This window comes from Balaenoptera borealis (assembly GCF_965194805.1).
Source record: "Balaenoptera borealis genome assembly, chromosome: 19".
Lineage (NCBI taxonomy): Eukaryota > Metazoa > Chordata > Mammalia > Artiodactyla > Balaenopteridae > Balaenoptera > Balaenoptera borealis.
In genome coordinates this window covers 10,056,660-10,300,452 of record NC_138878.1, presented here as the reverse complement: position 1 = coordinate 10,300,452, position 243,793 = coordinate 10,056,660, and the positions used below count along the sequence as shown (strand labels likewise).

General features: G+C 38.6%; 1 long non-coding RNA gene across 14 annotated transcripts; it reads right to left on the bottom strand.

The window, feature by feature from the left end:
- Positions 1-1,285: 1,285 nt before the first annotated feature.
- Positions 1,286-224,218, bottom strand: LOC309616167. Of its 14 annotated transcripts, none has more exons than XR_014237316.1 (7): positions 38,013-49,478; positions 20,375-24,725; positions 18,698-18,773; positions 12,465-15,854; positions 9,677-9,790; positions 8,618-9,138; positions 1,286-8,366 (listed from the first exon to the last, which is right to left on the bottom strand). It is a non-coding gene; the product is annotated as an uncharacterized lncRNA (long non-coding RNA). The 14 variants fall into 14 exon arrangements; XR_014237317.1 differs by adding an exon at positions 9,167-9,261 and having other exon boundaries at positions 1,287-8,706; XR_014237312.1 differs by adding an exon at positions 221,597-224,218 and having other exon boundaries at positions 1,288-9,138; positions 38,013-38,168.
- Positions 224,219-243,793: the final 19,575 nt, after the last annotated feature.

The window sequence follows — 243,793 nt, the reverse complement described above, 5'->3', positions numbered from 1 at the left end:
TTTTGTTTTTATTTCCATTTCTCTAGGAGGTGGGCCAAAAAGGATCTTGCTGTGATTTATGTCATAGAGTGTTCTGCCTATGTTTTCCTCTAAGAGTTTTATAGTGTCTGGACTTACATTTAGGTCTTTAATCCATTTTGAGTTTATTTTTGTGTATGGTGTTAGGGAGTGTTCTAATTTCATTCTTTTACATGTAGCTGTCCAGTTTTTCCAGCCCCACTTATTGAAGAGACTGTCTTTTCTCCATTGTATATTCTTGCCTCCTTTATCAAAAATAAGGTGACCATACTTGTGTGGGTTTATCTCTGGGCTTTCTGTCCTGTTCCATTGATCTATATTTCTGTTTTTGTGCCAGTACCATACTGTCTTGATTACTGTAGCTTTGTAGTATAGTCTGAAGTCAGGGAGCCTGATTCCTCCAGCTCCGTTTTTCTTTCTCAAGATTCCTTTGGCTATTTGGGGTCTTTCGTGCTTCCATACAGATTGTGAAATTTTTGTTCTACTTCTGTGAAAAATGCCATGGTAGTTTGATAGGGATTGCATCGAATCTGTAGATTGCTTTGGGTACTATAGTCATTTTCACAGTGTTGATTCTTCCAATCCAAGAACATGGTATATCTCTCCATCTGTTTGTATCATCTTTAATTTCTTTCATCAGCGCCTTATAGTTTTCTGCATACAGGTCTTTTGTCTCCTTAGGTAGGTTTATTCCTCGGTATTTTATTCTTTTTGTCGCCATGGTAAATGGGAGTGTTTCCTTAATTTCACTTTCAGATTTTTCATCATTAGTGTATAGGAATGCAAGAGACTTCTGTGCATTAATTTTGTATCCTCCTACTTTACCAAATTCATTGATTAGCTCTAGTAGTTTTCTGGTAGCGTCTTAGGTTTCTCTATGTATAGTATCATGTCATCTGCAAACAGTGACAGCTTTACTTCTTCTTTTCTGATTTGGATTCCTTTTATTTCTTTTTCTTCTCTGATTGCTGTGGCTAAAAATTCCAAACTGTGTTGAATAGTAGTGGTGAGAGTGGGCAACCTTGTCTTGTTCCTGATCTTAGTGGAAACGGTTTCAGTTTTTCACCATTGAGAACGATGTTGGCTTTGGGTTTGTCATATATGGTCTTTATTATGTTGAGGTAAGTTCCCTGTATGCCTACTTTCCAGAGGGTTTTTATCATAAATGGGTGTTGAATTTTGTCAAAAGCTTTCTCTGCATCTATTAAGATGATCATATGGTTTTTATTCTTCAATTTGTTAATATGGTGTATCACATTGATTGATTTGCGGATATTGAAGAATCCTTTCATTCCTGGGATATACCCCACTTGATCATGGTGTATGATCCTTTTAATGTGCTGTTGGATTCTGTTTGCTAGTATTTTGCTGAGGATGTTTGCATCTACGTTCATCAGTGATATTGGCCTGTAGTTTTCTTTCTTTGTGACATCTTTGTGTGGTTTTGGTGTCCGGGTGATGTTGGCCACGTAGAATGAGTTGGAGAGTGTTCCTCCCTCTGCTATATTTTGGAAGAGTTTGAGAAGGATGGGTGTTAGCTCTTCTTAAATGTTTGATAGAATTCACCTGTGAAGCCATCTGGTCCTGGTCTTTTGTTTGTTGGAAGATTTTTAATCACAGTCTCAATTTCAGTGCTTGTGATTGGTCTGTTTATATTTTCTGTTTCTTCCTGGTTCAGTCTCAGAAGGCTGTGCTTTTCTAAGAATTTGTCCAACTCTTCCAGGTTGTCCATTTTATTGGCATATAGTTGCTTGTAGTAATTTCTCATGATCCTTTGTATTTCTGCAGGGTCAGTTGTTACTTCTTTTTTATTTCTAATTCTATTGATTTGAGTCTTCTCCCTTTTCTTTATGAGTCTGGCTAATGGTTTATCAATTTTGTTTATCTTCTCAAAGAACCAGCTTTTAGTTTTATTGATCTTTGCTATCGTTTCCTTCATTTCTTTTTCATTTATTTCTAATCTGATCTTTATGATTTCTTTCCTTCTGCTAACTTTGGAGGGTTTTTTGTTCTTCTTTCTCTAATTGCTTTAGGTGTAAGGTTAGGTTGTTTATTTGATATGTTTCTTGTTTCTTGAGGTAGGATTGTATTGCTATAAACTTCCCTTTTAGAACTGCTTTTGCTGCATCCCGTAGGTTTTGGGTCATTGTGTTTTCATTGTCATTTGTTTCTAGGTATTTTTTGATTTCTTCTTTGATTTCTTCAGTGATCTCTTGGTTATTAAGTAGTGTATTGTTTAGCATCCATGTGTTTGTATTTTTTACTGATTTTTTCCTGTAATTGATATCTAGTCTCATAGAGTTGTGGTTGGAAAAGATACTTGATATGATTTCAATTTTCTTAAATTTATCAAGGCTTGATTTGTGACCCAAGATATGATCTGTCCTGGAGAATGTTCCATGAGCACTTGAGAAGAAAGTGTATTCTGTTGTTTTTAGATAGAATGTCCTATAAATATCAATTAAGTCCATCTTGTTTAATGTATCATTTAAAGCTTGTGTTTCCTTATTTATTTTCATTTTGGATGATCTGTCCATTGGTGAAAGTGGGGTGTTAAAGTCCCCTACTATGATTGTGTTACTGTCGATTTCCCCTTTTATGGCTTTTAGCATTATCTTTAATTTTTTTAAAATGTTTTCTGGTTCTCGTAACAGTTATAATGTCTAATAACATATCCATAATGTCTGAAGTCTGGGGTCAGATTTTGAAAAAAAACTATATTTTAGTCTGAAAGGTGTTGGATTTTATCAAATGCTGCCTAAGCATTACCTCTGAGTCAGCATGAGCCACATTTTGCTGAGGTTGTCCTTTTGCTGAGGTTGGCCCTCTTGGCCAGCTAGATTTTATCCTCTACCATGTTATGTGTGTATGCCTTAGAGGCTAATACTATAGTTCAAGTTTAGGTTTTTCCCCTCTACTCAGGCCAGTAGCTTGGAACGCCCTCTCCAGTCACTCCTGGAAGGGCAAGTCTTGGGCATGCATGCAGTATTCCAGACTGCCAGGGATGGTCGTGATTTTCTTTTGAAGCCCAGATTCCTAAGGGTTGCCCCTGGATCAGAGTTGCTAATTGTTCAGCCAGTGTTTGCTCAGACCTTGTGCTTGATCCCTTAGTGACAGTGAGGCTTCCGTCCTGTTGATGGATCTGTGTGTGACGTGGGGAATGTTTTTAGTCTTTGTCATGCTGTGTTCTCATTGGTCCTCAGTGGTGCAGCCTAGCACGTGTAAACAGCCTTCTCAACCCCCAGTACTGACTGTGAAGCCAGGATGACTCTAATTGCCTATATCTTTCCTTGATCCTCTCTGTTAAACTTCTAAGTGTTCTGACGTTTTGCTTTTGGCCATCATTATCAAGGAGCCCCATGTTCCCTCTTAAACACCCTCCACCAAGATCTCCATTGCTTCATCAATCTCTTTAGTTGGAGCCTTCTCCACGTTCTTTTCCAAACACAGTCGGTCCCCTCAGGCAGAACAGCAGAGCACATCATGTATAGAGCCTGCTTTTGTTCCCTGGCAGAACCTCTGGGCCACTGTACAGGAGCTGGGGGTAAGGACAGTGGTCCCCTTCTCCCATGTGACACCTGTAAAAGCAGGTGCTGGGTGGGTAGTATAACCTAATGGGCTTGGCTTCTCCCTCCAGCATGAAAATTCTACCTTAAGAGCAAGATGGGGCAGAGACAGGGCCAAACATTCTCAACCTGCTATGTTTGGAGTAGAGCTTCCATCCCTACATGGGAGAAGGGGAGCCTGGTCCTTTCAGCCACACCTTCCAGGAAAAGAGTTTCTGCAACCAGGAGCCAAAGGAAATTAGGAATGCTGGTGACTTACCCCTTTTGCAATGAACTGTAGTTTTAGCCAGTGAACTGGGGGTGGTGGGGAGAGGGAACCCTATATTTTCAGCTGCACCACAAAGAATAGTGCATCTGTCTACTGGGGGATGTGAGAGGGAATGGGTCGTGGCTCAAATGCCACAGATTTTCACTCTTCTTATCAAGTACCCAGCCTTGATTTCTATATCCCAGGTCTCACTAGGAATCAAGGATTCTCGTAGAAAAGCCTGATGTCAGGGTTGGGATAGGAAAAGTGCAAGATAAGCCTGGAACATCTTATTGTGCCAAAAAATAAATCAGTGTTTGAAATATCATGAGGACATGTCACAAGCCAGTTTGAAGGGGCTCCCTGTGGCAAAATCTGGAACAATCTGAGCACCAGAATAATGATAGTAACAGAATTCAGAAAATAACACATGTAAATATAAATCTATACTGATAAAAAAAAATGGGGGAAAAGAGGAAGCTCTGTAGAAGAATTCTATAAATTTTATTATTCTGTAAGAATAATAAATACAGAAATAATGCTTTATTATAAAATCACCTTTCTGCCACCATCATACTAAGGATTGATTCAGGCAAGATCATTAATAGATGCTAAAAATAGTGGATGAAATTTGAATGAACAGAATATTTACATAATCTCAAAGTTTCTCCTTTGAGTTACTAATTAATCACAAGGGAAAAAAAAGAGTAACTTTATAGGGAAAAAACCTGGTAGACACCACCTACTGAAGTGATCAACTTAGCATCACCCATAAATGGACAAACTGATATCTTGTGTCTTCTAGAATAATTCCCTGGGAGGACACAGCATTGCATCTGTGATGCTCCTGCTAAGAATGCATGGCCTGGATCTAGTCGTGAGGAAACATCAGGCAAATATAACTTGAAGGACTTTCAATAATTGGTCTGTGTTCTTCAAAAATCTTAAAATCATTAAAGAAAAGAAAGGCTGCTAGGAATTCACCGGCGGTCCAGTGGTTAAGACTCCGTGCTTCCACTGCAGGGGGCCTGGGTTTGATCCCCGGTCGGGGAACTAAGATCCCACAAGCACACGGCCAAAAAAAATAAAAAGAAAAAAAGGTTGAAAATTGATTCTGGATTGGACTTGGACCAAGAAAAAAATTGTTATGAGGGATATGATTAGGACAATTGGTACTACACAATTTGAATATGAACTGTGGAATACATAATAGTATTGAGTCAGTATTAAGTACCCTGAGTTTGATAAATATACTGTGACTACATAAGAGAAAATCCATATTTTAGGAAGAAAGTCACAATTTATTTGCGGAAAAAGAGAGGTGATGTCTATAAATTATACCCGAATCATTCAGAAATGTTTATGTAACCAGAATATGTTTATAACAAGAGTCATTAGAAAAGTATATAGTATTTGACCCAGAAATACCACCATATGAAATTTATTTGTCCTAAAATAAATGGAGAAAATCCATTCGTATCACTATTCAACTACAGGTTAATTTCATTTATTTTTAATTGAAGTATAGTTGATTTACAAAGTTGTGCTAATTTCTGCTGTACAGCAAAGTGACTCAGTTATACACATATATACATTCTTTTTTAATATTCTTTTCCATTATGGTTTATCCCAGAAGGTTGGATATAGTTCCCTGTACTATACAGTAGGACCTTGTTGTTTATCCATTCTAAATGTAACAGTTTGCCTCTGCTAACCCCAGACTCCCAGTGCATCCCTCTCCCTCCCACCTTCCCCCTTGGCAACCACAAGTCTGTTCTCTATGTCTGTGAGTCTGTTTCTGTTTTGTAGATAGGTTCATTTATGCCATATTTTAGATTCCACATATAAGTGATATCATATGGTATTTCTCTCTGACTTACTTCACTTAGTATGATAATCTCTAGGTCCATACATGTTGCTGCAAATGGCATTATTTCATTCGTTCTTATGGCTGAGTAGTATTCCATTGTATATATTTACCATATCTTCTTTATCCATTCCTCTGTCCATGGACATTTAGGTTGTTTTCAAGTCTTGGCTATTGTGAATAGTGCTGCTATGAGCACAGGGGTGCATGTATCTTTTTGAATTATAGTTTTGTCTGGATATATGCCCAGGAGTGGGATTGCTGGATCATATGGAAACTCTTTTTTAAAGGAACCTCCATACTGTTCTCCATAGTGGCTATGCCAACTTGCATTCCCACCAACAGTGTAGGAGGGTTCCCTTTCTCCACACCCTCTCCAGCATTTGTTATTTGAACTACAGGTTAATTTTAATAATTTGTTTTAAATAGGAACAGGTTAAATTTCTACTACCCAGAACGAAAGAATGGTTAGGAAACTCTGCTTCATCGACTTGGCATAATATGAATCCACTCAATACCATTACAAAATGTATGGTAATGGCAAAAATGCTTATGTTAACATAATCATATAAAAACATTGATAGCTGTATAAAATTAGTATGTGAGCTTGGAGCTGAAAGAAATTTGCAAATAATTTAATTCGTGATGGAATTCATTTTTCTTTATCTTCTTTATTCCTGCGTTAATGTTCTTTCATAAAATGAGAATAAAAATAGTGAAGAGATCTGTTTGTTTTAAAGTCCAGCACAAATATACTGCAAATGTTCTGAGTCTATAGTCATTGAATTCAAGTGAATTCATTTTTATGGGCATTAAAGGAAATGGAAACAATGATGGTTGTAGTGTTCAACCAATTCAGATTGAGGATGGATTACCAGTTTGTTAAGAAAATATAACCACCTTCTCACACAGCCCCAGAGAGCCCACAGTGAGTCCGTGAAAAAAGACTACTCCACTTTATTTCCTTTTTTAGAGGAGCAGGTGTAGATAAAAAAGCACGTCCCAAGTTCTCTTTGCTTTGTTTGACATAATTGAGCTCAGTTGGATACATTCATGATGTGTACACTAGGCAGTGGTGGAGGAAACAAAGGTTTTGGGAAGGAATTTTTTGAAGAAGCTCAAACTACAACAACAAACAAACAAGCCAACCTCATTTGCAAACCACTAGTGTTATAGTCATGAGAACAGAAAATTAAAAGGAGGCAAAAGAAAGGAAAAAATACTCAGTTTCTGCTTTTGTATTGACATAAAAAGATCAGACGTAAGACAGTTGTTCTAAGCAATTATGAAAAAAGAAAATGTCATCAGAAGAGTTAATATCAGATAAAATATTGACTAAATATAACTTCAGCTTCATTCTCACGAGCATATTTTCAGATCTAAATAAACTATAAGTTAATATCCTGAACCTAGGTTTCAAAAGGACTGCAAAATCCACTGGAGCCAGTACAAAACAAAACAAGACCATTTTAAAAGTTGGGTTTGTTTATTTGTCAGCTTCAAAAACATACCAGTGAAGAATTTTCCCTGAGTAGTTAGTTAGACAAGGGGAAAGTCCTGGGTTTCAAAGGCTTAGAAGAGGATTTCATGGTGGGCTTTCCGATTAAGGATCGAAAGCAGATAGGGTAATGCGTCCATAGGTCTATTCATGATTAGTTAAAACAAATCGCATTGCTCCTTGGTCAGGAAAGAGTCTCCAGTCAGGTCCAATGCCAGGCTAGCATACGTGGGGGTCACTCAAACTTGGTGATTCTTTAAAAATGCCAGCTGGTTAGAATTTTAGTGAAATAGTTTTCATTTTGATATCTCCTAGGCAAGTGCTGCTGTAAGGGAAAACTTTTCCTTTTACACAATTATAATTAAAGAAAGCTTTCTAGTAGATTGATCTTGGAGAAGTAATGGGATATAATATTGTCAAAAGTGTTTATTCCCAGCTAAATTACATTGGAGAAAGTCTATTTCAAAAGCCATTCAATCCGTGAGTTACATAAGCAATGACTAAAAATGACTAAAGGGGATAATCTCGAAGGAGAGTAACAGCCCATGCTCAATCTAAATCAGAAATCAGCCATCACAAATTGATCTTTACCAATTATATAGATAGAGATACCATATGTGTGCACATACATATATATGTATACATTTACAAAATATACGTATTATAGGTATATGTAAATAAAGTTAATGTATTTGAAGTATAAGAGTAATAAAAGAAAAACCTAGGTACCTCTTATTCAGTTCAAGAAATCACACAGTCCACTCTTTCCATTGACCCCCCCCCGTTTAATCATTAACTTACTTTACTTCATAGTTTTACATACATGCATAGATGTATAAATTAAATTACTTTTAGTTTTAAGACCTAAAATCAGGTTTGATTCTGCAATCTATATTTAGTTTATAAATTTTATAACATTTCAGAAAAAAAATAAAGTATCATACTATTGATAAGGTTTTAGAATCTAGGAAATATGGTCAACTAGGCATTTTTATGACCTAAAAGAATCAAATATTTAGCATTCTAAGTGGGTAGGGGGAAAAAGAATGTAATATTTATATAATATTATAGGGGAGGAAGAAGTGTAATATTTATAACAGCAAGACTTATTCTTGTAGGGGAAGGAACAAAACCTTTCTCCCGCACCTCCTAAGTTCTCTGGCTGGGACCCTGCAAAGAGAGATCCACAAGAGAAAAACAGAAGTTTATTAACATGTGTGTCTCCCATATACAAGGGAGCACTCGGTGAGGAGTAACTCGAAGGGGTGGTTAGAACTTGGGCTTACTTGGCATCTTAACAAAGAACAATACATTTTTAGAGAAGTGATAAGACAAAGGAAAGGACTTTGAGTTTCCAGGGCAGCAAACTGTGGGAAGGTAAATACATGGGGGAATAATGGAAGATAAGGGTGATTAGTCACCTCTGTTGTATAGATTCCACGCGTGCCATCTCTGGGCTCATCAGGGTCTAGAGTTTAGAGTTGTCCCGGGTGACTAACTTCTGTCCTTCCTGGTAGAGAGGAGACAGGACACCTTTACAAACTTAGGTCCTGCTTTTCGGCAAATGGGGGAACGCAGAGAGCTTTTCTTGTAGCTGCTTCTTCTCAGTTGCCATCAGCTCAAATTAATCCTTATGCCAGAGTGCCATTTTCAGGTGGCATACTCTGCTACTCTCCAGTATTCGATAAGAATTATAATAAAAACCAGGAGGATGTAGAATACGAAAAATAGGGTATGGACTCTGAAAACTAGAGTAATAATTCATTGTTATTATGCACATTATTGATCTTTGACAAGTGATTAAATAGCCATCAAGTATGTTTCCATGAATCTGTGTCATAGATCGGTTTCATTTCCTTTTTTGTTAGAAGTCGCTGTTCGTTAGTAGACTCTTCAGAGCCGAACAGTAAAGGATAATAAAGGCTCCAGGAGAAGGAGGAACCTGTGGGAGGAAATTAAAATAACTTTACCTTTACATAGGACTTTGGAAGTTGAAAAGCAGGGCCCTGGGTAGAAAACCAAAATTATCTTCAGTCCTCTGAAGAGAGAGAAAAATTGCCGGTATCTAGAAAGGAGCAATTTGCATTTTAAGGTGTATCCAGTGATCTGAGAGACAGCAACAATACGTCAGGTGAATAATAAGCTTGTCGCAGGTGAAGTTTTCTTAACATCTCTATTTAGTGCTTGGATGCATCTTTCTATTTTATTCTCCTGTCTCCAGCTCTCCCCAAGTACTGAGAAATACACAGTATCTAAACTTATCATTTCTAAGGCTAACTACATCTAATTCTTATCATGGGTTGTAGGTGTGTAGACTAACTCTAAGAAAAGCTGTATTTCCACATCGCATTTTTTTTTTTTTGCTGTATCACAATGAAGATGTAAACTGCACATCTCTTCACTTCTCAGATTGTGTGCTGGGTCCCCTGCCGTGACAGAAATAATACACTCTTATCATCAGAAGGTCAGAGTCTTCTTACCTATCCGGCCACGGAAAGCACAGGTCTTGCTTCCCAAATTGGATCTTTTCCTTAAAAAGTGGTATCTTCTTTACCTCAGGGCACTCTTCTGATATTCATATATTCTAAAGCCAGCTTCATGACCCAGAAAAGAAAAATGATGATGGTTTATGCTTCTTTGAAACTATAAAAATTCACAAGAACCTAGTTTATGTCAAGTTATCTGAATTTCCCCCATTAGGTAACTGATTTATTCAATAAAAGTAGTAGAGGAATGTTTCTCAGAAACACTTACTTTTCAGAAAGACACTGTCACAATCCCCATACAGCCCTTTAGAGGGTTTCTCTGGATACCAGGCTCACTGCCTGTGAGGATAATTTCATGTGTCAACTTGGCTAGGTCACGGTACCCAGATATTTGGTTAACTGTCACTCTAGATGCTGCCATGAAGATAGTTTTCGGATGAGATGAACCTTTAAATCAGTGGAATTTGAGTAAAGGAGATCATCCTCCATGATATGAGTGGGCCTCACCCACTCAGCTAAAAGCCTTAAGAGGAAAAGACTGAGGTCCCCCTGAAGAAGCGAGGCTTCTGCCAGCAGACGGCCTTCAGACCCAAGGTCAACATCAACTCTTCCCTGGGTCTCCAGCCTGCCCTGCAAATTTCAGACTTGCCAGCTCGAACAGTCTCATGAACCAATTAGTGTAAATCAATCAATCTCTCTGAACGCACATGTGCACACACACACACCCCCCCATCAAGTCTACTTTTCTGTACAATTCTCACTAATATACAGCCGGTCTGTACGACTGCTTTAGTGCTTTTTAAGAAACTTAGATATATGGACCAAGAGGGCTAATGTTACCCTCAGCTTCTCCAAACTCTGCACAGGATTCTTTTTTTTTTTTTTTTTTTTAATTTATTTATTTGTTTATTTATTTTTGGCTGTGTTGTGTCTTCGTTTCTGTGCGAGGGCTTTCTCTAGTTGTGGCGAGCGGGGGCCACTCTTCATCGCGGTGCGCGGGCCTCTCACTATCGTGGCCTCTCTTGTTGCGGAGCACAGGCTCCAGACGCGCAGGCTCAGTAGTTGTGGCTCACGGGCCCAGTTGCTCCGCGGCCTGTGGGATCTTCCCAGACCAGGGCTCGAACCTGTGTCCCCTGCATTGGCAGGCAGATTCTCAACCACTGCGCCACCAGGGAAGCCCTGCACAGGATTCTCTTGACTCCAGGCACCAGACCTCCCTTTTCTAGAACATGTATGTTAGAAAACTGGTACAATTTTTTTTTTTTCTGCCCCTTTGAGATATAAATCTCTTTAAAAGCCTCTTGGCAGTTTTACAGCCCAGCTCTTAGAATGTAAAGGGAGATAGCATCCCTACACGCCCCGGTTCCTGTGAGATGGTAGGAGCCCAATTTTCATGTGTGCTTTGTTCTTAGTTAGAAAACAACCTCCTGTCCCAAAGATACGAGAGAGGATACTTTTCCTTCGGGGGTAACTCCATCTAACAAACACACATCGCCTGTGTTCTCCCTCTCACCCAGCCCTTATCAACCCTCCTGCCCTTGGCTTCAGTGGACTTGAGCTCAGACTGAGTTCTAGTCACCGCTTGCAGCGACTTGGGATGCACGAGAACTACAAAGGAGACCGTTTAAACGTTCACCCTCTGTAGATCTGAATTGAGGTTCAGAACTTCCTAATTTTCAAGAGCGTATAAAGAATTTTACATGGCTGATGAGTGTGAAAGTTGGCACAATCCCTTGAGAAACAGATATCTGTCAATATCCGCTAAACCTGAACACGGGAATACCCCTGATCCGGCAAATCCGCTTCTAGGTAAATACCTGATAAAAGCGGCCACTGTCGGGCTTCCCGGGTGGCGCAGTGGTTGAGAATCTGCCTGCCAATGCAGGGGACACGGGTTCGAGCCCTGGTCTGGGAAGATCCCACATGCCGCGGAGCAACTAGGCCCGTGAGCCACAATTACTGAGCCTGCGCATCTGGAGCCTGTGCTCCGCAACGGGAGAGGCCGCGATGGTGAGAGGCCCGCGCGCCGCAATGAAGAGTGGCCCCCGCTTGCCACAACTAGCGAAAGCCCTCGCATAGAAACGAAGACCCAACACAGCCATAAATAAATAAATTAATTAATTAAAAAAAAAAAAAAAAGTGGCCACTGTCAGGAAAAACTGAGACATTTTGAAATGCACACCCGCCTGCACAAATGATTACTGGGTTTCTGTCTAGCTTACCCTTCCAGGTTTTCTAATTCAGTATTTTTGAGCTACTTATAACTCTGTAGGTAGCAGGAAATGTATAGTACTATAAATTATTCTTCTAGAGAAATGCTAATGAATTTAATCTCGAGGAATGCAATTGATTATTGTGCCATAAATGTTGATTAGTTTAGCATTTACTTATAAATTCATTTCAGCATTCCTGATTGCCTATATCTCGGTGTTTGAATTCTCCTTTGAACCAATGGAACATTTTGCTGACTTGCTAATTAATTTGTGAGTTATATAAACATCTGTGGCCTGTGTTCTTTTCATATCTGTATAAAAATTATGATTTTGCTTTTTTAAAAAAATGGATTATTTACCGCCACCCAAAACAAGTGCTAGATAATTCATGGAAGAATTATTTGTTAGTATGCCTGGGTAAGAAAGGGTTAACAGTGGGTCTGTAACTGTTTGCTCCTGCTTTGGGGGACAACTCAGGCAGTTTTGTCCTCCTTTAAACATACTGATGGAATTTACTGGCTGGAAGATAAATGAGGGTGTTCTGGGACCGCCGTACACTGATTTCTTACCTAGGAAATCCTTTCAGTGTGCTGCACCTGCTGTGTCTGGATTGTACGTTGTAAATAAACCTCCAGTGAAGATGGGCAGGGGATGAGGGTTACCACTGCATCCCTCTGAACCCAAAAGGCATCTCGGTATAGAAAACACGGTGACCTACGGGGCTGTATCTAGAAAGAGACAAAGTACTGATTACTGTTCTACAATGTCAGAGCACTTTATAAAAATTCTGCTGGACTCTCACCTGAAACTCTTGGAGGTGTAACTTTGTGGTCACAGTATATTTGATTAACAACCCACAACCGATAAATGTGCAAGTAGTTTACAGCTCCATAAAGTTAGAGGTAAACCACAAAATATTGATAATGTAATTTATTGGCCTTTAGACAGCCAGTCTTATACATAATTTAGCAATCTTATTTAGACATATTTAGACATTTCTTTAGTGACTAACAAAACAATCTTCCTGTTTCTCAATTGCTCTTTTTTTTTAAACATAATATTTGGCTGTTTATTCAAGGTTTCTTTTCCCATATTTCATCAAAGTTAAGAAAACAACATTGTACTATTATTTTATTTACCACTAAAAAAGAAAATATTGTCAAACAATAAGATGTATTTTGATTTTAGAGATATTACAGTACATTTATAATAAGTGAAATCCGGTATATCGCTCAATTTTTTCAAAGTTTTATCCAAATCATTACTATGTATATTACATTTTATTCCTATAATGGGATCTTTATATGATGGTAATTTCTTTTTTTTAATTGAACTATAGTTGATGTATATATAATATTAGTTTCAGGTGTACAACAGTGATTCAAAATTTTTATAGATTATACTCCATTTAAAGTTACTATAATAGCTATATTCCCTGTGCTGTGCAATGTATCCTTGTAGGTTATTTATTTTATACATAGTAGTTTGTACCTCTTAAGCCCCTAATCCTATCTTGGCCCTTCTCTACTACTCTCTCCCCACTGGAAACCAATAGTTTGTTCTCTATATCTGTAAGTCTGTTTCTATTTTGTTATTTTCAGATTCCACATATAAGCGATAACATAAGTATTTGTCTTTCTCTGTCTGACTTATTTCACTAAGCATAATACACTCCTGGTCCATCCATGTTATTGCAAATGGTAGAATTTTATTCTCTTTCTAGGCTAAGTGATATGCGCGTGCACACACACACACACAAACACCACCTCTTCTTTATCCATTCATCTGTTAATGGACACTTAGCTTGCTTCCATATCTTGGTAATTGTAAATAAAACTTCTGCACACATTGGGATGCATGTATCTTTTCAAATTACTGTTTTTGTTTTTTCTGGGTATATACCCAGGAGTGGAATTGCTGGATCATATGGTAGTTCTATTTGTAGTTTTTTGAGGAACCCCCATACTGTTTTCCATATTGGCTACACCAACTTACATTCCCACCAACAGTGTACAAGGGTTCCCTTTTCCCACATCCTCTCTTTTATTATTTGTAGACTTTTTGATGATAGCCATCCTGACAGGTGCGAGGTGATACCTCGTGGTTTTGAGTTACATTTCTCTAATAATTAGCAATTTGAGCATCTTTTCATGTGCCTGTTAGCCATCTGTATGTCTTCTTTGGAAAAATGTCTACTCAGGTCTTCTGCCCATTTTTTAACTGAGTCCAAAAAAATAAGGCCACGATTTATGTCAGAGTGTTCTGTCTATATTTATAGTATCTGCTCTTACATTTAGGTCTTTAATCCATTTTGAGTTTATTTTTATATATGGTATTGGAGAACGTTCTAATTTCATTCTTTTACACATAGCTGTCCAGTTTTCCCAGCACCACTTATTAAAGAGATTGTCTTTTCTCCACTGTATATTCTTGCTTCCTTTGTCATAGATTAATTGACCATAGTTGTGTGGGTATTTCTGGGCTTTCTATCCTGTTCCATTGATGTATGAGTCTGTTTTTGTGCCAGTACCATACAGCTGTGATTACTGTAGCTTTGTAGTAGTCTGAAGTCAAGGAAACTGATTCTTCCAGCTCCATTCTTCTTTCTCACAACTGCTTTGGCTATTCAGGGTCTTTTGTGTCTCCATACAAATTTTTCTTGTTCTAGTTCTGTGGAAAATTGCCATTGGTAATTTGATAGAGATTGCATTGAATCTGTAGATTGCTTTGGGTAGTATAGTCATTTTCACAATGTTGATTCTTCCAATCCAAGAACATGGTATATCTCTCCATCTGTTTGTGTCATCTTTGATTTCTTTCATCAGTGTCTTATAGTTTTCTGAGTACAGGTCTTTTGCCTCCTTAGGTAGGTTTATTCCTAGGTATTTTATTCTTTTTGATGCGATGGTTAATGGGATTGTTTCCTTAATTTCTCTTTCTGATCTTTCATGGTTAGTATGTAGAAATGCAACAGATTTCTGTGCATTAATTTTGTATCCTGCTACTTTACCAAATTCATTGATGAGCTCTAGTAGTTTTCTGGTAGCATCTTTAGGATTTTCTATGTATAGTATCATGTCATCTGCAAACAGTGACAGTTTTACTTCTTCTTTTCCAATTTGGATTCCTTTTATTCTTTTTTCTTCTCTGAATGCTGTGGCTAGGACTTCCAAAACTGTGTTGAATAGAAGTGGCAAGAGTGGGCATCCTTGTCTTGTTCCTGATCTTAGAGGAAATGCTTTCAACTTTTCATCGTTGACCATGATGTTAACTGTAGGTTTGTCATATATGGCCTTTATTATGTTGAGGTGTGTTCCCTCTATGTCCACTTTCTAGAGAGTTTTTATCAAAAATGGATGTTGAATTTTGTCAAAAGCTTTTTCTGCACCTACTGAGATGATCGTATGGTTTTTATTCTTCAATTTGTTAATATGGTGTATCACATTGATTGATTTGTGGATACTGAAAAATCCTTGCATCCCTGGGATAAATCCCACTTGATCATGGTGTATGATCCTTTTAATGTACTGTTGGATTCAGTTTGCTAGTATTTTGTTGAGGATTTTTGCCTCTATGTTCATCAGTGATATTGGCCTGTAATTTTCTTGTTTGTGATATCTTTGGTTTTGGTAGCAGAGTCCTGGTGGCCTCATTGAATGAGTTCGAAAGTATTCCTTCCTCTGCAATTTTTTGGAAGAGTTTCAGAAGGATAGGAGTTAACTTTTCTCTAAATGTTTGTTAGAATTCACCTGTGAAGCCACCTGGTCCTGGACTTCTGTTTGTTGGGAGTTTTTAAACTACTGATCCAATTTCAGTACCAGCAATTGGTCTATTCATATTTTCTGTTTCTTCCTGGTTCAGTCTTGGGAGGTTGTACCTTTCTAAGAATTTGTCCATTTCTTCTAGGTTGTCCATTTTATTGGTGTATAGTTGCTCAACAACTTTTATTCTAAACTGATCTAAGAAAATAAAAGATAACAATTTGTTCAGAATAATAGCAACAACATATTTGATTATGTATTCTTATATACGTATATGCTTATGTATATGAATGAAATGAATGCCAGCAATAACACAAAGGAAGGGGAGAAAGAATTAGGATTATTTTGTCATTATAAGGTACTCGCACTACTCATGAAGTGCATAGTGTTATTTGAACGTGGAATTGGATTTTTGTAAATGTATATTGGAAACTCTAGGGCGACCTCTAAAAAAATAAAAAGTAGTATAACTGAGAAAATGGAATTATATAAAATGCTCAGTTGAAACCATACAAAAAGGAAAAAGAATGGAAGCCAAAAATAGGAACACAATACAGGAAAACAAATAGAAAACAATAACAAATACGGTAGATGTTATCCAACTATATCATAATCACTTAAAATGTCAACGGTCTAAATACATTCATCAAGAGACAGATCGTCAAAGTGGATCAAAAAACAAGACTCAACTATATGTTGTCTGTAACCTGTTTTAAATATACATTAGATTAGATATAGATTAAAAGTAAATGAATAGAGAAAGATATACCATAAGAATCAAAAGAAAGCAGAAATAATTATATTAATTTCAGAGTAGACTTCAAAGCAAGGAAAGTGATCAGGGATGAAGAGTGGCATTACATGATAAAGAAGACCATAACAATAGGCTGCCTGAACTGTGTGCTGTGAATAAGATCATTCCGCATATCTGAAAAGAGGGACATTATCAATCTTGCAGTGTCTGCTCTGGACGCTGGGCAGGTAAGCTTTAGCTTTTATATTACTCTGTATTTTCTCCCTCTGCTTTAGTGGTCCAATAAGACCGTGCTATCTGCTCCATGGTGTTCTTCATATTGATATTATTTTTTTGTTTAGATTATATATTCCGTGATTAAACAATGAGATCAATTATGCACTGCCATGAATTTTTAAAATTTTTATTAAAAAATATAGGAATATATACCTAAACTGTTCCAAGTTATCCTCTTTCAATAATGATAAAATTTATAATGTGTGTGTATATGTATGTACGTATATATATATAATCCAATTTGGCACTGGATGGTAAGGTTTTACTTTCTTGGGCTGATGCAGAAAGCATACAATTCAATGCTAGCAACCAACTGCAGTCTCCTCCATGCTAGGCACCATACCAAGTGATTAACATGTAAAAACCTATAACATTTAACTCTCAAAGAAGCATTTTAGAGATTCTGGAAAAAGAGATAGATACACAGAGATTCATTACCTTGCCCAAACCAGAGTTGCAGCAAGGCAAGGAACACATGAATACACACACACACACCCCACCCAGCCAAAAGATCCAGCTACTTGTACTCTTGGTAATTATCCTATGACTTTCCCTTACCATCTCTAGTGTAGCACAACTAAAAGTAATTATAAAATAAATTTAGAAATTTAGCCTTGGGAGTTTTGAACCAGTAGTATGCCATGACTGGGAGAAATCAATCTTGTTTGGGAAAGTAGAGTAGGTTGCAAAATAGGTGTTAGAAAACAGAAACCAGAGTTTCCAAAAGAGGTATGAGGTTTTACAGTGATGAAAATGTGCTGCAGTTATAAAATGATTTCAAATATATTTGCTTTTGACAATACAAATATCAGATTAAAAGCAGTTCAGTCTACCGAAATGCAGAGAATCTATGGATTTTTCCATCTTTTTTTTTTTAACTAAGTAAAGAGTAAATTAGAACTTGGTTTAGGTAATTTTTAGGTAAGTTCTACAGATATTTTATGTCTTGTTCACAAAACAGGAGGTCCTGTAGGATCCTCTCAGAGATGTTGATGTACGGATTATTTAGTGAGTTTCAGTATTTTGTCTAAGGATCAAATCTTCTATTAGGTAAAAGACAAAACAAAATATGACTTTTGTCTGTAAACCATGAGCTAAATAAAGTAGGGCAAGCTTCCTTTATCTCCAGCCTAACGTCCATTCCAGGGCTGCCCCACAGAACCTCAGGGCTCATAACATGCTTTGAAAACCACCACCCCCTCTCCTGGCCCTCTTGACTGATAAGAAAGTGGTCACCCAAAGAGGTTAATGACATATCAGGGTTTGTAAAACTAGGATTTGGCTGCTGAGCCAGGGCTAGAACTTATGCAGTGTCCCCACTGGGGACGGCCCTGGGGTACATGGACGGGAAATTGTAGAAATTCCACAGATTACTAAAGAAAAAATGCAGCAACTGACTTTCCTGAAAACCTGCTCCGTCATAGGAATAACGGTCAGGAGAACTTCACCCACAGTACTGGAAAAGCTATGAAGAAGAAGGTGAACGCTAATGAGGCCAGAATGTTTCCAAAAGGAAGGAATTGGGTAGGTAACTGACCATTAACAGAAACAAAAAGAGGAAGAAGAATTAAAATACAGTAAGAATAAGTCTCAACAAAAGGTCTGGTTCTTGTATAGAAAGCCTTAGAATTCTACTAAGATAACTAAGGTACAGAGATAAAAGAGATTCTGATGATATAGTGGAAAGACATCTCTTTTTCCTGCAAAGGTATATCAAACTATGTTATCTCAAACCAGACTATGCTGCAGAGAAATACATATTTTCATACTGATTGTTTAATAGGTACATGGGTATGCATAAAAACACCTGGAAAGATGCACACCAAATATTAATGGCAATTATATTTAAGAATTAAAACTGGAATCAGGGATATTGTGGAAGATTTGTGAACTAATGCACTCCATGCCCTGCTTGATTTTTTAAAACTATAACGTAGAATTGTAAGGTAAAAACAGTATATAGTTAAAGCAAAACCAGAAGATGGGTAAGCTCAAATATAACCAATAGTACCTTTTTCCTCTTGTTTTCTCTTTTTCTTCCTGTTTAGATTGACTTCATTGATGACCTGGAAGCTGATTTTGTTTTTCTGATAAGAATGATGGACAGTTAGTTAGAAAAAAAAAAAAGGACATGAGACTTGCAAATTAATGCTGATAGAATGTGAACAAAATCTCTGCAGAGCAAAGATGAAATCATTCCTCTATTTCCCCCATTTATTTTGCAATCACATGATCAGGTGCTTTCAACACACTCCGTGTGTTTCTCTCAAAAAGAAACAGGCAGGCATTTTGGCAATACTAACCTATTTGAGAGAATTTAGGCAACTGATCTTGGAAAGCCTTGCCAAGTAGAATTTCATCCGTGTGTGTTCAAGTGTGTGGGAGTGGGGAGGTATTTTTTTCCCTTTGTATCATTGTATGTTAAATAGTTTCAATACTTAGTGTTGCATTTCTTTCTTCCTCCCCCATTTTGTTCCTCAGCCTTCAGTGTGGTAAGCAGAATGAAGACCTCCCAAAGCCGTCTTAAATTCCCTTTTGACTTGAAATGTAACACATTCACAGGATCTGGGAATTAAATTGCACTTGGCATCAAGGTTGTGAACCAGCTGACTTTATAATGTGGAGATTATTCTGGATTATCCTGGTGGACACAATGTAAATAACAAAGGGTGTCCTTAAATTGGAAGCTGGAGCCTGAAAGCAGGTTAAGAGGAAAGCAGTGTGATGTGAGGAGGGCTCTACCTAGCGTTGCTGGCTTTGGAGGTGAGGGGAAGGGGCCATGAACCAAGGAATGTGGGTGCTTTCTAACCTGGAAAAAAGAGGGAAATGGACTCTCCCCTAGAGGCTCCAGAAGGAAGGAACCCAACCCTGCCAACATGGTGATTTTGTCTCCATGGAGACCCATTTCAGGTTTCTGACCTCCACAAACCAGACAATACATTTATACTGTTGTAAGCCACCAATTTGGGGGTAATTTGTTATGACAGTTGGAGAACAGCCTGCCCGTTCTCCTCATTTAATCTTCCCCGAACATCCCAGCCGACCAGGCTGGTTTGGGGGCCTCCTGTGAGGTCTCACAGCCCCGCCACCCTGGGTTGATTTCTCCCAGGGCAGTGGTCACAGAGGAGTCTGAGGATAAATCCTCACTGGTCAGAGCCTCCATCCTTTAAGCTCCTGAATCTCTGAGATGACTGCAACCCCTAGAGTTCAGGGATGCTGTAAAAATGCACTGAATGTGACTACTGGTTACTATGTGCGAACAGTCATTCCTACTAATATAATTTTACTACAAGGCACAGATATAGGGTATCTACTGAGAGAGTACTCTAGGAGCTAATAATATGTGTCTACCATATTCTAGATTTTGCCGTGTTATCTTACATAGATTAACTTCATATATTTGAAACAACCCTGTGAGGTAGGTACTATTATTAGTGCTATCATCATCATCCCTGATCTATTTATTAGGAAATCAAACTAAAGCACAGAGAACTTGCTGACAGACTCCAAGGTAGGATGCTTTACCGTCTTGTTTTCTACCTTGGCACTTTGCCTCTTGAGCCCGAGTACTTAATCAACATAATCCGACAGCTCTTCAATATGTCCATATAAAAAAAAGTCTACCCCCATAAATCACCTGTGATGCCAAAAGAAGAGACTTTAGCTAAAAATGGTAAGGTTATCGTACCTAGACTGACCGGTCCAGGCAGGGGACTGGATGAAAGCTGAAATCATGTCGCTGCAAGGTACGTATACTTCAGCATGGCCTCCAGCCCAGGATTTTATGGGATAGTTTCCTCCTGCAAGAGATACACAGGATTGAAGACGAATCATCCTACCGTATACACCCGTTTTCATTTAGTAGGAATCCAAACTCATGGTGTAGGATCTTAGGAGGAGACGTAGATGCCTTGGAGGGATGTTGACTTGCTCTTGGTTATAATGGCTCCAGAGTCACTCACACCGGGGTCGTGCTGGATACTGGGTACTGGCTTCCACCAGACACTGGCTTTGGGGCTCAGGTGCCCAGACCTCAGCTGTTGGGAATATTGTTTGCGGGCGGCTTACAGCCCATGCTTCCATGGAGACTGTCTCCCCAGGCTTAAGCCCAGATCCCATCTTACTTTTTAATTGTTTTACTGAACTAGAACTATTTTGCTCCAGTAGAAGCATGTTCATTGACTAGTAGATCTTTTTTTGGATCACTTTTCACTTAACAGTTATATACATGATTATCAAGTGACAAGAAAGAGGTAGGAAAACATTTCTCCAAGCATGCATAATAAAAGTTCTTACCTTTCTTGACCCTAGACTTCACAATACTTTCTACCAGTTGCGTACTCTCAGATTTACAATTTCTAGATTCAGATGTTTAATTTAACAAAAATAACATTATTTTTATTCAGTGATTGGAAAGAGAACCTTCTAATATTTTCTAGATGAAATATCTGAACTATCTGGAAGGCAAAGGGTTACATAACCTAAGTGGCAATGATATTCCAAATAGGCTGTTAAATCAGGGAAGATAATTATTATGTATGTCATATGCCAAAATAAAACTTTCCTGGTGACAAAAATAGCACTATCCACTCTGATTGTGAAATCTATTTAACTTTTCTTTGAAAAGTGAACATATGAAAAATTTTGCCTGATACCTACTTGAAAAATAAAACAAAACCCAAAGTAACCATAAAGATTATAAACTTGCCAGATTGGTTTCTTCAGAGGACATTCAAACATTGAATATGCATTCTCATAAGACAAACTCACAGAAGGAGACTCCAAATGCTGGAGTGAAGGTTGTCTCAGTTCACTGCATGTGAACAGAAAAGAACTGTTGTTATAATATTCATAAGCCAACGTTACACAGAAGAGATTTTTTTTCCCAAAAAAGCAGAGCACAGCATCTTAGAATGCATCAAAGTACAGAATGTATTCATATTCAATAAGCCTAGTTGTATTTTATGATTAAGATAATATAAGACTTTGTGTGAATGACATTCTTGATTTATTTGAAGAAAATAAATGTTTAATGGCATGAAGGCATACAATATAAGGACACATTTTTTAAAAACAGCTTTTTCTTGGAGATTTCAATGTTATAAAAACATCTATTTATGCTGGTAAGAAAGAAATTCCAAATTTTACCCTAAATTTGGCGATTTAATGTCAGTTGTCTGTTTGCTTTCATCTCTCCACTTCTTTCAAGAGGGAAAAGGAAACACTGTACCTGTAATTGCATCATAATCATTAAAACATCCTGAAGGGAATGGACCAGGATGTTCTGAGTCCTTCTACAGTCTAGATATTTTCAGCCCCTACAGAGACGAATTATAGGAACAACTATCGCAAAGAAGGCAACTTTCAAAGTTTATGTAACAGCTACAGAAACCAAAACAGTTCAGCTAAAAAAAAAAAATGACCCAAACACTCCACTGAACTATGTCTACCCTCCTGAAGGTGTACATGAATGCCTAGCCGTATCCGCCTCCATGGCTGTGGCTATTTCTGTGTATATTTATCTAAGAAATTTAGTTTTTTGCCCTATAAAGGGAAACTGATTCCTACCTGATTGTTCATATTTAATTTGAAATTTGGGCCTCTTAATGGAAATCAAGTATTTATTAAAATAGTGAAAATATTAAGCAAAAGGTGTAGAAAACTCCTCTAAGTTTACTTACACTGATACTGTCTCTGAACATGCAGAATTTATTAATAATTTATATAAAAAGAAAACACCAGAAAGTCTAAACAGTCGGGACGTGAGTAAATATGTAGGATGTAGTAAGATGCCATGTTAACTCAGATTTAAAAGGTCTTCCACTCCTTCAGAATAGCATAAAATACGGTTTCTTACTATTGCTGATAATTGAAAATACAGACTAACAGACAAGTAATTGCTGATGCTCACTTAGCCAGTGGCTTACTTACCGTCTCAGAAACTTTCAGAGAGGTGAAGCCAAAGCACCAAAGGGTCTTAGGTGACTTCTACCTGCCTTATTCCTCATCATTCTTTGATTTGAAACCCGAAGTTCAGTGTGGTGGTTTATAGGAAAAGGGTGGCTAAGCAAATATTCTGCACAATAGCAATACAGAAACATCAGTCTCTGGAAAACCCAAAGGCGGTGTGATATTTTCCACAATTATTATAGAACACGTTGTCAGGAAGACACGACCCACTGAAAGCTTTTCTCAGTTACAAGCTGATTAATAACATTTAGAGTTTGAGGCAACACGTAAGCAGTGATTTGTAAACTGCCACCCATGGACGGAGACATCGTAAATCATCATTTGGGGTGCTGTTCATGGTGACCCATGAAATTGCACTGGAGACACCTCAGAAAGCCAACACATTTCTTTTCATCCAAAGGTGACAGCAGGTCCTGACGGTATATAGCAGTTTATACTTTGGATCTCAATGAAGGTACTCCCAGGGCACTGTTTCCCAGAGCCAATGTTTTAACAACACCATCAATGTTTTAAGTGTAAGCGTTTAAGCAAGGCACATCATGTAAGCTCAAGCACAGTGGTATTTATGCAATATTACTAAGGTCTTACAGGTCTTAGTAAGTAACGAATACAAAGGTAGCTATGTTCCAAGAAGTTTACAAATAGTTCCTCTCAGAGATAGTACAATTTTGGGCTTGGCAAATGGAAATCAATAATACTGATTCAATTCTTTTTGCTCCTAGTGTTAACACTAGCTAGCAAAGGTTTATTGCCCACCCCTTGGGTGGGTGATATTTCTAGATGAACTGAAATGCCTGATAATTTCTTTTAATATATTTGCAAAGCTGAATTCAGCCCTATGATTCATTGTTAACTGCTTCAGAACACCATGTGAGAATTTAAAAAATGAATAAAAAGTCAGTAGAAAGGAAAATTCAGGGCACACCATTTGTTAGAATTAACTTTTTTTGTGCAAGCACAGCACTTCAATCTCAATAGTGTTCCAAAGCCTCCAAAGCTTATAATGATGGTGATACACATATTTTTCTCTCTAGAAAAACAGGCCAAGGGATAATGAAACCATAATTTCAAAACACTGCAACAGATATAAAATAGCCGCATGCATAGTTCTGAAACCCTTTATAGAGTACTTTCTGTAAAAGAATCATATATTAAACTTGAGGAGTAAGGAAAAAGAATTTTTAAAAAGTGAAGGAGAAGCAAAGAAATGCTACATATTACAGAATAACACTATTGAAATCAGCGTTTCATTAATCCAACTTGAATAAACTTAATTCCTTTCTACAGCTTAATCAGGAAAGCCTTGAAATGACAGAAATGTAGAGACGGAGTTTATCAGTCAGTGGATCTAGCAAAGCCAATCTGTTCCTTTATATAAATAATTACATCAGGATCAAAGGACTTTTCTGACTATCACACAGGTGTGCGATTTAGAACATATTCAATAATTAGATGTTTATGGAAACAATTTACACATGCATACGCATAAGCCCATTTCAAGATATATTTACTTACAGTTGGCTTATATTGGGTGGAAACAGGAAATCTAACACTCTGAAGTTCGTTTTTATTTTTCAGCTCTCAGAGTTAATCTGAGGTTCTAGTGATAGGTAAGGTTGAATACAAAGCTTAATTTTGGCTTCACAGACCCTTTCAGTGTTTTTCTAAGCTCTAGAGAGTCTTCCAAACATCGCTTGGAACCAGTGAGGTAGTCCTACTTTCCTGTTTCATTAGTGGGAAAGCTAAGGACCAGAGAGACTGTGACTTACTATGTAACTAGTAGATGAGCTTCTGAGGTCCAGCATCACGATCCTTCCACTTTGCCACTGAAAAACGTATTTTGACCCTTATTCTTGTTGCATTTCACTATGACTATTTGCCATTTCTTAGGATATTTATCTATGTTGTTAAGATTTGTATTTAATTCCAATAGACTTTAATTGCCGTAGCCTAATGTAAAACAAGAAATAAGAATTTGTAAATTTAAAAAATTAGTACCTTCATGGAGCTGGGGCTTTGTTTTGTCTTCTCTTAGTATCTATAATCATTTCAGAGTGGGACATTTCAATCTGTAAAACAACAACAACAAAACTTTACATTACATATTTAGTTTATAAATTTAGACTTGTTCAAAAGTACACAATCTTAGAGAATGTATTAAAAGCCATACTCAGAAGAAAATCAATAAACTTATACAAAATATTTTAAAAACCCAAATTCATGTATACTTTGTTTTCTAGATACAGATATATTAAATGTCAAATGACAAACTAAATAATAAATGATAAACCAGGGGAAATTTTGCAACACGTAAGACAAAAGATTTATTGCCTTGATTTGCAGAGCTTAAACAAAACAATAAGAAAAATAAAATTATATATATGCAGGAAAATAAATACTAATGGCAGTATTATAATGAAAAGACGCGGTAACAGATTCTGTAATTTGAGTGGGTCTGTATTACAGATGAAACAATAACCTGATACCACCTGGTATCAAAGTGTCCATAATATCTACACTACATAATGAATATAAAAATATACATCAGTTGCCTAGTAAATCAAGGTTGGAAATGATCCAGCAGATTCAACTGAGAGATAGCTACTAGCAGGTTTGAAAATACTAGATGTATGATATACAAAGACTTCACATAAAAATGACTTTTCATAGATATGTAAAGATATGCAATGGGTTTTCCTAGAAACTGCTCTAAAAGGTTTAAGCCGTTAAGAAGGAAAACTGAGATGTCTAAAGATCACATGTATTTAGAGAAACAAGTTTAGTAATTCTAAAAATAGAGCGCTTTTACCTGCTAGTGTGTGGATTGCTGTCTCCCAGAATGTATCACCTTTGCAATAAGTCCTACTATGTCCAAAATATTTAGAATTTTAATACAAGTTCATCCCCTACTCTATATTTCCTAAACACTGATTCTGATTTACTATTCTCATTATTCACACATTTATCAATGTCTAATATCCCATAAATTTATTTGCTACTATTTTATCGTCTGTCTTGCTCTTTAAATATATATATTATCATGGTGTAAGGAATCACTAATATATCCTAAATACCTAAACAGTGACATGTATATGATATGTACTCAATAGATACTTGAATAAATGAATCTAAATGAATCTGAGTGACTTTATCTTACTTAATATTTATACGAAATTCTACTAGTAACAACATGCTAGATTTCATCATGATAAAACTCAGTAAAGCCAAATCACTTTGAGTGTTTAATAGAAAAATCTTAATCTTTCTCAATGGAACTTTGATAGAATAATTATTAAATACCAACTACAATATTAAGGGCATCTTATAGCTGAAGATCACTTACACAATGATCAGTCCTTTTCATACTCTGCAGGGACTTATACTCCAGTAAAAGATGGAAAGGCTCACCAAATAGAAATATTCATAGTATTATGAAGTTCTCACAAAGACATGGACATGGCCACAGGACAATTTTTAGAGCTTTGGATCAAACTTTAAATTAATATTGAAATTTGTTTATTTAACATTTCCAGAATAGCTGTTAGTTTGTAAAATAAGTGTGATTCTTTCAGGCAGGGATTAGACGTTACAGAAAGGTACAAAATGATAATCCTAGGAATCTTCATAAATTGGTGAGGAATAAAATGAGTGTGCTTAGAAAAGAAATGGTTAGTTTTTTATACACTTTTTCTGCCATGACCAGCAGATTTTCCCTGATGTGTTTGAAAACCATAAATACTGCAATGTTAAGACACAGTTACTAAGGAAGGTAACTGAAAAACTAATTCTTAGGTATAATTATACTATAATTTTTTGGTAAATATTTCTGAACCAAATTGATATTAATGAGTATAAATACCATAATTGGATTAATAGACTGAGTATTTTGATACACATGAGTTAAAATACTTTTGATTAATAAGCAAGTATTTGAGATTTATTTAAATCAGTTTATATCAGTTGTATTATATATAATTATATAACTTATATTAGAGACAAGTCTAATCCCTAAATAAAGTAATTGTAGATAAAAGTGAAATCATTCTAATTGCAGTTCTAAATATTAGTTAAACTTAGGGGAAAAACAGATGTCATTTTGAATTGGTTTTAGGTACACTGCCATTTACCTGGGACTAGATATTCATTGCTCATAAGAGAAAAGTTAATCCAAGTAATTACTATTCATATGGCATGTATGGCATGACAATAGACTTTGTGATCAAGTCTTTTTCTTTAGAATGTTAGAAAAGTAAAGCACTACATTTCTTTCTAACACTATAGGAATAGTTCCATTCAGTAGAAGTAATCAGTTCTATTGAGAACAGAATTCCCAAAGATAAAACTCTGTATTAAAACTTTCAACATTAAAAACTGGCCTATTTCTAGAGAAGTTATCAAAAACATTATGGAGAACAGTATGGAGGTTCCTTAAAAAACTAAAACTAGAGTTACCATATGATCCTGCAATCCCACTCCTGGGCGTACATCCAGACAAAAATCTAATTCGAAAAGTGTACACCCCAGTGTTCACAGCGGCACTGTTTACAGCAGCCAAGACATGGAAGCAACGTAAATGTCCACTGGTAGATGAATGAATAAAGAAAATGTGGTAAATACATATACAATGGAATAGTACTCAACCATTAAAAAAGAATGAAATAATGCCATTTGCAGCAACATGGATGGACCTAGAGATTATCACACTAAATGAAGTAAGTCTGACAGAGAAAGACAAATATCATATGATATCACTTATTTGTGGAATCTAAAAAAATGGTACAAATGAACTTACATACAAAACAGACTCACAGACATAGAAAACAAGCTTATGGTTACCAAAGGGGGAAGGGGGGGAGGGACAAATTAGAAGTTTGGGATTAGCAGATACACACTACTATATATAAAACAGGTAAACAACAAGGACCTACTGTATAGCACAGGGAACTATACTCAATATTTTGTAATAACCTATAATGGAAAAGAATCTGAAAAAGTATATATATATATATATATATATATGTATGTATAACTGAATCACTTTGCTGTACACTTGAAACTAACACAACATTGTAAATTAACTATACTTCAACTAAAAAAAAATTAATAAAAAAGATGGGGTAACACAAAGTAGACAAGTTGCCTAATGGAAACCTGACTACAGTCCTAGGTGTTATCTCTTTATTTTGTGGTTCATTTTGGTTAGTTCCTGCTTTTGTGGGAATTTAAAAGGCATTTAAAATTAGCCATCAATAGAATCTAGAAGGACATGGGATAGCACTGCTGTATCTATTGGTAGATAATAAATGAAAGTTTTGATTTTTTTTTTTTTTTTTTTTGCCTCCAAGAATAAACTCAGCATATTTGGAATGGGGTGGGAGGAGCAAAGCTAAACAATATTCCAGGCATTTTTCTCAAATGAATACATGGTCTTGAGTCTTTTTAGGGAAGTTCTGGTAGCAACGCTGTTACAAAGTACTGGCTCAGCGTTGCTTACTGTAAATAAGGTTTGGCTTGGATTTCTGAACTTCACTCAGTAATAATACAATTGCTAAAATAAGTTCAATTTCAGCCTTGGGACATAGTATTTGTGCAAATTCTTTATTTATTCTCCTCCTAAAACTTATTTGGAAAAAAACCACAATTCTGCTATGCCTATTCTCTTCCCAAAAACCTCTGATCCAATGTTGTTCCTATATTCATGACTGAAATCATATGAATATTTACTGTAATGCCTCGTTTATCTGCAGTTACTAAGGAAGAGTTTCAAATGTAGATGATTCCCTCAGAATCAATTCATCTCAAGGAAGGGGCATGAGAAATAAGAGGAAGGTAGATAAATTGATTCCCTTACTCTTGCCATTTGTTTATTGCAGGCTCTGCTGCAGCTGTTCTTTTTCCTCAGATGTAAAGATTAATTTTAATGGACTAGACCATCAACCTATTAATTATATAATTTATTAATGTATGTATCTTTTCTGTCTCTCAGTGGTTTTGTTGTGACTGTGAATTTTTTAAAATTTCAATGTAATATTTCTCCTATATACCACAACTTCACATTTCTGTCCTTTCAAGTTTGGATTTATTTTATAGCCTCCCTAATTATATGTAATGGTAATAGCAAGTATCAACAAGTAATCTTCCCTCACAACATCTATTTTAATCCTCAAATCATCCTTTTTAATTAAGCACTATATTTTGATTTGAATATTGAAGTTCACATAAGTTATTTGCCCCAATTCATGCAGGTGATAGTGACAGGTCTAGAATCGAAACTCAGGTTAGTTGAATACCGGGTTAGTGATATAGTCAGAAGGGAGAATTAATAGTATTGAGTGGGAGATGAGAGAACTTTCATAAGCAACTATGAGCACAGGAAGTGTGACTGCAGCAGAGGAGATTTTGGCATTACAGTCCAATGAAGGATCAGTTGAGCTCATCCGTTTCAGGGTAAACTACCACTCTAAGAGTAAGTCTTTGGACCGGCAAACATGAGTGGTCACAGGGAGTTGAGAGATGGCTTTATTTCTTGTCAAAGGGAACTTTCAGAGCAGATGAGATCATATTAGAAAGTCGTGGTCCTACTGAAATGCTCTCTGGAGAAAAGTTTTCTTTTTAAACATTTCTTTCCCTCTTGCGATAAATGCAGAGAACAGTTGTATAGGGGAATGTTGCTAACAGTCTTCTAGTAGGGACCTGCTATAGGGAATACATGCTGAGTTAGGTCAGGAAAAGGTGCAGGTCGAATTCATAAAATTTGACAGAAAATTAACTGTTTCCCAATAATGGGCCAGTTCTAATTTTGGAGACCGGATCAATTACTCTTCTCCAATGTGAAACTTAATAAAGGGAAACCGCACTAAAATGGGGTCGGGAGGCCAGAAAGGGGAGCTCCCACGTGGTGCCATGTGACATCAATTATAGGAAGAGTCGTCAATTACAGGCCCCAACAAGAAAAGATGTACATTTTGTCTCCTATAAGAAATCCACTACCCCAGCAACTCAGCCAATGAGAAATCATCATCACCCTGACTCTCTTTTCCCCAGTGGACTTTCATTCAAAACAACCCTTCCTAACTTCCTCTTTTTTCTCTATAAAATAACAGTCTTGGGCTTCCCTGGTGGCGCAGTGGTTGAGAATCTGCCTGCCAGTGCAGGGGACACGGGTTCGAGCCCTGGTCTGGGAGGATCCCACATGCCGCAGAGCAACTAGGCCTGTGAGCCACAACTACTGAGCCTGCGTGTCTAAGTGTAACAAATAATGACACATGAAATCCTGCACACGGTAGGGATGGTTAGGTGGTAGAGGATGTATAACGTCGACCATGAGAATTTACCTCTATTTTAGTTTATTTCCCTTTAAATAACGACAATAATAATACTTATTTGATAGGATTAAGGAAAAGATTAAATGACACAATACATGTAAAGCACCTAGAACAGTGCCAAGCAGTGTGTGTGCTCAATAAAGATCATCATCATTATTAAGCTCTTAAGACGTGCTTGCTTTTAGAAACATTTTCCAAGACACATTCTAGCTATTTGTGGAAATTTAGTACCAATATTTATTTGAAAATATTAAAGTATACATAGTATTTTCCTTTTTTCCCCACTTGCTTATGAAACATTTATTAATTTTCTTTACAGGACATGGCTAATTTTTAAAACCCACAGGATCTATTATTAGTTATACCATGAATAGGTACAGAGGTGCCTATAAGTAGTGAAGAAAAACTGACCTATAATACTAATCACTATAGATGCTATAACGGCCCCTCTCATACTTTGAGGTCATAATCTCTCTCACAGTATATCTGGACCTTTTCTTTATAGCTGCTGACCTTCTATCTCATAATAACCTACTCTGTAGATGCTTATGATGAATCTCCTACATCCCTTTGACTATGTGATTAGAAGGAACACGACAGCCTAGAGATGCTGGGACCACAATGATCTAGAATAAAAATCATGTCTGATTTCTAATGTCATTGGAATGTATGAGATGACAATGTGAACTAGTATAGCGTACTAATGAGAAAATATCTATTTGTAAGTATTTTTAAAACACACTATCCTCCTACCTTATTTGCTCTAGTCAGAGAGAGAAACATCACCTTTCAGTCTTCACACATATTTTTGCTCGTGGTTGACACAAAACCTGACCATGGTGAAGATGCTCCATCAGAGGAAGTTCAGCTTCCTGGGAACCAGCAAGATGCAGGGCCTTGAGGGTCTTCTCTCCTTCTGGAAGCCCCCATTACCTGCCCAGACCACAGGGAGAACTCACCAGCTCCATGTGAGCAACTCTCTTCTCAGTAGTCAATGAGCACTAATTCGTATGTGATGCTATACACTGTTTCTTCTCTTACTCAAAAACAAACCAAAAAACCCCAAAACCAACCCCCCCAAAAGAAACCACCCTCTAAGAAACTAAAGAAAAATAAATACATGAAAGCAAGCCTGGAAAATACTCCCTGGGCAGATCCTGTTTACAATAAAACCCTGCCAACTAAGCGATGATAAAGAACTAGACTAGTTAGTAACTGAGAGACCCCAAGATTGCCCAGTGCCTGGAGTTCATCAGCCTGCTCTCGAGGATACTGTCAATTACCTGATCTGGGTGCTATACCTCGACTCCTTTATAAAGTAATTGTTCCCACCCCAAGTCCCTCGGCTCCCATGTCACTGAAGGTGCATAGGAGTTATAATTTTTGTCCCATTTTCCTAGCAAAACTTCTAATTTTTCAACTCTGAATCGGCGCAGCTATCCACCTTTTCTGCTCCATACCCAGACCCCTACGGACTGTGATTAAATCACACATTTGAGCAGATTGGTGTCATCAGGCTTTCCGGGAACCCAGCAGCAGCTGGACGCCAGCTCAGTAATACTGTTATGCTCATTGGTCAGCTACCTGGTACTGCGCATCACAGCAATCATTATAATTCTTCCTCATTCGCCTCACAAAACCGACCCTGCCACCAGCCACTTCTCTCTGCTGATCATCTTCCCTCCTTTTTCAGAGAGAAAATTGAGGCTTTTAACCTATACTCAAGACGTTTGCTTTTCTACCGACTTCATACAGCGCCTAAGTATCCTCTCATATCTCCCATTAAGTATATAGACATAGCCCTTCTCTAACCTAATATCCCTCTTTAGCTACTGCTTCATCTTGCTCCTTCCTTTCATAGCCAAGCTGTTTCGAAATAGGGTTTAACTTCACTAACACACTTAGCTTCCCATTTTTAATTTTAATCTACAGGAAGTTGACTTCTACCCCCATCAACTTCACTGAAAACGTTCTGGCTAAGTTCTTCTTCAATCACCTTCTAAATGCCAAAGCCAAGGAAAGCTCCCCAACTCTCATTTTACTTGAAGTCTCTACAGCACTTGTATTTATTCTTAGAAATATGTGTATTTCTACCATAAACATTATGCTTTTCCATTATAGAAACTTTCAACTATATAAAAAGGAGGGAAAAAAAGAAAAATATATATGCATAGCCTCACCACTCATGTTAAAGCAGTGTTTAACATTGTCATATCTTTTTTTAAATAATTTTTTAAAATAAATTTATTTTATTTATTTATTTATTTTAGGCTGTGTTGGGTCTTTGTTGCTGTGAGTGGGCTTTCTCTAGTTGCAGCGAGTGAGGGCTACTCTTTGTTGGGGTGTGCGGGCTTCTCATTTCGGTGGCTTCTCTTATTGCGGAGCACGGGCTCTAGGTGTGCAGGCTTCAGTAGTTGTGGCATGAGGGCTCAGTAGTTGTGGCTCTTGGGCTCTAGAGCGCAGGCTCAGTAGTTGTGGCGCACGGGCTTAGTTGCTCCGCAGCATGTGGGATCTTCCCAGACTAGGGCTCGAACCCATGTCCCCTGCTTTGGCAGGCGGATTCTTAACCACTGCACCACCAGGGAAGCCCTGTCATATATTTCTTTTCAGGATTAGTCTGATGTGTATATAGGCATGTTGTACAAGTGAACATTATGCTTTTTTTTTTTTTAACACAGTATCATAAACATTCCTCCATGTTAATAACTAATCTTAAGAAACTATTTTAAGTCTGTATAATTTTCCATTATATGGAAAAACATTCACTTAATTCTTTCACAGCATGTAAATAATGAGATATATTCCTATATTATTAAGTATCTTTGAAAAACTTGATTTGAATGGTAGCAGAGGATTTTGTACTATGGTCATATAATAACTTAGTTAATCTCCTTCTGCTAGACCTTGAAGTTGCTATCACCATTTTGTTATTATAAATTGTGCTGCAATGAATACCACAGCATCAGAGATCATCTTGAATCTTTTATTTAGGTATTTGCTACCTCTTAGAATATAGACTTTCCCATTAAAAAAAATTTTTTTTGTAATTACCACACAGAATTTCTCCTTACATCTCAAAAAAACATCTTATTGAATTTGTACCTAGCTGACAAGACAGCAGGGAAAAGCATTAGGGTTAAGGGGAACAGCTAAATATTGGGATCTATTATTAAGGAATAAGAGGACTAATGCTGGAGGAAATAATCAGTTTACATACAACCCAAATGTAAAGTTATGAAATAATTTATTTAAAAAAGAAACAAACTGGTAAGGATGGTTGTTTTGGGGATGAGAAGAGTTAGAGGGATAGAAAATTAGAGAGGTTCCTGGAAGAATCTTATTTATGAGATACCTTTTTCTTTGTCTAGGTATTTTTAGGTTTAGAGGTATTTTATTATATCAAACAGAGCTTACACATTTGAAGTACTGTATTTACCTTATGCAGAAGTGAGGACTATTTGTGACAGTACTTTAAGATAAATTAGCTTAGATTGAGGAAAAAATAGGAAAATGCTAAATAAGCAGCAAAGCCTTCCCGGGCTTAAGTTATCACAGACAAAACAGGCTTCTTTTTTAACTTAATCTTTTAAAGATTCACAAAAGGCTGAAAATGACTATTTTGTTCAGTGTTATTCGTGACTTTTACTAATTAAGTCTGCCTTTGCTACTAAGCAGGAAGGTAGCATGGAGAAGGCTGATTGTCAAGGGTAAACAGAGATTGCAGATCATTTAGTTTCAGTCTTGCTCTGAATCTTACCCAAATAATTAGCAGTCTCCACAGCTGAACCAGAGCACCAGGAGAAAGAACAGTCTCTGTTGGGTGTGTGTGGAGAAATTAGATGGGGGTGGGAGAGACAGCAAGGAGAAAATCCTATTTGGACATAAGTAAAAATTCATACCAGATTTAGCTCCTGAAATCATACTGACTTAAACTGTGAAAAAGCTATGCAAAAGAATACGTTTTCATTTTCTACTTATGTATATAAGGAGCTAGTCTAGGAAGATAGATTCTTTGATTAATTGATTGATTGACTGAATGAACTTAATATAATAACTTTGGTCTCAACTTCTATATTTGATGCAAGCCCAGTTTTGATCTGCTAGAGCCTGTATTTTCTGAGATCTTTTCCAACCCAAAGAATATAATTAAGGAGATTTTCTGAATCTGTTATTTTAAGGTCTCCCAAGAGTAAATGTTGTTATACTGAAAGTTTTGATAGAAACACCCAGATATAAAAGACACTGTATAATAAAGTGTGTTATGAGTCGGATCAAGATGTAGGTATCAAAGCAAATGCTAAGAACTGATACTCTTAGTGTGAGGGTAGAAAATGGTTAGGATTTTAGTTATGTAGAAAGAAGTTTTATGAATATAAATTCCTCAGACAAATCTGTGTCATTTGTCCCGCCCACCAATACACAAGAGGAAGGGGAGTGTGACTTGATAAAAGTTTGTGTAGGGGGGAGATGGGGAGGGACATCCTCTTCCTCCTTTCTCTTGGGGGTATAAGGCAATGCTTCAAGGAAAGCTTGATTCATACTTCCTGGAAGGGGGGAACATGGTGGAATGGGATCTCACTCCTGCCATGAAACCTAGAGGTCTACAAAAAACCCCACAAACAAACCAACAAACGAAAAATCAGATAGAAAGAAAGAAAGAAAAACAGAGATCTACTGTAAAGGCAGAACAAAGAAAAAAAGGTGGCTACGTAAGAATTGCCCTGCACTTTGGTTGCGTAGGAACACAGGACACGTGACTGTTTTTCATGAACTAGATGCTGTCCTTAAAGTAGGGGGAGTCAGCCTGGATCTATTTGGACACCTGGACCGGTAAACCACCTGGGAAGAAGATGGAACTCAAACAGAGAGTCTGTGTGGCTTGAATTTCCTGAAAACTAGGGGTCCAGAGAGTAGTGGCAACGGATGTCACGGAAAACATCACCCGGATGACAGATGCAACCAGCAGCCTGACAGGTGGGGGGAGCCTGAAAAAGTTATGAAAACACCCACGCAAGAGAGAGAACCTGCTTTCATATCTCCCAGGTCTAGAGAGAGTGAAGCCAACGTACAACAGTGCCAGTTAAGCAGGAACTTGCCCATGAGCACTCCCCCGACCCCAGCCCATCAGATACTGTGGCATGAGAAGCAGCGGCTTGGGGGGGTGTGTGGGGAGGCGCAGGTGAGTGACAGAGAGGAGATGCTTCTCTTTCTTCCCCATATCACAGATTTCCATTTCTACCAGCCCACCTGAAGGAAGCAGTCAATGACAGCGGAAATGTTGATTACTACTTTTCAGTGGACACTGAATTCCTAATTGGAGACTGTTGTTTATAACTTAAGGGAATCAAAGGAATTTCTATTACCTCAGAGTGAGAAGAAAAGTCTGAGGTCAAGATTCAAATATACCTAAGCTTCTGGATGCCTCAGCTGCACAAGCAGCTTTTAAGGTCCTGGAAATGATCTGAGATAATCATACGCTTCTGTAAAATTTGTAAAAGTAAGGCATTTTAATTACAACTTAAGACTGGGTTCTCTCTCCAGTTCAATTTCTCTCTCTTCTCCTCCTGTCAGGAGACTTTGAAGAGGCTACAGGCATTTTGAAGTATTCTTAACATTCAGTGACTATTGATATTTTCCCAGCATTATCAATCATACCAAAATGCAAAAAGGACCGTAAGGGTAAACCATAGAGAAAGATAAGATTGATACAACACTTTACATGAAAAACAGTTTTTCCCCCCAAATCATATTCCCAGTAATACGAAATACTATTCTCAGTAACGTTTATAGAATATCAAAGAGAATATACAATGGATAAAACAGATATTCTCAAGTATTTTGTGAAAGATGTTTTTTGAAAAGTCACAGTTATGAGATGCTGAACAGTCTATTTCATGACTAACATTGTCAAATAATATTTTGTTTGTAAACTGTTTTCAAAAGGACAGAAATCATTTATATCAACTGGGTCCTAAGACCAGATGCATATGATGAGAATACTCAAAAGTCATGAATATTCCACAAACTAGAAAGACTAGGTTTACTTGGCTTGCACATAAATAAACAAACATACACAGATTGGACCAATGTTTGGAAGTAAAGAGGAAATATTCAGCATTATTTTGAGATACTAAAGGATTCTTTGCAGTGATTCAACTCTCAGAGAAAGAGGTTTTCCCGTTAGAGGTGACGGTGACAAGAGGCATTCTTGAGATAACAGAAATGTCATGAAAATAATGGCACTAATTGCAGAATTTGATTCATTTTGTACTAGTGCTTGAGGAAAAAATTAAAGTGAGAAAAGATCAATGAGATTTATTTATCAAAAACATTTTATAAATAATTATTGAAAAAAGAGAAAATCTGGACAAATGGAGATAATACATCGATTTTAAAAAATATGGAAGATTAACCCTACTCTATTGTAGACTGTTCATGAAACGTGGCAAATACCGAACAGCTGGTGATTATTGGAAGCTACTGCTAAAAGGGAAACACTATGAATTTATTTTTAAGGTTTTTTCCCACAAACAAAACCATTTGCCACTTCATTCAAAAAAGTGGAAGAGTATGGACAGTTGTAACCTCTGGATGAACAGCAAATAACTGTTAGAATCCTGAAGAAAAAGGGCTGCATTCATGCTTTTAATAATACCAGGGCTTCCCTGGTGGCGCAGTGGTTAAGTATCCGCCTGCCAACGCAGGGGACACGGATTCGAGCCCTGGTCTGGGAAGATCACACATGCCATGGAGCAACCAAGCCCGTGTGCCACAACTTCTGAGCCTGCGCTCTACAGCCCGCGCTCTAGAGCCCGCAAGCCACAACTACTGAAGCCCGTGTGCCAGAACTACTGAAGCCCGCGTGCCTAGAGACTGTGCTCCGCAACAAGAGAAGCCACCACAATGAGAAGCCTGCGCACCACAACTAGAGAAAGCCCGCGCACAGCAACGAAGACCCAACACAGCCAAAAATAAATAAATAAAACAAATAAATTAAAAAAAAAAAATAATATCATTATATGAGCCTAGGTGACATCAGCAGGAATAATGGGATAAATTCATTTAAAAATCTTCTCCATAAAAGAATGGAAACACTGGCAATAATCAACAAAATCAAGTTTTTCAAAACTTGGAAATTAACTAAAGCAGTAAATACAGGAGACATTTATTCAAGAAAAACAGCTGAACCTCAGTAAGTACAGTCAGCTTTGTCCCATTTTAATTTTCCCAATTCCCATCCCTCAGATGGAGGTGGAAAGATCGCTACGCTGTGGGTAGGGAGACCTCCTCCTCCCTGGCACAGGAGACTCATTAGAATTTATATGCTCAACGTCCCCAGCTCCATTAGGGTCTTCCTACATGTCCCCTTCCCAACTTACAGGACCTCATTCTTTCCCAGTCACTATCCTCACTTCATCAGTACACACCCTCTGAGGCTGGGAGCTCAATTTGCATTGTAATTCAGCCAACTGCAGGATGGGGCTCTGTGTTTGACTTTCAGCAATTTCAGCCCCGTGTACAAGGTCTCCTTCAGGAAACACACAGAAGCTTTTAGGTCATTTATGTGGTGTTTGAGCTGGGAATTCGAAGCCCTGAGCTCATCCTTTTCTTTCAACCGCTTTGTCCAGTGACATTAGGAGCAACCAAACAACGTCATTATATTCCTTAGTTTTCTAATAATGTTCGAAAGCATCATATACGGAGTCACTTAACTGCTTGATTAGGAGGGTCCAATGCAGATATTTTGCATGTTGCTATACAGAGTTCATATCATGGACTATCAGGGCTCTCTTTACGGCTGGAAATAAGGTCATTGGCATCTTTAAATCTAATCAGATTAGGGAGCCAATTCCAGAAAACCCAGAACCAACTCAGAAAATTCATCCTTAAGTTTCCATTCCTCTTGAACACTTCTGGTACCAAAATATGTCTTATTCAGGGTTTTCCAGAGAAATCAAACCAATCAGATATCGATCCAATCAGATATCAGTAAACAGATAGATAGATATTTATTGTGAGGTATTTGCTCACGTGATTTTGAAGACTGAGAAGCCCCATGATCTGCTGTCTGCAAGCTGGAGGCCCGGGAAAGTCGGTGGTGTGGTTCCAGTCCAAACCCAAAGGATCTGAGGACCAGGGGATCCAATGGTCTGAGTCTGAAGAACTGAGAACCAGGAGCACTGATGCCTAAGGACAGAGAAGAAGGATATCCCAGCTCAAGAAGAGAAAGCAAATCCACCCTTTCTCCACCTTTTTGTTCCTCTGGGGCCCTCAGTAGATTAGGTGATACCCATCCACATTAGTGAGGGCAGTCTTCTTACTCTATGGATTCAAAAGCTAATCCCTTCCAGAAACATTCTCACAGATGCTTCCAGAAATAATGTTTTACCAGCTCCCTGGGCATCCCTTAGCCCAGTCAAGTTGATGCATAAAATTAACCATCACAATGTCTGTTGTGAAAAATGATTATTCTTTCATACACAGAGGATTGTGTTCTCAAAAAGGAAATAAGCACCTTGTTGTGATATATTGTTGCTGTTAATAATAATCACAGATGAAAGATTTCCTTCCTGAGAGGAGGGTGGATGGGTCTTGAGGAGGCAGACAGGAAGAAGCCCTTGTGGCAAGACCCAGACTCCTCCATCTAAGTTCCCAGGTACTACTGGGATGGTGATTCATGAGGTTGCCATGCAGACAGTGGCTCTGGAAGGCCAGAGTAGTGAGCGAACTGCAGGAGGGGCAGGGTGGGGGGGTTCCTCACCTGCTGGGTCATAGGGGCCTGCATGAGCATTGGAGGGTGACAGCAGGACCTTCCCAAGGCATGTGAGTAGAGCGTTGACCCTGGTTCTCAGACCTTGTTCCCCATGGGCCCAAACGAACCTTTGCTGGAATTAGCGATGCGAAGCCCCCACCACCAACCCCAATAAACGCAGAACCCCAGGCCCTCGTCTCTCCACTTTCCCACTCCCTATGACTTTGTCGTGTGGCCCTAGGTGTGCCATGTAATTTCCAGGACCTGTAACTAATGCACCTTCCCCCCATTCCCAGTTTTTCTGATGCTTATTGCTGAGGGTGTCTTGTGATCATCATAAGAACCTCGAGGGCTGGTCCAGACCCAACACTGGTTATTGACAGGCTGAGACCAGCACAAAATGTCACTTCACAGCATAAAGCACGGCCCATGAACTAGGCACAGTCTGCAAACACGTGGCGTTTGGACTTCCCTTAACTTGATTGTGAAAGTGTATAGAGTACATAAGAGCCAATGATGCCATACAACTAAGGTGATATGATATTTTAGGGGCAACTGGAGCAATTTGAAAGAGGTGTGCTTCTAGATTGAATACACAGCTATTACATACGATTTACCCCTCCATTTATTATTAATTTGTATCTTATACAAATATGAGTATATAGTATATATTTGCTTAGGAATAAAAAAGTGTTTCCTAAAGATTCTTTCCAGGGAAAGTTTGCTGGTTAGGGACCTCCCTGGTGGTCTGGTGGTTAAGACATCACCTTCCAATGCAGGGGGCGGTGGGTTAGATCCCTGGTCAGGGAGCTAAGATCCCACATGCCTTGTGGCCAAAAAACCAAAACATGAAACAGAAGCAATATTGTAACAAATTCAATAAAGACTTCAAAAATTGTCCACATCAAAAAAAAAAAATCTTTAAAAGAATCTTTCTACCCTGCTGCTGATTTCCTATTTGAAAACACAACCCTCTGTATATAAGAAAGTAATCATTTTTCACAGCAATGAATGTTGGAAACATGACCCTCCCACAAATGAGGTCATAAACGATGATAATTGAATACAGTAGTGGTGGTTGCCCGGATCAGGCCCAAAGCATTGCTGTTTGGGTTCACAAGGAGAGCTGCTGTTATTCCTCACACTGTTTTTAGCATTTGTATGCTTGTCAAGGGCATCACCATCACTTGACTTTTCTTGGGCTCACAGAGTAGTATTCCATCATCGCCCACGTCTAACAAATTGAAAAGGCTGGCTTAGTGGAATTTGCTCAGGGTTATACGATATATAAACATATATAAATAGCACGTTTGGGGATAAAATCCCCCTGTCTCATTCTTCCAAGTGTTGTAGGTACAAGATCACTGCTCACAACAGAAAGTGAATGAGGGATGGAATTACCACTCGACAACAAAAAGAAACGAACCACTGATATATATCACAATTTGGATGATTCTCAAAAACACCATGCTGAACAAAAGAAGCCCGACACACAAAGAGTACAATATAGTTTCTTTGACATTCTAGGAAAGGCAAAACTAGAATGACAGGAAGCTTATCAGCTTTTGCCTATTCCTGGGGGCTGGGGGAATTGACGGCAAATGGGCTGAGGGAACCTCGTGGGATGATAAAAATATTCAATGTCTCAGAAGCCACGTGGTGTATGCATTTGTCTAAACCGTGGTCACATGGGTGTATACATCTGTAAAAACTCATTGAACTGGACACTTAAAATGAGTACATTTAATTAGTATGTAAGTATTGGTGTGTAAGTATACCTCAACAAAACTGATTTACAAAATCACACTTTTGAGGTGGGTTCAAAGCACAGCATTGCCTCTCATATATATAATTCGACTACATGAGAATAATAAAAACTTGGGGGAAAAAAAGACAGAAAGCAAATGAGCAAGATACTTGAATGGATGCCCTCATCCACATTCTAAGAGAAAATTAATTAGAATCAATTTAACTTGTAATATAAGTGGCACAAGTACAAACAAAAAAATGTACCATTGAGTCATAGTACTTTTGGGGATCTTCATGATTTGCCAAATAAATGGCCAACTGAAAAATGAACCTAATTTTTGAAGCCTTGTTCCACCTTCATAATATTTTATCCTCCCAGAAGTTTCAACCTAATAGTAATATTTGAAATTATGTTTATGTTTGTTTTTTAAGCTATGAATCAATATTTTTTTCTCTGATAGTTTGCACATGTGCCTAAGTACCATCAGATTATCACATGAATAAAACATTAGAAGAAAAAAAGATGCACTGATCTTAAAGAATTGTTACTTTACAGACCACCCAAAAATATCTGAGCATTTTTTTCAAGAAGCAAGATTAAGAGCAAATCTATCCATCAGGTGCCATCATAACACATGTGTTCAAAGGAAAGCATTCTTGACACATCTTTTAAAAGTCAGTTAGTGAAGAACTGGTCATAATCCTTTTCAATCCACGCTGTGGTCTTAACTCCCCCTTTGGACTATGTGAACAGTCAAGCAGGTCTCATTTCTTTTCCAGCCACTCTTAGATAATAAAAATCCTTCCCAAGTCTAGTCACCATCAGTCTAGTTTTAGTCATGAAAATGTCTAGTCCTGGGTGAGAGTCAACCTTGAAGCTCATCTCAAGGTCACAGCTCCTTCCTCCCCTCAGCTCCAGCCTATTACAGACTGGACACCTATTATGGAGAAGCACAGTCAGCCCCTGGTTTCTTTCCCCACCGTAGGCTTGTCCTCCTCCTCTACTCCCTCGCTAGGCCACCAGTGGCTCTTCTTGCTTTGGGTAGAGGAGGGGACTGAACGCAGGCACAGCAGAGGTCCCAGCTGACTGATACCGTCGGACAGTTTCATTGGTGTCTGACTGATGCTGAGTCTCTTACGGGGGCCAAGGGTCTTTCTGGGAGGATGCTCTAAGTTTAGCACCTCCTCTCTGGCTCTCAGTATAATAGATGCCCCTTGACTTTTGCCTCCTATGGCACCCTCATAACAGACAGGAGGGGGAGTCATCCCTAGATAAGACACTTAAAATATTTCTCCGGAAAACTGAAAGCAGATACAAAGATTTGATAGAAAAAACAGAGTTGAGGATGTCACAACCATGGGGAAGACTAGGGTGGGGTAGAGAATCAACTCGCCCTGCCAGGCAGAGTCTCAGAAGTATCCAGAAATGGAGCTGGCAGGGAAGGTGGAGGACAGGAACAAGAGGAAGAGCTTAAAAACAAAAACAAAAAAAAACCCCGGAGAATAATCGAAAGATGATTAAAAATTTCATCCTTCAGTTCTCACCAACACTTCTCCAACCTCATACACTGAAAGTGAGACAATCGGGCCAACCGCTGAAGAAGTCTTTCCACAAGTGCTAAAATGCATGTTGGAAGAGAGCTGGGGTGCCAGGCTTATCCTGCCGAGTGGGCCTCCACACCCTGGCAATGGGCACCTCAGCAGGAAGAACGGCTCTCCGCAGCTTCAGCCTAAAACGAAGCCCTAGAAAATGCAGCATGCAGAGCTTCCATTAGATTTTCTACTTCGTTAAACATGAAAACGCAACAAGGGCCCACCAAGCTTTTGAAGAAAACCAAGGGTCTAGGTCAATGAGGAAGAATTAAATAAATAATGTTCATGAATATTTTAGCATCTAGTGAGTTATAAGTGACTGAAAAACCATCTCAAATTGGCTGATGCAACAAATAAACAAGCCTACAAACAAACAAGTATCTGTATTACTGTATTAATTTTCTAGGGCTGCCATAACAAAGTACCACAGACTGAGCGACTTAAGAGAAATTTATTTTCGCAGAGTTCTGGAGGTTAGAAGTCTGAGATCAAGGTGTCAACAGGGCTGGTTCCTTCTGGGGCCTCCCTTCTCAGCTTGAAGATGGCTAGATGGCTAACCTCTCCCTGTGTCTTCACTTAGTCTTCTCTCTGTGCGTGTCTGTGTCCTATTCTCTTGTCATATGGACACCAGTCATATTTGGATTAGGGTCCACTCTAATGGCCCCATTTTAACTTAATCACCTCTTTAAAGACTCTATCTCCAAATACAGTCATATTCTGAGGTGCTGGAAGCTAAGACTTCAACATATGAATTTTGCAGGGACACAGTTCAGCCCATGACACACATTTGCTCAGTTAACTGCAGACACTAGGTCAGCATGAGCAGGAAGCACAGCTAGATTCATGACTCCAATGATGGCCTCCGGAGCATGTATGGAGTGTATCATATCTTAAACTTAGAATAGGCATACGGGTTAGTGTAAAAGTAATCCATCTCTTAAAAAAATTAACAACTGATACATACATCAAACCTATTCTAAACTTAAACATTTGTTTTGAAAACTCCATCTCATTTGGCCATCACTTCTTACAGTACAGCTTCACCCAATGAATTTTATCATTCTTCCCATTTGCACTCACTCTTCCTTGGATTGCAGACACAGTGGTTCTCATTCATAAATCTGGCTGCCATGACAGTAGGGCAGATAGAGTCATGATCATGTGATCACCTTGCGGAGCAGGACTTGTTTCTGTTGCCACTAGGGAGGGTGTGGGGAGTAGGCAGTATGGAGGGGTGGACCAGGATGTTGGCACCTATCAGGACCTTTTGAGTCCTAAGTCTCGAGAGTAGAAACAAAGCAAAATAAAAGAAGTGGATCTTCCCAGAGCTCCTGACCTTGGGCGAGGCCAATCTTAACATACCACCTTTGGCTGGAAATCACTTCTGGTTTTCCTGATTTGTTTCATACCACCCTATAAAAGAAACCTACGCTTGCAAATTAAGAAGATGCTATGTTTTAAACCAAATTAAAAAAATCAATTATAATGACTGGGACTGACCCAGGAGATGGATACAATTAAGAAATCACGGTATTCCTTATAAACAGCACCTGAGGACACATTTTAATATATTTCTACAATATCTTGTTCTCTAAATTTGGTGCCTCTCTTTAACAGCTTTCATAATGACTGGCTTAGGTCATCTATACACAAGTGAATTCCAAAGTGTTTCAGGGAACTAGGCAATCAAAACTGACCAATTCAAAAGATGTGAAGGGGCACTACTGATTTTTTAAAATGCTATTTTCAAGGGTTTTCTGACAGTTTTAGTGGTAGATGGAAGAATGTCAAATTTATCCTTTAGTAGAAAAATGGATTATATGCAAGAGGGCAGAGTAAATGTTGTTTTCTTGATTTCCAAACTCATCCTAAGCTGTCTTCTTCTCCATTCTTCTTTTAACTAAAGGAGTTTAATTATTTAAGAAGGAAAAAGTGAATATACATCACCACATTTTCCTCTATATTTTCCTTGCCGTAAGTGGCATACAAGGTAAAATAAAATATAATTCATACTATTCTAAATCAAGGAGTTTCTGTAATAATTAGTAGACTAGGTTAAGTAATTAAGTATGACACTTTGACTTTTGCTGTGGAGGTTTCTCCATTCAACACTTCAGCTGTTCTACTTTCAATTTTAGGTTTCTGTTAATGAGATGCAATTTATGCTGAATACTATAATACTGATAGTAGAAAAAAATCAAACTATAAATTCTTATTTTCTAAATAGAATATTATAATTATTATAATAATTTTATATGGTAATTCTAAGTAGAATATTATAATTTTATCATATTTAAGCAATTCATGTGATCATCTAATTTTATCCCAGATTCTACTAAATAGTATCAGTAAGCTCAAAATTACATATACTGTCTTCTAGTTGTCAAACTACATGTTACTTATCAGATTCTAAAAATACAAAGAAACTGTCTTTTTCCTTGTAATAGAAATCATATTTTTATATTCTTCATTATACTGTCTCGTGGTTTCTATGCATCTACATTGACATAATACATATATCTAAAGCATATCTGGTTGGTATTAATATGTTGTATTATGTGTCTAAGTATAAGGTAGGAGATTGGGCAGTATGTGATTCTTACACTGGCTGCATTCTCTGAGTGATTCTAAAATGGCAACATATTCTGTAGCTTCCTGAACTGTATTTATTTCCTATGGTAATGTGTTCAGAGGAAGCCACCTACCATGGTAAAAACATCTCTTTTCATGTTCCATGCAGCGCAAATGGGGGAAATCACCAACATTTAATGGGCTTAGTACACTTTAAGCCTTTTTTTCCCCCAGTTAAATTGAAGAATGGCCCTGCTTGCAAGATTCAGAATTTCAGGGAAGAAATATGAAGTACCATCTGTTCTAAATAAAAGAAATGCGGATTGATAACCTGGTTCATGTAAAGATAATGGAATCTTGAATCCTTTTATGGTTTCTTTAGATTTGAAGGTCAGAAATATTTCTGCTACCTGTAACTTCTACCGTATATTCACAGAAATATAAGGAGTCATTCCGGTTAGTCCATATTTGTTTCTTGTATGCTGAATACATATCCTGCTTAAGAGATCATTTATTTTATTTTAAATTTAGAAACACCAGTTTCTTTTTTTTTTTCAATAAACTGCTTATATTGAAATACTATTAGATACACAGGGAAGCTGCAAAGAGAGTGCAGACAGTTCTCACATACCCTTCAGCCTCCCCCATTATTATTAATATCGTACATGACCACGATACATTTGTCCAGACTCAGAAACTGACACTGGAACATTAACTGAAGTTCTGACTTCATTCAGATTCTACCAGTTTTTCCTTTAATGCCCATTTTCTGTTCGAGGATCCAATGCAGGAAATCACATTAGATTTGGTTCTCCTGTCTCCCCAGTTTCCTCTGATCCGTGACAGTTTCTCGGTCTTTCTCTGTTATTTATGACCTTCACAGTCTTGAGGAGTGCTTCCAGGTATCCTGTAGAATGTCCCCCAAGATAGTGTGATGTTTGCTCATGATGACAATGGTGTCGAGGGCCTTGGGGAAGACCACCACAGAGGTGAAGTGCCCTTCTTATCACTTCATATCAGGTACATGATGTCAATATGACTTTATTAATGATGCTGGCCTTCATCACTTGGTTAAGGGAGCGTTTGCCAGGTTTCTCCACTCTAAAATCATTGTTTTAACCTGGCACTATTCTATTCTTTGGAAGCAAATCACTAAGTCCAACCCACTTTCAGTGGAGTTGGAAGTGAAGAGGACAGGTCCACCTCCTTGAAGGGGGATTATCTACATATATTACTTGGGTATTTCGTAAGTAGAAACTTCCTTACATTCATTTATTTATTCAATTATTTATGTGTATTAGTATGACAAATATATATTTATTTTATATCTTGGGTTATAATCCAACACAATGTTATTTATTTTGTTGCTGGAATTATTTCAGTTTTGGATGTGGGAAAGTCTTTCTGGTTGACTCTTGCATCGCCTTGACATAACTCCATCCTTTTGTTTTCTGAACATTTCCTTACTTTCTCATAATACAATATCTTCAGGCTCATTTTGTATTTTCTCTGCCCTATGGCTAGACTCTTATTTCTCTAAGAAAGAGAAGGACAGGGGGAAGGACCCCTGCTTCCATGTAAGAGAATTGTCTGAACATAGTGACTTCTTCCCAAAGAAAAGAAGAGTAACTTTGAGTGATGAAGCTTGTCAAACACATTCTTAGCCAGGTGATCAACGTCACTATCACCAAATTAAGTCATACCTGGATATTATGTGATGTATAATATAATGGCATCTCACCTCTCTGATCTTACCCAAAACACACAACCCCTGTCTAATCATAAGAAAAACATCAGATAAATCCTAATTGAGGAACATTCTACAAAATACTTGACCAGTATCCCTAAAAACTAAAAATGTCACCAAAACCAGGAAAAGCCTAAGAAACTGTCACAGCCAAGAGCAGCCTAAGGAGACACAACTATTAAATGAATACAGTATCCTGGGTGGGATCCTAGAACAGAAAAAGTACATTAAGTAAAACCTAAGGGAATCTGAATAAAATATGGACTTTATTTAATAAAAATGTATCAATATCAGTTTTTTAATTGTAACAAACGTACCCTACGACCATAAGATGTTAACAATAGGGGAAACTGAATGAAGGCTATATGGAGACTCTCTGTACTATCGTCACAATTTTCCTGTATATCTAAAATTGTTTTTAAAAAATAAAGTTTCTTTTTAAAAGGTATACAATGAATATGATTGACTTGAGAGCAAAAACTGAAGAACTCTCTGACGTTTTATCCATTGAATGATCAACTCAGCAGGTAAATGGATCTGAGTGTCACAGGATGACTTACCATGAAGAGGCTACTAAAGGTTTCTCTACAAGTTTGAATTTACCTGAAAGTTTATCCAAACAACTTTTACAATTCTCTTATTAAGAGTAGAATCCATTCTATTCACTTATTCATTTATTTGTCAAATTTTAGAAAGCGTGATATTGAAAGACCTCACATAGGCACAGGCATTGCTGGGTAAGAGTGAAACGCAACAGTGTGTGCTCTCTCACCCCCAAGAAAAACTCCCTAAAGAGGAAGGGACAAATGTTCCCAGGAGTCAGGTAAGTAGCAGACACAAGAGACTGTCCCATAGCCTAGGGATGTCTAGGAGCAGCAATGAGATGTTGCAGTTAAGAAAATGCTGCAAAGTAGAACTGTATTTCTAAGTGGAGATCACGATTCCCAGTAGGAATAATTACACTACCATTATTCTTATTAAATGTTTCAACCAACTGTGGCTAGCAGACTTTCTGCTGGATATTAAATAGGAACAAGATGGCTACTTCCATGAAGCCAGGTTGGCTAAAGCCCAGCTATTCTGAACAGGCAGCATTATATTTATGTCAATATGTTTAACTCCTCTGAAAATTCCAAGAAACACAGTGTCTTTCAGAGTGTCCCATATTTTACCTGTCCACACATCTGAAAAGGGGCTCACTGCCATTTTGTCACCGCAGTCTGGAATTGAGATAGCAGGCCCACTGCCCAGGATGGAGGTGCAGGTGGAGAGGGAATGGGCCAGCCCGGGAAGACCCACCTTCCCCAGTCGGCTCCTTCTGCACATTTTACTGTTGCTGCCTGTGGCCTGAAGAACATCTGAGGCTCCAAGGCACTGATAACCCTAATTTCTTGTGCCAGATGACAGGTGATGGACCAGCCTTTCAATGCCTGGAGCAGAGGAGAAAATTCCAGAACTGGCACATCTTACTGTGAGTAGGTCCAACAGTCAGAGCACAGTCCTAGGAGAAGGATGGCAGGACCACAAGTTTCACCAGTCCTCGGGGCCAGGAGCCTCTTAGAATGTTCTCTAACTCCCGCCTACCTGACACGTCCTATGGAAAGGAGACAGAGAAACAGCCCTCATACCCCAAGAGAGCATGGGCTGCCCTGATGCAAGAAAGGGGCACTGGTGACCCCATGCTGAGAGACCCGGTCCCATGGCTCGCTGCACAATCCATACTCCCTTCAAGGATGGTAGAGACAGGGCTGGGAAGGCAGCTGGAAGGGACTGGAGGGCAGCCTGCGGACAGGAGGTGGGGGCAGGTGAGCGGGGTGACCTGTAAAGCACTAGGAATGATAGACTATGAAGGGAGTGGCAGCGCACAGAGCCACCTGAGCAACTCTCCCCTCTCCCATCCCCCACGCTCCTCCCAACCGCCAGTCATCTCAGGTTTCCCTCCCACAACTGACTCAGCTGGTTTACTAGTGTCTTCACCAGATGCCTGAGTCAGCCACCACTTCTTGGTTGCCAGTTCCCTAGAACAAGCTTCTATTCAACTCCTTTCTGTTGATCCGGGCTGCCAGCAACCACAGAGACTCATCTCCATTCTGATGGCTCTGTTTTATCATGTAAACCACTCTTCTGTTAACCATTTCCTCTGGCACCTAAATGCCAGCTGGTGCATTCCGGCCAGAAAAATTGGCTTAGAGCATAAAACCCAATCTTCATGAATATCTAAAATGCTTCCTCAAATGTGTGCTACTTTCTGAGTGGCCATGACTATCTTGGTCACCCTCTGGCTCTCTGATCATGAAAGCATGTTTAAGTCATCTCCCTGTCCTGGGAATACTAGTTTCCATTCCACATGACATCGACGGGGAAAATTTTCTCTATTTCTACACAGTCACTAAAATACAACAGAACATCACACACAACAATTGTGTATATTGCAGTCTTAATCGAAGAATTAGGATTTGGGAGGAACAGAGAATGGGATACATATAGGAATGAAAACACAACTTCAAATTGAATACCAGTCACCCACATTCTTAAAATATTCTTCTGTGATGTAAAAAATTAAGAAACAGAAACCTCAATTAAATAGAGTTGGGAAACCAGAAGGGGAAGTTCTCATGCCCTGCGAAGACAGCAGAGCCCAACAGAAAGAAGAATCTTCTTCTTCATTGGCAAGGACTCAGCCAATGAAAAGCCATAGACTCTTCGTTTACTCTGCCCCGCCCCTAACTTCCTATTCCCCTCTATAAGAGCATTTCCTTCCTTGCCATGGGATAAACCCACCTTTGCTGAAGGTGGGTTTATCTGGCAGTGTGGTTTAGGTCAACAATGACTTTTACTAGGAATTTTCCCTGTTTCACCCCCATCTAGTTCCTTAGACTTTAGCCATCTGGGTGGCTTCTCTCAATTCATTTATTCTTCTGTACTTCTCCTCACGCCCTTATGGCCCCTAATAATTTTAAATTATTTGCAGTAGCTGAAGGCCTGCCATGTTGTGTTCCCCCAGAGACTGCAGCCAAACTGTGACGCAAATGGCTGTAGATATGCCCAGAGCCCCCTGTGCAAGAAAACAGGACCCTCTGCCTTTGAGAAGCTCTCCATCCTTTACACTCTCATTACTGTTTTTAGGAGACACATCTCTCAGGGACTACGATACAAAGAGACATTTGAAAGGTTTGGCAACAATAACTGCCTTCCCCAGTTGTCCAGGGAAAGGCTATTTCCCTTCCTGCCTTTCCTGGAGAACTACTACCCTTTTAACATTAGTACCCACTGAAAGACAACTTTCATCAAGAGACACAAAGAGAATGTCAAGATTTGCCAAATACCCTCTCTCCATCATCTTTCTAAAATGTAATTGGGATAGTGGTATATAATGATGAGAAGTTCTTCAAAAAAAAAAAAAAAACAAAGGGGTTTTGAAACTGTGTTACACGGCTAAATCATAATATTATTTTTCACTCATTAAAAGCGAACTAGGGAAAATGAGTAGATTAAACACACAGACCATATATTCATTCATAATTGATTGTTAGAGCAAAGTGGAAATCAAACCAACAATTAATGCATTTAAACCTAACTGTAAATCTACTCTTTCTGAAAATTATTTTATATTTGGTTATATGGTGACTTTTCCGGTATGTTAGTAATAGAAAATACTTTATGTTTCTACTTAGCTTTTCTAATGAAGTAGACCATTTACAAATACATATTAGAAAATATTTCAACAAAGTATACAAATTCAATGGAAAAATCACCAATTCATCTGTTTAAAAAGGTACCTGGCATATTTTTCTAACACAGAGAAATAAATGTCTGCTAAAATATCAATTTATTTGAGACAGATGATTTATTTTACCTCTTACTGGAATTCTATATAAAGGATTTTAGAACACATGTTGCATCTTCAGAAAACTAAAGAGCTGGACCCTGATTTTTTCTTACTTCCTGTCAGAAGCACCTAGATTTGTAACATCAGTTATGTCATGGTTTTAGGCCAAAATTCCTTGGAATGACTAATCTGAAACTAAATGATTTTATTTTATGGCACAAAAAGGTTGTTTACCTCCCTTTTTCTGACTGTAGTTCAATTTACAGTCTACATAATAGACCAACCATCTTTATTGGAAGGAACTCAGTCAGAAAAATCCCTAATGAAAGTGTTTACCACATAACTGTTGGGCATAAGCGCTGACTTGTAAGGGACAGTCTCTAATGTGTGGGAAGCACTTGCCTCTTTTATTAGTATAACTTTGGCATTTTATAAAAATGCTGTTTTTATTACTGTGAATAAGCCTTTCAGTAACTCATTCAGACAATTTTAAGGGCTGGTGTTGTATGGATTTTCAAGCCATGTATGTGTGTGTATATATATATTTACATTTTAATAAGGATATTTGTATACTTCTGTATTTTGACTAATTCTATATTTTTCTATATATTCTATATTTTTACTCACACCTTAGTTTTCTATCAATACCTGTGTAGAATCAAGTTTAAAATGAAGCTGAAGAGAAGGAGGGCCTAATTTTGAACACATTCATAAAAATGTCAAGGTCAGTGGCTAAATGTTATTTTAAGCTATCACGGAATGCCGAATACTACTCTTTTTTTATCTTTATATCTAAAAATATGTGATCCATGTAGTAGCTGCTGATTGAGAGTTTTGAAAAACAGGTGAAGAGCCCAAGTGGTGAGACTTGTTGATAAATCCCCTGATTTATCAAGGGACTACAGTTCTCCATCAAAAGATAGCAAAGCTAAATATTCACATTTGCAACAAATAGTCCCTAGCTAGTTATGGAATGGTGATAGCTAGAGATAAGTGTTCAAAGAATGAACATCATTCACTTACAAGGATATTTTATTTCTTAAGCAAAATCTTCACATTCTCCTTTTCTTACACTGTCCTTTCCAACTCTGTGGACTGACCTGAATGAAAAGCAGTGGAATTAAGTGGAGTCTTACTGAGAAAAGGCAATTACAAGAGAGGAGAAGTAGTTGCAGCTACAGGCACAGGATAAGTAAAATACCCATTAACAGAGCTTGCAACACATTCAGCCATAAGCTGGTAGTTAGAGTGTGAAATGGGTTAAATAGACAAACACTATTGAAGGGCGTACAATTCTAACAAATCAGTTTGCACAAATAACAATTTAGATGTGAATACCCACGTGCCACAGCTTTTTGCACTATTCTGCTGATCCCCTCCCCAATCTGAGCCCTACATCTATGTTCACAGGACCATGGAGGGGGGAGGGTGGTGGTGGTGGATATCTTTTAAGGAAGGATTTTTCCCAGGGAGTTTTCAAAAAAGACAGCCGCCTAAGCAAGCTAATTAGATATCCACTGCTAACAATTTTGACCTCAATTAGGTGAAGGATTCCTAATTAATTCATTACAGGCTTTTGTGTTAAATGGTAATTGAATGCCTAAAAGTTCTTCACAATTATATCATATTAACAAGAATGTATTTGCATTTTTAATGCTTTATTGATTTCCAATTCAGGACAGGGCTGTTAGTTCTTTCTTACCATGCCACTGAAGGCTTTACAAATTGTTCTTTAGGGTTGACAAGCTTATGGAATGGGTTAAAAAAACAACCAAGTTTGTGACCCACTCAGGGTTTTACCCACTGCCGTATTTTAGCTACTCCTTCCCACAATTACCACCGTCTATTTAAATACAAATTTGTGGGTAGGAAGACAGAGGACAGAGTAAAACTGAAGACACTCCCTTTCTTTTAAAATGTTTATATCATAGAGCATGGTTTCTCTAGATTCAGGCCTAATTTTCAGAGGCCACTGTTAGTTGGCTTGACTAATTGGGCTGTACACATAAAATCTTTAGGTTTCAATTATGTTTCATATTTATGTATGTAACATGAATTTGTGATCAATAATGATCATCTGTGTTTATAGGGGTATAGCACATGACCCTTAATATCATTTTATCCATTGATTTCTCTAAAATATTTACCCAAATCTGTTGACAATACTTGTTTTCATTTATTGGTTCATCTCTTGTACTGGCTTTTCCCAACCCACTGAAAAAAATTTGTACAATGTGGTAAAAACAAGACTAAAAAAAAAAAAAACTCAATGTCTACCTACTTTACAATCAACCATGGGCCTGAATCTATCTTTCTTCATTAATATCTCCCAGGAGTTTGTTAAATGATAAAAGCTACATTAAAACAATCATTAGAGATTTTTTTTTAAAGGAATATCTTTGCAAACGTGCCATGGAGAAAATATTTTTTTTGAAATCAGCAATCATTCTTACCTAATGTTTCATTTAGCTGAACACACATTTTAATAATCAAGCACATACCATATGATCCAGCAACCCCACTCCTGAGCATATATCTGGAGAAAAGCATGATTCAAAAGGATACATGCAAGCCAATGTTCATTGCAGCACTATTTATAATAGCCAGGACATGGAAGCAACCTAAATGTCCATCAATGGAGGAATGGATAAAGAAGATGTAGTATTTATGTACATACAATGGAATATTACTCAGCCATACAAAAGAAAGAAAAAAAAATGCCATTTGCAGAGACATGGATGGACCTAGAGATTGTCATACTGAGTGAAGTAAGTCAAAGACAAATATATGATATCATTTATATGTAGAATCTTAAAAAAAGGTACAAATGAACCTATTTACAAAACAGAAATTGAGTCACAGATGTAGAAAACAAACTTATGGTTACCAAGGGAGAAAGGGGGGGAGGGATAAATTGGAAGATTGGGATTGACATATATACACTACTATATAAAAAATAGATAACTAATAAGAACCTACTGTATAGCACAGGGAACTCTATTCAATACTATGTAATGACCTATATGGGAATAGAATCTACCAAAGCGTGGATATATGTATATGTATAACTGACTCACTTTGCTATACCACGGAAACTAACACAACATTGTAAATCAACTATACTCCAATAAAAAATTAATTAAAAAGTTAAAAAAAATCAAGCATAAAGGTAACGCTAACTTTTCTGCTGTCATACAATATCAAAGATAGAAATAATGTAACAGCTAAATGAAAAGTCTGCCCCAGGTTATGTATTTCAAGTTTCTAGTATTATTTAGGGGAATATAAATTTTTTTCAAAGTATTCAGATATGATTAGAAGTGAACAATTATTCAGATATAACTGTAAGTGAACAATAATAAAAACAAACAAACGAGCAAACATATTTCTCCAGAAGCATGTCATGGCAAAAGGTCCAGAGAATTCAGCTAATGCACAGAATGATCTTACCTCTTTTCTCCCACTGAAGAACAGAACAGACTGGCTAGAAAAATGTTTAAATTTTCACATAGTACTTCATTTCTCTGCTTCATTGTACTAGATGCACTAAGACTCCTCTACAAATTCAAGTCCTTGGAAAGTACTTTAAAATATCTAGTGCTGGTAGTAAAGTATTAATCTACAAACGAATCAACACTCCTATCGCTATGTTCATGTTTCTCTGGTCTGCTCTTTCTGATCACTTATATAGTGAAACCCCCTTATAAAATCTTGTGTTATGCATTCACCTACATGAGGAATGGTTCACTTAAATAATCCTATGTTTCTGGTAATGAAATGGGAGGACTGAAATACTTCAGACATAATACAGCTGAACCCATCATGGAGTCATAATGCAAATGTTAATTATTTTTCCAAGTTTTATGGTAATAACATGGGCTTATATATTTTTTTGCAAATAATTTACACTTCACTACTTTTACCAAATGTTTGATTGAGCAGTTACTATGAGAAGTTCCACAAAGTAATTTTCGATTGAGTGGTTTTATCCCAGGTCTATCCAAATTGAAACATCATCAAAGTGTGCCAGGCTCTGTTATGAGCCTCTTCAGATCTGCTCAGCTCACCTGGCCTTGAGCTGGCCTCACCAGCTCAAAGGGCCCCAGGAGTGACTCGTACCATCCTTGTAGTCTTAACTATCATCACATCCTAAACCACAGGCTGTGTAGTGCTCCCCAGAGATAAAGCCTGGACTGTGCCATAGCCTGCATCCTGTCTGATATCTTTCACGTTTTCCAACTCTCTGAATCTCTATACCACACCTGCATAATTTCTTCAGATTTTTTATACCTAACCGTACTTCTGTTTTCATCTGTCTCATCTTTTTTTTCAACTCACCCATATCATTTTTAATTTCAGTGATATCTTTTTTCAATATGCTTTTTCCATTTCTAAGAAGTTCATTTTTTTCCCAAATGTGCTTTGTCTTTTTAAAAAAATTAGTGGTTTCCCTAGATTTTATAATATACATTTACAACTAATTTAAGCACACTTTCAAATAACGCTATACTGTCTCACGGGTAGTGCAAATACCTTATAAAAGATGATTCCCCATTCCTACCTCCCATCCCCTAAAACATTGCTGTCATTTGTTTCACTTATCCATATCAATTAGATCAATTAAGAATAGACAAGATTTTATTTCACCTTCATTTCTCCTTTCTCCAGTGCTTTGCCTTTCTTTATGCAGGTCCAAGTTTCTTCTTCCTGAAAAATTTCTTTTAACATCTCTTGCAGGGCCGGTTTGCTGGCAATGCGTTCTTTGTCTTAGTTTGTCTGAGAAAATCTTTATTTCTCTTTCCTTCTTGAAGGATAACTTCTCTGGATACAGAATTCTATCTGGTGTGTTTTGTTTTTTTTCTTTCAGCACTTCAAATATTTCACGCACTGTCTTCTTGCTTGCACGGTTTGCTGAGAAGTCCACAGTAATTCTTACCCTTGTTCCTCTAGAGGTAAGGTGATATTTTTCTGCCCCCAGCTTCTTTTAAGATTTTATCTTTGTCTTAGTTTTTCTGCAGTTTAAAGGTGATTTACGTAGGTGTAGATTTTACTATTCTCTGAGCTTCCTGGAACTGTGGTTTGGTGTCTAATTAATTTTGGAAATGTCTTGGCTATTATTACATTAAATATTTCTGTTTCATTCTCTCTTTTTTCTCTTTGTGGTATTCTGATTAATCACATATTATCCTTTTAAAAATTGTCCTACAGGGACTTCCCTGGTGGTCCAGTGTTTAAGACTTCACCTTCCAATGCAGGGGTGTGGGTTCGATCCCTGGTAGGGGAGCTAAGATCCCACATGCCTCTCGGCCAAAAAACCAAGGCATAAAACAGAAGCCATATTGTAACAAATTCACTAAAGAATTTAAAAACGGTCCACATAAAAAAAAATCTTAAAAAAAAATTGTCCTGCAGTTCTTGAATATCCTGTTGTGATTTTTTTTTTTCATTCTTTTTTTTTTTTCCCCTTTTGCTTTTCAGTTTAGGAAGTTTCTATTGACATATCTTCAGTTAACTGATTCTTTCCTTGGCCATATCCAGTCAACTGTTGAGCCCATCAAAGACATTCTTCATCTCTCTTACAGAATTTTCATTTTCTAACATTTCTTTTTGATTCTTTCTAACTTTCGATCTCTCTGTTTCCATTACTCATTGTCTATTCTTGCATGTTGCCTATTTTTTCCACCAAAGCCTAGTTGTTGCAGAGGCTTCTGCTCCAGTAACCTGATCTCACTGTGATTCTCCGTATTTGCCTATATCTCAAGACTCTGGGGCGGACATTTACCCTGTCACCTGAATTCTCTCATGCATCCACTTCATTTTTTTTCCAGATTTTTTTCTTGTTGTAAGCACAGAAGTGACAACTCTTAAGCTCTTTACATTAAGTTAGAGCTATAATCATGAATCCAAATCTACTCTGCTTTATCTCTACGGTAAAGATATTTATCAAATTTTTGTTCCTTCTCTGATGTTTTGATCCACTCTCATTTATAAATATTTTGTTTCCAATAATTCCATCATCTCCAATTCTTGGGTTCTGCTTATGTTTTTTTTTTTTCCTGACAACTCTTGCTAATCTGACTTTTTCCCTCGTATGTCTTGTAATTCTGACTTATGAGCTCATCCTTGGTGGATCTATCTGGGAAAGTCAACCTCTTGGGTTGATGGAGTGTCTTCTTTTCTCAATGTTATTAACTTCTGCAAGGTAGCAGGTGTGATATCAACTGTGGACAACTTTAAATGTATTTCTCAGCCCGAGTTTATCCCAATTACAACAGTACTGTGAATTCAAACCCCAAAGACATATGAGGGCATATCTATATTTACAAATCTTTAGGCAATTTAAAAATATTTACAGCCCAGGCTGAAACAGATAAAGTCCCTTGATTATTCCTATATTAAGAGGGTAATAATCGGAAATATCTGTTAGGACATTTCAAATTCAGCCTCTTTGTGAACTCTTTATCCTGTCCTTCACAGATTATCAGCACTACAAAGGAATTATTGTAATCATTAAGAAGGTACAATGTGGTGATACCCTCAGCAAATATCACCTAGTTATAATAAATCAACATAGTCAAGAGTTAATGAATTAGACATTATGTTTGCTACAGTCACTTAAAACCATAGGCTTTAAACCATCTAGAGGAATTCATATCAGGCCCTGTATTGGCCTTAAAGGGTAACTCTTTAAAGAAAAAAAAGACTTAAAACTTAATTACCACTATATAAATATTTTATAATTCCTTCACAGCACAATGTTAGTATTTCAACGTAGAATCCCCTGAGCATGATTTCTGGTTCATGAGTTTCTTATGCTCTAAGTGATTTGTTATGTTGAGGCACTTTCACCCATGGAGAAAACTGAGTTCTCTTAAAATAATTACTAGCTCTTGATTCTCTCTCCAAACCCACCCCCTCCAAACCTGCACCACACCCCCTCCTTGGCTTTCGTCTCTCAGGGGAGGGCGGTTCTCCTACAGTTGCTGAGACTAAAATCTTGGGGTCATCTGGGTACTCCTCTCTTTCACCCAATCCCATCTTCTCCTCCAGCAAACCCTGAAAGCTCTACCTTCCAAACATCCAGAATCCAAACATCTCTCTTCTGCATGATTGGAGTAATCTGATCACTAATCAACATGTTTTGCCTTTTCCGTGATAAAGTCTGTACTCCACGGAGCAACCAGAGGGAATCTTTATTATATATTCACAACACATCACTTTATTTACCGAGTCAGACCACATCACACCCTGCTCATCACTCTCCGATGACTTCTCATCTCACTCAGAATAAAATTCCAAGTTCAAAAGTAACATGCCTGCGAGACTCTATGTGATGTGACCAGAAAGCAGAATGTCTCAGGTCATTTAACTCCTTCTCTAGTGTCAGCTTCTCAGAGAGACTGGCTTTGACCAGGGGATATCCCCCTGCCACTCTATTCCCTGCTAGGTTTTAATATGTTTTTTCCTTGTCTGTAGAACTAATAACATAGTATTTCTACATGCTTCCTGACATTTGTTTATTATCTCTTAACAATTCGTCCCCAAAGAATTTGCTGTTATTTCTGCAGGAGCCAGATCACTGCCTGGAACAAAGGAGGTGATTTATCAGTATTTTTTCATTCATCAAAAAATATCTGCTTCACTCTATTTAGTGTTCAGAATAAGATGTTGAGCCAAATGTCCACTGGTACATTATTAAACATAGAGCAGTAAAAAATGTGCACTGATATTGTAAAGAAAGGGTGTATGAACAGGGCCTAGGGAACCATGAGTCGTTTCTCTGAAGAACTAACATCTGTACAGATGTGGACATGTGACAGGTGTTTTGAGCGACAAGGACATTTCAGGCCAAGGATCATCTTGTGCAAAGGCCCTGTGGCAGGATTTACAAGCATATAAATGAGAGAAGCCCAATGTGTCTGTTGAACAAAGAAAAGAGACAGAGAGTAAAAATGAAATTATGGGCAAATCATGAAAGTCTGTACAGACCTTGATAAAAAGTGGTCCTTATTCCTTGGGCCATTGAGCAGTTAGTTTAGTTTTAAGCAGGTGATCAGGTTTTCAATGTAAGAAGACAATTAATGCCTCCAGAACAGGAAATTCAGATACTTTTGCAGTCATTTAGGGACGAGAAGGTGAAAATATGAGATAGGAGACTGATTACAGTCTAATTACCTGTGGTTAGTTTTCTATAGATATTTGGATGTTAAAACTGGTATGGCTGGGTGACTAACTGCACTGAGAAAACAGGGAGGTATCAAAGATACATCCTAGATTAATGGTTTGCTCACACGTAGGGAAACTGATGTTATTCCCTGATTTGCGAGGGAAAGGAAGGTGTGAATTAATGAATCTGGACTCACACATTTTTCTCTTGCTTTGGCACTGATGTTTAGAGACTGTGTTATTGTTCTAACGAAACTCTGCCCTCCAAACTATGCAAAATACCTTGGTAAGAATGCAGCTCATTTTAAGACTATCCTCATAATGTGTGAACGCATCTTAACTTCGGCATAGTTCAGAACTGTCCTAGCAAATAACCTTAATGTGTCCCTATGACTTTTATTTTCTCTTTGCTTTGCTGCTGAGGAGTGATTTACTCACGCTGTTGGGCAGGACAAGGTGGAGAATTTGAACTCAAAGAACATTTTTAGAAGTAATCCTTGGCTCCAAACAATTTAGAGTCTGGAAATATACAATAAATAATATCTAAAGTAATACACCTTCTAGAACAATTCTTTATAAGAAGCAGGTCTCATGGATTATCTTCATTGCCAAAAACCAGACTCTTAAATCAGAGGCAAAGTATTAGCCATCAAAATATTAGTGTCAGTAGAAATATATGGAGATGCCTCATCATTTAATTTCAGTATAGGCTACGTGAGTGTTTTTAAATAAATGAGGCAAACTCAACAGAACGTTATTAAATTAAAAAATGGTAGTTAGTGGACCTGAAATGATAATTCTATTTTACTCAAAAATTATGAAAATATATGTCTTTAAGGCAACAATTTGGGTTTAATCATTAAATGTTTAATCATTCCTTAGATGCTCTGATTTAATAAAACCAAACTATTGGAATAATAATATATAAAATTTCACTTTTTATATAAATGGCTGCTACTCTATAAACACAACCACAATTGTAAATATTATATCATTATTAAAAACCTAAATGCAATACATTAATTTTGCATTTTGGTTCAGAGTATAATATTGAGGAAACAAAATACAACACCTGATCTAATTCAGGAGGAAATAAATAAAAATAACACACAACGATGCATCTAACCATTTTTCGTTAGTGCAAAGAATTTTCTGATGTAGAGAGTCAGCCAAATGTCCACACAGAAAAAAAGAAATCACAAGCAGCCTCCTTTGAAGTAAGTCTGAGCTGAACTACCTAGAGCTTAAAAGCACATTGGAAAGGAATCTTACTTTTGGTGATTTGGAGAAAGTCATCTCACTGTTACTGAGCATGGCTGGATAATTAGAATCGGAGTGGAAATCTATGAGGGGAAATTATTTAAAAATAGATTGGTTATCCTTGAACAGATATGAATAAATGATAGTACGGCTAACATAAAACATGGGCTTATCATTTTTGTCTTTATATAACATCTTGATATTTTGGAGACAATACATACAGCAAAATTACTAGAAAAATATGTAATCATCATTTTATTATTGAACACATTTATTTATAAAAAACTTCTTACTAATTTACAGGGTTGGGACCTCATGAATAAGGCTGCTATGAATCCTTGTGTGCAAGTCTTTGTGTAGACATATATCTTTATTTCTTTTGAGTAAATAGCTAGGAGTTTAATTGCTGGGTCATAGGGAAAGTATATGTTTAAATTTTTATGAAACCCTCAAACTGTTTTCCTAAATGGTTTTATAAGTTTGCACCCTGACCAGCAATCTGGAGGAGTTCCAGTTGCAACAAACACTCACCCTGCCTTGGTGTTGTCAGGTGCAGTGGTATTTCACTGTGGTATTAATTTGCACATCCTTGATGACTAATGAGCATCTCTTCGTGTGCTTAATAGCAATTTGTATATTTAATTTTGTATTAACTTGTGTGTTCAGATATCTTGCCAATTTATTTATTTTACATCAACTTTTTATTTTAGAAAAAAATTTGGATTTACAGAAAAATTGTGAACACAGTATAGATTGTTGTTCCCATAAACCTACACCCAGTTCCCCTATGATTAACATTGTACATTTGCTTGGCACCTTTGTTAATTTTATTGAACTAACATTGATACATTACTATTAACTAAAGTCAATACTTTAGTTAGATTTTCTTATTTTTCACGTTATGTGCTTTTTCTGTCCCTGGATTCCATTCATGGTAACACAGTACATTGAGTTGTCACGTCTCCTTAAGCTACTCTTACCTGTGATAGTTTCTCAGACTTTCCTTGTTTTTGATGACCTTGACAGTTTTGAGTAGTGGCCAGGGATTTTGTAAAATGTCCCTCTATAGGGAATTTTCTGAAATTTTTCTCATGACTAGCGTAGGTTACAGGTTTTGGCAGGGATAACACGGGTAAAGTATCATTTTTATCACATCATATCAAGGGCACATAAATGAATGTGACTCATCACTATTGGTGTTAACTTTGATCATGGGGCTGAGGTCTTGTTAGGTTTCTCCACCATAAAGTTACTTATTCTAATTTTTTCCACACTGTGTCCTTTGGAACGAAGTCACTATGTGTAACCCACACTTAGGGAGGGCGGTTTATGCCTCACTTCCTTGGGGGCAGAGTATCTACATAAAATATTTGGAATTCTTCTTCAGGGCAGATTTGTCCCTCCTCCATTCATTTATGTACTCAATTGTTTGCTAATATCAATATGGACTCATGGATATTTATTTTATGCTTTGTGTTATAATCCAATCCAACTTTATTTATCTATTGTTCAAATCATCCCATCTTTAGCCATTGGGAACTCTTTCGCTTGGATCCTGTGTTCCTTTGACATATCCTCTCAACATAGTCTTTTGTTTGTTTGTTTTTAGCACTTACTTTGGGACACTAAAGATAGACCAGGCGCACCTTGAGTTCTCTTTCTGTCTTGATCCTATAATTAGTATTTCTCCAAAGATCCCTGAATCCTTTGGAAATGTGGATGCCTGGGAGAAATCATTTTCCTTATAAAGTTTTAAGTGAACAGAGAAGGTTTCTCATGATAATTTGGGAAAGCAGGATAATCCAGATAATCTCTCTTTATCAAATGACTGCTTTATATTTGGATATAGATTTTGGAGTCTATGCGATGACTCATGTTAAAACTTACAAAAAGCGATCGCACTTTCTAGATGTTTTAAATATCTTTTAAAAAACCTGTCTGTCACAACAGGATTTTATGACAAGTGTGAAATTTACTGAAGTGGCCTTTTCCAGCTATTGTTTCCAACTCTAACATATTCTAGGGCATACGAGAATCAGACTAAAGCACTCATTATATACCTGCTTTATGTGCAGTTTTATTCCAGAGACCTTCCAATCTGGTTGGGAAGACACATGAACACTGCATTTTAAAGATGGCAAATTCCTGGATTAGACATCAATAAGTTTCAAGTCTAGTTTCAATTCTGCTGTACATGAGGTGCATGATACAGATACTGTAAAAAATCGCGATTTGGGGGGCATTTTGTTAGATAAGGAGGTTAGATCAGAGGATTAGCAAGATGCTTTCAAGTGCTAGCATTCTGTTCTGCAAAGGCGACGCAGCCCATAATTAAGAGCTGAAGCACTGAGTGTAATTACTGTGCGAGTTCAGAGAACCCAAAGAATGGTGTGAGCTAAAGCTGCGGGGGGAGGAAATGATGAAAGATGTGTGACCAAGGATTTCAGGTGACTGCAAAATGTATAGTGCTTGGATTTATAACCAAAGTGAAACGTGTATGACCTGGTCATCACCTGTTTTATTTCATGTGACAACAGCGACACTAATCCACTTTCAGTCAAATTGATCAGTTGCTTTATTAAATGACTTACGGCTTACTATCGGACTGAGGTTTAATAGAAATGTAGGATGTGTGTTTCATTGCAGAATAAAACACAGAAGTTATTTTAAGCTTAACTCATGTTGAAGAGTAAAATTCCTAATACTTTAGTCGTCTCTTATAATGAACTGTTCCCAGTGCCAAGAGTATCCCTTCTAGCTGGTGAGATGGCTTTTTAAAAGGTTCCCAGATGTTGAAGAATTCTGGTTAGGTATTTTATTTGCGTTCTTGTTTCTGACCCCAAGATGTGTGCGAATCCCCACCTGCAATCAGAGAGCAGCCTGTATAAGGACCTGCCAAGTGCGGCAAACAAAGTTTGCTACCAAGTGCTGCTCATTACTTTCTTTGACAGTTTCAGCTCAGGATTAGAGACTAATGTAACATTCCCCACGGTGTTGAGATGCAAATTCATGGAAACAGCTGCCGCTGGTAAACATTTTAAGTGTTGAAACAGCCATCTACTTCCAGTCCCAGGGAAACATACGCTAAGTATAATGATATTAATAAAAGGAATACAAATAATTCAATTTCATTTCTTTTTATGGCTGAGTAATATTCCATTGTATATATGTGCCACATCTTGTCTGTCATACAGAGTGAAGTAAGTCAGAAAGAGAAAAACAAATACTGTATGCTAACACATATATATGGAATCTAAAAAAAAAAAAAAGGTTCTGATGAACCTAGGGGCAGGATAGGAATAAAGACGCAGACGTAGAGAATGGACTTGAGGACACGGGGAGCGGGAAGGGGAAGCTGGGATGAAGTGAGAGAGTGGCACGGACATACATACACTACCAAATGTAAAATAGATAGCTAGTGGGAAGCAGCCGCATAGCACAGGGAGATCAGCTCGGTGCTTTGTGACCACCTAGAGGGGTGGGATACAGAGGGTGGGAGGGAGACGCAAGAGGGAGGAGATATGGGAATATGTGTATACGTATAGCTGATTCACTTTGTTATACAGCAGAAACTAACACACCATTGTAAAGCAATTATACTCCAATAAAGATGTAAAAAAAATAAATAAAAGGAATAGATGTGTTTTCTGGGTTTAGAGCTATAGCACAGGGGGATTCATGTGGTTGGAAAGAGAAGATGAAAGAAAATTTTTTTGTCTCTTTGATTCCCTACAAGCAAAATGCCCCAAATTAAAGATTGAGAAGTATGACTTGGCTATGTTAAGAACATTTCAAAACTACATGAATGGTATTTAAAGTTCAGATGCTAAAAACTTTTTTGTTAATGAGAATCTGCTCCTGGTGATGGCTACATTATTTTTTTAAATAAACTTTCACCAATTATAACCATATTGCAGTCTCACATGTGTTTTACTCTTTCTGCTAGGTTGGTGATTGTTATTTGAAGGATACTATGTCTGTTCATGTAGTGAAAAATAAAAGCAAATGATAGAAAGAAGACAACAAGATGCAAATTAAATCCTAAATAACAAACTTGGCTCTGTTGAGCTGGCACAATGGAGGAGTAGAAAGAACTCTCTTTGCAGCAAATCAGAAAACCAAGAATCTTGGCTTTACCAGCAACTCCATGTAGAAACTTAAACAATTCATGTTACCTGTCAGCATCTCAGTTCCTAGGTAAAAATGAGTAAATAGGAAAGGACCATCTGTAAGATTTCTTCCAGACCTAAATAACTGATATTTATGTTAGCAAGAACACTATTGCTGGGCAGAATCTTCAGTTAAAAGAAAGACTCTACAGTAGTAAAGGAAAAAAAGAGAAAAAGGAAATAACACTAAGAAGATTGCCAGTCTTACACATAAAATCCTGACAAGAATCGTATTTGTAAGGAGGTATATTATACCAAAAATGACAGAATATTTGCATGTTAAAGCTGGATCTTTTAAAGTTTGATTTGATAATACAATGAGGAAATCAAGGCTCAGATGAGTGAGTGTAAAGGATGAATGACTGGAATCCAGGATCCCTAATGCCAGGAAGATGTTTCCACTGCATCAGCTGCCTAGACGGCCAAGCATCATGCTTACTTTAGTGTCATCATGATTTTCATGCTATTATACCTTCTGCCTCATTCTTTCATCTGCTACGGGAGCTTAGATGTTCCTCTCTCATCATTCATTTACTGAACGTCATCCTACGTGTCAGGGACTATTCTAAGCAAGGGCTACTATTGTAGATGGTGGGGCATTTTTTTGTCATGAGAAGCACCCAAAACAAACATTGTACAAAAATGTTTACCAACAAGAAGGTCCTACTGTATAGCACAGGGAACTATATTTAATATCTTGAAATAACCTAGAATGGAAAAGAATCTGAAAAAGAGTATGTTATATATGTAATATATATATTCTGTTACATGTTTTATATACGCATATGTATATATAAAACTGTGCTGTACACCAGAAACATTGTAAATCAGCTATACTTCAATGTAAAAATAAAATAATTTAAAACATGTGTACCTACAGATAAAATTTCAGGCTTCTCTAGCACTTCTATGATATGAGTAAAACACCAGCTCAAGGGTGATCTGCTTTATATCAGCAAACAACAACTGTATGTGGACAACATGAATATTGACATGATTTAAATATATCCCTTCAAATAGAAACAAGCTTGAAAAGGAAATCATCGTCAAGGCAAATCTTTTTTGTTCCTTAAAAATATTCAGAAATGTTATTGATCTTAAATAGATGTAGTGAGTGTGTACAGAGTGAAAGTCATCCACCTAAACATGAATCTGTCATTCTCAGAAGCACTAACTTGCTCTCAGGGAAATAAAAAACAAATGTATTTTTTGGTAAGATTTTGAAATATACTTGGCTTATCTATTTACATATTTTATTAAAATTATATTTATTTTTTCAAAGTTTAAAGGCTATTAATTATAGAGATATAATTATAGAGATTAATTATTGAGGTCATGATGCCACAGAGTTCAGTTCTCTAATATACTTGTATAACATACAGAATACCTATGCGTAACAGATAAATAAAAATAATAAAACTCCTAAAAAGGATGATTTTGAAGATTTACATTATTTATTCTTCCCCATTCTTAGCCTACGTTGATATTTTTACCCATCTTTGAGAGAGAACTTGGCTTCTGTAATACTTATGTAAAAGTGCTGACTGAACATGAAATAAAAATTGAGTCTGCGTTTTCTTTAAAATTCCTCTAGCACTAAACAATATTATGGGTAATTCTGGTGGTACTTAGGATAATTTTACACAGAAGCAAATGAAGGATTTCTTGAGAAGATGCATTTAGATGCCCAAACAATTTAAATCAGGTAGTACGGAGGCAAAATACAAATAAGCAAGCAAACCACAAGAAAAACACTACGTGATGAACTTTGTAAAACAAATAAGAAAACCAATCTATTAAATAAATTGATGTAATTGTTAAAATAAGTTTCCAGGCTAAAGCATAAAGAGTGACAAATGTGTATGAAATTTTAAAAAGCAATTCAAGTAAACTTGGCCGCTTTTATGGATAATTATCACAAGATTAGAGTGAAAAATCATTTCTTAAACTCACAGTGGGCAACCACAGTTGATGAGATGCTGTGCGTTTAGGTACATTGTTTCCATTTTCTACTAAACAGAAGGGACAATTTTGTCCATAAACAATGGGTCATCATTTTTTTCAACATCCAATAAAATTTTTCTCACCACTTCCCAAGCCTTTGCCAACCAAGCTCCTCGTCCTTTTTTTGGGTCAGCTTAGCTAAGTAGTTTCCTTCTTCCCAATGCCACATATTTTAGATTTTTGCTATGGCAACATCCCACTTCTAGGTCCTACTTTCTATACCATGTTTCTGCTCCTGCATAGCAAACCACCTCAAAACTTCGTGATTTAAAATAAAAATTGTTTCTTTCCAACCCCAGCCTGGCAGGATGGCTCCCACAAAGAAGGGCGCCGAGAAGGGCCGGTCCGCCATCAAAGAGGTGGTGACCAGAGAATATACTGTCAACATTCACAATATTCACCCCCATGGAGTGGGTTTCAAGAAGCATGCCCCTCAGGCACTCAAAGAAATGCAGAAATTTGCCATGAAGGAGATAGGAACTCCAGATGTATGCACTGACACCAGGCTCAACAGAGATGTCTGGGCCAAAGGAATAAGGAATGTTCCATACCCTAAACGTGTGCGGTTGTCCAGAAAACATAATGAAGACAAAGACACAAACCCGTGTCCCCTGCATTGCCAGGGGGATTCCTAACCACTCCTCCGCAAGGGAAGTCCCAGATCATCTTTCTTGATAATGGGTTATTGTTAGGTTATATGGGCTAAGCAGCCACATGACAAAGATATAAAGGCATTGTATGATAGGATGCGCTTTGCATACAAATTGCTTCAACTAATCATATTTTGAGAACATAATCAGCAGCCTTGGGAAAAATAAACAAAGATAGCTGTAGGTTCTAATGCAGCATCTTCAGGCCTTAATCTCTCTGGTATGGGAAATCTAAATAAACATATGCCCCTTTGGGATTAGCCAAATGGGATAGTGGCATATATTATTATTCAGCACCTTTGATGAGTTATGATATTAATTAAATGTTACAAGTAAAGGACATTCTATGCAAATGAGGATAACTTTAGAATGAGATTTTTAATCTGACCATCTAGGTCATAAACAGGAAGTGACTTTTGTTGGTTTCCATACAGGTGAATAAAACTTCATTTTTCCATAAAGTAGAACAACCTATGCCCACACATCGCTGAAACATGCATGTATACTGATGCATGATATTTAATTCAACAAATTTGTATTGAGCTCCTATACTGTTGGACACTATGAGCTCATATAATGTGTGGACCAAAAAGCTCGTAATACTAATCTCCTATCTTTGATGCTGTTGATTACAAGGTGAACATTTCTTACATGTGGCACTAAGAGAAAAAGTTGCTGATTAAAGCAGTTGCCATTGCTAAAAAATGTCTTAGAATTAGTTAAAAAAAAAAAAAAGCAGTAAAATTTATTGAACACTTACTATGCATGAGGCATTGTACCAAACCCTAAACCTCACAACAACCATATGAGGTACCGTTATAACTTCTAACCTACAGATGGGAGAAAGTAGGTTCACAGAAATAAAATCACTTCCCCAAAGCCACGTAATAAGTTACCAAGATTAAGGGTCCCATCTTTCAACAGCATAGCACTCTACTACTTGAAGTCTATTAGAGAAAGAACACACTTTCTTTTCTAAATAATATACTATGCAAAGTGTTGCATAGGGTTTCTTGGTACCTCATAAGAAAAATATTTCAGGCAATCTCTGAATTCTTAGATAGTATCCAGATGTGATTTTTAAAAACACTTTAAACAATAGGTGTTGCCTGAACATAGTGCTAAATGTGTAAAGACAGTGTTTGCCAATTCGCAAGGGTAACTGAATTGTATAAAGAATCTGAGAATTTTGGAGTGAGAAAAATAGTATAAATCATTTAGCCTAGCTTTTGTAATGAAGAACTTGGAATCCAGGGAGGTCTAAGCACCTGCTGAAGGTCAAAGTAGCAACTCATGGCAGAGACAGTAAGTACAATGCGGATATTTCAGATCCTGCTTTCGACAACGCCATTATTTACAGCGCACGTTATAAATTCTGTAGACATGGTGACCCAGCGAAAGGTATTTAGGCAAGTTAGAGATACAACTGGAATTTGTCTTATTATTATTGATAGTAAGATTTTATTATTTTGTCAATGTGACTGATTTTGGTCAGAGGAAGGCATGTATTGGATTATTAAGTATGTCTCAAGGGAGCAATTTTGATACCCAAGACCATGTTTGGTAACATCTAGAGACATTTTTGATTGTCAGGACTCGGGGAGGTGCTACTGGTATGTAGTGGAGAGAAGCCATGCATGCTGCTGAACGTCTTACCATGAACGGAACAGCACCCTCCCACTAACACGCGTGCACACACACACACACCCGCCCCCCCCCAAATAATTACCTAACCCAAATGTTAATAGTGCTGAGACTGGGACTTCCCTGGTGGCACAGTGCTTAAGAATCCGCCTGCCAGTGCAGGGGACACGGGTTCGAGCCCTTGTCTGGGAAGATCCCACACGCCCCGGAGCAACTGAGCCCGCGAGCCACAACTACTGAGCCCACGTGCCACAACTACTGAAGCCCACGCACCTAGAGCCCATGCTCCACAACAAGAGAAGCCACTGCAATGCGAAGCCCATGCACTGCAATGAAGAGTAGCCCCCGCTTGCAGCAACTAGAGAAAGCCTGTGCACAGCAACGAAGAACCAACACAGCCAAAAATAAATAAATAAATAAATTTATAAAAAAAAAATAGTGCTGAGGCTGGGAAATCTTTCAGTGGTCCAGTACAACCTCAAGGGGAGCTGAACTAGGCAGTTGCAGTGAGTTAAGTTCAAGTTTGTTTCATTCATTCACTAAATACTCATTGTGGATCTACTTTTGTGCCAATGACTGTGATACTCTCCACATAAAAAGATGAAGATACGGTTAGGATAGGGCAACCCTGTCTTCACATGGCTCACGGCACAGTGGGGGATATCGATGAGTACTGAGCTACTAAAACATAACATTAAGAGGACAGTGTGGCGGAAATGCTTGTAGTGATGGGAGCACGTGGAGGAGGAGGAGGACATTACACTTCTCATTAATTACAATTGATCTGCGTGTAATGAAAGATTCTGCATGGTGCTACAAGAGCAGGTAATGGCGTGACACCTAACTTCTTGGTTTATGTAATGCTGCATGGAGAAAGTAACATTTAAGGTACAAAGACAAAGAGGAGGGGGAGAGTCCTCCAAGTTGACAGAACACCATGTGCAAAAATACTGAGTCAGAAGTAGGAGGAGGGGTTCCCTGGTGGTGCAGTGGCTAAGGGTCCGCCTGCCAATGCATGGGACACGGGTTCGAGCCCTGGTCCAGGAAGATCCCACATGCTGCGGAGCAGCTAAGCCCGTGCGCCATAACTACTGAGCCTGCGCTCTAGAGCCCAAGAACCACAACTACTGAGCCCACGTGCCACAACTACTGAAGCCTGCACGCCTAGAGCCTGTGCTCCGCAACAAGAGAAGCCACCGCAATGAGAAGCCCGTGCACCGCAACGAAGAGTAGCCCCCGACTCGCTGCAACTAGAGAAAGCCTGCACGCAGCAACAAAGACCCAACGCAGCAAAAATAAATAAATAAATTAATTAATTTTTTAAAAAAAAAGAAGAAGTAGGAGGAAAGGAAACAGTGGTGACCAGACCACAGAAAATTTTGTGAGTGGGAAAGAGGCTGATGGGGGTCACAGAGGCAGAATCATGCAGGCCAATCGATGTTTTTAATCCAGCAATGGAAATAAATTGCCCTGAAGTGCAGTTCCAAAACCGAATAATATCCACTGATCCTAGTGGAAACTCTTGATTATATAAAAATGAAAATAGCAACACTAAATGTGGCCATGCTTTCTGAATGGTACGGGGTGTGATTAGAGTTTTGTTTCATTTACCTCCTCTCAGGTATTTGGGAAGGTGATTATCTAGAACGGTCTTGTGAACTTCTGAAAGTGATTTCAGTACCCGCCCCCCGCCCAAAACACACACTCAGGTATATTATTTATTTAAGTCTCAACACATTCTTAGAGAAACTGTTGCAGTGGCTGTGAATGTACTTATTAAAAGCCATTGGAATGAAAGAAATAAAGCATCTCTGAATGTGGCATTTCAGTGAATGGTGGCCTTTCAGAAAGACACCGTAAATTGCAAATGAGACTTTGTAGCTTTTTTTTCTAAAAGAGATTACAGCTGAAAGCAGGAGAAGTTTTTTGGGGTCAATCTATATTTTCAACTTAATGAAAATTGGTCTGAGAGAGAAATGGCATTCCTCTGATTTCATAGTATTTATTATATGAAAGATTGTGCCTTTCCCAGGGGTAGAAATTAAATAACTGGAAAAAATTTAAGATGATAGGGAATTAGTGGTGCACAAAGAATATAGCTATTTCTCTTCCTTTAAAATACATTTGTGAGGTTTAGTACAGCCACTACGTGGTAAATGGCGAATCTGTGTAGTGCTTAAAATACTTAATGCACAATTTACCTGGAACATGGTTAAACTAAACAGTGAATTAACAATTTGTATATAGAAGCAAAATGGCAAGGAGGAACAGGAACAGACAAAATCTAACCAACCTGGGGCTTCCCTGGTGGCGCAGTGGTGGAGAATCTGCCTGCCAATGCAGCGGACACGGGTTCGAGCCCTGGTCTGGGAAGATCCCACATGCCGCGGAGAAACTGGGCCCGTGCGCCACAACTACTGAGCCTGCACGTCTGGAGCCTGTGCTCCGCAACAGGAGAGGCCGCGATAGTGAGAGGCCCGTGCACCGCGATGAAGAGTGGCTCCCGCTTGCCACAACTAGAGAAAGCCCTCGCACAGAAACGAAGACCCAACACAGCCATAAATAAATAAATAAATAAATTTTTAAAATTAAAAAAAAAAAGTGTCCATAAAACTTCTAAAAAAAAATCTAACCAACCTGATTCTGAATCTTTGGCTCTGGCCTCTTACTTGCCCTATGGCCATGTAGGTTTGTGGGAAAGTTGGATTTAATTGCTGTAGTGTCTAGGACCTGTTACTCAAAAACTGAATATTGGTGGAAAAATGATATATAAAAAATAGAAAGTAAGGCACTATATGATATTACCATTAGCAGGATAATGTTTTCTCCTATTTGGGGTAACTCTGGTATCAGATTAATAGTAAGGGCCAGGTATTTCACCTGTCTTTAATTATCCTTGAGAATATTTGCCCAAATCCAGTGCAAAAGAAAAGGCAATACTAGAATGTAGAAAAATTGGGCATGACTTCAAACTGATGAACTATTTCTTGCCTTTAACATTCTGATAATTTGAAGTTATTTGGACATTGAGTTGACATACGTATTATTTAAAATAGCTTTGATGTGGTTAAGAGCACACACATTTTCTTCTTTTGTAAAAATGTCACTTGACTCACAAAACTTCTATCATTAATGATAACTAACCATGAGAAAAATAAGCTAATGAAATATTTGCATTTTTAGTTTTAAGAGAGCTATACTTTGTGATATGAGGTTAATGAATACTTCTAAGTATCCCAGAGGGCCGAAAAAGCTTGTTATAACGTCACTTGAAATAATAATGATAGAAAAACAATGACAGCTGATAGCTTTGTTTCCAGAGAATTACACTGGAATAAGGAAAACAAACATGAAAGACGGTTCCTTGTTCACAAGGAAGGTGAGTTGACCTGCTAGTTAAGATGTAAAACAACATGTCAGAGCTGTCAAAAGCATCTTTAACAGACTGGACTCAGGAGAGATGATGGAAATTGGGGAGAGCAAGCAATTAATTCCATGGTTCATCAAATCACTAAATCCCCGTAATTTTTTTTTTTTTTAAGATTTTAAAACAAAACCCATGATCATCAGAAGGCTTTCTCCTTATAAATTAAGCATGTAAAACCACATCTGCTTCTTCAGGATAGTTAATGCACTGACATTTAAATCAACTGATAAGAGCACAAGCTAGTGCCATTAGTTAATTAACAATTGAAGAAACACGCGTGGAGTGCTTGTCATGTCCCAAGTAGTGTACTGCGTGCCGGGGACATAAAAGTGAACAAAATATAGTCACTGCCTCACAGAGCATGTGACATGGCAGTGTGTACGAGCTGACACCCCTGACCCTAATTTCAGGCTTATCAGGAAGTGCCTGGGGGTCAAGGCTGCACACAGAAAAGCTGTCAGGGGCCACTCAGTTCAGGTAAGTAAGTGAAGGTGGAAAGCAAGGGCTTAGACTGTGGGAACACACTGTCATAACACAGCAACCAAACACAGCACGCCCTGGGAACAAAATAAGTGGGAATACTAACTTCAACTTGGCACTCTCTGCTTTGGGGGCCTCAGGGGCCTCCAAATACGGATAGAAGTGGAAAGTCAAGGGGTGGAGGTTACAGCTTGCGGCTCAAGTGCTCACCTGTGGGCCCCCATCCAGTCAAAAACTAAACTGGATGGTCTACAAACTAAACTGGATGGTCTACTGGTCTACCCAGTCCAGTCCTGGCACCTGGATTCTTTTTTTTTTTTTTTAAGTCTTTATCGAATTTTGGTTAAAATGTTGTCTCTGTTTTCTGTTTTGGTTTTTTGGCTGCCAGGCATGTGGGATCTTAGCTCCCCCAGGGATCGAACCCCACTCTCCCTGCCCTGGAAGGCAAAGTCTTAACCACTGGACCGCCAGGGGAGTCCCTGGCACCTGGATTTTGACTTATGCCTCAGGAGGTACTACGATGGTGAGAAGGCCACCTGCAGGGAGAGGGTTTTCAAACTGAAATCTGAGAAGAATTCGGGGTCAGCAGAGCTGTCCTGGAGGAGGTAAACTGGACTGGCCACTATCACCGACCCACAGACAATGCCGCTCTCTTTCCCTGCTTTAACCTGAACGGCTCCTTTTCCGCTTACCATCCAAGAGAGCCATGAAGGTGGTTGTTCTGCCTTAAAAATATGAAAACAAAAAGAAGAGAATAATTGGCTAATTAAGTACTAAACCCTTTAGTATTGAGTACATTTTATGTATATATATATATATGGAAATCAATATATGAATAGGAAGTATATAATAAATAATATATATTTATGATATATAATGCATAGAAATAGATCATAATAGATATTATAAATAATAAATATCAACATATATAATAATTAAACATATATCACAAATAAACAGTATATATAGCTCATAAAAATGAATTCATTATGGCTCTTGGGGTGGCACTTTCCCAAGATAGTAGCTCCATCACTTGCTAGATACATGCTGTTGGCCAAGTTTTCTAATTCACTTAAACCTCAGCTTCCTCTGCAAAATGGGGGTATTAATGGTACCTGTCTCCTAGTATGGTTGAGAGAATGAACTCAATCAATATAACAAGGGCTTAGAACACAACCTAGCACAGAGTAGCCTCCCAATCAGTGTCAGATAGTTTTCTATGTGGCCCAAGGCATGTGTTGCATCAAGGAAGATCAGATTGTTAAAAGATAGAGGAAAACACCCAGCATCAGTTATTCTGCATTTGACTTTTAACTACGACGTTTGAGCCCAAGTGATCTAATAGCTTTTGACGGATGAATAGGCTTTGTTCATGAGAAGAGGGTAAACTAAATTCAAAATCTTTCTCCTGCATTGTAAGAACTAAGCCAGGATGATTCAGAGTATGGAGTTTCACTGTGAGTAATGATGTAGGGTAGCAGGTCGAATGGAAGACTGCTTGAATGTGAAATCCCTATCGTCAGGATGAGAAAGCAAGGAGCTTCTGTTGATGGAAAGAGAGCGGTGCCATTACTAGGTTCAGTGTCCTGACCTGAACCTGGAGAGAGGACCACCATCCTTCGTGCCCCTGGGACTAGGTCAAGGGGGATGTGAGTGACAGAAACTATACCAGAACTCCCCGCTGAGGGTGCCAACTGCACGTCATCACTCAGATGCTGCGAGAGCTACACAGAGCACAGGGTGAAAAGTGGTCCTGGATAAAAGGCTTGTGATAGCGCCCTGAGTCCAAGCCCCACAGATGTCCTTGCCCAGCACAATCCCCAGGGGTTCCCATGTGCTGCGATCAGGAGGACATCAAGGACACCCTCAGCCAGTGACCTGTGGCGGTCTCGGGGTGGGACAAGGAGACGGTAGGGAGTGGGGGCCTTTTAACTGGAGGCAAAGGCTAGAAACCGCAGTGGGTACCAGACATCATCAACAGCCCCCCAATCAGTAGTAGCAGGAAAGATAAGCCACTCAAAGGGAGACCTACCAGGAGCTTCAGCAGGCTTCATATGTAGGGGGACAGCAGAGGGAACAGAGGATGACTTCATACATCATTAGGATTTTTAAGTCTCCCTCTTCACCCAGCAGCCCTCTTGGGAATAAGGAGGTAAAAAGGAAACGTAGATTATGGAGAAACAGCCAGAAAAAGGGATTTAAACTTTGCTGGTTCTTTCTCCTAATGAACTAGAATTAACAGAAAGAGACGGGTTTGAACTGGAAGAAATTATTGCCTTGAATTTGTTTGCTTTTAAATCATCCTGTGGGTTCCTGATCTCCTTGCCATAGATTGCTACTTTTAGGAGTTGGGATCCAAAACAAGTTATAGAACACTTGAGAAAACAAAAAACAAAAAACAACTACTTCTGTTGAACATTTCAATTTGAGCAGGATCAAATCTGACCCCTCTACAAAACATAAATGACACTCAGGTTTTGCATTATTTAGCTATTACGAATGAAGCCACCACCTTCCCCTTCCCCAGAAGGTCCCTTTCAGTTTGGTGGAATCCTCATACACAGGGCTCAGAGGGTCATCTCTAGGTGACGTTTCTAAAGATGGTTTTGTATATATAGGCCTATGTCCTTCCCCAAACCAAATTATCCTTTAATGGGCACTCAGAGTTTTGCTTCATTTTGATTCCTCCAGTGAAAGCTGACCATGAATCAGAAACCATTTTTTATATTTATTTTCCCTCTGAGTCACTAGTCACTAATTATGAACATCCAGCTTGCTTTTAGAAACTTCCCCTTGTGGGTTGGGGGGAAGTGTCATAACACCTTTAGATTTAGAAGGAAACTTAGGGAGAATCTAGTCTAATTTATACATAAACTGAGGCCCAGGTGACCTGCAAGAGGCCACATAATAAGTGGCACAGCTGAGCTCAAAATAAGTCTCACTGGCTCCAGCCCAGAGCCCTAAGACACACACTTTGGGACACATCATCACAGGTGGCCTGAAATTACACCAAGACAAGCTTTCAGATCCACTGATGGGGTCCAGCACTCCATTGATAGACATCCATTATAGAGTCATTCCTCCAAAATATCGAGTACACGTTGTTAGCCCCTGCAAAAACCAGGGTTAGCTGCATGTTCTGAGAGCTTACTTTCCTGAAGAAACAACCTTTAGTTACCAAGAATCGAGTAAAGAAAGAGTTTACCAATTTGGAGGCCTGACGAAAATGAGGGAAAGGAATCTGGTTTAGGTTTTGTTCAGAACAGGGAAAGTGATGTGATCTATGGGTTCGCAAAAAGCAAACTTGATTGCAGAAGGAAAGTACTTCGAGTTGAGAATTCCTAGGTTTTACTGGAGTTTGGTAAAAGTAGAAGCTATTGATGTAGGAGGTTAATGTCTGTCACAGTCTGGGTATTTTGCAATGAGTTCCTTCACAGCATGTTCATTTTAAGAATAAAGAGGTCTCTACGGTTAGTGGAAGTTTAATGAGGATTACAATGGCCCCCCAGATGCTTACAACCCATTTAAATAACCCATAACCTCTAGGTTTATCATGAGAGGGAACATGCCAATTTACGGTATTACAAACATTCTTCAGAAAAACTTTAGTTTCCACAGGCATTTTCAGTAATTTCCTTCTACATTCTGCAATTTATAAATTGCAGAGTATGCGTTACTATGGAAACGACCTCTGGTCTATCTGTTACTCAAATACATGATAGATAAGCCTTGGGGAGATGCCTCCACCAGCCAATAACTTACTGTACGGTTTATCCCTAAATATTTCCTTCTTCTGTTAGCCATTTTGGCTGAGACATCAGAGTAGGTATTATCAAGAAGGCAAATACGGAATTAAACAAAAGCACAAATGTTTTCTGGGTAATAAATCAAGGAAGCCTAAAGAATACAGAAAAGGAAGATGAGTGATATCATGATAGCTAGTATTTGGCAACTGCTTATAGCTGTCTTCTGTAAAATTCAAACTTTAACATTCACATACATCAGCGTGACCTAGAAGGCTTGTTGGAACACAAGGCTGGGCTCCACCCTTGAAGTTTAGGATTTAGTCGATTGGGAGTGGGGCCCGAGAATCTGTTTTCCTAACAGGTCCCAGGGGAGGCCGACACTGTGGCTAGTCCTGACACCTGACTGACAACCACTGCTCTAAGCATTAGCGGAAGCATTTTCAAAAATTATAGTAAAACACACACTACATAAAATTTACCATTTTAACCATCTTCAAGTGCACAGTTCGGTGGTATTAATGACGTGCACGCTGTTGGGCAACCATCACCACTACCCACCTCCAGAACCCTTTCATACTCCCAAACTCAAACCCTGCACCCGCTAAGCAATAACTCCCCATTCCTCCTTCCACCAGCCCCTGGCACCCACCATTGTGCCTTCTGTCTCTGAATTGGACTATTCTGGGTACCTCCTAAAGTGAAATCACACAATATTTGTCCTTTTGTATCAGAATTTCCTTCCTCTATAAGGCTGAATAATATCCCACTGTATGGCTAGATCACATTTTGTTTATCCATTCATCCGTGGATGGACCTTGGGTGGTTTCTGCCTTTCGGCTATTGTGAATAATGCTGCTGTGAACATGGGTGTACACAAATGTAGTTTTCGATTCTTTTGGGTATATAACCTGGAAGTGGAATTGCTTATTCTAAGTGCTTTACATTCATAATTATACTTCAGCTTTAGAAAAAGATACATTATTATCCCCATTTTATAGATGAGGAGATTGAGACACTCAGAATTCACCTAATTTTCCTCAGGTCGCACAGGTGGTAAGTGGAGGCTGGTTTCCAGCACAGGTTGGCTGGTTCCAGGGCTCAGGTACCTAGGACACTCAACTCTCATCTCTACCTGAAGAAGCATTTTATTTTTCATGGAAAACCATTACTGACACAGACATTAATTTTTTAAGCCAACCTTTAGGTAAAAGAGACATAAGAGAGGATGAAAGTATATGAGAAAGACACTTCTCCACTCCTTGGTCTAGGCTCAGGCCGTGAGATACTGTAATTCTCCTAGATATCTAGAAAAGATGAGGATCTCTGTTACATAAACACTTAAAAGATGGGCGCTTTGTCCTGCACATGACAATTTTGCAAGTATTTCCCCATTTCTACTCTTCTATGCTGTAACCTAAATGTTGCCAGCTCTTTTAGGTGCTCCTTAAATTACATAATTTTCCATCTTATTTGTGGAGCTCTGAATGAACAGTCATTTGTGGGAGATTCTACCTAATTCCCATCTTCCAGTAAATAGCCTCCCCCCTGCCCACTCCATCACCAGAAACATGGCTTTATTCATTCTTTTAGTATACTAACTCGGATTATTTTACAAATTTGGAAATTTAAATGATCATTAAATCACAAGAAACTCTTATCCCACTTCTTATGCTTCCACTTTCACTTAAATATGTTTCTCTTTCCTGCCAATAAATCTGACAACCTAGAAGAAATGGACAAGTTTCTAGAAACATACAGCCCACCAAAATTGACTCAAGAAGAAATAGATAATTTGAACAGACCAATCACTAGAAGTGAAATAGAATCTGTAATTTAAAAACTCCCTACAAACAAAAGTCCAGGACGAGATGGCTTTACGGGCGAATTCTACCAAACATACAAAGAAGAACTTACACCCATCCTTCTCAAACTCTTCCAAAAAACTGAAGAGGAGGGAACACTCCCAAAGACATTCTATGAAGCCACCATCTCCCTGATACCAAAAGCAGACAAAGACACCACCAAAAAAGAAAATTAGGGCCAAATATTTTTCTCCTTCCATTTCAAAGGTTAGTGATAATTAATGTAAAGGGAGAACAGCAAATTAAAGATATATAATTTTATGCATTCTCTTTTTTGAACATATTACCCCCACTCCAAGTTAAATTTTTACTCTTTCATGTTAATTGTTTTTGTACAAAAGGACTTTTAAAGTATTTCTCTTGTATTTAGATATAATGCTTAAGCCTGAATATATTCTGAATGGCAGTCCAGATACTGTTCCTACAGCTTGAGGTACCTTCCCTACATCAACATTTGACTATATCTTCCTTTCCACACCTAGAACATTCTCTTTTGCTATCTGAGCTCACATGGCTCTCTGTTCAGAAACTGGTTTCACCAGATAACTCTTTCAGTTCTCCAAGTACTTATAATTCTCCAGATGTTTAATGTGAGATCCAAATGTAACTCATAAAGCTACCTTCTGTTGTAATGTCTCTACTGAGGAATCTTAATTATTTCTCGTTGATATTCCTTTAAATGTTTGGTTCTTTGACGTCAAGGAGATGCCTGAATATTCAGTGTTCTCCTTCCCAGCAGTCAGGAATTTTAGTTGCATATGAGAGACACACACTCTGGACCACAAAGTAGAGTTTTGTGGAAAGAAAACTGAGTAGGTCACAGGCTCTGTAGGACCTGAACAAAGAGACTTGGGGGGTTCTCCAGAAACAACACCCCAACTCCTATAACAGAGTCTCTGCCATTGGAGCCTCTTAGGGTTCCTGCTATGAAGGTAATGCATATTTTTTTTCCGGCTGATTTTTAAGATTTTCTATTTGTCTTTGAACTTTAGCAGTGTTTAGATATGGTTTTCTAGTGATTATCCTGTTTGAGGTTTATATCATTTCTTAAAAGTGGAGCTTAATGTTTTTCCCTAATTTTGGAAAACTGAGTGCCATTATATTTTCAAATATTGCTTCTGCCCCATTATTTTTCTCCTCTTTTCTGGGACTACAATTACACATATGTCAGAATTTTACCCAAGTCCAGTATCTCTTTTAAATTCTTTTTAGGGACTTCCCTGGTGGTCCAGTGGTTGAGACTCCACGCTGCCACTGCAGGGGGTGTGCATTTGATCCCTGGCAGGGGAACTAAGATCCCGCATCCCGTGTGGCATGGCCAAAAACTTAAAAATTAAAAGAAAAATCTTTTTAGGATTTGTCATACTTTTTTCACTCTCTGCTTCATTCTTGGTATTTTATTCTCACCCTTCCACCTAAACTATATCTCAAACTATATCTAGCATTTGTCTCGGTTTTGTATGGTTTCATTTCTAGAACTTTCATTGTGTAGTTTATTAGAGTGTCTAGTTCTCTGCCAATTCTCTTATTTTTTTAATGTTTTGGACATTTTAACTATCATTATTTCAAGGTATATATCTGATATTTTAGTTGCTTTTCTTCTGCATTTGTTTTTATTATATGTTTTTTTCTTTGGTTCTTAGTCTTTTCTTCTTCTATGTCAAATTCTATTTATTGAATCCTGTATATTTACCTAAAAACATGAAATAAGGATTTACTTCTGCTTCAGGAAGACAGCTGAATTAGAGATGATCTCCTTAATCTAATTGGGAACTGAGTAGATTTTAATTAGATGTTTCCATATTAGTGATTGCTGGTTTCTGGTTCACCTATAATCTTGTGTGGAGATACAAGGGACCCAATAGAAACCCTTACTGATTTCAAGGACCTGTCCTCCTGGGTGAATATAAACTCCATTTTTGCTTCCTTCTCCCATTCCCACAGGACTGTGGAAAAAAATTTTTTTTCTTCTCAGTCTCTTAGCAACTGCTTTTAGAATTGTCATTGCCTTGAGTGGAGAATGGAGCCAAACGCTAGACTCACATCTCTTGGCTTTTTTCTTTTCCTTAGATCTTAGTTCCCCAAATACCCACTGCCTTAAAGGTAGATCTCTTTGTATCTTCAGTTTTGTTTGTTTGTTTTTGTCCAGTTTCTTCCAGTAGTTCTCAGGGCAAAAGTTGGTCTGTCACAAACTAGGCTGCTATTATCAAGAGCCGAACTCCCCTATGCAGATTATAAAAGCTAAAGGAGATTTGATAGAGTATTTTATTAAGGGAATAAACGGCGCTTTATTAGGGGAAGAGCTCACTGGCTGGTCTTGCCAGTGTCCCTAAATCTCACTCCCTTATTCCCAGACAGCATGCCAACCTGCAGAGTTAATCTGATCTGAGTGTTTTGGATAAAATGTCTCCTGGATATTGATTCACAGATCAGCAAGGCGATAATAGCTTCCATTTTTGCAAGTATTGTTTGCTGACAATTAAAGCATGATTTGTTTAGAGAAAAATAATTTCTTTTCCAAACGGTAGAAGAAGTGTGGATAGTGAAGACAGTAAAAATTTACAATAAGAATCAGTAAAGCTGCAAAGCAAGAGAATAGATAAAGCATTATTAGATTGTTGGGAGATCTAAAAAAAAAAATGAGCAGATATAATAATAGTAATATTTTCATAGAGTATATTAACTTCTCCTTGGGGAGAGATAGTGTTATTGTATACAACCAAGGGCATGTTAACCCTGACAAATGAACAGATAATATAAAAGCAAAGTACAGCAAAAGCAAAAGCAAAACCACACTGGTGCAATACAAATGTTAAGTTCTGATTTAGGCTGACTTTGCTGAATCTTGGACCTTAAAAAGAATAATAATTGAAATGTAAGGAAATTAATATGTTGTTAAAATTGTGCTTATAGGGGGACATCGTATCCCCACACTCACACACTCCTCCATCTGGACATACCTCTTCCAGACTTTTGCAGGCAGATGAATAAGAGAAGGTGGGGGGAAAGCATCAGAGTAGAATGGCATCATTCGAGCCATCAGAAGAACTCATGGCACAATCAATTTTGTATTACATCCAGAAGCCCAAGTCATGTACTAATTCTTTTATATTATAATAAAAAGATGATTCTAATATATGAGAAATGGTGAAATAGCTATGCCCAATGTGCTCCTGCTCTAAAAGTTAAAATGATAAGCGGTCTTCACTTCGGAGAAGCTGAGAAAGTGGTAAATTCTGGCTAGAAAGAAGGCAAATGCTATTTATATGTATAGACATTTATATTTATATGTAAAGACAAGCTACAAAAGCTTGTGGTCTGGTTTGACTGATTAAAAATTAATAACAACTTCGAAGGCAAACTTGCAGGATTCTCAGGGACTGAGTTCACTTTGTTAGATACTAAGAAAATATACATATTACAAGGGAACCAGCTGATGCATTAAAAATGAATATATTCATGTAAATATTATCTTTGTTAAGAAATCAAACATCACCGCACTGCACAAACCCCTGCTTAGCTACTATGGGTCATAACCTCCAGCCAAATATAACCACTATCTAGACTTCTAATCCCATTGCTTAGTTGTGACTGTTTATGAAATTTATATGAGTGTACTAACACAAGATATTCATGTTTGTGTCTAACTTCCGTTGTTCAACATTATGTTTGTGAAATTTATCCACAGTTGTTTCTTGTAGCATAAGTTAAATTCTATTTTCTTATGTGTTATTCCATTGTATGCACATACCATAAATTATTTATCCATTCTACAGTTAAGTATTCGAGTTTGAGGTATTGTAAATAATGCTGCTATGAACACGATCATACATCTTTAACGTAGATAGTCTATGCATTTCTTTTGATTCAACCTGGTAGTTGAATGACTGTGTCTTGGAATATCCACACATTAATTGATTAATATACAGGGGCAAAGAACTGTCCAAGGTGCTAGTAACCATCTTCCTTTCTACCAGCAGAATACAAGATACGTTCTTCTCCATCCGAATTTCCAACATACTGCCATCCTTTCAATTCTATCCACTCTGGTAGTCATGTGATTTGCATTTTTGGATGCCTAATGATGTAGAGTATCTTCTTATATACTAATCGGCTTATTGGTTGTTTTCATTTGTGAAATGAGATTTGTTAAAGTTGCTGATCTACTCTGTACATGAGTCCTTTGTTATATACTGCAAATAACTTCACCCACTCTCTGGCTTGCCTTTCTAATCGCTTCTTGGTGTCTTTTAATGACCAAAAGTTCTTAGTGCTCAGAGAATTCTATTATCAAAATTTTCCTATACGATTACTCCTTTTTTTTCAAAATGATATTTTATTCATTTTTAAACTGTATATATTTAAGGTAAACAACATGATGCTTTGATACACATATCCATAGTGAAATGCTTACTACATTCAAGCTAATTAGCATATCATCTCATATAGTTACCATTTCTTTTGTGATGAAAGCACCTGAAATCCACTCCCTAAGAAAATTTCCAGTATTCAACACAGTATTATTAACTATAGTCGTCATGCTGTGTACCAGATCTCTATACTTATTCCTCCCACTTAACTGCAGCTTTGTGCCCTTTCACCAACATCTCTCCCCTCTCTTCATTTTCCTCCCCTCCCTACCCCTGGTAACAATCATTCTATTCTCTGCTTCTATGTGTTTAATACTCACAATAGCCAGGATATGGAAACAACCTAAGGGTCTCTCAACAGATTAACGGGCACACACACACACACACACACACATATGCAATGGAGTATTATTCAGCCTTAAAAAACAGTGAGATCCTCTAAGTAGACATTTCTCCAAAGAAGACATACAGATGGCCAAAAAGCACACAAAAAGATGCTCAACATTACTAATTTTTCAGAGAAACGCAAATCAAAACTACAATGAGGGACTTCCCTGGTGGTCCAGTGGGTAAGACTCTGTGCTGTCAGTGCAGGGGGCCCGGGTTCGATCCCTGGTCGGGGAACTAGATCCCACATGCATGCCGCAACTAAGAGTCCACATGCCACAACTAAGAAGTCTGCATGCCGCAACTAAAAGACCCCACATGCTACAACAAAGATCCCACATGCTGCAACTAAGACCTGGTGTAGCCAAAGTAAATAATAAATAAATAAAAATAAATAAGCAAATAAATAAATAAATAAGGAAGTTAAAAAAAAAAACTACAATGAGGTAACACCTCACACTGGTCAGAATGGCCATCATCAAAAAGTCTACAAACAACAAATGCTGGAGAGGGTGTGGAGAAAAGGGAACCCTCTTCACTGTTGGTGGGAATGTAAATTGGTACAACCACTATAGAGAACAGTATGGAGGTTCCGTAAAAAACTAAAAATAGAACTACCATATCATCCAGCAATGCCACTCCTGGGCATATATCTGGAGAAAAACATAATTCGAAAAGATACATGCACCCCAATGTTCATAGCAGCACTATTTACAATAGCCATGACATGGAAGCAACCTGTCCATTGACAGAAGAATGGATAAAGAAGATGTGGTACATATACACAGTGGAATACTACTCAGCCATAAAAAAGAGTGAAATAATGCCATTTGCAGCAACATGGATGGACCTAGAAATTATCATACTAAATGAAGTAAGTCAGACAGAGAAAGACAAATATCATATAATATCATTCATATGTGGAATCTAATTTTTAAAAAAATGGTACAAATGAACTTATTTACAAAAAAGAAACAGACTCACAGATTTCAAAAACAAACTTACAGTTACTAAAGGGGAAATGTGGGAGCGGGGGAGGGATAAATTAGGACCTTGGGATTAACATACACACACTACTATATATAAGATAGATAACCAACAAGGACCTACTGTAGAGCATAGGGAACTCTACTCAATATTCTGTGATAACCTATATGAGAAAAGAATCTGAAAAAGAATGAATATATGTATATGTATAACTGAATCACTATGCTGTACACCTGAAACTAACACAACATTGTAAATCAACTCTACTCCAATAAAATTTTTTTAAAAGGATGAGGAAAATACAACAAAAAAAACCCCCAGGGAGCTCCTGCCATTTGCCAACAACATGGATGAACCTTGAAGACAATATAATTACTGCTTTTTGCATCCAATTTAAGAAAATATTGCCTACTCCCAAATCATGAAGGAATTTTTATGGATTCCAGTTGTCTGTGGAAATTCTCTAACTTATCATCTTTCCTCTTGATATAGGTCACAGTTTTAAACTTTTTTTCTGCTTACTTCAAAATAAGGATGATCACTGGCTCTTCTAATGGTGTTATTTTCCTGGACCTGTTGCTTTGTTCACCTCTTAATTGTTTTGAATTAAGTGCAGTCCATTTTGCATGAAAATTTTTACCCGCTGCAGGTGATGCAATATTCCTCCAGGGAACTAGGTCTTAAATTTGTGCACGTAGTTAATTTCGGCATCACCTCATGATGCCCTTAAGCAGGACTTGCACAGATTCAAGAGTGGGTTTAGGTTCTTGTAAGACCTGGTCTATTTTCTGGTTACTCTTCCAACAGATTGTTTATCAGGATCCCTTCCTTCTCAGGGGCCTACGTCTCAATTTTTTCACCTTCTTGTGCTGTGAATCTGCAAACATCTCTCAGTATCTTAGACATTTAGGGGCCAATCTCTGCCTTTTGCCCTACGACGCTTTTGCACTGACAAACCACGTTGAGATGAAAACTGGAGCAGAGTTGAGTTTGTTTTGCTCCCCTCTCCTTCACTGCAGGATTTGGTCCCTCAGGTCCTGGTTGCTTTGAAAGAGCTGATCCCCAATCTCTGACTCTCACCTGTAAGTCAGTCAGAAACACTCATTAGCAGCTACTTTCTGCTCTGATTTCTGCTCAGCTTTTCCACATCCTGCCCCCTGCTGTTTAACCATCTACAAATGCCTGGACTAAAAAGGCAGAGGATGTTGGGCTGGCCTCCAGTGTCTTTTCCTTCTCTCCATGTTCTTGGCTCCACAAGTTCTAACTGCCTTGATAGCTCTCGGGTACCTTCCAAAATGTGTTTTTTATTGCATTTACCTTCTCTAGTGTTCTTGGCATTCTGTTTGGTCAGCTGCAAACTAATCCATCACAGCCAGAAGCAGAAATCTTCAAATACCACACTCTTGAGTCCAAAATTAAACCGTAAAAGTGAAAGGAAATGATTGATAGGACAAAATTACCATCAATCTAAACTATTTAAGTAAATGTATGACCATACTTCAAATGAGATTATTTGCCGATTTGCTAATTCAAATGTCTCATGGAGTTATATTCATTTGGCCCCTCAAGATTCCAACATGTAAGATGTAATTTGGAAACTATTAGCATATATTGAATCCAATTGAATATATAATATATTTATTTCACTTAAACTAAAATCTGAGAAATAGCATACCCTTACCACAGAAAGCACTTTAATGATTAGCTGTAGCAGTAGCTGGTATTTATTGTACACAAGCACTTTAATCCACATATTCATTAAATACAACTCATTAAATACACAAAAGGATCACTGTTATTTATATTTTTGAAATGAGGCAACAGGCAGAAAGAGAAAAGAAACTTGTTCAAAGCCCACACTGTGTTAAGCGGAGAAGCCAAAACTCCAACACAAGTGTATTTGATTCCAAAGCCCAAAGGTATATCTGAAAGCAGCTCTTTTGCCCCTTTCCTGTTTACCCATTTCTGTCCTCCTCTAACCTTCAAAAAACCTAATTATAGGAATGAGATGACTAAGCAACTGAAACTAACTCCTGCCTTATGCTTTCCTGAATGTACACCATGCCTTGCCTAACCTGTTGATTCTTTCCCTAGACAAAAAGAAGTAAGAATGAAAAATTAAGTAATTAATGACTAACTCTCTACGCCTAACAGCCCCCTTAGCAATCCTGCAGGCAGATCACACAGGCAAGATAACATCTGAACACAGACTCAGCCAGTCTGCATGCAATGGAGAACGATGTAGAATCCAACCTCCTCCCCTGATGACTCACTGAGATTCTTCCCACCCCTCCATTTTTCCCTTTAAAAACTTTTGTGGCTGAGCAGAATCTTTCGAGTTGGTCTCAGGACATGAGTCCACCTTCTCCCCAGATTGCTGGCTTTTCTGATTAAAGCAACTTTCCTTTCTACTGACACTTGCCTCTCGAATTATTGGCTTTTGAGCAGCAAGTAACTGGACCTGAGTTTGATAACACATTCATTGTATATGCTGGTCAATAAATTTAGCCTGAGCTATATTTGGAGGATAAAATACTGACTATGAATATAGATATAAAGATGGAATGTTTATATGAAGTCCCCTGGTAAAAGAAACACTAGCATTCCTAATGTTGTATGTATGAACAAAAAGGACAAATGAAGCAAATGCTTTCACCTCTGCTCATCAGATTCACCTAGTCTTTACAAGCCTCTAGTAGTTTGAGGCCCCCACTGGGAAAGCCAGCTCTGATTACATAAGCTTCACCAGGAGCTACAGCTGTCCTTGTGTCCAGGCTTGTTAGTTCAATAATGTGGAAGTGAATATGAAGGCTGTAGGGGCCACAGTGATGATAATATTCTTGGACTTTAGGATGTTATTAACAAATGAGTTGTCTGCAGGAGAGGAAATCACAGTGTGATCATACCTAATCAATGTAAGAATTAAAAACAGGCTAACATGTGGGGAGGCACAGATGTAGATATTAGGATAGCCTGCCGTTTAGCCTGACAGTCACTGGATTCACGGTCAGGATGAGCGTGCTATGTTTTATTTTCTTCTGCTTTTCCATCATTTTCACTGAACATGGGCAAAGCTAGAAAATCTTCCTGCATGAATGCAGAGAAAGAGTTCTCTTTTGCTTCCATGCTAAACAGACTCGTGGGACCACTTCTTGGACAACAAAGAACTGAGGTATAAATTAAATCAGCACTCGCTTAGTACCTTAATGACCAGAAAACATTTTGTGGTATCTTCATAATACTGTAATCTACTCAGTAATCTCTTTACTTCAGCTTTTTAAATGTGTTAACAGAGCATCTAATGCATCTCTCAACCCCATCCCAGTGTCTAGTAGCCAAGAGAAATATTTCTTCTTTTTTTTTTTTTGGCCACGCTGTGTGGCATGCAGGATCTTAGTTCCCCAATGAGGGAGTGAACTTGTGCCCCATGCAGTGGAAGTGCGGAGTCCTAACCATTGGACCACCAGAGAATTCCCTAGAAATTCTTTACAAAACAGGAGTTAAGCACTTCCAAACAGGTAGGAAGACTGGAGCTATATAAGGAATTAAAAATATATAAAATTCGAGAGACCTTCAGGATGGCGGAAGAGTAAGATGTGGAGATTACCTTCCTCCCCACAAATACATCAGAAATACATCTACATGTGGAACAACTCCTACAGAATGCCTACTGAACGCTGGCAGAAGACCTGAGACCTCCCAAAAGGCAAGAAACTACCCACATACCTGGTATGGCAAAAGAAAAAAGAAAACAGAGACAAAAAAATAAGGACGGGACCTGCACCAGTGGGAGGGAGCTGTGAAGGAGGAAAAGTTTCCACACACTAGGAAGCCCCTTTACTGGTGGAGACTGTGGGTGGTGGAGGGGGGAAGCTTCGAAGCCACGGAGGGGAGTGCAGCAATAGGGGTGCAGAGGGCAAAGCGGAGAGATTCCTGCACAGAGGATCGGTGCCAAACAGCACTCACCAGCCCGAGAGGCTTGTCTGCTCACCTGCCAGGGCAGGTTGGGGCTGGGAACTAAGGCTCCAGCTTCAGAGGTCAGATCCCAGGAAGAGGACTGGGGTTGGCTGCGTGAACACAGCCTGAAGGGGGCTAGTGTGCCACAGCTCACCGGGAGGGAGTCCGGGAAAAAGTCTGGAACTGCCTAGGAGGCAAGAGACCATTGTTTCGGGGTGCACGAGGATAGGGGATTCAGAGCACCGCCTAAACGAGCTCCAAAGAAGGGTGCAAGCCATGGCTATCAGCATGGACACCAGAGACGGGCATGAGATGCTAAGGCTGCTGCTGCCGCCACCAAGAAGCCTGTGTGCGAGCCCAGGTCACTATCCACACCTCCCCTCCCGGCAGGCTGTGCAGCCCACCACTGCCAGGGTACCATGATCCAGGGACAACTTCCCCAGGAGAACACATGGCACGGCTCAGGCTGTTGCAACGTCAGGCCAGCTTCTGCCACCGCAGGCTCACCCTGGATTCCGTACCCCTCCCTCCCCCCAGCCTGAGTGAGCCAGAGCCCCCTAATCAGCTTCTACTTTAACCCCGTCCTGTCTGAGTGAAGAACAGATGCCCTCAGGCGACCTACGTGCAGAGGTGGGGCCAAATCCAAAGCTGAACCCCAGGAGCTGTGCGAACAAAGAAGACAAAGGGAAATCTCTCCCAGCAGACTCAGGAGCAGTGGATTAAATCTCCACAGTCAATACCCTGCATCTGTGGAAAACCTGAACAGACAATGAATCATCCCAAAATTGAGGTGGTGGACGTTGGGAGCAATGATATATATTTTTCTCCTTTTTATCTTTCTGTGAGTGTGTATGTGTATGCTTCTTTGGGTGATTTTTGTCTGTATAGCTTTGTTTTACCATTTGTCCTAGGGTTCTTTCTGTCCGTTTTTGTTTTTTTTTCTTAGAATAGTATTAGCGCTTGTTATCATTGGTGGATTTGTTTTCTGGTTTGGTTACTCTATTCTTTCTTTCTTTTTTAATTACTTTTTAATTTTTTTTATTTTTATAACTATTTTTTATTTTAATAACTTTATTTTATTTTATTATTATTTTTCTTTCTTTCTTTTTTTCTCCCTTTTCTTCTGAGCTGTGTGGCAGAAAAGGTCTTGGGGCTCTGACCGGGTGTCAGGCCTGTGCCTCTGAGGTGGGAGAGCTGAGTTCAGGAAAGTGGTCCACCAGAGGCCTCCCAAATGCATGTAATATCAAATGGGGAAACCTCTCCCAGAGATCTCGATCCCAATGCTAAGACCCAGCTCCACTCAACGACCAGCAAGCTACAGTGCTGGACACCCTATGCCAAACAACTAGCAAGGCAGGAACAAAACCCCACCCATTAGCAGAAAGGCTGCCTAAAATCATAATAGGGTCACAGACACCCCAAAACACACCACCGGATACAGACCTGCCCACCAGAAAGACAAGATCCAGCCTCATCCACCAGAACACAGGCACTAGTCCCCTTCACCAGGAAGCCTACACAACCCACTGAACCAACCTTAGCCACCGGGGGTAGACACCAAAAACAACGGGAACTACGAACCAGCAGCCTGCAAAAAGGAGACCAAAAACACAGTAAGTTAAGCAACATGAGAAGACAGAGAAACACACAGCAGATGAAGGAGCAAGGAAAAAACCCACCACACCAAACAAATGAAGAGGAAATAGGCAGTCTACTTGAAAAACAATTCAGAGTAATGATAGTAAAGATGATCCAAAATCTTGGAAATAGAATGGAGAAAATACAAGAAACATTGAACAAGGACCTAGAAGAATTAAAGAGAAAACAAACAATGATGAACAACACAATAAATGAAATTAAAAATTCTCTAGGAGGAATCAATAGCAGAATAACTGAGGCAGAAGAAAGGATAAGTGACCTGGAAGATAAAATAGTGGAAAAAACTACTGCAGAACAGAATAAAGAAAAAAGAATGAAAAGAATTGACGACAGTCTCAGAGGCCTCTGGGACAACATTAAATGCACCAACATTCGAATTATAGGGGTCCCAGAAAAAGAAGAGAAAAAGAAAGGGACTGAGAAAATATTTGAAGAGATTAAAGTTGAAAACTTCCCTAATATGGGAAAGGAAATAGTTAATCAAGTCCTGGAAGCACAGAGAGTCCCATACAGGATAAATCCAAGGAGAAACATGCCAAGACACATAGTAATCAAACTATCAAAAATTAAATACAAGAAAAAATATTAAAAGCAGCAAGGGAAAAGCAACAAATAACATACAAGGGAATCCCCATAAGGTTAACAGCTGATCTTTCAGCAGAAACTCTGCAAGCCAGAAGGGAATGGCAGGACATATTTAAAGTGATGAAAGGGAAAAACTTACAACCAAGATTACTCTACCCAGCAAGGATCTCATTCAGAGTCGACAGAGAAATTAAAATCTTTACAGACAAGCAAAGGCTAAGAGACTTCAGCACCACCAAGCCAGCTTTACAACAAATGCTAAAGGAACTTCTCTAGGCAGGAAACACAAGAGAAGGAAAAGACCTACAATAACAAACTCAAGACAATTAAGAAAATGGTAATAGGAACATACATATCGATAATTACCTTAAATGTAAATGGATTAAATGCGCCAACCAAAAGCCATAGACTGGCTGAATGGATACAAAAACAAGACCCGTATATATGCTGTCTACAAGAGACCCACTTCAGACCTAGGGACACATACAGACTGAAAGTGAGGGGATGGAAAAACATATTCCATGCAAATGGAAATCAAGAGAAAGCTGCAGTAGCAATTCTCATATCAGACAAAATAGACTTTAAAATAAAGACTATTACAAGAGATAAAGAAGGACACTACAGAATGATCAGGGATCAATCCAAGAAGAAGATATAACAGTTGTAAATATTTATGCACCCAACATAGGAGCACCTCAATACATAAGGCAAATGCTAACAGCCATAAAAGGGGAAATCGACAGTAACACAATCATAGTAGGGGACTTTAACACCCCACTTTCACCAATGGACAGATCATCCAATATGAAAATAAGTAAGGAAACACAAGCTTTAAATGATATGTTAAACAAGATGGACTCAATTGATATCTATAGGACATTCCATCCAAAAACAACAGAATACACATTTTTCTCAAGTGCTCATGGAACATTCTCCAGGATAGATCATATCTTGGGTCACAAATCAAGCCTTGGTAAATTTAAGAAAATTGAAATCATATAAAGTAACTTTTCCGACCACAACGCTATGAGACTAGTTATCAATTACAGGAAAAAATCTGTAAAAAATACAAACACATGGAGGCTACACAATACACTACTTAATAACAAAGAGAACTCTGAAGAAATCAAAGAGGAAATCAAAAAATACCTAGAAACAAATGACAATGAAAACACAACAACCCAAAACCTTTGGGATGCAGCAAAAGCAGTTCTAAGAGGGAAGTATATAGCAATACAATCTTACCTCAAGAAACAAGAAATATCTCAAATAAACAACCTAACCTTACACCTAAAGCAATTAGAGAAAGAAGAACAAAAAAAACCCAAAGTTAGCAGAAGGAAAGAAATCATAAAGATCAGATCAGAAATAAATGAAAAAGAAATGAAGGAAACAATAGCAAAGATCAATAAAACTAAAAGCTGGTTCTTTGAAAAGACAAACAAAATTGATAAACCATTAGCCAGATTCATCAAGAAAAAAAGGGAGAAAACTCAAATCAATAGAATTAGAAATGAAAAAGGAGAAGTAACCACTGACCCTGCAGAAATACAAAGGATCATGAGAGATTACTAGAAGCCACGATATGCCAGTAAAATAGACAACCTGGAAGAAATGGACAAATTCGTAGAGAAGCACAACCTTCCGAGACTGAACCAGGAAGAAATAGAAAATATAAACAGACCAATCACAAGCACTGACAATGAAACTGTGATAAAAATCTTCCAAGAAACAAAAGCCCAGGACCAGATGGCTTCACAGGTGAATTCTATCAAACATTTAGGGAAGAGCTAACACCTATCCTTCTCAAACTCTTCCAAGATACAGCAGAGGGAGGAACACTCCCAAACTCATTCTACAAGGTCACCATCACCCTGATGCCAAAACCAGACAAAGATGTCACAAAGAAAGAAAACTACAGGCCAATATCACTGATGAACATAGATGCAAAAATCTTAGACAAAATACTAGCAAACAGAATCCAACAGCACATTAAAAGGATCAACCACCTGGGGTTTATCCCAGGAATGCAAGGATTCTTCAATATCCGCAAATCAATCCATGTGATAAACCATATAAACAAATTGAAGGAGAAAAACCATATGATCATCTCAATAGATGTAGAAAAAGCTTTCGACAAAATTCAACACCCATTTATGATAAAAACCCTCCAGAAAGTAGGCATAGAGGGAACTTACCTCAACATAATAAAGGCCATATATGACAAATCCACAGCCAACATCCTTCTCAATGGTGAAAAACTGAAATCATTTCCACTAAGATCAGGAACAAGACAAGGTTGCCCACTCTCACCACTATTATTCAATATAGTTTTGGAAGTTTCAGACACAGCAATCAGAGAAGAAAAAGAAATAAAAGGAATCCAACTCAGAAAAGAAGAAGTAAAGCTGTCACTGTTTGCAGATGACATGATACTCTACATAGAGAATCCTAATGATGCTACCAGAAAACTACTACAGCTAATCAATGATTTACTTTGGTAAGGTAGCAGGATAAAAAATTAATGCACAGAAATCTCTTGCATTCCTATACACTAATGATGAAAAATCTGAAAGAGCAATTAAGGAAACACTCCCATTTACCACTGCAACAAAAAGAATAAAATACCTAGGAATAAGCCTACCTAAGGAGACAAAAGACCTGTATGCAGAAAACTATAAGACACTGATGAAAGAAATTAAAGATGACACAAACAGATGGAGAGATATACCATGTTCTTGGATTGGTACAATCAACATTGTGAAAATGAATATACTACCCAAAGCAATCTACAGATTCAATGCAATCCCTATCACACTACCTATCGCATTTTTCACAGAACTAGAACAAATTTCACAATTTGTATGGAAACACAAAACAGCCCAAATAGCCAAAGCAATCTTGAGAAAGAAAAACGGAGCTGGAGGAATAAGGCTCCCTGACTTCAGACTATACTACAAAGTTACAGTAATCACGACAGTGTGGTACTGGCACAAAAACAGAAATATAGATCAATGGAACAGGATAGAAGCCCAGAGATAAACCCACACACATAAGATCACCTTATCTTTGATAAAGGAGACAAGAATATACAATGGAGAAAAGAGAGCCTGTTCAATAAGTGGTGCTGGGAAAACTGGACAGCTACATGTAAAAGAATGAAATTAGAACACTCCCTAACATCATACACAAAAATAAACTCAAAATGGATTAAAGACCTAAATGTAAGGCCAGACACTATAAAACTCTTAGAGGAAAACATAGGAAAAACACTCTTTGACAAATCACAGCAAGATCCATTTTGACCCACCTCCTAGAGTAATGGAAATAAAAACAAAAATAAACAAATGGGACCTAATGAAACTTAAAACCTTTTGCACAGCAAAGGAAACCATAAACAAGACCAAAAGACAACTCTCAGAATGGGAGAAAATATTTACAAACGAAGCAACTGACAAAGGATTAATCTCCAAAATTTATAAGCAGCTTATGTAGGTCAATATCAAAAAAACAAAGAACCCAATACAAAAATGGGCAGAAGACCTAAATAAACATTTCTCCAAAGAAGATATACAGATTGCCAACAAACACATGGAAGAATGCTCAACATCACTAATCATTAGAGAAATGCAAATCAAAACTACAATCAGGTATCACCTTACACCAGTCAGAATGGCCATCATCAAAAAATCTACAAACAATAAATGCTGGAGAGGGTGTGCAGAAAAGGGGACCCTCTTGCACTGTTGGTGGGAATGTAAATTGATACAGCCACTATGGAGAACTGCATGGAGGTTCCTTAAAAAACTAAAAATAGAACTACCATACGACCCAGCAATCCCACTACTGGGCATATACCCTGAGAAAACCATAATTAAAAAAGAGTCATGTACCACAATGTTCACTGCAGCTGTATTTACAATAGCTAGGACATGGAAGCAACCTAAGTGCCCATCGACAGATGAATGGATAAAGAAGATGTGGCACATATATACAATGGAATATTACTCAGTCATACAAAGAAACGAAATAGAGTTATTTGTAGTGAGGTGAATGGACCTAGAGTCTGTCATACAGAGTGAAGTAAGCCAGAATGAGAAAAACAAATACCGTATGCTAACACATATATATGGAATCTAAAAGAAAACAAAAAAGTGGTTATGAGGAACCGAGGGGCAGCACAGGAATAAAGATGCAGACGTAGAGAATGGACTTGAGGACATGGGGAGGGGGAAGGGTAGGCTGGGACGAAGTGAGAGAGTGGCATGGACTTATATATAATACCAAATGTGAAATAGAGAGCTAGTGGGAAGCAGCCGCATAGCACAGGGAGATCAGCTCGGTGCTTTGTGACCACCTAAAGGAGTGGGATAGGGAGGGGGGGAGGGAGGCAAGAGGGAGGAGATATGGGGATGTATGTGTATGTATGGCTGATTCACTTTGTTATAAAGCAGAAACTATCACACCATTGTAAAGCAATTATACTCCAATAAAGATGTTAAAAAATATATAGATAAAATTCCATCTCCAAAAAATATAGTCTCTGGTGTAAAATGAATGCTGTATTTAGTTGAATTTCTCTTTTTGCCTCAAAGTGATGGTTTCTTGTTTTATTGTTCCTGTGAAACACTTTGGTGGGTCTTAAAATTATATTTTTCACTTCACTTCATACATATATTAAGATTTTATTTTCTTTTTTTTGGTAAGAAACATTAAAGGTGCTTGACAAATGATTCATTGAAAGCAATTACAAATAATCTTTGAGAATAACCAACAGGCTGTCAGGCTGGTTGTGTTGTGTGGTTGAACTGAATCTTTCCTCGTGTTTCAATTTACATGCATGTTTTGGCAGAATACTATCACTACATCAGTGATATCTTGTCCTTCTTTGTGGATCATACCATGAGGCACCTGTCACTTCCTCTTATTAATGGTCATGCTAATTTTGATCACTTGGTTAAGGTGGTGTCCACCAGATTTCTCTACCTAAAAGGTGTTCTGTTCCTATTTTTACTAATAAGTGGCCTGTGGTGAGAAATTTTGATACTGCATTAATGTCCTGTTGAAGTTTTCACTTAAGGGTTGTAACAACCATTGATACGTTGTTAGTTCTATGTTATTTTCAAGATGGTGGCTTTTCTGTAGTCTTCCTACATTTATAGTATTGTGATTCTACTGAAAGAAAGCTTTCCCTCTCCTCGTGTTTGTCTTTTTGTTGATGTTGTTCAATAAGGAAAGAACCCTTTTGTAGAGAGGGGCTAATATTATTATTCTGACAAATTTTAAAAGCATGAGCCACAAAAATCCATTACGTTTGATGCCTGTTCCTCAGGAAATTTGGTGCAAGAACCTGTGCCAAGCAAAGTGTACTTGAAGATTACTGGCACAAAATCCTTTCCATTTCTTGGTGCACATTTGGTTGGCACATGGAAGGCTTTTTCAGTGAGTGCCAGCTCTTGAAACATTTGCATGACCTGGAAAGAATATGCCAGAAATGTGGAGAGGCAGAGGATTCCTAGTCTGAAACCCCACATTCAGAATTGTTCTTTTCTGTGTCTGGGTCTGTATGTGGCTACTGATAAGAGGAGATGATGCCCTGCTTTTCTCAGCCAGTGAACCAACATGTTTCTCTTTACAGTTCTGACCAGTTACCTCTATATTTTAAATACGAATTTGCAAATATAAATATATATGTTAATTAAATCTATTTAAAAGCTCTTTATATTTTTAGATGCTTTGACTTAACAGTGCTTTGCAAACTTTCTAGCTTTATAAAAGTCTTTTGATTGTGACAACTAAATAATTATATAAGGTATAAGTAATAGCTTACCCATTGTATATTTTACATGAATTTAGTTGCCCTCAAACTCTAGAAGCATCTAGAGTTACTGGCATCAAATCTCAACTTATTGGATGATGTCTTCAATTTGCTTATAGAAAATATTTTTTATACACCATGAAAGTAGGATGAGTATCAGGAAGAGTGCATTTTGCCAAAAAGTAACCTCCCTTATAAACACAAAAGGTTATTTTTTTTAAGTTTTAAAATAAACATCCAGGCTAAACTATGTATGGTTTTATCAACTAAGGCAGATGAAATATTTTCTGAAATCAGCAAGGAAGATTTTTAGATAGTTATTTGTTTGGTTTTTTTCCTAAGCATGATAGCTCTGCGGTCTAGAAATATGCAACATAAAAGTCATCCTTATTTAGCCTTGAAACTTCAATAGAGACATAATATACGCTAGTAGTTAAAAGATAGCAACTTATAATGGGAGCCAGCTGAATGCAAGAGTGAGAAATGAACCAAATCCAGTTTAGAGATACTAAGTAGATGATGATGACTTCTGTTATGAATACAGATTCCCCCACCAGCCCCTGAATGTCCACCTTGTTGATGAAGTGTTTGAAGTGAGTCATTATCCAAGTCAAAGATGGCCATGAGAAAATAAAGAAGGGAATAAAATTATGTAGCAATTTGTTTTGACAATATTTTTCTTTTCAAGCTACTCACATCTATTAAATCCTTCACAGAATACAGAACAATGCAAAGGAGAGGAACAGGTCACATTTCAGAGGTGTGCAATCAGCGTGTTTTGTCTATTATGGGAACGAAATGATATACAGGATGATTATCTGGCATGGTTAAGTTTCTTAAGTGATATGAACTACCATTTCATCAAGGCAAGTTCATTACAGCAACAACTCCAAAAGTGGACAGATCATTTTCCACGACTACATTAGCCACTCTGCAGAAACTCAGCCATTTATTCTATTGTGTGTAAAGGCAGGTCTGGTCAAGGTGCGTTTATCATCCACTGGCAGAGACATCCTCTACATAACCTCAAGATACAAATTCATCTGTAATTGAAAACTGCTCATTGCCAAATGAAAAGAAAGCAAATTTGTTTTGTGAGTGTTCCAAATATAATAGTCTTCCAAAATATTCATTGCTAGAGAGTACTGGATTCCATGGTAATATTCTGATGCTAGAGAATTATAGTAATAAGAACAGCAAATATTATTGACCATTTTACTATATACCAGGCTCTGTGCTAAGCTTTCTGAAGACCGAAATTTATTAATTTCTCCCAATAACTCTTTTGTGTTAGGATCTAGTTTCCAAAGTAAAAAAATCTGAGGTTCAAGAAGGCTAGGTTATGTACCCAAGGTCATTCAGGAAAACTAAGTTTTCATATATGTAACTGCCAAGGTAACTGATAAAACACGTTAAATTAATAAGCATCTATTTCTTCCTTTTTCCTAAAAATTAACTTATGTATTTAAGATGCCAACATCTAGTTATTTTTTAGTTGCATACAGTCTGGAAAATAAAAACAAACATTTGTTTACAACTTCAGAGTTCACTAATATGTGACAGTGGACAAAAAAAGCACTCCTGTCGACAAAGAAACATCCTAGCGTTTGTGTAAAGATCTATTAAGTTATAGCAGTAGCTGTGCTCATTTTTAGCTTTCATGATTTTTCAGACAAATCATGCTTCACACTACACTGTGGCATCCACTTCAAGGGTTTTTTGTCTTTTTTTTTCTTCAGTATATTATCCTTTAACGTTGATTTGTGTTAAGAACTATGCAGTACACATTAATTTAGTAGCTTTCCTTTCATTTTGTTAAAGTGTTCCTGGTGATTTTGCTAAGATGTATATAAGAATAAATACATGCAAAAAAAGAAATATGTACAGTAAAGTATACAGATGTAAATGGAAAGTAAACAGATGCTTCTCAAGGAATGATACAAAACCTGTTCCTCCTCTGTTGCTCAAATCAAAATGAACTTTTGTAGATACTATGTTTATTTTCTTCACACAAGAATAATGTTTGGGGTGTGAATATATCTGAGAATTCACCTTTGTATGTATGTGTTTGTATGTGTAAGTGTTCTGCACAAGTTCTTGTTTCATTTGTATAAAGCTGCTATACTTGTCTTTTCTTAATCAAGAACTTCCTGTGGGGTATTTTGCTTCTTTTCCTGAGATTTTTTTCACCAATTAAGACTCTTTAAGTTATGGAGGAAAAGAAAAAAAGGGCCAACATAGAGACTAAAGTGTTCCAAGGACAGAAATAGTGGGAGAATGGTAGGTAAGATTACTGGTGAAATTTAATTTCAAGGCCAATACTATTTTTTTTTAAATTTCTAATTCATTTTATTTCACTAACCAGGAAACTGAGACCCTAGGATGTTGAGGTTAGTTTCATAAGATATCAAAGCTCAGTACTGTGGTTAACACTGATGACACTCAGTACTTCAAAATTCAAATTCAGATTTGAATTTCCTCCTTGTAAAATGAAGAAAGGAAAATGTATGTCATCCATTGAGGTCTACTTCAGATCTATCAAAAGGCCGAGAGTCACAGACTTAATTTTATATTACATCAACAACTTTATAAATGACAGAATACTACTGAAGATGTTTCATTGTCAGACCTGTCCTTAGTCCTTTGTAGAGAATATGCTTCTCCACAGTCCCTAGAAGAGGCATTCCTATTTTTCCCATGATTCCACCTTCCTCTCCGTGATCCTGGTCATGGATGATCACAAAGGGATGGACACCTGATCACTGATAGACAGTCCTGTTCCCTGTCTTTGTTCTATAAACTTGCCTGGGGTAACCACAACAAACTCATGTACAGAGAAGCAGAGAGTGAAAAGAGACCAGAAGGCTCTGGATGGACTGATTAGAGAGCAGAGCTGCCCCAACCTTGCTACAGCCCCTGTCTCTAGGGACCAGACCACTCAAGGCCAGGAAATGTTTTTATTCTGTCCTTAGATTCTACAGGTGCTCCTTACCATAAAGACTTTTTTCATTGTATAGAATTTGGTTAGAATTGGAGTCTTCCTTTTACTAGAAGCAAAATGAAAGCCCCCAGCATATTTCATGAGTGAGTTCTGTATTCAGTGAACAAAACTCAATGGTAAAATAAATAAAATCCCAGAATCACTTACTTATCCATTCATTTTACACATTTTGATAAAAATACATGAGCACCTCATATATTCTAGGCATTTTCCAGGGTCTGTGGATACAGTAACCAACAAAATGGACACATATCTTTGTCCTCATGAAGCTTGCACTTCAGTGGGGAAGACAGGTAATAAGTAAGAAGAATATAAAAGAAGTAATAGATGTTAATGATGTCTTCTAAGGAGGAAAATTAATATAAGGGAGAAGACAGCAAAATTCATGTTGGAGGTGGTTATAATAGTCTATGAAGTGTCCAGAGGAGCCTTTATGTGACAAAAGGACACCTGAAGAAGACAAGGGAGTAGGGCCAAGAGGACAGCTGACGGCAGAGAATTCACAGGTGGAAATAAGTAAAAAGGATTTTAGGTGGAAGCATGACGAGCAATGATGTAGAGTAGTGACGGGAGACTTTGGTTTCCAGTTCCACACGTAAGGACCTTGAGGTCACCACTCCGTCCTAACAACAAGTAAAAAGCTGAACAGACTGGAAAAATCAACTGGTCTTGGATTTTCTGGATCCATAAGAGAGGTGAGGACACTCTTATGGACCCAGGAGCCATGCCCCTCCCGCACCAAGACTGGAGAAAGAGACAGGCAAGTGACCGGGAGCTACAGCTGGCTTCCCAGAGCAGAGATGTATAAGCCACTGTGCAAACCAGGGACCGCGTTGGGAAGCCTGAACTGTGACTGTTGAGCTTCTGGAGGCTCAGTGTGGAGCAGTCAGCGTTAGAACTCCTGGGGGACCCGGTTGTTAGGGCACCCCCCCACCGAAAATGGTGAGATTTACCTCCTGGAGCTCAACCAGGCTCCCACAGGAAATATCAGAGAAGTATTTCTGATATGTAGAAAGGAAGGAAGCATCAAATATTCCTTTTCCCTCCCCTCCTCCAGCACGGGGAGGGGAAAGGAATCACTCTGAGATACGCTAAAGCACTCTGTTCTTAACAGGCTTGCTCTGAGAAGAAACTACTTAACCAGAGTCTGACCTGCTGAGGTATTACCAGAGCCCCACTGACCTGGGGAAGGGCAACTCCCAACTCCAGCCCTCTCCAGCCATCCTGTCCCACCTAAGGGGAGAGGGAAAAAAACTAAGCAGGACTCACGAGGTTCACAGTCCAGAGGCACAGGCTTACGAAAAGAATGAGACCCATGGTAGTGCTACAGACACTTCCCCCTACTCCTCTCCACCACAGTACTAAAGGCCTATTTACAGCAGTTCCTTTTAACGCGCTATCACGTCAGGCTATCAAGAAAAACTCCAAAGGCATATCGAAAGACAAAGAACACAATATGAAGAGACAGAGCTAGCATCAGAACCAGATGTGGCAGGGATGTTGGAATTATCTGACTGGGGATACAGAACAACTAAGATTGATATTCTAAGGGCTCTATTAGATCAAGTAGACGACATGCAAGAACAGAAGGGCAATGGAAGTAGAGAGATGGAACTGCTAAAGAATGAACAAAAAACAAGTGCTACATATAAATAAACTGTAACCAAGATGAATAACGCCTTTGATGGGCTTACTAGTAGACTGAACACAGCTGAGAAAAGAACCTCTGAGCTGAAGGACATCGCAACAGAATCTTCCAAACTGAAAAGCAAAGAGAACAAACACTGAAAGAAAAAGGAACAAACAAACAACAACAACAAAAAAGAAGAGAATGTCCAAGGACTGTGAGGCAACTATAAAAGGTACTCACGGGCTTCCCTGGTGGCGCAGTGGTTGAGAATCTGCCTGCCGATGCAGGGGACACGGGTTCGAGCCCTGGTCTGGGAAGATCCCACGTGTTGCGGAGCAACTAGGCCCGTGAGCCACAACTACTGAGCCTGCATGTCTGGAGTCTGTGCTCCGCAACAAGAGAGGCCACGATAGTGAGAGGCCCGCACACCACGATGAAGAGTGGCCCCTGCTCGCCATAACTGGAGAAAGCCCTCGCACAGAAACGAAGACCCAACACAGCCAAAAAATAAATAAATAAATAAATAATAATTAAAAAAAATAAATAAAGGTACTCATATTGCCATGAAGGGGTATAACGTTATCTGAAATTGGATGTCGGTAAGTTGTACATCACAAACTCTAGTGCAACCACTAAAAAAAAGTGGGAAAAGAAGTATAACTGATGTACAAAGAAGGGATAGAAAATGGAATCATAAATTTCTCAAAACTACAAAAGGCAGAAAAAGAGTGGAATACAAAAATTGGAACAAGGCACAAGGGCAACAAATAGAAAACAGTAATGAATATAGTGAATATTAATCCAACTATATCAACATAACACTGTGTCAGTATCAATAACCACTCTGGATGTCAATGGTCTAAATGCACCAATTAAAAGAGACTGCCTAAGTGGATCAAAAAACATGCCCCAACTATATGTTGTCTACAAGAAACCTACTTTAAAGACATATATAAAGATACATATAAATAGGTTTAAAGTAAATAGATGGAGAAAAATATGCTAAAATAGTGAGGTGATCCGGTGGCTAGAGTGAAGTGTACTTGAGAAGGGTGGAGAATAGAGGTCCCAGAGGCAACAGGTAGCCAAATTATGTAGAACTTTGTTTTCAGGTCTCTTAATTAAAAAAAAAAAAAAGTTATTGGTAACAATGTAAACAATGTAATAGGGAAGAACAAATCTGACTCCACATTAGATCTGTTTCTTTTACTTTAACCTTTGTGCTCTGTTGCCTGTGCTTAGTCATGCTGGCTCTGTACCTTTTGTAAAAGAATCTTGCCTATAGCCTGATATATACAGGTTAGCCTATTCTTAAGGCTCTGACCTTTAAGAGTATAATTCTTTTCCATTCATAAAGAGATAAAAAGTTGCTTAAAAGGGATTAACATATACAGACTACTAAATATAAAACAGATAACAAACAAGGACATACTGTATAGCACAGGGAACTATACTCAATATCAATATCTGAATAGCTGTGCTGTACACCTGAAACTAACATGACATTGTAAGTCAACTATACAATAACATTTTTTAAAAAGAATGGTTTTTATCTTTGATCACTGTATTGATAAATAATAAATAGTGACATAAATTTCAAAAAAAAAGTTGCACAACAGTGAATAACATTTGTTTGGTGGAGGTTTACAGAAACATCGTGACCTGACCTATGTGGACACCTGCGAGAACAAAGGATTCCAACACCAAGAAGTTTGCAACAACTAACCATGCCCCTTCCTCACCTTGCCTTTAAAAGTGCTTTACTGAAACCCTTTGGGCGGTTTAGGGTTTTTGGGGGGCATGATCCTTGCATGGCCCTGCAAGAAACCTTTCTCTGCTCCAAACTGCAGTGTTTCAGTTTGTTTGGCCTCACTGTGCATCAGGCACACGAACTTGTGTTTGGTAGCAACAAGGGACAAGAGACACACATAGACTAGTATCATCACCCGCTGCTGAATCATAAGAGACTCAGACATGACATATGTGTTGCTTCTTCCTCACATGTACTGGAGGAGCCACAGAAAAAGCCATCAATTTGATTCCTGGTTATGCTCATTTACATCATGTGATAATGCAATAATTACTTCACTCTATAGGCTTCAGTTCCTTCATTAAAATTAATACTAGAGGATTGCATACATTACCTTAACTTTCAATATAAAAGTTCACGGCCCCATGGCTTATATCAAGGATTATTAACAGGGATCTCTGGGCTATTAGTCATGGCTCATTTGGTTACAAAACAAAACAAAAACTCATTTCAAAACCAACTCATGATAAGACACAACTACACTGAAGAGGGGGCACGGGACCAGTATCTACTGGGTGCGTCGTCTGTGTCAAGTGGAGAAGAACGAGAGCAAAGCTCAATGCTCAGGATCCTGTGACTCCTGTCTCCACACTCTGCAGGCTGCCTTACTTCGTTCTCCTCGGATTTTCACATGAGACAGGAGGTTTTGTCTCCAGCAGCTCCTGGAACACATCTTCCACTCTTTGGAAAGACTCCTCTCTTCAATTCTAACTAGAAAGTCCCTGGGGCTACATCATCTGCTCCCTTCTCTGGCCAATCACCATGGAAACCACATCATTAAAGGTGGGGTGAAAGGGAGAAGATCTTCCCTAGAGTAAAGGGGAGAGTGTTCCCTTCAGAGGGGAGGATTCATGGGAACATGGTACAAGCAGATGGTTTTCCAGGGGACAATTATGAATCCTCCATCATGGACTATAAAATGGTATGTGTATATGTACAATTTTATGGAGAGATTATCCTTTTCCAAAGGAATTAAGATTAAAGATCTTGGGGTTATTTTTTACTACCTAGGATGGAGAAAAACAAAATATATGGGAAAAGTCTCCCTTGACTCCCAGAAAGGGAATCTGAAGTTTAGTCCCAACCATGTACTTTACCAGTTAGTGCCAAGGACAAGTAACTGACTTAATCTAGAAAAGGACCAATAACCTCTGACCTCTTCTCCCCAGGTAACAGAAACTGCATATAAGTGACTGTTTAGGAAACACTGGTGTTATGTACTGCTTAGTCTTCATGACAGTCCTGTGAGGTTACCACGGGGTAATCTGCAGAAGAAACTGAAGCTTAAAATGTTTTATTTTTTGATATGAAAAAAAATAATTTAAGGTAGTAAATACATAGTCATTGCATTTTTTGTCTATTGTGGTATGTATTATATTTACATGAAATAATATCCACACATTTTACATATGCAGTTCTATAAATTTGGACAAACTCATATAGTCATGTAACACCACCACAGTCAAGAAAGATATTTGACATCACCCTTAAAGGTTAATTCATAGTCAATCCCTCTTCCTACTCCTCAGTCCCTGGGTGACACTGATCTGATTTCTGTCCCTATAGTTTTCCCTTTTCCAGAATGTCATGTGAATGGAATCACACAGTATGTAGTCTGTTAAGTCTGGCTTCTCTCACTCAGCATAATGCTTTTGAGATTCATTAAAGGCAGTTATTCTGTATCAAGAGTTCATTCTCATATATCGCTGAGTAGTATTCTATAGTGTAGATGTACTATAATTTTTCCATTCATCCATTGAATGGAAAATGGGGTTTTCCACTTTGGGTTGTTTCCAGCTCTTGGACAATTACATATAAAGCTGCAATAAACATTCATGTAAGGTTTTTGTGTGGACGTATGTCTTTTTTTTTTTCCTTGCTGGGTCATATGCCAATCTCTTGTACAAAGGGCTTGTATCATTTTGCTTCCAACCAACGATATGGGAGCGTTTCAGTTGTTCCCTATCTTTGCCAGTATTCGGCATAGTCAGTTTTTTTTTAAGTGGATTTTTATAATATAGCGGATAAAAGAGAAAATTTGAATTCAAACGTTAAGTCTTTCTGACTCTAGAGGGAATAAATGAAATAAATGTAGAATTGTGTAAAAAATTTTGCCTGTGGTGTTTATTTTCTATATGGGATCCCATGGTAATGGATCATAAGTTATTACCTAATTATTAAAATGCAGAAAATCAGAATGGAAAAGTTATCATATGGACAGTTTGTCCTGATTTCATTTAATTTGCTGACTTAATGGCAGAACAAAACTTGTCTTTAATTGGGATCAATACCAGCAGAACTTGGGAAACTTAAGTTTTAAGAATTTAGAAATTAGAAATTTTACCTTGGGCATAACTAAACTATATTGCCCTTAGAATAAAAAATGAATATGCAGCTTGATGGAGATTCCTCCTACTTTGGAGTTTTTGTAGTTAGAAAAGGGTAAATTAAATTGCACATACAGAGTTGTGGTCTTCAGTGTTTCATATATGACCACTAACTGAAGGCTCTCTCTTTATCAAACACTGTGAACATCTTGGTGGCAGGAAAGATCAACTCTTTCCCACTAGGAGGAAGCCCTGTTTCACCCGCAAAGTATAATTACTTCCGTCCTTCCTACATTTTCAGGAAAGAATAATTGATGACCTTTGCCACTGCAGATCTTCATGTAAGCAGGAACTATTTTGAGTTTCCTTGCTAACAGAAATTCTTCGTTGAGATGTGGAGGACGCATGGTGGAGAATATCAAACCGATTCTCAAGGAGTGAGTTTCTGTCGTGTCTCATTTCATCCTGCTGCTAACGATGTTTGTATTTAGCCTTTTAGGAGTTTCATGCTATTAAATCTTTTTATTCCTCCCTTTTTCCTCCAGATTTTTTCTTATCCCCTTTAAGTGGTAGCCTATTCTATTCTAGTGAGAATAGACTATAACCATTTCCTAAAACATGCTTGTGTTTCCAATGAGAAAATTATTCCAACTAATAATCTATTACCAGTGAGATGAAAGAGGATCCTGAAAAATGTTTTCATTTGTTTCATAGACTTTTCTCTTCATTCAAAATGCCTCAAACTTGGTTTGTTTTTTAAAATACTGCCACACATTTGATTAATTTTAGATTATTTTACAGGTGTTTATGGCATTGAGGAAATAGCTATTTATATACACAAATATGCTATGAGAAAATTCAACATCTTCTTCATCACCTACCTTCTTTCCCCAGTAAATCTAACACCCTTTAAAGGAGTCACTGTGCACACAGTTGATTTTTACTATGGTTTTGAATTTATATCATGTACCAAAGAGACAAAAATACCCCATTTTATATTAGCCATTAATTCTTATTTCACTTTTCACACTATAATCCATTCAACCATCAGGTATTACTTAGTGACTTTTCATCAAACTCAGGACTTCAATATTTCTCCCTGTAGAGATTCCATTTCCATCCTTACTCTTTTTTTTTTGCAGAATATCCCATTCTAGAGGGAAATATTCAAAAAAACAGTTATTAAGACAACTGTCTATGAAGCTGAGGACACCTAGTTCTTAATTCCTAAGCATACAACTTCGAGCTGTATACAGTTGGGAAAGTTATTTAACCTCCATGGCTAGTTTTCCAATTTGGAGAAGTGGGTTAGTAGAAGTACACCTAGTTCGTAGTATTTGAGGATTACACGAGTTAATGTACACAGTTGTTTTCATGGTACACGGTCAGTACCATGCTAGTATCAGCCACTAGTTTATATCACATATCATGTAGAATTCAGTCCTTCTTCTTTGCACTCTTAGAGTTCTGTTGACATCCAGGCCCCTAGGTTCTCTTCTATTCCAGAGGGCACGTTAAATATTTTATAAACAAAAAATAGTTCCTTCCAAAGAGAAGTTCTGACATTAGTTCACCAGTGAATGCATTTATCATGTTAAAAAGAATCTATGACAGCAAAGGAAACTGTAAAGAAAACAAAAAGACAACCCACAGAATGGGAGAAACTATCTTCAAATGAAGCAATAGATAAGTGATTAATCTCCAAAATATACAAACAGCTCATGCAGCTCTATGTCAAAAAAACACAACCCATTTAAAAAACAGGCAGAAGATCTAAATAGACATTTCTCCAAAGAAGACATACAGATGGCCAAAAAGCACATGAAAAGATGCTCAACATCACTAATTATCAGAGAAATGCAAATCAAAACTACAATGAAGTATCACCTCACACCAGTCAGAATGACCATCATCAAAATGTCTACAAACAACAAATTCTGGAGAGGGTGTGGAGAAAAGGGAACCCTCTCACACTGTTGGTGGGAATGTAAATTGATACAGCCACTACGGAGAACAGTATGGAGGTTCCTTAAAAAACTAAAAATAGAACTACCATATGATCCAGCAATCCCACTCCTGGGTATAAATCTGGAGAAAAACAATCTGAAATGATACATGTACCCCAATGTTCATTGCAGCACTACTTACAATAGCCAAGACATGGAAGCAACCTAAATATCCATCAACAGATGAATGGATAAAGAAGATGTGGTACATATATAAAATGGAATACTACTCACCCATAGAAAGAATGAAATAATGCCATTTGTAGCAACATGGATGGACCTAGAGATTATCATACTAAGTGAAGCAAGTCATACAGAGAAAGACAAATATATGATATCACTCATATGTGGAATCTAATTTTTAAAAAAGATACAAACAAACTTATTTACAAAACAGAAACAGACTTACAGATATTGAAAACAAACTTATGGTTACCAGAGGGGAAACGTGGGGTGGGATAAATCAGGAGCTCGGGATGCACACACACACATGACTATATATAAAATAGATAACCAACAAGGACCTACTGTATAGCACAGGGAACTCTACTCAATACTCTGTAATGGCCTATATGGGAAAGGAATCTAAAAAAGAATGAATATATGAATATGTATAACTGAATCACTTCACTGTATACCTGAAACTAACACGACGTTGTAAATCAACTATACTCCAATAAAATTAAAAAAGAAAGAATCTGTGTCTTCCACAGTGACAGCCAAAGTAAATGGCTTGGGAACCCACTGTCTTTATAAATATATTTTATTTTAATTTGTATTAGCAATATTTGTGACAATAGTGAAGAGTGCTAACCCTTAATGGTAGCTAACAATTAGGAACCAGGTATTGGGATAACTTATTTACCTATATCATTTTAGAGAAAAAATGGAGATTAGTATTTCCTGCACTATCTCATTTTGTGATGAGACATGTAGATATTAGATATTTTAGCAAAGTTGAGTCATTACAACAATATCACTGTGGACTCAGACACACTGGAGTAATGGAGAAAGAGTGAGCTTTGGCACCATAAAATCCTGTGTCCGCAGCTCAGTTCCTAGATTGGTGACTTTTAGCAAGTGACATAGCCTCTGAGTTTTGAGCCTTCTCTTAGAGTGATGATACCCTTGTGAACATTCATTATAAAGATTAAAGGAGATGTTGGGCATTAGAACCCGCAGCAAAACGTCCTACACACACATAGTAGGTACTCACTAAATGCTATTCAGTCCCCAAACAGGTCATAGGCAGGAAAATTAATCTTTAGTATCATATTTTTCTGATAACTGGTTTAATTCCTCACTTTGCGACTGATTCCTGTGGAAGCTTACAGGCGTAATTTACATGAGATTCAGGGCCAAGGCTTGTGCAGTCAGGAAAGATGGTGGAGGTCATATGGCCTGAGTTGGCTACACTTCCAGTGGCAGGGCTGCAACCCAAAACAGAGGCAGGACTGAAGGAAATTTAGATCCACAGCAGGAGACGAGGGTGCAGAATAGACTTGGACAAAATCAGCTGGCTTGGTTGGGTTTGCTACATGAAGAATGACCAGCAATGCTCAGAGGCGTACAGAAATGAGCCCTGCTTCAGGCCGCAGCAGCTGGAGTGACTCTGCTTCATGTGTCTTGCATCCTTCTTGGGGGACGATAGCCAGGCCTTGCTCCTCTCATGGCAAAGCTGACACACAAAAGCACAGGTGGAAATGCACAAGGCCTCTCCAGGCCTAGGTTTGAATTGGTATAATCTACCTTCTGCCAACATGTCATAGGCCAAGGCATTTACTGTAGTCCAGCTGTTACACGGAGGGTTGCCATATCCTCTGCAATCACTAACGAAGTCCCAGCCGCTCTGAAGGAGCTCATACACACTATCTAAGGTTCACTAAAATGGCCAGCAAACCACTGCAAAAATCGTCTTTAGCTCTAAAATTACTCAGCACCTAAGTTCTCAGCCTATGGCTGAGCCTTGCACATTTCAATGGTCACTTTACTATTTCATTCTCTTCATCAATGTTATGAATGCTTAGGATCTCCAGAGAACGGAGTCTCTGTGCTCAAGTATGTGAATGTCAGTCATCCTCCCAGCGATGTACCCATTGGACAACTATACAAGTCATAAAGGCAATTCTCTCAGAGCTGTTCTTGATAACAACTTGAAAAAGGGTTTTGATCAGCCACTTTACAATGTGGCTTGACAGTATGTGTTTATCTTCACAGAAGGATTTTCAAAATACAAAACGTTTGCAATCAGAAAATGGAACTATTTTTAAAGCTTTCATTTATATTCTGTTTCTGATTTTTCATTCCAGTTACTGGCTTTAAAATGATGTCATATGCAATCCACGTTCTACAAGTATAAATATAAATGAAACCTCATGAAATTTATCATGGCTCATTGAACCACAAGTAAATGGCTTTTCTCTTTTTGGTATTATAACAAATTAATTGTCAGTCATTTGCCTAAAATATCTTCTCTATTTTAATTCCCGGGCGATTCATGTTTTTTCTCGTGTCTTTTTTCTTAGCTTCTTTTTGTTCATGGCATTCATTACAAGTATAATTGGTGCCCTTCCAGGTCCCAAGTTCATCCATCTCCCAATCACTCTGGGTTTTAGCCACTCATGTATCCTGTATGGCACTCCCTCTCTGGGAATTGCCCTCAGCCAAGAGGGGCTGCTTCTCTTAGGGGGCTAATTCTCCTGCTGTCCATCACAACATAGTCTTAAGGTGTCTTGGCACTTTGCATACTCTACAGAACATCACCTTGGTCCACTATATTTAGGACATCATATTAATCTGTTGAGCTAAAAGAAGCAAATACTCTAGATGTTCCAATAGTAGGAGAGAAATTCTACAAAGATTCAGAAGATTGCCAGAACATCCCCTAAAAATAAAGGAAGAATCCTGCACACTGCATCTTTTACAACAAAGAAAGCGTCATGCAAGGCAAACTTCTTCAGGTTTTGCACACTCTACACTTGAGGATAAATAATGCGCTGACCCATTTATTGGGTTATGTGGAAGGCTTTTAGTTTTGAGCGTGGTCCTGAGAAAAATAGTTTGCTGTAGCTGATCCAGGCTGAGGCGCACGTACCCCTGCCTCTTCAGCCAAATGATTCAACAGACTTCACGATACTAGAGGTATCTTTTGTAGTAGAAAAAGACACTCTAAAATATATCTAGAAAGACACAGAAATGAGTTACTATACTTACAGAGGTAATTGGCCCTAATCATAGGCAGACACTGCTGACATCAACATGCCTTCAGTGGTGATGCTAATCTTGAACACTGCCAGCTTTCTTCACTGGAAAGTTTCTATTTTTCCCTTTCCATATGTTATTCTTTGGAAGCTAGTGATTAAATCCAGCCCACACTCAGCAGGAGGGAAATTGTTATACCACCTGGAGGGGATGTATTTTCCCCGGGAGGAGAAGAATTATTTAGAATTTTTCTCTAAGGCAGACTTATCCCTTCTCCTACATTTATTTATTTATACAATCATTGATTTATATCAATATTGACTCAGATATTCATTCTGGTTTTGGAGTTACAATAAAATACTCTCCTAATTTATTTTGTTGCTCATCATTTTCCAGTTTTGGCCCCGGGAGCTCTTTTAGGTTGACTCCTATTTCCTTTTTGCGTGCCTCATTTTTTTTCTTTAGCAATTCCTTACTTTCTGGCAATCAGGATCCTCCAGGATCGTCTTATATTTCCTACCCCAGAAGAAGAATCAGACGTTTCTCCAGGTAGCCATCAGACTAGTTTTAAATGTGTTCTAGAAAATGGGATATGCCAAACAAGAGTTTATTTTTCATACAGTAAGTTGATTGTGGAGTGGGTTTCTGGGAAAATACTTATGATGCTGGAAAATATCACATTCTGGTATATAATGTGCCTTCTCTGATTTCTTCTGTTTTTCCTCATTTTCAGCGGTGAAACCTTCTGACTCTTCAACATGTATGTTATCCTAAGCACTTACATTGCTCAGTGACAACTGAGAACACATAGTAGAGTTTGTATCAATAGATTTGCATCATAATTAATCCTCCTTCATCAGAGTGAATTAATGGTTATTCCTTGTTCAATTATTGTTTGTAGCTCAAATGGTTAAAAGGGAGAAGAATATAACATCTTTATAATGTAATATATTCATTCATTCAATGGGAAACTGAGTAACTAGGTCTTGAGAGACTGACCAGAGGGGTTAGGGATGGACAGGACATCAGGCAGGTCCTCCTTGGTCCATGGTGACCCTTACTTGATTCTGAGGTGCTGGGGAAAGGTCCACGAATTCTATGCTGTGCACAGAGAACAAGGAAGAGAAAAGCCAAACCTCTTCCTTCTGAGTACATTTGTTTACTGGTTTCTGACCCAGGATATCAGTTTGATTACCTGTTTAGACAGTAGCTAATTGAACACCCATGCATTGGAAACAAAAAAATTCTAGCGGTTCTCATTTTTACACAAAATTTAATGTAAAATCTTAAGTTAATGAACATTTAAACTAAAATCTGTTTCAATAAAAGACTTCACAACTCATTTGAGACTCTCTCCTGTCCTTTGGCCTCTTCACAGAAACTGCTTCATTGTCACACTTGCACATTTTCTTGAATATATTATGTAAATATGGGAACTGATAATTTGTTGAAAAGCTTTAGACTGGTGAGAATTTTTGAACAGAGCCACTTAGAATTTTCAAACACTTGCAGTAACAATTGTTGGGTATGATAATTTATTTCTAAAACAGGGGTTATTTATCTGGAAATGGACTCATCTCCAGCATGTCTCACTATTTAATTAATTTCCTGAAGATGAAACTTTATGTCATCATTAATATGGATGCATGGAGAATGCTTCCGTTAAATAAAAAGAAGTCAAAATGCAAAGTTTAATTAGGAGAATATATTTACCAGTAAGAAATAATTAAATATACATTAATCAATTAAAATAAATGTAGCAGGATTGGGCTCTTTTTATAGTTATATTCATTCTGTTCTATTCCATTAAAATGTCTTCTCTTTATTTTATTCACCATGCTCCTAATTTTGCCTCACTATCCACTCCTTCTCACTCTTATTTTTGGCTTCTTCTCTTCTTAAGATCTCTACATGCTGGTTTATTCCAAGAATCTGGGTTTAGTTTTCCTCTCCACCTTTACACTCTATAAGAATTAATCAAGTCATGACTTTAATTAGCATCTATATATTTACAGCTCTGACCACTCCTCAAAGCTTGAGACACATACCCAACTGCATGGGACTCCTCACCTGGACCTCTCTTGGGCATTTCTAAATTTTTGCCCTCAGGTGTACCTCTATATCCACACCCTTCCCAGTCTTCTCCATGTCATTAAATAGGCTCAAAATCTACCTTTTTCCTTTAGCCAAATTTTATTTTGTTTTTGTATTTTTTATTGAAGTATAGTTGATTTACAATATTGTGTTAGTTTCAGGTATACAGAAAAGTGATTCAGTTATACATATTTTTTCAGATTATTTTCCATTATAGGTTATTATAAGGTACTGAATATTTTCCCTGTATTATACAGTAAATCCTTGTTGCTTATTTATTTTATATATATCAGTTTGTATCTGTTAATCCCATACTCCTAATTTATCATTCCCCCCACCCCCTTTCCGCTTTGGTAACCATAAGTTTGTTTCCTATGTCTGTGAGTTTGTTTCTGTTTTGTATATAGATTCATTTGTATTATTTTTTTAGATTCCACATGTAAGTGACATCATATAACATTTGTCTTTCTCTGTCTGACTTACTTCACTTAATAGCATATTCTCTAGGTCTATCCATGTTGCTGCAAATGGCAATATTTCACTCTTTTTTATGACTGAGTAATATTCCATTGTGTGTGTGTGTATGTCTGTATATATATATAATATATATATATATATTATATATATATATAGACATACACACACAAAGACATATATACACACCACATCTTCTTAAACCAGTTGTCTGCTGATGGGCATAGGTTGTTTCCTTATCTTGGCTATTGTAAATAATGCTGCCATGAACACTGGGGTTCATGTATCTTTTCTAATTAGTTTTCATTTTTTCCAGACATATGCCCAGAGGTTGGATTGCTGGATCACATGGTAACTCTATTTTTAGGTTTTTAAGGAACTTCCATACTCTATTCCATAGTGGCTACACCAATTTACATTCCCACCAACAGTGTAGGAGGGTTCCCTTTTCTCCACACCCTCTCCAGCATTTATTATTTGTAGAATTTTTTTTAAAATTTATTTTATTTATTTATTTTTGGCTGCGTTGGGTCTTCGTTGCTGCGCGCGGGCTTTCTCTAATTGCAGTGAGCAGGGGCTACTCTTCCTTGCGGTGCATGGGTTCCTCATTGCGGTGACTTCTCTTGTTGCAGAGCACAGGCTCTAGGTGCATGGGCTTCAGTAGTTGTGGCTCTTGGGCTCTAGAGCACAGGCTTAGTAGTTGTGGCGCACGGGCTTAGTTGCTCCGCGGCATGTGGGATCTTCCCCGACCAGGGCTTGAACCCGTGTCCCCTGCATTGGCAGGCGGATTCTTAACCACTGCGCCACCAGGGAAGCCCTATTTGTAGAATTTTTGATGATGGCCATTCTGACTGGTGTGAGGTAATACCTCATTGTGGTTCTGATTTGCATTTCTCTAATAATTAGTGATGTTGAGCATCTTTTCATGTGCCTGTTGGCCATCTGTATGTCTTCCTTGAAGAAATGTGTATTTAGATCTTCTGCCCATTTTTGGGGCAGAAAATCTGCAGGATTGGGCAGGCACAAACAATTGGATTGTTTTTCTGATATTGAGTCATATGCTGTTTGTATATTTTGGAAATTAACCCCTTGTTGGTTGCATCATTTGCAAATATTTTCTCCCATTCCACAGGTTGTCTTTTTGTTTTGTTGATGATTTCCTTGGCTGTGCAAAAACTTTTAAGTTTGAATAGGTCCCATTTATTTTTGCTTTTATTTCTTTTTCATTGGGAGACTGATCTAAGAAAATATTGCCACAATTTATGTCAGGGTATATTTTGCTTATTTTCCCTTCTAGGACTTTTATGGTGTTCTGTCTTATCTTTAGGTCTTAAAACCATTTTGAGTTTATTTTTGTGTATGGTGTGAGGGAGCGTTCTGATTTCATTGATTTAAATGAGGCTGTCCAGTGTTTCCAATACCACTTACTGAAGAGACTATCTATTCTCCATTGTATATTCTTGCCTCCTGTGTCATAGATTAATTGACCGTAGGTGTGTGGGTTTATTTCTGGGCTCTCTTCTGTTCCATTGATCCATATATCTTAGTTCTGTGCCAATACCATGCTGTTTGGAACACTGTAGCTTTGTAGTATTGTCTGAAGTCTGGGAGGGTTATGCCTCCAGTTTTGTTCTTTTTCCTCAGGATTGCTTTGACAATTCTGGGTATTTTGTGGTTCCATATAAATTTTAAGACTATTTGTGAAAAATATCATTGGTATTTTGATAGAGATTGCATAAATCTGTAGATTGCTTTGGGTAGTATGGCCATTTTAACAATATTAATTCTTCCAATCCAAGAGCATGGGGTATTTTTCCATTCTGTTGAATCATTTTCAATTTCCTTTATCAACGTTTTATAATTTTCAGCATATAGTTCTTTCACCTCCTTGGTTAGGTTTATTCCTCAGTATTTTATTTTTTGCACACAATTTTAAAGGAGTTTTTTTTTTTTTTACTTTGTGATATTTCATTGCTAGCATAAAGATATGCAACAGATTTCTCTATATTAATCTTGTATCCTGCTACCTTGCTTAATTCATTTATTAGTTCATTAATAGTTTTTGTGTGGAGTCTTTAGGGTTTTCTATGTAGAGTATCATGAGATCTGCAAATAATGATAATTTTAGCTCTTCCTTTCCAATATGGATACCTTTTATTTCTTTTTCTTGTCTAAATGCTGTGGCTAGGACTTCCAATGCTATGTTGAATAGAGTGGTGAAAGTGGGCATCCTTGTCTTGTTCCAGAATTTAACAGGAAAACTTTCAGCTTTTCACCATTGAGTATTATGTTGGCTGTGAGTTTGTCATAAATGGCTTTTATTATGTTGAGATATGTTCCCTCTATACCCACTTTGGTGAGAGTTTTTATCATGAATGGATGTTGAATTTTATCAAATGCTTTTTCTGCATCTACTGAGATGATCATGTGGTTTTTGTCTTTTCTTTTGTTAATGTGGTGTATCACACTGATTGATTTGCATATGTTGAACCTGGCCAAGTTTAAGAAGTTATCTATGATCTTCACTTTCTGTTATACCCTACATCCAATCTATTGGTCGAGCTCCAAATAGTCCTAGAATTATCCACTTGTCTAAATATGTGGTTATTTGTGTCTGATTTGTTTAACGTAACCTGATGTTTTTGAGGTTCATTCATATTGTAACATGTACCAGTTGTTTGTTTCTTTCATGTGAATAGTTTTCATTGCATAAAATTACCATATTGTTGATCCATTAAGTTGACAGACATCTGGACTGTTTCTACTTTTTGATGATTAAAAATAATGCTGCTCTAAACCTTTTCTCAGTTACATGCCTAAGAGTAGAATTCCTGAGTTGTATAGGAAATATATATTCAACTTTCTAAGGAACTACCAAACCGTTCTCCAAAGTAGCTGTACTGTTTCACATCCTTACCATCAATATATGAGGTTTCCCACTTCCCTGTATTATTGCCAACCCTTGTTATTTCTGTCTGATCCCAATCATTTTTGCTTTACAAATTTCTAGTCAGTTAATTCCAATGGAAACCATTAATTCACATACCAAGTAAATGTGAATGCCCTGTGATAATGCATTTCTACCGAGTTAATGAAAAAAACATGATGAGTGAAAGGATGAAAGTAAATTATGAATGGTTAGGCTGAAAGCAAGGGCAATCATTTCCCGGTATAGCAGACCAGCTTAATCTTTCTGATCCAGAGAGCCTTGCTCATCAAATTAAAATGAACCTGCTTCGCTGTTGCAACCAAATGAACAGCTAGGTTCTCTAGTACTCAAATACCTGCTCATTGTGCATACATCACAGGCAGGGGTGAGATTAAGCACAGAGAAAGTGTAAAATTAATATAAGAAGCCAGTAACACAAAGTAATACTAAAAATTAACATCAATGACCATAAAGAAATAGGTACAGTCCCTAAAGAGCTTTCATTTGATTCTGGGGAATTGAATACTTGTTCAAAACAAAAAATAAAATTGGAATGAAATGATTATCTGGCAAATCATCAACTGTAGAACAAGGTAATTGTTCAAAATTGATGTGTTATATCGATTATTAACTTGAATTTGAATTGAGGTCAGTTTATATCCTGTAAGAATTATTAGGAACTTAATTTCTCTGATAATATTTGAATCTAAAATATCTGACTAAAGAGTAAACCCATCAGATGCTAAACTCCGATTATTTGGGAGTCACTGTTTTCTTAGAATAACAATGAAAAACAAGGATATTTTTCAGGATCTTCCAATAGCCATAATATGCACAAACTTTATGTTAACAGAGACGTTAAGTTTTGCATTGTAGGCAAACAGTGTAAAAGAAGCTGAAAGGCCATCTACTTTATATTTTGGAACATTACACTTACACAAAATTCAGTATGATACATGAATACAGGGTAATAAATCATTTTGTTAGAGGGTAAAGAGATTAATAATATCCCCTTTTGCTTTGATATTGAAAACAAAATGAGCTTTGCATCTTCTTTATATCATATTTCTTATGTATTTCTCTCCCAATCACACTGATCACGTTTTATATACAATAAATATATATGCTAGGATACAAATGCAACAATTTTTTCCAGGATTACCGAATTCTAAAAAGCAAATATTTACATTGACATTATATTTGTAAATTTTTACTAAATCAATTGATAAAAATCATTTGTCATGTCTCTAAAGAACTATGGAATCCTATAATTGTAATTACTCAACAAAATGTTACAATATGCAGATAGTTTTTAATTCAACTAAATACCCATGTGACATTTCCAGCAGCCCAAATAGTCTCTTAAATAACTATTTACTGCTACTCTTTAATGAGCACTTAGTATGTTCCCGGGCACTATGTTGAATGCTTTGCACTGCCTAATTTAATCCTTCCTACCACTCTATGAATAAATACATTTACTCACTTTTTACAGATAAGACAACAAAGACTTATTAAGTTTAACTATTTGTCCAAGATCACTTGGCATCCAAGTGCTGGATTTTGGATTTGAATCTTGGCATGTCTGATTAGATAGTTAGGTAGCATAACTACTATGTATTCTACCTTTTTCCTAACTCACTGTTGAAAGAGACTGCACGTATAGACACTAGAGTCACTTCAGTATTCAGTGTTCCCAGGCAAGTCAAGGTCACCTGGACCTGCACTCCTCTAGAGGATCCACTGCTGGGATCCATGCTTGGGACAGCATCCAGAAGTGGAAAGAGGATGATTTGAGGTGGAAAAGAGAATAGAGAGTGGGAACATGCAGGTACAAACCAACTAGCACAACTGGAGATTGGGATAGTATATGCTCTGAAAAGTACATGCATCTTTCTGTGCACATCTGGCTTAAGTTTATTCTCTCCTACTAATCTTGGATGCCCTATGCATATCAGACGGGTGATTCAGACGGAGCTACCAGCATGCTACCACTCAAATCCAGATCTTGTCTGTCTCAGATTTTACTAATGTTTCTGCATTTCCACCAGAAAAAAAAAAGCACCAGGTGTGTGAAATATGAAAGATGACTAAAGCATCATTGTGATCCCCCAGGAATGTATACCTATAGATAAATAAGGAATTCATCTATTCTAATCCCTTGATTGAACCTTTAACATTTTGGCGACTAGAATTCATGTAGAAACATATCATCCAACCTGCCTTCAGAAAGTTCATACCTCGTCTGTGAGAAAGACATGCATAAACATTTTGAATATCGTCCGACGCATGTATAATAGGAAATGAGCATAGGGTGGTTGATAAGAGCACCGGAGTGGCATGCCAGTTCCCAAACTCATTCCCAGCAGAAAGACAATAGATGTCACTGCCAAAGTGGCGAGAGCATGCCTGCTTCTCTCGAAATCATGCTATAGGTGTGTGGGCTGACGCTGGTTGTTCTAACCTTCACCCATGGAAACACACGACCCAGGTATGACAGAAGGGGCCTGCAGACAGGCTCAACTCTCCAATGGTCTTTCCAGTTCACCAGCATTTGTGAACTGGAAAGGGTTCACAGTGTTGGGTCACAATTAACACATACAGTGGCGGCGGTAAAACCAGGCTCTGGGAATATCATGTATTCTTTATTAAAAAATATTTTAGCAACGTATTACCTGGGATAATTCTATGTGGCATTTCCATTTTGGATTAATTTGCTTGATTTTGTGGGGTTTCTACAGTAGATGAAAACTCTAGATTGACTCTGGCATAAAAGTCAATAGTGCAATAGTGACAACCAAAAACTAAAGACAAGCCCAGTACACATTTTCTCTCAGGAAAGACCCCAGAAAATTTGTGGGACCATGGTGTGATGGAATGAACCTCAAAATATGTCTGAGATTTTATTTCTAGAGAGCTCTGTCAGGTAGGATCACAGACCCAGTTTTAAAATGATTAGGGAAGTATTATATTATTTGTTCTCTAGTCTTGCAGAACAAATATCTACAAGTTATCCTGGAAAAACTTTTATAATAGAGACAATTTGTTAAGTCCCAGGATAAACATTAAAATATGTAGCTTTCAAGAAAAGCAGCAAAGCTCAGCAGTGGTAGCAGTTATTCAAAGTTCTTCAGTTATTGTTATTGTGTGCACAAATCAATTAGGTCAAAAAATATTTGAGTTGCTTGCAGAGCATAACACAATTAAAGTCTCTAATTTGCATCTGAATATCATTCACAGAACTCTAATATGATTTCAGGAAAATATTCCCTAAAGGGAAGATGAATAGATGAATAGATAGATGGATGGACTGCGGGGGAGGGAGAGAGGGAGGGATAGAGAAATTGGTATATATGTGCATGGATGTATAGATATAATTCCCATCAGTTTTTAAACACAGTGGAGAATGGGAGTCATAATTCTTCTCTGATTTTAGTTCTGATATGTGACAGGAGGAGGGGTTCACTGTAGGATGTATATTTAATGCAAACCCTTTACATAGTGGTACCAACAGATACAAATGCTTCCATGCACCCTCTTTAGGTTTGTAGAGTTTAAAGACTATGGTCAAATCTCCTAAGTTTTACTGGCAGATCCTTTAAATGGTGGCCCTACTCCCAAGGTGTGATTGGTAGATTTCCTTTTTTGGTATATAATTCCCCTTTCAAACAGAACTACAACCCTCTTGTTCATACAATTAAGCAGCCAATAGCTTATATGACAGTATTTAATTGTATATTATCACCTGTATGAAAATTAACATAAGACGGCAGTTTCCAGAACGCGTTCATCCCTCTGTAGGAATTGTCCCCCACCCCTTGCACCTCTGGGCCTTTACTGGATCTTCAGGCACCTAATACTCTTTTTACAAGAAAAATGTGCTCTCTTACGCATGCAGGTGCATGCGCACACACATACAAGTCTTTATTTAAGGATTAAATGGAGAAAGAGGGAGAGAGAAAGAAGGGATGCCTGCCAAGAAGTCACATAGTATTTAAAGTCAGTAAACAGTCTGCTGTCAGGAAGAACGTACAAATCTTAAAATAAGATTTGCTTTCTCCAATGCAATTCAATAACTTTGTGGATATTGCTTTGGGTCAAATAGGCAATTTAAGCGAGGGCGAGGGTTACTCACAAGAACAACATTGAAAGGATACATCCAAAAAGAGGTACCAGATTCTTGCCCTTGACTTACTTCCTGCCAAACTATGTCCTATTAAATATATACATCTCCTTTCCTAACCCTTTTTTCCATTATACAATTTAAAAGAAAAGTTTTATGTAGGAGTCTATGCCTTTCCCCCATCCAAACCCTATATTTTATTATATAAACTGAGTCTAATTGGTATTTGCATGAAAATCAGACAGCAGGCTTCTGAGAGCTCTGAACATATTTAATTCCCACCACCCCAGCATCACAACACACAAGCACCAACACACGTCCCTGCTTTGATCTATCTCTGCTTTCTCCTAATTATCATTCTTTTCCTCTGCTTCCCATTGGGTCTATATGGGTTGATGGCAGAGCTGGGAGGGAGGTGAGAGATATTTAGTGACTCTCAACATTAGCTCCCTAGATCTGGCTCCAATATGGAAGCTTTCTTTTCAGAATGGCAAAATATGCGCGTGCGCACACACACACACGAGTTTGTGCGTTTATACGTTTTAACAATCCCCTCCTTTCCAAGTTATGTTTGGAATACAGATAGAAGCCATCACAATCTATTTAAAAAGTCTAATACCTATTTAATCTCTCCTTTACACATCACATTACGAATCATAGCAACTGAGATGATTGTTTTTCTGAAAAGTATATGACAAACATTTATTGTTGAAAAAATAATATGATTTCCTCAACCAAAACCTGAATAAATACAAGACGAGTACCTGAGAAAATAGAGGAAGTAAGAACAAAAACTTTGTATTCATTTATAAACTACACAGAAAAAAACAAAGATAACTAAAGGGGTAAAGCCTCTTCCTAACAGACCTCAATCTCATAGGAAACATTTTAAATAGTCCTTATTCTTTCAGATCAAAGTAAGACATTTCATCTTTTTTCTTAATTTAAAAATGCCGATGATTTCATTAGTTCTGTTTTTGGTGTTCTATTTTTGGGGCTGTGATGAGAGCTATTTCACATCTTCAAGAAGTGGTGGTGCAGAAATAACGGGATTGCTACACCCCAGATAATTTAAAATGGAAATCCGAGTGGCAGTTCTGAGAGTGATAAAGAGAAGCCATATGCACAGATATACTCTCTTGAGCCCCAGCAAACTTCTCAGTCTTGCAAAGCAGTTAAAGTAGAATCATCTCTGGTAAAGCTATGATATGATTTCACTCGATCTAATTTTATTCTAGAACAATCTAGAGGAAACCACACACACATAATGGATCTACTAGATTCTGACAGTTCCTTGTAATGCTGATGGGATGACCATAGATAAACTACTTTATCGAAAAATTCATGTTTAACTTACTTTAGGTATATTCCCATCGTGAAAGAACATAAGGGTGGATCTCACTAACAGCTTCTGAGCTTCATTACCCTGATGACTATTCCAGAATCCTTGTCAGCAAAAATCATCAGTCACACCTGGCTCACCTCAGAAGCGGGAGGGAACGACTTGAGAACCTCCATTATGCTGCTATGGTGAGTGGCGAGGAGCTCAAGTCACAGCTCAGCATCACCTTGGGTTGTCTAGCTAACATAACCAGAGATCGCAGCCAGGAGTGAAGGCACAGACAGAGGAACTGGCAACAGTTGAAAGTAATACTTATCCGCATCACAACTGCAGGATCCTTCTCGGGCACCCACTGCCCTGAACTACCCTCCCAATGTCCTGACACTCTCATGCCTTGTCTTCTCCGCCCAGGTATCTGAATCCCCATTCTGCTCCATTCTCTGTTACCAATACTCCACCATGACTCCCCAAATTTAATCCAATTTCTACATCATAAATACCATATTAAAATACAAAATCCACATTTTGTATTTCTTCCCATAAGTGTATTCAAAGCTGTCACTTTGCTAATATTCCCTGAAAAGCAGGTTCTCAACTCATCTATTTATTTTATTCCCACTGTGTAGCACAGGATGCAACAATCACTGCTCAGTAAACATAATACTGAACAAATGAATTACGTAATTTCCAAGTATTCAAAGTTAATGGAAATCTCTGAAGGTCTTGTGCAACTGGGAGGCCAGCATGATGCTCTGACCATCCAATGGTAAGGGACCAACCTGGTGGGATTTGGGATAAAAGGAAAGGTTTGATTTTACTTCATCACTTGGTATATATAGATGGAAAGAAAGGGCTGCAAATAGAGAGGGTATCACTCTGAGCTTTGAATAGTGAGGGAACAAAAAGAGGATAGCCTGAGTGTAGTAACAGACTGAAAACTGACACCATTCAAATCCATACCCCATTATGGTTACCAAAGGGGAAAGGGATGGGGGAGGGATAAATTAGGAATATGGGATTAAAAGACACACACTGCTATATATACAATAGATAAACAGCAAAGATTTACTGTATAGCACGGGGAACTATATTCTATATCTTGTAATAACCTAAAATGGAAAAGAATCTGAAAAAAATATATATATATATATATATCTGAATCACTTTGCTGTACACCTGAAACTAACACAACATTGTAAATCAACTATAACTCAATTAAAAAGAAATGTAGTTATGCCATTTGTGTCCTAAATTACTCGTTGGTCCATGAGGTGTGTACTCTGTTGCACACAGTTTCTCACTGGATTTTGCCCTCTGGGTTCAGGAGCTCAATGAGGCAGAGCTTTGGAGATTCCCAGCTCTCTGCAAAGGGCTAGCAGATGAAGAGCAAAGCTCTGTGCCTCGAGATGAAGAGGGGAAATCTTAAAGAGAAGATCTGGTGATGGCTGGTCTTAGAACCCTGTTCCCATAACTATGGCAGTTTTGGAGAAGGACGTAGGCAAATGTGATAATTCTAATATTTTCTTTTCTCCTCTGACCTAAACAGTGGTCACTGGCAAACACACAAATGAAAGCATAGCTGCTATTTGAGCTGCTCCCCATCCCACGACTGTCAGTGACACCAATGATCCAGATCGCCTGAGGAGAAATGAATCCACCAACAGCACTACCCACCGTCATCCACGTGACACTGTGTGTGTTCATAAATACAGGTCACATCTAACCCTTAATTAAAGATAAAAGCAGAGAGGGAAGAAAAGCTCCAGATATTTCATAGGCTTTGGCTTCAAGTCAGCAAAGATTACTGTGGGGAAGGCATGGGTGTTAAGAGTTCTCCTTTTATCTCCTCCTTAGTTTGGCAAGTTCCATTCCTCAAAGGACATGGTAACATCCATCAACCTACTCTCAGAGAAAAAAAGGGAAAGCTGAGTTTATGCTAAATTGGCTCAACTTCAGGTCCCAAACATCATAGTTGCTCTTCCTAAAAATTTAATTTCCAAAGCAGGAGGTTGCCAGGCAAGACTGCTATTACTCCAAAGTGGATTCCCTTATGCGGTTCTTGGGTTTGCTCTTCAATGACTTGCTCATGAACCTTTGAATTGTGGAGACTCTTAATTGATGTCCTGTATTTCACAGGATCACAAGTTTACTTTAAGAAGTTTACAACTAGGTCTGACCTTCAAGATGGCAGAGAAGTAAGACATGGAGATCACCTTCTTCCCCACAAATACATCAAAAATACATCTACATGTGGAACAACTCCTACAGAACACCTACTGCACACTGGCAGTAGACCTCAGACTTCCCAAAAAGCAAGAAAATTCCCACGTACCTGGGTAGGACAAAGAAAAAAGAAAAAATAGAGACAAAAGAATAGGGAAAGGACTTCCACCTCTGGGAGGGAGATGTAGGAAAAGTTTCCACACACTAGGAAGCCCCTTGACTGGCAGAGACAGGGGGTGGGCAGGGTGGGGGGAAAGCTTCGGAGCCACAGAGGAGAGCACAGCAACAGGGGTGCGGAGGGCAAAGTGGAGAGATTCCCGCACAGAGGATTGGTGCCGACTGGCACTCACCAGCCCGAGAGGCTTGTCTGCTCACCCGCCGGGGTGGGCGAGGGCGGGGAGATGAGGCTTGGGCTTCGGAGGTCAGATCCCAGGGAGAGGAGTGGGGTTGGCTGCGTGAACACAGCCTGAAGGGGGCTAGTGCACCACAGCTAGCTGGGAGAGAGTCCAGGAAAAAGTCTCGACCTGCTGGAGAGGCAAGAGACCATTGTTTCAGGGTGCGTGAGGAGAGGGGCCTTCTGCTCCGTGTGCCCACAGATGGCAGAGCACCACCTAAGTGAGCTCCAGAGATGGGCGTGAGCCATGGCTATCATATCGGACCCCAGAGGTGGGCATGGACTGCTAACGCTGCCACCACTGCCACTGAGAATCCTGTGTACAAGTGCAGGTCACCAACCACACCCCCCTGGGATCCTGTGCAGCCCGCCACTGCCAGGGTCCCACAATACAGGGACAACATCCTCGGGAGAACACACAGCGTGCCTCAGGCTGTTGCAACATCACACTGGCCTCTGCCACTGCAGGCTCACCCGGCATTCCAATTATGACTACCATATCCCTCCCTCTCCCTGGCCTGAGTGAGCAAGAGAGCCCTAATCAGATGCTGCTCTAATCCCCTCCTGTGTGGGTGGGGAACAGATGCCTGAGGATGGCTTACATGCAGAGGCAGGGCCAAAACTAAAGCTGATCCCCAGGAGCTATGCAAACAAAGAAGAGAAAGGGAAATTTCTCTGTGAAGCCTCAGGAGCAGCAGATTAAATCCCCACAATTGACTTGATAAACCCTGCATCTGTGGAATACCTGAATAGACAACGAATGTTCCCAAAATTGAGGCGGTAGAATTTGGGAGCAACTGTAGACTTGGGGTTTGCTTTCTGCATCTGATTTGTTTTTGGTTTCATGTTTATCTTAGTTTAGTTTTTAGTGCTTGTTATCATTGGTAGATTTGTTTATTGGTTTGGTTGCTTGCTTCCTTTTCTTCTTTTCTTCCTTTTTTCTCTTTTTGTGAGTGTGTGTGTGCATGTTCCTTTGTGTGATTTTGTCTGTTTAGATTTGCTTTTACCATTTGTCTTAGGGTTTGTCCAAGAGCAAACAAACAATGATGAACAACATAATAAATGATATTAAAAATTCTCTAGAAGGAATCAATAGCAGAATAACCGAGGCAAAAGAACGGATAAGTGACCTGGAAGATAGAATAGTGGAAATAACTGCTGCAGAGCAGAACAAGGAAAAAGAATGAAAAAGAATTGAGGATAGTCTCAGAGACCTCTGGGACAATATTAAACACACCAACATTCGAATTATAGGGGTCACAGAAGAAGAAGAGAAAAAGAAAGGGACTGAGAAGATATTTGAAGAGATTATAGTCGAAAACTTACCTAACATGGGAAAGGAAATAGTCAGTGAAGTCAAGGAAGCACAGAGAGTCCCATACAGGATAAATCCAAGGAGAAACATGCCAAGACACATAGTAATCAAACTATCAAAAATTAAATACAAGAAAAAATATTAAAAGCAGCAAGGGAAAAACAACAAATAACATACAAGGGAATCCCCATAAGGTTAACAGCTGATCTTTAAGCAGAAACTCTGCAGGCCAGAAGGGAGTAGCAGGACATATTAAAGTGATGAAAGGGAAAAACTTACAACCAAGACTACTCTACCTAGCAAGGATCTCATTCAGAGTCAACAGAAAAATTAAAACCTTTACAGACAAGCAAAAGTTAAGAGAATTCAGCACCACCAAACCACCTTTACAACAAATGCTAAAGCAACTTCTCTAGGCAGGAAACACAAGAGAAGGAAAAGACCTACAAAAACAAACCCAAAACAATTAAGAAAATGGTAATAGGAACATACATATCGATAATTACCTTAAATGTAAATGGATTAAATGCTCCAACCAAAAGACGTAGACTGGCTAAATGGATACAACAACAAGACCCGTATATATGCTGTCTACAAGAGACCCACTTCAGACCTAGGGACACATACAGACTGAAAGTGAGGGGATGGAAAAAGATATTCCATGCAAATGGAAATCAAAAGAAGGCTGGAGTAGCAATACTCATATCAGACAAAATAGACTTTAAATTAAATACTATTACAAGAGACAAAGAAGGAAACTACATAATGAATAAGGGATCAATCCAAGAAGATATAACAATTGTAAATATTTATGCACCCAACATAGGAGCACCTCAATACATAAGGCAAATGCCATAAAAGGGGAAATCAACAGTAACAAAATCATAGTAGGGCACTTTAACACCCCACTTTCACCAATGGAGAGATCATCCAAAATGAAAATAAATAAGGAAACACAAGCTTTAAATGACACATTAGACCAGATGGACTTAATTGATATTTATAGGACATTCCATCCAAAAACAACAGAATACACTTTCTTCTCAAGTGCTCACGGAACATTCTCCAGGATAGATCATATCCTGGGTCACAAATCAAGCCTCAGTAAATTTAAGAAAACTGAAATCATATCAAGTATCTTTTCTGACCACAACGCTAACAATTACAGGAAAAAAAAATGTAAAAAATACAAACACATGGAGGCTAAACAATAGGCTACTAAATAACCAAGAGATCACTGAAGAACTCAAAGAGGAAATAAAAAAATACCTAGAAATAAATGACAATGAAAACACGATGAACCAAAACCTATGGGATGCAGCAAAAGCAGCTCTAAGAGGGAACTTTACAGCAGTACAATCCTACCTCAAGAAACAAGAAACATCTCAAATAAACAACCTAATCTTACACCTAAAGCACTTAGAGAAAGAATAACAACAAAAGAAAAAATCCCAAAGTTAGCAGAAGGAAAGAAATCATAAAGATCAGATCAGAAATAAATGAAAAAGAAATGAAGGAAATGATAGCAAAATCAATAAAACTAAAAGCTGGATCTTTGAGAAGATAAACAAAAGTGATACACCATTAGCCAGACTCATCAAGAAAAAAAGGGAGAAGACTCAAATCAACAGAATTAGTAACAACTGACACTGCAGAAATACAAAGGATCATGAGAGATTACTACAGGCAACTATATGGCAATAAAATGGACAATCTGTAAGAAACGGACAAATTCTTAGAAAAGCACAACATTCCGAGACTGAACCGGGAAGAAATAGAAAATATAAACAGACCAATCACAAGTATTGACATTGAAACTGTGATTAAAAATCTTCCAAAAAAAAAAGCCCAGGACCAGATGGCTTCACAGGCAAATTCTATCAAACATTTAGAGAAGAGTTAACACCTATCCTTCTCAAACTCTTCTAAAGTATAGCAGAAGGAGGAACACTCCCAAACTCATTCTACGAGCCCACCATCACCCTGATACCGAAACCAGACAAAGACGTCAGAAAGAAAGAAAACTACAGGCCAATATCACTGATGAACATAGATGCAAAAATCCTCAACAAAATACTAGCAAACAGAATCCAACAGCACATTAAAAGGATCATACACCATGATCAAGTGGGGTTTATCCCAGGAATGCAAGGATTCTTCTATACGCAAATCAATCAATGTGATACATCATATTTACAAATTGAAGGATAAAAACCATATGATAATCTCAATAGATGCCGAAAAAGCTTTCAACAAAATTCAACACACATTTATGATAAAAAATACTCTCCAGAAAGTGGGCATAGAGGGAACCTACCTCAATATAAGAAAGGCCACGTATGACAAACCCACAGCCAACAGCATTCTCAATGGTGAAAAACTGAAAGCATTTCCTCTAAGATCAGGAACAAGATAAGGGCACCCACTCTCACCACTATTATTCAACATAGTTTTGGAAGTTTTAGCCACAGCAATCAGAGAAGAAAAAGAAATAAAAGGAATCCAAATCATAAAAGGGGTAAAATTGTCACTGTTTGCAGATGACATGATACTATACATAAAGAATCCTAAAGATGCTACCAGAAAACTGCTAGAGGTAATCAGTGAATCTGGTAAAGTAGCAGGATCAAAATTAACGCACAGAAATCACTTGCATTCTTATACACTAACGACAAAAAATCTGAAAGAGAAATTAAGGAAACACTCCCATTTACCACTGCAACAAATAGAAAAAAATACCTAGGAATAAACCTGCCTAAGGAGACAAAAGATCTGTATGCAGAAAACTATAAGACACTGATGAAAGAAATTAAAGTTGATACAAACAGATGGAGAGATATACCATCTTCTTGGATTGGAACAATCAACATTGTGAAAATGAATATACTACCCAAAGCAATCTATGGCTTCAATGCAATCCCTATCAAACTACCAATGGCATTTTTCACAGAACTAGAACAAAAAATTTTACAATTTGTTTGGAAACACAAAAGACCCTGAATAGCCAAAGCAATTTTGAGGGGGAAAAAAAAAAGGAGCTGGACGAATGAGCCTCCCTGACTTCAGACTATACTACAAAGCTATAGTAATCAAGACAGTATGGTACTGGCACAAAAACAGAAATATAGATCAATGGAACAGGATAGAAAGCCCAGAGATAAACCCACGTACATATGGTCACCTTATTTTTGATAAAGGAGGCAAGAATATACAATGGAGAAAAGACAGCCTCTTCAATAAGTGGTGCTGGGGAAACTGGACAGCTACATGTAAAAGAATGACATTAGAACCCTTCCTAACACCATACACAAAAATAAACTCAAAATGGATTAAAGACCTAAATGTAAGGCCAGACACTATAAAATTCTTAAAGGGAAACATAGGAAGAACACTCTATGACATAAATCACAGCAAGATCCTTTTTGATCAACCTCCTAGAGTAATGGAAATAAAAACAAAAATAAACAAATGGGACTAATGAAACTTAAAAGCTTTTGCACAGCAAAGGAAACCATAAACAGGATGAAAAGACAACACTTAGAATGGGAGAAAATATTTGCAAAGAAAGCAACTGACAAAGGATTAATCTCTAAAATAATACAAGCAGCTCATACAACTCAATATCAAAAAAACCCCAAACAACCCAATCCAAAAATGGGCAGAAGACCTAAATAGACTTTTCTCCAAAAAAGATATAAAGATTGCCAACAAACACATGAAAGGATGCTCAACATCACTAATCATTAGAGAAATGCAAATCAAAACTACAATCAGGTATCACCTCACACCAGCCAGAATGGCCATCATCAAAAAATCTACAAACAATAAATGCTGGAGAGGGTGTGGAGAAAAGGGAACTCTCTTACACTGTTGGTGGGAATGTAAATTGATACAATCATTATGGAGAACAGTATGGAGGTTCCTTAAAAAACTAAAAATAGAACTACCATATGACCCAGCAATCCCACTACTGGGCATATACCCTGAGAAAACCATAATTCAAAAAGAGACATGTACCACAATGTTCACTGCAGCTGTATTTACAATAGCTAGGACATGGAAGCAACCTAAGTGCCCATCGACAGATGAATGGATAAAGAAGATGTGGCACATATATACAATGGAATATGACTCAGCCATAAAAAGAAACGAAATTGAGTTACTTGTAGTGAAGTGGATGGACCTAGAGTCTGTCATACAGAGTGAAGTAAGTCAGAAAGAGAAAAACAAATACCGTATGCTAACACATACATATGGAATCTAAAAAAAAAAATGGTTCCAATGTACTAGGGGCAGGACAGGAATAATGACTCAGACATAGAGAATGGACTTGAGGACACAGGGAGGGGGAAGGGTAAGCTGGGACGAAGTGAGAGAGTGGCATGGACATACATACACTACCAAACGTAAAATAGATAGCTGGTGGGAAGCAGCCGCATAGCACAGGGAGATCGGCTCGGCGCTTTGTGACCACCTACAGGGGTGGGGTAGGGAGGGTGGGAGGGAGACGTAAGAGGGAGGGGATATGGGGATATATGTATACATACAGCTGAGTCACTTTGTTATACGGCAGAAACTAACACGCCATTGTAAAGCAGTTATACTCCAATAAAGATGTTAAAAAAAAAAAAGGAGGTTTACAACTAAAGATCTCTATTTTTTCCTATAAGGACACATACATAAAACCCAATCCTACCTACACTGTAAAAGTATAAAAATAGAAGCAGATTAAAATGTCAGTTTAGATGGGATTAAATATAGAAAATCCTAGTCTAATATAATTATTCTGATTGATAATTAAAATACATTGTTTTCAGGTGGCCTTTCTAAAGTATATTATCCAATGAAGGAAAGCATGCCTGCTCTTCAAAAGAGAACGATAACTTTCTGCTGCTGAATTTTAGATTAAATCACTGATAGAAGTCCTACAATTACTGCATTTTATTGTACATGCTGTTAAGGAATGTGGTAGGACAGCCCACACAGGGAGCCTGGGAATGAGGGACAGCTGACTTCTCCGAGTTAGGGTTGATGGAGGATTTGTCATATTATTACTCTAATGTTCCTTATTCACCATTAACATTCCCACGTTCACCCACAAATGTGCAGTGTGGAGTACACAATAGTATGTCAACATGAACGTTTAGTTCTGAGTAACTAAAAAAAAAAATTATAAAAGAACAATTGTAACCAGAGGTTTTTATGATTGTACTTTCACTTCTCAGCAAGGAACCTTGCTTTAGATTGTCCTTTTTCCCCTTAAGGGATCATGAATGATTAAAAACTTGGTAATAAAAAAAAAATGAATTACAAAACATAGAAAGAGGGCTTCTCTGGTGGCGCAGTGGTTGAGAATCTGCCTGCCAATGCAGGGGACACGGGTTCGAGCCCTGGTCTGGGAAGATCCCACATGCCACGGAGCAACTGGGCCCGTGAGCCACAACTACTGAGCCTGCGCACCTGGAGCCTGTGCTCCGCAACAAGAGAGGCCACGACAGTGAGAGGCCCGCGCACCGCAATGAAGAATGGCCCCCGCTTGCCACAACTAGAGAAAGCCCTCGCACAGAAATGAAGACCCAACACAGCCATAAAAATAAATAAATTTAAAAAAAAAGAATTGTCATGACTGAATGTTTGTATCCCCCAAATTTATAAAAAAAAAAAAAAAAAAACATAGAAAGAAATGTTAGCCAATCATTAGTTTGCTATCAGTGACATAAAATACAACTAGTTCCTTAGTTCACTCTTATCAGTGTCACATCTAGGGACATTTCTTAGAGTAGGTCACAAATTGTGTTCAATATATCTGAAAGTATAGGTTCTTTTAGGCTATGTGTTAACTCCTAATAAACAAAATAGGACTGCAGAGGAAGTCTAATGAAAAGAAAAGCACATCCCAACAGGACATATCCATGACACTTTCGTCCAGATCCATTTAAGTTTTGCCACCTGCTAATCAGTTGGCATTTTCTTTCAGTTAAGTTCAATATCTGAAGAGAACCTAGTTAATTACAATGCATATCATGTTTAACTTCTCAAATGGTTTCTTATAATATAAACAAAATATGATTGTAGATAAACATTCTCCCCCGTCTCTCAGGCACATCTAATTATGATACTGCAAAAATGAAAGGTAAAAAATTTAGCATAGGGTTGTTTAATATGCATCTTGAATCAGGGCCTGCATTGTTTGGAAATAAAATTGAAAGCAACAAAGAAATTGAACATATATTATATTAGAGAGTGAATGCTTTTCTGTAGTATTTGCTTCTGACTAATATCCTTCCATATATGTAAAAGCAAACCTAGTGGACAAATAAGCAAATCTTTAAGCAAACTCCAGTTCAGTATTCTAGCGTTGTATTTAATTTTGCTTTAAGGGTTGCTTTTTTGTTTTGTTTTCCCTCCTGGGATAAAATTAGCTGGGAACTTGGCAATGTTTTTGTTGTCTGAATTCTTAGCCTTGTTTATTTATTTTTTTGTACTTATTCCTGCACTGGTGTTTTCCATTCTAGATTTTTTTCCATGAGGAGAAATAAGAAATAAGCAAACAAAACAATCTGGAAAATAAGTATACATCAGAGATTCCAGTAAGAATAAGTGAGCATACCCAGTGAACTCTTTATAGCAGACCTCAGACCAAAACCACTGACACCTTCCTAAGCATATTCCTGGGAGCAAATACAAGGTCAACAGAACTGATGATATGCTAAAAAATCTTCAGATTTAAAGGAAACACGTAGTTTTTTCTTTCTAATAGTTCACACTTGAGTATGAAAATGTCAACCGCCATATACGGAGCAAAAAATGTGCTTTGGAAGCATTGTAAAAGCTTTGCAAGGGCTACGCTTTGGTGCAGTCAGATGAAACAGGGAACAAAGAAAGTCTCCACCATCATGGAAGAGAGCAGGTAATGCTGCTCTCTTAGTCTCCAAAACCTTTCTTATAACATTTGGGTAATCAATCTACAGTGACATGCTATTTATTACACTGTGCCTCTATTTGCTGGAACCCTGAAGTCATGGGGACATTTTTTTAAATGAAGTCTCAGGGGTGTTCTGAATATAGCCCTGTTACCATTGGGAAGAGATAAGAAAGCTTTAACCCACCTCTTTACCTTTGAGTGCAAAACATCAAACAGTATTCACAGATCAAAAGAAAAGTTCTCACCTCACACTGGTCAGAATGCCCATCGTCAAAAAGTCTACAAATAATACATGCTCAAGAGGGTGTGGAGAAAAGGGAACCCTCCTACACTGTTGGTGGGAATGTAAACTGGTGCAGCCACTATGGAAAACAGTATGGAGGTGCCTTAAAAAGCTAAAAATAGAATTACAATATGATCCATCAATCCCACTCCTGGGCATATATCCAGAGAAAACCATACTTCAAAAAGATACATGCACCCCAATGTTCACAGCAGCACTATTTACAATAGCCAAGACATGGAAGCAACCTAAATGTCCATTGACAGATGAATGGATAAAGAAGATGTGGTGTATATATACAATTAAATAGTACTCAGCCATAAAAAGAATGATATAATGCCATTTGCAGCAACATGGATGGACCTAGAGATTATCATACTAAGTGAAGTAAGTCAGACAGAGAAAGATAAATATCATATGGTATCACTTACATGTGGAATCTTAAAAAATGATACAAATGAACTTATTTACAAAACAGAAAGAGATGCACAGATATAGAAAACAAACTTATGGTTACCAAAGGGGAAAGGGGGGGGCATAAATTAGGAGTTTGGGATTAACAGATACACACTACTATATATATATAATAGATAAACAATGAGGACCTGCTGTATAGCACAGGAAACTATATTCAGTGTCTTATAATAACCTATAATGGAAAAGAATCTGAAAAAGAATATATCTACATATCTATATATATTAAGATATCTTAATCACTTTGCTGTACACCTAAAACTACCACAACATTGCAAGTCAACTATAATTCAATTTCAAAAAACCCAGAAAAGTTTTACTCATTGTTTCCCCACAGGAAGGGCACAGAGCTTGGTTGTGCATTGTCTCAGTCACTGAGGGCTTCGCATCAGATTTCTTTAAGAGATCACAAATACAGGACAAACATTCATGGACAGAACATAAACTGGAATGGGTACAAGTGTGTCAGTTATTATCTTCTGCTTGAAAGAGCATTTGGTAGAAATCTGTTTTAGATATATTTGTCAGAAAAAAAGGCACAGAGGTGGTTCTCAATGTATCATATCCCAGATTCCATAATTAAAACATCGTGGAATCAATTCTCTTCAATTCCATGTAAATTTTGACATTGCAACGACTGTTGACTGGCTCCAAACCAAGAATAAAGCACACATTTCCACGAATCCTAGACCCTAGTCTTCCTAGGTTTGCCATGTCAAAAAGCCAGTTGTTACAGATTTCCTTTTTCTGCATATTGATAAATGTTATTTTCTTAATAAGAAAGGTTTGAAAAACTACCGTATCTTGCCACCCTTTGCCCCTACAAAATACTGTTTTAGAGTTTTCCCTATCCCTCAAAACTTAGGCACGTGAATAACTGAACAATGTTTGGGAGTTCTAGTCGTTTATGTTGGTGGCCTATGTGTGTGCCCAGGCCTTACCATTTCTACACATGCCAGAGGCACCCACACCCTGATCCCTGGGACCTGTGCATATTATGTTCTTTGGGAAAAAAAGCATTTTGCAAGTGCAATTACGGTTATGAACCTTGAAACAGGGAGATTATTCTGGATTATCTGTGTGGGCCCAATTTAATCACATAATCCCGTAAAAGCAGAGAACTTTCTCCAGCTGAAGTTCAAGACATGGAGCAGAAAGGAAAGGGAGAGCGATTCTAAGTGGGAGAGGGCCTAACCCACTGTTGCTGGTGGGTATCTTCATGAGAAGGAATGCGGGCAGCCTCTAGGTACAAAGGAAACCCCAGTCCTACAACTACAAGGAACCAAATTTGTCCAACAAACTGAATGAACTTAGAAACGGGCTTATCTCTGGAACCTCCAGGAAGGAATACATCCTGGCTGACACCTTGATTTCAGCTTTCTGAGACTCTAAGCAGAGGATTCAGTGCAATCAAACTGTCCCTGGACTTCTGACTTTCATAACTGTGAGCCAGTAAGTGGGTGCAGTTTTAAGTTGCTAAATTTGCAGTCATTATAGGAAACTAAAACACAGACCAACCTCAAATTGCCAAGGCCACATCTCTTTCTCTGAAGGCTCTCTCTGGCCTTTAGAGCCTACTACTCTGCCCTAGCAGGATGCAGGACACAAGTGCCAGGGAACTGATCACAGATGGAGATACCCCAGCTGCCTCACGTCTTCGGCGGGGTAACTTTGAGGTGTGCGCTTGGCATTGCTGCCAGAGTTTCCTGACAGGGCTAAACTCCAGTGGCCCACAGGGGTGACATACTTGATAATTCCTTATTTTTTTTTTTGGCTTCTTTCCCTGCTGCATATTACCTCCCTGATTTTTTGTGACGTTTCTCAGAATCTATTTCCAAATAAGCAACTTAAGTCCAGGTCTCAAGATCTACTTCTGGGGCAACCCTAACTAAGGCAGCACTATTCTTCCTATCTCATCTCTCCTATAAAATTTTAATCAGCTGATGAGAATATTAATAATGGCTAAATTTTTTCAAGAATTTATTATATATCTTTGTGATAGCAAACACTTTATATCTTATTTAATCTTCTCAACAAAATCAGGAGGTTGGAACTGGATTATCCGCCATTGAGTGGGTAAGAAATCTGAGGTTTAGGGATGGTATGCAACTGCTCAAGATTTCACATGGAATGCAAGAAAGAGATTCACACCATACCTATATGATTCTAAAACCCATGCTCCTTAAAAAATGGTATTTTACCTCCATCAGGAGGTATTTTACCCCCACAGGAATCATGTTATGAAATTCTCTTCAACAGATAGCGGGAAGTAGATACAGAGAGAACAGCATTTCCCAGAGCTTCAGTAAACCCTGCAGGAGAAATGCTGCATTTGATCACAAGCTTTAGGGGCCATGCCTTTTTCACTGCTCCGTCCTCAGGAGCTGACACAGATCCTGACACATTACCAATGCATGTTCATGGAATATATGGATGAATCGAATCTCTAATCTCCTCAATGGATTACAGTTCCTTTACTTAGGGACCCTGTTCAGATTACTTCTATCTCCTCATTTTTATTTTAATGAGTCTTATATCTCTGTAAGCTCTCATTAGGAACTTGTTGAAAGACTGTTTTGCCAGGCCAGTGACTTATATTTTCCAGGTTGACCTACGGTATCTCTGCTAAGCCTCAGTGCAGGCAGGAGACAGGCAGGAAGGGCAGCCAACCACAGGACCCTCTGACCTTCTGTATGGAAACTTTTCCTTCACTAGTGTATTCCCCAGAGGCTATTCTATAATACAACTGACACGAGCCAAACATTCATATGCATTATCTTACTGTTTTACATAATCTCTCCTAAGTAGCAACCATGGATGGATGTCAGAATTGGGGAACATCAAGAAATGAAATGATTTACACAAGACTGTACATTGAAACAATGACAATGCTCTAAAAACAATAACTTGCCCAATTACTCCTAGTTTAGGGCTCACACTAATTACCAAAATGTGCTAAAGAGTAGAGTTTCTTTAAAAAACTTTTTTTGAAGCAATGACACTGCACAAATTTATAACATCCACATGGGGTGTTTTAATAAGAAAATCATAAAGATACATATCTGTAGCCTCTGAATAAACTGGGTTTTCTTCCCCATGGACCCTATTGTAATTTATTTCCAGAATCAGACATGAGAAACTATTGAAGAAGGTAAGAGTAAAGTGTTATCTTTCAGGAGAAGAAAAATAGACCAAAAGTAAGAAAAGCAGAAAATAAGCTTAAATGAGACAATTTTTATAAAATATTAAGCACAGTGGCTGGTAAAGGCTCCATAAATCTGAGCCTTAATTATTTGTGTGTGTGTGTTTTTTTGTTGTTTTTTTTTTTACAATGGCATGGTAATAGTTTAAGTAGTGATGGACAGCCAATGAAAACGTTAAAACAGCCTAATAGAGCTTGATGTCTAAGCCCCAAGGGACAGACTGGCACAGAGATCCATCTGCTTCAGGAGCTCAACTCAGCACTCAGTATCTTGGCAACTTTGGGAAAGTTATTTGACAGATATTTCACTCAGCTCGGGCTGCCATAACAGAATAATCTAGACTGGGTGGCTTAAACAACAGAAATTTATTTCCTCAGAGTTCTGGAGGCTCCAAGTCCAAGATCAGTGTGCCATCATGGTCGTGTTCTACTGAGAGCTCTCTTCCTGGCTTATAGATGGACCCCTTCTCATTGTCCTCAAGTGGCCTTTCCCAGATAAATGCACATGAAGAAAAGGAGCTCTCTCTCTCTTTCTCTTCTTATAAGGCCGCTAATCCCCTCATGGTGGTCTCACCCTCAATGAACCATTCTAACCCTAACTATCCCCCAAAGGTTCCATCTCTGAATACAGTTATTTGGGGGTTAGGGCTTCAACATATGAACTTTGAAGAGGCAGGAGAAATCACACAAAATCAGTCCACAGCAACAGATTTTCAGTCTCAGTTTTCCTATTAAAAGTGGGGACTTCAACACAACATTGTAAATCAACTATATTCCAATTAAAAAAAATTTTTTTAAAAAGCAGAGACTTCAGGGGAGACCTTCAAGATGGTGGAGGAGTAAGACGTGGAGATCACCTTCTTCCCCACAAATACATCAGAAATACATCTACACGTGGAACAACTCCTACAGAACACCTACTGAACACTGGCAGAAGACCTCAGACTTCCCAAAAGGCAAGAAACTCCCCACATACCTGGGTAGGGCAAAAGAAAAAAGAAAAACAGAGACAAAAGAATAAGGAAAGGACCTGCTGCTCTGGGAGGGAGCTGTGAAGGAGAAAAGGTTTCCACGCACTAGGAAGCCCCTTCGCAGGCAGAGACTGCGGGTGGCGGAGGGGGGACCTTTGGAGCCACGGAGGAGAGTGCAGCCACAAGGGTGCGGAGGGCAAAGCGGAGAGATTCCCGCACAGAGGATCGGTGCCGAGCAGCACTCACCAGCCCGAGAGGCTTGTCTGCTCAGCCGCCGGGGCGGGCGGGGCTGGGAGCTGAGGCTCGGGCTTCGGTCGGATCGCAGGGAGAGGACTGGGGTTGGCGGCGTGAACACAGCCTGAAGGGGTTAGCGCACCACAGTTAGCCGGGAGGAAGTCCGGGAAAAAGTCTGGAGCTGCCGAAGAAACAAGAGACTTTTTCTTGCCTCTTTGTTTCCTGGTGCGTGAGGAGAGGGGATTCAGTGCGCCGCCTAAACGAGCTCCAGAGACGGGCGCGAGCTGTGGCTATCAGCGTGGACCCCAGAGACGGGCATGAGATGCTAAGGCTGCTGCTGCCGCCACCAAGAAGCCTGTGTGCGAGCCCAGGTCACTCTCCACACCGCCCCTCCCGGGAGCCTGTGCAGCCCGCCACTGCCAGGGTCCCGTGATCCGAGGACAACTTCCCCGAGAGAAGGCACAGCGCGCCTCGGGCTGCTGCAACGTCACGCCGGCCTCTGATGCCGCAGGCTCACCCCGCATCCGTACCGCTCCCTCCCCCCGCCTGAGTGAGCCAGAGCCCCCGAAGCAGCTGCTCCTTTAACCCCATCCTGTCTGAGCGAAGAACAGACGCCCTCAGGCGACCTACATGCAGCAGCAGGGCGAAATCCGAAGCTGAATCCCGGGAGCTGTGCGAACAAAGAAGAGAAAAGGGAAATCTCTCCCAGCAGCCTCAGAAGCAGCGGATTAAAGCTCCACAGTCACCTTGATGTACCTGCATCTGTTGAATACCTGAATAGACAACGAATCATTCCAAATTGAGGCAGTGGACTTTGGGAGCAACTGTAGACTTGGGGTTTGCTTTCTGCATCCAATTTGTTTTTTGGTTTTATGTTTATCTTAGTTTATTATCATTGGTAGATTTGTTTATTGATTTCATTGCTCTCTTCCTCCTTTTTTTTTTATATAGATATATATATATTTTTCCTATTTATCTTTCTGTGAGGGAGTATGGGTATGCTTCTTTGTGTGATTTTGACTGAATAGCTTTCCTTTTACCATTTATCCTAGGGTTCTGTCTGTCCATTTGTTTTTTAATTACTTAAAAAAACTTTTATTTTTAATAATTTTTTTAATTTTTAATTTTAATAACCTTATTTTACTTATTTATTTTCTTTTTTTCATTCTTTTTTTTTTCCCTTTTCTTTGGAGCCGTGTGACTCACAGGGTCTTGGTGTTCTGGCCGGGTGTCAGGCCTGTGCCTCTGAGGTGGGAGAGCTGAGTTCAGGACACTGGCCCACCAGAGACCTCCCGGCTCCACGTATATACCAAACGGTGAAATATCTCTCAGAGATCTCCATCTCAACGCTAAGACCCAGTGCCAATCAATGACCAGCAAGCTACAGTACTGGACACCCTATGCCAAACTAGCAAGACAGGAACACAACCCCACTCATTAGCAGAAAGGCTGACTAAAATCATAATAAGGTCACAGGCACTCCAAAACACACCACCGGACACAGACTAGCCCACCAGAAAGACAAGATCCAGCCTCATCCACCAGATCACAGGCACCAATCCCCTCCACCAGGAAGCCTAAACAACCCACTGAACCAACCTGAGCCACTTGGGGGAGACAGCAAAAACAACGGTAACTACGAACCTGCAGCCTGCGAAAAGGAGACCACAAACACAGTAAGTTAAGCAAAATGAGAAGACAGAGAAGCACACAGCAGATGAAGGAACAAGGTAAAAACCCAACAGACCAAACAAATGAAGAGGAAATAGGCAGTCTACCTGAAAAAGAATTCAGAGTAATGATAGTAAAGATGATCCAAAATCTTGGAAATAGAATGGAGTAAGTACAAGAAATCTTTAACAAGGACCTAGAAGAACTAAAGAGCAAACAAACAACGATGAACAACACAATAAATGATATTAAAAATTCTCTAGAAGGAATCAATAGCAGAATACTGAGGCAGAAGAACGGATAAGTGACCTGGAAGATAAAATAGTGGAAATAACTACCACAGAGCAGAATAAAGAAAAAAGAATGAAAAGAATTGAGGACAGTCTCAGAGACCACTGGGACAACATTAAACACACCAACATTCGAATTATAGGGGTCCCAGAAGAAGAAGAGAAAAAGAAAGGGACTGAGAAAATATTTGAAGAGATTATAGTTGAAAACTTCCCTAATATGGGAAAGGAAACAGTCAATCAAGTCCAGAAAGCACACAGAGTCCCATGCAGGATAAATCCAAGGAGAAACACACCAAGACACATACTAATCAAACTATCAAAAATTAAATACAAAGAAAAAATATTAAAAGCAGTAAGGGAAAAACAACAAATTACATACAAGGGAATCTCCATAAGGTTAACAGCTGACCTTTCAGTACAAACTCTGCAAGCCAGAACGGAGTGGCAGGACATATTTAACATGATGAAAGGGAAAAACCTACAAACAAGATTACTCTACCCAGCAAGGATCTCATTCAGATTCGATGGAGAAATTAAAACCTTTAGAGACAAGCAAAAGCAAAGAGAATTCAGCACCACCAAACCAGCTTTACAACAAATGCTAAAGGAACTTCTCTGGCAGGAAACACAAGAGAAGGAAAAGATGTACAAAAACAAACCCAAAACAATTAAGAAAATGGTAACAGGAACATATTTATCGATAATTACCTTAAATGTAAATGGATTAAATGCTCCAACCAAAAGACGTAGACTGGCTGAATGGATACAAAGACAAGACCCATATATATACTGTCTACAAGAGACCCACTTCAGACCTAGGGACACATACAGACTTAAAGTGAGGGGATGGAAAAAGATATTCCATGCAAATGGAAATCAAAAGAAAGCTGGAGTAGCAATTCTCATATCAGACAAAATGGATTTCAAAATAAAGACTATTACAAGAGACAAGAAGGACACTACATAAGGATCAAGGGATCAATCCAAGAAGAAGATATAACAATATTTATGCACCCAACATAGGAGCACCTCAATACATAAGGCAAATGCTAACAGCCATAAGACGGGAAATTAACAGTAACACAATCATAGTAGGGGACTTTAACACCCCACTATCACCATGGACAGATCATCCAAAATGAAAATAAACAAGGAAACACAAGCTTTACATGATACATTAAACAAGATGGACTTAATTGTATTTATAGGACATTCCATCCAAAAACAACAGAATACACTTTCTTCTCAAGTGCTCATGGAACATTCTCCAGGATAGATCATATCTTGGGTCACAAATCAAGCCTTGGTAAATTTATGAAAATTGAAGTTGTATCAAGCACCTTTTCCGACCACCATGCTATGAGACTAGGTATTAATTACAGGAAAAAATCTGTAAAAAATACAAACACATGGAGGCTAAACAATATACTACTAAATAACCAAGAGATCACTGAAGAAATCAAAGAGGAAATCAGAAAATACCTAGAAACAAATGACAGTGAAAACACAATGACCCAAAACCTATAGGATGCAGCAAAAGCAGTTCTAAGAGGGAAGTTTATAGCAGTACAATCCTACCTCAAGAAACAAGAAACATCTCAAATAAACAACCCAACCTTCCACCTAAAGCAATTAGAGAAAGAAGAACAAAAACACCTCCAAAGTTAGCAGAAGGAAAGAAATCATAAAGATCAGATCAGAAATAAATGAAAAAGAAATGAAGGAAACAATAGCAAAGATCAATAAAACTAAAACTTGGTTCTCTGAGAAGATAAAGAAAATTGATAAACCATTAGCCAGACTCATCAAGAAAAAAAGGGAGAAGACTCAAATCAATAGAATCAGAAGTGAAAAAGGAGAAGTAACAACTGACACTGCAGAAACACAGAGGATCATGAGAGACAACTATATACCAATAAAATGGACAACCTGGAAGAAATGGAAAAATTCTTAGAATATCACAACATTCTGAGACTGAACCGGGAAGAAATAGAAAATATAAACAGACCAATCCAAAGCACTGAAGTTGAAAGTGTGATTAAAAATCTTCCAACGAACAAAAGCCCAGGACCAGATGGCCTCATATACGAATTCTATCAAACATTTAGAGAAGAGATAACACCTATCGTTCTCAAACTCTTCCAAAATATTGCAGAGGGAGGAACACTCCCAAACTCATTCTACAAGACCACCATCACCGTGATACCAAAACCAGACAAAGATGTCACAAAGAAAGAAAACTACAGGCCAATATCACTGATGAACGTAGATGCAAAAATCCTCAACAAAATACTACCAAACAGAACCCAACAGCACATTAAAAGGATCATACATTATGATCAAGTGGGGTTTATCCCAGGAATGCAAGGATTCTTCAGTATACGCAAATCAACCAATGTGATAAACCACATTAACAAATTGAAGGAGAAAAACCATATGATCATCTCAATAGATGCAGAAAAAGCTTTTGACAAAATTCAACACCCATTTATGATAAAAAAAAAAACCCTCCAGAAAGTAGGCATAGAAGGAACTTACCTCAACATAATAAAGGCCATATATGACAAACCCACAGCCAACACTGATCTCAATGGTAAAAAACTGAAACCATTTCCTCTAAGAACAGGAACAAGACAAGGTTGTCCACTCTCACCACTATTATTCAACATAGTTTTGGAAGTTTTAACCACAGCAATCAGAGAAGAAAAAGAAATAAAAGAAATCCAAATCAGAAAAGAAGTAAAGCTGTCACTGTTTGCAGATGACATGATACTATACATAGAGAATCCTAAAGATGCTACCTGAAAACTACTAGAGCTAATCAATGAATTTGGTAAAGTAGGAGGATACACAGTTAATGCACAGAAATCTCTTTCATTCCTATACACCAATGATGAAAAATCTGACAGAGAAATTAACCACTCCCATTTACCACTGCAACAAAGGGAATAAAATACCTAGGAATAAACCTACCTAAGGAGACAAAAGACCTGTATGCAGAAAACTATAAGACACTGATGAAAGAAATTAAAGATTATACAAACAGATGGAGAGATATACCATGTTCTTGGATTGGTACAATCAACATTGTGAAAATGACTATACTACCCAAAACAATCTACAGATTCAATGCAACCACTATCAAATTACCAATGGCATTTTTCACAGAACTAGAACAAAAAATGTCACCACTTGCATGGAAACAGAAAAGGCCCCAAATAGCCAAAGCAATCCTGAGAAAGAAAAATGGAGCTGGAGGAATCAGGCTCCTGGACTTCAGACTATACTACAAAGCTGCAGTAATCAAGACAGTATGAAAAAAAAAAAAAAAAAAGAAGACAGTATGATACAGGCACAAAAACAGAAATATAGATCAATGGAACAGGATAGAAATCCCAGAGATAAACCCATGCACATATGGTCACATTATTTTTGATAAAGGTGGCAAGAATATACAATGGAGAAAAGACAGCCTGTTCAATAAGTGGTGCTGGGAAAACTGGACAGCTACATGTAAAAGAATGAAATTGGAACACTTCCTAACACCATACACAAAAATAAACTCAAAATGGATTAAAGACCTAAATGTAAGGCCAGATACTATAAAACTCTTAGAGGAAAACATAGGCAGAACACTCTATGACATAAATCACAGCAAGATCCTTTTTGACCCACCTCCTAGAGAAATGGAAATAAAAACAAAAATAAACAAATGGGACCTAATCAAACTTAAAAGCTTTTGTACAGCAAAGGAAAATATAAAGAAGATGAAAAGACAACCCTCAGAATGGGAGAAAATATTTGCCAACAAAGCAACTGACAAAGGATTAATCTCCAAAATTTACAAGCAGCTCATGCAGCTCAGTATCAAAAAAAAAAAAAAAAACCCAATCCAAAAATGGGCAGAAGACCTAAATAGACATTTCTCCAAAGAAGATATACAGATTGCCAACAGACACATGAAAGGATACTCAACATCACTAATCATTAGAGAAATGCAAATCAAAACTACAATGAGGTTATCAATCACCTCACACCAGTCAGAATGGCCATTATCATAAAATCTAGAAACAATAAATGCTGGAGAGGGTGTGGAGAAAAGGGAACCCTCTTGCACTGTTGGTGGGAATGTAAATTGGTACAGCCACTATGGAGAACAGTATGGAGGTTCCTTAAAAAACTTAAAATAGAACTACCATACGACCCAGCAATCCCACTACTGGGCATATACCCTGAGAAAACCATAATTCAAAAAGAGTCATGTACCACAATGTTCACTGCAGCTCTATTTACAATAGCCAGGACATGGAAGCAACCTAAGTGTCCATCAACAGATGAATGGATAAAGAAGATGTGGCACATATATACAATGGAATATTACTCAGCCATAAAAAGAAAAGAAATTGAGTTATTTGTAGTGAGGTGGATGGAACTAGAGTCTGTCATACAGAGTGAAGTAAGTCAGAAAGAGAAAAACAAATACCGTATGCTAACACATTTATATGGAATCTAAAAAAAAACACAAAATGGTCATGAAGAACCTAGGTGCAGGATGGGAATAAAGATTTAGACCTACTAGAGAATGGACTTGAGGACATGGGGAGGGGGAAGGGTAAGCTGGGACACAGAGAGAGAGTGGCATAGACATATATACACTACCAAATGTAAAACCAATAGCTAGTGGGAAGCAGCCGCATAGCACAAGGAGATCAGCTCGGTGCTTTGTGACCACCTCGAGGGGTGGGATAGGGAGGGGAGGAGGGAGGGAGACACAAGAGGGAAGAGATATGGGGATATATGTATATGTACAGATGATTCACTTTGTTATAAAGCAGAAACTAACACAACATTGTAAAGCAATTATACTCCAATAAAGATGTTAAAAAAAAAAAAAGCAGAGACTTCAGAACAGGGACACAAAGTTTTTTTTCTCTGAATTTTTGTGAGAACTGTGTAGAGTAGTACATAAGTATGGACTCCCTGTAGACCACACATAACAGGAGATGGACAGATGTCAGGCTCCCCGCCGTGCCTCTGGGATATCACATCATTGGAGCCATTCATTCCTCTCACATAAAAGGTCAACCCAAAGGAAGAGCCAACTAGGGCCATTCATTTCCAGACTCTGGATCTCAGATTCTCTACCTGTTTAAGCTCAGATGAGAGGTTTCCTAAAATCCCTCCACTTCTAACGTTCTCTTCCAATGCTTGTTTCATGTTATTACTGACACTGGCTTCTTAAAATAATTGATGTTTTACACAGTATGCTGAATTTTAGTAGCAAGAGAATTATAAAACCTAATTAAAGCTCTGAAATATAGACTTAGAACCAGATTTGATTATGTTATTATTTATCACAAATTATAAAAGATATATTCTAATATTTCTCACTCTTCTGATAATTTTCATTAGAAACACTCTAGCACTTATTAGAATGGTTCAGTGCTAATTGCATAACATATAATAACTAGCTAAAATGATATTGAGAGCATTCTTGAAAGGAGGATGGCTTAGGCATATTATTAACCTAAAACACTTTGCTAGTTTTACTTTATTCAGGAAACAAAATTATTTAAGTATTTTGTTAGTTATAAATTACATAAAAACAAAAGAAAGACCAAAACCAAACTAACAAACAAACCCAAAGAGGGATGCACTTAGAACATTAAAACTGAACAAGGTCTGTCACTACTAGACTCACATGGTAAAACTGGCTTCCTTATGGACCACCCACTGTCATGAATATTACCTACAGGTCAATAAATCACAATCTTGGTATCGTACATTGTATTGTACTAAAATTCCAAAGTTCCAATTTCTCCATATCTTGGTCAGTACTTGTTTTCTTTTGGGTTTTTTTGGATAATAGTCATCCTAACAAGTGTGAGTTGACAGCTCATTGTGGTTTTGATTTGCATTTCCCTGAGGGTTAATGATACTGAGCATCTTTTTCATATCAGGTCATTAATCAGCTCATTTTAAAATTAGCTTCTTAGGGGTTTTTTTTTTTTTTTTGCTATTGAGTTGTAGGGGTTCTTTATGTATTTTGGAAATTAACCCCTTATCTGGTATAGAGTTGGCAAATATTTTCTCTCATTCCATAGCTTTTCTTTTCACTCTTGTTTCCTTTGTTGTGCCTTTTTGGTTTGATGACATCTTACTTGTAAATTATTTTTGCTTCTGTCGCCTATGCTTTTGGTGTCATATCCAGGAAATCACTGTCAAAACCAATGCCACTATAGAAAACAGTATAGATGTTTCTTTCTTTTTTTATAAAGTTTTTAGTTTTGTTTATTTATTTATTTATTTTATTTGTTTATTATTTTTGGCTGCGTTATGTCTTCGTTGCTACATGCGGGCTTTCTCTAGTTGCAGCGAGCAGGGACTACTCTTCGTTGCAGTGCATGGGCTTCTCATTGCAGTGGCTTCTCTTGTTACGGAGCATGGGCTCCAGGTGTGAGGGCTTCAGTAGTTGTGGCATGCAGGCTCTGTAGTTGTGGCTCACGGGCTTAGTTGCTCCGCAGCATGTGGGATCTCCCGGACCAGGGCTTGAACCCGTGTCCCCTGCATTGGCAGGTGGATTCTTAACCACTGCACCACCAGGGAAGCCCTAGATATTTCTTTAAAAATTATAAACAGAACTATTTTATGATCCAGCAATCACACTCCTGGGTATTTATCCAAATGAACTGACATCAGCATTTTGAAGAGATATTAGCACCCTAATGTTCAATGGAAGCACTATTCACAGTAGCCAAGATGTGGAAACAATCTAAATATCCTTTGACAAATGAATGGATAAAAAAAATGTGGTGTATACATACAATGGAATATTATTCAGCCTTACAAAAGAGTGAAATCCTGCCATTTGCAACAACATGGATGAACCCTGGGGGCGTTATGCTAAGTGAAACAAGCCAGTGTGAGGACAAACACTGCATGACTCCACTTATATGAGGAAACTAAAATAGTCAAACTCATGGAAGCAGAGAGTAGAATGGTGGTTATTTGGGACTGGGGGAAGGGGGAAATGGGGAGCTGCTAATCAATGGGAATAAAATCTGAAGTATGCAAGATGCATCCTTAGAGAGATCCACTGCATAACATTGTTTCTATAGTCAACAATACTGTATTTTACACCTAAACATTTAAGAGGGAGATTTAATGTTAAGTATTCTTGCTACAATAAAAGACTAAAATTAGCAGCCAGTAAGCTAAGACTTTGAGCATGACCTTCAGTAAAAAAATAAATAAATCAGTGAAGAAACAAGAAAGTTAATCTAATTAACAGCTTCAGAAGCTTTTATTTTCTTTAACAATAATCCTCAGATACCCCAGCATTAAGCTGGCATCATCACAGAGGATGGTGAATGCTTCTTCCCCATTTTGCCCTGTGTACTCTTCAACTGTTAAAATCTTTTAAAAGTATCTATCCAAGCATGGTTTGTGGAAAAGACATAAAAAGCTTAAAAAAGGAAAAAAAAACATATTATGCATCAGGACTCATTTGAATGATTTATTTTAAAATGTTACTGAAGAAAAGAAAGAAAATTCTTTAGTACACAGAATCCATCTCTGAAATCCTTTGGGGAGATACAAATTTATTTTGCACACATAATCTGGCAATAAAATTATGGCATAATCATACAAACATTTTATAAAATAATGCAAATAACTAGGCAATTTCCAGATCTCCATGTTATTTGCATATTTAGCACAGGCTACTTCTAGAAATCGATTCTGCAGAAGGACTAGGATGTGTGCACAAAAAAATAATAATGCTAGGAGTTATTAAATGATGACTATGCCTCTCTTTTTACCTCATTTAATACTGACAAATATCCTTTCCTACAGATTACTCCTCTCCCCACGAATGACCCCACATGATGATTCTCAAGGGAACCATTATCAGGAGAGGAGGCGGCATGTGCTTTGCTGTTTGTCCTGACCATAATGTCTGGGAAGTAGTCACACCATTTACAGAAAGAGGAAGAGCTGGAGAAGTCCTAATTTGAGAAATAATATAACAAATTAAGATTTGGAATGCTGTGTTTAAAGTGACATTAAATCATCCACAGTTAGATTTCTAGAGGTTTAAAAAAAAAATCCTTCTCTTAGAGAAAAATTTTACAAGGAGACAGAGGGTACAAAGAGGTGAAGGTGAAATCTAGGAAAGTTCACTGTCATAATTTTAAGGACAAAGGGATTTTTAAAGCTTAGGGCAATGTATTAGATTCGGATTGCTGCTGCTGTCACAAATTACCCAAATGCAGTCACTTAACTCGAAAGAATTACCTTATAATTCAAAAGAGCAGAAATATAAAATGGGTCTCACTGGGCTAAAATCAAGGTATTCGCAGAGCTGTGTTCCTTCTGGAAGCAGTGAAGAATCTCCCAGGGGAGAACATATTTGCTTGCCTTTTCCTGCATTTAGAGGCAGGCTGCCTGCCTTGCTTGACGCACGGTCCCCTTCATCTTTAAGCCAGAAACTGCATCACTCTGACCTCTGACTCTGTGGTCACGTCGTCTCTCACTCTGACCCTCCTATCTCCCCCTTTCCCTTTTAAAGACCTTTGTGGTAAGATTGGGCCCACCCAGATAACCCAGGACAATCTACCTACCTCAAGATCCTTAACCTAATCAAATATTTGCAAAGTCCCTTTTGCCATGTAAGGTAACACTCACACAGGTTCTGGGATTAAAATGTTGACATATTTGAGGGCCATTATTATGCTGTCAACCACAGAGACAGTTATAAACATATATGGATGTTAGTGAGATATCAAGAGGGGCAAGAGAAGGTGTGGAGGGGAAATGAAAATGAAGATGGAGATTCTCATTCAAATAGCTTATCAGTGTAAGGAAAAAGAAAGTAAGATGACTAAATAGCTATCTCAGTTACCCCTTATAGACCATGAGATAGTTTTTAGACTTAAGTCTAAATATACATTAGTGGGACTTCCCTGGTAGCACAGTGGTTAAGAATCGCCTGCCAATGCAGGGAACACGGGTTTGAGCCCTGGTCCGGGAAGATCCCACATGCCGCGGAGCAACTAAGCCCGTTCGCCACAACTACTGAGCCTGCGCTCTAGAGCCCGCGTGCCTAGAGCCCATGCTCCACAACAAGAGAAGCCACTGCAATGAGAAGCCCGCGCACCACAACGAAGAGTAGCCCCCACTCAACCACAACTAGAGAAAGCCTGTGTGCAGCAACGAAGACCCAACATGGCCAAAAATAAATAAAGTAAATAAAACTAAATTTATAAATATACATTAGTATACATGTTTTACCAATATTTTTTCTTTTTAAAAAATTTTTTTTTCTTTTTCTTTTTATTTATTTTTAAAAATTTTTTAAAATATTTTTTCTAAGGTAAAAGTTCCATTAGCAAAATGCATGGATCTTACAAAATGCATAATTTGATGAATTTTGATAAGTGTATACATGTGATTAACCACCACACCAATCAAGATAAAGAATTTTTCCATTCTAAAATAAAATGTCCTCAGATGTTCCATTTCTAGTAATATCATAAATATATATATGTATATGTATGCATGTATATATACACACACACATACATATATATATATATATATATATATATATACACACATGTGTTGGAGTCTCATAAGGTTTATATATATACACCTTTCTACCAATGTATTTAGAAATTCTCAAAGGATAAGGACACTAACATCCTAACACCAGGCTAGAACACTTGCCTACAACATTCTGATAAACAACCTCAATTAAGTTTTTTTCCTATATTAAGTTGTTGATACCTACTTTTTAGGAAAATATTTTAGTTTATATTTGAGATCTCAGAAACAAAATCACTGCTATAGTATTCCATTGTCTACTTTATATTATTCTGCGTATCTACTTTTATTTACCAAGAATGCTAGTAGTACCAATCACAAGTTTTTACTTTTAGTAAAGTGTTTCCAGGCACTTGTTGGTGTCTAAATGAGACAACAAATTAGCTAGAAAATCATCTAAGACAAATGATTGATAAAATTCTGGAAAATGAGGACTGACCAAGTTAAAATTGTATATTGAGCTTGAGTGGAGTTCATAAATCTAACTAAGTTGGAGAAAAACAAATAAACAAAGCATTTCACCTGGAATTTTAGGAAAGGGCAGTAAGAAAAAATAAATATTTTTTTGCCTACCTTGCAGGGAATCAATTGCAGAAAGGAAGTTCTATGATCCAATGGATATCATGGAACCTCAGCCGAAAACCTGGGAGAGCATAATCCTCATAATGAGTTTTAGAGACAATGAGAGAAAAATGTTCCCAGATAAACAAAGAAATGGACAGCATCACATCACAGTGGTGTTGGCATTACTGAACTGATCAAGACAAAAGCCAGGGCCAAAGTCCTATGCAAACTGGCAGAAGAGGCAGAATCAATGCAAATGACTTGAAGGTCGAAAGTCAGAAGCCCTGGCTGAGAGATAAAGCTAAACACCACGCAGATATGAGGATGGTCTCAGAGGGAATGAGCAGTTTAGGTGAAGCAGCTCACAATTGACAAAAGGGACTGTCTGCCACGTTAAACACTTATTAGCAGTGCTAATGACTCCATGCTTGGAGAAAGCCGAGGCTTAAATTTAACTATTCAAATTTTGGTTACTTTCATGCAACAATCTTTGGGACAAAGAGGTGAGGGCTCTTTTGCTCAAATTTAATGTACATAAAAAAGCAGCTGAGGGACTCCCCTGGCAGTCCAGTGGGTAAGACTCTGAGCTTCCACTGCAGGGGGCACGGGTTCGATCTTTGGTCAGGGAACTAAGATCCCGCATGCCACGCGGTGCAGCCAAAAAAATAGTTGATGTGTCGGTAAAAGAATGCAATTTTCAAAACATGGGCTTTTGTGCCAGATGGTCCAGGGTTTGAGTTTCCTATGCCCCCATGTTAACTATAGAAACAAGACTAAAGCTGTCATACTAAGGAGATTTGGGGAAAAAAAGAATCCCATCTAGATTTAGATGATGCATATCCTTATGCAAGAGTCCGTCTTCTGGTTGTTTGAATTCATCCTAATATTCAGTTGATGTTGCTACTTTACACAGTAATGGTCAAGTGATGCTTTTTCTCTTTTTAATCGACTGAATACACATATACCCATATGTGACACACACCTGTGTTTATATTATGTTTACAAACCTAATTTAAAAACCATAAAACAGTGGTGCCTAACAGTAACTTAGTAATAAGCCTGAAATTGTTATAAGCACAAACACTTTAGCTGACTTTTAAAAGAATATTACCACTTGTAAGCAAATACTTTTTAAAGAATAAAAACTTCTGAATACAAATTTTGTTATTGACGTTTCTTATTTTTAATGGAATAAAGAAAGTTCTATTGTCATAATCTGGTGGGTATAATTACTGCTGACATTTTATCACTTTAGCATTATAATTTAGTAGAAGTTTAATATTTAATTCTAAGATGTGCTCGGAAACACTGCTCAGAACCCTTTGGGCAACAGCAATACCTGCTGCAGATTCAAGAGCGAAAAAGAGAAAATCTATTAGTGTTCAGAGTTGATGGCCATTTAAATCCTTCACACATCAGTGGAAGAATGGATTTCTTAGTACTGGAATGCACAATGCCTACGTGCATATTATAGATTTGTAATTAAATTAAAACTTCAAATTTCACTGAAAACTTGCACAATTAAAGGCTTTTGTAAATGTGTAATCTTCATGCATTAAGTAAAACTTTATATTTTGTTCTGTTGATCTTTGTAATGACCTTATCCTAGAACATTACACGGTATTGAGTTTTTAAATGGCAGCGTAGGAAAAAGTCCCTCAAAAATCAATTCAATTGATTTCCATTCGTGCAGATGCACTAAGTTTTACACTGGTGGATGTTCTTCTTTCCAAGTAGATTAGAGTCAGATGAAGACCAACCTTCTACCTTCTGCCCAATCCTACTTCCCTCCCACATTTCTGAAATTGTCTCAGAATAGTCTTGAATAAACAATATGACAATATGTATTCTGTCAAGTGATTTGTTTTCGTTTTGAAAAATCTGAGCTTGCTGTAATAAAATGGATTACATGAATGATAAACCACAAAAACAAGTAATTATACAAACATATAATAATGAAACATTTATGAAACTAGATAAAATGTGACACATTTATTGCCTATAAAATAGTTTCTTGAGGGCGGAGATCAAGATGGGGGAGTAAGAGGATGTGGAGCTCACCTCCCCCCACAAACACATCAAAACTCCATCTACGTGGGGAACAGTTCTCACTGAAAACTAACCGGAAGCTGGCAGACCTGCACAACCAAGGCTGGAAGGAAGACCCACTCATAACTGGGTAGGAAGGGAAGAAAAGTAATAGGGTCAGGACCGCTGCCCCTGGGAGTGGATGTGGAAGTAAAGGGAGATTGCATCAGCGGAAACCGGCTCTGAGGAGTGAGTGGGTCAAAACACAGACTGGGCACCCTAGCCCCAGGGTCCTACACGGAGAAGACAAGCCTCCTTGACTGACTAGAGGACCACTGGGACAGACAGAAAGGCTGGAGAAGCCGGACTCTGCTCGTGAGGAGGGCACCCATGCTGGTTTGCACCTGAGGCAGGGCAGAGAGAGGTCTGCCCTAGTAGCTGCCAGGTTTCCTGTGACAGCCTTGCCAAGCACTTCAGCTCAAGCCGAGCAAATGCTCTGGTCCCACTCAGAGAATGCCACAGTGTGGCACTGGATCTGGGCTCCCATGACCAGGGAAAAGACTTGAACGTGGGCTGTGTCAGAGCTGAGCAGAGTGCACTGGACCTCTGTATGCACACAGACCCTTCCCCTCCTCTGAAGCAGAGATCCTGGTCTGGGGAGAGGGAAGAACACACACTTAAAGGGAACAGAGACAGCTCAAACCCAACCCTCAGGTCTTCTGCCTCCAGAACCTGGGATCAGACTCCACCCCTAATAGGGCAATGACAGCCACTGAGCAGAGAGGAAGCCCAGCCTCACGCCTGGTGCTGGCTCTAGCCCCTCCATCTCCAGCTCCACCATCTCCAGCTCCACCTCCTACCAAGATGAGAACTAAAGCAAACCCAGAGAAGAGACGTAACTGGCATCCACATCAAATCTAGCCTTCCCCCCAAAAGCAGTGGGCATAGACAGTCTTCACAGGGACACGCCCACATAAGAATACTTCTTCAAGACGGCAGTAAGTAACTGTTTCGCCTGAATTCATAGAGGCAGAGAAAGTTAAGTAAAATTAGAAGGCAGAGGGACTACTATCAAATGAAAGAGCAAGAGAAAACTCCTGAAAAAATCAATAAAACAGAAATAAACAATTTACCAAAGAATTCAAAACACTGGTAATAAAAATGTTAACTGAATTAGGAAAAAGAATTGATCCAAACACCAAACATTTTAACAAGGAACTAGAAAATATTTTAAAAAAAACAAAAATAAATAATTCAATAGCTGAAATAAAAAACACACTAGAGGGAATGAATAGCAGACTAAGTGACACAGAAGAATGCATAAGCAATCTGGAAGAGAGAAAAATGGAAATCAGCCAATGAGAACAGTAGAAAAAAAACAAATTTTAAAAAATTAAAGCAGGAAGAGGGAGAGGATATGGGGATTTATGTATATGTATAGCTGATTCACTTTCTTATACAGCAGAAACTAACACAACATTGTAAAGCAATTATATTCCAATAAAGATGTTAAAAAAAAAAATTAAAGCAGGGCTTTCCCGGTGGCACAGTGGTTAAGAATCACCTGCCAATGCAGGCTACACGGGTTCAAGCCCTGGTCCGGGAAGATTCCATATTCCATGGAGCAACTAAGCCTGTGTGCCACAACGACTGAGCCTGGTCTCTAGAGCCTGTGAGCCACAACTACTGAGCCCACGTGCCACAACTACTGAAGCCCATGTGCCTAGAGCCCGTGCTCTGCAACAGGAGAAGCCACCACAATGAGAAGCCCGTGCACCGCAACAAATAGTAGCCCCCGCTCACCGCAACTAGAGAAAGACTACATGCAGCAACAAAGACCCAATGCAGCCAAAAATAAAAATAAAATTAATTAATTAATTTAAAAAATTAAATCAATCTAAGCTATCTCTGAGATAACATTAAATATTCCAACATTTGCATTACAGAGGTTCCTGAAGGAGAAGAGAGAATCTGGGATAAAAAATATACTTGAAGAAATTATGGCTGAAGACTTCCCTAACCTGAAGAAGGCAATAGATATCCAGGCAGAGGAAGCACAGAGGGTCCCAAACAGACCCACACCAAGACATATCATAATTAAAATGGCAAAAGTTAAATATAAATAGAGAATTCTAAAGGCAGCAAGAGAAAAACAAAGAGTCACAAGGGAATTCTCATAAGGCTGTCAGCTGGTTTCTCTGCAGAAACTCTGCAGACCAGAAGGGAGTGGAATGATATATTCAAAGTGCTGAAAGGGAAAAACTTGCCATCTGGGATACTATACCCAGCAAAATTATCATGTAGAATAGAAGGAGAGATAAAGAACTTCCCAGAAAAGCAAAAACTAAAAGAATTCATCACTACTAAACCTACCCTAAAATAAATGTTTAAGTGTCTTCTCCAAATGGAAAAAATAAGAATCAACAGGAAAGGGAAAATCCCATTAGGAAAGTTAAACATGTACTAAGGACTGAAGATCACTTAAATAAGCCAGTGTGTAGATTAAAAGACAAAAAAGTATAAAAGCAACTATAAATACAATAAACAATAAAGTGATAAACTTGAAGGTATAAAATATGATATCAAAACCACAAAATGGTGGGGAGAGGAGTAAAAAAAAATGTAGATCTTTTAGAATGTGTATGAACTTAAATGACTACCAGTTTAAAACAAGTAGACATAATTATGGGTCAACATACATAAACCCCATGATAACCACAAATCAAAAACCTACAATAGATACACAAAAACCAAAAAGAAAGGAACCCAAGGATACTACTAAAGAAAATCATCAAACCATAAGGGAAGAAAAGAAAAAGAAAAAGAAAATCAACAGAGAAGAACTACAAAAATAACCAGAAAACAAGTTATAAAATGGCAATAAATACATGCTTATCAATAATTACTTTAAATATCAATGTACTAAATGCTCCGATTGAAAGACATAGGGTGGCTGATTGGATAAAAAAGACAAGATCTTTCAATATGCTGCCTGCAAGAGACTTACTTCAGGGCTAAACACACTCAAACTGAAAGCAAGAGTAAGGAAAAAGATCTTTCACGCAAACAGAAGCAACACCAAAGCAGAGGCAGCAATGCTCATCAGACAAAATAGACTTTAAAACAAAGGTTATATAACAAAAGACAGACAAGGCCATTATATAATGATAATGGGATCAATACAAGAAGAGGATATTACACTTATTAACATATATGCACCCAATACCAAAATATATAAAGCAAATACTAAAAGAAATAAAGGGAGAAATTGACAAAAATACAATAATAGTAGAGGACTTTAACATGCCATTGACATCAATGGACAGATCCAGACAGAAAATCAATACGGCAACAGTGGTTTTAAATGACACAATAGATCAGTTGAATTTAATAGATATCTATAGGACATTATATGCAAAAACAAAAGAACACACATTCTTTTCAAGTGTAAATGGAACATTCTCCAGGACAGATCACATACTAGGCCACACAATGAGCCTCAAAAGACTTAAGAGGATAGAAATTATATCAAGCATTTATTCCGACCGCAATGGTATAAAACTAGAAATCAATCTCGGAAAGAAAAACAGGAATAAAAACATGTGGAGACTAAACAACATATTCAATACTGCTAAAAAACCAATGGGTCAATTACAAAATCAAAGAGGAAATCAGAAAATTCCTCAAGACAAATATAAATGGAAACATGAAAATTCAAAATCTATGGGATGTAGCAAAAGTAGGTCTAAGAAGAGGAAAGTTTATAGTGATACAGGCTTTCCTCTAGGAACAAGAAAAATCTCAAATAAACAACCTAACCTACCACCTAAAAGAATTAGAAAAAGAACAACAAACAAAGCCCACAGTCAGCAAAAGAAAGAAAATAATAAAGATTAAAGAGGAAATAAATAAAGTCAAAAAAACAGAAAAGGTCAATGAAACCAAGAACTGGTTTTTTGAAAAGATAAAGAAAATTGATAAACCTTTAGCCAGGCTCACCAAGAAGAAAAGAGAGGGGACCCAAATAAATAAAATAAGAAATTAAAAAGGAGAAACAACAATCAATACCACAGAGTTACAAAAAAAAATCACAAAAATATGACAGTTAAATGCCAGTAAATTGGACATCCTAAATGAAGTGGACAAATTTCTAGAAACATACAACCTGCCAAGACCGAATCAAGAAGAAACAGACAATTTGAACAGACTAATCACTAGTAGCGAAATTGAATTTGTAATAAAAAAAACTTCTAGCACACAGAAGTCCAGGACCAGATAGCTTCACATGGGAATTCTACCAAACATTTTATATATATATATATATATATACACTAATACTTATCCTTCTCAAACTATTCCAAAAAATTGAAGAGGGTGGAATACTCCCAAATTCATTCTACGAGGCCACATTACCCTGATACAAAATCCAGACAAAGACACTACCAAAAAAAAAAAAAAAAGGAAAGAAAATTACAAGCCAATATCTCTGATAAACACAGGTGCAGAAATCCTCAATCCAACAATATATAAAAAGGATCATACACCATGAACAAGTTGGAATTATTCCAGGGACATAAAGACGGTTCAACATTCGCAAATCAATCAATGTGATACACTACATTAATAAAAGGAGGGATAAAAACCACATGATCATCTCAATAGAGGCAGAAAAAGCACCTGACAAAATTTAACATCCATTCATGATAAACTCTCATCAAAGTGGGTATAGAGGGAACATATCTCAACATAATAAAGGCCATTTATGACAAATGCACAGCCAACATCATACTCAACAGTGAAAAGCTGAGAGCCTTTCTTCTAAATTCAGGATCAAGACAAGGATGTCCACTCTCACCACTTCTGTTTCACATAGTATTTGAAGTCCCAGCCAAAGCAATCAGAAAAGAAAAAGAAATAAAAGGAATTCAAAGGGAAGAGGTAAAATTGTCACTATTTGCCTAAAGTCTCCACCCCAAAACTATGAGAACTAATAAATAAATTCTGCAAAGTTGTAGGATACAAGATTAATATATAGGAATATGTTGTGTTTCTATACACTAATAATGGACTATCAGAAAACGTTTTTTAAAATCCCACTTAAAAATCACATCTAAAAGAATCAAATACCTAGGAATAAACTTAACCAAGGAGGTGAAAGACCTATACTCTGAAAACTATAAAACATTAATGAAGGAAACTAAAGATGATACAAAGAAATGGAAAGATATCCCATGCTCTTGGATTGGAAGAATTAATATTGTTAAAATGGCCATACTACCCAAAGCAATCTACAGATTTAATGCAATGTCTATCAAAATGCCCATGACATTTTTCACCGAACTAGAACAAATAATCCTAAAATTCACATGGAACAGCAAAAGATCCCCAACTGCCAAAGCAATTTTGAGGGAAAAAAAAAAGCTGGAGGTATCACTCTCCCAAACTTCAAACTATACTGTAAAGCTACAGTAATCATAACAGCATGGTACTGAGACAAAAATAGACAGATAGATCAATGGAACATAATAGAGAGCTCAGAGATAAACACATGCACCTATGGTCAATTAATCCATGACAAAGGAGATGAGAATATACAATGGAAAAAAGACCGTCTCTTCAACAAGTGGGACTGGGAAAACTGGACAGCTACATGTAAATCAATGAGAATAGAACATTTCCTCACACCATGTACAAAAATAGACTCAAAATGGATTAAAGACCTAAATATAAGATCTGAAACAGGGCTCCCCTGGTGGCGCAGTGGTTGAGCATCTGCCTGCCAATGCAGGGGACACGGGTTCAAGCCCTGGTCTGGGAAGATCCCGCATGCAGCGGAGCAGCTGGGCCCGTGAGCCACAATTACTGAGCCTGCGCATCTGGAGCCTGTGCTCCGCAACAAGAGAGGCCGCGATAGTGAGAGGCCCGCACACCGCGATGAAGAGTGGCCCCCACTTGCCGCAACTAGAGAAAGCCCTTGCACAGAAATGAAGACCCAACACAGCCATAAATAAATAAATAAATAAAAATCGAACTCAAATATTAAAAAAAAAAAAAAAAAGATCTGAAACCATAAAAATCCTAGAAGAGAACATAGGCAGAACACTCTTTCACATAAATTGTAGCAATATTTCTCTGGATCTGTATCCTAAGCAAAAGAAATAAAAACAAAGTTAAACAAATGGGACCTAATTAAACCTAAAAGCTTTTTGCACAGCAAAGGAAAACTTTGACAAAGTAAAAAGACAACCTACAGAATGGGAGAAAATGTTTGCAAATGATATGACCCACAAGGGGTTAATTAATATCCTAAGTATATAAACAGCTCATACAACTCAATATCAAAAAACAACCCAAGCAAAAAATGGGCAACAGACCTGAACAGACATTTTTCCAAAGAGGACATACAGGCACATGAAAAGATGCTCAACATCACTGATTATTAGAGAAATGCAAATCAAAGCCACAATGAGGTATCACCTCACACGTGTCAGAATGGCTATCATCAAAAAGCCTACAAATAACAAATATTAGGGAGGGTGTGGAGAAAAGGGAACCCTTACAAACTGTTGGTGGGGATGTAAATTGGTGCAGCCACCATGGAAAACTGTATGGAGGTTCCTCAAAAAACTGAAAATAGAACTACCATATGATCCAGTAATACCACTCCTGGGTATATATCTGGAAAAAACGAAAACACTATTTCGAAAAGATATATGCACCCTAATGTTCATAGCAGCACTACTCACGATAGCCAAGATATGCAAGCAACCTAAATGTCCATAAACAGATGAATGGATAAAGAAGATGTGGTGTGCATATATATATCAAAATTATCATGAACATAATTCAAGTGTTCAATGTAGAATATACTTTTAAAAGACAGCCATCAAAACTGGATAAATCTATTCAGAACTTATAGGGAGTGTTTACTCCCTATAATTTTGACTCTCAGAATGCTAATGGCCTAGTTTGATGTCAGTGTTACACTCTCATCTAGTTCTACAGTTCTGCCTTCTTCCTTTCGTTAGGTGCAAGCTGATACCTCGAGTTGTAGATTCTTATCTGCTGTGTGCCGTGTAAGCAGAGATCCCATTTGGTTCAAATCACGTGAACACACATGTTTGGGTGGCTGGAGGGCCTGGCTTGACTTGATATGCTCTATGTACTGTCTGAAATGTCAAGAAGACAAATACTTTCAAAAGACAAACATCAAAACACTTTTTATAACACTAATCATTTATAACAGTAATCATTTTGTAACTGTTTATTGCGACAATTGAGTTGTATGATGATGTTAGATGAATAGAAAGGACACTGGGAATGTACTAACGTGGTCAGAGGTCATCTATAAAATCTTCATGAATGATTCCTTCTGGAATCATTCCTGAGACAGGGCAGCCTGCTTCCATGGTGTCCCAGAGCATTACTAGTTCCACAAAATTATCCCAAGTCTCAGTTACCATTTTTGCTCTCTGTCTTCTCTATTATAAGCTGAGTGTCTTAAGAGATGAAGACAGTATATAGTGGTGGGAAGAAAGGGGTGTCCTGGTCCCAGGAAGAGAGAGCATAGGAATTTTATCGATGATGGATTTATATAAATCAGAGTTTCTCAACCTTGGTACTACTGACGTTTTAGGATGGATAATTCTTTGTCATGGGGAACTGTCCTGTGAATTTTAAGATGTTTAGCAGCATCCTTAGCCTCTACCCACTAGATACCAGTTGCATTTTTTCCCTAATTATGCTAACCAAAAACTGTCTCCAGACACTGCCAAACATCCCTTTTGCGGGAAGGAGGATGTGCAGAATTGCCCTGGTTGAGAATCACTGATGCAGGCGGAATACATGATTGTTTTTAGAGAAGTGTCATATTAACGAGCTATTTTCAAGAGTAGAGAAGAAACGCATGCTAATTCTTTTCTCATAGTATGAAGGTCCTCTTTGTGTTTATAATGAAAAATAAAAATCATGAAGAAATAATATATAAACAGTGGTGTTCTCAACTCGGAGAATAAACATTTTCTGTTGTACCCTTAAGTAGGAATATTTCAATAGCAAATTATGTGTTGTTTTTTGGTTTCCTTTTTTTGTTATTATTTAGCCCTTCATGGTAATCAAAGGGAAGTATTATGTAAAGATACTAGCTGAATATCAAGGGCTAATGATAAAAAGTGTAAATAGGAATAGAAAATGAATTATCGGGACTTCCCTGGTGGTCCAGTGGTTAAGACTCTGAGCTCCCAATGCAGTGGGCTCGGGCTCGATCCCTGGTCAGGGAACTAGATCCCACAACTAAAAGATCCTGCATGCCACAACGAGGATCCCGTGTGCCACAACTAAGACCTGGTGCAGCCAAATACATAAATAAATATTTTTTAAAAAGAAGGAAAATGAACTATCCATGAGGCAAAAAGAAAAAAAACAGAGAAAACAGAAGACAAAGTAGGACAGGAAAAAATAGCTTCCTTCTACTTTATTCATTCATTTAATTAAGCATTACTTCTTACTACGGGCCAGGAAATTTCTAAATTATCTGTAAATATTAAATCACGTGACCCTCCTCGTAACTCAATGAGCCTGGTGGTACTAGTATTTCTATTTTGCTGTTGTGGAAACAGAGGCTCATAGAGGTTAAGTAGTCTAGCTAGGGTCTGTGTTCTTAATGACTATGCTTTAAAAATGTACATTAATTCAGATGGCCTGGTGGGACAACTATTTCTCTACTCACAACACTTATAAACGCCAAGTGTGTGGGTTTTCCACACCAATCAATTCTTTAACTCTCTGGACACACCAACTGGGTGCCCTATAGTTTAATTCTTACACTAACTACCTGGACTTAGTGAAGATCCCACAGGTTGAAGGCTCAGTCCCACAAGACTACCCCCCCACCTTCAGATGCCAATCACAAGTAGTAAGTCCCCAAGTTACCCACACTTCTGTCTGCTTTGCCTACAAATCATGGTCTGCCATGACCTCCTCCTCAGGTTGGATACTGTTCTAACTCTTACCAGTTTATTATAAAGGGTATTATAAAGGATATAAAGGAACAGCTAGATCAAGAGGTCCAGAAGGATCCCCAGAGCAAGACTTTTGTCCCCTTGGAGTTGGGTGTGCTACCCTACTGGCCCATGGATGCATTCGGCGACCCAGAAGCTTTCCAGACCCCTTCATTTGGGGTTTTTGTGAAGGTTCCATTATGTAGGCTTGATCGATTAAATCACCGACCATTGGTGATTAATTCAATCCTCTGCCCCTGTCCCCTTCCCAGTGGTTGGAGGGTGCGGCTGAAAGTCCAAACCCTCTAACCACGTGGTTGGTTCCTCTGGGAACCAGCCGTCATCCTGAAGCTCTCAGGAGCATCTTGTCACCAGTCATCTCATTAACAAACTCAGGTCTGGGTGAAAGGGGCTTATTATGAATAACAAAAGATGCTCCTCTCATCCCTATCACTCAGGAAATTACAAAGGTTTTAAGAGCTCTGTGCCGGAGCCTGGGGCAAAGACCAAACATGTATTTCTTATTAGCAACAATATCACACCTGGACACTACCTTCAGCTCCTATATTTAACTCCCCACTCCTAACACTGAGAAGTCCATCTGTGTTTCCTGCCTGTCCCAAATAGGTTACCTGCCTGGGGGAGAGAGAATGAAAGAAACTTCCACAGAGGCAGGTCTGGGAGGCCTGGTGGGCACTAGGGTTCAGACCACCAGGCTTCCCTATACATGTGAAGTATCAAGGCTTGGACCAGCCTGTTGAGGAGGTGTGGAGAGGCGGCTAAATACCTGATGACATTTTATTTGTTCCTTTGTTTGTAAATGACGTATTTGAGAGGAAAACTGCCATTTGAAAGTGTACAACCCATTTTTCAACGTATTCAGTTGGCATCTCAGTGGGTATGTCAAAAATGAGGAAAGGTACCCATTTGGGCAGAGTGAACAGTCACATAACAGATGCTAAATAGCTGCAGTGGCAGCAGGGATGCAGGATGCTACGGGGCTCTGGAGAATCTACTGACCTGCAGGAGAGCTCACCTCAGCCTGGAAGTTGCTGCTTCCCTTCAAAACCGAAGATGCAAGACATGCCATGCTCCTCACAGCAGGTAGAGAGAAGAGAGGGGAAGGCAGCTGAGACCAGAGAGACCGACAAAGACAGTCTCGCTTGGGGCTGCCGGACTCCCGCGTTACTCAGATAATAGAGACCCCAAGGCACCCTGTATATTTGAATGCTAGGAAATCTCACCAACCTTGTGACAGGACCAGGAGCATCAGTGCCAGCCCTCTACCAAGCACTTCTGCTACTATACTTGGGGACCCAAGGACAGCTCATTATTCTTAGTCCACAGTCAAGAAAACCACAAAGGAAGCAATAATTCAGTTTAAAGGTACTTTAATCTATCTGTTGAAAAATCCTTGCCTCAAAAGTAATTTTTCTGGCAATGTCTGCCCAAACCACATAGTCACCTAGACAAGCACATTTTTAATCTCAATTATTAGCAGTTCTTCTCTGCTCATTTTACTGACATACTCCAAATGCGAAAGAGAATTCACTTAATTATAGTTCAATTCCCACCATATTGTAGCAAAGGATGTTACATATTTTCCAGGTTTGTTTTAGGTATGGACGGTTAGGCTCAAGAAAGAGCAGAATGAACGTGTAAAAAATGTTTTATACAGTCCTTCTAGGTAAAATCTATAATACAGTAATTTTTAAAGAAACAGAGTTTCTATATCACTTTTGTGAATGAAAGGATATGAAATTACCTACTGGCACTTGACCTTGCTTGTCTACACTGGCAAATGAGTACTCATCAAATGATAGAGGACAGAACAACAGAATGGGCTCTAATGGTTAGTTTGGACCAAGGACTGTTAAAGGAGCTTAAGTCTATTGTGCTCATTCTCTCATTCATTCATTCATTCATTCAACAGATGGCTGTCCTATTATGTGCAACGCACTGTGTTACATATGGCAGGAGATACAGATATAAAAATAGAAGGTGAAATTCACTTTTCAGAAAGTCTGTACCTGAACGTTAGTCCTAAGCTACTGCCAAGATACTATAGAATATGATCTCATCCTATGAATACTATTTTCCCATATTATTTAAGTGTTTTCTCAGTTATGTACAATGATTACCTACATATAATTCAGTTGAAAAAACTTAAACTTGAGACCTAAAAGTCAACCCTGATGAAACAGATACTTTGAATGTAAAGAAAATTATACATTATTTTGTTTTTCTGACAACCCTGAATTAATGTCCAATCTTAAAAAATAAATACATGACATTTGTCAATCTGTTTTTTTCCCACGTATTTATTATTTAACACGTGATATAAACTCGCTTAGGGTTGTCAGAAAAACAAAATAACGCTCATTACTAGTGAGTAAATATGTTTCTAATCAAATTAATACATTTTTAGAATTGTCAACTATTATTTTTATTCCAAAGAGAATAAAGAATAATGAAAAATGTTTATGAATTTTTTTTCATTACCAGCATTCTAGTCATTGAGAATGTAGTCTTTATTGAAAAAGATGTTTTCATTTTTAAAAAAAGTAAGGCGAAGTCATGCAGCTCTCGGTGGAAAAGTTCATTTTAAAGCAATAGAACAGATTAGCACTCTTAGGCAAAGTGGCTGACAGAAGAGGGTTCTAAGCATTTGTAAGAAAACGACACATTGTTGAAAAGGGAGAAAAATGTTCCAGAATATGGAAACCAGACTGGCTCAACATTTTGCTTGGGAGTGGATGCTTTTGTAAGATGTGCAGAAACCCAGCTTGGTTTGCCTAAGTTATTTCTGGTAGCATTTAATCTTGTCAAGTTTCCTTTGGCAAGTTTAACGTTTGCCATCTACAGCAATCAGAGTGACAGAAATTCAGTTAGCATAATTTGTACTCCTGATGATATTCTTTTCTCTTCATCGTATTTCATTAGTTTGCTAGAGAGAATTCTATTTTATGAAAAAAGAACCATGCTGAGCCTTTTTGGGAACGTATGTAAGAATATTGTTTGTTCCCAGTCACAGTATGCTTTTTATAGGATAATATAAACGGGTCCTTCTGTCCAGGGAGTGGAACAGGAGAAATACCTTTAGCGCATGATTTATTCCTTTGGCACAAGCTCTCAACAGTGACTGCGTCACAGCTGTCCACTAGACACATGATTAGTTTCTTTAGATTTTTTGTTATACTTCGGATCATTCAGCAATTCAGTTGGCATTTTCCCTGCGACTGAACAGCGTATGAGCATCTAGTTTATTTTATGTGAGCACGTGAACATACAAATGACTCACTGAAAGGGCAATTCAAAAGCCCGATTTAAACACTGCTGGATGTTCTATTGGATGAAAACGGGCATTTATTTAATTGGAGCATCAGACATACGTGTCCGTAGCAGTGTGACTTGGTACAGGATTTGTCATAACTACACTAACTGTGTGATTGTTTGGACAACAAACTATTTAACTGCAAATCACCTGAAACTTTGCAGTCTGCATTTCATTCAACCTGCCTCTTTTTTTATTAATTTAAAATACTCTACACTGAACACACACAAACAAAAGCGTTCAATCTGAATCTTTACACTCAGTCCACAATGACAGATTAGAGAACAGCACACACTCACACTAGGAAATGACTCACATGTCAAAGTTTACATAAGGAACACACGCTTTAAAGACTGTTATGCTAACATGTACTGACAGATCTCTCAAATTCTGAGAACTCTAGAAGGATGCTTAGAGGAGGGCTGAAAAGGACAACTAGAATTAATACAACATCTGTTCTCACAGGCACCATGCTAGATGCTCTGTGTACGCTAACACTGCAATTCCTACACTGTTCCTGGAAAGTACGCAGTTTTAGTCCCACATTAAAGATGGAGGGGTCTGAAGCACGGAGCATCAAATCAAAGAAGATTATTCTTGAGAGCCTTACAATCTGATGGTAATCTGCCTTGCTAGGTTTTATTTCTTTTTCCCAATTGCTCCCCTTTGGAAGGACAATATCCCACCATTGAATTCTGGAAACACGTAACTTGTCTGGTTTCACAGGTTCACACCTGGATTGGAATTTTACCTCGGGATGGAATCATACCTTGAGTCTCACCCACACCTGATTTATTTGATATTGAGATGATACTTTGAACTTTACTTTAGAATTGATGCTGAAATGAATGAAAACGTTTGGAGCTGTTGGGATGGAATGAATGTATTCTGCACGTGAGAAGGGCATGAATTTGGGGGGGACCAGGTTGAAATGTTATGGACTGAATATAGGTGTCCTCCCCAATTTGTATATGAAGCCCTAACCCGCAGCGGCTGCATCTGAAGTAAGGAAATAGTTAAGGTTAAATGAGGTCATGTTGGTGGGGCCCTGATACAACGGGATTAGTATCCTTAGAAGAAAAGACACCAGAGCTCACTCGCTCTCTCCATGTGTGCTCAGAGGAAAGGACGTGTGAGGACAAAGCAGAAAAAAAAAGATGGAAAAACTGAGTCTAGATTAGTAACAAAATCCAGATTAAAAAACAAGGACTTCAAAGATTAGAATTCAAACCTGAATATGTTTCAGTCAAAAGCTTTCACCATGCCATCTCTCACGTGGTTAAAATACGTCAGTGTACTGTGTCTTTAAAATTGTCTTTATAATGTCCAAAAACTTTCTAGAGCCTAGATTTAAAAGATTCCTCTTTTCTTACTGAGTACTATAGAGCTCTTGTAATTCAGTTCTCTAATTTAATAGGCAGTTATCAGATTATTATTAACCTTTGAGTTTGTGACTCACATATACCATAGGGAGCCATGAGGTTCTAGATGTAGCTTATTCATTCATTTGTTCAATAATTATTCAGAGCCCACTGTGCACTATATACTGTATCAAGATGGGAGGGGATGGATAGAGTTCCTGGTCTCATAAGGTTAAGCATTTAAAAAAATACATAAACTTGAATTTGTATCTCTCACCTTGTATTACAATCAATCATGGAATGATAAGACAGCAAAAATAATAAAGTGTTTTCGTAAAAATGAAAAAACTGGCCTAGACAGAAATGAGGTGAACATTTTTAGAATCTTGGGTCAGGAGCAGACTTCCTAAATATGACACCAAAGCTTGCAATCATGAAAGAAAAAGACTGAATGCTTTGACTTTGTACAAGCTAAAAATATCTACATGAAAAAGCCACTATAAAAGTACATGGCATGTACAAAAACAGGAAAGATATAACTTCTATTACACCAATGATTTAAAAAATGATAGAAAACAGGGCAAAGGACATAAAGAAATATCTGAAACGGTAATTGAAAATGCCAATAAACTCATGACAATGGGTCTTACTCCAGGAGCAAGCAAGGACATGGGACCAAAACCACAATATATACTCCCAACTTATACTCCTTAGACTGACACACGTAGAGACACAAGAAACACCCAGCGTGAGTGGGCTGTGATGACGCCCTGCACCAGTGCCAATGCCTTAATTTGGTATTACTGTTGCTCTCTCTTTTTTTGGACCCAGCTGGAGAGTCCACCTCACCGACAAGGCGTTTTTTTGTACCCCCTGAAAACCTTGACTCTGATTTGTCCTTGCACAATAAATTCTGAAACGGAGAAACTGAGTGGTGGGTCCATCTCTCTCTTTGCTAATCCTCTCACAATGATTGCTTTCACATGTTCCCTTCTGGGACTTCCACGTTGACAGAGAGATGGAAAAGGGGAGGTACACAATGATACACACCCCTAAATATTTTTAATAATTCCGAAGACCCTTTCCCCTTTTCTCACCCACACCTGAATTAAGCACAAAGACTTAATTGCAAACAACATCAGGCAAATCAACATTGCTTAAGATTACCCTGAACACTGAATTCTAATGACTTTTTAAAGCTACTTTCATATGTTTCCTGTCCAACAGAAACCCTTGTTATTAGCTATCTCCACTGGCATCATGCCACCGTCACAGCCTCAAACACTGTCATTTGAAACACTTCTACTGTTTCACAAAGTTCTATTTATCACAGTCTGGGGTCACCCAATTTGAAGAACTACTCACTATATTATGATCATTTCAGCCAGAGGGGGGCAAAACCTCCTGTCAATTTATCTGCTACCCAAATGTTCAAAGCTGTAATTAATTAGGAGGAAAGAAGGTAGAAAAAAATACATTTCAAAGCTAGATCTAGTTATTGAGTAGTTCAGCATGTCTTATAATTTTTCCATTTCTATAGCAACGGCCAAACTCATGTCTGCCTACAAAATTTGGGAAAAGAAATCATAGAAGGGGATAAAAATATCTGGCAGTAAGTCAAAAAGAATATCTGACATTTGCACATCTGTTGTAGTGTGTCAAAAAACTTCTACTATGCTACTGGACTCAGGGTGTGGAAGAGCTCTGGGCTCCTGAGTATCTGTTGCACTTCACAGTTTCCCGAGTGTCCTGGGGGAAGCAGAGCATGGGTGGTCCTGCCTTCACTTGCCCAGGGCTCACCATAAGTTCAAAGTCATCATAGGACTACAGCACTTTATATCTAGAAGGCCAATATTTAATTATTCATACCCTAGTCATATCATTTAATTTAACTATCACATACTTGGGTAGACTCTGGAAATCAGTCATCTCTCTCCTCACTCCTCATATTCAGTCCGTCTGTAGGTCCTGTCTATGATGTTGCCTAAATAAAACCTATCACTAAATAAAACTCACCACTACCTTCATTTCAAATAGCCTGTTTCAAGCCACCAACACATTTTGCCTCAATTATTACCATAAGCCATTAACTGGACTCATCACTTCCATTTTTTTTCCTGCCGACAAGCCATCTCAAAAGAAATTTTAAAAACAAAAATTGGATTATATCCTCCCCATTCCTAAAACCATCCAGGGGGTCCTTTCATCCCATGGTGGCCCCCGTCACTACTCCTGAACTCAGCTCTCTCTCTTCTCTTTCCTCATTATGGACAAGACAGATGGACCTGCTTAATAGTCTTCAAATAGGCCTAGCTTACTCCCAATTCAGCACTTTTTCCCTTTCTTTTCCTCTGCCTGGAATGCACTCTTCCTAAATATTCATGAGACTAACTTACTCTCATCACTGAGGTATAAGGTTCTATTTATGTCCCTTTAAAGAGACCTTCTTTTGTTACCCTGCATAAGTAGTCCTCACCACGCCCTCACCAATCATGTGCTCTCTCATTGCTCCATTGCATTTTCTTCACAGCACTTAGCTCTGCTTAAATTCCCTTATTTGCTTGCTTACTTGTCTAACTATTCATTGCTAGTCTCCCTCACCCTAGAAAAAAATTTCTATGAAAGCAGAGGCCTCTTCCATTTTGTTTTCTTTTCCTAACTGTACTCCACCTCTACAACATGCATGGGATATATGAGGTGCTGATGAAATAAATTATGCCCTTACTTTGACAAATGAGAAATCACAGACTCACAGATCTTATAAAAAATGACTAAAGTTCTGCTCCTAATAGACAGACATAGGATGGAAATCCAGAATCTCTGACTCACATTCCAGTCTTCTTGTAGCCAACCAGTCTGCCTTTTTTTATTGGTTGACTCATATGAGCATTCATATTTGTTGGAAAATTGAAGAGCTATAGAATCTCTCCAGAAAGACAAGAAGAAAAATGGAAAGATGTAGCCTTAAGCCAATCAAACATCTCTGAACTTTTGACTACCAAGTTTCAATTAAAAACATTTTTTAACTCTTATGAAGGGTCATTTAGAAACCTTTATAGGACGATGAGTATGAGAGATGATGGGTAAAATCTACTCCCCACATTCATATGCCCTAAAAACAGGAATTCTGAAGAAATGGAAGGAAGAGATTTTACAGATGAGTGACACTGCTATGCAGAAGAGAAACCCTGATGTTCTGGGTGCTCTACACAGTTATAAGGAAGAGCCCCACTTGAGCTATTCTGGGGGTTCTTCCATAGTTATAAGGAAGAGTCCCACCCAAGCCTCACTCAAGTTGCTTCAATAATGGGTGACTCATTCTAATGGCACGTTGTTTAGAACGAGAATGTCAGTAGCAGACAAGGTAGCAAATATTACACAGTTTTTATAAAAGTCATGGCAGGATATAATGGACATCTATTTTAATTTTCTATCCAGCACCCCTCTTTCAACTGGACAATGCCCATTCTATATCCCATGTGATTCAGGTGGGATTGTCAATCACAATTTCTTTCTGCTCTCTGGCAAGAGTATCACCTTTGATTTGGACTTAATCCATTACGTATTCTCATCTTCCAGTCTACAGTTGTTAGCCTCATGGGTAGGCATGTGACCAAACAGGGCCAACTAGAACATTCCTGAGATTTTGCCAGATTCTAGAGAAGGATGCTTCTCTATATCTTTCCTGAAATCAGTGAGCATGAGCCTGGAGCCTGCTGGAGCCAGCATGGAGAAAGCCCCAAGAATGAAGATAAGAACATAAGAGCAGAGCTCAGTGATGCACAAAGGGAGAAAAAGACATCAGGGTCCGAACTCCTAGACCCTGTTGTCCTGAAATCCAATCTACCCATCTTACCATCCTGGACTTACCAACTATATAAATAATAAAAATTAAAAAAAAAACTTTTTGGCCTAATCTATGCTTAGTTTGATTTCTGTTGCTTGCAATCCAAGAATTTTGACCATGCTTGTGGTTCTATAAATAGGATGACATTGTATATTAAAAGAAAGGTATATTCTAGAACATTAAGACACTTTTTATCTTAATGAAATTCTATCTAGTATGACTTATACTGATGCTACACATCTTTACTCCTTGACATTTGTTTACAGGTGTTTTTATTCAAGTCAATTTATTGACTGTTTGATTTATGGTACTTATTCATTCATCAGAAATTCCAAGACAGAAATCAATTCAGATAAATTAGTAGTATCTGGGCAATCATTGTATTTACAAAGATTATATATTCTATTTTATGAATATATAAAAAGGTGCAAAAAACTCTAAATATATGAGGTTTCTGATCCTTATATTCTCTTCAAGAATATATTTTCATGGTTACAAGACTCAGGAAAGGTGATCTGCACTTTAATTCTAACAGACAAAGCTCAATTTCATTAGGAAAAATAATTGTAAATCCTGATGATAAAACTCCTAGAGGAATTTGCTTATTCAGTACTTCGAGGCAACTAGTGTTCTGCCCTCAATTTTATGTTTATTGTTTTTGAATGATTAATATACAGGCATCGACTAATGATTTCTTTTGCATAACTGGATTGCAATGTTATTGATGGATTTATAAATGGGAGTCGAAGATATATTATCATAGCTACAGAGCTTAAAACATTAAGCCAGGGGGGTCAAAAAAAAAAAAAAAAGACAAAACAAACACATAAGGAAATCTAAGGCTTGAGTTCAAAATAAAAATTATGTACGACTATTTTGACAACAGATGACAAATCCTTATTGGTAGTGGTGCTCAGGCGTTTATAAAAGTCTCATCCAACTGGAAAAGTAGAAAAGATATATACTACAACTAGGTCCTCTTTTATAGGTTCTCAATTTCCCAAAAAAATCAGGTGTAAGGCAAATGATGGAAGCAATGCTACTTGTAAAGAAGATTGTTTTTAAATGGATTTTCTGGTACAGTCCCAAAGATAAAGTGTGCACCATTGAGACTTACGGAAACTCCAGTGCCTTGGGCTCTAAAAGGATTCCTGAGCTCTATGGCCATAAACCAAATGATATTTCAAAGAATAATCAAGAATACATTGGAGGCTTTCCCAAAGTGAAGATAACATTAGAAGTTGAGATGAACTATGTCTCTTCAGAGAAGTTCATTAGGATTTTCTAGGATGGGTGCAAGGGATACAGCTTTTCATTAAAAGGAATGGGCAGTCGAGAGTCTATTTTCCTTCAGCATCAGACAGTAAACTACAGAAAGTGGGAACAATGTAATTAATAATGATATTAAGAATCCATCACAATGGTCTCACCTGTGCCCCTTTATCCCAGTAGAGAGCCCATTACAGCAAAGAGGAAAGGACACACACAATTTAAAACAGGTACCTGAAAGAATATTCCACTATCATAAATTCAACCTAATGCTTTTTTTCAAATCCCCAGTTGTATCAAGCAGAATGCCTTCAAGAAACAAGGTCATCTCAACACCAGATCAGGAGTCAACAATCAGAATTCTAGTGCCTAGCACTCTACAACTAATTATTACTTCTAGGTCTCGATTTTTTTCATCTGTAAACTAAGAAATTTGATGAAATGACTTTTAACACCCTTTATGTTCTAAGAGTGGCCAGATTCTATAATCTGTACAGGCACTGCAGGACCACTTAATAAATAAAAAACAGACATTGTGTTCTATAACTTTACTTAAACATACATACAAATGAGCAAATAAAAATAATCTAACAAAAGATATAAGTATTTAAAACCAAAGGAATTCAGTTCTTTTTCTCAAATTTGTCAGCTTTAGACTCTGGCAGGTATTGGAGGGTTTCTCCTGCCTCTGTCCATTCTCCCCTGTCTTACTTTTTTTTTTAGTCCATCTGTGGACTAAAAATATACTAATATTCTAAAATCCTGACTTGCTAAAATTCCTAAACAAATTGGACAATGTCTTTCAATTGCATGTAATACCACTGCATATTGGCATAAATGGATTGTACATGTTTATTTGTATGTAGGGACCTTGGATAATGTGTTAGCTTTGGGTAAATTTATTTTCTTCATCAATTCATTACCACATATGATCTATTTCAGATAACTGACTCAGTTTGCCTACATACTATGTTAACTTACCAAAGTCTTTATAAATTAACTGCTAAATGGTCAAATGAAGGAAAAAATACGAGTGTGTGTATGTGCTGTTTTGTCTGTGTGTGTGCGCAGAGAGAGAGAGAGGGAGAGGGAAGGAGAGAGAGGGAGGGAGAGGGAGAATAAGACAAATGGAATAAAATGTTAACAATTAGTGAGTTTGGCTACAGTAGAGCCTTGCATCATTTTTACAACTTATTTTTTGCAAGCCTGAAATCAGATCAAATATTAAAATATACTAAAATATCTACCACTGAAGCTCTTTTCTAGAGAAAGGCAACAGTGTCAGTCACCAGCGTACCCTTTAAAGAACTAAGAAAAAAATAGGGCTTCCCTGGTGGCACAGTGGTTGAGAATCCGCCTGCCAATGCAGGGGACACGGGTTCGATCCCTGGTCCGGGAAGATCCCACATGCTGCGGAGCAACTAAGCCCGTTCACCACAACTACGGAGCCTGCACTCTAGAGCCCGTGAGCCACAACTACTGAGCCCGCATGCCACAACTACTGAAGCCTGCGGGCCTAGAGCCCATGCTCCGCAACAAGAGAAGCCACCACAATGAGAAGCCGACACACTGCAATGAAGAGTAGCCCTCGCTCACCACAACTAGAGAAAGCCCGCGTACAGCAATGAAGACCCAACTCAACCCAAAATAAATAAATTAAATAAATAAATTAAAAAAAAAAAAAGAAAAAAATAACACTAAAATAAAGGAAACAGCACACTTTCACCTAATAATCTGGAAAAGGATAGTACAATATTGAAGAGGAAAAAAATCAGCTCAAGGCTACCTCAGAAAGGCAACTTAAGTGGGGAAAAATAAACATTTGAGGCATTAAATAAATATTTAGGCTATTTTATCAGAAAATAAAAATGTCTCCATAGTGAGTCAAGAAAAAGATTTGAATCCTGGGGGCGGGGGGGCCCTTTGCCCTCCTCATAGTCTTCATGCCCATCTTCTGCCACACCATCCCAATTCTAGCACAATTCAGTGCTGGGGAAAAAATTAGTGTTCACTAAACTGGAGCTTCTTGACCACATTCACTGGCTTCTTAAATGGGAAAGTAAGGGGCTGAACATCAGCTGGTTGGAGAATTAGCAGCAAGAGAAGTAATTAGTCTTAGGTCAGTAAACACCATACACACTCAGCCCCAACATGTATAACCAAATGTAGCCACCTTGAAAAGGTAGTCGTCAGTTTTAGACCTGCCATCATTGCTAAGGTATCTCTGTTAGAATGGACAGAATGTAGAATTTTGGAATTAGATACATTTAGTTAGAACGCTTGCTCTCAAATGAGCCTTTGGCAATACACTTAACTTTGAGGACATTAGCTTGCTCTTCTGTTATGAAATTTGGGTAGTAGTTTCCAACCTGGAGAACTGCAATAATAGATGGTGGTAACAAAAGCTTGCATTTCCTGGACATATGGACCACATGCCAGCAACTGTGCTAACTCACATGCACAGATTATCTCATTTGATGCTGTTGACATCCCTATCAGATGGTTCAGGTACTACCCTCCATTTCACAAGTGAGTTAAATAACTTGTCCAATGTCACAACTCTGGGAAGAAGCAGAGAGCTAGTGTCAAACCTAAAAAATATATGGCTCCAAACAGTCAGTGTGGGCTAGTGGTTAGGGAGCACCATTGACGGAGCTGTGCTCCCTGGGTCCAAATTCTTGCTCTAATACTTTGTAATGTTACAATTCGGCAAGTCATTTAAGTCCCCTGGACCTCAGTTTTTTCAAAATAATAATAATAGCAGATATGTTTCTTATGAAGAGTAAGTGAATATTGGGTTGGCCAAAAAGTTCATTTTGGTTTTTCTGTAACATCGTACCAAAAACCCGAACGAACTTTCTGGCCAACCCAAGATTTGTATATATGGAAAGTACCAAACTTAGAGTACCACACTAATATATTAAACAAATATATAATGTATACCATATAATATATTACAATATATAATGTATACGTTATAATATATAGTGCATATAATATAAAATATATACTATATATTATATAACATAGAAATATAAACACTATGTATATCTATGTGTGTGTATGTATGTGTGTGTGTGCGTGTGTGTATATATATATATATATATAGAGAGAGAGAGAGAGAGAGAGAATGTGTGTGTGTGTGTGTGATGTTTGGAACAGAGCCTAGCATGATCTAAGAGCCTCATAAGAGTTATCTATTGCTATATGCAAAATACATGACATCTGGCAGGTTCTCAATAGATAGTATTATTACTTGTAATATAACAAATTCAACTGACAGCAGCTGCCTTATTTTTATTTTTAAGGGGTGGAAGCCTGAAAAAAGAAATGCAGCTAGGAAGGCAATATTACGTAGATTTACATTCTTCCAGTGCATTAATTTAATACCTATTGAACTAAATGCAAGCGTTCTAACATACAAGAATGAGCTTGTGATTAAATAAAATGTACAATAGACAGTAACTGTTTTGAATGCCTCTTGATGATTTTAAAGCTCCTTAAATGTACCCAACCACAGCATGCTAATTTTAAATGATCAACTCTTATAGAGTAATTGGAGTACAGTCTTAACTCATTTAATATTACTTACATAGCTGGGGGCTTCCACATCAGCTAAGCATACAGACTTTTATGGAGCTATTTTGTAGATACTTTGGAGTTTTCTTTTTAATACCTCTATATAATTATAATTAGTTAGAAGGCCTGGTAACACTTTGAGATAATTGTGCATAAATTAATTGCTAAAGGGCACAATTAACTTTTTATTAACGTTTGCAATAATAAACATTCAACTTGGTTTCCAATATTTCGTAAATTATATTCCATATTTTAATTGCTCCTTTGTTAAGTTTTATTACTTAATGTCCTTGAATATTTTCCTTGGGGACCAAAGCAAGCATTCTAACATGCTTAATCCAAGAGAAAACCTGCATTCAATTAGACAATATGAGTCAAACAAGCCACCAACTCAAAGCTCCAACCTCTTTCATAGACAAGGAAGAAGAGCTAGTTCATAGGAAACTTCTCTATGGGCAGACAAGCTGATAAAAAAGTAACATTTTCATAAAATGATATAATTTACCTCTTTAGGGTAAATGATTTTATTTAGCTATAGAAATTAAGCACCACGCCAGAATCATCTCAATTTAATGTGCTCAGTCCTGAATTAGGATTCACCCAGGATGTGGTAGACTTGTTCATTCTTAGGGCTCATGGTGGAAGCCATTCGTTACTTTGAGTAACCCCCTCACTTAAAAAAAATTATACACAATTCCTCAGAGAGGGATCCTCCAATCTCTCTGCTTTGAGCCTACAAATCTGGATCCAAAATACTGGGAGCCAAGCATGAGAAGAGAGATGGTGTCTCAATGTTCAGTTAGCAGACTTTCACGTAATCTTGCTGTTTTCAGTAAAACCCCTTCACCTCACCCTCATTTTTACCTGATGTTTCTGAATCCAAAGACTCTCTTTAAGGATGTTAGTAAGTATTTAGATACAAAACCCCTTAACCAGGGGGCAGTTATATGATTGGCTGACATAATGATTGACTATATGTTTGACATTTGGAACTATTAACCCAATGGTTTCTATGCAAAGGTGTCTTAAGCTTCATTACACTAGGGGCCTTGAGAAGCAGAGTCTTTAAACACAAAAGCTCTTTGAGCTGTACTCAGAGCGGAACAGGAAAATTCACAGGGAACGTTCTCCACATACAACCAGGGCTAATCGAAGGCATCATAGACAGGACTGCTCTGAAGGGGACGATGGTAAGGAAGTTGGATCCTTTGGGACCACAACAGAGGAAGATGAACACAGGACCAGGCCAGGCCTCTGAAAGGCCCTAGGAGTCAAGCAGTAGAAACATAGAGTAGAATTCACCACCAACAGCCAATGCCAGAAAGCACTAAACTGCACTTTTTGGCAAGTCTGCTGCTTTCATTACACACTGAAGTGAAAAAAATAAAAAAAGTTTAGAAAAGTGTATAATTATGGAACGATTTCCATTATATATTCTTAAATGAAAAAGGCAAGTTGCAAAACTCCACGTGGATTTTGCTTTCATTTGGTGTTAGAAAACAGTTTATATGTATGCATTGTGTATTTTTTAACGCCAAGAAATGTCTTCACTCTCAGGAGAGGGATTGGGGTTGGTGGAAGATGAGAAAGTGGCACCTTTTTATTTTTTACTTGTTTTATCTTAATTTTATATTACTTATTTTATTTATTCTTCAAAAATATTTCCCTCCAAGAGGAATATGTCAGCCACACATAGGCGCCACATATGACTTTAAATTTGTAATGATCACATTAAACAAAAAAAGAAACCGGTGAAATTTACCTTAATAATATATATTATTTAACCTAATACATCAAAAGTATCATCTCAACACGCAATCAATATAAAAGTGTTAGAGATATTGTATGTTTTCCGAAAAGTTTTTGAAATCCATTGTGTATTTTACACTTACTGCATCTCACAGTTTGGACTAACCACATTACAAGTGCTCAGTAGTGTCTGTGGCTAATATCTACCAGACTGGACAATGCAGTTTCTTTTTTTTTAAATTATAAGGAGTATATATTTTTTAAAGAACTATTAATATTTACAATAGCCAGGACATGGAAACAACCTAAGTGTCCATCATTGGATGAATGCATAAAGAAGACACGGCACATATATACGATGGAATATTACTCAGCCATAAAAAGAAACGAAATTGAGTTATTTGTAGTGAGGTGGATGGAGTTAGAGTCTGTCATACAGAGTGAAGTAAGTCAGAAAGAGAAAAACAAATACAGTATGCTAACACATATGTATGGAATCTAAGAAAAAAAAAAAAGGTCATGAAGAACCTAGTGGTAAGACGGGAATAAAGACACAGACCTACTAGAGAATGGACTTGAGGATATGGGGAGGGGGAAGGGTAAGCTGTGACAAAGTGAGAGAGTGGCATGGACATATATCCACTACCAAAAGTAAAATAGATAGCTAGTGGGAAGCAACCGCATAGCACAGGGAGATCAGCTCTGTGCTTTGTGACCACCTAGAGGGGTGGGATAGGGAGGGAGGGAGGGAGACGCAAGAGGGAGGAGATATGGGGATATATGTATACGTATAACTGATTCACTTTGTTATAAAGCAGAAACTAACACACCATTGTAAAGCAATTATACTCCAATAAAGATGTTAAAAAAAAAGAACTATTAATAAAAATATGTATTGAAAATGGCATCCCAGTAAAACAGCTAAATTTTCTAACTACCTTATTTCTTTATGTCGATAAGACTATATCTGAAGTAGATCACTTTCTCGTTATCTCATTACATTAATCAAAGCAGATCACTTTCTCTTCAAGGTCTAAACCAACTTGATGCCAATTAATAGTATCACTTTTAATCTCTTTCAACTTAAGTAAGTGCGATCCAATAAACATGCACAATAATGATTAATACTAATAAATATTGAAGAAGGAACTAAATCCCAGGGCCTATGCTTCATAAATAGCATTTCATGATCTCAAGGAGACACGAAGCAAGTTAAGTGTTATTAGCAAAAGCAACACTAGGGGGCGAGGGTGGGGGGAGAAAATCTGCTGGTCCCAGACTGAGACAGGAAATGTACCAGGGCTGGACAGATCCTGCGCCAGAACGGGCAGAAACGCTGACATGACTGAATGATGAGTAACTGAAGAGACAGTCAATGTCACTGTCAATAAAAGAGAAGCTCCTCGACGTTCTGTACTTAATGTTCAACAAGAGCAAATATTACTTTCCTTTGTTTTTACTTTCTGTGAATTTAGCCACTGAAGAAAGAGCCACTAGGACTAGGAAACATGTTCCCATCGAGACTTTCTTCCCAGGTGCCCAGAGCAGTGCGGTCCTGCTGTTCTGTAACGAAGAGCACCTCCTTCCTCCTAAGAAATGCCTTCTTCCCTAACAGCACTGCAAAGCTGAGGGAAAAAGCAAGGTGGAGACCAGTTTCTCACATCATCGCCAAGAAGTCACCTGACCTAATTCACTTGGTTCCCAGCTGAAAGCCCTGTATTTATCCTGAAAACCATGTGGAAACAGAGAATTTCAGTCCTCCACGGGTTCCCCCCATTTTCCCACTGAAGCCCATTTGAGTCATATGGCAGGATGGTGGGTGACCCCTTATAATCCCTTTACACACACACCCCACATAAAGGGTTCGATGCACATTAAAGGTTCAATGCACACTTAAACACACCCACACAAAGCTCACACACACAAACACAGACCCACACTCATACACATATACAAGTATCTGTGAATATTAAATATTAAATTCAAACTATACTGCAGTTTTACTGAGTCGCTTCTATTTGTAAATTTAAAATTACAGCTTGTTCAATATGTAAAACATTTTTTTAAAAAAAACTTTGCATCTAGTATTTTTGTTGGTGCTGCTTATTCTTTATTTTTCTTTTCGGTTATTATTTTCCACAGATTCTTAGTTTTACTGTCCTGCTATCCTATTTGTTCTATTTTTTAAGCATAATAGTTGGGAGGAAGCAAAATTTTCTTCCTTCAAAAAAATCTTAGCATATGATTCAGTGTTTATTTAATGTAATTACCTTCTCATCATATATATGATATATATGACATCATATACATATATACACACACACACACACACAAAGCACTATCATATATAACTACATATATATATATACTGTATCAAGAAGAATAAAAATTCTTCTAGTCAACTTGAATGCTGACAAGCCAGAGGCATTTCTTTTCTCTCTCTCTCTCTCTCTCTCTCTCTCTCTCTCTCTCTCTCTCTCTCTCTCTCTCTCTCTATATATATATATATATATATATATATATATATATTTTGGAGTAAAGGAGAAAAATCTGTTCTTAACTTGTACATCAAAACCCTTTCTTTCCAGTCACTTTAGCAACATTAGCTCTTGTTGCTATGCACGAAACCTCTGATCTTCCTGAAAGAAGCTACCTTATTTGAGGACGTGACAAGGCTCACAAAAATGTACAACACAAACAATTTCAGAGCACTGAGTGAATGACACGACATTTCTACACACTGGTGTTGAAACGAGATCTGCATCCATCCTGGAGTATTCTGTATGCTGTGGTTTGTTATTTTCATCAGCGTTTCTTTCTGGATCCTCAAAAGACTCAGCTGAAGCATGCGCTCTTCTCTTTCTGACGGGAGGATGTGAAAATGACTGAGTCTACAACGGTGATTTCATCTTGTTAACTGATATTTTGTCTACCCTACACAAACCCCATCACTGGATATTTTCCTACTTATTCCTGTGTCACATCTTCTATATCTTGGTGAAACTCTCTGCTGCAGTGAGATAGGAATGCGTGCATGTAGTGAGTGACGGATACAAGGAGTTGGACTTTGCTGGGATGACACTTTGTCTGACTTTGCTGAATGAAGTCTGTCTAGGAATTTCCCTCTTTCTACAAAAACCTTTGCCAAATGGATATTTTACATCCACGTATGTTGTCGATGCTGAGGTAGTACATTAGTCCCGTAAAATCCCCACTCCATACACCTGGGATATATGTGTGAGGGGCTTGCAAAGACTTTATAGAGAAGTCAATGTTGTTCCGCTTTTATACAAACAAAACAACTTCCCTTCAATACATGGAAAATGCAAAGCAAAATTCAATAAGGTTGTCTTGCTGAAAGTTTAACGCTGGTAAACCCACCCAGGAGATAGAAGATAGAGGAGTCAAGCAAGGGAACTCAGTGGGCTCATTCTCAGAAATAGTCTTCATGATTTGAGTTTTGTACGCTCTTCCAAGGACAAGGGCAGAGCCCCTGTACTAGATGACTTCAGAATGGCAGGTAAATCCAAACTACTTCCATCAGATCTAGTCTTACTCATCATGAGTTAGAGACATAAATATATTCAGAACAGTAGTAATTAAATAGACACTTCCCCCAGGAAATGTTTTTATATTTTAACTATATATAGGCTATATATATAGATTGTATATAGCCTTATTGACTTGGCCCTTCAGGATAGCATGGGAGGAATGAAACAAAGAATGATAATGTGGATTCTACAGACAAAAGCTATAACGCTGTTCTCCATGCTATGATTATATAGCGATATAGATGTAGGTACAAATAATACTCACATATATGATTAATACATGTAGTTATATGAAATATATGTATATTCAATATAAACATATATAAATTCTGCAATATATCTTTCATTCATTGCACCCATAATCACCATAACTTAAAAACCACAGTAGCCGATTCTCTAGTAGAGAGAGAAAGAAAACAACATTTTTTTCTGAGCATTAGCCATGGGCAGAGCATTGGCCATGGGCAAAGCATTGCTAAGATTTTCTCATATGTGATTTCATTCGATTCTCAAAAACTCCTACGAGCAAACTGGTAGAATCAGGAACTTGGCAAACTCTCTCCCCCAGCAAAACAATCCTTTATCTCTTGAGAATTAATTTTAAAAACCATTCTGACTCTCTGGAAATTGTCCTAGAGGCATACAGTAAAAGGAGAAACACTCTTTCAACACAGGGCAAGGCCTTATAAGTACAATGAGCTTAAACACAAATTCTGGACAAATATTGACTTAACAGTGAGCAAATAAGTTACTGACCCAGAGGGAACTTCGAGAAAGCAGGTTTCCGAATTAAATGGCACTTGTCCCTGGAAGTCTGGAAGACTCTGTATGACTAAACCTGCGTCCTCTCAGGAGCAGGGACCTTCCAAATTAATAGACTCTAGTTGAAGATACACCAAAAAATGTAAACCCCTGGAACTATGACAGTACCCTCCAAGCCACAGACACATCCAATGATAAAGGGTAAAACATCTATCTGGCAAAGAGTACTTAAGCACAACACTGGGCCATCACTGGCTTACTCTACCCAGGAAAACCCAGGTAGCCAGACTCAAGAATAAGAAGGAAGTAAAACAATCTGAGCAGGGAAATGAGACCATGCAGACTGTGGGGGGAATAGACCTCCCCAGATTCATTCAGCCAAGTCCTTAAGGCAATCAACAAACAACAGAGCAGGAAATAAGCAGGAAGTAAAAACAGCCTTTGCAGGGACCCATTCTATCAACAGCCTCCCCCGGTGAGTCCGCATTACAGAGAGCTCTCAGATGCACCAAAGCAAAGTCAAATGGCAAGTTCTCTAGCCCCAAACGTGATGTTAGAAAGAAAGGGTGAAACATTCCCACACAAGATCTGCAGCTCTAACAGCGACTCAACCAGAGATAAGAGATGGTGGAGGGAAGGTTTCCCTTCTAGGCCCTCTGCTTCAAGTCCAGAACGTGGCCTCCGTGCGAGACCAGCCATGCCCGCTTCACAATCCAATCCCCACTTCTCCTGCTAGGACTGCTGTTGTTGTTCAACCTGTTTTCTCCAGACATCATATTTTCATGAATTGTAAAAGGATTTGGATAAAAACTTCATTTTAATTAGGAAAAAAAATTTTAATTATATGTTAATGTTCTACATTACATGATTTTATATATATATATATAATATATATATAAAATCAAGAAGAAATTTCTAACCAGCCTCCTAATTATATGGGTATCAATTACCCTGGCGAGCATAAGAAAACTACCTGAACTCCTCTTCTGAGATTTCTCGGTATCTCTGGTACAATGAGCTGAAATCCTAACATTTTCCTTTTACACAGTGCTTAAGGCCAGCTTCTCTGGTCTATCAACTGACTTGTGGAGAGGAAGAGTAAATCGTCCTTGACTGCACAAACAGCCCTGATTTTTTTTTCCCATGAATGCAAATGGAAGATTTTTAAAGTTTGGCAGTTTGCAAAGACAATTCCCAAGACAAATTAAAGATCGTGAAAGTGCCTTTCACTTTTTTTTTTTTTAAGTTGGATTTCCGGGGATGTGATCTTGGTTGTAATTATGATTCTGACACTGTTTGGCAACCTTAGGCAAGATAAATAATCTCTCCAGACACATTTTTTTCATTAATTAAGAAAAGCGTGAATTTGATGGAGGAAGGATAAACCAGATGACCTCCAATACTTAGCCAGCCTAACCAGTTGATGATTTTGTAACTTAATATGCATGGAATTAAAACTTTCCTCCCTCCTGGACTCCTAACAGACGTTCCTACCATATGCTTCCCCTGTGCTTTGTGCAGTGATCCACCGTAGCAATTATTTGGTTATATTGGAATTTTGTTTTGTGTATTTATTATCCCAGTAGCTTGTTAACATCTTAAGGCCAAGGTCCAAGTCTGCAGGCATTTTTTTTCATCTTCATATTCCAAATTCCATATATGTAGCTTAACACAAAGAGATTCTATTCTAAGCATGCAATTATTAAATGAACTGAAGGAATTAGTAATATTAACTGACAGTATGAAGTTATTAAAATTTATTTGCTTCTGTTCCTTAATTTTTACTTTAGAATAAAAAAGTGTGTCAGGTGTGACCTTACCAATAGGGAGCCAGCCGGGGGATATAGTCTGAGTGGACGGGTCAATGGATATAGTCTGAGTGGTCAGTCTCTCAAGCCCTAGAATTTCCCAACATATTAATCTGGATGTTACTTAAAGGCTTTGGTCCTCAAGAGATAACTTGCGAAAATGCAAATATCTTGTTAAGACAGAATAAAAGGTACTTATCAGAACATGCTGGCACTTTCCTAGTGGTCCAGCAGTTACGACTCCACGATCCCAATGCAGGGGGCCGGGGTTCGATCCCTGGTCAGGGAACTAGATCCCGCATGCATGCCGCAACTAAGACCCAGCGCAGCCAAATAAATAAACAAATATTTAAAAAAGAAAGAAAGAAAATGCTAAAAGAGGGGCTTAAAGTGGGAATGGTGTGGGGCAAGAAGTATCCTGGATAAGGCAAGACCAAGAGTAGGACCATTTCCTTACTTTATTCCTCGTTTGTCTGTCAACTAAGTGCCTGACACATATTAGATCCTTGCCTGCATGCATCTTAAGGGCTAGTGGGGAATAGAGATTATCAAGCAGGAAGTTCTACCACAGAATGATGAGAGCTGGGTTAGGTAAAGCAGAGGGGCCTAACTTAGACGAACCAGGGAAAGCTTCCCAGAAGCAGTGACACATCAGCTGAGATCTGAGGAATTACAGAAGTTAATGAGACAAGAGATGGGGAGAACAAGGTCCACGCAGAGGCAAAAATGTACACAGAGGAGATTGCTGAGCAGCTGACAAGGTAAGATCCATGTTGTAAGGTTTGCAGTACTGAGGAGAGGAAGGGATGAGTCTAAAGTCTTAAGCAGGGACCCTTGTAAAGCACTCAAACCAGGTAAAACATGTAAACCACGTGAAAGAACTCCACCTCAGGACCAAAGAGTATTCCTAATTTTAGCATCCATCGGTCAACCATGCCTGCAACACAAAGACTGTTGCTTATAATTATTATACCCATGTATTTGCAACTTCCCTTTGAAGTTAAAATATAATAATAGGGTTTACGGGAAAAATAAGTTTCCCCATAGCTACACAACCTTGTTGCCAGAACACTAACAAAAATAAATTTTTTCTGAGGAGATAAGTTTTTAACGTCAAACCAGGCAGGCAGTCAGGCAAATGCTGCCACGGCAGAAGGCAACAGTTGTTTGGAAATACTGCAAACCCTCTGCTTAGAGCAGGGATGGCAGATGCTGACACAATGCAGGTGAAATGCTGTCTCTCAGGTGCCCCAAGAGACGGTGCAAGATGCCACGGGCAAGGGCTGCACAGGGCTGACTTTGGCAAGAGTCATTCAAACCTAATTTGAAAAGATGCAAGGGAGGATATTCCTTTCTTCTCTGCTCATTCTTGTCTTTTCTACGTGATACCTGGAATCCCTGTAGCCATCACACAACACAGGAAGGGAGGCTGTATGGAAAAGCACAAGACAGAGGAGAGACAAGGGAAGCATCAAGGTGCCTGAAGATGTCAGCGAGGGCGGCACCACCAAGCCTGAAGCCGGCAACCCTTCCAACAATCGTTAGGGCAGAAAACAACCTTCTCACTGCATTGGGTGTTACTATAGTGAGGACACTGTCTTACCTGCAGCCCAAATCATCCCAACTGACAAAGGAAACCCATGATAACCTTAGTGAATGGAGTTGAAGAGAAGCAGCCCAGGGGGCTGTGTGCCATTACCTGTTCCAGGCCACTGAGAAATTATATGACTACATGTGTCATATATGCTTCTAACTCCTGCAAGTCAGAGATGGAGATGGACAGAGATAGAGACGGACAGACAGACACAGACACACACACACACACACACACACACACAGAGCTACCATGATGTTTTGAGTGAGAATAAATTTATGATCAACATAGGTGAAACCCAGCCAGTAAAATTAGAGAAAGAGGAATTCTGCTTTTTTTAATTTTAAAAACTATTTATAAATAAGTAGATATGTATGAAATGTGTATTAAATTCTACTTAATTTTAAGGGATACAACTTTCCTGTGTCCTTAGTGTTTCAACGTGAGGTTTTATGGAATAGGAGGAAAGGTCACAAACCATTCACGCCTTATTAAAATATGTAGAAAATCCCGTCCCTTTATGCTGCACACCACAGCGTGTCCCAGTTCTTGTTGTTTGGAAAGATCACATCATCATCTCTGTGCTGCTGTAACTGCATCTCTTCTCTGTGGGGCACAGAGTGGCAGATGAAGCTGGACCGAGCTTATCTGTGTGAATTAGCAAGTAAAGTAGGTTCTCTGGTTTCAGAGACATCAGAGATGAGTCCTATTTATTTCACAATCCTCCTTTCCTCCTTCTAGATCTTAAACGTTTATATTATATAAATATGTATATTATGATTTAAGGAAATGAGACCGTTTTAGATACTATGTTGAGAAAGATTATAACCTTTAAAGTACAGAGTTTTCATTCTAGTAGTTGTTTTGTTTTGGATGACAAAAGGAGTAAAAATATGAGGATGGAGTAAGATAAAGGTTTTTTGCTGAGAATCTGATGAAAATCAGAAAAGAGCATGGCTCTCATTTCAGCCATTCATTCCCTGAGAGTGCCAACAGCGAGCTGTCCAATTATTTTGGAGGCAACAATGTCAGTTAGATGATGCAAGTCCAAGGAGAGAAAGAATACCACACGGTTTTGTTCTATAAAATTAATTGTCATGCAACCACTACAAACAGTAGCTCTGATGGGAAAAATGTTGTGTGACAAAGAAATTTCTTTTCTAAAGATTTCAAGGATAGTTTAGTATAGTACAGCCATCTTTTCATTTTCCTGTATGCAGTGTATCCTCTAAGTGGTCATTTGTCTTAAACCAAAACAAAAATGGAATTACAGGAGTGAAAAGAAAATCAGCAGCCTCTAAGATGGCTTCTGAAAAGAATCTCAGCAAACAGTGATGACTCGTGCTGTACTTTCAGACATGCCTGCTCTTCGATGGAAATATTAATTTTTACATCTACACCAATGGCATTATTAATAATTCTAGTACTGACATGATACTTAAATCTCAAATGATGACAGATCACACTCAGGTTGAGCTTACAAGATGGCTCCTCAAACATTGTAAAATGAGAAAAAAATGGAAAAAATGAGAGTGATTAATCTTTGCATAGCATTTTAAATCCACAAACCATTTTCTCAAGCATTCCACTCATCAAGGAAACCTAATTAAATGAAGAGAGTGCAAACGAATGAGGTAAATTTCTTAGTGACCAAGTTGGGACTCAAATACTGTATTCAGAACCTGAATACTGGCTGCTTCCCAGGGCAAAATCCCAATGGTTCTCACGGCATGCAATTTAATAATTTAATATGTTAAAGTTACCTAAAACAGATTTTTCCCTTGTGTAATTTCCCAAGAACAAAACATAAGTGACATTAGACTTCAGAAACAAGTTAAACAATTTATTGTTTCTTCTCTCTGAATAGTGTTTTCAAAGTCTGATTTCCAATTGCTTGTGTGGGAGATTGTGGGATTTGAAGAACCCAGAGGAAAATGGGATTCTTGGTAACTTAAATGAAACAAACCTTAGTTACCGCCTCGACTCCTGGGGCAGGGGTTTGAGTTAGCAAAACAACGGTTCTATTCATGCCTTAATTTGGTTGCTTTGCTTATGTATTTATTTGCTGCTACTATTGTCTGCTAAACATGTGGCCACTAAAACAAGGATTTTGATCACCCTGTTAAACGTGAAAACTCTTCATATACAAAACCTGCCTGAACAAAAACAAAGAAGATGATGACACCGCATAGCCAGAAAGAGTCAGTGCCTTGAAAATCTCAATCATTTGGTGCTGGGGTGTCCCAAAGAATTACATTTACCTCAGGTAGTTGCAGTTTTCATGAGAATATTTGTGCTGGTTTTTGGTGGAAAGGGGTCAAAACTGATGCATATTTATTGCATTTTTACCGTTAAGAGTGGTATAGTTCTAAAGATATGTGTAAGCATTTTTAAATACTTGGTGAAATTTTTAATTCAGAAAAATTTAGGATACTGAATAGATCATGCTTTCACTTAATGATTGGTATTGTCAATGAGCAAATAGCTGCCAGATATGAAGAAAATAGTCTCCTTCCCTTCCTCTCTCTCTACCTATATTCATATATATACACACACACACGCCCACACCCGTGTACTGTGTAACCTAAAATTCTTGAAAATTGACTTATTATGTACTTCGGAAGCAGTAATTTCATTATTTACATCTCACTGTAAAACCCTACATTATATTCTAAAGAAATATTCTATCTAGATAAAAGATGCATGTGTCATAGCAAACCAAAGAGCTCCTCATTGACACACACAGCTCTATTCAAAGGCAATTCAGAGATCATTTTCATCTGTTTAGTCTCTGTAGGATATTTTTAAATATTTTAAAATGCATAGGAATAATCAGCACTCAGAAGAATTACCTCTTTGGCAATGAAACTACATTGAGAGGTTTTAGAGCCTTTGCAAACTGCCACTCAAGCGTATTATTTATGAACTCTTTGCTCTTTAAAATTGAGAACAAAGCAATTAACTACAATTTTACACCTTCAGAAAGACGAAGAACATGGTCTGCCATCTATTGTAAATTCCAGAGTGTATTTCACTCAAATTTATAGTTCCATTGTGTGGAAATTTTCCTCTTATTCAAAAGAAAGTTCGACAGTGAATCTTTTATTTTGTTCACTGAAAAGGGGCAATGCATACCAATTCTGTTCGTAAGAAAATAAGCTTAATAGGCCCCATTATAAAAATAATTGCGAGCCCAGTATTGAAGAACATGATACACACAGGCAGACCCTATCAAGCAGGACGTATACTCCTTGGTTTGTTCACTGAATGCGGTGATCAGAGTTTAGGAACCACGTGCCCTGAGAAGTTTGCACACTGGTGAGTGGGCACGAGCGCTTCCTGTGGGTCAGACACTGTGCTCGGGGCTTCACAGAAATCCCTGAATCCCCACGGGGGTCACGCTGCACTCGCAGCCCTGCTGACCTCGTGTGCACTTGAATCGGGGGACCAGGGAGGGTCAGCAGTGAACTCGCAGGTACAGGTGGGAAGGCAAGGATCTGAGCCCAGGTGGTCTGAGCAGAGCTTGAGCACCTCCCTCTGTGTACGCTACACTCTCCCTAACGTGAGTAGGAATCAGGTGCTGAGCTCCACCAGACCGATGGCACGACGCCAGTAACCAACCCAACACGCCTTCCACCCAGATAGAGCAACAGGACGTTCCTGTTGGAGGCCAACAATCAAAGGAACACAGTGACTCAATTTTCACACTCCAGAGCGTCTCAAAGAAGGAATTAGAATTGAACTTCTACCCCTGTTCTTTAGATCTCAGTATTGTCATCTCTTCCTATTCCTGTTGCCTCCTCCTAAACTATTAGATTAGACTCCAGTACCATCTTTCCTCCTTCAATCTCCTGCTCAGTTAAATTTTTCAAACAGTGGATCCGCTCATGACTGCTCCACTGCTCAAGAGACCTTTAAGTGGCTGCTCGTGACGAGATGAGAAAACACAGACGACCTGGACTCCTGCGCCCTGCTTCCCAGCTGTGCTCTCAACAAGCCCTTCCTGCTCCCACCAAGAAGGAGCCACCAATTCAGCCGCTCCCACCTAATCCCCCTTCCCCAACCTCACCTCCAGGGCTCTCAACAATCGCTTACTAGGATCTCACTGTGCTGAGTGGCCTGTGGCATTTGGATAAATGCAAATATAAACCCTACTTGGATATTTAGCAGCCAAATGAACCATGCACATATGTCATTAAAATAAAATGACTCAGAAGGATGAGGAGAACTTTGGAGATTTGGTCTTATTCAGTTAGGAACTGGGTATTTAGTCAACTCATCTATTTAGTCACCTCATCAATTGAAGCAAATTAACATACTTGGTAGGAAAATGGTGCTGGGTTTCAGACTGGGGAGATTAGGGTCATGAGGTTGACTTTCAAGAGGAGAGTAAGGCATAGAGATTTCCCCCTCTATTCTGCCTTCATTTCTGCATTATTTTATTTACTTTAAAAAAATTTTTAAATCTGCCCCAAATACACGTACTCATTTTCCCATTATTAGTAACCTAGTTTTCCTGGTCCAGAAGAATTTTTTTCTCACTCTCTGCCTTGTCAAAATATATACTACTACTACTACTATACTAACCTATCAAATCTCAGCATGTGGCCCCTGTCACCATCAATGGCCGTCCCTTCTGTGAGGTCCAGTAGCTCTCATTGTTCCCCTCAGTCCACACTTCTGTCCCTATCGGGTATCTGGGGAAGCAATGTGCTTCCTTCAGCATCAGATCACACTTAATATATCTGGAATCTTGTCAGAGCCTAGGTCAGGGCCCTAAACATGTTTTGTTCACTGAATATTTCCCCTGAAAGTTCTCCTGTGTCATATTTTTAAAACAGAAAATAGAGAAAAATATAACTTATCTTTTAACAATTTACTAACTGGTACAGCCACTATGGAAAACAGTATGTAGGTTCCTCAAAAAACTAAAAATACAGTTGTTGTATGATCCAGTAATCCCATTCCTGGGCACATATCCAGAGAAAACTATAATTCAAAAAGATACATGCACCTTTATGTTCATAGCAGGACTATTTACAATAGCCAAGACATGGAAGCAACCTGAATGTCCACTGTCAGATGAATGGATAAAGAAGATGTGTATACACACACACACACCATCCATGGAATATTACTCAGCCACCAAAAAAAATGAAATAATGCCATTTGCAGCAACATGGATGGATCCAGAGATTATCATACTAAGCGAAGTAAGTCAGAAAGAGAAAGACAAATACCATATGAAGTCACTTATATGTGGAATCTAAAATATGACACAAATGAACATATCTATGAAACAGAAACAGACTCACAGACATAAAGAACAGACTTGTGGTTGCCAAGGGGGAGGGGAGGGAAGGAATGGGAGTTTGGGATTAGCAGAGGCAAACTATTATATATAGGATGGATAAACAACAAGGTCCTACTATATAGCACAGGGAACTATATTTAATATCCTGTGACAAACCATAATGGAAAAGAATACGAAAAAGAATATATATATGTATAGCTGAGTCACTTTGCTTTAAAAACACACACACACACACACACACACAAAACTTATCTTTCATTTCCTTTCTGCTTATCCTTTTCAAAAATCTTTTCCAACTGCCTTTCCAATGCCAAGTGCTTTAAACAACCTGTTTAGCCTGTTTCCTCATCTGCAGACTGTAGATAATATTATTACCTCAAACATAAAGTTATTAGGGGAACGCAATGAAACAATGCAGTAAAAAAAAAAAATTAGTACCCAACAACAGCAACGGAATAATTGGTGGAGAAGCAAAAAGAAGAGCCAGACTCCAGGCTGAGAACGCGAAAGGAAATATATATCTGCCCTGAAGGATATGATGTTTCACACGACAGGGAAATATGCAGACAGAAAATAACAAGAAAGCATGCAGAATATTGTTAGAGAGATGTCACAGAGATGAGAGCAGTCTTTCCATTCAGGATACATTGAAGTTGGATGTTTCACAAAAGCAGAGAATGTGGACTGTAGCATCTGAAGTTGTTTCTTGTCTACTTTCGCCAGGACAAGTCAGTGAATGACCTGGTACAGACTGAAAAAAGTTTGAGGTTCACGTCACAGTGTAAATCATACTGAATTAGATGATCACACGTAGTGACTTTGTTAAATGCAGCCGTTCTTCGTATGCCCATATACTGAGACTGGAGCTAATGCAGGAGGAAAACTGGTACACGGATGGCAGCCAATCCTCCCTGCAGAAAAGAAGCCAGCTGGCTGCCCCACGTTGAAACGGGCCCAGGCGTTTACCACAGGGGGACTGATCACCGTGCAGGACCACTTCTGTTTGCAAGAAAATGCATGAGTGACCACCAAGAGCAAATGGTCCTGCCTTCCCACTTCCCTTTCGTATTCCTACATGTAAAAATAATTTAACAGGTTCCAATAAGTTAGAAAATGATTGTCATCCAGTTTCAGAGAAGGAAAAAAAAGATTTGTTCTGATTTGTCATTGTAATTATTTGTTTTGAAGTAATTTTATTTTGAAATAGTAAATATATATATATATATTTGTTATTATCAAAGACAGAAGTGGGTTTAAAAGGTTAAGAACATGAGTAACAATACATTTAAGTCACAAAGTGTGTCAGTTTTCTGTAGCTGTGCACCAGATTACCACAAATTTAGCCGCTTAATACAGCACATCTTTATTTTCTCAGTTTCCATGGGTCAGGAGTCCAGGCGCAGCGTAGCTGGTCCTCCGTTCATGGTCTCACCAGGCTGCAATCAAGGTGTCTGCGGAGCTGCCTTCCACAAGGAGGCTTCACTGGGGAAGAATTGGCTTCCAAGCTCATTCCGGTTGTCCGAGTCCAACACCTGCAGCTGTACAAGTGAGCGCCTGGCTTCCTGCAGGATGTTGGCTGGAGGTGACCACAGGTCATGGGGGGCCCAAGGGCCCTGGAAGCCTCCTGCAGGTCCTTTCCACGGGGCTTCTCTAAATGGCCACTCTTTTCGTCAGGTTCACAGGGGGAGTCTGTAGCTCCAGTCGGATATGACAGAGTCATATGTAACCTAATATAACCACAGGAACGCCAGCCCATCACGTTTGCTGTGTTCTACTGGTAAGAATACCGTCACAGGCCCTCCTACACTCAAGGAGTGGGGATTTCACAAAGGCATGAACATCAGAGGTTGGGAATCACTGGGGATCACTTTAGGGTCTGTCTTCTACATTAAGTTATGTGAGTAACTTATAAAAAACACATTTGTATCCATTATCTCAATACTTAAAGGGTTGGGAGAAATAACTGATAAGCTGGACTTTCTTAAAGTTAAAAATGTCTGCTCTGTGACAATGTCAAAAGAATGAGAAGACGAGCCACAGACTAGAAGAAAATATTTATCAAAGATACAGCTGATAAAAGACTGTTATCCAAACTACACAAAGAACTCTTAAAACTTAATGACAATGTGTTTTAAAAAATGGGCCAAAGACCTTAACAGACACCTCACCAAAGAAGACATACAGGTGGTCAATAAGCATATAAAAAGATGTTCCACATTATATGTAATCAGGGAAACGCAAACTACAAGAACAACAAAACACAACTACACATCTATTATAATGGTGAAAATCCAGGACATTGACAACAGCAGATGCCAGTGAGGACTGAAGCAACAGGAACGCTCGTTCACTGCTGACGGGAGTATAAACTGGTACCGCCACTCAGGAAGACAGTGTGGCAGCTTCTTACAAAACTGAACATACACCTACAATCCAATCCATCCATCACACTTCTTGGTCTTTCCCCAAAAAGAGTTGAGGGAGAGGAACTTCAATTTCGCAGAGGAGTGAGACATGGAGATCGCCTTCCTCCCCACAGATACATCAGAAATACATCTACACGTGGAACTGCTCCTACAGAACACCTACTGAACGCTGGCAGAAGACCTCAGACCTCCCAAAAGGCTAGAAACTCCCCACGTACCTGGGTAGGGCAAAAGAAAAAAGAAAAAAGAAAAAACAGAGACAAAGAAGAGGGATGGGACCTGCACCAGTGGGAGGGAGCTGTGAAGGAGGAAAGGTGTCCACGCACTAGGAAGCCCCTTCGTGGGCGGAGACTGTGGGTGGCGGAGGGGGGAGCTTCGGAGCCACGGAGGAGAGCGCAGCCACAGGGGTGCGGAGGGCAAAGCGGAGAGATTCCCGCACAGAGGATCGGTGCCGAGCAGCACTCACCAGCCCGAGAGGCTTGTCTGCTCACCCGCCGGGGCGGGCGGGGGCTGGGAGCTGAGGCTCGGGCTTCGGTCGGATCGCAGGGAGAGGACTGGGGTTGGCTGCGTGAACACAGCCTGAAGGGGGCTAGTGCGCCACGGCTAGCCGGGAGGGAGTCCGGGAAAAAGTCTGCAGCTGCCGAAGAGGCAAGAGACCATTGTTTCCGGGTGCGTGAGGAGAGGGGATTCAGAGCACCGCCTAAACGAGCTCCAGAGACGGGCGCGAGCCGCGGCGATCAGCGCGGACCCCAGAGACGGGCATGAAATGCTAACGCTGCTGCTGCAGCCACCAAGAAGCCTGTGTGCGAGCACAGGTCACTCTCCACACCGCCCCTCCTGGGAACCTGTGCAGCCCGCCACTGCCCGGGTCCCGTGATCCGGGGACAACTTCCCCGAGAACGCACGGTGCACCTCAGGCTGGTGCAACGTCACGCTGGCCTCTGCTGCCGCAGGCTCGCCCCGCATTCCGTACCCCTCCCTCCCCCCAACTCCCGCCTGAGTGAGCTTTTGCACAGCAAAGGAAACCATAAACAAGATGAGAAGACAACCCTCAGAATGGGAGAAAATATTTGCAAATGAAGTAACTGACAAAGGATTAATTTCCAAAATTTACAAGCAGCTCATGCAGCTCAGTATCAAAAAAAAACCCAATCCAAAAATGGGCAGAAGACCTAAATAGACATTTCTCCAAAGAAGATATACAGATTGCCAACAAACACATGGAAGAATGCTTAACATCACTAATCATTAGAGAAATGCAAATCAAAACTACAATGAGGTATCACCTCACACCGTTCAGAATGGCCATCATCAAAAAACCTACAAACAATAAATGCTGGAGAGGGTGTGGAGAAAAGGGAACCCTCTTGCACTGTTGGTGGGAATGTAAATTGATACAGCCACTATGGAGAACAGTATGGAGGTTCCTTAAAAAACTAAAAATAGAATTATCATATGACCCAGCAATCCCACTACTGGGCATATACCCTGAGAAAACCATAATTCAAAAAGAGTCATGTACCAAAATGTTGATTGCAGCTCTATTTACAATAGCCAGGACATGGAAGGAACCTAATTGTCCATTGACAGATGAAGGGATAAAGAAGATGTGGCACATATATACAATGGAATACTACTCAGCCATAAAAAGAAACGAAATTGAGTTATTTGTAGTGAGGTGGTGGACCTAGAGTCTGTCATACAGAGTGAAGGAAGTCAGAAAGAGAAAAACAAATATCGTATGCTAACACATATATATGGAATCTAAAAAAAAAAACAGTCCTGATGAACCTAGGGGCAGGACAGGGATAAAGACAGATGTAGAAAATGGACTTGAGGACACGGGGAGGGGGAAGGGTAAGCTGGGACGAAGTGAGAGAGTGGCATGGACCTATATATACTACCAAATGTAAAATAGCTAGCTATTGGGAAGCAGCCGCATAGCACAGGGAGATCAGCTTGGTGCTTTGTGACCACCTAGAGGGGTGGAATAGGGAGGGTGGGAGGGAGATGCAAGAGGGAGGAGATATGGGGATATATGTATATGTATAGCTGATTCACTTTGTTATACAGCAGAAACTAACACACCATTGTAAAGCAATTACACTCCAATAAAGATGTTAAAAAAAAAAAGTCAAAAACTTAAGACGACACAAAAACCTGCACATGGATGTTTATAGCAGCTTTATCCATAATTGCCAAAACTTGGAAATAACCAAGATGTCCTTCAGTAGGTGTGGATAAATAAACTGTGTCTGGACAATGGAATATTGCTCAGCACTAAACAAAATGCGACATATCAAGAGTCTTAAGTGAAAGAAGCCAATCCGAGAATGCTACATACTGTGTGATTCCAACTATAAGGCATTCTGGCGAGGGCAAAACTATGGAGACAGCAGAGACATCACTGGTTGTAGGAGTTGGGGGTAGGGAAAGGATGAAGAGGCAGAGCACAGGGGATTAACAGGGTAGTGAAAATACTCTGTATGATACCGTATGATGGAAACATGTCCTTATACACTTGTTCAAATCCATAGACTGTACAACACCAAGAAGGAGCCTTCATGTAAGTTATGTATTTGGATAATTATGATGTGTCAATATAGGCTCATCAATTAAGACAAATATACCATCTAATGGGTGGATGTTGATAATGGTGAAGGCTATGCATGCTTGGGGCTAGAGGTATATGGAAAATCTCTGTACCTTCCCCTCAGTTTTGCTGTGAACCTTAAACTCTCAGAAAATAATGTCTTTTTAAAAATTAAAGGATTGATCAAGACTTATGCAGAATAATACCTCAAGTCTCCATTTCACTGTGACCCTGTACAAATGTTAAGTTCTTAAATCATCTATCCTCATGACAAAGAGCTTTTATATATTTTTTAATTTTAAAAAAATTTCTTTATTTGGCTGCATCGGGTCCTAGTTGTGGCACACGGGATCCTCTGTTGCGGTGTAGGGCTTCTCTCTCATTGTGGCGCACGGGCTCCAGAGCGCATGGGCTCTGTAGTTGTGGCGTGCAGGCTTGTTATTGCTCCACGGCATGTGGGATCTTAGTTTCCCCCCCAGGGATTGAACCGGCATCCCCTGCATTGCAAGACGGATTCTCAACCACTGGACCACCAGGGAAGTCCCGACAAAGAGCTTTTAAATGTAATAAAAACTAAAGACAAAATTTTAAAAATTAAGTCTCTTGATTATGTTTACAAGTTGATCTACGAATTTTGCATTGAATAATCAACACTTTCATGAATCTTTTTTTCCTAATTTGCTTCTGGAGACTAAAATAAAAATCATATGTAATAAAAATAGAATCATAGCCTTTTATATGGAATGGAGCCAGCTGCTGAAAACTGAATCTTAACCTGCAGCCAACATTGGTATTTGAAGGTCAGGGACTAACTTGAGAAGGGAATAAGTCAACGGTACATTGCAGAGTTGCTAAGTAATGTCTTTAAATATTCTTTAAACATAATTTGAGTTCTTTATAAAAATTACATATTTAGAACTAAAATTTTAAAAATGAGTCTCTAGTATAAAAAGTTAGTGAATATTCTATGTATTAAATATGTTAAAGGGCTTCCCTGGTGGCGCAGTGGTTGAGAGTCTGCTTGCCAATGCAGGGCACACGGGTTCGAGCCCTGGTCTGGGAGGATCCCACATGCCGCGGAGCGGCTGGGCCCGTGAGCCACAACTACTGAGCCTGCGCGTCTGGAGCCTGTGCTCCGCAGCAAGAGAGGCCACGATAGTGAGAGACCCGCGCACCGCGATGAAGAGTGGCCCCCGCTTGCCGCAGCTGGAGAAAGCCCTCGCACAGAGGCGAAGACCCAACACAGCCAAAAAAACTAAATAAATAAATAAATAAATTTATTAAAAAAAATATATATGTTAAACTTTTACTGAGAATCTTTCATATATATATATATCAGACATTATTCTAGGTGTTGCGAAAAGTGTTAGTTATCTACTGATGATGCTTAACAAAATTACCCCGAAACCCAGCAGCTTAATACAAAAACCATTCACCAACAGTTTCTGAGGATGAGAATCCAGAAGCGCTTTAGCTGGTGGTCCTGGCTCAGGGTCTCCCATGGGGTTGCCCTGAAGATGGCGGCCAGGACTCGCTCGTCTGAAGGTTTCACTGGGGTTTCGGGATCTCCTACAAAGGCCACTCAGGTGACTACTGGCTGCAGGCCTCAGTTCCTCACTATGCAGACCGCTCCATAGGGCTCCTCATCACATGGCAGCTGACTCTCCCTTGAGTAAGCGACCCAAGAGGCAGCAAGCAAACAACCAAGCCAGAAGCAGCAGTATCCTATAACCTCACCTCAGAAGCTGCTTTCCATCCTGTCTTCTGTACCATATTTACCCGGAGACCAACTCCGGTGCAACGTGGGAGTGAACTACACAAGAGCGCGAATCACAGGGAACCTGGCTCCCACAGTAAAACAAACATAAATCAGCCATATCAGGATACATATTTTTATCTTACTAGGTGGGTTATTTCTGATAATAACCAAGAGTCACTTGGTGCCAAGCAGGATGAACCAAGTAAGTGAGCAAGCTGGAGAATACTGGCTTGTGTCCAAACAAACCATCAGTCGGTGGCATCACCCTGTTCTCCTGAGGATGTGCGTGTGCCCGCCTCTCCTCCGCTCACCGTATTCCTTCACCTGGACCTCCTTTCCCGACCTGCACAATAACGCCCACTCTTCAAGTATCACTTAAAGTTCCTCTGCTTGTGTAATTGTGTTCATCCTTCCTCCCAACTAAATGTTGCACTTTCTCTTCTGAATTCCCTCCGCAGATGTTTCTAATTTCTGCAGCACCACCTACAACTTTTTTCCCTGAATGTGTAGTTACTAATGTAAATACTTCTTTCTACTGATCCAGTTTCACTATTTGGACAGGAGAGGCAGTATCTTCTTCATTATGTCTTGCATAGTAGGTGTTCCAGCAATTATTTTTTTAAAAAAATAGTGAATTACTCTGTGAAGGGGATATATTAGACAGCACTGTCAGAAAAGAAAAGAAAAAAAAAAAAAAACAGGGAAGAACCTAAAAGCCTGGAATACACGAAGGGATAACAGGTAAAGAGAAAAATACATTTCAACCTCAATGTGAGGTTGAAAGTAGGGCAGACAAACCAATATAGAAAAATGCTTTAGATGACAACTCTACTCACAGTATTGACCTATCCTGCATGCCTTTCCCCCCAGCTGCTGTAGTAAAGGGAATGCTCCACATAACTGGGGACATTTTTGGTCCAGCTCTTAATTTTAACATTCTTGACACACATATGGGTTACAGCATCTCATGATATTTTAAGTTTCTACTCATTTCCGTCTTCTTTAGGAAGTATAGACAACCAAACCAGAAAACTGTTCCACCATCATTACATTATCCATTCCTGAATCCTGCTTGTCATACAGTGTGTTTTGTCACCTTTTATCGTGATACATCAATACATCCAGGATTTATTTTTCAATCCATTGATGTTTAACAGAATCATATTAAAGATTAAACAGGAACTGAGTTCTAAATCTGCTTCTGCTACTTAACCTTAGTCTATGTCATTTCAAAGTCATTATCATTTCCTTCAGCATGTCAGCCCTATCACAATGCCTATACTTTTCCACTGGATGATCTGAAATTGTTTGTTTTCAGAATGAAAGTAGATATCTATTAATGTATATAGAGTAATATAAATACTTCATTCAAAACTTGTATCTATTCAATAATTTATACTGAATAGAAGTAACACCAATTAGTAAAGAAACGGAATTAAAATATTGACCCATTAATTATATATATTGCAAATACATTACGGTGATTTACAAGGCCCTAAATAATCCAAACTGATTATTTCCTGACTTCAGTTCTGCCTTCTCCCAGCACACTGGCTCCCTTTCAATTTTCCAGTTATTCTCAGTTTTGTCCAACTCCAGACTTCTGCTCATGTTACTTCCTTTCCGTAGAATGATATCACCAAATTTTCACAGGGTGGACTGCTCATATCACTGAGTCCTTGTTTAAATAAATTCTCTGAGAGATCTTCTATGACTTCAATTTCTGAATAGGAGCCCAACTAAATTATTCTCTACCATAGCACTCATCGTGTATAATTGTATTATCATATAAAATTTAAATTTTTATTTGTTCACTTGTTTATTGACCTCCTGCCAGATTAAATTTTGAGCTCCCAGGGCAGTAGTCATGTGTTTTTAATTTGCCAACTTATAACCAGGCACAATACAGTGCCTGGGACATGGAGGGCATTCAGAAATATCTTTGAATAAATGAATGCACATCTCATCAATCAAACCGAATATTTTACTATTAATCCTTTATAAAATTTCACCCTACGTTTTTGCTTTTCCTGAGCAAACATTTCAATTCAGTTTTACAGAGTTTTTGTGTTATCATTCACCCAAATGATCGGCCTGCCTAAAGCACATTTTAGGAAATGAGGTCAAGCCATGCCCAGGATGGGACTCATCATGGTCACCTGCAGTGGACGTGCAGGGCAATAACACGCCATCATCGAGTCTAGTGTGGTGGAGAGCCGCCACACGGAAAGAAAGCAATTTCCTGAAACTGAAATGCAAGGAGCACTAAAAATATGCCTCTTTTAAAGAAATGAGACAGTGAAACTGCCAGCTAAACATCTATTCCAATAGATGACTGCACTATGGAATGCTGGAGAAATCTGTTTTTATTAAACCATATGGGAAAGGCTGAAAAGAGCTGCATTTGGTCTGGAAGTTGCACAGCTATACAGCAAAGAGTGATGGGACTAGGCTAAGTGGCCTCGTTTTTCGGTCCTCTCATTTTCACTGTTTACCTCTCCACTCTCCACTATCACACACCCAGCATAGGAACTCTTCTGTACATTGTCTTCAGAGGCCTACATTTGTGATGATCATTTGCCTGCACACACACACAGTCGCTGTTGTGCATTTACAGTGGAAACCACCAGACGATGGTTATTCCTTTTTCTTCCCCCCAATACAATGTAAACTTCTAGGAGAAGCTGATTAGATACTGTCAAATGCCTTAACAACTAACTTGGAGAATTCTTTTGACTATACAAATATTAGTCAAAAAGTTATAATTTGAGGCTATTTCTATATAATATTCTTATGAATATAGGAAAAAATCCAGGCATTCTGGCATCACTGATTTTCTTTAAAAGCAAGCTCTGGAAAAATACATATATAAATATACATACATACATAAATTTCTGGTCTGATAAACTTTGTTTCAATGTAAGAATTCTACTCTTTATTTTCTTCAACCAGAGAAAAAGCAGAAATCAGACTAGTTATAACAACTGATTACTTTTATGACCTGTCTCCTAGGTTCAGAGTTAAGTATCTGCTATTTAGAGCTCATGAATACTAATGACAAAGTGATGGTGTGTAAATACTCAGAAGAGCATTTCATTTTAATCTGGTATAAATATATAATACTTGGAATAAAGCTGGACATAAATGCAATTACAACAAGGAAAATACATCTGAGAGAACCGTGGCAATTCAAGATTTTAAATTTTAGTAAATATTGGCTCCTATTTATGTCATACTTGTGTTTAAAAGTAATATTAACATATTCATTTCTATTATTAATAGACTCTCTTCTTTGTTCCTATGATGATCCAGGGAACATAAAATGTGATCTGCCCAAATTGAGTATATTAATTGTGAAATCCCAATGTTCCAAATGCAAGAAGTAAATATGCATCTTCCGTTCAGTTTTTACATAACCAGGCCTAGACAGAGGTACCCATCATGCTGACGGTCTCAGATATTCCTTAATCCTGGCACATAGAATAATATGAGTAAATACAATTTCAGACAACCCTACCAGCCACAGGCAGAATGTGATTTATGGGATGTGAATCACTCTCCCACAGTGACTAATATGAGAAGCCAAAGGAAGCCAAATTCCGCTCCAGGGTCTCAACTAAAAGCTGGCTCACAGGTTTATCTCTATTTACCTGATGCTTTGTGTGATGCCTATCCAAGTGGTCTGCAGGGAAATTTTAGGGCTTTCCTACTGGATGTTTAAAACTTACATTTTCCTAAACAGGAAAAGAATAATCCCAAATTTTTCCACATTGGTGCTTATAAGTATAATTTGTAACTATGGTGGGTGACTTGGTATTCTCCAAAGAAAGTGACGCTCATACTTGTGTTACACTGTGAAAAAAGCACCGAGTCTGAAGTCAGTAAACTAGAATTCCTATTTTAGCCCCTAACCAAGGTGTGTGGCCACAGATAAGTCACATCACTTCTCTGAATTTCAGCTTCCTTTATCTCTAAAATAGTAGAATTAAAGTATAACCATAGTTTATGCAAAGAAATATAATATCACTTGGATAGAGATAACCTAAACGGTTGTATTATTTACCCTAAACAATCCTTAAAATAACAAATCATGTAGCTAGTAAAACAACAAAGTAACATGGAATAAAGAAATACACCATCCAAAAGAAGTTACAAAAAGAGGGAGAAATCAGCAAATACCCAATGAGATTGATTTTAAAAAAGAGCAAGACGGTGAATTTAAACCCAACCATAAAAATAACCACATTAAATGGAGACAGTCTAAACATGCTATTTAAAACAGAGACTGTGCAATTGGACAAAAGGCAACACCCAACTTTAGGCTGCCTATAAGGAACTCACACTAAATATAAAGATACAAATAATTTAAAATTAAAAGTACAGAAAAGGATATCAGACAATGTAAATCTTAGAGAAAAGAGTACACCAGGAACAAAGAGGGTCATTTCATGATGATAAAGCAGTCATAATGAAAAATTCACCAAGAGTACATAACCCTAAACCTTTATCCAACTGATAAAAGAGCTTGAAAATGCATGAAGATGAAACTAATAGAACCACAAAGGAAACAGACAAACCCAAATGATAGTCAAATATTTAAACACTCCTCTCTCAGTAATACATAGAAAAAGTACACAGAAAATCGGGAGATATAAAAGACTTGAGCAACATTATTAACCAACTTGACCTAAGTGACATTTATAGTACTTTGCACCAAAAATAGCACAATACACATTATCTCAAAGGCACATGTCTATATAGAGAAATCTATAAAATCCAAAAATCTCTTAAAACTCTAAATTTAGCAAAGTTCATACAAGATTGAAATATAGAAATAAATTATATTTCTGTGTCCCTAGGAACTAACAATACTACCCAAGGCAATCCCAATCAAAATACCAAGGGCATTTTTCACACCAAAAGAATAAATGATTTTAAAATTTGTATGGAAACAGAAAAGCCCCAAATAGCCAAAACAATCTTGAGAAAGAACAACAGAGCTGGAGGAATCATGCTCCCTGACTTTAGACTATACTACAAAGCTACAGTAATCAAAACAGTATGGTACTGGCACAAAAACAGACACATAGATTAAATGAACAGAAGAGAGAGCCCAGAAATAAACCCACACACTTATGACATAGAAGTTAAACATAAAAACAATATCATTTATAATAACATCAAACATATGAAATACCTAGGGACAAAACTGACACAGATGTCATTAGTCATCAAGGAAAAAGTGGGAAGAGCAAGTGCAAAGGCCCTGAGGCAGAAGCATCATCAGCCTCAAGGAGGTAACTGGAGCCAAGTGGACAGAGGCAGAGAGGTTGGAAAAGGAGTCTAAGAGGCAGGAATGGATCATATGTTGTTGCAGGGTCATTGAGGTCTGGGTAAGGACTTAGATTTCATTTTTAGTAATTGTTTTTCTAAGTGACCTAGTGTCCCTTTGCAAAAATTGTAGCATTTTTTGGCCAATAATAATCTTCTCCAGATGCTAGCTGTTAACATCCTCCTGCTCTCTAATCTCTCCCAGACTACATATTCATACAGACTTTTGCTTCTTCCCCCAACTCCAGCTCCACTCCCAACCCCAATCCTTCAAGCTATATGTGTACACATGCTTTTGTTCGTCTAGGATGGCTCCTGACAGCTGTACTGCATTCAAACCGTAAGTGCAGCTGTTTCTGATAAGCTCCTTCCTGAAGCTGCTTACTGTGTAGAAAGAACCTGTTCCCTACAATTTTGATTTGAGAACATATCATGAATCTTAACTGCACTGTTAGTGGTTAAAAGACCTTGAACGAGTTACTTAATTTCCCTACATCCTATCTTCACCATGTGTCAAACCAGGGAGTGCTACAAATAGCTTCCCTTGTCGTTATGGAGATGAAAGGAGGGTGAGGCACAGATTCTGACATGAGCTTCAGAATAACAAACAACAGATCAACATTAATGGCTGCTGCAGTTAGGAATATACTTAGAATATTAGTAATATATTGACCTATATTGTTTTAAATTTTAATTTGACATTCTTTAACTTGCCTCTAGAATCCAAAAAAACTCAGTTTTGATTTGTATTATTTGTACAGAAGAATCACTTTTTCATTTGTTATGTCCTACTTTAATTCAATCCATTAAAAACACATGCATATAATACGTTTAATATGAATTTTGCATTTTATCTCACTCGGGTGTATTGATAACAATAATCATTTCAAACATACATGCTCCAGCACATCCCTGCAGTTGCAATACCGTGATAACAAATAAGATAAATAATAATTCCCTAATATTACCTAATACCAATTCAAATGAAAATTTTCTAACTGATCCAATGGGTCTGTTAAAACTGGCTGTGAATTGTGTTTAACTATGGGAAAAAGCCTTCAAATATTAATAACATTAAGTTATGGATATGGGATTTGGGAATTGTAGCTATTTTGTTTTCATTTCTAATGCAGTTTTAACCAATTGCACATTCTCCATTTGTTTGGAAAAGTGAGTGAGAGTTAACTTTAGAATAATTTTGCAACCCTTCGTTAGAAACCAGAGTCTCTAACCACTCAGTCCATGGGTCTCACATGAGCATGTGCATCACATAAGGCACTAAACACACAGGTGGCTGGGCCACACCCCCCCCCCCCAAGCTCTTCTGGTTCTGTGAGGAGGAGGGGGAACAGGAAACAGGTATTTCTAACAAGTCCCCAGGTAATTCTGATGCTGCCACACTTGAAGAACTACTACACTGGATTATTATGTTTTCACAACTTTTTTTTTTTTTTTGGCCGCCAAGCGGCTTGTGGGATCTTAGTTCCCCGACCAGGGATTGAACCCGGGCCCATGGCAGTGAAAGTGCGCAGTCCTAACCACTGGACCGCCAGGGAATTCCCCATGTTTTCACAACACTTACGCATATTTTTAGCTATCCAGTTTATGTACCTGATCACCTAACCTGGTCAAACAGGGTATTTAAATTTCTTTCTTACGAACTAATTTTTGAGGACCTACTGTGTGCAAGCCAGATGCCATGTTAACACCAGAAGCAAGAGTTGTGGGTCATGAGATGTTTCCCAACGTTTCTCTGAAGCGCTGAGACCACCCTGAGCCCAGAAAGTCCCTGTGAAAGCAGCCCTGTATCCACGGGTGAACGACATGCCGGGGGCACAAGGCCGGACCACACTCTCACCAAATCAGTTTGGCTGGGCCACTCTGCGTGCACACACATACGCCTTCTGTCGAGCTAATCGGTCCTGAGGGAGCAATCTGGACCGCCCGGGATTTCACCGCTTCTTGATGTAGTGATGAGAACCACTGCTATTCCGTTGTGAAGGGGAAATTTGGAAAGGTCAAAATTCACCCCCAGGCCCAGGGCACCTAATGGGCTTGCTCCGAAGAGGCCCTGGGGAGAATTTATTTGACTCGGCAATGTTTCCCTCCAAGCAGATGCAAACCAGCCTACCTTTGCTTAAAAAAGGCCATGAGACTCAGCCACGCGCTGTAGCTTGTGAGGGGTCAGAGGGCGGAGCCAGGGCAGATGGGGCCACTGTCGCTCTCTCCCCCGTGTCACAGCCGTGAGCTCCCTCCAACACACCTGATGACGCCACGGACACATTAATTATCGCCATCGCCCATCGGGCTTCGTGCCGCAGGCCTGACTGACCCTCCTCTGCCTATGACCCTGTTCCGCTCCCGCCTCTCAGCCCAGGTCGTCAGAGGAAGCTGCGGCTGCCTTGAGAAAGAATCTGATCACAGATACGGTAATTAGGAAAAGAGGCGTGGAGGCGGCTAGTTAAATACATGGAGGATATAAAGCCAGGTTGGGAACACGGGGTGATTCAGAGAATGGGCAATGGAAGCCCCTGCATACGTCTTTACGGACGAATGCGTATACACCTGGGTCTGCTGCTCACTAAAGCTCTGGACCCTAAATGGCCTCCTATGTAAGTTAACTGGCCCTACAACAAACTACCCCCAATCTTAGTGGGCGAAGGGGGTAAATAGCAGCCGTGTGTTAATCCCCATGCGCCCAGGGGGCAGTGGCAGTTCTGCCGATCTGGGTGAGGCTTGCCTGCTGAGCTGCTCACGTGTCTGTAGAAGCCGGCTTGTTGGCTGGAAGCCCGTGGATGGAGGCTGGCCTGGGCGGGGATGAATGAGCTCTCCCGCAGGTTCCCTCCAAATCCCCACCAGGGAACCCTCTCACGGTGATCACAGGTGAGACAGCACCGAAGTGCAAGCATCCAACGTGCTACTGTCCCATTGGCTAAAGCAAGTCATCTGAGGCCAGAATCACTGTGGGAGGGCACGAAGGAAAGGTCTGGGTCCAGGACCAGAGATGCACTCAATCTACCACCCCTGATTTTTTTGTTGTTTTTTTAAATTCAGAAACCTTGGAAATTTGAAAAGGTATAAAGTCACCATATTTCACTATCTAGAGAAAAAATATCCTGCTATATCTCTGCCCTGTCTTTTTTTCTATGATTATATGCACTTTCATTTACAAAACAGGAATCATATGATTTGTATCCTTTTTCCAGTTATCATATTGTGCCCATTTTCACAAATTTGAATTCTCCTTAAGCTCCATGATTTTTTAAGCCTGCCTAATAGTCTGACTTGCTGTTATACTACATTACTTTAAACATTTTCAAATTTCTAAAACTTTATTATATATAATATTGCTTCTTGAGAAGAGTTAATTTGAGAAGAGTTGATTAAACTGAAAATGGGCCAATTATTCTTAAGTTCCTCAATGCCTATTACCAAAATGCTTTCCAACATGTTTGTTCTACATCCATGACCAATAATGAATGCACTGTGCCCTCTGCAACCTGAGTGTTTTCTTGTTTTATTAAAGCATTGGTAAGAAGAAGAATAACTGCACCTACCTCTAGGGCCATAGTCAGGATTCAAATAGTTAATCCACATGAAGTCACAGAACATTGTTAGATGACCATTAAATAAATGGTAGTCAAATTATTACTCCTACTATAGTAATTTGAATGTATTTGATTATCATGATTAAGTTTAATTTCTAATTTTTTTATCTTCTTTTGTGAATCATCTCTTCATTTTCCCTTCGCCTTTCCTGTTTTTCAGTCGATACTTTCTGTCATCTCTTGTTTTATTTCTGTGCTTCTCCTACCAGCTTCTATTTTCACTTTCTATTTTATATTAGAAGAATGCCGAATTTAAACTTCCCTCACAAAATTCTTTTGGGAATTGCACTATATGAAACAAATGAAATTACTAGTGTCTGTGTTGCCAGGTTTCCACAATAACACCCAGGAAAACAGTCAGAGAGAAACCAGCATCTGAGGACAGAGACAAGCCTGGATATAGCCTCAACACTTTGAACTGTGTCCATGTTTCTCATGTTTCCCCTGAATAACTGGAATTTCTCTTTTCCTCAGTATCCAACAATGAAGTTGGCCCAGGCCGATGGGAAGATGCTCTCACCCAGGATTCTCAGCTTTCTATATTTTGTGCTCCTGTGCTGGCACCATCAGGAATGGGTGGCTTCTCCTGGATTGATGATAAGTAATGATTGTTTCGTCCATCAAAGACTCATGTACCACGATGTTCATTGTAGCTCTATTTACAACAGCCAGGAGATGGAAGCAACCTAAGCGTCCATCGACAGATGAATGGATAAAGAAGGTGTGGCACATATATACAATGGAATATTACTCAGCCATAAAAAAGAAATGAAATTGAGTTATTTGTAGTGAGGTGGATGGACCTAGAGTCTGTCATATAGGGTGAAGTAAGTCAGAAAGAGAAAAACAAATACTGTATGCTAACACACATATGTGGAATCTAAAATTAAAAAAAAAAACGTTCTGAAGAACCTAGGGGCAGGGCAGGAATAAAGACGCAGACGTAGAGAATGGATTTGAGGACATGGGGAGGGGGAAGGGTAAGCTGGGACGAAGTGAGAAAGTGGCATGGACTTATATTTACTACCAAATGTAAAATAGATAGCTAGTGGGAAGCAGCCGCATAGCACAGGGAGATCAGCTAGGTGCTTTGTGACCACCTAGAGGGGTGGGATAGGGAGGGTGGGAGGGAGACGCAAAAGGGAGGAGATATGGGGATATATGTATATGTAAAGCTGATTCACTTTGTTATAAAGCAGAAACTAACACACCATTGTAAAGCAATTATACTCCAATAAAGATGTTTAAAAAAAAAAAAAGACACAAAACACTAGAATTACTCTGTGTGTGGAAGATAAATGTCTTCTCTCCTCACTGCGTTTTATTGGTAACGATTAAGTTGATATAAATGTATATCCCTGCAGCCTCTTGTGTGCATTTCAGACTCAAACATTCATTATTGCTCCCCCAGTGTAATAGCCTAGATTTTAATTTTAGATAGCTGAAATGGCAAGTCATAGATTTTTAAATCACTGAGTAATTTTTAATTAATGTCTATTTGTTTTCATTTTGAAGCTCTGCTGAAATAATCAATAATGGAAGTTGAAAGTTCAGGCCATGGCAAGTGTTATATGAATTCATATTGGCTGTAAATTATTTGTAGAATCTATAATTTTTTGATAAGAAAATAGTTTGTTAAATTGGCCTCTGGTTAAATTGGTCTGTTAAATTGGTCTTTGCATAGATGCCTAAAGTTACAGTTTCACTTGAGTTTTCTGTAAAAGTAATGGACAGAGGAAATTTGAGAAAGTCAAATAAAAGGGAAATGTATCACCAAAAAGTCTGAAGTTCCACTTGAGGTCAGTGGTCATTAATTAAAGTGAGACATCTCAGGATGGCCCAGGGCTTTTATTCAACCGTAATGAGATACTTGGTTACAGACACAGAGTAGGTAGAACATCGGATTTAACCAAGAAGAGGTACGGCCCAGTGACTACAACAGAGTTAGACAGGGCAAGGGAGTTGAGTGTCCAAGATCAGAACTGTGACAATGGACTGTGGAAGTGAATCAGAGGAAAGGAATGGGAACGGGAGGAGAGTGTGGACAGGGAGAGGATGCTGAGCTCCCCGGAGGAGATGCCTGAGTGGGGAGTCCTGAAGGAACGGAGGGACCAGAAAGAGCAGCTGGAGACAGACAGGTGGCCAGGGAGATGTGAGACACAGCACAGCCCTTGATGAAAACAAAATCTAGGCTGTTATTCTGGATTGAGATAAGATGAAAACAAGGAAGACAGAACACTGGATGCAACATCTACAAAGATGGTAAGATCACCATGAAAAAATGTCACATTCAGTGGTGGGGAGAAAAATCACTGAGCCAAGTGCTAAAATGCTCAATAAATTAGGGGAGTCAAAAACAGTGTCTTGCAAGTCAGAGGCGAGTATTTTAAAAGAGCTGGCAGGATGGAGATTTGAACAGTTCCATCAAAGCAAAAAAAAATATGATTTCACAAACTCAAAACTCCTTTTCCAGGTCTCTGAGGGCCGTTGAGCAGATGTGTACCCTGCCAAAGTAAATGTGATAAAAGAAGGAAAATATCTTTTCTGAGATTAACCAAAAAAAAAAAAAAAAAAAACAGAAACAAAACTCATTACCTTTTCTTAACAAAACTAGCAAACAAAATTAAAGGTTGAAAAGTTGAAAAATGATTCCAAGTACTGGTTTGCCGAATACAGTGTGGCAGGAAATGTGGCGTTAAAAAAAAGCAGGACACAACCAAGTTTTCTGTGACATCGGCTCCGTGGGGAAGTGGTCTCCTGGCTACCCCTGTGGTCCAGCCAGGCAACTGCAGAATCAGTGATACCCACCTGCTTACTCTGTTCACTGTACACTCACTTGCTACCACCTCGGAGAAATCCCCCTAGACTCGAAGAACTCAGAACTGCGCAAATACCGTACTGTCCCATGAGGAAACAGACACCTGACAATTTGAAAAGCGCTTAACCTTTTCTTAAATAAAAATTTTTAGTAAGATCATATTGAAAAATATATTTTTGAGAAAAATACCAGTGACATTTATTAGAGGCATATTCAGCTAAGAAATGCAGAATAATTATTCTTGATACATATTCATATATTTTAATCCATTTCATAGCTGAAGCTGCCTCTTTAAAAAAGGTTTTAACTTTTAAAATTTTTATCAGGGTATAGTTGATTTACAATGTTGTGTTATTTTCCGGTGTAAAAAGGCTTTAACTTTTTTTAAAAATATCTTTATTGGAGTATAATTGCTTTACAATGGTGTGTTAGTTTCTGCTGTGTAACAAAGTGAATCAGCTATACATATACATATATCCCCATATCTCTTCACTCTTGCGTGGGCTTTAACTTTTGAATGGAGTGGGTGCCCGAGGGATTCCAGGATCCTCAGCACCCCCTCTTGAATTCCCAATAGCTCCTTGCCTCCTGCTCCTCCCCCATAGAGAGGAGTGGGATCATTTTTTTTAATTAATTTTTATTGGAGTATAGTTGATTTACAATGTTGTGTTAGTTTCAGGTGTAGAGCAAAGTGAATCTGTTATACATATACATATATCTACTCTTTTTTAGATTCTTTTCCCACATAGGCCATTACAGAGTATTGAGTAGAGTTCCCTGTGCTATACAGTAGGTTCTTATTAGTTATCTATTTTATATATAGTAGTGTGTATATGTCAAAGAGGAGTAGGATCTTGATGATGGTGAGGTGTGTCTTACGCTTGGGTCATGAGAGATGCTCTAATAAGAAGTGTGAAGTAGGAAAAGGAGAAACTGTACAGTCGTGCACTCTGGTGCATGGTCTGTTCAGGCTGCTATAACAAAATACCACAAACTAGCTGGCTTTATACACAACAGAAACGTCTTTCTCACAGTTCTGCAGGCTGGAAGGGTGTCAGCACGGTCAGGATCTAGTAAAGGCCCTCTTCCAGGTTACAGAGAGCCGACTTCTTCACCCGCATCCTCACAGGGTTAAGGGGCAAGGGAGCTCCGTTGGCCCTCTTTTATAGGGGCACTTATCCCATTCATGAGGTTTCCACCCCTATGACCTAATCACCTCCCCAAAGCCCCACCTTCTAATCATCACCTTGGGGATTATGTTTCAACATATGGATTTGGAACAGAATAAACCACCACCACCACCACAAAAACCGAACACAGAACTAAATTCTCAAAAGTAATTAAATTACTGTTGAAAATCTGTCTAATTCTTACATTCCTAAGAGACAAAATACTGCTTATATGATGTTTATTATTATCTAACATTGATACCTCCCTGCGAAATTTGCCTTTTCTTCTCATTAAATGATTAAATAAATCATGCTTTTCTGAGTTACCAACATTTACAGCATCATCAAGAATTATTTAGTAGACTTCACTTCCTTTCTAGATGGGAAATTTTAAAACTGGCTAATTCATGCCACGTCATATATATCAAGATGTGATTGCTTTGTTAAAATCCGATTGATGTAAAAATCTGCTTCCAGTTCTTTTGATTGCAAGAAATGGCACACGTTAGGAATGGTAAAAATATCACACAGTTAGATGTCACTGAAAGACTGGGAGAATAGATATTCTTTGACAGAAATATAAGCAAATGGGTGCTGTGATTAAAGACAAAACTAACAACCAAAAGAACCAACAATATGTCAGAATGACCCTTCCACACAGAAAAATACACGCCTACATTACCATTAAGTGACAGCTGAAAAGAAAAGCTAAAAATGGTTCACATGTGGTTGAGACAGGAAATAAAGAACTCAGTATTTATCAAGAAAAATATTACTGTATCAATGATGTCTTTTTTTTTTTTTTTTTTTTTTTTTTAGCAAAACAGTATCTTTGAATGAAATCTTCGATGGCAATCAGTTGAAATGAACAGAAATGCCCAGATTGATTGTGGGGAGGGCTAGTGGTGGGTGAAGGAACGGGATTTCTTGATACCAGACTTCCCCCTTATCATTCTAAGGTTGCCCCCAAAACAATTCCAGTTTTTAAACAATATTAAATGATAAGGATACTAAATGGAATAATTAACATTGACTATTCACCACAAACAACCCTGAGAAAAAATACAAGGTGGGAAACTCATCTTCAAGGTCCTTCCACATCAATTTCCATATTCTTCTCTCTTGTTCTCTCTCACCACTCCCATCTACAATGGTGCTTACAGGCTGCCCATGTCCACCAGTAAAATCCACCATACACCTGCTGACTCCACAAGCCAGGTATTATGGAGGAGGCCGTAGTGATACCTTTCAATTCAGTTGAAGCCTACTGGACAGCTACTTGCTGTAAGGTAATATGTTCAACACCATGGAAGCAAAATATAAAACCAGACACCATATAACCACTTCTTTTGACCAGAGGCCAATGCCACTACTTTTTACAGCCCTCAATCACCTCCCTAGGAAGGAAGGATACTCTCTAATAATAACACCTATTATTTACTTAGAATGTACTATGAACTCTCATATGTTGCTGGTAGAAGTGCAAAGTGGCACAATCACTTAGGGAAACTGTTAGGCAGTATCTACTAAAGCAGAAGATAGGCATAACCTCTGATCCAGAAACTCCACTCTTGGGGGGGATGTGTGTGTGTGTCTGGTAAAGGAATGCACGGATACAGTCATGAGAGACCAGTTCAAGAATGTTGTCATATGCACTAATCATAACAGCCCCCCCCCCCAAAAGACGCAAAACATCCATGGACAGTAGGATGGGTAACCATATTGTCGTGTATTCATATAATGGAACACTCTCCACCAATGAGAACAGGCAAACTACAACTACTTACAATAACAAAGATTAATCACACAAACACAATTTTGAATGAAGGGAGCCAGATGCCCACCCACCCCAAGATAAGGCAAAACCGACCTATGGCATTAGAAGTCAAGATTCTAGTTACCCAGTCTCTACACTGAAAGGGGTCCTAGAGTATTTCTGGTGCCCTAGTAATGGCTTGTTTCTTCATGTGACAGTTGATCACTCTAATTTCATTTGTCAAAATTCACTGCATTATACATTTATGATTTTTGCACTTTTCTGTATGCATGTTCTACTTCAATAACATTTTCCCCAAAAGAGAAGGAAATCAACTTAATTCACCACATTAACAAAACAATGGAGAAAACAATATTCACATTGATGCAGAAAAATAAAGAAAAATAACATTCACATTGATGCAGAAAAAGCAATCCATAAAATTCAGCTTTCATTAATGAAAACTTTCTTAGCAAACTTGGAATAAAAGAGAACTTCATAAATCTGATAGAGTGTATCTGAAAGAATCTTCCAGCAAACCTCACATTTCAGTGTGAAATATTGAAAGCTTTCCCTTGAGATCAGAAATAAAACAAGGATGTCTGCTATCACCAATTCTCTCTGACATTTTACTGGAAGGTCTATGTAATGCATTAAGGCAAACTTAGGAAATGAAGAAATAAAACTGCCATTATTCACAGATGACTGGTGCACATAGAAAATCCAAATGAATACAGAGATAAGCTGTCACAATTAATATGTGAGTTTAGCACAGTCATTGGATAGAAGGGAAATATAGCAAAAATCAACTTATAGGTATGCACAAAAAATAGAAAATAAAATATAGAAATACAAAATCAAAATACATCTCAATTAGGCATTGATCCATTTTACAAAGCCACTCAAGGGCTCTACACAGAACATTTCAAACCACTATTTTAAGAAATTAGAAAGATTTTAGAAATACTCTACTGAAAGACTATCAGAACTTCCTAAGTAGTAAACTTTGGAGGCTGGGTTCTTATTTTATTAGTGGTGACCAACGCATTGGACTCTTTTCCTAATGTCATTTAGAAGTAGAATGATTCATTGCCATATAGTTCCACCTTACAGCTAATAAAATATAGTCTCCTTTTTTTCATTTTAGTCACCAAATGACTTTTAGCCTCAAACAAAATGCTAAACTTTCCATTTTAGGAAGGATTAAAAGGTAATGTCATAATTAGAACTATTCAAAACCATGGATCTCAGACTCCAAAATGAATTTAAGAATTTCAACAAGGTCTGTGATTGTGCATCATCTTTGGAGCATTTGGAGGAACTGGGACTCGTCTGGCCAGTCCTCTGGCTAATTAGGAACATCCAGCCCTCATTTACAGTCACTCTTGATCAACGATTTTCCCTTGAACTTCATCATCTTTTAATCATGCACTTATTCAACACAAACTGTGCATGCTTATCTGTGACAGGCACTGCTTTAGGAATTAAAGATACAATGGAGAGCCCAGTCTTCTCTAGAATCCCTTCTCTCTGTTCCTCCCTTTCAACTTATTCTTTTTCCCTCTCACATATATTTCAATTACCATAAAAGACTCTGTGGTCACATAGCAGTGTTGTTTAGCTACTGACATCCCTCATCAGTTTCTATGTTTTGCTTCCAGATCAAATAAGATATTCAAATTTAGGTTTTTAAAGAGCTGAAGGAATTATCAAAAAGACATGAAGACACATCTTAAAAAATTAAAATTGTGATAGTGATAATTGTGACAAGCCACCTTAATGGATTATTTGGTATACAAACAGCTCATGCAGCTCTATGTCAAAAAAACAAACAAACAAACAACCCAATCAAAAAATGGGCAGAAGACCTAAATAGACATTTCTCCAAAGAAGACATACAGATTGCCAAAAGGCACATGAAAAGATGTTCAACATCGCTAATTATTAGAGAAATGCAAATCAAAACTACAATGAGGTATCACCTCACAGAGGTTAGAACGCCCAGCATCAAAAAATCTACAAACAGTAAATGCTGGAAAGGGTGTGGAGAAAAGGGAATCCTCTTGCACTGTTGGTGGGAACATAAATTGACACAACCACTATGGAGGTTCCTACTAAAACCAATAATAGGGCTTCCCTGGTGGCGCAGTGGTTAAGAATCTAATCTGCCTGCCAGTGCAAGGGACATGGGTTGGATTCCTGGTCTGGAAAGATCCCTCATGCCGCGGAGCAACTAAGCCCGTGCTCCACAACTACTGAGCCTGTGCTCTAGAGCCCACGTGCTACAACTACTGAAGCCCGCGCACCTAGAGCCCATGCTCCACAACAAGAGAAGCCACCACAATGAGAAGCCCACACACAGCAATGAAGAGTAGCCCCAGCTGTCCACAACTAGAGAAAGCCTGTGCACAGCAGTGGAGACCCAGCGCAGCCAAAAATAAATAAATTAAAAAAAAAACAAAACTAACAATAGAACTACCTTATGACCCAGCAATCCCGCTCCTGGGCATATATCTGGAGAAAACCATAATTCGAAAAGATACATGCACCCCAATGTTCACTGCAGCACTATTTACAATAGCCAAGACATGGAGGCAACCTAAATGTCTACCAACAGAGGAATGGATAAAGAAGATGTGATACATATATACAATGGAATATTAGCCATATAAAAGAATAAAATAATGCCATTTGCAGCAACTTGGATGGACCCAGAGCTCATTCTACTAAGTGAAGTAAGTCAGATGGAGCAAGACAAATATCACAGGATATCACTCATATGTGGAATCTAATTTTTAGAAATGACACAAATGAACTTATTTACACAACAGAAACAGACTCATAGACATAGAAAAGAAACTTATGGTTACCAAAGGGGAAACGTGGAGGGGAGAGATAAATCAGGAGCTTGGGATGAACAAACACACACTACTATATATAAGACAGATAACCAACAAGGACCTACTGTATAGCACAGGGAATTCTACTCAATATTCTGTGATAACCTATATAAGAAAAGAATCTGAATCACTTTGCGGTGCACCTGAAACTAACACAACATTGTAAATCAACTATACTCCAATAAAATTAAAATATTTTAAAAATGGATTATTTTGTGGCAAACCACATACCATCACGACATACATTATGACTGGTTACTATAGATCACACTACGTCTTAGATATAGAAGTTTTCCAAGATGAAATTTTCTTATACTGAACATTACTGATTATCAAAATATAATTTGATCAGACCTGTAGTTTTTGATTTAAAACAGTGAATTTGAAGGCATTACAAAGCAATGAATTGGGGGTATACCACATACCAAGTTTCAGGTTATGGTATTAAATAAATTTTTTAAAAATATGTCTTCCCATATGTAATACCATTCCTATATACAGAAGATAATGCTTTGACACATGGTTTAAAATATATCTCAGCCTCCCTTAAGTTTCCTTTAGATATTTACATACAAACTTTATAAACATAAAAAAGGGGGAAAAGATAGTACCTTGAAAATAATCTTTCTTCTGTTTTCCTGACTTTAGATAAAACTTTTTCCCAGTTTTGTTTGTTTCTATCATGGTCTTGCTGGTGTTTTGTAGGATTGCTATCACCACAGAGGCTATTGATTTTTTTTCCTTCAGAATATCTGTCCATGTTTTTGCTGCTCTTTCTTAACTATTTTTAGTGCATACTAAAATTCTCTATTGATTCTAAAGTAAAAAATGTATAATTTGACTTAATTCCTCATTTCTGAGATGCGATGTAATAAGCTGTGGATGATATTAAAATAGCATAATATTGTAACATAGATTATAACTGATGAACTTGGAAATCTACAATGTATGTATGTTTTAGGATCTCTGAGGAGGACAGATGATCGTACTTCACTGTCCGTAAGTAAGCTTTGGAATACTGACTTAAAATCATCAAGGGTTCTGAAGAGTTGAGCAACCTGTGGATATTTATCTCTTTACAATATTTCTAATAAAAATAATTTACCATCTGCTTCAATAGTCCCCAACAATGCCTGAACTAGCCTTACAGATTTGAAGACATGCTTAAATTTTTAAAAACTTAGTGTTCTAAAATGGTGAAACAATTTGAAAGAGGAAGGAATTGAGCCAATGAGAGGAAACAAAAACAAGTAAAAAGGTGTACAAGTATTTGCATAACTTGTGACTAAGTGGGGCAAAGGAGGAAGATGTGGTACTATGACTGCATGTGCTAACTGACCAGACCTGGTCAGAGAAGTGATCCAGAGTTTATGCATTTGATCTGGGATCTCCCAGAAAGGTGGGGATAAAATGAGGAGGAAAAGGTATTCCTGGAATAAGGAATAGTTTCTTCAAAAGCCCTTTGCCAAAATAAGCACTCAGTGAATAATATGTTGAAATAATTCCAGTCTGTTCGAAGACAAGAGAACAGAGAGGGGGTGGAAAGCAAGATAAGAATGCAGGTATATGTAGGGTCCAAATACTGATTGTCCTAGAGGCTGTGTCAATGTTGTACTTCTTCTGAGACCAATGGGAATCATAGAAGGGTTTCGGTCAGGTGGTTGATATGACCACTGACTGCAACAAATCCTGATTCAAACAAAAAATTGTATGAGGAAAAAAACAAGATGATTGGAAAAGTTTCAATACTTACTGAATACTCAACATTGTTAAGAAATTATTATCTCAGTTGTGACAATGAAACTGAAGGGATGACTTTTAAAAGATTCTTTATCTTTTATAGGTGGATAGAAATATATAGAGATGAAACGGTATGGTGATTAGAATGTTTTCAAAGTCATCCAGGGGGCAGTGTATGTGGGGATACAGATAAGTCAAGATTGGCCATGAGTTCATAATCATTAAAGCTACCCTAGTTTGCTGATGGAAATTAAGTTAAGTGAAAGGGACGAAGGTCCATGTAGAGTTAAGAGGGGCAGAAACTGATGACTCAGGGCATATGGAGGTTACTGGGAGATGGAAGCATCAAGGCTGACACACAGGCTTCCAGGCTGCATGCTTGAATGGACAGCTGTGCCATTCACTGCAATGGGAAACCACTTAAAAGACCAGGTTTTATGGTGGGTTTAAGAAAAGAGTGGGTCCAAGAACACCATTCTCTGCCTAGAAAATTTGTGAATTTGAGACATCTTTCAGACATCAAAGAGAAGATGCTGAATACAGAGTTGGATATGTGTCTGGAGCTCACAGAAAAGGCTGGACAGGACGTAAGAGTCTGGCAGCCACATACGCATCAATATATGTGGTACTGGAGCCATGTTAATGGAGGGAGGAGCCCAGGGAAAGACTCAGAGAAGCATCCTTCAGTTAAATTATCATGGCAGTGGGGTGGGGGAAACAAGTGGGTGAATTTGCAAATAACAGAGAAATATCGTTTAATCCAACAATCTTTTCTTTTCCATGAAACCTTCTTCCCCAAGTTTCTGGAAAGGATTATGACTGACTGACTTGGATTTCATGAGTGATCTTTCTCTGATGGTATCAATGATTATGAAAATCAGCAAAGAGCAAACTAGAAAACAGCTACTGAAAACTTAAGTTTTATATAAATATGCAAAATTGTTTTCCTAAAATCTTTCCCTGATAAGAAGCGTGTCCAATAGTTTTTGAAACTGATCAATGTAGAACAGAGAAGGAAAAAAGTAAATAATGGTAAAATTAAGCTCACTGTGCGTTGAAATAGTATTTTATGCTTGTCAACAAATTTTAAAATTAGTATTTCATTCAAAGGTCACAACCATGTTTTTGATAGATAGATCAAAGTTATTTATATTTTACAGATGAAGAAATCCAGACATAGGATTCTGCAAGATTGGTTTATTAATCAAGGTCATATTTCCAATTAGGCAACAAGCCAGAATTTGTAGTAAAAACCTTGCTTGTGCCTCATTTAGCTCTTTTTCTAAGATAATTAATTTAGAGAGTCCATCTGCAGTGGGTTCAACAGTATCCCCCCAAATTCATTTCTACTCAGAACATCTGAATGTGACCTTACTTGGAAATAGGGTCTTTGCAAATTTAATTACTTAAGGACTGAAATTGGATCATACTGAATTAGGGTGTGTTCTAAATCTAATGAGAGTGTCCTTAGAAGAGAAAAGCATGCACAGAGGCACAGGGAAGAGGACGATGGAGATGGAGGTGGAGATTGCAGTGATGTGTCCACAAGCCAAGACACTCCAAGGATTTGTTACAACCGCCAGAAGCGAGGAGAGAGGCACGAGACAGTTTCTCCCCAAGAGCCCCCAGAAGACGCTAGCCATGCCAACACCTTGATTTCCCAAGTCCAGCTGCCAGAACTGTGAATGAAGACATTTCTACTGATTTAAACCACCCAGTTTGTGATAGTTTGTTACAGCAGCCCTAGGAAGTCAGTCTACCATCACTTACAGAAAAGAATTTATTTACTAATGAAACTCATTTTCTTCATGAAGCCAAATGCCCTTTGATTCCAGTGTCTCTTGAAGTACGCAATGTAGATTTTTCTGTGGTTAATCTGGAATTGTGAGAGAGCAGAACAACTGACAGTGTTTAATTTACTTCTTTCCATTTGCAGTCGCAAATGAAATTTGCTTATGTTACGGCTGATTCTATCTGAAGTATAGAGGTTCCTTCTAAATCTCTCTCCAGACCTCGATTTATCTTCTTCTATTTTTATTCAAGTGTTCTTCCATTTTTAAAAATAATTGAATTACAGTCTCATTAAGGGTGAAAATCATGTCTGCTTGCATTTAGTTGATTACCTCGTGGATAGAACAATTGAAATACCACTCACTGCCTTTTTACCAAACCAAACCCCAGAAGTGATTGATATTGTTCCACTTATCTCTTTCTCAACATTACATAACAAAACCTGGAAGAGAAACTTCTCTAGGACTAAGAAAAACAACAACACCTTATTTGTTAAACACTTTGTTAAATACTGTGAATGCAGTGCAACTTGCTGTCAGACCACATCACCCCACCTCCTAAACGTTTTCTTTCTCAGAAAAAGCTTACCCTTCATCTTGTCAATCATACAGCTATTACACAGTAGAGGATGGAATGCATTCTTGGTAATCTTTTTATCTTGTTACCTTGTCTCTCCAATTTCACTCATCCCTTTTTACTCAAAATCATATCACTTTTTCTTAAAGCTCATTTTTAGCAAAAAACTAGGACTTACCTCTCCAGAGGGAAAAAAAAAAGACGAGATTACAATCACAGCTTCAATATTTAGAATTAGCCCCAATTAGGGCACACCTGAAGTCTTTGGTCATAAGCCCCTCCTTCTCTAATGCCTGCCTTAGAGACTGCCAAACCCAGGTGATGGTGGCCGACTCCCTTGCTGTACCAACTCTGAGTTAACAGTTTCTGCTCGCTCTCATTTGGGGGATCTTGACTGATTTCACAAGAGAGTAAGAAACAATGTTTCTGCTTGGTTGGCACTTGAGAAGGAGATCTTGGTGTGACTGTTTCAAAAGCAGAAACACAGATAAGGCTATTGCTGTTTTCACTGGCTGATTCTTCTCAGTAACTTGAGCCTACACAATTTGTCCTGTTTTCCAACATGTACTCTGCACTCAGAATCCAACTTTATAAATATCTGTACAGGGGCAACTCAAGTCCTCTGATGTGTGATTACCACACAATTCATTTGATTAGGTTCTCTCTCATAAAGCTTGTATTTTTATTTCTACTCTTCCATGTGGATTCCAACTTATCAAGGCCAATATGCAATGAATTGAACTGTCATCACATAAGGATTGACTTCTTATTTTTAGTTTGTGCCACGTTCACAGGGAAAACTAAGGAATTTTTTCGAATGACCGTCTGTTATCTTTGCCTTACAAGAGACAAATCGATGCTTTAAATAAATAAATAAGAAAGTGTTAATGTTTTAAGAGGAGATGTAATTCCCAGGGAAAAGAGGAGAGAGGCAGGGAATATTTGGAAGCAGAAATGAAGTTGTGCATTACTCAGGTGGCCACTGCTTCACAAAGAGAAACAGCTGGCCCAGCTACACAGGACATCTCTGGACTGTGTATAGCATTAGAGGACAAAGAGAGAACAAGTATCTCCAGCTCCCTGTCACCTCCTGTCTCTCACTGGTCAAAGTCTGGCCCACTAGGCGTTAACTCCTCATTGCCAGCTTACATCACCCGAGCATTTCAGACATTCACAGGTGAAGCCACATGGCATACTCTGGACCACAGCAGACTGGTGGGAGGAATCAGAGCCTCTGGGGGTCCATCAGGTCAGGACCGCCTACTGGAGCTTGTGTGTCTCCATCCAGTGGTGACAATAGGGATCCTTCCAGATGCCAGCACTTACCCCGGGGGGAGGATGAGAGAGCCTATGCTATTAGATGATGGGGCAGTGGCCATGGTTTGGAGGTGGCAGCAAAGGCTGGGACTCACTCCATAAACAAGTAGCCAAAAGCCCAAGACCCAGTGAAGCCAAGAGAAACGTGACCCACACAGGATTAACCTGGGAAGACTCTGACAAACGAAGTGTCAACACAATAAAGCTCTGAAGTAAATAAATTCTCCTAAAAGGGGAAATAGAAAGCTCTGGATGCCAGAATGTATGTTACTGGAATATACAGCCACCTGCCCTTCCAACAGAGTGAGCAGAATACAATCATACTAATGGATTCCCATTTAATAATGGGAATCCTGAAACCACTTGTCTTCAGCTAGTGTGAGTTTAGAGAAGCAACAGTGAAAATAATCTACCCTGAGATTAAGGATTAACTTAGGCTGACCAAAACAAAATATAAAGAGAACATAAGACATTTTTAATGTATGAAAAAAGTTATTTTGAGGAAAAAGATCACTATTGCCTTTGATGTATAAACATAGTCCGACACATGTAACAAGGAAAGAGAATTCATTCACGGAAAAGTCATGCTAAATGAGACGTCACAATGCTTTTGACTGTTTAATTGCTTACGAAACTACTAATAATATTTTAGTATGTATTTGTTTTACAAGAACTTAGAAAATTTCAATTCAAAAATGATTACAAAGCATATTTATTTTCAGTGTCTGATCTACGAATGAATCAGGTCCTGGGGCACACGTGGTCTTGAAAGACTACTGTCATCAAAAGTGGTCCTGAAGCATGTTAGTAAAAGGACATTAAAGCTAATACGTGTGGGATATGCAAATATTTGGATACTAGATTCCTTTTCCCTCTATTTCTCTAATCCCTGTAACATGCAGCACAGGAACAAGTTCTTTGTGTTCAATAAAGCTTCAGATATGAGAGGGCACTGCTGCCACCTCTGTCCTCCTCCCCAACTGCCCAGGCAGGGGTCCTGCTCTCACCCCTTCATGGGGCACCTTCTCCAAACTACACCACTTACTAGTAAAAGAGTTCCAGAGACAAGACCGCTAGTCAGTCAAGAGCAGCCTTGTGTCTGTTAAATCCCCAGCTGGAGGCCTGCCCGGACTAATGAATGATTGACTGATTGCATCTGCAACACGATGTCATGGAAACCACAGTGAACTTGGAGTTAAAAGATGTGGTTTAAATGCTGAGTAAGAGACTTTCAGCCCTCTGACGTCGGGAATGTAATTTTACCTAAGCATCAGTTTCCTCACTCAAACAAGGGAATTCTAACATCTGGTTAGAATATAGAGCCGATGGTTGTAACAAACCCAAAACAGGAGAAGCTTAAACAAGGTAGAAGTGATTTCCCCTGTGCCTCATAGTAGGCTCCTGAGACACCCACGCCTGATGTGGCAGCTCCACGGGGCTAGGAACGCGCGCTGCTTTCTTATTCTCTCATCACTGATGATGTAGCTGTGTCTGCAGGGCGAAAGGAGGCCCATAATCGCACCGGCTGGGGTCACATCCCAGCTGACAAGGGGGAAACGGGTGAAACACAGACCTCTCTCTCCTAAGGGCACAAGCAGTGCTGCGCTGGGGATGGTCAGAACCAGCCTATGAGAGCCAGCTGTCTACTTTTCAGGAACTACAGGAGCTGGTTGTTAAACACAGCCTTTGTTAAAAATTATAGACATTCACAAATTATGTAAAAAAAACAAGGGCAGCAGATGCCCAGATCTCAACCCTTCCTAATTACAGCACAACATTTCACTGTTACCCCTGTTCTCTGGTTATTTACTCGTAGCGCCTCTGTGTGGGAAACCATATGACCACGGGTCCCTGCAGGCCTGCAGACAGTGAAGAGCCTTCATGCTGCATCTTGAAATCCATCATGGTTGGTGTGTTTACACTACAGAATTGGCAAACATACCAATTCAGGCCTAAATTTATTGTTCTGCTGATTGTCTAAGATCAGGAGCTAACAAACCACGGAGAACCTGCTTTCACTCAGTCCTTACACTAAGAAGGATTTTTTTTTTTTTTTTTTTACATTTTAAAGTATAGAAGGAAGGAAGGAAGGAAAAGCGGGGGGGAGAGAGCAAAAGCATGAGAGAAAGAGAGACAGAAAACATGTGACAGAGGCAGACTATTATGTATTATGAGGTTGCAAGAAATGTTCTTGAACCTGATGGAGACTATTAATAATGCAAATGAAAATGAGAGGCCTCCTTGCTGGCTGTCCCTGGCTGTCACCCTCAGGAGATGGAAGCAGCCTCATTCCTTGTCATGTGGCCCCTGAGCTTCTAAGCCAGTGAGGAAGAATATCCCTTGTGTTGAACCCCTTTCAGGATTTGACTCTTTCACCAGGAAGCACTCAGTGCCTGCCAAGTGCTCACCTGAATAGCCCAGGGGACACGTGCCCTCCTGCAAGTCAGCTGTGCCACATCCCACACTCTCACCACCACGGGAAGGCCCCGCCCCGCATCTGTCTCTATAGTTACAGGTCCCGCCCCCAATCAACAGGATGGATTCCACATGGCCTTAGATCACTGGCTCATCCTGGAAGTCTTCCTACTACAAGTGGAACCTCATCGTTTGTGCCACATCTACCTCTTTTATTTACATTATTATTTTGAGAATTTAATGAGATCATGGATACATAAAAGCACTTTATTAAAACAGAAAGTCTATAGTGTTAAAAAGTGCTCTGTAAAAAGTTACAAGTGCTATGAAGTCTAAAGTTATTCTTCCTGACCTCTACTCTTCCTCAAATTCATGTATCTGAATGTTTGATAACAGAGCTCCTTTCCAATTCCTAGTTCAGAACCCAGGATGCAGGTACATCTCTGGCCCTGCTCTGGTTTTGTAACTTCTTCCAAGTCCCCCTGAAGAGCTTATTGAGCCCAGGCGTAGGATGGGGTCTGAGAACATGAGGAATACGAGACCCCTTCATGGTCAATCTAGCACGTTAACTGTTTACTAAATAATCCTTCCTTTGGTAATGAGAACCCAAGATATTCCACTCTTCCTTCCCTCTCCCTCCCCCCTCCCCCTCCTCCTTTCACTCTCTCCACCCCTCCCCCTCCCCCTCTCTCCTTTTATTTCTTTCACTAACACTCTTTAAAAAGTGTATAAAAAAACAAAGCCGTCCAGAGTTTGACAAGAGGAAGTTAACTTGCACCTCTAGTCAGCTCCCAGACACTGCTTCTTTGGCCAGAAGCCAGAAGATAATTAGGACAGGTTTTTAAAGTCATCTTTATAACATGCTGCCCATCGTATAAGCTACTCCTAAATATTCTAAGGAAATGAGGAGGCAAATGTAACAGATTCTCCCCCCAGAGGGGCCCAGCCTTTCAGTGAGATGTTATGCGCCCAGGCACACGAGAATCTTTGAGGCTTCTTTCAACAGAAAGAGTTACAATATTTGATTTGAGCTTCTTTTTAACTGAGAGCAGTATTTTCAGGATTGATGGTTAGCAAGAACTTACTTCAGGTGCAGAAATAAAGCAAAAACCAACCAGCTGTATTTCTCAAGGTCTGCAGAAACACTGGGAACCCACGCGCACACGGATGACATGGAAACAAAAGTTGCATCTGCCATTTCAAGTGCCCACGATGTCACCTCCACCCCATCTTTTTAACAAAGATTAAGATAATGCCCCCAGCCTTTGTTAAAAACAAGACAGCGGGCCCAAAATGGAGTCACTCAGTCTAAGCCCCGCATCACCAAACTGAGACAAACAGTTTCAGCTCTCCCAGAAATGGAATCTTAAATAAATCCACCAGAAAGCCCCTGACTGGCACTAGTCAGGTAATCTGCCTGATGGGCCCCTGCCGTCCCCTGAAGGAAAGTAACTTTGCAATAACCAACCGGCTTTTTTGACTAATAAAACTTCCTTGTTCCTGCTCCCTTCTGCCTATAAAATTCTTTCATTTTGTACAGCTTCTTGGAGCTTCTTTCCATCTGCTACACTGGATGCTGCCTGATTCGAATCAACTTTTGCTCTTAAAATTTTTAATATGCCTCGGTTTATCTTTTAAATAAATAGGCGTCCGAGAGGGAAACTAAGGAGACCCCCTCCCCCGACAGCCCCCAGGAGCACTGAGCAACCAGGGAAGGTACCTGCTGAGTCCCTGGAGCTGGCTGTTTTCTCGCTGCCTCTGGAGGTGCTGGGCAAGTCCTCTCGGTCCCGGATCCTGGACCCGCAGCTCTTGCCTCATGAGCTTTCCGACCATCTGAGCATCTTTTTCTGGCCTGGGTCCGGAAACCTGCTGGAGGCTGACTGGTCTGACGTAGAAACGCTCACGCCTGGGGTGGGAGTGGATCTGACTTGAGCCGGAGCGGAGCCAGCGTGAGGCCTCAGGTGAATAAAATTGTGTTTTAAGGCTGAACTACCAGGTTGAACTTATCAAAGATAATCTTGAATTAGAGGGGCCATAGTGGAGAACTTTTTAACCTAGGTAAGTGTGAAATAAATACATATGTATATATATAAATTGGTCTCTGCCCCGGGTTCCCGGCACAGAGCTCCTAAAACCCTTATAAATTCCTACGTGATAAGAACACTAGGAGCAACTCCTGTTCTAATTTGTCTTTGACGCAGGACTCCTAAACTCTTGTAAATTCCTAAATGATAAGAGCACCAGGGACATCTTGTTTCTAATGAGGCAACCCTGGGTGGACCCCTGGTGAGATACTGGATGGGGGCTGGTCACCAGAAACACCAAGCCATGGTTAATAACTTGGAATTTTCAGTCCTACCCCTCATCCTTCAGGGAGGGGCTAAAAACAGAGTTAATCATTGGTCATGCCTACATGAGGAAGTCTCCATAAAAATCCAATAGTAAGGGATTCGGAGAGTTTCCAGGTGGGAGAACCATCTCTACCAGGAGGGTGGGGCACCCCTACTCCAGGGAGACAGAAGATCCTGCACTTGGGACCCTCCCAGACCTTGCTCTGTGTACCTCTTCAGCTGGCTGCTCAACTGTATCCTTTATCATACCCTTTAATAAATTGATAAATGTAAGCCAACATTTGCCTGAGTTTATGAGCTGCTCTAGCAGGTTAATCTCATCAAACATAAGGAGGGGCTGTTGGAACCTCCCATCTATAGCCAGTTGGTCGTTAGCACAGGTGGTAACCTAGCTGCCACTGGCATCTGAAGTGTGTTTGGGGGTGCAGAGTGGGGAACAGTCTTGTGGGACTGAGCCTTCAATCTGTGGGATCTGACACTCTCTCTGGGTAGACAGTGTCAGTTATAAATTGTAGGACACCCAGCTGCTGGCTCAGAGAATTGCTTGGTGCGGGGAAGAACCTCCACACATTTGGTGACCAGAAGTTTTAGAAGTAAAGTGTTCTTTAGAGACTCACAGGAGAGAAACACACGGTGGGGAAGAACTGGGTTTTTCTCCAGTCAGGAGTAGGAAAACTGAGTTTTTTTCCTAAACAATAAGCTAATCCATTTATGAGATGCTCTAGAGAAAAAGGGGTCTCAACCAAGCACTCACCCTAAGGGTGGAGGGAAACTTAACTTTCCTCCTTTACAGTTTCTGGTGACCAGGATGAGATCCCTGGGACAGTCCACTCACTCCAGAGCTGCAGACGGCATCCTGGGAAAACTGGCAGAAGCCGGCAAAGGGTGACAATTGTTACCAAAATCACCTCTCCCGGATCTCTATCTGGGGTGGCTGGGTGAGAGAGAAAGATAACATTTCGTGTCGTCTTTCCCGTTGCAGATTCAGACTCTTAAGAATTTGGTACCCACTGCTTGTTGATCTCTCTCACCCAGGACAGCTATTGCCTTCTTGTTTGTCTTGTTTTGTGTCCTGAGAACTTAGCTTGGCAACCATCAGGTTGGGGGCCCCAAGATGTGGCCAGACAGAAATGCAGGTTGCACTCCCTTGGCAGCTAGGGTTCTGCCAACTGCTGCCAGCTCTCGGGGGAACCGTCTACGTCTCCTTTCCTTTTGGCTGTCCTTGGGAGTGGCTCTGGATCTTGGGAGAGTAGTGTCTTTTGCTCCCTCTTTGGGGACATCTTTTGTATCCAAGCGGTTGTTCAATACTGCCAGGAGTATCTACTGTTTGTCCCGGCTGAAACCTGACAAGATGTTTGTAAGGAATGTTTTAAATGTAGCTCTATGGTCAGAATTGGTCAAATTGGAAGCTGATATTCAGAGCCCAATAGGAACTTTTCTTTTTAGGTTTTCTCTGCTAAGCTAAAATGAAACGATGAACCTAGATGGAAGGAAAGAAAAACTGAAGCATTTGTGGAAAGATTTACTAAAACATTCAAAAAACACAAAGCTCTAAATGTAGAACATAAGAATATTTTGATTTCCATTTTAGTTGAAGATCTTCTCCCTAATATAAAGAAGCAAACTGAAAATAATGTAGTTGGATGGGTGGGTCAGCCTCCATATCATTCAGGTGAGCCCCAACTCTTCGAGAAATTAAAAAGAATTGTACTAGGGCTTCCCTGGTGGTGCAGTGGTTGAGAATCTGCCTGCCAGTGCAGGGGACACAGGTTCGAGCCCTGGTCTGGGAGGATCCCACAGGCCGAGGAGCAACTGGGCCCGTGAGCCACAACTACTGAGCCTGCGCGTCTGGAGCCTGTGCTCTGCAACAAGAGAGGCCGCGATAGTGAGAGGCCCACGCACCACGATGAAGAGTGGCCCCTGCTTGCCACAACTAGAGAAAGCCCTCGCACAGAAACGAAGACCCAACACAGCCAAAAAAATTTTTTTAATGAATAAATAAATAATAAAAATAAAGGAATTCCAAAAAAAAAAAGCTCCTTACTTTAAAAAAAAAAAAAAAAAAGAATTGTACTAGTTTTATAACTCTAGCCTTTAGAAGATCAGAAATGTGGCCCTAGAAATAACTCAAAGCCCACCTATCCTTCTTACCAAGCCCAAAACCTCCCCTACCCATCTCAAATGGGCTGTCAATATTGTAAAAAATTTGGATTTAGGAAACAGAAGCCCTTCATGGTAGAACTTGTATTGTTTTTCGGTGCCTTTTGAGATGTAACTATTCTACATGGTTTTCTCCAGTAGCCAAGGTAATTCTTAATCAGAAAGAAAAAAACAACAACATAAAGGCTATTTTGAAAACTAGGCCTGTAAGAAAATCTTAAAAGTCTCTTCCACAAATATTTGTAAAAAGCTTTAGCCATCTGAGCAAATAATCTTAACTTATTCCATCTGCCAGAAAAGCAATTTGAATCCAACTGCTCTTTTATAAATTAGTGAGTTTTGCATTAGTGTACCTATCCTGTGGCTAAAATCAGGATAGTGACTTTTTTCTACCTTCAGATAATATTGCCAAAATTAATTTGTGAAGAGTTCTGTTTAACTGACTTCAAGACAGATGAATCTAAAAATAAAAAAATGGTTCTGAAAAACCTAGGGGCAGGACAGGAATAAAGATGCAGACGTAGAGAATGGACTTGAGGACACGAGGAGGGGGAAGGGTAAGCTGGGACGAAGTGAGAGAGTGGCATGGACATATATACACTACCAAATGTAAAATAGATAGCTAGTGGGAAGCAGCCGCATAGCACAGGGAGATCAGCTAGGTGCTTTGTGACCACCTAGAGGGGTGGGATAGGGAGGGTGGGAGGGAGACGCAAGAGGGAGGAGATATGGGGATATATGTATATGTATAGCTGATTCACTTTGTAATAAAGCAGAAACTAACACACCATTGTAAAGCAATTATACTCCAATAAAGATGTTAAAAAAAAAAGACAGATGAGTGTTTATATAAGTATACTCTCAGAAATATAGAAACTAACTATATTCAATATCCTATAATAAACCATAATGGAAAAGAATATGAAAAAAGATATATATATATATATGAATCACTTTGCTGTACACCAGAAACTAACATAACATTGTAAATCAGCTATACTTCAATTAAAAAAATAGACATACATATATATAGAAACTAACCCAGGTGTTTTACAAGTTTACATGATCTAGGGTAATCTTTGGTAAATAAAAGCTAGCTTAAGTTTGTTGGTTTAATTAAAACAGGCATGTCTTTAGAGTTATCTGCATTAAATATAATATTTTCATTCTACCTAGGTTTACTAAAAGTTAAATAAGCTCATGTTATCTCTGTTACAGAATTTGTCAGCAAAAAAAAAGATAACTTATGATGGTGGTTAGCTGTGTAATGTCTCATGAAAATTTCAAGCCTAATCTAAATATAATTGTTGAGAACAATTGAATTAACTAAATGTAAATAAGATAAGTTTATAAATGAACTTTTCAACAGTAGTTATGCTTTATAATATGTCTACTTAAAAATGGTTTCCATAATTTTTTGGTAACTTTAAACCTTAAAGTTATACTGAGGTAAGTTAAATCATGGATATTCACTATCTACATCATTTCCAAATAAGACAAAATACTGAAACATTAATTACTGAACATAGGTTTATCCATTTTTGTTCCTTTTACAGAGGCACCAAAGATTTTTGGGTCTATTAGTAAACACGTCTTATGCCACATTGAAAATTTTACTATGAGGAAGAATATACTTCTAGAAAATGTGAAATGTACATATTTATAAATTTTCCAATCCACAGAATGCTAGTGTAACAGACAGTCCACAATTGCTGACTTCTTAGTTTTCACTAGAAACGAAGGATTCTAAGGGTTAATAATTCTAATTAATATATGTAATTAAAACTACTTAGAAATAATAAAGGTGAAAGGAAACAACTGTGTATGAAAAGTAAGAAAAGTAAAATGACTGACTGGTCCAGAATGAGAAAGAGGAAAAAAACCAAGGGCAAAATCTAAATGGATATAAAAAAGTTGTAGAAGGCTTGTGGAAAAAGAATCTTGGGAAAGGAATTTTATGTGTGGCCACACTAGCTAAGATTGGAATGGATTTATTTAAGTCTTTAAAAGAGTGAGTTTTAATATCAAATGTATACTGGAGCAAAGTTGGAATTTAGTTTTCTATTAAAATGACAAAGTTTTATGGACTGTTGGTCTGCTCTTGATAAGTGATTGTTAAAGGTTCAGGATGGGGGGTTTATTTTGTTTTGTTTTAAACTTTTGAGTAATCTACCTGGAAAGCAAAGATTTTTGTGGCTTACCAAATAATTTACTCTGCTTCACATTGTCTTAATATATCTTTAATTACTTAAGAAAACCCAGGCTTCTCAACATTAAAACAGCTAAGTTTTGTTCACACTATGTAACTTTCTGTATTTGCCTTTAAAATCTTCTATTGGTTACATAGATAATTAAATATTATTTCATAATGATCTATGCTCCTATTTAATCAAATGTTCAAACATTTGACCTTTTCCCAAAATCAAATTCTAAATGGAGTCATTTGGACCTCAAACTAACTGCAAGATTTCCCAGAGGACCCCTGGAAAGTCTCAAAGGTTTTGTCTCTCACCTTGTAAAACAGAGATGTTAAACTAAGTAGATAAATAACCTACAACTTTAAGCCTTTCAACAAGTAAGCTCCACATTCTCTGTGTAATGAATATTGTGTTGGCAACCAGTGTTTATTTGATTCTTTTATTTTGCTCTTCCCAGCATCACTTGACATCTGCATTTCTCACATTCCTTTGATGCCAAGGTTGTGGATTCTATTTATGTTCTGCCATTGAGATTCATTTCCACGAGATTTTGAAAATGCAAAGACGACAGATGCCATATTATTCTTCTTTAGAACTGGTGAGCAAAGGCTCACAGTGCCAGATGTGAGGTTGCACTCCCACAGGTTCTTACCCTGATTCATTCACTTCAGTGATCATTAGCACTGGTTTCCCACAATTTCCTTATTAGGGTAGCACCAGTATATTCCTGACCCTCTGGACCAGAACTGTAGTGATAAGCCTGAAAACAAGCTTCAGCCTCTGATGCCTTCTGCAGCCTTTCCAGCATTGTTTAACACCAAATTCCCTATATAAATCACTTTCTGCTACAAATGTCTAAAGTGGTATTATATACTACTGAATATTTACTCTTAATCTTACAACTCAGATAATGAGCAAAGGCACATCTGTGTTTCATCCCCCAAACTACATTTTTATTGGGAAAAGTGCAACTGTCCAAATAAGCCAGGTAATTTAGGTCAAGACGAATAGCACTTCTTACCAGTCTTTGAAACACTCTTAAAGGAAATATATCTACAGAAACCTACTTCATTCCAAATTTGAATTCTCATTATTATACAGCAGCATACTGAATATTGAATGAGTATATCTCTATAAAACTTTAACAATGTGTAAAAAGTCAATTATGTCTCATGTAAAATAGTCTTAATTATAGCTGTGTGGTAGATTTCTTTAAATTCTGCATGTGATCACCAAACCTTGGGGAATAAGGAAGGAGAATGAATTCTTGACCTATAATTTTATAAGACAAACACTATCACAAGAAAGTAATATTGAGGGAGGAGCTTCAAGATGGCAGAAGAGTAAGACGTGGAGATCACCTTCCTCCCCACAAATACATCAGAAATACATCTACATGTGGAACAGCTCCTATAGAACACCTACTGAACGCTGGCAGAAGACCTCAGACCTCCCAAAAGGCAAGAAACTCCCCACGTACCTGGGTAGGGCAAAAGAAAAAAGAAAAAATAGAGACAAAGAATAGGGACGGGACCTGCACCAGTGGGAGGGAGCTGTGAAGTAGGAAAGGTTTCCACGCACTAGGAAGCCTCTTCGCGGGCAGAGACTGCGGGTGGCGGAGGGGGGAAGCTTCGGAGCCACGGAGGAGAGCGCAGCCACAGGGGTGCGGAGGGCAAAGCGGAGAGATCCCCGCACAGAGGATCGGTGCTGACCAGCACTCACCAGCCCGAGAGGCTTGTCTGCTCCCCCGCCGGGGTGGGTGGGGGCTGGGAGCTGGGAGCTGAGGCTTGGGCTTCGGTCGGATCGCAGGGAGAGGATTGGGGTTGGCGGCGTGAACACAGCCTGAAGGGGCTAGTGCGCCACAGCTAGCCGGGAGGGAGTCCGGGAAAAAGTCTGCAGCTGCCAAAGAGGCAAGAGACCATTGTTTCCGGGTGCGTGAGGAAAGGGGATTCAGAGCGCCGCCTAAACGAGCTCCAGAGACGGACGCGAGCCGCGGCCATCGGCGCGGACCCCAGAGACGGGCATGAGATGCTAAGGCTGCTGCTGCCGCCACCAGGAAGCCTGTGTGCGAGCACAGGTCACTCTCCACACCGCCCCTCCCGGGAGCCAGCGCAGCCCGCCACGGACAGTGTCCCATGATCCAGGGACAACTTCCCCGGGAGAACGCATGGCGCGCCTCGGGCTGCTGCAATGTCATGACGCCTCTGCCGCTACAGGCTCGCCCCACATCCGTACCCCTCCCTCCCCCGGCCTGAGTGAGCCAGAGCCCCCGAAGCAGCTGCTCCTTTAACCCCGTTCTGTCTGGGCGGGGAACAGACGCCCTCAGGCGACCTACACGCAGAGGCAGGGCCAAATCCAAAGCTGAACCCCGGGAGCTGTGCAAAGAAGAGAAAGGGAAATCTCTCCCAGCAGCCTCAGGAGCAGTGGATTAAATCACCACAATCACTTGATGTACCTGCACCTGTGGAGTACCTGAATAGACAACGAATTATCCCAAATTGAGGAGGTGGACTTTGGGAGCAACGATATATTTTTTTTTCCCCTTTTTCTCTTTTTGTGAGTGTGTATGTGTATGCTTCTGTGTGTGATTCTGTCTCTATAGCTTTGCTTTTACCACTTGTCCTAGGGTTCTCTCTGTCCGGTTTTTTTTTTTAGTATAGTTTTTAGCACTTGTTATCATTGCTGGATTTGTTTTTTGGTTTTGTTGCCCTCTATTTTCTTTCTTTTTTTTTTATTACTTAAAAAAATTTTTTTTAATAATTATTTTTTATTTTAATAACTTTTAAATTTTATTTTATTTTATTTTATTTTGTTTTATCTTCTTCTTTCTTTCTTTTTTTTTCTCCCTTTTATTCTGAGCCGTGGGGATGACAGGCTCTTGGTGCTCCAGCCAGGCGTCAGGGCTGTGCCTCCGAGGTGGGAGAGCCAACTTCAGCACACTGGTCCACAAGAGACCTCCCAGCTCCATGTAATATCAAATGGCGAAAATCTCACAGAGATCTCCATCTCAACACCAAGGCCCAGCTTCACTCAACGACCAGCAAGCTACAGTGCTGGACACCCTATGCCAAACAACTAGCAAGACAGGAACACAACCTCACCCATTAGCAGAGAGGCTGCCTAAAATCATAATAAAGCCACAGACACCCCAAAACACACCACCAGACATGGACGTGCCCACCAGAAAGACAAGATCCAGCCTCATCCACCAGAACACAGGCACTAGTCCCCTCCACCAGGAAGCCTACACAACCCACTGAACCAACCTTAGCCACTGGGGACAGACACCAAAAACAACAGGAACTACGAACCAGCAGCCTGTGAAAAGGAGACCCCAAACACAGTAAGTTAAGCAAAATGAGAAGACAGAGAAACACACAGCAGATGAAGGAGCAAGGTAAAAACCCACCAGAACTAACAAATGAAGAGGAAATAGGCAGTCTACCTGAAAAAGAATTCAGAATAATGATAGTAAAGATGATCCAAAATCTTGGAAATAGAATGGAGAAAATACAAGGAACGTTTAACAAGGACCTAGAAGAACTAAAGAGCAAACAAACAGTGATGAACAACACAATAAATGAAATTAAAAATTCTCTAGAAGGGATCAATAGCAGAATAACTGAGGCAGAAGAACGGATAAGTGAGCTGGAAGATAAAATAGTGGAAATAACTACTGCAGAGCAGAATAAAGAAGAAAGAATGAAAAGAATTGAGGACAGTCTCAGAGACCTCTGGGACAACATTAAATCCACCAACATTCGAAATATAGGGGTCCCAGAAGAAGAAGAGAAAAAGAAAGGGACTGAGAAAATATTTGAAGAGATTACAGTTGAAAACCTCCTTAATATGGGAAAGGAAATAATTAATCAAGTCAAGCAAGCACAGAGAGTCCCATACAGGATAAATCCAAGGAGAAACACGCCAAGACACATATTAATCAAACTATCAAAAATAAAATAATAAGAACAAATACTAAAAGCAGCAAGGGAAAAACAACAAATATCACACAAGGGAATCCCCAAAAGGTTAACAGCTGATCTTTCAGCAGAAACTCTGCAAGCCAGAAGGGAGTGGCAGGACATATTTAAAGTGATGAAAGGGAAAAACCTACAAGCCAGATTACTCTACCCAGCAAGGATCTCATTCAGATTTGATGGAGGAATTAAAAGCTTTACAGACAAGCAAAAGCTAAGAGAATTAAGCACCACCAAACCAGCTTTACAACAAATGCTAAAGGAACTTCTCTAGGCAGGAAACACAAGAGAAGGAAAAGACCTACAATAATAAACCCCAAACAATTAAGAAAATGGTAATAGGAACATACATATCAATAATTACCTTAAATGTAAATGGATTAAGTGCTCCAACCAAAAGACATAGACTGCCTGAATGGATACAAAAACAAGACACGTATATCTGCTGTCTACAAGAGACCCACTTCAGACCTAGGGACACATACAGACTGAAAGGGGGATGGAAAAAGATATTCCATGCAAATGGAAATCAAAAGAAAGCTGGAGTAGCAATTCTCACATCACACAAAAAAGACTTTAAAACAAAGACTATTACAAGAGACAAAGAAGGATACTACATAATGATCAAGGGATCAATCAAACAAGAAGATATAACAATTGTAAATATTTATGAACCCAACATAGGAGCACATAAATACATAAGACAAAGACTAACAGCCATAAAAGGGGAAATCGACAGTAACACAATCATAGTAGGGGACTTGAACACTCCACTTTCACCAATGGACAGATCATCCAAAATGAAAATAAATAAGGAAACACAAGCTTTAAATGATACATTAAACAAGATGCACTCAATTGATATTTATAGCACATTCCATCCAAAAATAACAGAATACACTTTCTTCTCAAGTGCTCATGGAATATTCTCCAGGACAGATCATATCTTGGGTCACAAATCAAGCCTTGGTAAATTTAAGAAAATTGAAATCATATCAAGTATCGTTTCTGACCACAACGCTATGAGACTAGATATCAATTACAGGAAAAAATCTGTAAAAAATACAAGCACATCGGGCTTCCCTGGTGGCGCAGTGGTTGAGAGTCTGCCTGCCAATACAGGGGACATGGGTTCGAGCCCTGGTATGGGAAGATCCCACATGCCGTGGAGCGACTGGGCCCGTGAGCCACAACTACTGAGCCTGCGCGTCTGGAGCCTGTGCTCGGCAACAAGAGAGGCCGTGATAGTGAGAGGCCCGCGCACCGTGATGAAGAGTGGCCCCCACTTGCCACAACTAGAGAAAGCCCTCGCACAGAAACGAACACCCAACACAGCCATACATTTAAAAAATTTTTAAAAATTTAAAAAAATAAAAAAACAAAATACAAGCACATGTAGGCTAAACAATACACTACTTAATAACCAAGAGATCACTGAAGAAATCAAAGAGGAAATCAAAAAATACCTAGAAACAAATGACAATGAAAACACAATAACCCAAAACCTATGGCATGCAGCAAAAGCAGTTCTAACAGGGAAGTTTATAGCAATACAATCCTACCTTAAGAAACAAGAAACATCTCAAATAAACAACCTAACCTTACACCTAAAGCAATTAGAGAAAGAAGAACAAAAAAACCCCAAAGTTAGCAGAAGGAAAGAAATCATAAAGATCAGATCAGAAATAAATGAAAAAGAAATGAAGGAAACGATAGCAAAGATCAATAAAACTAAAAGCTGGTTCTTTGAGAAGATAAACAAAATTGATAAACCATTAGCCAGCCTCATCAAGAAGAAAAGGGAGAAGACTCAAGTCAGTAGAATTAGAAATGAAAAAGAAGTAATAACTGATACTGCAGAAATACAAAGGATCATGAGAGATTACCACAAACAACTCTATGCCAATAAAATGGACAACCTGGAAGAAATGGACAAATTCTTAGAAATGGACAATCTACTGAGACTGAACCAGGAAGAAATAGAAAATATGAACAGACTAATCACAAGCACTGAAATTGAAACTGTGATTAAAAATCTTCCAACAAACAAAAGCCCAGGACCAGATGGCTTCACAGGTGAATCCTGTCAAACATTTAGGGAAGAGCTAACACCTATCCTTTTCAAACTCTCCCAAAATATAGCAGAGGGAGGAACACTCCCCAACTCATTCTACGAGGCAACCATCACCCTGATACCAAAACCAGACAAAGATGCCACAAAGAAAGAAAACTACAGGCCAATATCACTGATGAACATAGATGCAAAAATCCTCAACAAAATACTAGCCAACAGAATCCAAAAGCACATTAAAAGGATCATACACGATGATCAAGTGGGGTTTATCCCAGGGATGCAAGGATCCTTCGTTATAGCAAATCAATCAATGTGGTACACCATATTAACAAATTGAAGGAGAAAAACCATATGATCATCTCAATAGATGCAGAGGAATCTTTCGACAAAATTGAACACCGATTTACAATAAAAACCCTCCAGAAAGTAGGCATAGAGGGAACTTACCTCGACATAATAAAGCCATATATGACAAACCCACAGACAACATCATCCTCAATGGTGAAAAACTGAAACCATTTCCACTAAGATCAGGAACAAGACAAGTTTGCCCACTCTCACCTCTATTATTCAACATAGTTTTGGAAGTTTTAGCCATAGCAATCAGAGAAGAAAAAGAAATAAAAGGAATCCATATCAGAAAAGAAGAAATAAAACCATCACTGTTTGCAGATGACATGATAATATACATAGAGAATCCTAAAGATGCTACCAGAAAACAACTAGAGCTAATCAATGAATTTGGTAAAGTAGCAGGATACAAAATTAATGCACAGAAATCTCTTGTATTCCTATACACTAATGATGAAAAATCTCAAAGTGAAATTAAGAAAACACTCCCATTTACCACTGCAACAAAAAGTATAAAATATCAAAAAAAAAAAGTATAAAATATCTAGGAATAAACCTACCTAAGGAGACAAAAGACCTGTATGCAGAAAATTATAAGACACTGATGAAAGATATTAAAGAGGCTACAAACAGATGGAGAGATATACCATGTTCTTGGATTGGAAGAATCAACATTGTGAAAATGACTGTACCACCCAAAGCAATCTACAGATTCAATGCAATCCCTATCAAACTACCACTGGCATTTTTCACAGAACTAGAGCAAAAAATTTCATAATTTGTATGGAAACGCAAAAGACCCCAATTAGCCAAAGCAATCTTGAGAAAAACGGAGCTGGAGGAATCAGGCTCCCTGACTTCAGACTATACTACAAAGCTACAGTAATCAAGACAGTATGGTACTGGCATTAAAACAGAAATATAGATCTATGGAACAGGATAGAAAGCCCAGAGATAAACCCACGCACATATGGTCACCTTATCTTTGATAAAGGAGGCAAGACTACACAGTGGAGAAAAGACAGCCTCTTCAATTATTGGTGCTGGGAAAACTGGACAGCTACATGTAAAAGAATGAAATTAGAACACTCCCTAACACCATACACAAAAATAAACTCAAAATGGATTAAAGACCTAAATGTAAGGCCAGACACCATCAAACTCTTAGAGGAAAACATAGGAAGAACACTCTATGACATAAATCACAGGAAGATCCTTTTTGACCCACCTCCTAGAGAAATGGAAATAAAAACAAACATAAACAAATGGGACCTAATGAAACATAAAAGCTTTTGCACAGGAAAAGCTGTCCAAGGAAAACATAAACAAGACAAAAAGACAACCCTCAGAATGGGAGAAAATATTTGCAAATGAAGCAAATGACGAAGGATTAATCTCCAAAATTTACAAGCAGCTCATGCAGCTCAATATCAAAAAAAAACCCAATCCAAAAATGGGCAGAAGACCTAAACAGACATTTCTCCAAAGAAGATATACAGATTGCCAACAAACACATGAAGGAATGTTCAACATCATTAATCATTAGAGCAATGCAAATCAAAACTACAATGAGATATCATCTCACACTGGTCAGAATGGCCATCATCAAAAACTCTACAAACAATAAATGCTGGAGAGGGTGTGGAGAAAAGGGAACCCTCTTGCACTGTTGGTGGGAATGTAAATTGATACAGCCACTATGGAGAACAGTACGGAAGTTACTTAAAAAACTAAAAATAGAACTACCATACGACCCAGCAATCCCACTACTGGGCATATACCCTGAGAAAACCATAATTCAAAAAGAGTCGTGTACCACAATGTTCATTGCAGCTCTATTTACAATAGCCAGGACATGGAAACAACCTAAGTGTCCTTCAACAGATGAAAGGATAAAGAAGATGTGGCACATATATACAATGGAATATTACTCAGCCATAAAAAGAAACAAAATTGAGTTATTTGTAGTGAGGTGGATGGACCTAGAGTCTGTCATACAGAGTGAAGTAAGTCAGAAAGAGAAAAACAAATACCGTATGCTAACACATATATATGGAATTTAAAAAACAAAGAAAAAAAATGGTCATGAAGAACCTATGGGCAAGATGGGAATAAAGACTCAGCCCTACTAGAGAATGGACTTTTGGATACGGGGAGGGGGAAGGGTAAGCTGAGACAAAGTGAGAGAGTGGCATGGACATATATACACTACCAAACGTAAAATAGATAGCTAGTGGGAGGCAGCCGCATAGCACAGGGAGATCAGCTCGGTGTTTTGTGATCACCTAGAGGGGTGGGATAGGGAGGGTGGGAGGGAGGTAGACGCAAGAGGGAAGAGATATGGGGATATATGTATATGTATAACTGATTCACTTTGTTATAAAGCAGAAACTAAAACACCATTGTAAAGCAATTATACTCCAATAAAGATGTTTAAAAAAAGAGAAAGTAATATTAATCACCTTGTGCTGATTCTTAATTGTGGACTTCAAAACCAACAAGGGATTAATTTCCAAAATATACAACCAACTTATACAGCTTAATACCAAAAGAAACCCAATCAAGAATGGGCCGAAGACCTAAATAGACATTTCTCCAAAAAAAGACATACAGATGGCCAAGAAGCACATGAAAAGATGCTCAACAGCATTAATTATTAGAGAAATGCAAATCAGAACTACAATGAGGCATCACCTGACACTGGCCATCATCAAAAAGTCTACAAATAATAAGTGCTGGAGAGGGTGTGGAGAAAAGGGAACCCTCCTACGCTGTTGGTGGGAATATAAGTTGGTGTAGTCACTATTGAAAACAGTATGAAGGTTCTTTAAAAAACTAAAAATAGAGTTACTATATAATCCAGCAATCCCACTTCTGTGCATGTATCAGGAGAAAACTCTTAATTTGAAAAGATACATGCACCCCAGTGTTCATTGCAGCAGTATTTACAATAGCCAAGACATGGAAGCAACCTAAATGTCCATCAACAGATGAATGGATAAAGAAGATGTGGTACATATACACAATGAAATACTATCCAGCCGTAAAAAAATGAAATAACAACATTTGCTGCAACATGGATGGACCTAGAGATTATCATACTAAGTGAAGTAAGTCAGAAAGAGAAAGACAAATATTATATGATACCACTTATCTGTGGAATCTAAAAAAATGATGCAAATGAACTTATTTACAAAACAGAAACAGACTCAGAAACAGAGAAAACAAACTTATGGTTACCAAAGGGGAATAGGGGTGAGGGGTAAATTAGGAATTTGGTATTAACAGATACACACTACTATACATAAAATAGATAAACGACAAGGACCTCCTGTACAGCACAGGGATTATATTCAGTATCTTTCAATAACCTATAACGGAAAAGAATCTGAAAAAGAATATATGTATGTACATGTATAACTGAATCAGTTTGCTGTACACCTGAAACATTGTAAATCAACTATACTTCAATTTTTAAAAATTGTGGACTGCAAAAATAACTTATTTCATGATATTACCAAATTTAGTCTCATTAAACAAGATAAAGCAGTCCAGTCAGTAGGAAATGGATCCCTGTTTCTAGTGATCCATTTAGAAATAAACAAGTGCACAAATCTTGGTTTCCAGTACAGCAAGCTTGGGAGACAGAAACAGAAGAAGCAGGCCCTGCTTCTGATAACAGGAAGAGAATGACACTGTAAAATGTCAGAGGCCAGGTCATACAGCAGGTCTGCCATGAATCACATTCTGTTTGTGGATAAGATACCTTGAATTTTATTCAACTCTACCATGTTCTCCCCCTCAACCAAACAATCTAATCAGGTTGGACACCAAGAAGCAGCCAAATATAATCCAGGAAGAATCACCCTCAGAGCCTTGGGTACCCTATGTTAGGATAAACGGACCATGAGGGCCCACCACCCTAAGAAGACCAGGAGACTGGGGAGTTCGTGCCACTAGTTTGTGTTAAAGAAAGAAAAATTAAAGCAATGAAAGAGGCTCTCACACCAGACTTACTGAATCAGAATCTGTCTTTTAACAAGATCCCAGGTGATTTATCTGCAAATTAAATTTCGAGAAGCATGGATCTATGATTCATTGGCAATTACCAGCTGTACTCTCAGAAGAACAAAGTAAAGAGAATAATACTCTTGGCTTTGTAACAGAGAAATGTATTCCTAGTCGCAGGAGAGAATGCTCTGAAAAATAAATACAAATATATGCCAAGGGTGTGGGAAACCAACCAACACATTCTGAATAAAATCAATGCTGGGCTGAGGATCCTGTTCTACGGAAGAGTCACGTCAGGATTATCAGTCCCACGTCTTATAGTTTAATAGCCTTGAAATGTGTCCTGTGAGGGAGGAACGGCATTATTATGCTATGAGCCAATTCAGATACAGTTTAATTAAGTAATATGCAAGGTCATGGAGCACAACTGGCAGAGTGATTTAGAACAGAATTAACTACTCCTTTCATTGTGGCCATTTCTGGTTGTCATCGAACACTGCAGCACATAAACTCTAAGAAAGGTTCTGGCATTGCAGATGTATCCCTGCAGTCAGGGGAACTGAATTCTCTCTCTCTCTCTCTCGGAAGCCATAGAAACCCATCCCATCTTTCTGTTTTTAGTCCTTTGCTGATTCTAGGGGCTTTCTATCAAATAATTTGTTGTCAAACAGTTGTTCCCCTTGCAGCTGACAAGGAGACCAGCATTTGCAGCCTCGGGTTGTGTCCTGTGTTGGCTCTCTCCCAAATGTCATTCCCTACCAGGCTTTCTTTCAACTGATGCATTAGGGTCTTGAATGGCTACATGAAATTAACTGGAAACTGACATGCATGAGAAAAGATGTTCCTTTCCAATACTGACTCTCCACCCATCTGTCATTTCTTCCTTCTCTGTCAGCTTCACAGTTTCCCACAAATCCCAAGCAGCTTGATACAAGTATGATCATCAGAGGGGTTTTGTACATTAATGCAAAGTATGCCCTGGCAACACTTAGGATATTCTGCCCAGACTAGACTAATTGATGCCCTCCCGTAGAAGAGTGTGTGTCAAGAGAGTGCAGAACCAAGCCACGTTCCTTTGAATTAGCTCTCCACTAAAATTATTATAAAACATTTCCAATAAAATTATCCAAAAAAACCAAGGTCCTTTAATTAACTTTGATGACTTTTGTCAATTATAAAATTAAATCAAAACTTTCTTACCTACAGCAAAAATGTATCACCTGATAATATGAGAAAGAAAAGAGAAAGAGAGAGACAAGGATAAATGATTGATAGATAGATAGATAGATAGATAGATAGATAGATAGATAGATAGATAGATGATGGATGGATAGATAGATAGATAACGTATAAACAGATGCAACAAATTCTGAGACCCTAAAAGAGGGCCAAGAGATGTTAACAGTGCTAGTTACAATAGAAGATCCAGAAAAATGAGAAATCCTATTTTCAAGGAAAATTTAATTAATTAAAATTTGTTCCAAGAATAAGTATTTGAGCTCCATAAAAGATAAGTTTATATACAATAGAACATATGTGGCAGGAATTGGAGATAAGGACTTGCATAGGTATGAGTTGATAAGACGTAGTTAAAGATTAAGGAAGAATATTTGCTTTGCAGTGAGGAGAAGACAGCTGAATATTTAAAGCAAGCCACACAAAAGAAACCAAGGTGGTGAAGCAGAAAGTAAGACCAGTATTTTTAGTCATTTATTAATTCAGTCAGTAAACAATCATTAATCCCCTTCTCCTGGAAGAAAGACCAAGACAGATCCAGGTCACTCCATCCCTATTCTGTAACCACTTATGTTATTGCTGCTGGGAGAAATAAACTCATGAACTGATGAATGAAAGGAACATGCAATTCCACTGACTACCCTTTCAGGCTATTTTAAGTAGGAGGCCATAGATAAGATGCTAGCAAGTTGGTTTAAAGTTGGATCCAAAAAACTCTTTAAAAGTTAGGATGACTATTCATTTTGTCACTGAATTTTTCCTTTTACCAAATTATGTACCTTAAATTTACATTAAATTTCTAGTTTCAGCAGTGGACTCAAAATACATGATTAAAAATATGGTCTGTGCACCTAAATATTTTCAAAATTATTTTAATTTATTTAAATGGCAAAGGCAAACATTATTTATAAAAGAGGTTATCAAAATAGGCCAAAAGTAATGTGGTAGGCTGAATAATGCACCCCCCTACTCCCCCCCCCGCCATAAAGATGTTTATGCCCTGTTCCCAGAAACTGTGAATATATTACTTTATGTGATAAACGGACTTTGCAAATATAAGTTACGGCTCTTAAAGCAGGGAGATTATCCTGGATTATCTGTTCAGGCCACGTGTAATCACAAGGTCCTTAAAAGATGGAAGAGGGAGAGTCAGAATCAGAGAAGGTGACGTGATGTTAGAAGCAGAGATCAGAAACAGAAAGAGAGAGAGATTGAAAGATATTATGTCATTGTCTTTGAAGATGGGAGACAGGACTAGAAGCCATGAAACACAGGCAGCCTCTAGAAGTTGGAAAAGGTAGGGAAATACATTCTTCCCTAGAGCCTCCAGAAGGAATTCAGTCCTGCTGGCACCTTAATTTTAGGACTTCTGACCTCCAGAACTGTAAGATAATAAATTTGTGTTGTTTGAAGATATTAAATTTCTGGTAATTTGTTACAACAGCAACAGCAAACAAATGCAAGTATACAAAACGTTGTTTAACATCATTCATTGACATTAAAATAAAAATTAAATCACAATGAGAAAACAGTTTATACAAACCAGACTCACTAAAAATGGTGGAACTACTAAAAATGGAAACTATTGCGTATTGGGGAGGCTGTGGCGTTACAGAAGCACTCATACTGGTGGTGGGAATGTAAGTTGGTGCAATCACTGTGGCAGACTGTTACCCTACTGGCTCCCATTTACTCTCCCATTTGTGTCGGGCATGGTCACGTGACTTGCTTGGCCAATGAAACGTCAGCTAATGGAAAGTAAACAGAGGCTTGGTAAGTGCCAGGACGTTGGAGCCCTCTTGGGACAAGGCTGTCACCATATGGGGAAGAACAGTGTAGTACCTCGGGGTCACCATATGAGGAAGAACAGTGTAGTACCTCGGGGTATGGGAGAAGACCTGTAGACAGAGGGACACAGTCAGTTATTCTAGCTAAGCCCCTCCCTAGTCAACCTTCTGGGTGTGTATGCAAAACTAGCAGAAGAACACAGCCTGCCCAGAGAACTGTGAGAAATAATACCTTGTTATTTTAAGCCACTGAGCATAGAAGACTAGTTTGTGCTTCAGATCCCATAAAGTTAGGGCAAGGGAAGCACCAGGAACTTCTAGAAGCTAAAGTGTACAAGCATTAGAAACAGAAGGATGAGTTAGAGGCCCCAGGTTTCCTCCATAACGCGCCCTGCATCTGGCTGCCTCCTTGACTCTCCTGCTCTCTGGACAGGCACTAGGACTCCAGGGCACAAGTCTCGTGCTGAAAACAAAGGGAACAGGTGAAAGTATCCACTGAGAAGCAAGACTCCGATGCATCAACCAAATTCACGTAATCAGTCTTAGAATTTCCAGCCACACTGGGAGGGACACCAAGCCAATTTGCAGACAGCTAGAGGTCCCTTGTGAGATAGCTCTGTTGGGTCACCACACAAGGAGGACCACTGGAGGACAATGCCCAAGCTACCCTCACTCCTGAGCTTCCAAAAAAGTTTTATGTAACTTTCTCAAAAACATGAGTAGACAGGCAAGTCCAACTGGCATTGAGGTAAAGCTCCTACCGTAACAGACACAAAACCAAAAAAGAGAGAACAAAGGGAAATTGGTGTTTGGAGCAGATTTTTTTTTAATGCTATAATTGATATCCTCAAAGAGATTTGAGAAGGTATTTTATTGGAGAAACAAGAACAGGAGAATATAAGAAAAGAACACCTGGAGGACACTAAAGAGCCCTTGGAAACTGCAATACAATAACCGAAATGAAATTTTTTTCTTTCAAAAAGAAGTTTGAAAGATAAACTTAAGGGACTCTCCAAGAAGATAAGAAGACAACAGCAAAAAGCAAACAAACAAACAACAACAACAAAACAGCAAAAAAAGGGAAACAGTAGAGGAAAGATAGGAAAAGTAAAGTATCTATCCGGGAGGGCCAAATCCAACAATAGGATTTCTGGAAAGATAAAATGGAAAAATTAAGGGGAAGAAATTGTCCCCAAAAAATCAGCCAACAAATTTCCCCAGAACTGACATGAAAGTTCAGATTGAGATGGCTCCCCAAACCCAGCATGATGTAAAAAAACCACGTCAAACAGGTTTTCAGAATTTTTCAAAAAATAAAAATTTGAAAGTCTCCAGAGGGCCAGGCATTCAATCTTCAATTAGATGGAAAATCAACATGGCATCAGACTTCTCAGAAGAAACACCAGAAAGATGCTAGAAAAATCGCCTAAGAGTTCTGAGGGAAGATTATTTTCAGTGGAATGGGATCCTGTTTTTAATATATGCAAGTGAAAGTTCTGACTTTAGTTTTTGCTCAACTAGCACTTGGGAGTATCAGAGACAACTGTCTACTTTGTGCTGTCAGTGAACAGGACATCGAAAACCTGCACCATGTCTGAGAGAAAAATAAAAGGAATGTTCGTGTATGTCCCGCAAGATGTGTATCAATTTCCTAATTAACATATTTGATTTGTATCTCATGCTTCCTAAATAACGGTAATAGCAATAATAATAATAAAGTTTTGCATCAGAAGGAGCAATGCTCTGCAACGAAAGATCTAGAGAGTCTGTATTCTATATTCTAGAATACAATTCTTATTCTATATTCTAAAATAAAATATTCATTGAGGCTTTTAAATGGGTCTGAACTCATACCAATCAGAAGAAATGTTCAAATGAATCTCTTTCCTTTACACAGGAGAAATGGCATAAATTTATTGAACAGTATTTAGCAATTTATACACACCAACTCTTAAAGCTCAGCACATCTCTTCTCAGTAAGAAATTACAAAAGGGGTGGTAGATTTTTATCGTTTAATATGACATCATAGTTTTTCCTTTATCAAATTAAGTGGATTAAAAGTATATATTATCTTTCAGTTTTTTAGTGGAAGACATATGTGAGATGTATAGTTTGGACATTCTGGAGGCAACACTCGCACTTTATTTTTCCCTATATGACTTAGGGAAGTAGACTTCTCTATTGTAGTTCAGTATGAGGAGAAAGTTTTCAATAAATACATAATAAGTAAGAGAATAAAATTTTAAAAAATATTTTTCAATATAAGATATTTGTAAAGTCTGATAATAGATACTAGACAAGAAGTTTAAATAGGATGAATTTTATTTAACTTTCTACTTAGTAAACTTAGTTTTAGAAATATTTCTACTCTGGTAGAATTCTATACAATCAAGTTCTTGGTATTACAGAAATATCTACATGATGCTTGTAATTCATAAGGTCCTGCAAGATATGGAGAAAAGCCTGGCCAGAAACAAAATTCACCCATCTACCAAAATTTGCCAATTCTACCATGAACTAAATGACAACATATACAACAACCTCTCTCTCTATCTCAGCATCTAGAAATATTATCTCAAAAAAAAAAAAAAGAATTACAGTGTGCCACTATAGTCTGTTATAATTTGACATAAAAATTTTATGTTCTCATACATTCTGTACCAAGTTTCAATGTAACTGTTAGCAAGGGACCAAAACCCCATGTCTGTCTGCGTGAAAAACTGGCCATGTGTCCTTTATAATGCATTCCAGAGCTCCCCCATCTATGCGTTATTTCTTTATTATTAATTCTGAGTCTCCAGTTGCCAGTGAGGCAGTGAGAATGGGAGATAATAAGCCAGTGTGTCCTCTTGCCCCGAATGTCTTCTTATATGCGTCACTCTTCTTGCACTCTTCTCCATCCCATCCCATTCTGGAGGATGCCACGTCGAAATAGAAAATATGTATTGCTTGTATTACACCTCCTCGAGTTTCCAGGCTCCTCTCCTAAGCTCCCGAAAGTTTTTGAGGCAGCTCAGAAACCATGAAAAGAAGTGAGAGGAAAAGATACACTATGAGCCAGGTCCTATCGTAATGCAGGTGCTAATAAGCATGTTTACTTTGGCTCATACTCTCTAATATTAAGAGGATTATTATTTTATTGCAATTTTATAGATGAGTCGATTGTGACTCCGAATTTAAATAATTTCTGCAGTCCACGGAGCTAGCAAATGGCAAAGCCAGGATTCGCAGCCCAGACCACTGGCCCCCGAGTGTTAGCCTTGCCAAGCTGCCCGGGTGCGTCTCATTCTCCGCTCTCTGCCTCTTCCTTGCTGTCCCCCAGTTAAATCAGTTAAGGGCTCCACTGCCCTTGTACAGTTTGCCATTTAGAATTACTGTTACTGAAGATGAACTGAAGGCCATTTGACGCAGCGGGTTTTGAACAATGACCTCCAAGCTCTGTGTCTCAGAACCTCAATATATCTAACCAGGATCAAAAAGAAAACTTTATAAATACCATAGGAAAAAATCAAAACACAATTATTTTTAATTTGCTGATTTCATCTCCCGAGAGTGCTTTTAGAAAAATAATGAGATAAATAATTACAAAGTCATAACTAGATGGTACTTAACATTTTACAAATGCAGTACACTCAGAACCATGTGAAATAATGATGGTATTCATTCCTATTCATCTTCTCTTACTCTCACGCAAGAATAAAAATGGAATGTTCTGGTTACATTTCATTTTTCCTCTTCTTCCATTCTGCTCTGCTCTATGCCCTGCGAGGC